General features: G+C 44.7%; 1 protein-coding gene across 1 annotated transcript; it reads right to left on the bottom strand.

Annotated features, from left to right (window-relative positions):
* Positions 1-50,623: 50,623 nt before the first annotated feature.
* On the bottom strand, positions 50,624-279,022 carry lrp1bb (low density lipoprotein receptor-related protein 1Bb). The gene is made up of 91 exons (XM_056579905.1): positions 278,815-279,022; positions 221,818-221,940; positions 202,549-202,686; positions 187,924-188,043; positions 186,723-186,851; positions 184,152-184,409; positions 183,584-183,746; positions 175,545-175,767; positions 173,128-173,326; positions 172,830-172,973; positions 170,629-170,865; positions 169,911-170,091; positions 167,893-168,112; positions 166,737-166,926; positions 165,065-165,187; positions 164,228-164,368; positions 162,250-162,375; positions 160,876-160,992; positions 156,985-157,065; positions 155,564-155,734; positions 153,118-153,300; positions 150,480-150,680; positions 147,783-148,028; positions 145,193-145,390; positions 143,800-144,004; positions 141,443-141,607; positions 140,929-141,173; positions 136,128-136,259; positions 134,915-135,142; positions 134,058-134,232; positions 133,348-133,442; positions 131,693-131,842; positions 125,431-125,571; positions 124,591-124,716; positions 123,787-123,918; positions 121,411-121,545; positions 120,578-120,707; positions 119,934-120,060; positions 119,312-119,463; positions 118,398-118,522; positions 117,665-118,036; positions 113,723-113,912; positions 111,511-111,715; positions 108,020-108,212; positions 106,604-106,729; positions 105,994-106,122; positions 105,461-105,580; positions 104,046-104,159; positions 103,611-103,760; positions 103,077-103,199; positions 99,249-99,368; positions 97,961-98,089; positions 97,140-97,262; positions 96,734-96,874; positions 95,649-95,836; positions 93,909-94,092; positions 93,307-93,392; positions 90,554-90,676; positions 88,156-88,337; positions 87,658-87,857; positions 86,881-87,069; positions 85,560-85,708; positions 84,938-85,031; positions 83,732-83,848; positions 83,268-83,387; positions 82,199-82,318; positions 79,559-79,675; positions 78,212-78,318; positions 75,022-75,154; positions 74,154-74,260; positions 73,443-73,575; positions 72,501-72,623; positions 72,189-72,311; positions 71,783-71,929; positions 71,307-71,441; positions 70,470-70,589; positions 69,990-70,231; positions 69,191-69,414; positions 68,398-68,504; positions 67,028-67,144; positions 65,983-66,156; positions 64,934-65,059; positions 64,294-64,458; positions 61,349-61,510; positions 60,580-60,754; positions 59,595-59,699; positions 55,924-56,000; positions 55,067-55,157; positions 53,942-54,092; positions 52,631-52,705; positions 50,624-51,667 (listed from the first exon to the last, which is right to left on the bottom strand). The coding sequence occupies exons 1-91, from the start codon at positions 278,897-278,899 to the stop codon at positions 51,527-51,529; spliced, it is 13,824 nt and encodes a 4,607-aa protein (XP_056435880.1). The 5' UTR covers positions 278,900-279,022; the 3' UTR covers positions 50,624-51,526.
* Between the last annotated feature and the right edge of the window lie 9,336 nt (positions 279,023-288,358).

Raw genomic sequence — 288,358 nt, 5'->3', positions numbered from 1 at the left:
GCTTTTAGGCTAGCCTCCAAATGTGTTTTTGAATAAAGACTTGAGTTTCTTGAAGATGGGAGTGGATTATTATGTTGAGGCTCAGCCATAAAAATCACTCAAGTCCACTTGAGTGAATACACAAACAAATGCAAACAAACGTATACAAAACTCTACTTGATGGTGATCTATGAAAAAAAGAACATAATTTTCTCTGTTCTTTTGAATTGATCTGTCTTCAGTGCTTAGCAACAGAGGCATCAGTCTGGGGTTCTCAATTGTGTGGAACTTAAAGAAATAAATTGGTATGGAATTGGGCAACTCACAGATGACTGTGTTTTCAGTCAAATTAAAAAAAAAAACACCTTCAAGGAACTTTCATTTTATACAGTCTATGTTACTCACTAGATTGCATTCTTGTTATAGTATGAACTCATAATAAAAATATGCAGTCTTATACAACCCTTTTTGGATTGAATATTTTCGATTCAATGTTTTCAATGCCATGATGGAAAAAAGTACGATCAAAGTGGCATTAAATATGCAATAAAGTCTTACGTTTTATCTCAGTACTTGAAGAGCCATTGAAATGCAATTGAAGAAAGAAAATCTTAATTTGATATGTACCCATATTTGCGGGCCGTTTTCGTGTCTGAAGGAGCCAATGACGTACTCCCCTTTCTTATCAACTCTCATTATATTCCAATACTACCAGATGTTAAATTCTCAACTGTTCTAATTTCTTTAACCTTTTAAAATCAGGTGTTTCAAAGGGCAAACATAACATATATGATGGACCCAATGTATTCTCAGTATATAAGATGTTACAAGGTTTTGCCTTTGTGTAAGATTATCTGCTTTACTATTCACTCTGTAAAAGTCAAGCCGTTTTGACATTTTAGAATTTTTTCTATATTAACTATCCATAATCCTTAAGACTGATTTAGACAAAAAATGACGTCCCTAGTTACAAAATTTGTATATTGGAGGATTACTTTATCATCTTAAAGAATAAAAATGAAGAGATGTAGTCTTATATTGGAACACCTTGGAAAGATGTTCAAAAATAATTTATTTTAAATGGTCTAAAAAAATATAAATGTAATCATGTATGCATGCAGTTTACATATTTATTTTGCACGTCTCTAGTAAAATATGTATAGTATAAATGCATGTAAAGTCTGTTTGAATATAATTCACCCTCTTAAGAGTCGCCTGGTGTCTCCTGGTATTGAACCCCATGTCCCAATGACATAGTGTTTCGGCCCCGCCCCCGTGACGTTGACAGGGGACACCTTGAATACCGCACTGTGCAACAGCCTGTGCTAACAGCCTGTGCTAACAGCATCTTTAGAAGGCTTTCAAATTCGAAGTCATTATTGCTTACATTTTTTGTGGTTGTTTATCCTATTTCTTCCAACCATAAGTGCTGCCTATTTAGTCTTCCAGATCCCTAAGCCTCGAGTGCAGTGGAAAAACCCTTGGCATCAGCCTAATTTGTGGCTCTTCGGGCCAATATTGCACATTAGACCAGGAGCTGGTTGAACTGCTTTCAGGAAGCCTCTTCAGAGCACTCCAACAGGAGAGCGCATTGGGAGAATAGATGGAAGATGGAGACGTCTACAAACGAAGAATCGGTCAATCGATTTCAAAACTGCAAAACTCACCCGTGAAGATTTCAGCAAACATGTCCAAACTTGTAAAGGTAAATAATTACACCTTTTACCATGCAATGATTTGCTTGTGGCAGCGAGAATTTGTACCAGACAAGCATATAAACTTGCATGGCAGCACCCAATAAAAGCACTTTTCCCAGGCAAGCAATGTATCAAAGCAGTCCCCTTCACACTTCTCATTACAGAAACTGAAGTGGACGGGTAGCAACGCTAAACTGCATCAATATCAAAAATCGCCCCATTACTTTGTCTTGTGGTTCATTCCTCCTCTAAAAAGACTTTTAGTTTTCTTTGAGTATCAAAGCATTAACACACATTTTACCTCAGTTTGAACAGAGGAGCAGGGAGATCCACTAGTTCAACTCCACCATAGTTCCAAACAGTGAACATGTGTCAGTGCCTCTCTAACTTCCAGCTACAGGGGGTCTCGGAGGATAGGCTCACCGAGCCTGCCAGTCTCACTATAGCATGGCAAGCCGAAGAGCTTCGGAGCTGGTTTTAAATGTCTGCATTCTGCACTTGCATAAATTATTCTGACAGGAAATTCTTCAAAAGATTGTTCAAGGGACTCCCGTGGAGATCTGCTTTTTTTTCTTCTTCTCCCAACACTCTTGAAAGAACAGGTAGCAAGCAACTCAAACATAGACGTAAACCCTTACAAAGTACCTTATGCTTTGGGCTGGGGGGGGGCAGGAAGGGGGGGGGGGGGGGGGGTTGAGGTTGCCTGGTAGTTTGTGTGTGCCACACGATGAAGGGAATAGCAGCGGGTGTTTGGAGTCCGGGCTCAGCAGGCAGCTCAGAGTTAACAGGACCATTCCTCCAAAGCTCATGTCACCATGGAGATTAATCGGCACAGGCCTCGACAGAGTATTGCCGATTGGCTCTGTCGCAAAACACAGAGGCTTTTATCTCATTGGCTCAGACGCTGCCTCGGGTTGTTGGAGAGACAGAGGTCTTCAGCATCCCTGAAGTCCAACTTAATAACCGACAGCCCTTGCACAAGTCCACTTTGTCTTTTGTCCCTTCTAGTGTTTGTCTGTTCACAAAGAGGTTTGTGTTCTTTTGGCCCGTCCTCATTCTGCTAAAGGCAATGGCTTTTGTATATTCTAGGCCCAAGCACTGTTTCATTTCTAATTTCTATCTAATATCTAAGATACATGTTGCCTGCCAACTTCAGGGAAAGCAGAAGTTCACACGTTTTTATCAGAAGTGTTTGCTGTTTAAACATGACTTGTGACCATCCCTCTTGTGTTCTATAGGGTAGAAATGAGTAAAGTTTACCCCAGTCTCCAAGCTTGTATCTGTTTCTCTGCATAATTCACTCTCATTTCACTGAACTGTTGTATTCATATGGAACACCTAATTGGTGTATATATAAATGTATTTTCCGATAAAGCATGAACAACTAGTTGTTGTGTTTTAATATGTGTTTGTTGTAATGTGAGGAGGGTGCTATAAAATTCAAGATGCACAATTTTATCATTAACAAACGGTGTTCAAATAATGAAACATCAGGATCAGTTACACTTCAGCACTCAACGTTTGAAATTTAGTGTACACTGCATATTTAATTAAGGTTACTTTTCAATGTTTCTTGATTTCATGCCACAATTCATCGGAGGTTCAGCTATTATCTACTCTTATCTCTCACACACCAATTTGCTCTTGTCTCATGCGGAGGGCTTCGTACCGCCCTCCATACGAACGCTGATGTCTGTTATGAATAAATGTGACTTCTATCTTTATTAGGACCGTGCGGCCAACCTTCACGTTCCACAGCACTTTTCTCGTTGTGAATTTGAAATGCCAGATGTAAATTGCCAATGTTCTCATCACTTGACTTGACATATCTTATCTAATCTCTTCTCATGACTGCTCCCCATCCAGGATTTAAGTTCTAATCTGTTGTAATTACGAGAGATAGCGGAAGCCTCATTGAATTCTTGCAGCTTACTATCTTCACAAAGAGATGAGGACGCAATAAATCAAAAGCTTTTGTATGTAGAATCCCACGTCAAATAGTTATCCGTCCATGACTATTCCTCACTGGCTACTGGATAAAGCTATTGACCCGGATCAACCGCAAAGCACCTCACAACGCCACCTGACTAAATAGTGATGGGTAGTCATGGACCAATTAATGCATGATTTTCCTACTGTCTGTTTCGGATCTTTGATTCAGCAGTCCTTCGATGTTGTGACTGAACTGCTGGATGAAGACGGCACAAAAATGTGAAGCGAAAGAAAGTGAAATGCCCCATTCACCCAGATTCCTCCTTGTTTGCGATCAGACTATATTGCAATATTAACTTTGACTCTAATTTGTGAGACCAATCAGACCACAAGATGATTAACAAATTGAAAAAGATGAAAAAAACGAGAAAAAAAGAGAACTCAATGACCTCATCGAGTGGAGAACATGACAAGTAGAAGTGTAGATTTCTCCAATAACACAGTCGAACGGAAGACGATGGATATCTTTTCTCTCTTATTTTAGCATGAGATTCTAGCTACGGCAAAGCTTTGGGTGGTGTTGACCTCTGAACTGTGTCTATGGCACTCCTCTGGTCAGCGGTGCGATAACGGCACACTCAAAATCGAAATGTCAACCCTCTCTATCAGATCCAGGCAATGAACGTAATGGGGCCCGGGTTACCATGGCCGTTAAATTGTCATTAACAGACAGAGCATGCTAAAAATCTTAGGGGGGGCGACACAAAATGAGGATGAGGGGAGGTGTTGCTGATGAGAATCACTTTAATGGAACCTTATTGATATCGGACCTGCGACGGAAAGCCATCAACCTCCCCATTTGATCAGGACGACACTGGATGAGAAATTAGGTCGTGTGTGAGCAGGGTCATGGGGAGGGCATAGACTTGAATCTCACATCCCAGAAGACATTCCCTGTAATCGGGTTGAAGTGATTTTCGAAGATCACTGCTCAATCAGGGGACAGCACTCATCAGTAATGGCTGCAAGAATCCTCCGTACCAGAGAAAGGCCTTGGCATTTTCACATTCCCAGGTCTTGAGTGTGGTGGGGTGGAGGTGGTTTAGTGGTTTTCAGGGTGATCCAAAGAAGTGGTTATCCTCAGGGAACCACCATTGATCCAGTCCACAATTTCCACACAAAGCTGTATACATTTTCTCTCAAAATAATATAACTGATGGAAAAAGAAAGGGTCTGATTCGTGGTTCAGCACAGGGTAGTAGGGAGAAGACTCTATTTTCTATTCAGCCTCCCCTTGGGCCATGTCATAAATGTCAGCATATGCAAAGAAGGATGGCTCATTGCCTTGCTGAAAATTGCTGATGTTGGACTGAGCATGTATTACTTTACAGCCCTCGCAGCTGGTTTAGCAGTTAGGTCAACTGGTGTGCTGTATGTACCTTTTTAATAACAAAGGGAGCACTAGATATGTCAAGCGAAATTGCGTTAAAAGTGTGCACTAAATAATCGCATGCATGTTAAGATATAGTGATCAAGGCAATGTTTTTGAGCAAGCCTATTCTATTTTGGTTTTCAAATATATATGTGCCATTGTTTGGCTCACATGTCATCCAGTATTTCCTCTTTAAACATTCAAGTATTTTTTTGTTCGATTTACTTTTAAAGAAAATGCATATAAATGAAAGAGTTTTGTTTACTTTGTGAATGCATTAAAAGAGGAACATGGTATGTGTGCGTGATTGCTTCGGGTTGTAAATGGGAACAGGCAAATGAAGAATAAATAAAATCACACCATGTCCTCCCCTCGGGATGAGGACAGCCATCATGGCAAGAGAGCCAAGGGCATAAGAAATTCAAGGATTTCCTCGGATCAAAGCCCCAAGGGAATGACTCACAGACAGGTATATTCTAGATGACCTTGTGAATCACGCTAAGTTATTCCGAGGTTTTCATGGAACCAGCCAAGAGAATGACATTAACATCTGTTGTGTCAGGGGTTACAGCTAGGCATATAATGCTCTGTATGATTTTCTCGCATGAGATGCATTCAAGTCAGATAATCTTGTAGTGTGATTGAGGAGGTCACAGAGAACAAAAAGGTAAACTTATCACTGGTCTACTGGCACCCATATAACAGTGAGAATGATAGCTGAAAACATACATGATAGCAGTGGAAAAGTTGCACATCTAAATACAGGGTGCAATGCATTTATTATTTTCATAGTGTGATTTATTTCCAAATAAGATGGGTAATAATCGATTTCTTAATTGTAACTATTAGTTTTAGAGCCTAAAGAACTAAAAAACAATTTAGATTTTTGCAGCATATATTTATTTTTTACCGTTTTTGAAAACTGCTTACCCTTTGGAGAACACTTCTCATGAGTATTTATATTCAGAGTACCAGGTTGTTGATAAATTGCGAAGGCAAAAGGCCACGATACAGTGTGATCAGTAGAAGCACAGAATACGTCAAAACAAAGGAATGATGGATCCTCTGCTGAGTTGACATGTTGTAAAACTTCAGTGGGATGTAATTCAGACAAGCCAGCCTATTACACGTAATCTAGCTGGATCAAAACATCACGTCCAACCCTTCTTGGAGGAAATGAAATGCCATATTTGGCATTTGTAGATGGCTCCTTATTGATTAACAGGCTAGGTAATTTTCTGCACGTCCAAAATATGGGATCTGATATCTTCAGCTGTCTCTTTTAATTATGGATTCCTGGGTACGAGCACTCAATAGTTTTGATGCAAAACAGTGCTGCAAGAGAGGTGCTCACTCGTTTCCCAAATTTTTAGTATGTTAATTGTATATTTTTGCATTATTTGTTAAAGCTGCATTAGCTAGCAAATCTACATTCTACAAGGTTTCTCTTCCCATTTTCTGTGAAAACCGTGACACAGCCTCAGAAGACCTTTCCTTGCCACATCCCACCACGGTTTTTATTACCCTTTGTTAATGTTGTTGGGCACACTCCTGAATTCCCCCCTTTTTGTTACAAGGCCCAAAGCAAATGAACAGCATAATAAACATAAAGTCTATTTAGTTTATTTCCTAATGCAACATTTATTTCCCATCTCTTTCGCCGTGGTTATCTCAGACCTTGGAACCAGACAAATCTGCATGCTCATGTTTTATTTGCTCTGGCATATGCATCTGGCACCATATGAGAGGACCATTGTGCTTCTACCTGGCATGGTTTCACAAGATCGTGGATATGCTGTTTAACCTCTACCTCCCGAAATTACCAGTATGAAACCCCTCTTTTTCTACATTAAAGAGTATCTTTAAAGAGGCTATTTAAAGTAGACCTTCCTGAGGAACACCATGACACAGGATCACCTGCATGCTCTGGCTATGCTGTCCAAGGAGAAGAAACTTGTCAGAGTCATTCATGATCTCAATAATGTAGAGGTTTTCTAGAAGGACAGCAGGTCAATATTCCTGTAAAATAACGAGATGTCAGACACGCAATCCGACACACACATATTCACCTGACCCCAGGTTGTTGTATATTGTTGACCTTAGCATAAGAGATCATTCAGCAGGGTTCAGTTTTGATGGGAGGGTTGTGCTCAGCTCGCGCAAGCACCACCAGATCAAGGTAACAAGTCTGAATTGAATTAAGCATGCACTCATCTCGGAGAAGGTGTATGTGCTGCATGTAGCCCCGCAGAGTTGCACGGACAATCAAGCCTTTTTTGGTCGGTAGTTGTATAATTCAGTGTATACGTCCCTACAAACAAGGGAAGACTTCACCAGTATTAACTGACAAATGAAGCGGCATCTTGCGGAACGGACATGGCAGAAATGGAATATCATATTCATTCAAAAGTATCTTCTAATCAGTGTATAATCCCAAGAAAATAAGAAGCGTGTGCTTCGTGACTTTAGATGAGCCCCTTTAGATCATCTACATGGGAAGCGGATCCTCTTCCATGGGGGCCACTATATTGCATCGTAATTTATCTATGGTAGCCCAGAATGGACAAACGTCTCTAGAGGGAACGTGTTTTTAATTAAATCAAAAATAAAAGTTTTGAGATAAGGGTTCTTAGAAGGAGGAAGGCGTGTTATCCCCATGGCTACGAACCATTTGTGATCCTTTTTTAGTACCGTCATTGTGAAAGAACGTTAAAATGAGCGATGTTGTATATTTAATATGCTACGTTGATGTTTAACTAGAAGGGCCCTATTTTAACGGTCTGAAACGCAAGTGAGAAGCGCCAAGCGCAAGTAGCTTTGTGGGCAGTTCTATGGCGATTTCACTAGTTTACCGGCGCAAAAATTACTCTTGCGCCTGGCGCAAATCTAAAAAGGGTTGGCCTGAAGTAGCCTAATTACCCGTAGGCCTAGGTGTGGTTTGGGCGTAACGTGCAATAAACCAATGAGAGTGCCAGCTCCCATCCCCTTTAAGAGCCATGAGCGCATTTGAATCTAACAAGTTGATATTTTGACAGCGCGTCTGCAGTCTCCGATGAGACAGATGCACATGAATTTCAAACTTCAAATGGCTCAGTTTATGGCCAAATTCTAACTGCGGTTCTATTTAATGATATACGCAATGCATTATAAACATCGTTTCTTATCAGTATTGTATGCATTATCATTATCGACGTGTGTAGCTAATATGCATGTATCCCCCAGTTAATATAGGCTACTGATGCCGAGCCACAAAAACACAAGATAGTCATAAGTTTGGTCAATAGAAAAAGAATAATAAGCATAAATACATGCAACACTGAATAACTAATTAATGGAGCGATTGCTTATAGGCTAGATTACAGCTTAGTTGATCGCTATTGTGTGTGCGTGTGTGTGTGTGTGTGTGTGTGTGTGTGTGTGTGTGTGTGTGTGTGTGTGTGTGTGTGTGTGTGTGTGTGTGTGTGCAGTGGCGGTTTTAGGCACGGGCGAACCGGGCAGCCGCCCGGGGCGGCATATTTCTGGGGGGCGGCAAATCACATGGGTGGCGCCACGAGCAGTATAAAAAAAAAAAGCGCTGCGTAGCGGTCATCAATGAAGTACGACATTGCGTGGGGAATAGGTATTTTGGCGCCCCCTGCTACAGGCGCACACCTGCTCGTTGAGAAGGTGCCGTGTATAGACGGAATGAAACCCCCACTGAAGATCGTAGGTTCACGATACAAACCCCCCCCACCCCCCCCCCCCCCCCCCCCGTCAACAATCTTGCCCGGGGCGTAACTGGACCTAGGATCGCCACTGTGTGTGTGTGTGTGTGTGTGTGTGTGTGTGTGTGTGTGTGTGTGTGTGTGTGTGTGTGTGTGTTGTTTATTATGGAAAAGATCCGCTCAACGGGAGCATTTGTGCCAGGCGGACACACGGCAAACTGACAAATTAGAAATATTAAATATTATTTTGTGCGGTATCAACCTGCTTCTGAAATGCACGCACATCGCCACCCACCACTCGTCCGCTGGTCAGCATTCCACTGTGCGACCATCCCTTTTGCGTAATGCGGACTCCTACATTATTGAAATCATATGCTGGATGCTTACACTTTCTATGAGTTTTTTAGTTAAAGATCGGGCTATAACAAGACCACGTTGGCTATGCAATCGCGGACAAATTCGATGCCCTGCAAATTAGCCGCAATTATTCTCTCACGCACCATGATGAAGGAACAAATGTGTTAGGAACTAGGAACTAAAGTTCTCGCGTATGTTTACTGGGACCCACGCCGGCGAGAGACATCTACATTCCGATTGGCTTGCGGTCATTTACAGCCGAAACGCTACTAGCTCAAGTGCATAGAGTTGAGCTGTTTTCAACTGTCATTTACAGCTTTACAGCTTTAAAGCTATCGCTCAAGCGTTTTATCGCTCCTATCGCTTTATCGCTCATGTCTAATAGAAAGTGAATGGGCGTTTATCACTCAAAACGCTTTACAGCTTTTGGTGTGAACCCACAGTTCCACATAGGCCTACACACATGCGCGCCCGCATCCATTCATTCTTTTTAACACTCACTCGCGGTAAAACAATGTTTTCTCACAATCAAATACTCATCAATCCTAAAAGTTATGGGCATGTACACGATGTCTGTGTCAAAAAAATATGTGTTTGCTGTACGGTGTTTGCAGATGCATTGATTATTTAAAAGTACAACTTATTACCGGTGTATCAGCTGTTCTTTCCCAAATAATTTACCAAGAATGTGTGGCTACAAGGAAACGTTTGTGCCAGAACACGCGTCCTCTTTTCGCCGAACCGCCCGGTGGGAAAAGAACGCTCTGCACCTGTTGCAAACTAGCAACGACACATGCGCCAATGAAAGTCAATTGCGCCGGATGCAAGATAGGGCCCCAAGTGTCCAACCAGCTTAACCCTCTCTCGGGTGCGCCTCATATATCCAATTTAAGACAAGCAGTATTAAGAGGATTCAATTATTTTCCGCCATGTCCTATAACATGTACAGTAGCCTATCTATGGTGACCATGCCAAAGACACAAGATTGGGATTTGCAAGACTGAATCATTCACAATAAATCGATGAAGCCTTTTGCCAAAATAAAATTGCAGTTCATGTGAAGGGTCCCATTCAGCTCCATGATTGTTAATCATTTTATTAATGTCGGAACATTTTGCTACAGACAATCGCGTTAATGTAAAATAACCTTGACTTGTAAGCTATTCCCAATAGATAATTTACAGACTAAATAACTGAATACAATTCATTCCTCACCAAGGAAACCGATCACTTTACACTTGGCTACTCTATGCTTTCGAGGACAATGACATAATTTTGGAGTAGGCCTACCTACTTGCACAATACACAATACAGGCCAGTACAGGTCGCTATCCACTGTAGTTGTCGGAAAGGGAGGGTTGAATAACCAAATATGATTCATAAATTATATAATGAATCATGAATGCATAGTAAACAAACGTCAACTGTCAAGCATTTACATAGTTCAGCCCTTAACGACCTAATGATCTGATTAAATGTTTGCCTGTTCATCAGCCTCACTGAACTAAATACAGCTCGGAGCCACTCTTACCGCAGCCAATTGTGCCACCTCATTCCTCCATCATCTGCTCATGACTGCTCTCCATAGATAGATGTGAGCCAACGAAACACTGCTAAAGAAGCCAGTAAAAAGGGCTAATCTCATTAGTTTAAACCTGAGGGGGAAGGGGGGGGCTTTGATATCTAATCCAGCCAGAACCAGAGCTTGGGGACTCGGGTTCCCTGCTAGAAACCCAGCAAGATTGCAGTGGGGGGGGGGGGGGGGAGAGAGAGTGGCGATTCACAGCTAGTCTCTGGGGCTGTTCAACTGATGCCACAGTGCAGTTGCACTAGAGGCGTCAACAGTCTGGTTGTAAAGACATTATGTGTGGCCAACACCAGGGGCATGGGTGGAATTGTGGATGACTCACACAGACATGCACACACACACACACACACACACACACACACACTGTATGGGCGGGAAAATAGTGAGGGACTGCAGGAAAAGAATGAACCTGGAAGGATATATTAGGGGATTTTGTCAGTTCAATACAAGCAGTTTGTAACCTTTTTGACTTGGCATGCATGAAATATAATCAAATGAAAGTCTTGACTTGGTGATTGCACGTAAAATGTATATTCTATAAAGATTTTTTTAGTAAGCTCACTGGTCAATGTAACACATACAGATACAGGGGAGAATGTAGTAGCATCCGAAGCATCAGAAGGAAAGTAATTCAATGTGAGTCCATGGGGTCACTGAGAACACTACAAATTCATCTCACACAAGTAATCACTCTCACACATTGTGTTTAGTCGTTCAGTCCGAACTTCCTTGATACTTATAGAAAATTGTTTTTATACTTTTCTTTCTTTTTTATTGTTCCAAGAGAATACGTTTTTGGCAAAAAAAATAAAATAAAAATAAACCAATGACCGTAAAGCTCAGTTCCAGAGCATTTAGCCTCACATTAGATTCATATATATTGTTTGATGGCTGGCAAGCTCAAATCGGGCATTTCACTTTCTCTCTGCTTCATTCACTCACACGAATGAGTTTCCTTAAGTAGGATATCTCTGTAACGACACAGGGAACAAGCTTGTGGCTTGCAGTTTTTGGTTTGGGCCTATAGGCTCTGTGCCGCCTCCTCCCATACTTTCTGCTACAACTTAGTAGGACTGCTGGAGCCGAGATAACAGATCAGCTATGCTGACCGATGCTGACATAGCAGGGTCTACAAGGAGACCCACAGAATACCCTGGAGCAGAGAAAAGAGAAATGTATTCTTTGAATACCCTGAAGGCCTTAGGATTTGCCACTGCCTCAGGAGAACATACAAAAAAAAAGTATTATAATCTCTGTTTCTCTATATTTTGAGGCCATCTTTTTCTCGATTTTCTCGTCCCCATCGTTTTTGCCTTATCTTTCCGATATGCCATATCTTTCCGATAGGTTTTCTTATTCTTTACTTTTTTTATGCCTCTTTTATTATTTCTAGGTCTACATTTTTCTAATTTTCTCTGTTTTATTGATATCCATTTTGTTCACTCTTTTTAAACAAATTTCTAATTTTCCATTTTTTTCCTCGATGTTTTTTCCTCCATTCTATTCGTCTCTTTCTTTATCGAAAAGGCACTTGTTCTACCCATACTTTTTACTTTTTTTTATACATTTTCTCCTAGAACCAGGGCATAGGTAGGCAAAGATTGAGAGTGAGAAAATCAATAGAAAAGAGCTAGTTAAAGGAAGGATGAGAGGATAAGAACATTGATAAAGAAGAGACAGAAGAAGATGGAGAGAATGAGAAAATCAATACGAAAAGGAGGAGAAATTTCAAAGACAGCAAAAAGATGTACACAATGAAAAAGAAGAGCAAAAAAACATGAAGAGAACGTTAAAATTTAGAAAAAGAGAGAAAGGAAATTGAGACAATAAGAAAATATAAAAGACAGTGAAAAAGATGGATGGAGGAGTAAAAAGGGACGATGAAGTCAGAAGCATCCCCGGTTTGATTTGAACCAGACAGCAAAAGCTTTTCGCTTCACCACCAAGATGACAGGTGTGATTTGGTCACAGGTTATAATTGACATTACAAACCACGTGTCATCGTAAGATCTCCTCTATTAAATCATTACGTTAAGTTTGCTTCGAGGACTTGAACCCAGGTCCTCAGAGCTAAGGCTGTTGTGCCACGAGACGGCGGCTATGTTCAGGTCTGAGGTTATAATTGACATAATTAGCATGACATTGTTACATTTCCAAGAAGAATCCTTACATTTCCATGGAGAACAGTCTCGGCATAGCCGAACCTGCAACTCCCCAAGACTGACATCCAGCAGCTCTCGCCGTTGTTCCACCAAGACAAACGTCAATGACAAGGTCAGCGGATATAATCACAATTACTATTCACATGCCATGGCTTTTCAAAATGTACATGTACGAAGTATTGCATTGTGAGCCGCCTCAGCGGGACCTTAATCAGGGTCTCCGGAACGCATGACCGACCGCTCACTAAACGGCGCCACCGTGATAATGTCTATGTTCGAGTTTTTAATTGACATTACAAATTCACATAACCTCCAAAGTGAAATGGTTATGTCAGCTGGCCTTGGAAAGCAGCCTCTGCTGGACTTGAACGCAGCTCTCCAGAGCTGATAACCGTTGTGACACCAAGATGGCGGCTATGATGGCTATAAGGTTATAACTGACATCACAAATTCTGTGACATTTGTACATGTCCAAAATGGTCGCGGCATTTTTCCTTGGAGAGTGACTATAACTCTGATGTGCCACAAAGACAATGTCTATGTTGTGGTCAGATTTAATAATTAACAATATGTATCCAAAAGGACATAATTATCTAAAGTTTCCATGGAGCCTGCCCTTGGCCGGAATCGACCCCAGAATTTACAGAAACGATAACGATGCTCTACTCTGCTCCGAAGAGATGCATCCGAGGTTGTAATCTGCTACGTCAGAGGTTATAATTGGCATTGCGATTCGCGTGACATTGTAACACTTCTAAAACGACATCACTACATTAGGCTTCTTTTGAGAACAGCCTCAGCGGAACATGAATGAAGGCCTCCAGAGCTGATAACTGCTGCACCACTGAGATAGCGGCTTGGCACCCACTAGATGCCACAAACGTAAGGCTATGTCGTTCTTATCTGCGTCAACCTACAGCCAATGATTCAATGAGCCAGTATCTGTCGATTTTCTCCCTTTGCATTAACAGTGGTTCAGTTGGTGCGGGAGCTTTGAATAAAAGGCTTGTCTATGTCTATAGGACCATGCAAAATGAGTTGTGTAAAGGTAAGGCAATAAGCAAATTAATTTGAAAAACAACCAGCAAAAGGGATTATTTCTTTGTGTTAAATAAGCCATTATGAATTGACTCATTTATCCAGCATTAAATGCATTGTTTTATAATCTGTTTTTTAAAAAGGTTTAATAAAGAAAGATGTTTTTGTGAATCCAAATATTCATGTTATTTTTAGGTGTCTATGGATTTTTCCTCAAGTGTTTTATTTAATGCTCCATAAATAACCATATCTGACTATTGTTTATTTAAACTGTATTGCACTGATTAATTATTAAACAATTACCAAATTCTTATCATGTCACATTCGTCTACTCTATTACAGGCAAACATTTAAAGTTAAATTCAATAGTTAGACAATAGAAAAATAGTATTGCCAAGGTGAGTTAGCTGGTAGCCACAGCAACACACTTAACCAGAGACAGCATTATGATGTGGCAGGATGGAAGTATGGAAGGCCATTAGAGCAAATAACGTCTTAGAAAGGTTCCATCAACAAGATTGAACTCTGTGTGTTTAATCCTAGAGTTTGGCTTACCTTTCATACCCATCATTTCCTTTATGGTATACAAAGGTGCCTGTATCGAGTATGTAGCACGTGTGTAGTCACCCATAACAGTACATTATGCAAACTTCTTAATGTATTGAAAATGTACTGATACAACATGGTCTCTTAATGGCCACAACCAGCGATAGGGTTAGGGTTAACGTAGGGTTCATGTTAACATGTATTTGGTTAACCCTAACCCTAACCAAAGTCTACGTGTTAACACGCAAGACTTTGGTCATGTTAACGCAGCATTTCTAAGATGTTATTTTCTCTGATGGCCAACAAGGAACATGTAGGAAACCTCTAATGGGCCAGCCTTCAGCAAAACGGGTAGGCTGGTGAAGTCTAACAGCTCGATTTAGTAGTAATGGGAGCTGCGGGGCTCTTCTGGGAGCCAAATCAGGGTAAAGAGATTTTAATAATACCGAATTTTATGATTGCTTCTAGCCACGCCCCCACGTTAGCCAAACAACCTCCAATGATATCACTTCCTGTACCAATCAGAAGATAATGCAGGGTGCAACCTGTTTCTATAAGTGTATCATGTTGTTATATATATACATAGTCTCTCTCTCCTGGCCTTTTCTTAGATATGTCTGTCAGCCCGTCTCTGTCAGACTGGTTAGGGAATGTAGAAGACAGGAGATTTGCTGAAATTAATCCCATAATGTAGGACATTATGCAATGTTTGTTTATTGTATTACCTTCACAGCTTAGTCGAGGCCTTAATTCCATTATTTTGAGGCTAGCACACTGCAAACAAAATACATTCATCTATATATAGCGAGACACAGACGTATCTATATCTAGATACATATATATATATATAAATAAATATCACAAGATTTTTTTTAGGGAAGACCACAGGGTGTGAAAGTAGTTGTATGTAATGTGAGAGATTGACAGCTGAAGCAGCAGCATCAGGGAGTATTTCTAGGTTTAAATTTAGGTACAATCCTTCTGGCAACCCTCTCTTCATCAATCCAGGTTGTTGATTGTTGCAGGGCATGAGACTTGGTGTTCTGATGTTGATATGAAGAAAGTTGCTAAATCTTGGCAGCAACTGGAAAGTTTATGATTCTTCACTGAGATCATCTGAGAGCATTCAAGGAGCTACGTCTAATTATCAATGATCAGTTATCAGTTAAGTGACATAATTACCTATTAGTGATTACATAATCTATGGAACAGCATTGTAAAGTCAGAGTAAACCATATCCCTGAAACCCTTGACATGTCAATACGCACACATGCCCCAAGAAGGATAAACAAATTATATATGTGTTGTGTGAAATGCAATGTACTGCCTCACAATCAAACAGCGTTTAATAAATTCATAGAGCATTTGTTCTCATGTTATCTCTCGATTTGAATCTATTTTTGGGGCTGCCCTGTAACTATCAAAAAAACACAGATTTGTAGATAGTGGAGCAAATGAAAGCATCTCTTCAAATACGGAAATAAAAGGCAAGCATTTGCTTGAAAGATATTGCTAAGCATGGTTGAAAGATGCAGAGCCACAGCCACACCTCGGCTTTCGGCCTAACACTCTCCAGCATTGTTTTTGGATTGGTAAACGGTAATACACAGAATGTTGTTGATGTTATTGTTTTAAAGAGACAGGTTGAGAAATTGATGGGGTATTTACAAACGTTATATTATTTTGGTATGTCCAGAGTGAGGGACATTTATACTTTCTACAAAGCCTACTGCCAACTCCCATCCTCTCTAACTCAAAGGATGAGCACCACATTTGCATGTTTCAGTGGATGAGAATGTAATTTGCATAAATTTAATGAGACTTTCAGAGAGGGGGGATAAAAAGAGAGAGAGAGAGAGAGAGAGAGAGAGAGAGAGAGAGAGAGAGAGAGAGAGAGAGAGAGAGAGAGAGAGAGAGAGAGAGAGAGAGAGAGAGAGAGAGAGAGAGAGAGAGAGAGAGAGAGAGAGAGAGAGAAATAGGGGCACCTGCGGAAAAGAGCTGACATTGCTCAAACGCTTTTATAATGGCCTTGGCTCGCCAACAAAGCAAAGTTACATAGCTAATCACCAGGTCTGACATCTTTGTCACCCAGGGGTTGTTTTCTTGTCTTGAAGTGAGTGTGCCGGAGACGGGGCTTTCACCACTGCTAATGGATGACACTTTCAAGATGCTACGGGCTTGATGCTTTTTTTTATACCACGGGCTATAGCTGGTCCCTGTGGCTGGCGCATTTCCGTGAGGAACGTATGTCGCGGTGCCATAGCCTGTGGTTTACTGATGAAAGCAGTTCAATTGTCAGTAACGTAATAGGAAGCCTAATTGCTATTGTACACAGATTTCTAGGTTCGAGCTCTCCATGGTGGCTTTCTCCCCTCCAGCAAAGGGATTAGTTGCAGAAGCAGAGACGGTGCATGTTGTGTGTGTGTGTGTGTGTGGTGTTTGTGTGTGTGTGTGTGTGTGTGTGTGTGTGTGTGTGTGTGTGTGTGTGTGTGTGTGTGTGTGTGTGTGTGTGTGTGTGTGTGTGTGTGTGTGTGTGTGTGTGTGTGTGTTTGCCGACCCGGAGACATGCAAATTAAAGAGATTGTATGGCAAGAGCTTTGTTTCATAATTATTATGACTAATAGGAGTCAACTTGTGTGTTTCAAAAGTTTACTTGATACTTGTACATTGACATTTGAATGAATTTGCAATGAATAGTTCAACTGAATACATATGTATGAATCCAAGATTTAGATTTTGTGTACCAAAACCAAATATGTTTATTTTTCCTATGTCCTTATATACAAACCGATCAACAATACTTGCTCTGTGATTTCACCTGGGTAAATAGACCATAGGAACGTGGCTTGTTTAATTCATCGTTTTAGTCTTGCAGCTTTATAAACAAGGTTTTGCAAGGTAACACATGGTTCATCAAGCAAAATAAATGCTTTTGTTAGGCCACAGGCACACTTCCTATCAGAGGGATTGTTCCTTGGCACGGCACTGGCAGGCATCGAGTTAAGTCGCCCCATTCTGTTTGAAAATTAGATTGTCTCAAAGCTATGTCAATGAATGCACGCGTGTCCGTTGAGCCACAAATGCAGATACCACAGTTCACAAGCCAATTTTAGATTTGGCATCGTGTTACTGCAACTAATGCGTATTGACATAGGACAAAAATAATATATTTTTTTTATGTTTGTGAAAATGTAAAACCTGCATTTGAACAAATAATTGGATATTTATTCAAATATAAATGTACAAAAAACAGGTTCACTGTTACAAGACACAAGTTGACTCCTATCAGTATTAATAATTATGAGCCAAATCTCCCTTCCTAGGATTGAATGTACGGAAATTAAATAAATGTGCTCTGGTAACTGAGAGAGACCGGCAGGAATCCCAATGAGGCTCCGAGGGTCTCCGTGGGTCTGACAGGGAGAATTTACATCTGCTCTGTCAGTCGGCCTCTTAATGTGGATCTATGGTGACTTGCCACACTGGCTAACATGGATCTTTTGTCTTCATATCGACAGATGAAAGCCCATGTAAGTGCTTCAAAAGCCGGCTATTTTTTGCGATGGGCAATGGCGTACTGTTATACTCCCGCATGCCGCACAGCCATTATGATTTTCTTGTTTATCAGGTGGTGCTATAAAAAAATTGTGTCTGGTAATATTTTGCTCTCAAAGTCCTGATCTGTTTATTAAAGAGACAAAACAATGGCGACGCATAAACTCTTGGCTGCTTTACCAGACTGAAGCCAAGTTAATTAATCAGCCATCCGTGCCCCAGTGCCCGGAGGTTGTTGATTGTATCGCGCTTAGCCGCCATCCGGTGTAAATTGACCGAGATTGAGATCTAACAAGTCTTTGACCTGAGTTCTCCCCCTAACAACCTGGTGCAGGAAGCATTGATGAGGGGATTAAGACGTGTGTATGCTTGAGGAAATGTTATCTGTACACACACCACAAGCTCTATTAGCCCTGGAGCAATGATGCTGACGATGAACCACTGAAGGTATGGTTTGTATGGTTTGGTCACTGGTGTCCAACCTTTGACCATGGATTTAGGGGACTTATGGTATGAAACAATTCTGTACAAAAATGGATTAGGCTACTTAGTCACATTTCAACCTGAAATGACTAGTCACTAGTCACTTTTTTATCTAATGTACTTTATTTCACGTCTAGGTAATGTCAGCCTGAATTGTAATGTACATACTGTTTCTGAATACATGCCAAGAATATAATGCATAATTATCCTAAACCATGGGTTCACTGCTCAAAAGACCAATCTTGGTTCCTGACGCCCTCTTCCTGTCTAAGTAGGACTATTAGTTCCTATTTCCTCCGGCGAGAACTCTTTCCCTTTTGTCTGACCTCAACCGACAATCCCCCGGGACTAATTGGAGACCTTAATTGCCCATATAGGTGGGAGCTGTTTGCGGCTGTGGGTGTGCGAGGCTTAGTTACGCCACTCTTTTGTGGCGTGCTTCATCGGCCTCAGGCCCCCTTGTCAGCTAGACTCGGGTAACCCTTTGACCTTTAACCTGGGATGACCCGCTAAAGAGAGCTCGGATCAGCCTGTTCTAACGAACCATTATTTTCTGATTGCACAGTTTGAAAGTTAAACCTTTGTTCTTTCATGCTTTGGCCTTGCCAAACTCGAGTCTGCCGTCAGAATCTCTGGCTGATAACGAGCGGGAATAATTTCTTGCTTTATGGTCACATTCAGGTCCATGGAGGCCATTGCAGAGGGGAACAAAGGGAGCATCAGGGCTAACCCCAGTGGTTTGTGAGAGTGCCTCCACGCTCCATCTAAGCTTGGAGGGGAGCGCTCTCTCCACGAAGCCCTGTGGGCTCTGTGATAGAGCAGGCGTCACGCGCCCCAGAGGGACGTTCAGAGTCTATATGCAGCCTCATCTCTCAAGCTCTTGGCTACATTGAAAAGGACTTTTTAGTCTTCCCTCACATTGCCACAGAGTATGTAGACATTGTGTGTGTGTGTGTGTGTGTGTGTGTGTGTGTGTGTGTGTGTGTGTGTGTGTGTGTGTGTGTGTGTGTGTGTGTGTGTGTGTGTGTGTGTGTGTGTGTGTGTGTGTGTGTTTGTATGAGTACGTATGTGGATGTATACTGGCTATATAAGTGGATAAATAAATATATATATAGATGGATCAATTAATAAACAAGAGAGAAGGCTCACATGTTCATATCATTTATTTAATTTCATCATCATGTCTACATTGTGTTATATTTGTTATTTGTATCCCTGACTTGTTGAGTTAGTATGTGATAAGCCTCGCTTTTGCGAACAAGACTATTATTAGTGGGCTATCGACATCGCCAGCCACTGGTGCACTTAATTGACCAATTTCTATTGTAAGTTTTGAGGCAGTTACCACTGCAATTCAGTTAAATTAGCATCATTAGAACCACAGTACTAGCAACAATGGAGCTTTCATCTGATACCACCTGCCAGTTTAAGGACCCATATAAGTCATGCACTTTGTGTCCATAATTTAGATTATAGATTGGGTGGTATGAATACATGTTGTGTAGGATGAATAATGAATAAAGATATTTTGTCGTTTGAAACCTGAAATTACTCACTAGAAATTTGTCTGAAACTTTAGCACTTTACTGTGCTTCGTTGGGGTAAACACCTCTGCCCAACACCTGCCATTTGTTGGCCTTTTTTTATTTGCTCTTACAGTAGTTTAGTGATAATAGGAGTACCTACTTTGAAAGCCACCAACGGCTAACTTGAACCAGTATATTATATTGATTTGAAAAACCCATGTATTAGCACAAAAATAATACCCATTTATGAACATTTATTATATTATGAATTAAATGTATATTGTGTATAATAATTTGTGTAATTTTAAGCTATGTATCACTTTGAAATCCAGTTTGAAACCATTTTCAATTAGAGCTTTTTCCTACAATAATGATCCTTTGATGTTTCATTAGCCGATATGACGTAAACCTGAATGGATTTGTTAATTATATTTGTTTTAACCCATGGCACAAAGACAGCAAAACGGACGCACTTGGGACACTTTTCTTCTTTCAAACAAAGCAGAGGCATCACTAAAACATTTTGAATTCTCGTGTGTTCTTTTCGGGACCCCAATAAATGCTTTAACAATGTACTGTAAGCGTGTACCCAGGAGTGCGGTGCCTTTGTGGGCCATCTTTGCTCTTGTTGCCGCCATTGTTTGACTTTACTCATTTTTCCCTACACCACCAGATCCCCGACGCTCCAACATCCATCACACGCGTACCTGAGTGATGACTAATCTCAGAGCCGCTGATGGCGGTATCCGCTGTGATTATTTAATGAGCCGGCTCCGTTGCCTCTCAGGATGGTGCCCTTATCATATCATATTTTAGCCTTTCATGTGATTAGTCCCCCATAGGGCCGGCAAGGCCTCCAGCTGACAGAGACAATCACCCTGCGTTCCCAGGGCTCGTCAAAGTGTATGGAACCTGGTTCATAATGAAAAGAAGGATAGCATGGAGAAAACCACATCACACTCTCTCCAAGGAGTGGATTCAGTGGATTAACCTCACTGGAAGATTCATTGACGAATATTGTCCGCGTGAGCGCACACGCACACACACACACACACACACACACACACACACACACACACACACACACACACACACACACACACACACACACACACACACACACACACCATTGTACTTGTTCAAACCAAGCGGGGATCATGCAAGGGGTTAAAAGTGACTAAATGCACTACATTTTCCCCTCCCAGTTCCTTTCAAGTGTGGGTCTCATGATCTTGTTAGGAAATTATAAAGATGATTTGGAGATCCTATGAGCCTGGTGTTATCATAAAAAACTCCCCTGACAGCCAATGAACAGAGTGCTATAAAGCATATGGACACAGAGAAGCGATAGTTCACATGACATAGGTTGGTTGACATAGGACATATGGTTGTATACAATTCAGAATACATCAGGGAGATGCGAGGCACAAAGCAGACATTATGGGAAATCTGCAGGGTACCATTGTTTTTCAGATATGTGCTTTGGAACCATCTTGTCTCCTTGCCCCCTGTGTTTGCCTCTGTAATGGCTTCAGCTTCAGACCTGAAGTGTCAATCATTCTGACTTTGTTTGGCCTACCTACATGTTTATAGTGGAAAGACAGTTAATAATGAATAATTGTTAAAGGGGACCTTTTATGCATTTCGACTTTTATGACCTATAAACGTTGTTATAATGATTGATAGTCATGTTTAACCATACACAAAAAACAATGTAGATTTTCGGGAAACTCTTCCTCTCATCTGGGCGCTTTCAGCATTCTCTGTCAACGCTCGGTTTCGTCCTTCTCCGCCCCCTCGCCCCCCTCCTGCCAACCCAACTCCGTTGTGATTGGTTACCTTCCTTGAAGCGCGCGCGCGGGCCGATTTGACCAGGCATATTGGGGCGCGGAAGGAGTGCCTCTACGTAGATAATTTCCCGGAAATGTGAACAAGTGAATCGCAAACGTTGTCCCGAGTGTTTAGCGCTCTGCACAGCCACCCCAGACTGTCAGCATGGAATACGTCGAAATGCATGTACGGCATTATTTGACACTTTAGTATGGTTAAACATGACTATCAATCATTATAACAACGTTTATAGGTCATAAAGTCGAAAAAGCATAATAGGTCCCCTTTAAGCATCATAGAAAGATAATTGTTTAACTGCTTTTACTGCAGCCATAGGTTCATACATTGTAATGGTAACTGTCCAGTAGTCATTTGTACAATAAGTAGTCAACATCCTGTTCTGCAAACCATTTCCACTCGAGTCCACAGGCATCATTATCGTGCTGCATGCCTGCCTGAATGTTAAATCGTAAAATGCACACAGCACGACACAAAGGTAGAAAAAACACAATGAGCCATGTGCTGCATGAATGAATGTTAAACCCTTATGCAGGATTAAAAACCAAACCATTTTTATTTTATTTTTTTTAGCTCAGCAGCCATGTGTTTGCTGCTGTGTGATTGAGTAAACAGGAGCCCTGACTTACAGATGTGCCCAGCCTCTGCACATCCTCCATCACATGATCAGCAACAGGTGAGCGAGCAGGCAGGGCTGTGTTGACGTGGAGCGGGTTGGCGGAGCGTGGGCGAGCCGTCTCCAGCTGGAGGCTGTCGCGTGCGAAGAGAACCGTTAGAGGGGTTTATATGCATATAAACAACAATAACAACAACAACAACAACAACAACAACAACAACAACAACAACAACAACACAGCTCAGGAGACGGGAGGTGGCAACACTTTTGAATGTACAGCTCAAACCTCAATTCTGGATTTCACGTCAATTTTTACTGTAGTGGCTTCAACACAACTTTTAGATACACGGTAGGCAGGGGGAGAGAAATGGACGGGTCATTGTCCTTCTTGCTCAACAATGTGCACATAGTGGACATGGGCGTTTGAACCTAAAACCTTTTGAGTTCGGAGCCAAAAAAAACAAAACACTAGACGATTCTGTTAGGTTAGTTATTGATGCTGTGTGGACTATATTTGCTTAAGCTGGCTACAATACAATCATGAATTGACTTTGCGTTGAAGTATGAGAAGTCCGATTCATTCATCTGACTTCAAATCTTGAAAAGGATGCCAGTAGGATTGTCTTGATGATTAAACTAACCTCAAATTGGCAAACCTTGAATAAAGTTAGAATATTGTAAACCACTTGCAAAACCTTGCATATTTTAGTGAAATTTCACAAAAAATGTCAAAAAGGTCACCCTCCTTGTGGAAAAGGCTTTAGCTTGGTTGTCCTTGATTGTAGAGGACTATTTGTCTTTTTAAATAAATATGACATTTCAAGTCATTTCTTTACTCTTGCTCTTTACCTTCAGAAGATGCATTAGTCACTAACTGGCAACGGTGATGTAAGTTCAACTATTTTTGAATTGATTAAAAAGGCTATTCATCACCCACCATTCAGATAGCTTCATAATAATGACGCACGACTATTACTACTACTTCTATTTAATGATAATAATCATAATAATCATTCCAAATTTCCTTTGGGAAAATTACAGGCTCGGTAACCCACATTTATTGGTACAATACCAAATCGGCAAAAAGCTGTTTCTCTGAACCATTTTTTGAACAACAATGTTTCAATTTTGAATCGAGATCCCCCATGACACCAGACAATCCACATAGCTCTTTGGAACACGTATTTTAGAATGCATTTAATCTTAATAATCTTATTTCACTGTATTTTGTGAAACTATTGTAATTTGGTGATTGGTAGAATTAATACAGGGTGTTTTCATTTGTGTCTGACTTTTTTGTATTCATTATGTTGTTGTCTGTAAAGTTATCTTTTAAGTTATTTACCACAATAAAGACTAAATTTGGCACCTGCTCTGCTCTAGTTCGCTTTTCACAATGAGCAAGTATTGGTTTTGTGTCATAACATTTATAATAAATTGGAAAAAATGGTAATAGTTTATTACCTTTATTACCTAATAGTTAAAGCAAACAACATTAGACAATAGGAGCATCAGTTGTTTCTCCATTATGGTAACCAATTCAGGATAATACTCCCTTCGTATAATTGTATAACAAATTAATATTGCTGAAAGTAATCTCTCAGCTTTACATCTGCATTGAATAATTAGAAAATAGACGTCTTTGTGAATCGTATATTCAAACGCAATTTCCATTTTAACATCAATAATGATGTTACCAGACATGCAAGGTCACATTACAGTATCTTACTTCAATAGAAATATGCAAGGTAAGATTCCCTGAAGAGTAAAAGCTCAATCCAATGCAGAATGTGTCTCAGAGTGTGATCAAATACTAACAGCAGCATGATAAGATATGAATAATAAACATGTTTTATGTATCCCGCGACCCCCAGGGAACATAAATAGCACACCGCATTCTCACATTCTCTGCTCAGACGAGAGCATTAGGCATACGATTCTGTAGCATAAATCAGGCCAGACTCCCGGACAATAAACCTTCAGATGTTGGTGCAGAGAAGAAATTGCGGTTGTCAGGTGTCACTTTTACCGTGTTTCAGCATGTGATATACAGGGACCAGACATGGAGTTTTGTTTGGATGTGGTTCAGCCGTTAACGCAAGACAGCCGATATTTGCCCATTTTAATAGGGTTGTTGAGTATAAGAAAAATGATGAAAATTTTCAACAAATGTTTAGATTAATTGTAGTCATACGTGTACTGATTTACACGTTGTAGACTAAATGGCCAAAGGAGTAAACATGGCTTTTGCTTTGTTGAGGATTGTGGGGAGGACTCATCTTAAGATAATCGTTATGTATACCTCATTGTTTACTGATCAGTCCTGATAATGATGTAAGCATATGCACTGGCACACACGCTGACGTTTTTCTTTGTTTTTGAATTGACAAAATGCTGTATAACTATAAACTGCAGCCTTCAATTTTAGCACGGCATAACGTCAATGTGAAACGCGTTGGTTAAACATGTATTGATTCAGATGCATAGCAGTGTGTTAAAGGAAGTCTTAAAGGAAATAAAATCAAAAACACGTCAAATTTTGATAGTTTAGTCAGTAAAATTTGATGAGTAAGTGAGGTCATCCCCGATTAACCAGAGCCAGTCATCTTCTTTCATAATGCATGCTCATGGGGAGGGCTTGTCGAGACCCATTTAGAGATATGTCTGATAAGACTTGTTGGACTGAAGATGTGCTGACCTCAGGTTCAACATTAAACAGACTCCGACTGAGTTCATCTCTTGCCCATGAGAGTCAGTCCCAAGGCTACCATTTGGAAGATTTTCAAATGGTCTTGAAAAACTCTTCAATTGATTAATTAACCAGATATGATTAATTGACACCCTGGGTAAGTGGACCCCGGCACTTATTCATTCAGTAGGGGGCGTGAGTAAAAGTATACATTTTAGTTGACCTATCTATTTTTGCCAGTATATAACTGTACCCTCCCTCTTGCTGCACATGCTGAAGTTAGTTCATACAAATTAAAGTTCCACTATTTTGGTTAAGATGGTTTAATGGTTTAGAAAGGCGAGAGGCTAACATCAGTGCTCGATTTGGATTTTAATTCTCGAAGCAATCGACATTTTATATAATTGGTAATTGATTTTGTTCTTTAATCAGATACATTTTTATGTTAATGCATTTTACGTTTTTGGAAATAATTGCATAGCTGTTGCTATCTCAAAATATAGACTCCTGGCTTCACCAGCGGCTCAATATAATCATTCTTTCACATTAAAACCCCAATGCCATGGTACAAATTAAAAGGTTATTTTGAAATAATGTGTTCAAGTGTCAGTGGCAGTAAATCATGATTTGTCAAAGAAACCCAATACTGAATGGTGCCTTCTGATTACTTGACATTTGTCCTTCTAAACCACTGATTGGAACACTTAACACATATTTAATTGCCTTAGTCAACATTAGTATCTGAAATTTATAAACCTAAATTTTTTAAGATTAATACAGAAAATGTTACTTTTAATTAAATTACAATATGATGTAAACAATTTAATACAACATTAAAGGCACAGCATTTAACAATTGTACTGTGCTTAACAATAAAATGACCATGTGTCATCAGAGACGAAGAAAACCTGCCTAATGGAAATACTGCCTTCTCTGACAACAAAGCTAAAGTATGTTCTCTTTTGAATTCTCCGTTCTGCTTTAGCCTGTTTAGTATGATTCACCATTCTCTGAGTACCACAGGTTGCAAGATATAAATCAAATTGACAATCAAACATAGGGTGCTGCACCCATTGAAGCACCAAACAAACTGGATCACCCGAGATTGTACTAGATTCTACCCCGGCCAGAAAGCCTGGTCCTCTTTCCACAAAGTTCCATGACCAGGACCTCGGATCCAAATGTTTCGCTAGCCAAACTTCTGGGGTGAGGCTGCACAGCACCTGGGCCGGAAACCACAAAGCGCAAAGGATGCAGTCACGCACGCAGTGATTCCTGCTTTGCAACAGAGATATTGTTCCAAATAAACTTTATTTAAACAGTGGCCAGTCTAATACACAGGTGTTATTTTAAACCTCTACAGCAGGGGTGCCCAACCTTTTTTGACCCAAGATCTACTTTTCAAGTAGCCAACCTCCCGAGATCTACCAGCAAACCTACCTTCAAGCGGGGGGGGGGGGGGGGGGGGGGGGGGGGGGGGTAGAGAACAATTGTTGACGGGGGGGGGGGGGGGGGGGGGGGGGGTTGTATCGTGAACCTACGGACTTCAGTGGGGGTTTCATTCCGTCTGCGCACGGCACCTTCTCAACGATAATCAATAATCTTCCTCCCACTCAGGGTGAAAATGGTAGGTCTTAGCTTGTTTCCCCTCAGCCATGCCAACGTTTAGGAGTGTGTAACTACTGTTGACGGCTTTCAACTGCTGTTAACAGCACATGCGCTACCGCACGTATATGTCCCGCGCAAATTTAATTTTATTAAAAAAAAAAAAAAAAAAAAAAAAAAAATTTTTTTTTTTTTTTTCTTCACCCCTCGCGATCGACTTGGGATCTGTCGGCGATCTACTGGTAGACCGCGATCGACTGGTTGGGCACCCCTGCTCTACAGACACTTGTCTAAGGATGTTGGTGTCCATACAGGACATTTGAGCTTTGTCTTCCCACCGGCTAAAGGAACGTTTTGTTTACCAGTGCTGGTCGAGTTTGTTTTTCATGTTGACCAAGGAGGGATGGTGACAATGGGAAGATGATGCCATTGGCTTCTGGCTTCTGTTATGGTTCTGCCGGTCAGAACCAGTCAGGTCAGCATGTAGAGACAGATACCATGTGACGTACTACTCTAGATCCACGCCTTAAACTACATGATTGGTCAAAAAAGATTTAAGCGAGGGAAAACTAAATGGCCCAGTCACCTAGACTAAAGCTTTCTTAAGTCTGATTTGTAGTACTAGGATCTCAGTGGCTAATTCATCTCCATCAAACTATAATTTAGGAGTCTCTGTTTGTATGTCGGTCCTTCCAACAACCACTTATCCAATCGTCTTCACACTTGATGGGTGTATTGCTGAGGACCCTAGGAAGTTCAGTATAGAGTGCAAAGTTCTTTGATGACCAGTTCTTGATAGAGCTGCAGGCAGCGATAGCAGAGGTGAAGTTCTGAATGGCCTCTGATTTACTATTGTGTATTTCTGAGAGGTCCTGTTTTTGTTCAAGAGAAGGTTATTTAGGTTTGAATATTTGAGTTTAACCATAGATCGATGAGTGGCGGTCATTTAGATTCCAGCCCTATATGTCCCAAATATGGACCCTTTGCGCGGCTGTTTGCAGAAATCTCAAAATGACGGCTTCATAACCGTTGTGTGTAAGGCAATGGGTGACGTGACTGACCCTACGTCTAAGGTTTCAAGAGGTTTCAGTGCAGTGAGAGTTGAAGAATTTGAATTTATAGCCTGTCTTTGTTTTGTTGATGCAGGTGGTGGAGAAAATAAATATCTTAAAATCATAATCACGATTTTTTTGGGTCTACATTAAAATCACGATTATTCAAACAATTAATTTTGAGTTTGAAACATCAGCATTTATCTCCATTTACCATTGTTCAGAAAGAAAATGTTAAAATCGGAAAATAATGTACAAATATGTATCCAGCTGTTAGTTTTAACTTGATTATATAAGTCAAAATTATATTAATTGCACAGCCCTACAACCAAGCATTATTATTTTTCCAAAGTACATAATTCAACATAGCGTTAGCTTACACTTAACGGCATAACTGAAAGCTACAAAAAAACCTCAGGACTCTGGATTTAATCACACTGGAGTCAACATGCTGCCAAGGTTCAGCTATTTATTATGAAGTGACTTGTGAAACTCAATGTAAAATTGACCATGTGGCAATACAAGCTTATCTTTAGCTGTTTTGTCAATTGAACTCCGGACCACGTTCAGTGAATCGGGACATTGTCCGGAGTTGGGTCTTCACAGATGTAGCATATAACAAGAGATGTTCATGTCAGACTGGTAATCCTCAGTTTGGTTCAGGCGAGTATAACTCCCTGAGTGGAGTGTGCAAGAGGCAGAACATGGCGTTAAAAGCAAGCAGCGGAAAACTGCACAGTTTTGTTCACAGCACGGCTGACGGCGGAGCCTACTGAATCATTCATAAATATGTTTTTGTGTTGTTATCAATATAACATGTATTTGGACATATCTGCAATATCAACGAAAGATCAACACCCTTCGAATGTTTGTATTTTCCGGTAGCATGACGTCAACAATACTTGCTGTAAATCTTATTTTTTTCTAGATATGTTCAGGGTTGCAGAGCATGTTTGAAAAGGGGCTTAAAATACTTGTTTAACTCATGAATTAGTCCTTTGTTCACATAAAGTCTCCTTATTCAATCTCAGAACAATGGGATGTGAAGTTGACCATTGTTTCTCAATCCTGGCCTGTTCATTGAAATTCTCCAAAATAGAGATCCATTAATATCACACCGGAATAAAATTCAGTCCAAAATGCCGTCTAAAATATCCATCAGAAAAATAAATGCCTGATTAGCCCATTGCATATGGATCTAGGTGTTTCAGGGGTTGACACTTACATAAGAAACACATTTGTTCCGTCTAATGTACCTTTAAGATCTTCTGTCCCAATCCATCTGGCCCTGTGTATCCCTCCCCCTGTGCCCACAGAAAGGCCGGTCTTGGCTTCCCCACAAGGTGCTTCTTTTAATCAACACCTGTCCTATTAATCCCATCAAGGAACGCAGGGCTAATGCATTCTGCTGACGAGCGTGTCCTGCTAATGGATGGGGGTCCTGGCAGAGCCTTCATACAATAAATGTTAAAGTAGTCAAACAAATGGTATGGGCGTCCCGATAGACTTGGTCCTATCAACGTTTTCTTGAACATGAAATAGCCTTGTAAAGCTCGTTAAGACCTCAGCTACAATGAGGAACATGCATACATTCAATTAGTTATTGCCATAGATACATGTTATAGACTAAATTCAAACCAAAGTACTTTTTCTTTCCAATAAGATAAAACAAACGTTCCACTTCTTGGAGAATACACAGTATTCTCCAAGAAGAATCGCTGGCTGAAAGAATCGCTGGCTGATTCACAATCTCAGTTACTGTATGACTTGGAGTGACTGGTCTGCCCCTTTAATGTACCATGTCAATGGTATTGACATAGGCTGCAACTAAGATACTTCATAATTTCACTCAGTTAGGAACCTTCCTCTGCAAAAAAGGCTATTCGACCGCAGCCTATATGGCTATAGATCTTCCACTTCGAATTATCCTCTTCACACACCTGTACTCATTCCCTTCTGATTGAGAGCTCTGATTGGCTGGAGCCTTCTCCCTATCCTCAGTTGGTTGCAATGTGCAACCTCACCGCTAGATGCCGCTAAATCCCAGACACCGCACTTTTCATACTGATAATTGCTTCGTAAAAGAAGTTTACAATTGATGAACACTCTTTTCCTCACTATATCTCATGATGCATAGCAATTGCGCCACATCTTTGTGACCCAAATTGGATGAAGAGCGATGGTTGTGATCAGCGGATTAGTCCCTATTGTCCCTGAATCAGTTCCCCGTCAGTACGTTCTCGACGTTATCGATCCTTAGGCGCCATAATGTAGATCAAAAGGTAAACGGAAGCCGAGCAGCACGTTGAGAGTGGGCCCTGGTGTGCTTTTCCTACCTGCCGTCCATGATGGATGAACCTCCCAAGTGAGCCCTTCCATGGCACTTTAAAACCAAAAGGAAGAAACGACACACACACACACACACACACACACACACACACACACACAAAGGCTTGCGAGAAAGGCCTTGTTCGTTACTCCTCCATTGTATCCGGAATGTTCCATCATCCTCATTACATGGTCTCTTTTCCTTCCAACATCCACGGTTCCCCCTCCCTCGCACGCCGACCTGTGTGTGCAGGGAGCTCTTCCAGGGACCTGCTGTTTTATCCGTCATACAGCTAGTGATGCGTGGAGAAAGCAAAGCATGGCGGTATTGTTAGGCAGCAAAAGTTCATTAGTGATACAGGGAAGGTCTAGGAAATCGGCTGCTAGGGAGTCTACTCGGCTCTCTCTCTTTTCGTCGTTGTCTTTCTATCCCTCTCTCTTTCTCTCCCGCTCAACATTTCTTTCTCTCACTCTCTTGTCGCTCTTCCCCTCTCGCTTCCTCCCATATTTCTCAATCGCTGTACCCAGTCCTCTGATCTGCTGGTCTTAACAGCTAAGGGGGCCAACTGCTAGAAGACTGATCAAAATGTGTGTATGTGTGTGTTTGTGTAACTTGTGCCCTATAGATATGCATTATTGTCTTGCTGATAGAGGTTATTATTGCTGCCATTACTGGTTGAGATAGAACCATACAAATATCGCCTGATTATTTCCATCAAAAGAAATGAAATCCTTCATCCTCTACATATCCCTTATTAATTTTGATGTCACATCAGTGATTGGCTTCATGTTGGGAGATGGTAGCAGATGATCCTGCCTGTACATATGCTCCCTAAACTGATTGAATTATGTTGCAGTGTGCATATTTAGTAAATCAGCATGGTTGGCATCGTCAAAGAAATTTAATCATTAACTCTTATTTAATCAGTAGGCCTCTCTAAAGAAAATACATTTTTTACGGTGTTATGCTGCACAAGCTGTTCGTGTAAAATATTCACAGTTGGATTTATAATTTTGTAGCCTGTTGCAAAGACTAAATTGGCATTTATTATGTTTGAAACTTGTCAACTTATACGGAATGACTTGTTCATCAAATACCGTATTTACTGTATGCAACTGTATTTTACATTGGAAAACCTCAATTAACCAAGCATATATTAAGGGTCAAATAGAAAGACTGACTCAAATTATTATTCAGGCATAATTTAGATTCTAGCAAATGTTATGAGTGTACACGAGCCAACCATGAAATGAATGTAATAATATACAACTCACAATGCATATCTGGTTGTATGGAATCATATTAAAAAATCTCCACAATGTCTTGGTCAACATAATATACACAAGCAACTTAGATATACAACGTCAATATTACGATTATTGTATTGGATGCGTTTTTTCAGTCGGTATCCTGAACAGCACTTTTAGCTAGCTTGTTATGAAAACCCTTAAGATCTAAGCAATTATGTATCTTTTTAGTCATCCTTCTTGTATAATGGCTATGTTTATTTCTGTCAGCATATAATTATCTGCAGGGGTAGGTAAGTACACTCATGTGAAAGAAATTAAAGAAGCAATCACTGTGTTATTTGTAAAAAAAAAAAAAACTATATTTCAATATAAATTATTAGTAGGATCTTCAATGAAATAAATATTGTAAATAATTGTCCATTACTAGAACTAGCCAGGCAGGTTTGGTCAGAATATTTAACAAACATTTGGGTGCAAATTTTGTCATTAACATGGTCAATCTCAAACTCTTGCAGCAAATGCAAAAACTGCGTTCGCAATCACAAGTAACACAACTACATGAAATTACTTTATGAATTTAGTCTGAATATTCCACACATCATTTACTGGGCTATATAGAACCTATTTAAGCCGGTTAGCCTTCCGTGTTGATTAGCACAACCCTAGCCGCACTGCTATCGCTTTTTAACCCCTTAAATAGGTAAAGATGATACTTGAAACCATTGCCTTGGGACATTCATTGCCAGAGAATACACCTTGGTTCTCAAAACGAAAGTTGTAATTAAAGCTTCAGTTTCAGGCCATTGGCCATGCAGTTCAATTCACTTTTGATGTTTGGGGCAACGGGAAATATTCAGCCCAATGCTGAGATCACACAGCCTGTGATTGGGCTGCTTCTCATTATTCCACTTTAAAATCATAAGTTGAAATACTAATGTTTGCCTGAACAAATGTATCGCGTTGTTAGAAAATATTTCTAATCTTTGCCCTTTGAGAGAGGGTTTTTTCATGCACATACCCTTTCATTTATAAGTATAGTATTGCAGTAATCAAACCTGAATGTCAAAGCTATTTGGCAGGAACTGAATTTTAACCACTGATGATAATTTCGGTAATCACCTCTGCTTTAAAAATCATGTGTTTTTAATTAAGGCATTTCAATGCTTCCGGGTACATTGTTATTCCCTGCATGTAGCAGCACTCCACGGTGAAGACCAAATTGATCTCATTGGCTAACTATATTCTAAACAAAAGAAAAGCAATGATGATTCAAATATGAATGCAGTATGGATGCATGGGTATGCGTGGTTCAAGTCCCTCATCCCCCTCCATTATACATATAGTATGAGTGAACACAAAACCTCCATAGGCCAGGAAATCACATATTAATTTAAACTATTTCCATGAATATGATGATGATAGAATGCAAGGGAAGGAACACCTTTCTTTTTAAAAACCACAATGAAGAACTGAGGCACTTGAAGAACTGTGTTAGCAATTTATGAACGTCAAAGATGCATTCTCTCACCGCAGACTGTGAGTTATTTATAAACTCTTACATATATCTCCATCCATAGTTCAAGACAAAAGCCGGCAAACCTTGTTTAGCTGAAGCCACGGTATAGTATAGCTATAGGACCATTTCTTACAGTGTTTGACAATTCACTCTCCTTTAAATACAACATCCAGAACACTCACCAAAATGAGGAGTCATTGAGAGACTGAATCAGAATCAGACACGTTGTCAACATTGGTATTGGAAAAGACGTGAGAAAGCAATGCCAGTGATGCTTTTATAACAATCAAGGATGCACTCTGTGTACTTAATGCATGGATTACTTGCCTTTTACATATGAGTGGCAAAAAGGATTGCAATGTGTTCATAGCAAAACATACAACTAAATTATGCAGCATTGCAATATTGACACACACAATTGGAAAATATAATTTCAATGTTTATTCATTGAATATTATCAATAATTAATCTGGCATTGTGCTTACTGGGACCACAGCCTATCAGGCAGGGACCTTGATGGTTTGGGTAGGAAAAATTAAGTATACAGGATCAGAACATACTGTATTAGTTGAAGGCAATCTAAATGTTATTTTGCAGTGCATTCATAAGTATGTATGTATAGAAAGTCCCAGAAGAAATCCCTGGAATAAAATGTGGTTCTTTTTTGTGCCACTTCTATATGTATTACTCATGTGGTGGATTTATGTTAATTTCTTCTGATTATTCTGTGATAAAGGACATTTTTACCCTGTTATTAGACATTTAAACAAAGTTTAACTTTTGCTTCCGTTGGTGATTAAAAGTTTCAAAATATGCATACATTCTCAAATTGTTGTCCCTCTTTTTGTGTCTGAAGGTCTCATGTTGAGTATGAAATGAACTCACTCTGAGCTTCTAAAACAAGGTAAAAATGTTAACAAAGATGAATAAAAAGAAAGGCATATGAAAAGATTATATCCGTACAAGGTCCTCAGTGAACGTGGGAATAGTCTATTCAGATTCAGAGTTCTACAAATCCAAGGCCTTAACAAGACCTGGTTTTAAAAGGTAAAATAGTTTGCAGCAGTACTTCCTGAAACCCTGTAATAGTGTTTTCTTGATTGCTTCCATCTGGCAGGCTTCATTTGTCTAGTAGCTACTTCATTGATACTCGTTGGGTACAATAACACATGACCCCAGTCAAATCATAACATTGAATGTGTATCATACTGTGTATACCAGAGCCTTGTTAAATATGTCCAGAACCCTTCTTTCTCCTGGCAAGCCCACAATACAAAGTACTCCTTCCATTCCACTTATAGGCCATTGAGCTACATTTTCAAAATTGTTGGGTGGATGGAAGGTGTGGAGTGCTACAGACTCTACTCTGTTCCCACTTTGGAATTTACATTCGCACCAAACCACCTAATGTCTTTTGGCAGGAATCCGCAGGAAAGGCTTTAGGAATAATGTAGTGTAAAAACTCAGTGAGATAGCTTATTTTTATATATAATGATATGTATTATTTTGGTATATGTTTTTAATTTTGTATGCATATTCTGGTACATAAATTATGCATTGTATTTTATACACAAACAAATTATGCCTCCCTTGTATTGCAGGCTACAAAGCGATGCACAAAGTTGTGTAGTCTTCTATTTATTGCTCACTAAAGAATGAGACTCAATCCAATGTGTCCTTTACCAACCACCAAGCATCTATCTATTCTATCTGTTCTATTTCGTGTGCACATGATGAATTTAAGTTTAGTCTGACCAAGATGCTAATTAATTTTGATTGAAACCTCTGGAAATGGACCCAGACAGAGAAATTAGTATGATTTTTAATATCTCTCTGAACCTGGTAGTGCGCATGTCGTGGAAATGGAAAATATATAATGACAAATTCTTGCAACTATGTAAAAATTAATAAATTAATGAATATAATCGCTCACACAAAACCCTTATATTTAACTAACCGATAACAATAATCCTAACTTTCGCAAAAAATCTAAAATCAATCGACCTCTAATTAACCACCCTTTATTGTATACCTAATCTTAACCTTTTCAAACTTCACAACCAAAAATATATATATAAATTCCGGCAAAAAATGTATTTCTAAATTCTAAGAGTTTTACAAATCATTTGGTCAATGCATCTTTATAAAGTTGAATCTTTCTATATATATAATATGTAATCGCCTGAGCTCAGGCGTGTGCATGTTTGCTGACAACCATGTCCCTCTAAGTCTTTTTCACATATTATAGCCATTTAGTGCATATTATTACCATTTGCATTGGATGTTGGATCCTGTATGGTGTTCAAAACACATTTCATGAATGTTGCCCTACAGCTACAAACTATGAAACAATCACGTTGCTCTCACTTTTCGGTTACAATAACATGTACTATAGCCTTCACTAAATTCATAATCACTTCACATTTCAGCCTTTGCAATCTTTCTAATTCTAGCATTACGTTCTGAGTAACAGCTTGGCCCTCTTTCACAGTATGAATGATAATAAGAAACTTCAAGCCATTCAAATGAACATACATAAGCCCTATCATTTCAACTGTTCTCTGTTCTCATCGCTTGGAAAAAGGAAACCATTTTTAAATTGCGCTCATTTTTCTTTTCCAATCTGCCCAACGTTAGACTTTTAATGAATTAGGCAGTTAAGCAATCCAAAAAGAATCATGGGATAAGATTGATTTTCATCAGGTATTTAATTTTTCAGATTCATTGGCACATATCATTATGATCCAGTTGATTCACTCGGGCGCAGGGCACTTTTATTGTGGCAGTCTGCTCATTACAAATGATCACCATTCAAGCATGTCTTTTCAGTGGCTTGTCCTCATTCCTGCTACTCAATGTCCTTGACAATTAGGTCCCTGTTAAGGATCTTATTTTTACTGCTTTAATGGAGGTGAATGTGACTGCCTTCTGCTCCGCCATTTTTTTTTAAAGCAGAGTAAGTGGACCTTGGTAATGTTGTCATGAACTGACGTCGGGCAGTTTTATGGCAGGCGTAATCCTCCCATCGTTTTCTAGGGGGTTTTCATTAGTTGGCCATCAATAATTAAAACAGGGTTTTCAAAGCGAATCCATAAAAATACTGTGTGCTCTCCCAGCCTCCTAGTAGAGGATGATGGACATCTTCTTCCTTTCTTTAAGACTGTATCAAAACATATATGACATATATTTGCAGATGACTCATAACTCCAAGGTAGAGCTGGATAATTGCATTCAGAGAGAGTTCAGTTCTTTATCTTTATGCTGGTTATTTTACATTCAATACTGTTAGAATTATTCTGAAAAGGATTGCATTGTCATTATATAATTTTGGGTTTGTAGTAATTAATCAAGCAATGAGCATCACCCAAGACTGTTTTACAACTGAGCAACATTTAAGATGACCAGAATAGACAAGCTCCCATGCAATTATTAAATTATGGTATGATAATATTTGACACTGTGAATAATGCCAAACAAATAACAACACTTTATATCCTCAAAATAATCTGAAAAACAATGGCAAACAAATATATAGATATCTAAATATTCTGTTTTATCCTTAACTGTCCTGAAAAATGCCATGATGAAACTGAATTATCTGCTAAATCATGCAAGAAAACCAAAAGTACCTCTACGGCCCTAATGACAAAATTGACACAAACTAATAAAATATGCAGTTCGGAGGTCCCCAGAGACTCATTATGTCGGAAATTCAGTTAGTAGAAGGAATAGTAGGAATATGAACATGGTGGGCTTGTAGTATTTGTTTACTACTGTAATTCTTTGACTAATAGATGCTTTCTTGTGCAAGTGACCCTGCACAGTTTTCTGCTCAACTTGTATCATGGCCAGTTAAGTTCAGTAAGTGTGTTTTATCCCCAATTTACCCAGAGTCTGTCAGCCAAGCAGGAGAAAATACCAGGAAACCAGAAAGAGAGGCCATGGGAGAGATAGAGTGAGAGACTATGAAAGAAAGATATATATAGAGAGGGAGACTGGGAAACAGACTGCAAGAGAAAAATAATAGAGACCGCAGGTGAGACTGAAGATATATACAGAGAGGGAGAGAGAGAGAGAGATTGAAGATATTTACAGAGAGAGAGAGAGAGAGACAGAGAGAGAGAGAGAGAGAGAGAGAGAGAGAGAGAGAGAGAGAGAGAGAGAGAGAGAGAGAGAGAGAGAGAGAGAGAGAGAGAGAGAGAGAGAGAGAGAGAGAGAGAGACTGGAAAGATATAAACAGAGAGAGAGAGACTGTGAATATCTATGTGGAGAGGGAGTGAGAGAGCGAATGAGGCTGAAGATATATACAAAGAGGGAGAGAGAGACTTGATATTGCTAATCCATGGAGAGTAGTACACCTTCCACCTCGGATTGCCGTGTTTTACGCCTGAAATCTTCCTCTTCAAAACCATTCAAGTTCAAGATCAGCTTCAAGAGATGAACTTCTATTATCAGCCTTCTGCGTTCCCATCCCGTGATATTAGATATCCCTGTTTTGATTGCAGATCATCTGCCAGGCATACACAGCGGGGTATCCCCTTAATCCTCCAGCTCCCCGCTGATAGTATTGAGCAGGAAAAGCGTTTAATCACTTTAAGAAAAATGAATCCCGGTTCTCATCCACATTCACAATGTCCCGTAACATATCAGCAGGAGAAGGGAGGAGGAGAGGGAATCGGAGCACTCCATCCCAGATATGGGGTTGTTGTCGCAGTTGATATCCAACGATATAGATGGCTGGATAAGCATAAGAACCAAGCAATGGAAATGTCTCTATTAAGGTGTTGTGGGTTCAATTTAAGAGCTTTTGTTGGAATGTAATTAGTTAGAAATGACAAAGCCATCTGTCAGATGTTAGTAAATGATCTGCTCTGTGAGAATATCTCTTCTGGCTGACTGTGTATGAGCCTCTGTATGAGTTGAGATTTTGATTTTGGACCACTCCCTGGAAATTTCAGACAAATCAGGGCAGCTGTTCCCTGATTGGTTTGGGGAATCCATTTTACCGGCCAATCACAGGCACATGGCTACAACATATGGAGAAGGTAGGGATGGAGGAGCAGGGAAGGTGTATAGTTTAAAAGTCTGGCTCTCTTCTGCTCTGTCTTTACAACTCTCAAATCGTACCTGCAGCCCCTTTAAGCATGTTTAAGTCTGGAATATTAATATATATATATATATATATATATATATATTTATATTTATATAAGGGCTGTCAGCATAAACACTCAAGATAAATCCGGAAACCTTAATGCGTTAATTTATTTGAGAACGTAACCCGCCCAGCCAATTCTTCACTCTGACCAATTTCAGCGGCCACTTTGTTTGCCTTTATTTATTCATTTATTTTTCTTATTATTCTTTATGTTTTGTCTACCACCACTGTTGTCATGACAACACGGTGGCGATTATGGCCCTCTGATGGAATAATGGAACATTGAAGGAGCTGTTGTCTTGCCTTCTATTGCGCCATCAGGATATCATTACATTCTTTTTAGACCCCAGTCCAAGACAGAATATTTACGCCAGACATAAAAGGACAACTGATTGTTATCATTCTTGTAAAAAGCTTATGATTTTCACAGCTCACTTTTTAGGGGTTATTTATATGATGAAATAATTGTATCTGTTGCCCACACACCACAAACGTCCTTTTGTGTGCATGGCTATGAAAAGCAGAGTGTAGCATCTTTTGATGTGGCAGACTCGCCAGTGCTTTCAAACACTTACTGATCTCACCTGGGTCTGAACCATGGCTTCGAGCCTCTCAAGATTTGTATTATTAAGGACTAGAAATAGAGGAAGCAGGGCCGTAATTATATTATATACGGATACAGAGATACACAGAGTGGCTGCCACAGGCCACTTGCTACACTGAGCTCCTCCTATGACCAGGGTGCAGGGCAGGCAGGGTGCAGGGCAGGCAGGCAGGGTGCAGGGCAGGCAGGGTGCAGGGCAGGCAGGGTGCAGGGCAGGCAGGGTGCAGGGCAGGCAGGGTGCAGGGCAGGCAGGGTGCAGGGCAGGCAGGGTGCAGGGCAGGCAGGGTGCAGGGCAGGCAGGGTGCAGGGCAGGCACGGTGCAGGGCAGGCACGGTGCAGGGCAGGCACGGTGCCAGGATTCCAGTTGTGGATGGGCCACACCAATTGGGGGTGGTCCTTAAATTAAAAACGTTATCAAATCCTTGTTTAACCTAATACAAATGACTGACTAATATGCTTTTATATTATGATATAACAGTATCATCATGCTCTTGAAATATTTTGTTGCATTGTAAAAAGTTTCGGTGCATAGGACAGACCTATCCGCGATCGCTCCTAAGGCCTTTTTACAGTACCGCAAAGCCAGTTCGCTCGCGGCTTGGCACAAAGGAACATTCCTCTGCGTCTTTCTCGTAGATCGCACCACTTTGTTAAATGCAACTGCGTCACCTTCTCTCCCATGATGGTCGGCAGCTCGCGGATTCCACCGTCTCTCCAGTTAGATTGCTCATGTTGATATCGCTGCGTTATTGTCTCTGTTGTAGAGACAACGCTGCAACACCTCTACCCAAGCCTCCCGCAGCCCCTCTGGAGGCGCGGAGCGTCTAATCGCATTTACACCAAAAATAAACCGCCAGTGTGTGTAGGGTCCGGGAGTGTAAAAACGTCTCTTGGTTCTGACCAAAGAAGAGCACATTGGAATCTCCATTACGCACCATACCTGGCTGTGGTTTAGCGCGTCACTCTGTAGACCTAAGGCCTATAGAGTGTTAAAGTGGTCAGGAATCGAATATTTCCCACATAGTTTAGTTATGCTCGTGTAACATGAGGCAGACTATTTCAGAATTTTGTGGAATTGTTTTAAGTTTTCAACAATATTTCGATATCATTAGCAACAGACTGAGTTTGGCTTAATATACAAAGAAGATGCATTCAATTGTAGCCTAGGCTACTACGAGATAATAACTAATACAATAGCCTACCGCATATTCAAGGTCATCCACGAAGATAACAGAAGTTTAACGCAATTCGGTTCAAGCATCAACAAAGTTTGCCGCATTGCAAAAATAAAGCATTTCAGAAGGTTTTTTTTTTTTTCAAGAAAAGTTTTGGGTGGGCCTGTTGAACAGTGCCTGCCTGCTGCAGGGTGAGTTAGCCGGATTATTCTAGAGTTTGAGGTATAATATGCGCAAAAGTGTTACATGCTGTCATCGAAGAGATCTGCTTGAGTGTACATTGATTATCCAATGCGGCACAGGTGCACAGACTCACCAAGCAGCAGAGCCTCAATGATATGGAAATTATGATTTTATGAATGGTGATTCTCCTGCAATGTTAGGCTAAGGCTTGATTCCTGTTAGATCGTTAGCAAACCAGCATACATTTTTATTCATTAGTTAGGCTTACATTCTGAGCCAGGGACGTGATTTTCCCTTCAACTAACTGTATATATGCTGTATGTGTCTTAATAAACTTGGAATCTCTCTGAGTATAACTGCCTTCTGTAATATTGATTCCTAAGTATAGACCACCTTCCACAACCCAGATGCAAAAACTCATCTTCCAGGGTGGAACTTTTCAAAAATGGACCGCAATCCAAATGCTGTGAGGTTAAAAAAGACTTGAATTTTTAAGTGTCTGAGAACCTTAACCCTGTCTCCGTCCTCCATCGCTTCCTAGAAGGAGCTCTCACAAACACACACTTCCTTTGCCAGGTCCCTTTGTTGAGCAAAGTAGACCATTCAAAAAGTGCTTTGCAAAGACTAAATCTAGGACCTTTTGGCTCTAAATTACTTATTTTTGTTTGGGATTTCTTTTCTAGCACACACAGGCATAGTTGTTGATATTTTTTTAATCTGGATCAGAATGATGCAGATTTGTATCCGGAGTATCCCTGATATGTGTGAACACGTCTGATGCGGTTTATCTCCAGCTGTGTGGTGCCTGAGTGAAAGGGCAGCTCCGGATCATCTCCAGACCAGATTCTTGGTGTCGTGGCTTAATTTATGACATACAAGGAAACAAAAAAGCAAAAAAAAAGATATGTAACATAAAAATCATAACCATACAAAAAACAAAATACTTCGAAATAAATCAATGCTACACTGAAGTTAATCTGTTTTCTTTAAACTTCTTGTGATCGCCACTGTTATTATTAGGTTGCATTTTAAGTAACAAACATAGCCGATAAATAGCCTAACATCTACAATATAAGAAAAAAATACATCCATATATGTTAGAGTTCTGCATTGATTAGAACCATGCAAATTCATTGTTCCTCATTACTTTTGATCACTTTATCATGGAAATGAAGTCTGCATCACCGAAGATCTGCCTCCCGATTAGGAAGGATAGTAATGACACCCATTCATCCTTTTCATCTATATTTTCCCATGAAATTCCTTTCCTTAACCAGCAGGGGGGGAAAACAAAAGCAACCAGAAGGGTTAATGTTCTGATGGTGAGGATCTCAGAATGTGTCAAGTCCCCACTGACGTTTGTCATTCTCACTTCCTCACCGTTATCGTAGTAACACGACTGGGAGGGAGTTTCAGTCCATTGCATCATCCATTTTCAGTTCAGTTCCCTTAGTTTTTTCTTAATGATTCCTAGAGCTGGTGTGCATTCAGATATCTCTCTTAAGATGTAGATATGTCTTTTTGAAGAACATTCCTTTGCCCTCCAACGTTATCCACAGGAAAAGGATTTGCGTTCCAATCAAAACAGAGAAAATGAGCTCACCCAACTTTTAATTAATATATAGTTGGGGAACAGATGGTAAAATACTTTTTTATCGTGCAGTCAAGAATAACTTAATTTCAGTACATTTGAGAAACAAGCACTTCACTAACAACTGGTTGTTGATGCGTGTGTAGAATCATTGATTCGATTGGCCACTGACAAAAAGGAAATGAATAGAAAAACTAGCTGATGTTCCAAACCATGTAGCGAACAATTAAATATTATCATACTGTTATATCAACGAAGAAAATACCCTCGAAAAAAAAAGACATCTAGGCACAAAACAACCTTTGGTGGGTTAGATATCAAAACTGCCACATTGCCTCTAGATGCATTGTATTGTTCTGTGTAAGGAATAATTTGTGCAGAGCAAGGGCTTGCCTTTACCGCCAATTATAGTATATAGTGTAACTAAAGAATAGCAGCTGAAAACAAGCCTTTACTAGGACTTTTACATCCACCCTCCATCCACTTTGTATCTCAAAGTAAGACAGATTTGAGACCTGGCCTTCTATCCCTTAAGGCATGACCAGATAAAGACATTTAAGTACATTAGTGAGTAGATCATACAATGTGTAATACACAGCTCAAATATCACCTCCAATATGTTTAGGTATTTGAGATTTTTTTTTGCAAATGGTACCCTTCAAAAAAAAAACGGATTCAAACCCTTCAAAAAAACAGCATATACTGATCCTAATATAGAACGATATTTCCATGCTACACGCTATGACCACTTTGAAACCGAGGTCCTCGAGAGTATACATCTCATAGGTACTTGTAACTCTCTCGTACCTTAGTTTCAAAGTCGAAAGTTCCCATGCTTCACGTGCTTTGAACACTTTGAAACCAAGGAACAAGAGTGGGCATAAGGTATGTATGGCTCTCACATTACTACCAATATCCATCCACATTTACATTTCGTTGGGCAGCACTAACAACTGAGGCTGAGAAATATTGAAGCATAAAATCAAAATAGGTATAGCTTAAAAAAATATGATTGCTGCAAAACAACAACCAGAGAGAAATCGATGAAGTGTGAACCATTAATATTACATGCCACAGTTCTTCTAATATATCCAAATAAATTCCATAGTTATAAAAAATGTCAATGCGTTGCTACATTTTAAATATAACTTAAATATCAATTGGATAATAAATTATTATCCAATCAACTGATTTGCGTTTGGTGGAGGGGAAAAAATGCCGGAAGTAGACAGAACTTTGAAAGATGGTTTGTCGTGCTTCAACTGTCTCCTCGCTCCTGGGCCGCACAGATTGGAGAATAAGCGGCTGATGACCCATATGGCGCCGGTGGTGTGAAGATGTGCTCGTGTCACTCAGCGAAACGAGGAGCACATGCGTTCCCACAAACGTGTCGTAGCATGTCCACATGCTGCTCACTGCCTTCATTGCCTCCACCCTTTCAAGAAGACGTATACCGGTCATGGTGGGGTTCCACATTCTTGGCATTACCATCCACAAAACACAATGAATGATATTCGTATGACTTTCATGCCAACTAGACCTCTGGTGAAGACAATCTATCTGGCTTGACGTAGGTCAGGATCTACCCCCAAAGGGGCCAAGACAATTCTCACAAACAAACGTGACCCAGGTTGAGAATAAGCCCAGCGGATCAGTGAGAAGGATCACGCTTCCTGGGGAGAGGTGTGTGGAGCAGCCCAGCGTTCCACAACAAAATCTCCCTGTGCTTTGATCAGCGATGCGTCTCTAATTGGAGGGAGCTCTTGAGAGTGATTCGCGGCACCGTGCAGAGGTCATGTTTCTCCCATACTCCACAGCCATTCTGCTCCATTCCACATGGAGTTGTTTACAATTGGACTTTCCCTTTATTTTCGTGTTGCCTTGCGCAAACTACCTACAATCCTTTTGTTAAGCTACCGAGGCTATAGGTGGCAGTCGGACACACTCATCTGTGCCTTGGCTCAAAGAAATAGTGAGGCCCTCTTTCCAGGGGTGTATTAAAGGAAATTGCATGACTCAAGTGAGAAAGCAAAAATGAAGGAATGAAGGGCAACAGGGGGATTATAGGAAAGTAAGTATGCATTTGTATTTGGGGAATAATAGCCATTGCAAAGTAAAGAAAGAGAGATATGGAAATAAATAAGTAAATGAAGGACAAAGAAACCATTGGTTTATAAACGTAAGAACACTTGCAAGTATTAAAGTATTAAAGTAATGGACAATAGCTTTATATTTCCCAGGGCTCAGACAAAAACTTAAATTTTAGGTTGTTTGGTTTTGTTGATTATCGTCAGACTAATGAATCAAGTATCGGATTTATTGCAAACATTTAGCTGTATTTACTGATTTGCTGCAATACATTTTTCTATTTATTTTATAAGCTGATTCGGGCTGACCAGGCACCGTTTACAATATGCTTACCTACTTGGCACCTCGGTAGATTGAATATAACATCATTATTTTAAGACTGGTTCAACTGATGTGAAGCTATACACAGCATTCTCTCTCTACCATTGTAAAACACATCAGGAATGTGTTCATCGTCATTAAAACAATGGCTTCATAATGTTCACTGCTCTGGGATCGTGGTACAGCTGCTCAGTTAGCTTTTTGCGCTAATTGATTGCCTCTGGGATTTTCAACAGGGGGCGATTTTTCCTTGAGATACAACACATACCAATACACTCCATGTATTGGTATGTAACCCTATGGGCGCTTATTTACACGTCTGTGTGTGTGTGGGCTTGTGTATCAAACAAACATTCGGTGTATTCTGATAAAGAATTAAATAAGTTGCTATGCATGCTGTCATTTTTATTCATGCAAGTTCTTGAAAGGGGCGTATTGTTGAGTGCTAAGAAGACGGCAAGGTTCATACGAAGGTTGAGTTGAATATAGCTTTAAGGGAAGGCCTTAATGAAAGCCCAGACAAGGATTCATTCCCTGTCGAACAAAAGAGCAGGGATCCCATTCTTCGTCAGGAAATAATAATCCTGGGATGATTCATGTGGAGGATAGCATTTGGACTAATACCCTTCCATGTCTGTCTTCCTTTTGTTTTTCTTCTGCTTGATGAGGAGTGGAACACGGTCTACGTAAGCTAAGACAGATGCCCCAGTGTTGGAAACAGAACACAGATGGATGAAACCTCAAAGAGCCAGAGATGGTCGTTGGATCTCTCCTGTCTTTCCATGATATCTCCAACACACGGCGACAGACCTAAGGAAAGATCAAATGCGGCAGGAAGCAGAGATTTAGCCATTCAGCTCTGCCCTCACAGGCAGCCTGGCCGACAATAACGAATGCGTGCAGCAGATATGGCCGATGCAATGAACACGGGGTTCTGGGAAGTACGGATCGGTGGTAATCGCCACTCTCCCCCACGAGCTGCGCCGCGGTATGGAAGCTCTGATCTTCCTCTGTCCATCACTCCCCCGATCCCCTCGCAGCTGGACGGGGTCAGGGGCTTCACCTACCCCTCCCTCTCCTCTATGGTGAAGGAAAAGTGAAGAAAGGAAGAAAAAAAAAAAAAAGGGAAGGAAAAGAGAGGAGTGAAAAAAACAAAACACCTCACTTATCAGTTCCTCAACATCTGCCAGCACAGCAGGTCTTTGCACCCCGTCCGCCCCCGTTCTCCGCCCCCCCGCCCGCCCCCTGCCGCCCCCACGCTGGCCGGGTCAGCATGGCATCCGGCGAGGTGATTTAAACCAACAGCGTGATTGCTGCTGGCGCCAGACAGAGGCTGAGGACGTGCCCGCCGCTTCCATTGTCCATCATCGCGGCGGCCGCCATTACCGTCAAAGGACCACAAGGCAAGAGCCCGCTGCCCTAAAGCGGGGGGCGCCGTGCAGCGAAACAGCAATTTGGTCGAGAAGACAGACACAGCCCGTACGACGGGAACGGCGAGCCCCTCCCAAACTACTGTTGGCATAGGGCGTGTTGTTCTTCGGTGTGTGTGATTGTGCATGGAGAAATGTGACGATGGCTCTCTCAGACCTGCTGTAGCTTGGCACACGGTGAGCGGCCGTGCACACACAGACACACGCAGGCGTGCACGGTACTCCTTGTGGGTGTGTGTAGTGTAGTGGACTGGTGCGTGGAGTTGGCCAGGACTGTGACTAATAGGTCAGATGTGTCCATTCCAGCTGCCCGGGGTACCCAGCCGTGCGCGGTGTGTGGCATCAGACCGGTCATGCATATCCAGCCCTATCAAACCTAAAAAATCAAGACAGCCTTAAAAAAAAGAAAAGAAAAGCTCTTTCATTTTTACAACAACCTCCGGGCTTGTGACTGTGGGTTCTGCGGCGGAAATGGAATGTTCCGGGCATTCTAACTGGACTCCCGCCTCCGTGCTTTTTCATCGCCTCGGTGAGAGCCTTTGAGGCGAGGAGATGAGGGGGGGGGGATAGAGAGAGAGAGAGAGAGAGAGAGAGAGAGAGAGAGAGAGAGAGAGAGAGAGAGAGAGAGAGAGAGAGAGAGAGAGAGAGAGAGAGAGAGAGAGAGAGAGAGAGAGAGAGAGAGAGAGAGAGAGAGAGAGAGGGGATCAGAACGAAAGCAAGCCAGTGAGTCAGTGTGTAGGTGAGAAAAGGTTTGTGAGTGAGCAATCAAATAATAGGCAAGTCCCTTTGTACAACAATACCAATATGTATGTGTATATATATATATACATATATATGTATATGTAAACATATATAATGTATGTATGATTATACAAAGGACCTTCCTTAACTTCACTTACTTATTGTAAGTCGCTTTGGCTAAAAGCACCTGCTAAATGCCCTAAATGTAAATGTGAAATTATTTATATACCATATCCCTTGAAATGAGATACAATCCATACAGTGTTAGAACTTAGAACGACTTTGAACTGAGGAAGGCTAAGAGAATCCTTTGCATTTATTTCCAACCAAGAGATGCATCGCATCGCTGTCTCATTTCATACCTTGGCATTACAAAATCCAGTCCTGGTCTGCACCTTAATCCCGGTCATTATTCAGGGTTTGGGGAGGACAAGGCGGTGTCTGACCACCATGTAAACAAGTCGCTGCGTCGTCATCACTCCATAGATAGCCCCCCCCCCCCCCCCCCCCCCCCCTCCCTTTTAGCCCCCAGCCTTTAGGAGACAGATGAATGGGAGCTGGGTAGTAAAGCATGGAGGCGCATTTTACTGCTTCTTTCCTAGGACACAGCCTAGACCCGGGCCTGCTGTGACGATGCCAGCGATAAAACAGATTCACGAAACATGTCAGTGATATAATGTGCTACCCCTGGATTTCAAAAGCCTTACATTTTTCCTGGTTTTTATTTTTTTCTCACAAGGTCAGCACATCGATGCCAGGTGCCCCACACATGCGTATACGAATGCACTTGCGTCATGAGTGGCTCAACCACAATCTTCTATCATGTTTGATAGCATTATTTAAAAAGGACATGATGCTAAGTTAATGAATTTCAACCTCTATGCCATGCCATTTCAGGACTGATAATTTGAGGCCACAAAGCCAACATAATTACATTATATAAATGAAATTGTTCAATGCCGCCAAGATAACTCTTATGTCTTTTTCGCTGGGTGAGTGTTAATTAACACTGCGTTACTGTCCGTGGTACTTGTAATTTCTTTGTCGGACTGGAGTTTATTCAACTTTCAAAATGTGAAGCAGCTTTTATCACTTTGCGGTACAATAGGAAAATGATTGCCCGTGATCTTTTTTCTCCTCCTTCTCCCCTCTTTATTCTCCGCCAAACATAATGGGAAAGACTTAACATCATTCAAAACATGAATCTGGATAAATTGGCTGTGCATTTTAAATGTTAAACTTGTTTTTCTTTCGCTATAATTAATTTCAGGACCTGTGTGCACCTTTTCAAACAAAGCAAAAGCCTAGCAAATTAAAAGTCACCTGATGTGGGGTCAGGAATAGTTCTTGCTCTGGCTGTGGTCGTTTCCATGCAGACAGCTCTCTCTACCTCTCTTTATGTTGTCCTTTCTTTAAGGATCCCCTTCCCTACCTAGCTACGTGTCCCTTGGTCCATGGAGAGGGATGGTCGGCACGTGTCCGCGCGTGCGTGCAGGGCCTATTGTTTATAATGTGAATACGAACTAAGGTTCTCATTGATTCTGTCAGGGAGGTGAGTCCTCTGGGTTTTTCAGATGTTTATGCAGAAGCATGGTGATGCTTGCTAAGTGGAAAGGGACAACAAATCGATGAGGAGAGGGGAGGAGAAGGGAGTGAAAGCGATTCGGGCGAGTTCCAGACTTGTTTTTCGAATGTGTTTTTCTGCTCTTCAGATAGGGACCAGGCGAGAGGCGCCAGCTAGCTTCTGCGGCGGGTTTTTCTGATGGCCATGAGTTGCAGCTGAGCGGGGACTTCCTCTTCAGATGGCAACGTTCCCGTACGGTGGCCCAGACACAAACACCGCAGCTCCAACCTGCTCCCGACCGCTTGTGACAAAATGGTTATTTTCACTTGCATTGCATGAGTATACCCTACCCTAGGGTCCGACAATCCGTACCATTGGCCCTTGAGGATATTGTGGAAATCGTATGAATATATGGCCCAACATTTTACAATGCAGTACTGTTGAATGAAAGTAAATAGCATTTGACTCGCATTTGATTCTTCATAAAGTCAAGTAAGAACTTCAAAAGTTGGATTAGGCATAGACTATCAATCACAGGACAAAACCTAGCTTCCACATATGATGTTATATGATGATTGGGGCTGATTGGGCAAACATAATGAGCACTAGTAAGTTGTTCAATTATAGTAGCGATGGAGGGAAAATATATACATTGTGATTCTTTGCTTCCACAATACTTGCATTGGCAGATTGACCTGAAAATCTGCAAGCATAAATCAGTAATTTTAGCAAATGAACTGTGCCTTCCTACAGAGGGCCCAATATTGTATTTGCAGATGGTTAATCGCTACATTATAATTCTGTTCTAGCCCAATTTACACGTTAGACAACACAAAAGATAAATCACACCATAAACATTTTTCATATCGCGTAATTCACAGAATTGCTATAGGCTACATATTATATTGGCCCTAAAAATGTTGTGTAATATTGTACTGAGTGCCCTGCGGATTTCAGTGCCTAAACTTATTGCTGAATGTTGCTATGGTTCATCCAGGATGGAAACTTGCGCATTAAAATGGTGCTAAAGAAACATAGTTAATGCTTGCCAGATCCATAACACAAGATGGGTAAATGAAAGCAAGCTTTGTGCTTTCGGCTTTTGGATATAATTATAAGAGTGAAAGTTAAATATAGTCGTATTGATCCGTGTGTGTCTGGCCAGCCCTTCCTTGTTATAGATGCCATATTTGTTCCCAACACAAAATTGGCTTCTACATGCAACCAATGGAAATAAACATGGTCAATGTTTTCCGAGACTATGATATAGAATTTCTATGCAGTGACTCACGATAATTAATTATCACAAAAGGTTATTCAGCTTGTGTGCAATTAAATTGAATGTTTACTGCAATCAGCAATCTCTCACCCTGTGCAGAAAACGACAAATTAATTGCTAGCAATGAGTGTAGCCAGTTTTTAGGTTGTTATTTTGTTTATGCTTCGCTGTAGTTGGAATCAAGTGTTTTTATCATAATTGATGGAAACAGTTTTTCTTTTTTTACAGTAAACAATCTACTAATCACGCGTTTCGGTCGAGTGCCCAGAAACCCCACAGTGGTTTGGAGAGGCTGTGACTGCTGACAGCCAGATGTAATCATATAGTAGCGGATCAAGGCAAGGAGGGTTAAAACGATTTTTATGTTTTTACATAATGTACTGTGCTGTCTTTGTGGACCTTCCTGTGTCTTCAATAAAGTTATAATATATGTGCAAGGAAACAGCCGATGCAAAAGCCAATTTTTTTTAAAATTAGTAATAAATAAAATCATTTCAAATTCAGACAATCTTAAGTCTCGATTGTCAAAATGTCAGTGTGCAGTATCTTCGAACAGGACGGCAGAGACAATATTGAGGTCATTATTTGAGAGTGTAAAGAATGACGCCCAAAAATCTATGATTAAAATTTGCCTCTGATTGGGTAGCAGCAGTCACAAATCGGAGAGCACAAAGGAGAACAGAGAGAGAGAGCGAGAGGGAACAGAGAGAAACGGAGAAAGATAATAATACAGTTAATAAGATTGAGAGTAAGGGCAATGAGCAAGTGCCATTGACTCCTCCGGTTGCCATGGTGAGGAAGCCACAGTATGGACGCAGTGTATGTGTTAAGAGGGGACAAAGCGGCCATTCACCGTCGCCTTCCCCCTTTACAAAACCAACAAGACGCCTGGCTGTGGTGATTGACTCACGAGCCCATTGGCCACGTTCCCACCGGAACATACATCAACCTTGCCGGTCGGCATCCCTGGTCTGCTATTAGGGCTCTCTGTAGGTCATTTCAAATGGATGAACCATGGCAAAATACTAAATGACATTCATACAGGAGCTTTCACCACCGTACACACCACGATGAGCTGTGAGACACAGTCCCAGCCAAGGCGTCTGGCCCACTGACGCGTGCGGCTGGAAATTATTCAGAGAAAAAATACCTCCAAGGTGGAAATAAGCCCCCTTTATTCGATATTGATTTACATTTTTTTATATAAAAAATTACTTACATTTAATACATTTCTTCAAAATACAAGCAGCCAAACGACATACAAATCAAATACAAAATTATAAAATTTCTTATATCTATGATCTTCCTTTTCTTCTGAATGTAACAGATGTGCGTTGTGTATATAGCTCTCTAAATAATTATTTTTGCCTGTAAATCCTCCTCCGTCAGCGTCCATAAGCCGTCCATCGATACACAAGACATGAAAAATATGCTATGCAATATTGCCCCTTTTGTCCGTTTACAGTACACGATACAGGACTCTGTCTCAGAACATTCAAGGTGGGCCTCAACCTGTTTTTAAGACGTTGAAGTTGCAAAGTGGACATGGGGGGGGGGGGGGGGGGGGGGGGGACACAATGAAACACAAAAGGATTAAGCCGTTAAGTCGAATGGTCCAAACTTTAGGTTGAAAAAGCAAGAGTGACCGCTTCATTACTACAGATATCAATTTTTATATCATTGCCACGGCTTGAATTTTGCAAATTTTTGGAAATACTTATATCTTCCAGGGCTCATTCTACATACCAACAAGTCAGTGGCTCTTCCAATTATAGAGAGTCTCTGTGAGGGGGATCCCAGGATGCATATCATCCAGTTAAAAAAGACCACGGTTGTGACATCACTGCTGGCACTGATTGCAATTGGCTAATTTTTAGTAGTGGTCGTTTTTTCAAGTGATTTCTCACTTACATAACATCACATACAGAAAGACCCATATTGAAACAGGTTTTTTAGACCCCTTCCCCTTTAAAATACTCTATAGTATATAAACTATCCATGGGACTACTCTTTACAAAAATGGTCATCCACCTTGGTTCGTTACCCTCGGTCTGAATAGGCTCACTCCACGCCAACGAGAGACATACGGATATTGGTACAAATATAAGCACTGTTTCTTTAAAGTTTTCAACTGTGCGCACATGTGAGTTCTGGTGTTAATAAATGTTGAGCTAGTCAGCAGCGTTTTACGTCACCGCAATACTGTATAGTCGCGGTATGTGCGGTGACATATATTTCGACACACATTAAAAAGCAAATGAGAAAAATTAACCAAAAACCGAAAAATAACTGAATCAAACAAAATTGAAGTTTGAAACCTTTTAGCCCACAAATAAGACTATGCTGGATGCTAAAAAATAAGAGCTGCTAAATGCTTAAAAGAAACAGAAAGAGCCCGATAGGAAATAGAAAATTCTTGTTTTGTTTCCTCTCTTCATTTTATACATTTTGTACACAGCGGTAAAAAAGGAGTAGAAAGGTTAAAGTCAGGCTATGCGGCGGTTTCACGAATCGTCCCCTCTAGTTTCTTTGGGAGTAGCTCTCTCCTCTCGTCGATGTTGATGACTGGCTTCCTACAGTTCTGTCCGTCCAGGTATATCTTTGCATATACTGGGTTGGAGTAATTCATGGGCTGTAGAGACACAAAGGGGAAGAGGTTATCTTAAGCATCTCTTAGGTCGCATAAAATGTCCTGCAATGAATCGTTGTCTACTTTGCCAAGTTGCCTTATAGTCGTGTAGTGGTGAAACTGGGAAACAAATAAGTCAGAAAGAGTCAGACATGGGCAATTGAAGCAGTGCAGAGGGAGCAAGACGCATGCATATTAGTGAAAGTGAAAGCACTGTCCGCCGGTATCCCCTCCTTAGAAACCTGTCCGCAAAATACAGTCCCTCCAGGATTTTGAGCCTTTTTCTTGTGATTGTTGCGGCCAATAATGCTGTGGTGAAATGGTGAATGTTTTGCAATAAAGTAGGTAAAGAGGGAGAACATTAGAATATTGATGATTTCAAATATATATGATATATATGATGATTTACTTGTTACTTGTTTTGTGTTTAGGTTAGTTTACCCTGAAAAGGTGATAGTTACATATAAAGTTCATAGAACCCAGATTTTTATTGCGAAACATGATATCTACCCCATGGACACCTCATGAACAGATTTAGAGCTATTCATGATTTACTTTGGCATGTAATTTAAGTCGAGGATTAGCCCAAAAAGGGCTTCGGGCTGAATAGGTTTAACGGTAAGTTTTGCAGACATGCCTGCTTGTTCATAACCGTAAAGACGTTTTGTTTATTGACGTGACTTTTTGTAAGGGGAAGACTGATGAATATCGAGGGAAAGTGCGACGATGGTCACTTTATGCAGACATGCGGTGATTAAACAAATATGGAAACTCATGCAATTTCTCAGGGCTAATTTGATATGGCGTGATTTGACGCGATCGGGAAATCCTGGAGGCTTGCATGTAACAAGCTCACTATTCCATATCGGTCTCACTAAGACATGACAACCTATCCCCCCTCCTTCAATATTCAAACATGACTCCCTGTGGAAACACAAATAACGTCAATAGTAGTTAGCCATTCACCTGTCCAGGAATAACCTCCTTGGGCACAGTGTGGATGCCCAAGGCACGAGGGTCACTGGATTTTACACACCAGCCCTGCAACAGAACCAGAGTAGCATCGCTGAGGACCAGGGCCCAGTACACTAACCTCATGAGACAAACTTGGGATGGATGACTGAAAACGGGTGGGATTCTTTTTTTTCTCTTAACATGTACACAAAAAATATGATGTGTTATAAGTCAAGCTACTCAAGGTAAGGACCAGAAAGAAACCATCCGTCTTTAAGAAGACAACATTTTTGGGGGAAAAACAGGGGACTTGTTAGTATTCAAGTCAGCAGAAAGAGTAGTGGGAAAAAAAAAGATAGGGGAGAGATTGGAGCGACAATAGCACATGTCAAAGTTGGCCGGGCAAAAAGCAATAGTATTAGGGCTGGGGAACGCTAGGCGGCGAGATAACAACATCAGTGAAGGTGCTATGATTTGTTTGATATGCTGAGTGTTAGCAAGCCCCTGAACCCCATGTACAGAATACATCAGCGACCAGATAAAGGCTCCCTTGGCACAGAGTACCTGCATAGGAGTAATGCCTTTCGCACAGAAACACACACACACACACACACACACACACACACACACACACACACACACACACACACACACACACACACACACACACACACACACACACACACACACACACACACACACACACACACACACAGGCCCGGTAGCTTATCATGGACCTGGACTATTACATTTGCGAGGGTACAGAGACTACAATAATCTAAACACACAAGAGCTGTGAGAACTTGTAGTTCAAAACATATCGGTCAGTATATAGAATGCTCCTTTTTTTAACGGGTTCGAGATCCGCACCAGAGCCCAAAAAGGCCCTGGATGTGCACAAAAGACACATTTTACAGTTGCTCAGCATCCACAACGGTGAACGTATGGACGTTGTGGTCTCCCGTGGCTTATTAAAGGTGACATATTATACCACCAGGTGTGAGTGGGATTAGCCGTTACAAGCCGTTTTTGAAAATCGGCCTCTTCTGACATCACAAGTGGGCGTGTCCGCTTAGATGTGGGCTGGATAGATCAGTCCACCAGCCTACACGGCGCGCCGTAGAAAACGTTGCTCATCTATCCATCATACATCTAGGAGGACACGCCCACCCTATGATGTCAGAAGGGGCCGATTTTCAAAACGGCTTGTAACGGCTAACCACCATCACACTCGGTGGTGTGGTGTGTCACCTTTAAGGGGACGGTTCTGCTCCCTCATGGGTTTTATCAGTCAACACCACTAAGGTGGTGGAGCCCACGGACCTTGTGCGGGTCCAGTGTGAAGTTGGGTCTGAGCAGGCTGCCGGCGTCTGCGTGGTTGTCGTGGTCCACCTCGTACATGTTGTAGGAGGGGTTGCCGATCTCCACGTTGATGCCGCCGTTGGTCATGGGCTGCCGCTGCACACGCTTCCCCCTGCAGGGAGGGGGGTGGGGGGGGGATCAAGTTAAGACCAGGCAGGACCCTCTTTGGTGAGAAACCGTGAGGCTAGAGGGGCCCTGGATCTCTCAGAACCATGTGGCGTGTTTGTATGTGTGTGTGTGTGTGTGTGTGTGCGCGCGCGCGTGCGTGCGTGTGTGCGTGAAGGAGAGGCCGTGTCGCTCGCTTGAGGTTACAGACTGACACCACGGGCGGCAGTAGCTCAGGAGGTAGAGCGGGTTGGCTGGTAACCTGAAGGTTGTTGGTTCGATCCCCGGCTCCTCCTAGCTAGAGTGTCGAGGTGTCCTTGAGCAAGGCACCTAACCCTCACTGTTAGCTCCCGACGAGCTGGCGGTCGCCTTGCATGGTTGACTCCGCCGTCGGTGTGTGAATGTGTGCGTGAATGGTGAATGTGAGGCAACATTGTAAAGCGCTTTGAGTGGCCAATGGTTAGAAAAGCGCTATATAAATGCAGTCCATTTACCACGCAAATGAATTACACTTTCACACATTCTGTTTGTGTGGGGCTTTGGGTCCACAATGCCGTCGTCAGACTGGACTCTACAGCAGTGGGGTCAGGGAAAGAAAAGTGAATTCCACTGAACTCGATGTAAAATGAGGCTTCAATTATAGTGCTGGATTAGAGGAGGTTTAAAAGAAATGTTCCAGCCAGGATTTCAGGTTTAATACAAAACAACCAAGACACGCCTCACAATACCTTGATCCTCCCTTTAAGCCTGCTGTACACCATCAGACTACAGTGTCAGTCAGCCCCAGGCCCCCATAGGCCACCAGCCAAACCGTAGCCATTGCTTCTGTTCTACCTGACAACTTCATCCTTCATTCAATACAGAGACACTTTACAAGGCAGCTTCTGTCTTGTAAAGTTGTGTCTGCACAGACACCACTTGCTAGCAGACAGCAGCAAATATATTATAGATGTGTGTTTGTGTGTTGTTGTTTTTTTTTACCTCTGCCTGCGTTTGCAGATGAAAACTCCGGCCACCACTGTCACGATCAGGATGACCAGCAGCACCAGTGGTACAATGATGGCTATGCTCCCTGAGAGAGCGCGAGCGAGAACGAGAGTGAGAGTGAGAGTGAGAGTAAGAGAGTGAGAGAGAGTAAGAGAGAGAGAGAGAGAGAGAGAGAGAGAGAGAGAGAGAGAGAGAGAGAGACAAGAGATGGGAGAGGATCAGAAAGAGGTCAGATGCTATTCTATGAAACACCAGCTGTGTAATTCAGACCATCTTTTCTTTTATTAAAATGAATTCACACAAGCCCGCAGGCATACACATGCATGCATACACAAACACACACACACACACACACACACACACACACACACACACACACACACACACACACACACACACACACACACACACACACACACACACACACACACACACAGAATACTGTTATGTATTTTCACAAAGTCATTCTTGAACATCATAATTAACAGATGCAAAATTGCTGTAGGATACTTTGTTTATGTATAAGGATTATACATAGCACCAGCGCACACACAGACACACACACACACACAGACACACACACACACGCGCGCGCGCGCGTGCTCGCTCTAATAAAAGCTCTGGATCTGCTGAAATCCATTATGGCTGGTCAATAATGTTCTCCGTCTGACACTCAGCAGTAGCAACGGCAGCAGGGAGATCAATGTGTTGTTTAAAAACACGGCTGGCAGATCCACCACCTAATGATCGAACAAGGTGCTAATAGATAATAGGTAGATAATAGGCTGCATATGCGACGCTATTTCACGGGCCGCCGTGGGGGCAGGCTGTGGGGGCCGGGGGGTACCCACCTCCAGTGGTGTTGTCTGATCTGCTGCTCTTGGGGGCGGGTCGCTCGCACTGGGTTCCTGCCCAGTTGACCGAGCACCTGCGGGAGGGTTTGGAGAAGAAGGTGGAAATAAAGGCTGGTTAGCTCGCCACGCGCTGCCCGCCCCCTCGCTTCAAACACAGAAAACCACTGCTGAGGAACCAGGCTAATTATTCTACTTAGTGAGCGGGCCTTGTGAGAAGTACACACTAAATCTCGCTGGGGATAGGGGGTTTATCATTATGCATTCTAACAAGCTGCTGGATACAATGCAAACAAGCTATACGTCGATGTGGCCTCTGAGATGCGGGCATTCAAACTCAAGGGTTTGAATATTGATCCGTGAAGGGAGACAAAAGGACACAAGGAGGCAGAGGAAGATGGCGACGAGGGGCAATATGCCGCCGCCGCCGCCTCATTTACACCGTGGATGGGATCCGATGGGAGGAAATGCATGGCCGTCGTTAACGGGGAGGTGATATCCAATTTGGCATGATTGACGCAGATGGGCCCGCGAAGCATGAGTGATCCGACGCGACGCACGCTCGGCGATGATAGAATGAAATTACGCCAAATGACATGCACTGCGAGTGTCAGGACATCAAAGTTATCATAAATAAGAAGGCGCCCCCCCCCCCCCCCCCCCCCCGCACGTGCGTCAAATTAATCTCACCCTCGCAGGGCAGGAAATGTCACAGTGAGAGCCCGGCATGAATTTTGATGAGCAGTAGGGGGGGGGGGGGGGGGGGGGGGGGGGTGTGTGTGTGTGTGTGTGTGTGAGGGAGCGTTGTAGAGTTTGAGAGGTGAGCAAAGCTAAACAGAAGAACACAACGGGCTGGAGGTAGGTGTTCAGTCCCTCCTTCGGGGATGGCATAAAACCATCCCGACAGTCAGTCCTTCCCAGGAAATTAACAAACACCCATGTCCCCCCCCCCCCCCCCCCCCCCACATCGATTGAAGGAAAAGGGTTCCGTTGGCCTGCCGTGAGTTTGTCTCAGTGCCTGCAAGTCATGGTAGTTTACACAAACACACACACAAGCACGCACACACACACAGTACACCCTGTGGGACTGAATGGCCGTGGTGGGTGGGTGGGTGAGTGAGTGAGTGAGTGGGAGGAGCGGCTAGTGCGGACGTGCCACAGAAGGGACTGCACTTTACACTGGACTGGGTGGAGCGGGAGAGGTGGAGGGGGACGGCGAGAGGAGGCGGGTGGTGGGTTGGGTGGCGCGGCGTGGCTCTGGAGGGATGCGGGTGGGCGCGGTGGGAGAGAGAGGGAGGACCTACTTGCAGCGTGGTTTGTTAGGGGCCGTTATTGTGCATATCCCCTCATTCTGACAGAAGTAATCGCACGGGTTGGCCAGCTCATCGCAACGCTGGTTCTTGAACCCTGATGTGCAGCTGCAGAAACACGGGCGTGTGGTGTGATCAGGAAGGCAGCGGGAATCGTAACACAGATTGCAGGACACAGAATGCGGTCCCGCTAAAGGTTCTTCACGGCAGCACGACCGGGCCCGCTGATAACGGTGGCCGACGCACGGCACGCCTCAAGCTTGAGGCGCGCAATTAGGTTGCAACGCCCACAACACATGGATTTGTCTTTGCCTTATGAAAAATGCACGCCTACAAAAAAGCAACTGTTAGGAATACATAGCATCCCCAATCAATTCCCATCTGTCTCGTGGATCTGCAAAGCCCGAGATGGATCTGCTGGAGGAAAAACAGGGGGTTATTAGTCTTGGTTCAGGATTACCTTTAATAAATCGGGAGTTTAAATGAAGAACGCGATAATGATTGGACCATAAGCAATGTTAATGTGTTTTTGTATTCGATTTACAAACTAAAGTACCCTGGAGTCGATTGTGCAGATGGAGAGAGGAAAAAGATTTAAAAGTATTGTTACATTTTATTCAAGCCCAGGCAGGAGTCAACTACTGTGTTGAGGCTGAGGAAGTAAGCTGTGGCAAACGCTATGAAGATAGGGAACACGCTGTTCTGCATCCTTTTGGAATAATGTCTGATAAGCCCTGTAGTCAGCTTAAACAAGCTTAGTTTTAGGTAAGGCTTTGTACTGGTGCACACCAAGACGTTGAGATTATTCCTTCCTTTGTCGATTCCAAGAAAGGAAGGCTAATGGCCAATTTCTTAAAATAGGCATATCAAAATGGGTTCAGACGTCGGTATCTGCTGAAATGAGAAATAAGTGATCACTTATAATTACTATAGCTTGGCAATTTGAGCCAATCAGAAAGAGCACATGCGAAAATATAAACACATAAAGGCTATATATATTTATGTACAAAAAATAATTACATATGTGCTGGAGTGCTGGATGAAAAAGAATGAAAAAATCTACTTCATGATGACAATCATGAGTTTTGAAGATATTTGACCTTTGATGCATTATCTGAGAAATTATCATTACAATTGGAATACCCCAATCCTGGGAGGATTCCTCTTTTTGCCTTGATGAAATACCCATTTACCAGCATAAGGTCAAACATTTATGATTTCTTGACAGATATATCAATCATTTCACCTAATCTCGGGTCCTTGGAGTCAATGAATAAACCACATTACGGAGGTCCGTTAAGCTCATGAAAAAGGAGATGGGAAACATTTGCATAGAAATTGATTCCATTCTTTAGACTGTTGAATGATGACCACACATCCCGCCTTAACCATATTGGATGACGGGTCGTATAAAAAACACACAAAAAATTACAACAGGGCTGCCTTTCTGAAATTGAGGTTTCTTTCTTATTAAAATGTTTGTCAGTAGGGGGGCTCGCTAACAGCCTTCACGTCACTCGATTATCGTTGAAATATTGTCAATCCGCGTCCGACCGACCGACGTCGCACATTAACCTTCGGTATCTGCCAGTCAAGCCTTTTGTCCTCACCCAGTTAGCTGCCAGCGGCCTTGACGCCACCGACAGGCCGCTGGCGCGATGCGCGTCGCCCTCAGCTCTCTTCGAACACTTCTAAGACCCGTCGCCGCCTACAGCCTGCGCGTCCGACTGACATTAGCGCCGAGCGGTTTGTGACGGCGACATTGTTACAGTTTCCCAGTACGATAAGCTTTGATGGGATTCAAATCCAGTTTGCTAATAGCCTGCACCATGGGGTGAAGGGTTGTGTGTTCTCTTTTCCTCACAATGTGGCAGAGAAGAACCATAGAAGAGGCCCTCTCCGGTGCAAAGGTGTAGCGTTAAACATGGGAACTTTGTGGCATGTTTCTTAACATCAAGGTGCCTTAAACCCCCGGCAGCGCGAGATGAAACGCTGAGCGTCCCCGGCGCCGTAGCTGTGTGAGCTCGTACTTAGCCCCCCGCTGCGGCTCGCGACCGCTAGTGTCAAACGTTCCTCCGACTTAGGGATCCTTCCCGAGAGGACGACATCTCAAAGCCCTGTACCTCTCCTCTCAGCGGGGGGGTCCGGGTTGGCACCATGAAGACATCCAAGGCCCCACTCCCTGGCAGCCCTGTCTGCCAGGGTGCTGTCGAGCCCGGAGTCTGAACCGGTACGGACGGGATTCTATCTGCCTCCCCCCCCCTTCTTCGGCGCACGCCCGGGCTTCACTCCACACACAAAAACACAAACACACACACACACACACACAGACTCCCCGGAGCCTATTAAGCGGTGACTTACTGGCAGAAGGGTAGGTTGGTGTCGGGGTCCAGGTGACAGGTGCCGCCGTTGTAGCAGTAGCCGTCACACAGCTGACAGCTCGCTGCTATCCGGCCGTTGGTGCAACTGCAAGGAACACAGACATAGCGGACGCTAGTGACACCGCGCAGCGTAATTGTACTCATACGCACCAAGTCAACACGTTTTTTTGAGGTCAACATCGGTACAACGTGTCTGGTTAACGCCTTAATTAGTTGATTTTCAAAAAGCAAGTTTGGGATATTTTGAGAAGCACTTTAAGCGTGTGTCAAAAGACCATACTAAAATAATTGCTTGAGATTATGTAGCCTGTTGGTTCCAAACGCGCTTGGAGGGAACTGTGTGGCAGTTATTTACAATTAGGAGAAAATAATTTGGCCTCATTATTGTGTGTTAATGTTTGAATCAGCAGATCTTTCAGGGAAAAAGCAAGAAAACAAACATCCCAATGGTTGTCATTTTTATGCCAAAGATTGGAAAAATACAAGTTCCTCGTTAATTAACATTACATGTACAGAACATTAAAAAGTAATCAAGCTCACATTCTAACATCCTCATCATTAAAGTAAGTACTAATCTACAGCAATTCCTGTCGAAAACCACCCTGTCTGGGTTTATTTCCTGGTAATGATCAGCTCGCTATACATTATCCTGCGTATTGCACAGCTGCTTACAAGATAAATACATGGCAACAAAAAATGGTTGCATCGATTAAAAAATAATTTGATGTCATCCGCAAATAAAAACAATCAAATTAGATTCCTGAAAATCAACTGTTGGAAATAGCATCCGAGGCAACAGTCTGTTGTTCTTAACAGCGATCTGCTATTCCGAAATAACAGACGAACGCCGTGATTGAAGCCGCGTAATAAAAATGTGTATTATGTGCTTCACAACTTCACCAATCCTGCGGCCGCGGTGTGAACGGTGTTGCGCAGCGACGGTACAGCAACAGGCGCAAACTTACTTGCACACCACGTCCCCGGTGTCTTCGGTGATGAGACACGGCGCCCCGTGGCATCGCAGACACTTGTCCACCTCACACTTGTTGCCCTCGAACCTGGCCGGACAGACGCACTCCACGTATCCACTGCTGGACAGCGTGCACGCCTTGGAGTTCACGCAGTAATGGTGGCAGATGTCTGTTGAGAGAGTGCACGCAAACACGCACGCACACACACACATACAAACACACAGATATATAAATACACGCACAAGCCCGCACCGAACAGGGGGGGGGGAGATGCAACAGACTGCTCCGTATAATGAGGCACTGGGAGCGGAGTTGGGGCTGTGTTGTGATAGGAATTTTACAGGGCTTTAATGGGACTTAATTATCCGAATCAAATGACATCTCGGCCACAGATGAAAACATATCTCCCCTTGGGCCCGCGGTGGCGGAGCACTACCAACGTCACCACGAGTGATGAATTCGTTCTCCCATAGCCTGGCATGGAAAAACACATTCGAACAAAAAAAAGGAAAAGTATTCCATCCATTCCGTCACAGAGACCAACATGGTCCTTGACCGATGAATGGTTTGCTCTCTTTGATCTAAAATTAGAGGAAAGTACAGTGTTTGTGGAAAGAAATTGGATTGGATTTTCTCTTAGCTTCTTAAACAAGTAGCAGGACCAAAACCAACTACAGAATTCTTCCTTGCAGCCGTTCATTTTCGTATTAGACGCAGCCAAGAAGTATCCGTCTTAGAGAGGTAATGGATTCTGGCCACTCACGGTAAAGGCATCTGTCTCCGGTGTATTCCGCCATGCACCGGCACACTGGCTGGTTACCTTGGCTCACGTCGCAGGTGCCCCCGTTCAAACAGTAATTGTCGCACACCTTTCTCTCGCAGAACGGCCCCGAGAAACCGGTGGGGCAGCGACAGGTCGGCTTGCCTGGAGAGAGAACAGGGAGAGAACAGAGAGAGTAGGGCCCTTAGTTAGTCCATTCATAAGGTCATGGACCCTATGCTCCCAGCAGCCATAATGTTTACTAGGGGGGGGGGGGGGGTTGAAACTTCCTGCTTCTTTGGAGGAAACCATGGAAACGTCTCGTTTATGAACATCGCCATGGTTCCCTGAGAAGGGATCACTTCGGTGGATCTGCCGAACATGTCCCCAAATTCAGACATTTCGACCAAGTAGGTTTTTTGGTCAAACCAGTGTTATGTTCATCAAAGGTTGACGACATATTCAGTGATGGGGTAGCACAGAGGTTGATCGTTAATCATCTGTTAATGTGTTTGCTTAGGTTTGCCATTACCTCAAGGATGTTTAAGAAGCTATAGGTTAAACTTATGTTAACATGCCAAGTACTATAAAAGTACTTGGCGTGTTAACATTATTAATGCTAAGAGCCCTGGGAAAAGGAACAGAACAAAATCTAACGCGCTTCGGATGAAAGGATGGTTCATACGGACACATCTCTTACCCTTAGGACACAACACTCAGGAAGGATCTGTGTGAACTGGAACAGTGGGAACAGAACGGGGCCTTTTAGCTCCTGGACGAGTAAATCCTTGTGCCTTAAAAGCACTCCAGAGGATTGCTGAGAGCCAGATAAGCAGCAAACATTGGACCACTGGAAACCATGATCTAAAGCAGGTCCTGCTTTCTGAACAGGGCTTTAACCTTGAGTTACAAGCGCGATTAAACAAGCCCCCTGTGGCCCCTCGGAGTACCGCGAGCGATCATAGGAAAGGTTGATGATGCCTTTTAAATGAGACGGACACAAACAAAGCATGCATTTTATTTTTTTATTTTTTCATTCGAATAGTCCCCTCAAGGAAGAATACAATTTCAGATTTTTTTTGTTGGTAGGCCACAGGAGGGAACAATTCCCAGAGTGCTCCGATGGTTCATAAAAACATGTTAGGTCAGGACTCAGTGAGAGGGACCTTGCTAGCTTTTATATTTCAGATGGCAATGGATAACACGGTTACTGACTTGGACAAGGTTTTCATTTCTAATACTTACAGTGGCAATGGTCAACCAAAGGGAATAAAGCGGTTAAAAAAACTTTTTTTTTTAGATTGTCAATCAAATGTGTGTGTATCTCGATTGCCAACATCATTGTTGCACCACTCAATAGTCTCGCAAACAGTTTTAACGCTTCAAGGATCCCTTTGAGGTACAGGTCAAATAAACAAATGTCCAGCACGTACTTGACTGCAAGGTGCTGGCCGTTTGTTCAGATACCAAAGCCATTCCCTTGGCTGAAGCTTGCCTTAAATCAGCCCACATCCTCCTCTGCTGGTTATTTACACCAATATGCTGGTGCCCAGGAGACGTGTGCTCAATACAGCGCAGCCTCTCCCTTTATGAAAAACCAGTCTATTGCAGAGCATGAATGAACTGCTCCGGAGCCCAGCAGCGCAAAACAAATATTCCCTAATCTCGCCCGGTTATGCTGCACACATAAATAGACACACACACTTCATCCCGTAATGGTGGGCGACATTTGGCAATAATACTCCTCAATATCAATGTATGAATTTTGATTTATTTTTATCTACAGGGTGCATATGATGCCACGGTCACAGAGTAAGCCAGTGACGAGGCTAACAGTGTTTTGTTGGCCAAGACTGATATACTGATAACTATCTGAAGAGCCTTATTGTGTTATAAGATGACTGTGTTATATTGTGCTAAAATAGCATTCGGTGCTGTTTTGTGCTGTTTTTATGTGAGGAGAGATATTTGTTTTTGCTGTGCGAAAAAGAAAAAAATAAATCAAATTTAGGACACTTGGTGTGAGTGGAGACTACTTTTCAAGAGATAAACATTTCATCTACACTTTCCAAATTGCATTTCAAAGCCAATGTAAGTTTGCCTTCCTCGCCCAACAAAAACAAAAAAATACTCACAGCCAGTTTTCATTGGCTTGGTTCAACCCAAACACTGAGCAAGTATAAAAATCTATGTGGACACCTCAGGATTTCAATTAGTGTTCAAAAAGCTACAGCAGTCCTAGGATAATTGCAGTGGTGAAGCCACACAGTTTATCATTGTAAACAAACTCAGAGATGTTTGGGATAATTACTATCTTAACCACTTAGGTGGCAGAAAATACAGCACCCCCGTAGAACGTAATTTAGAACCCAATGTAGATATCGAGCGACATTTTTGCGACGTAAAACTTAAGGGCAATTCTATATCCCGTTTTATTTTTTTCGTTGTCCAACTGGTGTCCAACCATAACTATTACAGAGTAAAATAACCAAAGACCATTTGCGTAAAACAGATGGACGTTGGATTTTGACATTATGTTGCAACGTGTCGTTTTATTAGTAATTCTTTTTCAAATCACGGGAATTTGCTGACAGCAGTTTCTTTTGTGGTTCCAACGCTGAAGCAGCTGTAATCTGCTGCTGCCTCAGGCTGCTCAGATCGCAAAGTAGAAGATCATTAGCCTCGTCCCACAATACTGCTGCACACTAACACGACACCGCTCAGTGCCATCCAAAGTAGGAATTAAACACCAACCAAATCCCCCATAAACTCAACGTTTTGGATCATAAAGCCCCTTCACTTATGGCTTGCCCCCATCCCTGTTCCAAACGACCAGAGTTAAATCTTCTAGTAGCATGGGAGAGACAACCTCAAACATCCTCTGTGTGTGTTTGCCGACTCTCCCTCCCCGCAAACCACTTAACATGACATTAGTGCGGTCGCCTCACCCAGTGGGGAGCCCATGCAGGTGCCTCCGTTTAGGCAGTAGTCTGTGCAATGGTTAACCTCGCAGCGTTCCCCTGAGAACTCAGGCCAGCAGTAGCACCTCCAGTCTCCCTTCTCATTGGCCAGGCAACGTCCTCCGTTCTCGCAAGGAGGCCGGCACAGCTCCCCTACAACAAACAAACAAAAGGGCCAACATCATGATTAACTGTTGTAACCAGCAATTGTTATAATATCAGAGTTTTTACATCGCAAATTCGTCATTGCTTTTTCTCTATTGTTTTACAGTTCAGCCTTCTCCGTTAGTACAATACCGTAGACGATAAACACAGAACAGTAAAATATAAACCATTCAACATTAAACAAGTTCCATTTTCTGTCTGAAGAAAAATATCAATCATACAACTGGAAAAATAATATTATACGACACATAGAATGCTTCAGATCAAAAGATTCCCAGAAACATGTCACGTATGTAGATTATATTTCTATTATATTCCCAGTATTGATATATCTATTTCTTATACAGCTTTTTTCCATATGGGTCAAAAAGCCACAACAATAACATGCATGCGCACGGCAACATCATGATTGTGTGTGTGCCGCAACCCACTCTGCATTGCATCAGGACAGGAGCAGGCCTACCTGACATATTGACATTACTACAGGTGCCATTAACCAGCACTTTCCCCTCTGGGCAGGTACACTTGGCTCCCGACGGGTTCAGCAGACACATGAAATCACAACTCATTCGCAGACATGGATTGGTCGCTGTAAAGAAGAAGAAAGAATAAAAAAGTGTACATAAAAAAAGAAAACACAAATCAAAAGTACAGATGAATAAAACCTGTACGTTCCCGAGCAAACTCCAATAAAAGTATTCACACGGAGATAATGTTGTCTTTTTCTTCTGAGGGGCAAGATGTTTTCTTTTTGTGCCAATAATCTGTGTGAACATTTCAGATGGTGCTTGCCAAAGTCGATTCTTTTTGGAAGCATTTCCAATGCTAAGGTATGGCATGATTTAGTCCGCACGTTCCAGGCAGACTCATTAAGCATGCTTGGCATGAACAACCCATACATCCCATATGCTCCGCTTCATTGCACACATCACAAATCAAAATGCTTTAAAAAAAAAAAAAACGACTGAAACGGTTGTTAGGGAGTTTTTCTTAACACATCAAAATCCCTCTCAATCTCTCTTGCACAACTTGTGTCCACAGCCTGCAAATTCTAACGCCTCATCTAATGAGGCACTGGAGAATGGCCCAGCTGCCCTTTGGATAAGAAGAAAAAAGAAAATCCAAGAGTGATCTTTTCTTATCCTCTGGCACCATTAAGACCCCTGATGTAACAAATAACCGGGACAGATGTGCAGCATTTGAAAGCGGTGGACGGGAAGGGGCGAATCGATCGCCCCCCATCTCAGGGCTGGGCGGTTGGTGGGGGGTGGGGGGGTTGGGGGGGGGGCTCCCGATGATGACTTTATGCAGCGCACGTGAAGAGCAGATAACAGATTGTCCGGCTGCCTAGAGGATTTCATTTTCACCTTGAATTGGATTAACCCGTGCCATTTCTCTATTGACAGTATACACAATGCTCGCTAGGGGGGAGGGCAGCGGCTGAATACATCTTGTGGGCGTTCCCTAACGCCTGCTGCCTTTCAGTGCAGGGGGAGGGACCTGGCGGCGTACCGTCTTGCTGCTTGTAGCGGTGGGAGACCAACACGTTGGTGGGCTTCTCCACACCCAGGTGGAGGAATTCCACCGGCAGGTGGCCGAACTTGTGGATCCTGAAGGTGTCGTGTTTCAGCCCTGTGCCGTAGATGTAGTCCTCAAATATATTGATCCGGTAGGGCTGGGAGACGCCTGTCGAGTCAAGCGGACAAACGGCGAGTAGCAGAACGTGAACGACGAAACACGAGAAGGTTTGAGGGGGGGGGGGGGGGGGACAGTGGAGTGCGCTGTAGGGGAAGCAGAGAGTATCCTGTGCTGTGTTGTGTTGTATAGTGTAGTGTCTGTATTTAAACTAATGAATATATAAAACTGTGATGGCTGATGACAGACTAGTGCATTGACAGATGGGTCGACACAAAGTATGTAAGTAATATTGATCTAGTAAAAAAGCAATACATTCAAGGCTATTAATGGCACACATCCATAGGCGAGTGGTTAGAGTGAGATCGTGAGAGAGAGAGGGTGAGCGAGCTAAAGAGAGCGAGAGAGAGTGAAATAATGAGCTAGAGAGAGCGAGAGAGAGAGATCGAGAGAGAGACATAAGTACATACATAGGGAGAGTAGAGATGGATAGGAGAGGAGGTGAGAGAGCGAGACAGACAGAAGGACATACATAAGGAGAGGAGAGATGGAGGGGGAGATGGATAGGAGAGGGAATGTGAGAGAGAGAGAGAAAGAGAGAGAGAGAGCGAGGTAGAGAGACAAAAGGACAGACATAGGGAGAGGAGAGATTGAGGGAGAGATAATAGGAGAGGGAATGGAGATGGATAGGAGAGGGAATGTGAGAGAGGGAGACAGAGAGAGAGAGAGAGAGAGAGAGAGAGAGAGAGAGAGAGAGAGAGAGAGAGAGAGGGAGACAGAGAGAGGGAGACAGAGACAGAGACAGAGAGAGAGTGAGACAGACATAGGCAGAGGATAGATGAAGGGAGAGATGGATAGCAGAGGGAATGCGAGAGAGAAAGAGAGATGCATGGCTCTTTTGCGGCTACGGCTGCGACATTACCGTGTCTCTCGCTGATTGTCACCAGAGGGTCAGAGCCATCCAATCTAATACTGCCGATCTGCGAGAGCTCGGGGTCGGCCCAATACAAACGCTGATTGAAATAATCAATAGCCAGTCCTGAAGAAAGGAAGAAATTCATTTGACTTATGATCGGTGTAAGGGCGATCAATAGGTATTGCTTCATTCCTGTTGGACCCGCCCCTCCCGGATTTTAATGGCTTTTCCTGAAATACTTAAACACAATTTCAAAGCAAATGTGTCGGGGGGGTTCATTGACTGTTTGCACTCCGTTGCGTGCGTGACACGATTAATATATCATGTTTGTGTGTCTGTGTCTGTGTCTGTGTGTGTGTGTGTGTGTGTGTGTGTGTGTGTGTGTGTGTGTGTGTGTGTGTGTGTGTGTGTGTGTGTGTGTGTGTGTGTGTGAAAAATAACCTCGTTCCAAAAGGTGGATGGGGTTTTTACAGATCTTACGTCGATTTAGCCTTCGGTGCTGTGCCCTGCATCATCATTTAACAAAAGACCCAAACCTTCGGGGGTCCGGGGCTGCGTTTTTCCCATCGGAGTGCACGCTGACCGGGTAAATATGAACACCTGGCTTCGGCGACTAAATGGGTTTGTGTTTTTCTTGCGGGTGATTAATTCAGCCTACTGTAGCCAGAGACAAAGCATGGGTCCCTCTGAATTAAAAGCAGGCCAAAGGAGCTCTTCAGACCCAGATCAGCACTAAGCTTCTCCCTCAAGACGGCCCCCAAAGGGCCCTGCAACGTCTTAGAGATGATCTCCTCTTTTCCCCTCCGTAGTACCGTCTCGTATCGCATGATAACGCTATCCTCCTGAGCCCCGTAAGGCAGAATGTTTGTCCAGGGTACCGTATGTTCCCTGTCAGGAACTCATGCGTGCGAATGTAAAGTATATTTAGTGACTGGAGATATTGTAATTGCCTCGTGCTATGCATCCGTGCATTTTCTCATTATATGGCTCTAGTATCTCATCAGAAGAGAACCGTTATTGCATTATGTATATTATGCCTGCCTGTTTTCAAAAATAGATGAATAAAGCCTCATAAGTGTTTTGTGAAGAAATGTGCCTTCTGCAAATAAATTGTGGAAAAGGTGGACCATTGAGATCATTGGTCCAGGAGTTGCATCCTTCGTTGTTTCGACTGAAAAAAAAAATGATCGATGCTCGCACTTTTGTCTGTGTATGAAGCAGTACTCTCTCATATTAGAGAAAAGTAGAGGGATCCCATTGAAGTAGATCTACACAATTCCTCCGATAAGGTTGGCATGGTTAATTGAAACATTTCAAATGCATTTATTGAGTTTAACTTCATCATTGGTCTTAAGAGGAAATAGATAAGACGTTACCGGTCGGTCTCCTCAGGTTCTTCTCCAGCAGTATCCGGCGTAGAGAGCCGTCCATGGCGGACTCTTCTATATGGGAGTGGTCTCCTATCACGCTCCAGTACATCATCCTGCAAAGTGGCTGGTTGTCAACACCGTAGAAAGGAGACATACGACACGCACATCCAACTTTTTTGCAGGTGCCGAACCACTGGGGGTAACAATACGTTTGAAATAGTAGCGTCTGAACACGTGTGTATGGCCCCTGAGGTGCAACAAAAAACATTGTCAACATTTTGAACACATTCCAACCAAGATCCACATTTGATCCGAAACATGGTTGTTAACATCGTCCTCTACAACGTCCTGATGATAGCACGTAGCTTCTGCTGGAAGTTACACACCTCATTAAATATCACGCATCATCAGATTCAAATCCATCCCATTAAGAGACACTGCATATGCAAGTACGTATTGCACACTGGGAATATCGCTAAAGATCTTGAAAGCACAGACTTAAAGAGTCTGCGTACTTGGATCCCCACTTCAGGTCTTTTACAACTATACATCGATAGAAAGTCCCACTATTTATTTTCTCATGTTATAATCTCCCTTGATCTTCCCATCTTCCAATAAAACGATGGCTAAGCGCCTGCATCCTGACATGTCTGTGCATATGCACGCACGAGTGCATGAGTGGGGTTGGGGTAGGAGGGAAGTGACAGGACGTGGGAGTCCTCTCCCACTCCTACCCTATGTGCACCCTGCCAGCACCAGCAGTCGGCCGAGATTAGCTTCCCGGAGGAGCAGGTCTTACCCTCGGGCCGGGTTGACCACGATGGCATAGGGCTCTCCAGCGATGTCGGTCACCAGCCGGGTGCAATTGGGTCCCTTGAGCTGCCCCACGTTTATGGAGTAGCGCAGCTTGGTCCAGTGGGCCGTGTAATAGCTGAACCAGTGCATTCGCGAGTGATCCGTCCAATAGATATTGCCCGTGATCCAGTCGGCAGACACATCCCTTGGCCGGCGAAAGTCTGAGCACTGGTGGAATCAATGGGTAGCAAAACGTTAGGCCCTGCGTGAGAGGCTCGCTGCGCATTGATTCAATGCGCTAAGTTGTATTCAATTGAGTTCAACGAAAGACAGGAAGATTTAGAACGGGTTAGTTTACCTTTGATGAGATGGAACAAAGCTATCAAATTGATACCATAGTTCGAGCACTGACTATAAAGTAATATACCTATGAGTTATGTTGTAATGGTTAATCTAAGTATTACGAATTGCCGTTTTAATGCAATATGCCGCTAAATGAATGAGTTGGCTTAAGCCAATCTGTAAGAATATATTACCCTGAAGGTTTGGCTCATTTAAACCAATAAGGGATTGAATAATTCAACCATTACTTAACAAAACAAAAATAATCATCATCATTTATTCAACAAGCAATATATTAAATTAAATCATAACTACTTAATGTAACTAGATTGGGCTCGTTCCAAGTCAATCAAGGCACCAAAAACAGATTCAGGGCAATCTAGGCCTACACAATAACTAAAAATTTAATGCGCTTGCTTAGAAAAAAATAGTCATTCATCAACACCTTTGGATATACTTACAATGTTTTTGACATTAGATTTAGTTTGACTTCTGTCTAGGGTTTCTTTGTAAAAAAGTCCACCAGGGTTAAACTGTGTAGCCCAGATAAACTTTTGGTGGTGAACCAGTGCATCCATTCCAATAATGCGTGCATTGTCCTCGATGCGAGTGAGTACTTTGTGTCCATGGCTCTGGTTAAATGGATACACAAAACTTCGGATTTCAGTGTCATTAGCAATGTAGAGCACTCGATCCTCTGGTCCTGCCGATGGTTTATTTATATGCAAAGAAAATGAAGAGTGGCTCAATTCCATTGAGGGTATTGAACAGTTTGAACATAGCACACAAACATACAATCAACTTTGACTATGCCTCATGATTAACAAAATTACAATTCAATTATGAAAACAATATTTTTGAATATCAATGTTGATTATCTTAGCTTAATTGAACACAATTAATGAATTGATGTTTGAAAAATGCAAAGTTCGGGTTCTTACCTTTTGCTATACAATTGCCATTGACCTCTTTATAGTTCCGATCGCATGTGCATTTAAAAGATCCTTTAGTATTAGTGCAATAGTGTGCACATGCATCAAACTTGAGACACTCATTGATTTCTGGAAAGAAAGGAAAAGAAAGCAAAGATGAAGACAGAACTTTGGCAGTTATTCTCAGACACACGGTCTAATAACTCCTGCCTCCTACAAAGTTGAGCTCTCAGTGCAGCTTTAATCATTCTTCAATCATCTTTCATTTCCGAACCTTATAAATGGTGGCCTTGACCTGTTACGAAAGAGGAAATGACATCGGCGCACTGTAAAAGGAATTTTTCCCGTTTCCTCGCACAAACCCATTAAGTGTGAATCAGACACCAGGATCTGGATTGCTTGATTGAATAATTGCCGCTATCATCACTTAAAATGAAAGTGTAAAAGTGGTATCATAGTTTGAAGTTACTTCCGTTACTAGTGGTTAGTGGAAGAATCAACCCCCCTGTGTCCTATTCTCTGCGAGGCACTATCTAAGAAGTGGTTGAAAATTCTGAAAAACACAACGCCAGATGCCAAAATTGGTTATGGTACAATTAAATGTGAGCAAATTACATCCTGTGTTTTACTGGGTTGGGAAAATTCGAAAATACACCAAAAACAGGTAAGTGATTTGCCATTTTAAAAAAGTCACCTTCCGGCTACCGCTGAACCACACGGTAGCCTGTATTAGGCTACCCTTGGCGCAGCCTAATGCAGTTCTGTGTATCATTGCTCACAACCCTGTTTGGGTTTAACTTATTTGCATGGCGGAACAAGGCAGACACCGATGTGAGCATACAATACCTTGGCACTGGCTGGTTGTTTGGTCTCTCTTGAAGCCTGCTTTACAATGGCAAACGCCATTAGCATTTGTTTGATTACAGATTGCATCCTCCCCGCAGGGGTTTGTTTTCTTCCCACATACGTCCCCGTTGGAAACTGTGTGTTAAAAGAACAGGACTTTGATTAGACTCCATCACTCCTGGCGGCATGCTAGATACCTGCTGTGCACTCATGTTTGATGTGCTACGAAGCCAAGAGGGCCACATATCTTTGCCGTAGCCCCTTTCATATAGCGCAGAACACGACTCAAGTCGTTGGGCGATACATAAATTACCATAAATAACCAAACAACAGATCAAACTAAAAAAAGTGCCAATTTCACTCCGGGTCCAGCGACCCTTTTCATCTCGCCCCCCTGCGCGTGCAATTTCCTTGAAGTCCGCGCCCATGACAGCAGGGGGGGGGGGGGGGAGAGATGGGTGGAGTACGGTACGTACGGCCTTTGCATTCCTGCTCATCCAAGCTCTTTTCTCCACCGCAATCGTTGAAGAGGTCGCACTGCAGCTGGGCGGGGATGCAGCGCTGGTCGCCGCAGGTGAACTCCGTCTTGCCGCACGGCCGCGGTCTGCCGGTCACCGCCTCTGCTGTAGGAACACAGAGCGTTCGGTTTCACGCCACGCCACGTCCGCCACGCAGGTGAACTCCCCTATAGCGCTGTTTAACACCTCTTTGACAACCACCTCCCCCCAAGAAAAGCCATCTCCACTTTCACTTTAGAACATTCACAGGATTAGAATAACAAATAAATGCTAGAATATCAAAGCGGTCGCATTTCTCTAGTATCTCTGTGTCCTGATGGCGAACCATAAACCATGAACCATGAACCATGGGCCGGCTACTCACCACACTCCTCCTCGTCCGAGTTGTCTCCGCAGTCGTCCACCTTGTTGCACACCTGGTCCGTGCGCAGGCACACGCGGTCGTTGCGGCAACGGAACGCCCTGGTGGGAGGGCACGCGTGTTTGGCTGGGGAGAGAAAGCCATGCCTTGATTTCATCCACCGTCTTTCCCCCCCCAAAAATGAATCCATTACGGAGGGACCCACTAGTGTCTTTGAGGACGCTGCACACCATGACGGTTCATTATGTTCTTTATGATGAAGAAAAACAATTGTATACAAAGTGTCTGATCGGAAGCCTTTGAAGGCGGACCCACCACACATGTCTTGGTCCTCATCCGAGTTGTCTCCACAGTCGTCCTTGCCGTCGCACACCCACGCGTGCAGTTTGCATAAGGTGTTGTTGCAGACAAATTCATCAGTGCGGCAGAAGAAGGAACCTGGTAATAACAGAGACGGCTGCTGTTGGTTCATCTAAACCCGGGAGGTTATTAACCTATAGGGACTCGGGCAATAATGCTTTCCGTGGACAGTCGTTATTGCCTGGCCAAGACCACACACACCTCCCCAACTCACACAAAGTAAAGGTCTACTTCCGACGTTACGAAAACCCTTTCAAGGTCTTCTACATATTTCCCCACTATTTCTAACCGCATTACATGCCGCTGCCTGGTCTCCATAGCTACGCCTTTCTATGGGACTAATAGCGCTTCCATCGCCAGGCAGACTTCCGCGTAGGATGCAGGAGTGTGCAGAGAGAAAAAGTACAAACGGCGCGAGGTTTTCACCCGTGAACCGATGTGTCATGCCATACTTCAGACGTCCCAGCATGCAGCGGGCCCACGCTAACCCGCACGCCCTACCCTGACTGCAGCTCTCCTTGTCGCTGTTGTCACCGTGACGACGGCCACACGCCCTACCCTGACTGCAGCTCTCCTTGTCGCTGTTGTCACCGTGACGACGGCCACACGCGCTACCCTGACTGCAGCTCTCCTTGTCGCTGTTGTCACCGTGACGACGGCCACACGCCCTGCCCTGACTGCAGCTCTCCTTGTCGCTGTGGTCACCATGACGCCCAAACGCCCTACCCTGACTGCAGCTCTCATTGTCGCTGTGGTCACCGTGACGACGCCCGCACGCCCTACCCTGACTGCAGCACTCCTTGTCGCTGTTGTCACCTTGACGATGGCCACACGCCCTACCCTGACTGCAGCTCTCCTTGTCGCTGTGGTCACCGTGACGACGCCCGCACGCCCTACCCTGACTGCAGCTCTCCTCGTCACTGTGGTCCACGCAGTCGAACACGTCGTCGCAGTGCCAGCGCCGCGGGATGCAGTGGGCGCGGTTAAGACACAGAAACTCGTCCTCTCTGCACTCCTTCACACAGCCGATCTGTAGGGAGAGAGCATAGATGGGTTTCGCCCCAAAAAATGGCAAACCGTGCCCCCTGGGCTCAAGGTTTGTTAAAAAATGATGTATCGGAACTTGACTAATGGAGGGATAATAAGCACAGCCAGATGCAGACAGAGAGCTGTCTGAGATCTTAATGTTCTTCCTGACTCATGCACAGGTATTATAATAATAGTAATGCATGCATTGTGGAAAGAATGAACTGCCTTTGATTTGCTCTGTCAATGGCAAATGTATTTGGGAAAAATATGTATCGACACGTGTTAGATGCTGCATACAACCTCTTTACCTTAATAACTTCAACGATGATACACACATATACAGTCATGATGGCGATATTGCATTTGAACATAGAATGTCACAAAGTAAACACATTAGAATTGTAAATACCAGTTCTACACCCCAGCTAGTCCTCTATAGTATCTGTATGCGCCTTTCGCAGACTTATTGCCTTTTGAATGTTGTTTGTGGCATTTGAAAGCTTAATATTGTTAAAAAAAAGGAAAAGTGACAGCGAGGGAAAAAATAAATAAAAAGCGTGCAGAGCTCAGCAAACTGACCTCATCTGAGCCGTCTAGACAGTTGTCATGTCCATCACAGCGCAGGCTGGCCGACACACACCCCCCACTGGCACACACGTACTCGTTGAGGGAGCAGGAGGGGACTGCTGTGAACCACAGATAACATCAAGATCGACCGAAAAATCCTTAAAAATCGCCCACAAACCCCGTCCCGCTCAACCTGCTCAAAGCACCGCAACATCACAAACATCTGCAATCAAAACGAGGAGCACAAAGTGTTTGGAGAGGGTAGAAGTTGGGTGTTGCTGATGCAGGGACTGGTTGGCTTCTTGAATATGACGTGTTCCCCGTGGCCGGATGGAGCACACGACTCACTACCTGCTGCTGAACAAAGTGCTTTAGCAGTCGGCTGTCGGAGCACTTTGCTAACACACGCGGCCAATCATCGCGGTGGGAGCCCTGCGGAGCATATGAAACAAGCAGCCTTGCAAAGCCAACTCAGCTTCACAAAACGTGCGAGCGCCAGCATCTGCTCGGGAGGCCCGGATGCGGCTGTGCGTTGCTGTTGTGCGTTGCTATTGTGCTTCTATTACACCGCACTTTTCAGGAGGGGATCCTTTAATTGTCAGTCGATTCGCTGTTGTTGAGCAGCATGAATCTTTTTACAAATTGATACACCAAAAAAAAGCTTCCAGTGATCCCTGGTTACTTTTTCTTGTAATTTTTGTGTAATCCCTGGACTAGTATACAAATTTGATATATCGAGGGTTTCCTTTTTTTTTTGTTTTACAGAGATTTCACATTTCTTTAAACAATTTTCTCTTTGGTTGACGTTCAGTTGTTCCGTATGTCTTTCACGTCTCATATTTCTTTTCTTGAAAACATTGATTGTTTTATTTTGAAAAACCTGTTTCCTGGCAGTTCCTCTCGTCCTCCCCAGTCTTGCAGTCCTCCTGTCCGTCACAGAGCCACTTGAGTGAGATGCACAGGTTGTTGTGGCAGCGGAACTGATCATCCGCACAGCGCGCTTCGCAGTCCTTCTGTAAACAAAGAGGAGCACAAAGCACTCTTCAGAAAGGGACATCTCCATGAAGCCTCAAAGCATGAGGCAATACTCCATTAGACACCAGGGGCCTTGGTTGCACTACAACACTGACAGCGCTGAGATAATTTACTATTGAAAATAGGCTGCCACGCGCAGTATATATTCTATGTTCAAGTGGCATATAAAAAAAACACTTATATGTGTATTTCACCTCTGAGGTGTCTTCTTGGGTTAATCAAGTACCAGAACCATCAAGGAGCTCAAGTATGGAAAGAGAATAAAAGCAGCAACAAACACAATTTCTCTGTTCATGACGACACCAGACAATTATAAGCACTGGGTGAAGACGATCCGTGGTGACCACTTCTAATCAGAAACCATTGAAGAAGGCCCGCTTTCTATCATATCACTGACCCAGAAAGCGACGATTGGCAGGGGATGCACATTAAATTGTAAATGAGCAGTGCATTGTTATGCATAGAAGGGGATTTCATATAAAATTGGTGTGAAAATGCTTAACAGAGCAATAAATTAGCCCCGATAATGAACGGTAATAACGAGTCTTTGTCCTTGAATTATGCATCTTACAGTAATTCATTTCCACGGACTGGCCTGATTTTCGTTATTAGTTCATCCCTTGGAAATTTGATGGGAAGAATAACCACATGTTGTCATGCCTTGCATGATGAAGGCATATTTACGTTTTGTTTCACTTCAAATCATTCAATTGGTTTCTAGAGCGCTGGTTGACAGCACTACAACACATTTTTAACATTGTCATGCCCGACACATTAACATGTAGGAATAAAACAAATTATCTTGATAAAAAAAAAAAGTGTTATTTGAACTTCATTGGCATATTAATTGTAAAATGCCAAAGAGGAAAGAATCGATTTTCTGACATGATCCTATCAAATCAACAATGCAGCACATCAAAAGTTATTTCAGAATATTACCACAGGAGTCCTTAATCTGCTTGTCTCTCCTACCTTTTTGATGGAACCTCCTTTGTTATATTAAAACACATTAGATTGCCTGCGACATGAGCAAAGAAAAATATTCTTGTGGTTGATTCCACTCCAGTCTCCTGAGTGTTTCTGAGACCCATCCTCGGCTGCCTTCCAGACAGACGACCGAGGTTTTCAAAGCCAAATTGAGTCTTTGTCAAGAAAATGCAATATAATCAGGGAGCTCGATGAGAAAAGCAGCAAAGTAGCTCTATCAGGTAGCCCAAGACTGGGCCCTACCTGTGGCCCAAATTAATGTAGTATTCATTACAGAGATATAAGACGATTTGATATTTGAAGCCAAAAATGGGTTTGACAGAATATTGAGTTACCGCTGAACATGACAAACAATAACGTTTTTGCCTCACACATGATCAATCGTTAGTCATTTCATATGTGTAACAGGTTTGAATGGGAAACTAGACTTTAACTGCAGTGTATTTAAATTGGTCCACCCACAGACTTGAGTGACGCACACAGAATTGGCAGAACTGTCAATTGACAATCCAATGAGCTGTGCAATTGGCTAATCATGGTTTCCATTCAATGTGATTGAGGAACATTCCGGGTGCAATTGTAAAACTCCATGGGCGGGTTATTATTAGAGGTCTGGAAATAGGTTGCTTTAAATACTTTCTATTTCCGAATATTCTGTCAACATTACTGGTGGAAATGGAATCAATTTGAATAATTTAGTGTTAATTACATTACATTTTTATAATATAAGACATTACCGGTTTCACATGAGCCAATACTCCGTGACAATAATATCACGTCATGACATGTCAAATAACACAGCATGATTCAATGACTGCACTTGCGTTTTATCAACCTAAACATATCATGAGATAATTAGTAAATTGTAAATAATTAGTAAATCATTTAATTAGTAAATTAGTAAATCATTATCGTTCAATGATTACATTAGAAAAAACATAAATTCAGTGTGCATGTATTAGGTATGTAATTGCAAAGTTAACAGAGGGGAATATTTAATTGTATTCAGCAGCAGTTAGATCATCTGTACTGGCAGAATTGTACGGTAATTATTTTTGCAAGCCATTAACAGCATAGTTTACCTGTCAATTGTGCTGTGTGTGTCAGTATATATCTATATATATATGTATATGTTTATAGATAGATGGATATCTTTGTTGCAGTGCACTATTCTCCAGGGCACTTGGCTACATATCTTTTACTTTTAAAAAGCTAACCATGGTTTCTGATTCTTATAGCTGCCCTGCACTCTTCCCAGCTGTTGTTTTTGTTACTTGGCTGCTCAGCCAAGATTTCAGAAACTCCAATATCGATTTCATGTTTAGATGGTTCTCAGACTCACCTGGAAGTCACTTTATGAGAAGAGTCTGCTTAGGGCAAGTTCAATCTGTTTCATGAGATCTAAGATCTTGCTCACATTTACACAGCGCTACTACATGTTATATATGAATGAATTCAAGTGGATGTTTATGTTATCCTATGGATTACGAGACACCGTGTGCATCTCAAAACTGTTCATAGCAATATATTACTGGTGAATTGTCTGTTGAGAGGCCAACGAAGCATGAACCCTTTATAATGTGTGGGTGCGACCTTACACAAACAAAGCCCAGTACAAATGGAAGAAATATCTGTTGACAGCGTGGGCATGATATCTGTTTGCGTACTTAGCGATTGTAATATGGTCACTAGATATATGGGCAACTTAGTTCAACAAAGAACCACGCAGTAATACGTTGGTTGAAGCCCTATATCAGTCATTTCCTGGTCATTGAGTATATTTAGTGCTTGTCACCCTTTTGGCATATTGTAATAATTACAGACAGTGTTTCTGCCGACCTATTAGTTATTTTTTTTAGCAATGGCAGGACAATGAGTCATTCCCAAACCAACCAGGTACAGTGAGGCTGTTCCCTTTCCGAATGCTGCAAAGTATCACACAATAGCTCTTTAAAACGATGCCAGCTTATTAAAACAACACATCCGAGTGGAAAAATAGCTGGAAGACTTTAGTGCTTAGCAATAATGTGGTAATTTCTTGCTGTTACCTCATCCGAGTTATCCGCACAGTCGTAGTCCCCGTCGCATCGGAAACGCGAGGAGATGCAGTCTCCATTGGAACACGGAAAGTCTTTGTGATTACAAGTGACTGGCTCTGAGTTAGAGAAACACAATGAAAACAACAATCATGAAGATGCAGCACCACAGCAGCGCCTTAAACTGTAAAATGTCAACTGTATAATTTTGCCTGCAAAAAATAAAGAAAAAATTTCACTTGCATCGACGCCGTAGATTAGTTTCCCCCCGGAAAAACAGCCCCCCTCACCCCAAAGAATCGGCTCAGAATCCACCAACAATTTGTAGGCTAATTAGAGTCGTTTCTGCATTGGAATTGGAGTTAACTGGCCAGGCTGCTCAGCATGCAAATACATGCACAGCCAGTCTTGCACTGGAGGGGCCCGCGGTCCCCAAAGCCAAAAATCTGGCAAGTGCCATTGCACCCATTTAGAGGGAGCCTGGGTCCCACAGGATGGCATTAAGACGCATTTAAACAGCTGCATCCGATGGTGCGGGCCTGGGCCCTCCCCTTGTTATCATGGGTTGTTAGCCAACGCAGGATGTGTGTTATGAGCTGTGCTTCAAAGGAAGGCTCCCAGCAGGCTTTGCAGCACCATCTGATTTGCCACTTCCCTTTCTGTCGGCCGAGGCCCCACCTGCTTAATTCTTTGTCCAACACTTGACTGGCCTTTATTTGCATTTTAAGTGACATTAATAGGTATTGGGAATAAGCACCTAATAAATCAAACGGGCGATGCACACTCAGCAGATCTGCGCAGAGCAGCCTATCGCGGGCATGCTTGCGCACATGTCCTGAGAGAGCATGCGAACCCAATAAGGAAGATAAAAGCGAGTTATGTGAACATTCATTTTTTTCTTCTTAGGTTCGATGCATGGATGATTCAATTATAAGCGTTATCGAAGCCTTGCTAGTTGATCTCTGCAGAAAAGGGAGAAAAAGTGACGCGACAACAAGAAACACACACACGCAAACCCATGCACACACACACACACACACAAAGACACACATACCAAGACGATGCTATCACATCCTCAGTCGAAACGTCCTCATTACCAGAGAGCCAGAGCAAAGGCCACAACATTACCTCTCTTGTATGAAATCAGGTGCGCAGGCTGGCTCATGCTTCACGCGTCTTTGTTCGAAAGATCAGCCGTGCATTACAGAACCATGAAAGGGTGTGAGGGGGGTGGTGCTACAGAAAAAAGGGGCGGAGGTTGACCTCTCCCCGTCACCTGCTAACGTAGGGATAGATAGGTGGCGGCGGCGGTGGTGCAGGTTGGAAAGGGCGGAGCTCGACGCAGAAGGGGCTACTCACTGCAGTTCTGCTCGTCCGAGTTGTCTCCGCAGTCGTTCTGGCTGTCACAGCGCCAGTGGTCCGGGATGCAGTTGTTGTTCTCGCAGCGGAACTCGTGGGGGCCACAGGTCTTCTCATCTTCATCGGGATGCGGGGCAAACAACCACCACATGACGGCGCAAACACACACACACAAACACACACAGACACAGACACACACACAAAAAAATCCAAATTCATAAATACATGAAAACCAAAATGTCTTCAAAGCGCATGAATATTAATGGCGTGTGCCTTCTTTTTCTCCATGAGAAGTCAACGTTCCTGCAGGGTTTCCCCAGGCAAGTCTGACACACGGTTTCCGAACACGCCCCGCGCTCCCCAGGCTAAAACGCTGCAAGGTGAAATACCTGAAGGAGAAGCGGAGCTGGGCCTCAAAACAGTGATAAGAGAGATAAGCTCAGTGTTGTGGAAGGGAGACAAAACTTATCGTATTATTTGAACATCAAGTATATTTGAAAGGGCCATCCCTAGATCTGATGGCGTATTAAAACGGATTAAATGTGTGGACTCCGACCAGTCTGTATATGCTTTCATCAAAGAGAGCCTTGAATTCAGGATGAATTATTAAAACATCTTTGCACATCTGCCGGAATTCACAATTCCAAAATCAATTAAGTTAGCGGAACTATTTACACTATTTGCCTAGTGCTTCATAAATACATATAGCACTACATAGCGATTTAATTAACGCTTCATTCAAGCTGACGCCGCGGAAAAGACCCCCCTGAAGAAACGCAATAAACCCTTACTTCAATTATTCCAAAATCTCAACATTCTCCCAACAAACAAGAAGAGAAAAGGAAACAATAACATTTCAATGAAGGGCTGAGTCAGGCCCCATGTCGCGGCCTAAAGCGGTTATCAGCGCGCGGGGGAAGGCCCCAGACTCCCAGATCCAAGCACTTCTGTGACAGTCTCTCGCTGGCTTCCATTCCCTGCCGTGACAGCAGGAGGAAAAAAGATTGAGCGGGACGGAGCGTCGCTGGGCTGGAGCAACAGGAACGTAAGAGAGGGGGGGGGTGGGTGGGGTGGGTGGGGGTCTGGGTTTGGGTGGGGGGTGGGGGGTTGGAGGGAGGGAGACTGCAATTCATTACCGACTGCTCAGTCTGTTGGAGCGCAGGAGAGACGTGACACAGCACAAAACAGTGCCATCACACACACATACACAAACGTGCACGCATTCACACACACACCTGCACACACACACGCACACAAACACACACAGTTCAACTGGCCTCATTACCATGCTATCCCCACAAGCCAAAGTTCCTTTTACGGGCTCTGGTAATTGAATGTGAAAAGCACGATGACGCGACATTAGCATTATTTTCCTGTGTCGCGCAATGTGTTGACAGAGGTGTTTGGCTGATGAATATTTGATGTACTGTAGAGATGGTGAGAATAATTGCCGATATGTTCGCTGTGGCTCTTAACAAAACATAAAACGCTGGTAAAACAAGGCTTAACCAAGGTCTCAAATGTCAAAGGATTCGAGCCAAACTATGAGGATTTTCATCATGAAGGTTTTACACACAAAAGAAACGCAAGACAAAACAGAGAAATTAATTAGCTGCTGAAAGGAAAATCTAAATTGAAGTCGTCATCTCATCAAAGTTGTCAAGTTTTTCTATATACAAATTTAGCCTACACTGTGCCAAAACACACACATTGCGTGTGTGTTTGCAAAACAACTTAAGCCTTTGAACAAGAGATGAAATGGAAACGTAGATCAAGAGGAGTACCTTGGGCATACAGTATATCGTTCCATAGTTTGTGTTTTATTGAGAGAGAATCGGACTGTGCCCAGACATTCACCACTTACCATATACATAATAATTCCTCCTTTTGCCATTTGTGCCATTTTCTGGATCCAAGGGGAAGTTCACATTCAGTTGATTCACTTGTTTGTGTCTGCCTGCTGGCTGAGTGAATGTGCCATCTTCCCTCAAAGGATACTTTTTTGCATGCCTGCCAGGTTCAATTCAACACAAATAAAATATGTCGACCACAATACGTTGTCATGGTATTTTGCCTGGTCAAAATAAAGTGAAAAAAACGGGGCCGACCCATTAATACAAAAACTATTGTGCAGGTATTTTTATCTGGGAAGGTTGAAAGATAATTAAAGGGACTGTTTGTATGAACAATTTGAAGGTATATTGTCTTCTCTCAATGTCTACGGATGGAAGTCCTTCACGCTAGTTCTCTCAAGGCAAGAGAGAGAGAGAGAAAGAGAGAGAGAGGGAAAGAGAGAGCGAGAGAGCGAGAGAGAGAGAGAGAGAGAGAGAGAGAGAGAGAGAGAGAGAGAGGAGAGAGAGGAGAGAGAGAGAGAGAGAGAGAGAGAGGGAAAGAGAGAGCGAGAGAGCGCCGATGGGGGGAGGGGAAAAAAAAGATAGACAGAAAAAAGAAAGTAAAAAAGAAAGAAAGAAAGAAAGAGAAAGTTGGGCAGGCAAATAAACCGAAGAGAACCCAAGTGTTAAATTGGTTAATTTCCTAATCAGAATTCTCCTCCTCTCTCCCTCTCCCTCTCTCTCCCACTGAGCTCTAAAAGGGGGACAAAAACAAGAGTGTTCAAGTGGTGCTTTTTTCACAACTCACCGCAATTAGCCTCGTCGGAGCCGTCGGCACAGTCGGGGTCCTCATCGCACACCCACAGCCTGGAGATGCAGTGCATGGACGCCTTGCACTGGAACTGATCCGGGGAACAGGTGCTCTCCGCTGGGGGCGGAGACATGGGGAGGCGGGGTGGAGATGGGGGGTGGAGAGAACGGAGGGGCCGTGAAAGTGGAGCCATGAGGGTGGAGCCATTCAATATCGTGAACAGTGACTCAGCATGCCATCGCTCAATTAAAATAATAATTTTAAATAAAGTCACGACATAAAAACGTAAAATACCCCGGGGCCGCTACTTACTGCTGCCTTTCATTTTTTTTTGATCTAGATAATATTTCAACGTATTATTATCCGAAAGCAGGATGGCAATTTATAACACCATAATGTGACCTGTAATAATAATGTGGATGTTATCATTACAATAGTGTGATGATCAAAAACCCCAAAAAATGAATTCAATGCCTCATCCGTTCACGCTTGAGGCCTTGTGATGGTGGCTTAGGTTGAGTAATTAGCCTTCCCCTTAATTAGAGCTTAACAACACCCCCCCAACCGCATCCCCACCCACCCCCCAGCTCTTTCACCTCCTCCCCTGGAATCGCACGCAAGACGTATGTGGCAGTCTGAAACACCTGATGGAGGTGCGATGTTCTGATAGCTGGCATTACATCATGGCTGTGTAGTTCCGTTCTCATACATCCCTGCTCCTGACAGAGATCTAATACCCAGACACCGCTCCTAGAACACCGAGCCCCAGACCGCAGTGTGTCATAACGGTGCAGAGTCGATTCGTTGCTCCGAAATGGAGTGATTTGAAATTTGTAATAAAAAAAAGAGTGTGTGCGTGTCGACTGAAGACAAGTAACTCCAACCTCGCTTTTTGAGCCATTCGAGTCAGGATAAAGGGGGCAAAGTATAAAATAAAATGGCTGAAAAGGCTGATTTGTCAGGCACGTTTGCAAATCTAAAAAGCTGAAATATTGGGAACACTGCATACTGCAAAGTACTGGCTACGAGTTGGACGTAACATCAACGGGACGGCAACGCTACTCACGACAGTCCGTCTCGTCTTCCGCGTCGCCGCAGTCGTCCTGACCGTTGCAGCGCAGGTTCAGAGGGATGCACTTCTGCTTCTTGTTGCACTTGAACTGGCCTGAGAGGCAGATGTACGTCTCTGGAGGAGGGGAAACAGTATCTTATTAAGCTATTGGAATCGTTAAGGCTTTGGTCATTAAGGCAAACCTTGTTTTTCATATATTTAAGATTTCGATTTGAACATCAACGGCTATCCAATCTCGATTTAACAGGGATTAAACAGAAACACAACACAATTGTCTCTTTGTATTCCTTTCCGTGCAGAACTAGTGGAATCAAAGTGAAACTCAATTTGTGTGTGTACTTGTCGAGTTAATTTTGGGTTGTTATTTATTATTACACGATTCACTCCATCTTCCATCAGCTCCCCACTGGCAATGGTTTCTAAAAGGTCCTCACCGCGCCCCCCCCCCCCGTCCTTACCACAGTTTGCTTCATCCGAGTTGTCTCCGCAGTCGTTCTCTCCATCGCAGATGAAGGGAGGGAGCGCACAGAGACCCGTGCCGCACTGGAAGCGCCCCGGTTGACATTTGAATTCCGCTTTATGGGGAAGGAAAAAAAAAAAGAAAGAAGAAGAAAAAAGTATAAAATTGTTCAATCAATCATAGCGTATCTTCATACCACAGGATTCCGTTTCCACATGATCCCAATCTTAGTTGGCACCATTCACTACAAAAGGGAAGTGTGGATTAAATATGTATACAAGTACAAGGGGAGGCATGTGAAGGGATGTGTTTGCGTCTTGTGTTTTTCTGCAGCAGCAGTAAACGCACAAAGGCTGGTTCTCAATCACTTTTAAACATATGAAATGTCCTTGCCAAATGGGTAACAGCAATATCCCAGTCATTACCATCCCAATTTGATAATTACTAATTAGACATTATGAGCTGTAGTTGTACTTAAATTGTGCGTCAACACTTTCCTTGGGCACAGACGCGGCCATGTTTAAAAACACTGGACGAGAACCGTTCCAGGTAATCTTTGGCTGTTCTTGGAAAGAAGTGGATTCAGTCTTGAGTAGACTGATTCCCTGAAAACACATTATTCCTGCTCCTGGCAGAAGGATCTGATGGTAAAGTAAGGGCGAGGAAAGATAGCGGAGACTCACTTAATTCATTTTCACAGAGTTAGAAATTTGTGATTTACTTTAACGCCCCAGCCTTTTCCTGGGAGACTTTCAAACCTGGGCACCAGAGTCCTGAAGGACAATTCTGTTATCTGGTGTCCAGATGAGAAAATTATCTCCAAAAACTGGAAATGGACTTGGTTCCTTCTTGTTTTTATGGTATCCACCACAACCAATGTGAAGAAATACATTTGGAAAGGGAATATTTTAACTAAGTTTGTTTGTTCCACTAACTATATTTTAGAAATGACAGAGTGACCATCAGTTAACTTATATCATATTTTTTAACCCAATGCGTGTTATCACTGGCTGACATTAAGTAACTCACCATTGAACTCGAAACTCATTTAATATAGAAACTCAACAAAATACACAAAATAAGTAAAAAGAAATGTTCAAGAAAAAGTTAACGACAAATCTGATGTTTTTTCTGCAGGATCATGCATTAGTCAAAGCAACCGATGGTTGTCGTGACAACACCGGGGAGCGTCTGGCAGACTCACGGCAGTCAGCTGGTTCATCCGAGCCATCGCCGCAGTCGTCCACCGTGTCACACTTCCACCAGAACGGGATGCACTCGTCAGTCCCGCAGCGGAACTGTTGGGACACCCACACCCACACCACACACCCACACACACACACACACACACACACACACACACACACACACACATCAACACACACACAAGAAACAAGAAAATACACACAAGAAACAGCTAGTCAACACATGTACACACAGGCATGTGGTGCACGCACACACACACACACACACACACACACATACACACACACGCACACACACACACACAAAAGGCCACATGAGGCCGTTCGCACACAAACAACACACACACCATCAAATTCAGAGTGAACATGGAAACAAGATGAAGGCACTTCAAAGCCAGAGCATATATCAATATGCCACCGCAAAGAGGGTAGCTATACCACAGGAGCAGGCTAACAGCCAGCAGGAACAAAAAGAGTACGCCCCATAGGGAAGCCGACAAAAAAAACAAAAAACAAAACACAACAACTCATTTGCCTTTAGGGAGGGATGTAACAACGGCACCAACAACAAAGGGGCGACGCTGATCTGAAACAGTGCGAGCGAGTTCGACTTGAACTAACCTGACTGGAGGTGCAGTTGGACAGGCAGGTCTTATTGTCCGCCGCCAGGTAGAAATTAGTGGGACAGGCACACTTGTGTTCCCCGCCGGGGGAGAGGAGGCACAGGTGGCTGCACCCTCCATTGGCAACCTGACACTGATGCTTGGGGACTGCGGAAGGAGAGAACACGTAGACGAGAATCACATCAGGGGGGCGGCGGTGTGGCCGCGTGCGCACAACGTAATGAGCAGAGCGATGAGCACCGCACATGGGCAGGGATGTGTGCCCGTGTGCGGTGCAGGGGCAACCCTCACACCGCTACAAGCCGTGAGTGTGTGTGTGTGTGTGTGTGTGTGTTTTGGCACAACATCGAGCCCTGCCGCTGCTGTAATTAGATTTTGCGGTGGCCAGGCATAGTATTTGGAAAAGCCCTTCGACGTGTTGACGCACCTTCTGTAGCGGTGGCGGGCCGTAATGGCTCCACAGGGGAGAAAACGAAGGACAATGATTATCTGCGGTGCTTTGTGTTGCTTCCTCCACTTCGGTAACAAGCAGGAGTGTGTGGGGTGAGCGATATCTCACGGCAAGTTTCTACAATTCCTACCCGTCTTGCAAAGTAGGGAATATTCTGCCAGTCTCAGGCGGTCCCGAAGATTGCTTCTTTTTAAAACTGACTTTTCTTATCATAGCCATCCTTGAATTATCCAAACTTTTCTTTGAAGGCCAAACTAAATTATTAAAGCAAAATTAAGGGGGGTAGAAGGAGAAGCCTTCTAGTTCTAGAGTAGCGCTTTTACAATCTTACAATTAGGTAAGCTAAGCCGCTTAATGCCGGGATCAGGCTCCACAAGTTCAGCCTGATTCCAACATTCCAACACCATTTTGCCGTCTCCGAAAAGCGTTCAGCGTTTTGGGCGATTATGAACGTCGGGACATCGGATCAGGCTGTTGTACCCGTCGCAGCCTGTCATGTCTGGGTCAGGCTTCGAGACCTCAACGTAAAGACTGGTGTGTCGAACGTTTTGTCTGACAACTCCTACGACCTCTGCTGATATCAAACTTAGTTGAACTGAAACATATTTTTCACATGGATTTCGGATGGTCTGTTGCATGATGAGCAATTGCGGTTAATGGATGAACTGTAATGGTAGAAATGGTATTAACATATAAATAAATGCCTCTAAACAAACATAATATAGTCATATATAAAAGTTTTGAACAGACACGAGCCTGCCCCAGCAGCAGGAACATCACATGCACACATTACACACAATCAATTAAACCAAGGCCAAAGGGGGACGGGAACTAACAACAGGTGTGCTGTCTCTCAGCCTTCTCCTACCTTCGGGCTGACGCAGGGAATGGTAGACTTTGATGGATTTGATCGCTTGCCATGAGTTGAGGAGTTCAATGGCCTGGGCGCCGCTTGTCTTGTGGGCCCGTCGCAGTGACTTGGATTTCCCATCCGTCCAGTACACGAAATCCTCAAACAGGGTCAGGGCCATCACCCCTTGGATGTGATCGTACGACACTGAAGGCAGGGAAATAAAAGGGCAGTGAGTATCCCAGGGAGACAGTGATCCAATGGAATAAATCACTTTTGATACCTAGCATCCACCTCTCAACCCCCACCCGCACTGTGCATGAGAACCAATCGCACCATGCATCAGCTTCTGAAGTGGCACTGTGTGAAACTTTTGATGATCAAATTAAAAACAATTTCATGTTGTAATTTGATATATTATAGAAGCCCACGACATGAGCGCCCATGTGGGGAAGTCCTTGGAACGCTGCTCATAATAACCTTTATTTCCCCACTGAAACATGAACAATTTATGTTATGCAAAGCCATGGTGACAGAGGTTTAAATTACTTCATAAATCATGTCAATCCCTCAATATTCTGTCATTAATCTGAGCACGCTGATGGATCCCATCTGATGCCGATTAGATATTAATAGTTCCAGGAATAATTTATGTCCCGGATTGAACGAGCTTCGTACAGCGTACGGCCGGGCTGTTTGAGTCCCGCGTTGAATTACAACTCATCACCGTCCAAGATTTACTCAACTAAGTGGCCAATTATTGTCTGTCGGTGTTGCCAAAATGACGCGCCTCACCTTTACGTCTCTGGGTGCCGTCCATGTTGGCAAACAGGATGTGATTGTCATCGGCCCAGTACAGCCGCTTAGTGGTGTAATCGATGGTGAGAGCCATGGGGCTATAGATCTCCGTGTCGATGATGACCACCTGGCCGCTGCCGTCCATGCCGATACGCCCGATGTGCGGCGCCTCGCAGCAGTCCACCCAGAACACGTACCTGCCGGTGGACAGGTTCCAACAAAGTCAGAACCCCGCCGGTGAAAACCAGATTAACATGGCCCTTAACATTATAGACATGATAAGTGTGCGAACGCCAAGGCCCTCCACACGCCATGGCGCCGTGAATTATTCATCAGCAGGTTCACTGCGAGTCAGAGTGACGATCAATCTTCAGGAAATATTGCTTGTGTTGTGTGTGTGTGTGGGTGTGTGTGTGTGTGGACTGCAGTGCAGCAACAAGTGTGTGTCCTTGTTGGTGCGGCGTGCTTTGGGGTGTGAACGGACAGGGGGCCTACCCGGTCTGGGGGTCGAGGACCAGGTCGGTGGGGTTCTTGAGTCCGGAGCTGATCAGGACGGTGGGGTAGAGGCCGTTGGCCTTGGACACCTCCATGGTCTTCCTCTCCACGTCGCACCAGTACAGGTTCTTCCCGATCCAGTCCACCGCCAAGGCACTGGGAACTGCCGTTTTGTGGACGACCTGAGGACGTGGATTACATTGGATCGACGGGTTCATGTTCAACTAAATGATCAACTATAATACATCACCTGTATTCCACAATCACAGTTTTCACTATCACTTATCCTCAGCAGCAAGGTGTGGGTAAAGGTCAGCATAAGTCAACAAATACACATACATATATATTCTGCACTGCCACACAGCGTTGTTGATTATCTGATTGACAAACAGATGGCAGAAATTCAAATGTTGAGGCCAAGTCAGAGCTGGCTTATGGTTATGCTGTTGAAGATGTTCTACTACTACTTCTGCTATTTAACGCAGGAGTATGCACATAACGGGAATGAGCATTTGAAACAAGTTATGGGTTGCAAAGCAGCCAATCTATCCTTTAGAGTCGAAGTGAGCGGACTAGTGTCAGTGGGAAAATCATTGCTATGCAGGGAGAAAATGAGAGAGGGAGTGAAACAACAAAGAGCGATGTCGGGGACAACTTATTAAACAACGTCTGACTGAGAGCGGTTCCATGATTAAAGGAAAAAAAATATGAATTCTAGAACATTCCATCAACATCCCAGCGCTCCATCATTGAGATAGCCTCGCCTTTGAATTTGAATGGGGAGAAAAAAGCAGTTGCCTGGAATAAACAGTGCTTGCGCCAGCTGGCAGATAAAACCGATGGCTTAAAAGGAAAACTGTTTCAAACTCTCGTCACCCGTGCAATCTGCCATTAAGGGACACAATATGCTTTGAGGTCCTCTCTGTCATCATTTGCAAGAAAATATATAGCATTGGCAATAGAATAGAACCCCTATTATACAGCAATTCCATCTCAATGTAGCTTCAAGGAGTCGGCTCCAAATGTCACAGATCGAGGGGTTTCCATCACAGCGCCCCCCACTCCCCCACCCCCCCAGGGGGGAAAGAAGGAGAGATTGCATTCAACATTCAAGGCTTTCACTCCCCCGGTGCTAGCATCTCTCTGAAAGGATTCACATCAGCGCTTGATGTGGAAATTAAAGTTAAGCGGCGGGAAATGTCAACATTTTAAAATGTAGCTCATCAAAGGCATAAACAAACGGCTGAATTCACCAAAGTACGCGGCCCATGGTGTTTCAAACAACCCCCCCCCCCCCCCCCCGAAAAGAAAAAATAGAGAATCACCTTGGGGCTGTGACAAGAGTTTTATGTTTAGCAAAGCGAAACAGGTGTCTTGAAAAGTGCCCTTGGTGGTTGTTTAGTGATCAATCATGCGCGCTAAAGACGAGCAGTATTTCAGTTTTTAAAGCAAAAAAAAAGTCATCAGTGTTTACTATCACAACAGTAGTGGGTTTTTCGTTTTAAATATAAATCATTGCTACTGACAGTTTCGCACATCATGTGTTTGCACGATGGTGGGTAATATGTGAGCTATAGCGGACGCTGTTATGTGTGGGCAAAACGAGTCCATAATAATGGATCTATTTAATTTGTTTTAATGGCCCAACACTCCTCTTACTCATTGTAGGGTGGGCGTAGAGGATTGGCATGGGGTTTCCGTGGCTACGCTAATTAGCCACTGTGGTTGAGGGCTGATTTGTATCTTAAACAGTTTGTGCTCACACAGAGCTGCGGCGCGGCCTCAAACTGAGAATGTGGGAGTTCATTCAGCCAAATTAGCATTTTGTCACTCCCCTGCTCCCCCCACCAACCCACCCACCAACACACTGACTCGCACACCAATGCTAATATCTACTGAGAGTCCCAATGTCTGTGCTCTGATCCGGTGACCTCGGCAGACCTTGGTGATTGCATAGAGTGCCTTGAAGCCGGGTTACCTCCGTCTTAAGGCCAACCGTGTTATCAGTGCCATTCATTTACATTCATTACGAAGCAGACAGGCTGTTGGCTGCAGGCACTTAAACGCCATTATAACATCTATAAAATAAATAAAAGAAGAGGGGAGGAAGACACAAGTCTTCAGCTTGACACTAATGGCCAGAACCGGGGTATTGACGCAGGGCTGGATAGAGCATAATCGTTAATGACTTGCATATCCGTAATTAGATGGCACGAGATTAAAAAGGAAAAAAAACGAATACGCAGCCATCAAAAAGAGCAGCGCGTGTTGATGCTGAGGAGGACATGACAAGGGCCGTCTGTGCAGGCTAGAGTGGGGGGACACGAGCTGTGGGGTCTTCAGTGACAGTGGACACCATAAGGTGGTGGTCCACGCGGCAAACAGACCCCCTGGGTACCTTGAGGTCGCTCCCGTTGAGACGCATCCGGTTGATCTTTCGTCCGCTGGGCCGGGTCGAGTCCACCCAGTAGATGAACTCCTTCCTGTAGTCGAAGTCTATGTGGATGATGTTGTTCAGACCCTAGGGATTACAGGCGGAGAGGGACAGAGAGAGAGAGAGTTGGGTTGAAGGAGAAAGGCATGGTTTTTCGATATGGATACACGTTGTATTCAGGGTAAAGAGTAGTGAGGGCTTTTTGCTATGAGAACACTATGGCGTGCGTTGCGGTATTGTAGTTGTGCCTATAGCCAGATTGTGTGTGTACACGTGCATGCACACACACAAAACGGTGCAGACGACAATGAATAATGGAGGATAATGACTGACAGATAGTGAGTTCATGCATCATACTATTTTGATTTAATTTTAGCCCAAACTTTTGACATACACTCATTTTCCCTAATGAGCAGGGTCTACTGTTGTACAATGTGCCGTAGCCAGATGCCGGCAGCAGCTGTTGAGACAAACAGCAGAGGAGCTGTCCGTTTAATTGAAAGCTTTTCCTGCTCTCTGCATGGCAACCGCCGCGGCAACAAAACACGCCAACAGACGAGGTTAATAAGGATGCTTAACTCCCAGCTTTCCTCCATTCAAGTCTACCATCAAAATACTTGTTTCATTTTCCCCGCATTCAACCACAACCCAGTTAGCTTCAGCGCAAAGGGAGTCTAAGGACGTGGATCAAAGTGGCAGCGTCGTCGTCGAACGGGACCAGGAAGCTACCGTCGCCGCCTTGTCATGCTAGCACAAATCAACATCCGTCACACGGCTTCCCTTCCCTACCCCGTCCCCTTCCAAAACACCTCCCGTGGCGCGTGTCAAGGAAAGGTGAAGGTGTGGGGAGAGGAGAAGGTGGGAGGAATCTGACAGGCTATATCGGATGACTTCATGCAACCGAGAATGCCGTAGCATGCAGGTGCCAACGCGGGCCCGAAACGAGTCCTATTCCTGTCGACGACACTCTCAAGACTCTTGCTGCGGTGGCTAAGGCGGTTACGGCGAGAGCCTGTGACGGTTTGCGTCGTCTGCCGACGTTATTTACGCCTCGGCGCCGCCTGCTAGCGCTGAGATCGGCTGAGGGTGGCAGGGCATTAAACGCAATCGTCTCATTAGGAGATCTACATAGAGCGGTGCGAAGCCATCTCCCGAACAGCGTAAAGTAAGTAACGGCATGGTAAAGTGAGGTGAGGTCAACGGAGTATCCTGCCAGGACCACTTAGCGGAAACATATGCATATCTCCCACTCTGGCGTCCATTAAAGCGAGGCGAGCGGCGATTAAAGTGAATTGTGGCTGGCGAGAAACACTCCGGACGGAGGAGCGTCGGGGAGCTAAACGAGAGCATAACGGGGCCCAGGGAGGAGACAATGGGGACGGCAAGGGGCTTGATTTAAATCCCAGATGGTGATTTGTGATAATTAACAGACAGACTCAAAGCCCCGACTGGGTTCGCCCTACTGCGACCCGCCAATGATGGAAATAGCTTTTCCACGGTCGGAGAGGGAGGGGGGCTCGGTGGGAGTTCGGGACATCATAATGCAGGGAATCGGCAGACACATATTGTCATTGCCAAAGCCCCCTTGACGTCAGAGGACATTATGCTACATTACACACCTACGATGGGGTTATGTAATCGCTATTTGGGATATTACCAGAGTAGGATACCGAGGAAGGTAATGCACTCGTTTATTTAACGACGCACCCCCATGCGCATGCCAGTTTTGAGGTGACATTAAGAATGAGCAAAAGGTCTCACGTGCAAAACAGGCTTACTAGTTTTAACTCCCTGATATAACAGCTTTGGAAAGTAAATCCTAGCTCGAACCGGAATTTCCCACCGGTGGATTAACAAAGTGTGAAAGTGTGGCGAGCCCTAAAGTACCAATCGTAAAAGCATCTGAAAGTTTGTTATAAGTATACCCCCCATCAAAAAAATGAATATTAAACTAAAAATGAAACTGAAAAATGAAAAATAAAAAAGCACGGATAAAATGACAGCATGAAAATCAATTTTTAGATCAGGAGCCGTTATACCGAGACTCTTAAACGAAGACATAAAAACCGAGTGCATAAAATGGCTCACTCCTCAGCACCATTGACCCACTGAAATGAGCAGAAAATTAGAGTGTTCTCAAAGTGGCCCTGACCAGCGCCCTGGTTATGTGATCCACGCACAACACATCTTAATTGTTGTTGCATAAATTGACCGCACTAAGTGGTACGAGAGCTAAACTTTATCGCTCTCGTTAGATCGCCTTGACGTGGAGCGCATTGTAGTGATAGCACACTGCCGCTTAACCGTGTGTTTGACTCTGTCGTTACAATCAACCGTGGTCATGGGGCATGTGGATTCAACTTTTTTTTTCTCTGTAGAAAAAAAAGGCATCAACACGACAACAGCCACAATGTTAACAAAAAAGGTGTAAATGAATCACTCCTTTAGTTCTTAAAATTATAGAGTTGCATCCGTTGGCGGAAGGCTCATTTGAATAACAGGGGTTTCTATTGCTAAAACAAAAGGTGATACATTCACACTGTACTGTATTCATCCCAACACCACCAAAGTAAAAACATTGGTACAGTAGTTTGGAAACTTCAGTTATTTGTGATTCTTCTTTCTTTTGCTTGCCTGGTTAAAGTGCTGAGGTGTTTTTTTGAGGTGTGCCTCACGGCGCTTTTCAAAACACGTCCAATGAAGCAGACATCTCTCACCTGTTTCAATATGGTGTAATTGGAGCCATCCACACTCAGCTTCCTGATCTCGTGGTGGTCTGCCATGATGAGGAAAGGCTCTTCGGCTAGAAGACGGGGAAAGGGAGTGCATGGCTTGATTGTACAGACAAAGGACTACACCAACATAGGTTAACCACCGATAACCAAGTTGTATGAATGGTTTTCATATTTTCTCTCCTTTGAGCCCTTGAGGCACTCTCTGAAGTGTTGGGCTAGATCCAGCATACATTTATTATTCAAATGGAGGACGGCCATGGACTAGTTCGGAAAAATGTACTTTACTGTTCCACCATGGTGCCATGACAACCATTCACAAAAAAACAAGGTTGACAGAAGATTAGAGAGATGCCTCTTCTCCGGAAATCTAATTTGATAGCTTTGATAGGAACATTTGCGCAAGGTGAAATGTAGAAACATTTTTTTGGTGCAGAACAAAAAAGTACGACATCAAGAACACTAAAGAAACAGCAGCTACACCGAAACCAACAACAGGGGCTTCAAACCGTAAACCTTTCGCCTGGGTTTCAAACCTCTATCAATAGGACACGTCGCCGACGGCGATCCCCGCCACGAGGGCTCACCTGACAGAGCCTTGCAGACGTTGGGGCTGCGTTCCAACGCTTCGTAGCCGTCCACACACAGGCACTTGTAGGAGCCGTAGGTGTTGATGCATCGCTGGCTGCAGGGAAGGATGGAGGAGCATTCGTCCACGTCCACGCACGTCTTCCCGTCGTCCTTCAGCCGAAAGCCTGGCCAGCACTTGCACTGAAGAGGGGTTGGACACAGGTGACACAGTCGGACGGTTTGGTGCGTTCTTTGTTCTTTGGTCCACACGCAAACGGACGTTGTTTTTTTTTACGTCAAATATGATGACAGGATTGTCGTGGTATAGATGGCATAGATAGCATAATATATATGGTATAGACAGCATAATATATATGGCACAGTATATATATATATATATATATATATATATATATATATACTGTGCCATATCTATTATGCTATTTTGTTGCATATATATATATATATAGCATTTTATATATGGCAAAGTATCTATATATATACTTTGCCATATATTATATATATATATATCTATATATATATATATATATACATATATATATATATACTCTGCTTTAGCCAGCCAACCCCAGAGCGAAAATAAAAAAGTGCTTCTATCAGCTGGACTGGAGGCAGTTCAAATCCCTTCCTTATCCAAAGTTATAGCCTTCAAGTCTCACTGGTGCTGATCTGTATGTCCAGGCCAGGAAGGGATAACCCCCCCCCCCCCCCCCCGCCACAAACACAATGTTTGTGTGTGGTTGTGTGTGTGTGTGTGTGTGTGTGTGTGTGTGTGTGTGTGTGTGTGTGTGTGTGTGTGTGTGTGTGTGTGTGTGTGGTGTTTGTGTCGTTTGGGATAATGTCATCACTGCCATTATTTTTTAAGCCATGAGCTTGGGGGTGGCATGGGGGTGGGGGTGAGGAAGACGGAGGGGAGAAGGGTGTGTGTGAGTGTGTGTGTGTGTGTGTGTGTGTGTGTGTGTATGTGGGGGTGTCAGACAGACACTCTACTCTGACAACGGTGATGACCGCTAGATCGCGGCAGCGCGATCTGGACCTTGACCCAGATTCACACACACACACACACACACACACACACACCCCCACTGCGCGGACTCGCCTGTCAAATCTGTGTGTTCGAAACACGCCAGCTCTTGCATCCTCCCCCGCGCTATTCAGAACCACATTACAGCCATCAAGGTCACTTTTGTAACATGAAAATAATTTATGGCTGTGTGTCTGTGTGCCACGTGTGTGTGTTCTACTCGCACACACGGCTGGTGTGTGTGCGTGTGCACACGCACGTGCACGGTGTGTTTGTGTGTGTGTGTGTGTGTGTGTGTGTGTGTGTGTGTGCTCTATCATGTAGACAGCGGGGCTTTATTTATTGTCTCTCATTAATCATTCATGGCCACGCCACAGACGATCCCTTTAGATGGATTAAAGATGGAGGAACAAGCTCTCCAAACTTCTGACGTAATACTTGGAGGGAACTGGGATCGGGAAATGAAAGAAAAAGGAAAAGTTGGTTGACGGGTGTAGTAGCTCAATTTGGATACCGGTTAGGGATTGACGGGACCACAATAGGCCCGCAAATACACGTTATCCGTATGTCCGTCGTGTTTCACATTGACGCTGTGTTTGATTATGTATCTGATGGGAGAAGCTCATGAGGTGTGGCTTGGGGCCTTATGTCGGGCTCATGTTGACCACAGAGCCAACCCTGAGAGTCGGCCTGCGTGTCCAGGGGCCACTACCTTGTACCCCACGGGCAGGTCCTGGCAGTCCTGCGTACAGCCGCTGACACGGCGGTTCAGGCACTCGTTGACGTTGCAGTTCCTCTCGTCGGAGCCGTCGCCGCAGTCCGAGCGCCCGTCGCACAGGCTGGCCTGAGAGATGCAGCGGCCGTTGGAGCACATGAAGAAGGAGCCGTTGCACAGACTCCCTGTGAGGGGAAAAAAGGAAGGAGAGAGACGATGATGGACACAGAGGAGGAGGAAACATATGGACGTGTTGATCATCGCAGGGGGCCTGAAGAACACACACGTATCCTCGGGTGGGCGGGCGCCAGGGTAGGAGATGTGCCATTTTTGACAATGTTTTTTATTCCCCCTCCAGTGTATAACATTTTCTAGTGCCTTCTGGAAATTGTCAAGGGCACTTTTGGCACATGTTGGAAAATATCACTTTTTTTTCTGGTTTATGACAGATCAATATTGAACGGCTCAAAGAACGCCACGCTAGGGTGCTTTGTGAGGACCGCTCAGAGCTCCTGGCATGAATTGCGAGCACAAAATCGCGCCATGTCACCCGTTGTAACAACAAAGACGGACTCATCTCATCATCTCATCTCATTTTCTTCCGCTTATCCGGGGTCGGGTCGCGGGGGGAGCAGCTCAAGCTGGGGGCCCCAGACTTCCCTTTCCCGGGCCAATTGACCAACTCTGACGGGGGGATCCCGAGGCGTTCCCAGGCCAGTGTTGAGATATAATCTCTCCACCTAGTCCTGGGTCTTCCCCGAGGTCTCCTCCCCACTGGACGTGCCTGAAACACCTCCCAAGGAAGGCGCCCAGTGGGCATCCTTACCAGATGCCCGAACCACGGACTCGACAAGTCTAATCGCTTGCCTTTTATTTTGGAATAAATTCCAAATCCTTCATAGGGAAACTCGCGCCCCCGTACTTTTTTACTCTTTTCGCTCCCGCCATATGTTGCCGCTGTTTCTTCTCCCAGGGCCGGTTGTCAGAATGACAGTGACGAAGAGCGCCCCCTCCCCCCCCCCCTCCCGCTGAGCGAGAACAGCGAGCCAACAGCGGCTCACAGCGGTGGGCGGCGGTCTTACCTGCGGCCAGACACTTGAGGTTCAGCGGCAGCTCGTCGGAGCGGTCGGGACAGTCGGCGTGGCCGTCACACTCCCACTGAGAGCTGAGGAGGCAGCGTCCGTCCCTGCAGCGAAACTCCTCCGATCCACAGGAGCGATAGACTGCAAGGAGACAGAGACAGAGAGGCAGAGGGAAGAGGGAGAGAGAGAGGAGCAGGAGGAGGAGGAGGTGGGGTAGGCCCCATGTCAGAACTGACAGTACCCAACCCAGCGACAGATAAGCTTGGTAGCTTGACTTGACTTCTGAGGGGCTGCCTGTCATGGCCGTTGAGATGGGGAAAAAAATGTGTGAAAAAGCCCTCCCAGAGAAAAAAAAAAAAAAAAAAGGGGGAGGGAGTGAGAAAGAGTGAGAGAGACATCCACTCACCACATTCGACCGACTCGTCGGACCCGTCCCCACAGTCGTCGTCGTGATCGCAGACAAACCTCTGGGGGATGCAGGCTTTGTTGCGGCAGCGGAACGAGCTGTCGTCGCACGTGTTGTTGGGCGCTAGCGCACGGGAGAGAGACACAAACACAGGCTCTGTGTTTGTTACCGTGTTCATCGGTGACTCGTCGCGAGAGGCACACTGTACAAACGGAAGTAGAAGTTTTTCCAGAGAGGAGGAGAAGTGGCAAATAAACATGATTTTCATGTTTCCGTTTGACTCATGCACAGGGGGGGAAGTTGAGTTCCCTGATTGGTTGTAACTTTTGAGGTGATTAGCATACAGAAAGATCCAGATGGCGGGGAAACTGATCTGATTCAGAGATCGGATGCCGAGCGTGTCAGCACGTCAGAAGGAACGCCGGGTGAATCGGGAACGGGGCATGTTTTATGGTTGTGGAAAAAGAAAACGGATTACATGTCGATGTTGTAATTACACTACATACCAGCGACTCAAAAGCTGCACTATTCATAATCCCCATCAGCCAATCATCCCTATTTAATAGCATCACTGTAAACAGTGATGTCGTCATTGTCACACTCTTATCGACGCTTACATCCTAAGGGGACTTATAGTACAAGTAAAAACAGACACATGTCATTCATGGGCAGGAACAGAGGCTTGCTCGTTGGCACATTGGCGACGGGGCTCAAACTCGTAGAGGTAGCATCTGGCAGGGAAACAGCCCAACAACGCTGCACTAGCTGGCCCCAGTGTAGGGCGGTGTGTCGGGTCAGTTCCGTAGTGGTGAGCGACTTACCGCAGCCGGCCGCAGACAGCTCGTCACTCCCGTCGGGGCAGTCCCTCTCGCCGTCGCAGAGCCAGCGCTTGGGCACGCAGGCGAAGGACCCCGGGCAGCTGAAGAGCCCCGGGGCGCACGTCACGGAGCCTAACCCGCCACAACGGATTCATTATTTACCCAATTCTGTTTATAATTTATGCAACTAGAAACGAGACACAGACAAAACACTCTAAGGTCCCGATTTGACAATGGAGGAGGTGAAGCTAATCATGAACATTGAGGAGCTGAAGCTAATCGTTAGCCTCGTAGCATGATTGGCTAAGTCCTATTTAAAGGTTCATCTTGTATTTAGTGTCAAAATTGCTGAAGTCAACTGGATGACTTAGGCAGATAGTGATTATGGAATGTAAGAAGCACTCTGATTGGCTTAGGATATAGCAAATGAGGCGCAGTGATTCAGCAGGGTTAGGAGGGTAAAGTTAAGTTAGATTTCACAATTTGCAAGCAGTTATGCTGTGAGGCTAACAAAATGGTGAAAGTGCCCTTAAAGAGACAATACCAAGGAGGAGAGAAAAGCATGGAGGGAGCCAGACATGAAGAGTCAGGAGGATATAAAGTCACATGTAAAAGTACCGTCTGAGTATATTTTCTTTTGTGTTACGAAACAGTTATTATACTTGTGACTATATTTGGATGGCTTCTTTACATTTCATTACATTTTGCACAAGGGGATTTTCCGGGGATGGCGTCGAGGGGACATGCTTGCGTTGTTAAGCTGAAACCAAAGAATCATCCCCCCGAGCTTTGATATAAAAGTAAACACAACGGTGAATTAAGCGGACCGAGCTTAAACGCATTTCCCTTGGTTTTTTGTTTGAATTGTGCAAATGAAAAAAAAAGAAGCCCTGTGGGCTATTTCATTAATATTTCCTCGACATTTCATAACAATCCAATTACTTAACAATGTGCATAGTAACACTTCTCTATTCCTGTGGCTGGAGGATCCCCCTTGTTTTTCCTACGTTTCACAAGGTGGTCATTCATTACAGGTACATCACTTTCACACCGTTGCGAAAGTCTTTGCCTCCTGGCCCCCTTGATACAAAAAAAAATCAATTTGCCAGGTTTGCCGCCTGTTCCGGGAAAATCAGAAATGCCCACGCTTGTCTCATTAACATTCTTTCTTTCTCTCTACCCTCTGTTCTCGATGCACACGGTAGGCTGTGGAAACACCTTCGGTGTCAGCTCCGGTACTCCCGTCGACAGGTGAGTGGGAGACCGGAGAGTGGTGTTTCGACCGACTCACCGCAGATCTGCAGGCTCTCGTCGAGGCCGTCCTCGCAGTCGTTCTCGCCGTCGCACAGCCACTGCTTGGCGATGCACTTGTTCTTGGAGCAGGCGAACTGGTTCCACAGGCAGGACGAGTCTACGCCGAGCAAAAGGGGGGTAACGGTTTAAAAACCGAGGAGAACATCAACCGTTGATTGCGCGACTGTGAACGCGCGCAGCACGCCACGCGATACAGGCTTTGCTGTTTCTGTTTTGGGTTTTCCAGCAAACAACTGTGCAGGGATTATCGGTTGTGTTTTGTAGTTTGTTTTCCAGCTGTTTGTTGTTATGGCACACTGCTGCCCGGGCCGCGTCGTGCAGTATATTACTCTTGTTTTGGTTGCAGACGGTTTACTGTGCTGCACGGGCATCATTCAAAATCAAACTTTTTGTTTACCCCTGGAAAGAGATGATAATGAATATCGATCCAAGAAAATGATTATTCTCTTGTCCCCTTTGGGCCGGTGGCGGGATGTGTGTGGAAGGCAGGGGTTAGGACGGAGTGCTCGGGTCTTTGTGGGCGATGAGCATGAGATGAGCGTTTGAATGTGTTAAGAGCCCAATCAAAAATGTTAACTTGTGTTTGGGCTATTTCCGTCACCAAAAGGAGCATTGGTTCCTCCATTGGTTCCTCTTTCCTGACGCACCCCTCTTACGTTGCCTGCTTTGAGAGGCGGATGGAAGGTCATGACGAGATAAATGTGACATACCGGCGCCTATGCATCCTGATTATTTAGATTTCCTGCGTGACATACCAGATTTGCATTTCAAATGCCAACAGCTGCTTCGAATATATGAGCAAAATAGTGGTTCTACGTTGGAGTGAAATGTATCAAAGACAACCTTTCATATTTCATTTTCTTTCCATTTTGTCTTTCTCTGTGGAAAAGCATATTACACTTCGTTCTCTGAGAGATATTCCTTGTTATGGGATGAGAAACTCTGAATTTCAAAGATCCCCAAACCACATTCCCTTTTCCGTTATATTATCAATGGCTGAGGCTTTTTATATGATAATTAACTGAGAAATGGGAATATTGTCTATTTGTTCTGAAAAAAGCTATTCCAAAGTTCCAAAGGCATTTGTGCCGCAATTCATAGCAGTCCTGAAATAAGCTATTGAAGCTCTGAGATGTTATCTTCTCACACTTCTCACACTGCCAATGAGGCTTCCAGATAAAGGAATGGAAGTGTGTCATGCACTAATCTAGCTGCATTCACAGCCAATTGAAGAAAGAAAATTAATTTGATAAGATATGAATAACATTGGCAACGATAAATTAATTTCCAAGAACTGCCTTTCTACCCGTAATGGCCGACTGGATTGCTTTAATAAGAACCATGTTTTGCCCTTTTATGCAGGAAAGGGCAAAGGGGATGTGTATGTGTGTATGTGTGTGTCTCAACTGTTTGACTGGCGCACACAGCATTCATACAGAGTACATGCACAGCTCAGAATTGATAGACCCGGTTTGGCCGCATGAACCCTGCGAGGGACCGGATTACGTCATTCGTCTTTGCGCCCCGCTTGCGCAATTCAGGCACTCTGACATTGATTGAGGTTCAAGAGGACTCTTAAGCATTAACTCGTTCCATAGTCGCTCCGTTCAATTTGTCCATGCCTGCCCTTTGAAGGTCAACCCTCCCCGACCTTACAGCCTGACTGCAGGTTGGCTATAAGCGGTTTAGTGCTGATAAAGAGTCATTGCAACAATGCTGAAATTAATAGATATGCCTGCTTGCAAAGTTGCCAGATTTTGTCACTTTGTGAGTGCTTTCATTGTTAAAAATAATGACTTGACAGCATGCGTACATGTGCACGTGCACATGCGCGTGTCAAGCACAGACACAAACAAACATCTAAAGCACCCTCGTATTTTTGTTGTCCTCCCCTCTCGCGTTAATGGCAGAAGCAGTGACACAGCAGTGACTCAGATAATGGACCGATTGCAGGATTCGATTGCACGCGCGACGCCCATGGCTCGATTACTGATGCGCCTTAATTGGAGGGACCTTTTACTTTGTCATGCTAAGTTACGCATTCATTAGGCAGCATCAAAAGCATGGGCAAGGAGGGCTCTCCCGGCCCAGCCTCTGGTGGTCCTCTGAACTCACCGCTCATCCACATGCCTCTGCCACCCACCCACCCAAACACCAACCCCACTCCCCCCCACGCTCAGCCAGTGCTGATGGCTCATTAGGTACCCTGTTGTTTTTACTTTTTTTATCATCCCACTGTGATGTGGGGCTGTTCCCCAGACAGGGCGGCGGTGGATAATCAAGAGTAAACCGCCAGCCTTCCCTGAGATCCGGGCCGCTGAAATACCGAAGGGGAGGTGAGTCGATGAGGGTATCTCTGGAAATAACAGCATGCACAACAAAAGGTTTACTCTGCCCTAGAAAGCCCGACTGTGGTAGTGGCAATGTTTGATCTGAGATAAATTGCTAAATTCCGGTCCTGACACTCGTGTCCTGGTTTGGAGATAAGGGGCTGTCTACTGTACTTTACAGTCTACAGCGTGGTACAGGTAATACCCTTCACCTTTGTTTATCGATCGAATCTATAGGCAATAGACGGCCGTACCGAAACAGAAAGAAAAAAACTACATTAGGAATGGTGAAAGACCACACGAAAGCACAAGAGAAGGCTCCTGTATACATCATTATTTAAATATAACACAGCATTTAATTGTTTATAATTTAGCCATTAGGATCTTTAATGCCAAGGTCACCTAAGGTGATTTACTATCTAAGCCCACACGCTCACGCGGTGTCCGGAATGATGAAGTTAATTAAATGCAATAATACACATTGCAAAGACGAAGGAAAACTACAAGAGGGTAGACTGCAGAAGAATCAATTATATGCAAATATTTCACCCACACCCAAACAAAGGTTGAATATGTGGAGTTAAGATCTACACTGTTATGGCTGTGATACCATTCTTATTCAGCGGGAAGATCTCCTCAGTTCAGGCTCAGTACTTAGTTCATATTGCCTTCCCTGGGACATGTATCGAATGGATCAGGCTTACGCAAAACGTCCACTCACAACAAAGCAAGGTTAGGCAGCATCAATGCCCGAAGGAAAACGCTGTTGTAGTAAACACGTCAAATAAAATGCAGTTAAACAAATTCAAACTCAACGCGTGGTGAATCCCCACCCATTTCAATGTTGTGTCGTTGCTTTACTTTACCATTTCAGACCCTTTTTCTGTCACGGTAAATAGATTTAGTTGGAAATCCAATTGAGGGTTGCATCATTAAGATTACCACTGCTTCATACCACAAATGGGATAACATCGCATAAGCTGCTGAAATATTTGCCTTTCCAACCAGGCGGTGCCGTGTGTGTGTCTCCGAGCCCAGCCTAACGAGAGTGGCATTAAGCACCGAGGCCTCCCCGTCACTGGTTTCTTAACCGTGTTTTGGGGAGGCAGAGTGAATGCGGAGGCAGAGATCTGAAACTTTGCCTAAGTTGTTTACACTGAATTTGATGGCGTTCATTCATGTTGCTCTTGATCGCCATTGGAAACCATTCAGTGCTTTAGTAAACCTCTACACTCCTATGCGTTTGCACTAATGTGCTTCCCGGTGTGTGCGTGTGCGTGTGTGCTTGCGTGCGTGCTTGCGTGCATGTGTGTGTGTGTCTGTGTCTGTGTGTGCTTGCGTGTGTGTGTGTGTGTGCTTGCATGTGTGCTTGCATGCGTGTGTGTGTGTTTCTATGTCTGTGTGTGTGTTTGTGTGTGCGTGTGTGCGTGCGTGCGCATGTGTATCCGCTCAGTGCATTCGCCGACATGACTCACCGCACTGGAACTCGTCGGCCCCGTCCTCGCAGTCCTTCTGGCCGTCGCAGAGCCACACGCTGGAGATGCAGTTCCCGCTGGGACACGCAAAGTGACCCTCCTCACACTGCTGCGCGTGGGACACTGCTGGGGGGGCGCGCCCGGGGGAGGACAGAGACACCGGAGGAAGTGGAGAAGCCAGGGCCTCGTGTTAGAGAATTAACACGATTGATCGTCATGATCCCAGTCCGCACATCCCTTTGCTCTCGCTACCTCCGTCTCTCTCTAATTTCTAGCTTTCAGGTTCTTCTTAATAACATTAGCGGATTAAATAGAACAAATCCAATGGGTTCATAGCCTTACGAAATGTGATCAGTTTCATAACGATTCAATTGGATTACTTTTTGATGCAATTTTCCTCAGCGGTACGAGGATGACACACTGCCCTCTCCTCCCCTCGCCTGTGCCGGGGTGGGGGGGGGGGGGGTGTCAAACAGGGGTCAGGGAGGGGATGGAGGTCGGCAGGTGGGAGGCGCAGGCGGGAAGACACTCTACCCTGACAGTTGGACTCGTCGGTGTAATCGCCGCAGTCGTTGGCGCCGTCGCAGATCCACGACGGGTGGATGCACAGCGAGGTGGAGTTGCAGCTGATGAAGCCCCTCTCTTTCACACCCAGCTTGTAGAAGTGAGAGCAGTCTGTGTGGTCTGAATATCAAAAGAAAACGCACACACACACACACAGGAGAGGATCACTGTCTGACACGATATATACAGTGTGGAGGAAGACAGGCTTTGTGGTGGGGGGGGGGTTTTTTCGAGGAAGGAGTGGCAGACACGGGTTTAAGTCAGTGGATCCAATTGATCTGTCAGCGGATGAGACCATGTGCTGCCTTCTGTTTTAAGCAGTGGAGGGGGATGTGGTGAGGGGCGGCGGGACGGGACTTTATTGCTATGCAAAGCACGGTGTACATACACACAAAAAGGACTTACTGCAGCTCTTTTCGTCGGAGGCGTCAGCACAGTCGATGACCTGGTTACACCAGGCTGAGCCGGAGACGCAGCTCCCGTCGTGGCAGGCCCACTCCGATGCGCTGCACGTGACATCTGGGAGGCAGAATTAACATTTCAAAACGGGGTCGGCTGCTGAGCGGATTGAGCAGATCATGCAGAGACGGATGCAGGTAAAGCTCCCTCTCTGATGTTTAGCACCTAGCCGTCTGGGTGGGAAATGGATTCTTTTTTCACATAGGTTTAAATCTGTAAAGCCCACCGGAGGAAGAAAGCGTGTGGGATCGTGATGTGTTACCATGGTTTGTGTTAGGAGCGTATAATAGGGATGGTACACATGTCATTTCTGGAGGACTTGGTACCTGGCCATCACTGAAAGCCATGAGGGCAATCCTTTATTCCGTTATTTTACAATGTTGAGGCTTTGGGAGGGCAGCGTAGTTATGAGAGGTGGCCCGATTCAGCCGTTGGTGTCGCTTGACTCTGTGATTAAATCCACAGTTTGAACTCGCTCCTCTGAGACGCTTTCCGTTGTCATCTCCGTGGTGATTACAATGAGGTCATCGTTTATTCCTCATTAATAGACGGACGCAGGCCGGCAGAACCCCGACCAGTTGTTCCTGGAAGGGCTTCCTCTGAAATGTTTTTCCATTTATGATGAGAAATACCTCTGCCAGCTGGTGCTTTTAATGAGATAGAAATATTAGCTATGGTTCACAATAAACGTCTTGAACTTTCCCATTTAACGGCCAACTATGTTCATCGACATCATGGCTAAAGAAAAGGAGGCTTGGTATTGCCGAGAACATGGCAATACTGGACTGATGGGCCGTGTGTATCGCAGACGGATCGATGCAGGCCTTCGAGACTCCAGTCCACTCCTAAGGTCACTGGGTGCATCTGTTTTGAATTATTTAAACAGTTTTGCTAACGTGCGTGGCGGTTTATATAACGGTTCAATAGTATTGGGTTCCATGGGTTGAAAATTTAGTCAGGTGTTCTGTCCTTGAACAAATTAAAGCGTTGCGGATGTTCCCGAACACACTCTCGGTATGATCGCCCACAGACCACTCCCCCCCCCCCCCCCCCTCCCCTCGTGCCTTGAATATCAGCGAGTCAGTGAGGGGCTTAGCACAGCAAGTAGCCTAGCATGGACTAAGCACAGCAAGGGTAGCCTGGCATGGAGCTGTGACCTTGGCTGGAACAGAACCTTTCACGCTGGGAGGAAGTGGAAGCAGGACGACAGGAGGAGGAGGAGGAGCAGGGAGGAGGAAGAGAAGGAGGAGGAGGAGGAGGAGGAGGAAGAGGACAAGGATGAGGAGGTGGAGGAGGAGGAGGAGGACAGGAGGAGGAGGAAGGATGAGGAGAAGGAGGAGAAGGAAGAGGAGGTCACCCACTGATACAGAAGGCCTCGTCCGAGTTATCGCCGCAATCGTCCGTGCCGTCACAGAAGCGGCTGTTGGCTACGCAGCGCTGGTTGTAGCAGGGTCTGAAGCCCTTCCGGCAGCTCCGGTTGTCTGGGGGGAACAGGGACCGGGGGGACGGGGGGAACGGGGACCGGGGGGACGGGGGGGACGGGGGACGGGGGACGGGGAATTGGGCAATGAAAATAACGTTTCATTCAAAGTAGTATAAAGTGATTTGCTCTTATTGTGAGTAAGAGCAAACATTGTTGACATCTGTAAACATTGTTTTAAAAGCTGCTATAAAAATATGGTTTATTGATATTGCTAAAGAAGCATCTTTATTCTACTAGCAATGGAAAGGTATTTCTTGTCAAAATATATGCATTTTTCCCCACAATGCACCTCATTCAACCTTCCGTTCTATCCGTCTTTGGGGCTTTGTTCATGGGGGATTCCAGTCTGACATGCAGATGGTTGTAAGTCGGGCACGCCTGCACACCATGTTGTTAGGTGTTTCTACTCACCACAGTATTGCATCTTTTCGTCCGACTTGTCTTTGCAGTGGGCCACTCCATCACATGTTTGCTGGTAGTTAATGCACTGGCCGTTCCCGCATTCAAACTCTGTGTGTATGTTGCAGGAGGAATTCTCTGCTGCAAAAGGTGAACATGAACGGGGGGAAGGCAGGGGATAGACCCTTGTGTCAATTAAAACAGCTATTATCGAGCCGGAACCAATAGTTCTAAGCCTTTCCTGAATTGTAGATGTGAATATGGGGATGTTAATTGATTTGCAACGATGCAGTTTACACAGGAGGGGGGTAAATTCCCTTGTGGTGTTCTGACTATTTCCTTTCCACCATCTTAAGAGTGCAGTTTCTAATTCTCACTTGCCAGATTGTAGGATATCATGAAGTCATCATGAAGACTCTTTGTAAGGGAATGCATTTACAAGAAGAAGCCATTTTGTTTTTAGAAACCGGATACACTTTCTGAATAGAGAGCAAATACTCACTACTCAATCAGCATTAGGTTCAACATATAATATATTCAGCAGTTCATCATGGGAGGGGTTCAACCTCAAACAGACAATTTGGGACGTGTGTAATTCAATGTTCCGGCTCCTGTGACTTACACACGCATCTGTTGTCGTCCAGTAACACGCGCTCGCCCCGGCATGTACAATTAACCCGGCCGTCCGGGGTCAGCAGACAGAGGTCACCGCAGCCTCCATTCTGGTGTCGGCATGGCGACAACTCGCCTGCAGGACCACACGCACACACAAACACACACACATACACACAGACACCACGTGATGTCGGGGGACAAAAAACACAACCCGCGGTGAATAAATAGGTAGGGGAGAGTTGGAAATCAGGTGCTAAGCCCGTCGAGAGTGCGCCAAAACAATTACTGCTTCACAAGGATGCACCCGGACTTAGCCTCGAGAGCTCTATTTGTGGATCCGCAAACAACGCTGTTTCACTGGCTCGCTCGCCACACCAGGTGGAGGGAGGCAATGAAGTGTGATGCGGCCTATTGACTTTGGAGGATGGTAACAATAGCAGCTCCTCTATTGTGCGGCACAGACAAAGAGGAAGGAGATGGGGGGGGGGGGGGGGGAAATGCCAACTGGAGACCGGTATGCAGAGTTAAAATAAACACAAAAATGTGGAGTTTAAGGGATAAAAGATACAGCACCAAGGAGCCGGTGTTGGCAGAGGGGACACACAGCACTGATAAAGCCTGTGTGATTGGGAACCCTGTGCTTTGTGTTTTAAATTCATGAGACACAGAAGGGGAAGGGGGGGGGGAAAACCACCTCTTGGTCCCTCTTGGTCCAAGTAAACACGATGAGGGCATGCAGGTGGTTGAACATTAAGGCGTCCATACTAGGTCCCCGATGTAGAAAGTCGACTTGCTGGAAGGCCCACTAAAAGTGTGCTTTTTAGAAAAAGCAAGGTGAGGTGAGTCATGTGTATTATTCTTTGTGCTAACCAGATAAAAAATGAGCCAAAGGATCTCTTGGCAGTGGAGAAGAACCACTGGGAACTACCTACAGCCCATGCCTCTGTCCTAGTTGCAGCTAAAAAACTATACTACACTTTAGAGAATATACCTTCGTTAGGGGGATGCTGTTTTATTAATTGCATCGCAAATAAAATATTTAGCAAAATGCTTAGCGGGACAATCATATTTCGCATGTTTACTACGTCAGCATTTTAGTTTTTAATCCCACATGGTCTAGATTATCGTTCTTAGAAACACTTGCCTTTACTTTAGAAGGTAAGGTAGGACAAACTGGCATGAAACAAATACAAAGAAATACAAAGACACCGCCAGCCAAGTAACAACACAGTACATCAGACTTATTGTAGCAGCAGTACATTGATGTTTCAATACATATGGACAGGAACAGGAACAACACTGCCCCCCATGCCTGCACCACACCATGCGCGCATTCACTTTCACAGCCACAAACCATCATGGCTCTCCACCAGTGGGGTGAGAGTGAAGCTCAGAGCGCCACACCACGGAGACCACTACTCACAGTTGTTGGTGTCTCTGGCCACGGCGATGATCCCCATGGGTTGGTGGGGTATGTCCGCACGCAGCACCTTGGTGTCCCCTCCCGTGAACTTGTTGGAGCGCAGCACTGCCCGCCGGGCCCAGTCCGACCAGAAGATGAAGTCTCCGTGGATGGCCAGGCCGAAGAAGGTCCCGGGCCCTGATTTGACGATGACCTGGAGTCGTGGAGCACAGATGAATCCGAGGGGTTGCCCTCTTGCACATGGTTCTGCTGTGTTTGTGTGTCAGGCAGAACCTTTACAGGCTGGAATTAAACTGGGATCCAGCAGTCATACTACATTATAGCAGAACTTCTGGGGGGTGACAGCACAGAGCCTGGGCAGGAAACCAAAAACGTAAAGAGGTTGGAATTATGCCTTGTTTCCTGGGTCATTATGGAGATATTCTTGCAAAGAGAAACTAATTTGCGCAAGTATAGGAGGCTTTCAGAAGGGAATTTTGTGTATCTCTCGTGGCCAGTTGTTAGTTTCAAACATTTACAGAGGTTTTCTCTACAGTTCAATAGTGTTGGTAAAGTTCGTAATTGCTGGCCCGGGTTTGTAAGCCAATAACGTGCTTGCAGATCTCTGCCTCCAGGAACATGATTGGTTGAAACAAATATGTAGCGAGAGAGAGCAAAACGCCCCGTTCACCAAGATTTGCGCTCCTCTAATCAAATCTCGAATCAGACTATAGGTATCAAATCTATAGTCATTAGTCATCAGACTATAGATTTGATTAGTAAGACTAGGTTGGAATCTAAAGCTGCTACCATGGTCCTGGGTTTCAAACAGCATTGTCATAACAGGGGTCTGATTCGAAAAGAGGTAGTGTGGTAGTGGTTCGGGATGGGCCTCGGATCACCTGTGGGGTGTGGGTCCCGTAACAGGGGCTTCTTTGATGAGGAGGCGAGTGTGGCTAAAGGTTAGCGGGAATGCGGGGTTCCGGCAGATTTTGTTCGAGAAGCGCCCGCAGTAATAAACGGGCAGGCGTAATGGCGTCTCGAGTCATTAATCAAAAGCTCACCCAACCCCCGCCCCCGCGACTGCTTAACCCAGATGTTGGGGGAGTAAATGACAGTGTCATTGGCAGGGAGGCAGGAATCCATCAGATGGCTTCTTTAGGGACCCCCCACCCGCCCACAGTCACCATAGGAAGGAAGGAACAGGCTGGGTGGGGAGGGAGTGCGGTCTCCATCCGCTGCTGTAACTCTCAGCCATTAGTGGGACACGCTTGTAAGCAGAATCATATTAGCACTGCGCCATGATGGGATTAATAGGACAGGTGTTGATTAAAAGGCGCCCTGCGTGAGGAAGCCACGACCGGCCTTTCAGTGGGGAGAGGGGGAGAGACGGAGGGAGGGAGGGGGAGAGAGGGAGAGAGTGGGAGCCAGAGCCAGAGCTAGAGAGGGAGAGAGAGAGAGGGAGAGAAGTTACAGAAGAGAGTAAGAGATAAAACGCCAGATGGGTAAGGACGGAGGGTATTGATAGGAAATTAGATTTAGGAGACGGTCGTATGCCCAGGCCCACCACAAATTACTCTTGCGCTAACTATCGAGCGGGCAGTAATGTATTTAGTTCAGATCCCTGCCACAATGGTTTGCAGTTGTATAAGAAAAATATATGAGGCACATACATGGTTTGGAAACTATCCCGAATATTTCACACCTTTATTTAGACCGGTTAAAAGGTTATGTTGAGAAGGAATTAACTGGGATGAGGCAAAGTTTTGCTTTCACATCCACAGCCTCTCGGATTACAGATTTACAAAGTAAATAGCATATTTCCCGTTAGTTGTGCAAAACCTGTCATCTATAACGCCGCCCGTTAACACCCCAACTAAATAAACGTTGCTTTCATTTGACATGCGTGCCATCCATTTCCAGTCTCTGAGCATGTCAAATCAGACATCCGACGACACCACCCGACACAGCTCCTAATTAATATTCCCTGTCACTATGTCTTGGAAAGGTCGTCTCTCTCCCGCTCCGCTGAGAATGGCAATCCCCCCCCCCCCCCCCCCTCCCCGACGACCCACCAGGACATGCTTCCATCCCTGCAATCAGCATCAGCGTTCGGGTGGGTCTCCAACCCTAACCCCACCATCCCAAACGACTCCCCCCCACACCACCACCACCACCACCACCTCTTCCCTGCAGCTCTTTCAGCGCCGCAGCCCCTGCTCCAGGGCGACTAAGCTCTGCTTCATTTCCCTGTTTTTAATTGGCCCAGTGACGGACTACACTGTGCACCTACGGAATGGGGGGGAAGTGTGTGCGCGGAAGTCGAAAGTGTGTGTGTGTGTGTGTGTGTGTGTGTGTGTGTGTGTGTGTGTGTGTGTGTGTGTGTGTGTGTGTGTGTGCGTGAAGCGGGTCAATGATAAAGCATTCATTAAAGGAGCCAGGCCGAGCCGAGGGCACGTGCGGCGACTCTCGGAGCGCCTTTGCGACCCCACTTGTGCAAATGTATGGGTAGCTAAATTGGACAGGGGGGGCCACGGCGCTGGCCCTTGCCGAGGTCACGTGAAGCGCAACTTGGAAACCCGCAGCCAAAGGAAGAGCGGAGGGGGTGGGAGGGGGGAGGGGGGGAAGGCGAGAGAAGGGGTGTGATGGTCCCTGCGCATGCTATGTAAGGATAATACTAGCACAGTCTTACAGAGGGGAACATACCGATTCCGTCCACCCCGCCCCCGATAAAATACATTATGTATTCGTCCTCTCAGGGATAAAATGGGTCTGTGCCACCACCGCCAACACCATCACCCCCATCTCCACCACCGCCGCCCGCCCACACCGCCCCGCCGAGCTTTTTGGGATTTTTATTTTATCAGGGAAATGACTTCTATAATTAAGAAAACCATTGGCACGCCGACGGAATTTGAGCAGAGCGAGTGCTGAGAAGTGTTTCATGGCCGAACCGTTGTGCGGAGGCTAAAGTCCCTGTGGAGCTCAATAGGGGATGAGCAATGATGTGGCAGAAAGAAAATTGGTTCATCTCAGCCGAAGGGAGGAGGAGGTGGGGGCAAGGGCGCATCTATTTGACGTCCTCTCGCTGAATATGTGTCCTTGTTTCTCAGAGGCTTTTGAAACATTTCCATCATTTGGGAGAGACGGCTTTCAAATCACACGCATTCAAGCCTGGATGGTCAGACATCCGCTAGTCTGCTGTCAAAGACGTACCTTGAATTTTTCAAAAAAATCCAGACCAAGCTAGAAATTGAAGGTAAAAATCTCAACCATCCCATTGTGACAAAGCCACTCCAGAAAACACATAAAACATTAAAACAAATAATAATCAAAGCGACATTGAACAGGAGTTATTCACACTAAAAACAGGAGCTCTTTTTGTAAAGCACGTTGGGTCGGAAACAGCTGGTCGGATAGAGAACATTCAAAAGCATTTTATCGTCGAAAGCACCAGATTTCCTAAAAACAAGTGATACATAGAAACGTAGAAAGTAGTCCATCACACTCACATATCTGTTGGAACCGTCGTAGTCACATCTCTCGATGCGGCCCAGGCTTCCGTCCGAAAAGTACAACTTCTCTGCCTTGTGATCGATTGTGAGTCCGTTGGGGGTCAGGATATCAGTGCTGGCGATGACCCTCAAGTTGTTGCCAGCCAGTGTCGACCTCATGATGCTGGGCCTCTGCTCGTTCCAGTTGGTCCAAAACATCAGGCTGCAGGATTTCAGAAACGAGAAAGCACCAAAAGGTTAACCGTTAGAGGTCAGCGGTTTAAATGTTAGAGTTTATAGATAGGCGTATTCTCATTTGAGTGGTTGGGAGTTGATTGTTATGAGGTCATATCAAATTTGAATGCAAATTTGAGGGAAGGTGTTTAAGACTTTAAAACAGGAAAAATGCAAAATGTTCGCATGGCCTCGCACAATCGTGATAAATGCAGAGATTTGCGGAGAGCACATTACATATACCACGCAACTCATTTTGTAGCACCTTGCATTGTGGTGACATGCCCATTTCATCAAATCGTGCCGTTTCTCCGAGAACAGCGAGCGTCATTTTTGTGTCCCGAATGATTTCAGACCACCTCAGCAAAGAGCGCAAAAACAAATATGTGTTCAATGAAATTGAATCTTGGAGTGGGCATGACAGCTTTTAAAAAGAGCTGCGGGGGGAGCTTGTCAGATTCCTCCGAGGGGAAACAAACAGTTACGGCGGATGAGGGGGAGAATCTATTCGTCGCCGCTCTGAAGTGCTGGTGGAGGCGGGGGCGGCGCCGGCAGTGTTCAGACACCAAACTTAAGGCCGCCGCCGACGCGGCTCGCCGTGACCTGTCATCAGCTCTGCTGAGCCAAGCCTTTATGAGATCCCTTCCACGGTGGGCTGAGGAACGCTCTTCGCCTGCCCCTTTCAGTTTCATAAACGTAGAAGAGCGGTCGGGTCCCCAAGGCAGTTAACCAAAGTAGGTGGCAATAGGAAGACTTTGGAGGAAGAGGACGATCAAACGGGGTGAGAGCTACAAATGCTGGGGAATTTTGCCAGATAAAATCAGAAGGGTTGGGTAGCGTACATGCTCTACTATTACAGGTGGGTTTGGACACCTGACCTATTCCGCTAAACTAGCGCCCACTCCCGCTACCCCTTTATAAGGAATGGAATAAAGAAATTGCTCAAGGCTGTGTGGTATTTGAATAGGAATGACAAATCTGGTGGGTGGAAGTTACTTTGGATAAATTCATCTGCTAAGTAACACAATGTCATTCTCCTTAAGTTACTGTGCAAAGGTACAGTGTGGGGTGCAGAGGTGCGAGATAATCACAGACAAAAGCAAAGGGGACGAATATAAAAATGTTTAATGGCTAAATGATACATCGAGGCCTTCAGCCGAGTTGATCGAGGTGAGGTGCCCATTTTCTCCACTGATTCGGACTCCACATCATTATGAAGTTGGGGAAAACTACTCTCCAGGGTTAATAAGGAACTCAGTCAGCAACCACCGGCCAGTGGCTGCTAATTAATCACTTCACTTTAAATTCTAATTATCAGTCAGTATTTCTGGAGAGGATGGATATGGTGCCAAATTGCCAACCAAGGATACAGTCTGAGGTCAAGAAATTAATTTAGCTGGGCCAGCGGAGAGGGATACATGGATATGGGCTCTGTCCAGGGTGTAGGTTGTAATATCATCTCAATACATGAAACTCGATGATGCATTGTGTAGTTCGATGCAGTGAGAGCAGTGCTGTGTTAAGGAGAAACAAACAGAGGAAAAGAGGATCCTTTTTTGTCTTCCCACTTCAATAAAAGTGTCGCGATAGATCATATCTTTGCAATAATGTCTAAGATGTGCAATCTCCTTGTAACAAATATCATGGAAGAGCTCAGTTAACACAGCTACGGAAGATGTGGTGTCTAAGCGAACGGGGTGTGCTTTAATAGGCATTTCAGTTAGGCTGAATTTAGTATCTAAGTAAGGTGTCATGTTTGTATCAATTTAAATCCCATTTGGTTTTGTGAAAAAAAGGCTACAACCTAAAATGACAATTCTGTTTGTGACAACTCATACATAAAGCCAAGCCAGCATCACACCATCTCTCTGACACGCTAAACAACATTGATGCATCGTCGTAATTAAAATGATAGTGGAGTACGAACAGGAAAAACATCGAGCAGACTGACAGAAAAAACAATGATAATAATGAGGAAAAAGACAATATCACTGACTTTTGACACTCGTCCAGGGCGAGGACGTGCGGGTGGTCTTCCTCGGACAGAGTGACCACCGCCTGTCGACTGAAGGCGCCTGCCCGTTTGGGGTCCACAGTCTTCCTGCTGATGGTGGAGGAGGTGGAGCTGGTCCAGTACAGTGTGTCCCAGGCCCGGTGGTATGCCAGGCCCTCCACAGAGCCCACATCTACAACAAACAGACAATCAAAGCGACGGATGGAACAGTGAACCGCACACTGATGAAATTGTTGATCTTTAGTCGGTCAAAAGGTGACATCCTGAGGCTATTGTGTGTGACAATCACAAAACGTTTTACATTGTTTTATTTCATACAAAGTTGTCATTTCCTTTACGCTGTCTAGTTTTGAAACTTGCCTCCTATGAATTGGAAAACCAATCGATTTAAAACTGTCAACCGTGACCTCTTTGTTTGCAGGGCAATTAGATAGACAGGTCTGTTTTTAATTGAAGTTGTTACGCACGGATGCGTGATTAGGTTATTTTTTGGAGGGAGTGGTTTATCAGCAGTTTGTTTACAATATTACTTTGAAGTGCGCTCTAACCGCTAGTGGTCAGAAATGAACTATTACAGCTTTAACTAATGACAATTTAGGATGGGGAATACAATGCTGCATAAAAGCAACATGTACTTGAGTAAGTAAAATTAATTATTCCTCCTCCGCAAGCTCCAACCCATTTTCGCTCTCCTCCTTGGTCTGTCAAATACTACAGTTCCATGTACTGAAAGGGGAGGTATAGTGTTGGCGAAGATGAAACATCTCTTAGCTGTCAGGGATAGAAAGATATTATAGAGAAAAGGAAATTAACAGTTAGCTCACATTAAGCTGAAGCTAGGGCATGGGCAGAAAAGATCCTAGGTTCAGGAATGTGCAGGATTTTTTAAGGAATAAACATGGGTATGTTGCAATGAGATGTAGTTACATCACAACTGGGGATAATTCAGACTGAGCTGGTTTTCCTTGCAACATTGATTGTCGGAAAATGTAGCATCTCTTTTCAGAATAAAATAGTATCAAGAGTACCGATTTACCAATTCTGTATTTTTTGTATGTGATAAAAGAAAGGGTAAAGTGTTTGCCAATGCAATATCCATGACACAATTAGGCAAACTTATGAGGCAAAATATAACATGGCTCATAACAGGAAGCATTCTACTGTTATTTCCTTTCCCTTGTCCTAACAAATCGACAAACACCCACAGTAACAGCTGTTTGTTTGGGCAATATTACTCAATGTGTATTTGATGCTATCTTCATACAATGTTCTACTTTTGAACTGTAACAACCTTACAGGGTTGAGTAACCGATGTATTGACTGGTTATGCATTGACTAGGCTGAAAAACAAACGTGAAGCGAGGGCACGAGAGAGAGGGGGAGGGAGAGATAGAAAGACAGAGACAGAGAGAGAGAGAGAGAGAGAGAGAGAGAGACAGAGAGAAAGAGAGAGACAGAGAGACAGAGAGACAGAGAGAGAGACAGAGAGAGAGAGAGAGAGAGAGAGAGAGAGAGAGAGAGAGAGAGAGAGAGAGAGAGAGAGAGCAAGAGGCACTGCATGTGTTTCCTAATGGTCAATTATTTACTTGAGAATAGTTTTTTGCAGCAGATCAATAAATGATCCATCAATAATGACCTTCACTGTCTGAATGCTGTGCTAGCCCCGGGTCTTTATATATATATATATACACATACATACATACATACATACATACATACATACATACATACATACATACATACATACATACATACATACATACATACATACATACATACATACATACATACATACATACATACATACATACATACATACATACATACACACACATATATATATAAAAAAAAAAATATATATATATATATAGATATAGATATAGATATAGATATATATACATACATATATTCAGAATAACACATTACGTAACAGCTAAAAAAAGGGAAAAGCTGTCCTCCCCTCAACAGAACATCTGTCTGCCATTTGGGGGGCTCCTCAGCTGCTACTTCATCAAGCTAACTCTCCCCAAGACCTCCAGGAGGCTCTAATGGCGTACGCCCAGTCTGCCATGAATGGAGTCCCTAATTGGTCGTCATGGTGAGCATGTGGTCAATCAAAGGGATTTGGGCAGAATCTGGTCCTCTGGAAGAGCCATAAAGCATTGACTACAATACTTCAGGCTCTACCTGAGTCATCTGATTGCTAATTAAAAGTTTGCCGTAAAATGTGTGTGACAGCTTGGAGTAAGCCACAAATCGTTGTCTAGACCGGGGAGTAATTAACAGGGGACGCAGAGTTTAATTAGGGAAATATGGATGATTAACATCTTCACCCTTCTTCAATGACAGGGCGCAGACAGAAACTTTGTAGGAAGCGGATACATGAAAAGGATGTGGGGTTCTTCAGAACCTCAGTCTGTTTACCATGTAGCTGCGCAATACAAATCAGCTTAATGGGGACCGGGACTTGGGGTCTTCACCATTGGCGTAGGAAGCAGAATATTTAGTGGAGCATTACAGGAGGTATAATGGAAATACTCTTGCATTCCGAAATTAAGTCCACTGACTAAGCTTTTCTATGCTGTTTGCTGTTTGCGCTTGGCAAGCAGGCATCCGCTTAAGTATTGAGGGATGTAATCAGTGCTTAGGAATTCCCTTAGATGTATTATTATGGCTGTTTATTCCTCCAATAATTATAGTTCTTTGACAAATCCCACTGCAGGACAATGTCTTACCGTGCATTCGATTCATTTCTACAGACCGGGGTAAGACCATGGGGAATAGGTGAGGTGAGACCCTTGTGCCAGGAGTAACTCAAGCCCCAATCTTTCATTGGGATGGGAGTTATATGAGCTTGGATTTAGGGCAGCCTTACAGGATGACAGAGGGTTCCAGTCAAGCAGAACAAGGTCTTTCTGCTGTGTATCTGGCTTCACTCATGCCCATCAAGGCTAGGACTAAGGGAGATTAAGATCCAGCACCGCCATCTGTGCCAATCAGGAGGCAGTGTATTCTCTCGCCTATTACGGTTTTAAGCAGTTGAAATGTAGAGGTTGGATAGTGTCAAAATGGGAAATTTGCCACAGACACTTTATAGCAGTTTTGGGCTTAAAACGTGTGACAGTTACACCAAAGAAATCCAGTTAATCAATAGCTACGACTAGCTCTTACCATTCTATCTGACAGCTTAATTGGCTTCTTTGACACATTAATACACGCGCCTTTCAAACTATTGATGTAGGAACGCAGCCATGCAACATACTCACAGAAATACATGTAATTGAAGGTTTATGCACTTAATACTTCAAATGCGAATGGACTCAATCAGACTTACTAAAAGGTTTAAAGAGCTTTTGAACCCGAACATTGTTGCCATTATATCAACATAAAGGATCATCATCCCAACTAGGGCTGTCACCTGTCGCTTCAGAAACGGAAACTTTATCCATTATAGAAGAAAAATAACACCCTCCTTGTCAATAAGGGGTATAATTTGTTCTCTGTTCTCCAAACATGCCATACAAACACACAACCGTTGTGATGTGAAGCCCCAAGATTTCCTTATTGAGTTGAAAACAGACACATCTTTTGTGGGCTCTGTGGTCAGGTCAGCCGTGGCCAGAGAACGCAAAAAACCCGCTGTCTGCGGGCCTTTCCAGCCACCTCTTATCGGCTGAAGTGCAGTAAAAGGCTCATTCTTATTCTGTATCTAATCAAAACATCACGCAAATATTAGCCTGCCTGCTTTCGGAGAATGGAATTAAAATTCTCTCCGAAATAGAAGCCTGTCACAAATACAGGCCGGTTTTGATATTATTCAAAGAAATCTAAGCACTTATAACGTTTAAGTTTTAAGCAAAAATACATGTCCAAACACCGTGCAGTGTTAAACCGCACTAAACCCCCCAAAATCATATCCCTTACTTTCTGCTATGATCACCCTCCCCGTCCAGTCGTCGTTGATCATCTGGATGTTTCCAAAGTGGATGTCGCTGTAGAAGATGCGGTTGCTGCCCGCCGTCATCTGGCTGTAGTCGAACGCCAATGCAATGACGTTCTTGAAGAAGGCGGGCTTCTCGAAGGGCTGCACGGGCGAGTTCAGGTCGCTCTCGTCCGACAGGTGGATGCTCTTGAGGATGGTCCTCTCGGAGTAGAGCAGGTAGCCCTCGTAGCGCTCGCAGGCGAAACCGTCGGCGGCCAGGTGGCCGTGGGCGCAGGAGCACGTGCGCCGCCCGCTTCCCAGGTGGAAGCACAGCTGCTGGCAGCCGCCGTTACTCCGGGCACAGGGGTTGGTTCCTGTGTTGGGGAGGGAAAATGAATCATTGAGTTCAAACTTCGCCAGCAAAGAACATGGAAAGCACACCCGAGTTGATTGTTACTTTGTATGTTGCTGTCGAGTTGTGATTTCCACAGTTTGGGAAACATCAAACTTGGAACAGGTTGAAATCAATGGCTCTGTGCACGATCAAAGCGAGAAAAAACGTTAAGAATATACTCAAACCCAAAATGTTCCGGCAGAGCCAGGCTTTCGCGGTCGAGAACCTCGACTCACAGCTATGCCACACGGTGCTTGCAACTAGCAACAAGGGTGTGTGTGTGTGTGTGTGTGTGTTCATCTATGTGTCGGACACGATTCAATATAAGTTGAAACCTCCACCTTTCTCCCGGCCTCGATTGAAGACGGTGACGTCCTTCAGGTTGACGCCCAGGCCGCTCCTCATGGTCACTGCGTCCGTGGCGTCGTTCTTGAAGCCTCTCCGGATGGATCCGTTGGAGTGGGCTCTGAGGGACACCAAACAGAGTGAATTTAAAAGGCCAACAACAACAGAGTTACGAGAGTGTCAGACTCACTCTGGGCATCAGAGTGCTGGACTTCAATGAAAATGAATTTGGTTCCTATCCCCGCCCCTGCTCGGTCAAGCTGTGAGCATCTTGGAGTTAAGAAGCCTAATCCCTCTGTGCTCTTTAAAACCCTCTGCTTACCGTTTTTTCCTTTGGACTGGGTCTGCTAAAGTTGTTATTGTATGAGTCATGCCATAAAAAATATACTTCAAATTATACTACTATCAATTTAAGTGAGACTTTTTACCCTGAGAATACAGGCAACTAAAATATATTTAAATTCAGACATTGACCCATCAATTTTATGTTCGACGCCATTCAGAGATAGCCTCGCAGCAAATTTAATTCATTTTTGCCGATGGGCAGGATTGCACACATCTTGCAATTAACGGTTAGGCTGGTGAAAACACATGCTTACGGCTACAAAAGCATAAAATGGATCCGCCTACAAGTCAAAGGGCATCAGCGTGGTCTATTCAAGACCTTGTGAGAGCGAAAACAAGGTTCTATTAACGTGGAGCAAGCACAGAGCTTGACAGAAGCCCCAAGATCTGCCCTTGGCGGCGACATTGAGGCCTGCCTGTGGTATTTACATGAAAAGGTGGCATCCCCCCCTCCCTTAAGATTTCCATGGGGGACCCTTTCAAGGCAAGGGTTAACGCCAGGTTAGTCCTGCAGACTTTGCAAGGCCAGTGCATGCATGGTGCATTTAAGGATGTAATAAATTACCTGTCAGACCAGTAGATGTAAGGGCCGAACACAGCCACAGAGAAGAGGTCCACGTTGGCCGCTGACAGTACAATCTCCCGGCCCTCGCCCGTCTCCAGGTTGATCCTCTCGATCTTGTCGGTGCGGGCGTCACACCAGTATAATCTGTTTTCCTGGAAGTCGTTTGCAAATAAGCGTCACTGGCGCAGCCTTTTTTGCGCCGGATGAGACAATGCGAGATGAGCTGACACGCTGAGCGCCTCTGCTAATTTGGCATGCTTGAAAAGGACTGAAGACAATGAGGTGATTGGCTTCTCTATGGGCCTATGTTTGATTTTTAACTGTAGCATTAAACAGTTGGACTGGTTACAATGAGTACATTTGTAAATGAACGACACGAATTTGAACACGCGCTGTCTGACACTGTTTGAGACTAATGGTCAAATACTCCTCATCCACATGCAATTTTTGTCATTGGAGCCAATCCAGTTCTGTTTCAGCGAAAACAATCAATTATGTACTGAAAATGGTGACCTAAAGACGCAAAGTATTGCCAAAAATGGGAGATGATAATGCAGACGTGAAGTCTTAATCTAAATTAGTGAAAGCTGTGCTTTCAGATTGTGTGCAGAGAGACGGTTACCTCGTAGTCTATGGAGATGCCGTTGGGCCAGGTGATGCCCGAGTTGACCAAGGTGACCTGGTCGGAGCCGTCCAGGCGTGAACGCCCGATGCAGGGGTTCTGCCCCCACTCGCTCCAGAAGAGATACCTAGTGGGGGGAGCCATACACAACGACGTCAGACACGTTGCTCGAAAGCACACAGAAGAAAAAACGAACTTTTCTAGAGTTGATCGAGTAGTACACACACTGACCCATTTCTATCCCTCTTCACATCCCTCACATGATTACGATCTAATGGGCATCCGTCTATACCTTATTCCCACAACATGCAATATGTCCGAGTTCTGCTCTTCCTTAAAAGAGTATTAGCGCCCTTGATGACATTGGGTGCGAGTTCTTTGTCTGTGCTCCAAAACGTGCACCCACGGCCAAGAATGCATTCATTCACTATCCATCAACACCTTTATATGGGTTTTCTGAAGGTGCTTGAGTCTCTTCTGATGGGAAAAGGGCTGCCGGCGGGTCTGTCTATAATAAGTTCCTTTGAAAGCATTGTGCCTCGGGTAACAGGGAAGCTATTGATCACAGCTGAAACCATTGACAACCGCACAGCCCATGTGGTGTCGACATGGATGCTTTTAGTCTTTTGTGAAGAGGTACGAACCCTTTGTGAGGATGGACAGCGATTGCCCTGGGCTGATCCAGCCCCTCGGATATGACCACGGAGCGGTAGGCGCCGGAGAGACGGGAGATCTCGATCAGATTGAAACCGTGGTCCGTCCAGTAAAGGTTTCCTGTCAAATAGAGTTATGAAAATGAAACGGCCACGTGGTAACCTGCTGGGATTTCCCATTCCTCCATTAAGTGACAACTGAAATGAAAAGGGATGGGTTGTCAACGGAACCAAGCAGATCAATACTTAAATGATAGACAGAGCGTAATAAGGAGGCAATATTTGCTGTTTATTATTGAGAATTCAATTTCCCATTTACAGTCCCACATTGAACACTTCTAGATCAATTAATATGCTTTGTTTGCCTTTGCTTCGACTGAATTTGGTCGTGAAACTGTGTTTTGTCTCAATGATTAGAGTTATGTGCATTCAAGCGAAGTATTTACTGCTCTCCATGAGGCCATAGGCTGCGATATTACAATTCATAACTTTTGGCAAGACACAATAACAATTTCCATCAGTCTGGAGTTTTACTGCTTTGCTGAGCTGAACGACCAAATTGTGCCGCTGATTATTATTACGCGTGTGCATGGTTTGAAAATCCATACGTTAAGGATTGCATGTTTACGCAAATTACCATTACCATCTCTCGGAGAACATCTTACTTACAGATGTGTAGGCGCATTCCGTAGGCGCTACATAAATCCAAATGTATAAACGTGTTGAAAAACAACTTACAGTAATTCAGTGCTCGAGTTTCATATTCTTCCTATGTCTGCTTCTCACACCGTTTGCATTCGGATGGACTCCCCGCCGCTACTCACCAGCGATCCAATCCACGGCGATGCCTTCCACGCGGCTGATCCCCGTGGTGATGATATCCTCCCTCCAGGTCTGGTCACGCTTGGCTCTGGAAATCCTGTTCAGACCCATGTCGGTCCAGTACACCGTGTCATTTCCTGTGGAACGGGGCGTGCCCATTGGTCGGGCAAAAGAGAGGAAAATGAGGTGACGATGATGGCCCGCACGCTCACACACACGCACGCACTCGCACAGACAGTATTAAGCCTGGAACACACTGTGCTCTGGGAGCTGCAGTGTTTTACTGCAGAACGGTCCATTTCACCAAATGGGGCCAAGCGTTGGTTATGATGTGAGCTATGATGAAGGGAATATCCACATAGTTCATACGCTCTGCTGACACACCGGTCTCAAAGGAAGGAGGCAATCGTTGGCATGAGCCCTAATGTGGTTTTCTTTCAGATTTATGCAAATGTGTGTGTGAGTGCCTGTGTTATAAATGGCCATAGAACCCCCTTTCCGGTTTCACCGCGCTGTTTGTATATGCAATGTGTGTTAATAAGTAAATCACATCCACACCCTCGAGTATACATTGTTCCCCCCCCCCCCCCCCTCTTTCATAATGTGCTGCACTGATTCTGTTCAGAATGGATGCTGGTCATCATCCCCGGCATAAATTCATTACAACACATGCAAGTTAAAGATCCAATTGTTAAGCTCTTTCGCAAACAGAATCGGGGGCAAAAAGTGTCCCATGATCACGGAGGGGGCTTTGCGCTGCTCATGCCTCCTCTGCGACGAAGAACTCGCTCTACCCCCCTGGCCTCTCTAGTTGACGGCTAGTTAATAAAACGTTGAGGTCACGTAATGTGTTTATTTGTGCTCCACTGTTGATGTTGTCTTCACACTGCGTTAGCACATATCCAGTGCGCGACAGGAAACAGCTGAAGGGCCATCATCGCTTCACGCCTCCGTGGCTCTGCCCTCCCCATAATGCCATGCAAATGACATGCCGGACGGCTATCGGCTCTCACCCTGCCCGGGCTTAGTGGAGCATTTGCATGTTCTCACCTACGCAGCGCCACAAAGGGGGTGGCGGGCCACAACCTGTTTGGCTAGCTAGGCAACGTTTGATTTGAGTCGGGTGGGGGGGGGGAGCTCAGCTCGGTTATTCCCCTACTTACCCGGCTTCACGACACCACGGTCACACATTGAGATTGCTACTGACCTTTCGGTTACCCCTGCATAGATTTCAGGCACTCGTGGCGTTGCTTTTGAGATAACGGAGTGGCCCACGATGATTACTTTGGGTGATGAAGGGCCCTACTTGCCCCTGTTGGCCCTCAGGACTTTGTGTGGAAAGGTGAAAAATAAATAAAAAAAGTTGAACAAAAAATAGTGGTGGAGAGACTCCTTGAGTGCTTCACAGTACAGTGAGATAAGGAGTCATTTTATTTGGTGAAATTCCCACTTTATTTGGATGTGCCGTGTGTGTATGTGTGTGCACTTGTGTGCGTGTCTGTGTATGAATAAGTATGTGTGAGTGCCCGTACACTCCCTTTTATTAATAGCCATACACCGCGGGGTCTATCAACACCGACGCAACCAGCCTTTAGTATATTCATAGCATTTGTCGGAGAAATAAATCGATCATATTTATCACATAAATTATGCGTGGGGAGCCGAGCGTACAGCAAACAGCAGCAGGGTATAGCTGGCAGGTCCGGGCGGCGGGCGCAGACTGGAATGCAGCTGTTATTACCTTTATCTGATATAATATCATTGGCTCAGGACCGGTCGGGGACTTGAGGGAGAGCCGGGGGTCTGGGTGTTAGCCACGGCTGAGGTTCCATTTCAATATGTCAACTTATTACTCTCTCAGCCACGCTGCTTTCCTGAAGCTTAGAGGCCATTATTCAAAATGTTACAAGCCCGCTATGAAAATAAAAAGATACATTTTTCCCTTTCATTCTCCTCTCTCTGTGGCCCTTACACATCTGATTACAAATGGGTTTCACAGCAAGGAAGCAAGGTCGGAAATTACAGGCGGTATGCGTGTGATGTTTTATGCAGCCGGGCAGAAAACTATTTTGAGGTATTTCATAGTGGGTGGGAAAATTTCAAGCAAAGGTTCATACAAATATGAACCTTAACTTTTACTAAAAGGAAGGTTGGTGATTGTGTCAGCAGGACTCAGAAGGTATGAAAGAGTAATAATGATTATACTTAACCATACATATACAGTATTAACACCATCAGGGTTCAGCTCCAAGCTATCACTAATCAAACCCTAAGGAACCAATCAGGTCCACTCTTTCTAGAGAGAAAGCCCAGGCGTCTGCACTCAAGCTATTTTTAATGTTCATTTTCCTTTCCCCGTTTGCACTCGGCCGTCTTACCCGCGTGGAAGTCCACTCCGACGGCAAACAGAGTGCCGGTGATGGGCATGAGAGCCTCTGTGTTGTCGTTGGCGTCCAAGGCGATGCCGCGGATCCCCTCGTGGATGGAGTACATCAGGAAGGAGTCCACGCCTACACAAGAGGAACCAATGAGAATCAGCAATTCCGAGCCAGATACCTTCAGAACATGGACACACGGAGGCGTGGACATATGCAAAACATATGGACGTAGGCTTAGGTCCGCGGCATCACTAATTAGTTTGCACAGGACCGCTTTGAAGCTGTAGATTTCGCAGCCTTTTTCTTTTGCAAACCTCCAGCTGAAACACTCTATATTTGTCACATTGAGGGCGGGAATAGAATGAACGCCTCACAGTGTGCCAAAACTCATTAATATTGAATCCGACTGTCCGACGGGTCCTTTCCAAATGCATAATAGGGTGATGATCTAGCAACTGAGCCTAACCAACCAAACACTTTGTATTACAAGGATGAAATCTACATTTTCCCATTGACTTAGAATGGTGGCAGCTGGTGGTTTCTGCATCCAACCAGCGTGAACCACCTAGGCCCTTAAGGGAACTACCGGTACGTGTTAGTCACCTCTGCACCGGTTCCACAAACAGACTGCAGCTTGTTTCAAAATCACATCTCCAGATTTTACTCAATTTTAATTTTATCTCTATCGAACTAGAACATCCCTAGAGTGACCCCTGAATGTAACCACATCCTGTTATACAACAGCAATTCTCGTCGCTCTGCCCTGAGGCCGCGTGGCAGGGCAGGGGGAAAGACAACACGCACCCTCGCAGGACATGCGGTCGGTGCGGAGGTTGTAGCCCAGGGTGCAGGAACAGCTGCGCGAGTTCTCCGAGGTGGGGAAACAGAGCTGGGAACATCCCCCGTTGTTGGCCTGGCACGGGTTCCTGCCTGAAGGAAGAGCACCAAACACACACAAGGGTGAGGAGGGAGGATTCAATTCAATTCAATTACATAGATTCACAAAATGCTACACACACAAGTACACTTATAGGAGCACTAGGCATAATTTCTGTGAAATTATTTAGCAAAAAATGTATCAAATTGATCATAAAATTCCGGCAGCTTTCTGTAAATCTTCTGTAAAGACGTGTATGACGCATTCCTCTCTCACATTAGAAAATAGCCTAGCATGACGGTTCCGCTTTAAGTAAGGTTTGTGTTTTCATTTTTGTTTTGCGGGCAAAACCGTGCTGCAACTGGTCGGTCGATATAGTTTATAAACTTATAAAATCAGTTTAAACAGGTCAATTTTCAGAATATCACATTGATTAATAGAACATATATTGCAATTTCACTGTAATGTGTTGTTCGATAAACATCCCAAATACATAATGACACGCTGATAAATGACGACACATAAACAACAGACCGTAATTAGCCCAAATTGTTGTTGAGAATCAATTGGGTATTGAAAGCGTAACTGTACTGTCGTTTCTTTTCTTGTTTGTTTTCATCGTTCATTCATTAGTTTTTTTGACAGGGATAATACACACTCAAAGTCATAAACATGAAGATAAATCCCCTTGCGTTGCCTCAACGTTGAACCTTAACTAAGCCTTGAGTGAGTGCGAGCGGGAAGGCCTCGGCGTGCAGTGGCCTTACCTCTCTGACCCTCGCGGTCGTACACCTTCATGTGCACCACCCCGCTGGTCTTGTTGCGCAGCACCAGCAGGTTCCGCCCGTCCCTCTTGTTCACCGTACCCAGCTGGGCCGACTCCTCGTTCGCCCACCACAGTTTCCCACCTGCGAGATTCAGAGTGGAAAAAAACGTAATTGAAGGAAAACCCACAAAAGAAAAAAAAAAGATCCATCCTTTCTGCGGCATACGCTGGAAGACAACTAGCTAGCTCTCTGTGGCGGATAGCCTACAGGCTACAGCAGCGTGAGCATGGAGGGTGAGCTTCAGGCATGGGTGCACGACATCAAGGCAGGCGCGCGTGCGCACGCACGCACGCACGCACGCACGCACACACACACACACGCACACACACACACACACACACACACACACACACACACACACACACACACACACACACACACACACACACACACACACACACACACACACACACACGCAGCCGCAAACACACACAGCTTCAGATCCTCACTATCATCAGCACTGTTAAACCCCCCCCATCCCTTCCTCGCTCCTTAACCCTATCCCCTTCTCTTCTCTCGTAGGTCCATCCCTGGAGTCGAGACCTGGGGACTTAGCCAGGGCTTCTCCACTGAGGCCTGATGGGGCTTTTCCATTCTCTAATCCACTGGTGCGCTACCCTTTGGTTGAAAGTCAAGGGGCTGTGTTGGCTTTTAATGGTATGGACCAATGAACAGGGTGTCAGGCGTCAGGCATCATATGTATAAGCCACATCCCTTGTCTGAATTGGCCACAACAGTACAGCTATTCAAAAGAGACAGTGTTCTTTTTATAGACACCGCACAATCAACTTGTCCTTGTATATTATTGTTATTATAGTGTTCCTTTTAATTTACAAGCCTTGTAATTCAAGAGGGCACTTAGAAATCCATGTGAAATCCAATCATGATAAATACTCAAAGATGTAATAAAGTGTATACAGTGTAAAAGTTGATTTCTGAAGATTAAAAGCCAGGACTATATAAAACATTGTACAGAAAATATGGATGGAAGGGATAAATATCGGGAAGATCATAAAAATATAAAATGTAATGGAATTTTGGAGGAATTCACATGGCCTTTTTTCCTATTTGCATTATTATTGTGTACTTGACTTCACTCAGTGGTTTGCTTGGTAATTCCATAAAAGCGATGCTTTTCTGAGTGAGGGCAACGTGCATACTGGATAATGATTTGGCAAGCATCTCTGATACGTCCAAAGTCGCTTAAAAATAAAAACACTTCTAATGCCCTCAAGGAATGCTAAAATAGCAACCGCTAGAATGTTGAACTTACCATGTTATTATGTTTATTTTTCCATATCAATGTTTTTCACTGACGAAAAAGGCAACATAGATACGATGTGCATTCACTTTCGGCCCCAGGCCCCAATGCTGTCATTCTAAAGACGGTAAATCTCATTTGGAGGATATCCGACAAAGCCCCCCGTGAATGAGATTGACGCGGTACACAGAGTTTACCCAACATTTGACCCCCCAGGGCAGGCTAGCCTAGATGAGCAGTGTGCCCCGTGTTAATTTGATGCCACGGGGAGCCGCGGCTCACACGGCGGCGATTGCTCACTTGTGGCCCGTCATATTTAATTTCCACCACTTGCCGGGTCAGTTTTATTCCAGGCTCGGCTGATGGATCTCGGGCACCTCCTAAAAAGGAACCGCTCACCTCGTGCTGGGGGCAAATCCAATTACCTCAGAGTTGAGGGCCCCAGAGAGGATCGACCTAGTGTCACTAACGGCGCCTTCATTACAACCCTTTCCCACATCTAGCATGAGTAATCGCTGAGTAACACAAACAAAAAGTAAGAAAGGATCAAATTTACGAAAACACAAACAAACTAGGGCTAATACAAAACCAAAACACACTTTTTTGCCACCTGAATCACACATCGCAGCATAGCGCGGTTCACAAAGTTCTTTTCATTTTGATCTGCGAACTCTTTGCTCTTGCCCTGCTGAAAGTGTGGGTTTGAATATAGCCGCGATGCGGGATGATTAAGGTTGTCTGGAAGTGTAAAACACAAGCGCTAATATGAATACAAACCCTCTATACAAACACACCCTGCGCATACAAATTCATCCCCCCGATACAAACACGCTCCTTTCCAATTTAAAGACACAAACACAGAATACGAAAACAGTAACTTATATTAAACCGCAATGACATTAACTGAAACCAGAACGGAAAGTCAAGACTTCTTGATGAATGGACGAAGGAACGTGTGTGACTTAATTTCGCTGCAGCCCTGAAAAGGCTTATTTTAATCAACATCATCAAATGAAATACTGGACGTTGGACGTGCTCTCAACTTTTAATGACAATAAAATGAGAATGACCTTTTAGGTGACTGCCATTGTAGCTCTGTGTTAGTTTGTTCATTTGTATTAATGCGGTGTGTTCGTATTGGTGGTCGTGTTTTCATATAAGGGATGCGTGTCAGTGAAATGGTGGGGGCTGGGGGAGAGTGTGCTTTATTAATATTATTAATAATAGGGGGATGCATTCATATGAGGGGAGGACGTATTCGGACGAGTGATATATGAGGTTTGTGTTACGAACTTCCAAGGCTACCCCAGATCACACGTGTTTAATACAAAATAAAAAGCGGTATTGGGATTCTGGCGTGGGGCAGCGGTGTGCCTCTGCCCTCTCAGTGCACTCTCCCTGCTCCGCGCGGAGGATAACCTTTAGGAAAGCTCTGCTCGCTTCTGCCTGTTAAGCCCCTGCTGGGTCCTGCTGTGAGGCCCCAACCGACCCCAGTCCTGCGCCCTTAGATCTCAATCTTTCTTTATTTGCACCGGATGACACGTCGGACCGAGCCTGAGCACTATAAACACAGGGCCCATCGATCAAAACCAATAGGCTTGGGCGATAAGGAACCGATGTTTAATTAATGCTCGATAGCTCTGATTGGCCCTGGCGCTACGGTGCAAGACCCAAGACGGGAGACCAAACTCATTGATGGGCTGCCTATCGATAGCAAGCGAGCTAATGAGCTAATCTCTTTGCAAAAACAAATAATACTTATACTACACACAATAATTGTCTGCGTATGCGTATCGCAATCCTAATGCTGTGAGTGTGTTTAATATGTGTTCCGTCTTTGATTAGGATTAGAGCATAAAACAATTACCTCTTGCTGTACAAGGAAGTGAGGCAAAACTCGGGCAGAGGAATAGCGTCGGAGATTCGGTGTGCAGAGCAAATACTCGGGTTAAAATATCATGTCCTCCACGGTAGCAGCCAAACGAATCGAGAGGAAAAGGGCAGCGAACCCATAGAGATGGGAAAAATCAACATTTTATACTGCATCGCCACAAGTAGAAGGAGGCAGATACTTAAAAATACAACCCAAAAAAAGGCACACTCTTTTTCACAGATTATTCATCTTGAGTCAGACCGCCGCAGAACATTGGCTACAGAGGGTGCAACAGCAAACGGACTGTGAGGCAATTTTTTATATATTTTTGAGTGTTTTTGAGTGTTTTAAGTCCAAGGAACGAATGACCAAAAACAACAACATCACAGTGGTTGAGAAACAATGCTCTCCAGTTAAAGAACACTGAAAGCATTCGGACCACATAAATATGACACACGTGTTTATTGATGATGGATGACCATCCTCCAGAGGAGTCTATCGCAGAAATGTTGATGTTTTTTTAGGAAAGGATCAGTGCATCTGGCTTGTGGTTTGTGTTGTTCAGCACATACCAGTGAAGCAGAATATTTAATTGCCAGTCTAACTATCTGACATGGTGCCTAATGAGAAAGAGCCATATTAACATTAAACGAATAGTCCATTCTACAACTACATCTTCTACATGAGTGTAGCTTTCCGTTGCTTGAATGAACTTCAAATCAAAATATTTTATCATCATGAAGTCAGCATTACTGTGGTGAAACCATGCAGTTTAATTCGTCACGCCACAGTTTTAATAATGATATCAACACATTTCCCCCATTCTCCATATAAACACAGAAGACAGCTATGTGTTTATATATTGAAGCACACAAATCTTTCAATATCTCACTTATTGAATATGCCTTTCATTCTTGTGCATTTTGGGCAGCAATTACCCAAATACTCTTGAAAACAAAGCTGCAGCTATACACGCACCATGTCTGAATGTGTTCATGCTGTTTTGCGATAATGTGGTCGCAATTCCATTATGTTTATTGTATCCAGTGATTTTGTTTTTCCGGATCTGTTCTGTGGTTCGTGTCTTATGTGCTTCGTATGGACCCCATGGGGAGCCAAGCTGACTACAGCGTATTTGAAGCTAATGGTGGATAATATCCTAAACAAACACATGCGTATGCACATATGTACAACACAAGGGAACCTCTCAGACCAGTGCTTTGCAAGGCATATGGGAGGCATGCCGCGGTACACGCTGCCATTCGGGCCAACAAACAAGACGCTGTCATTAATAGTGATGGATGGTGACTTAAAACACATCATTCCTTTGTTTTGCTGTACCTGCTACTGCGTGGAAGGTAAGCCATTAGTCCCTGTCGTCCTGCGTTCTGAACGCCATTTGTGAAACGCTGTAATGAAGTCTCCGTCCCTTTGATGCCTGTGTGTCTGTGTGCGTCTCTGTGTGTCTGTGTGTGTGAGTGTGTGTGTGTGTGTGTGTGTGTGGGGGGGGGGGGGGGGGGGGGGGGGAGCAGGCCAGCTTTTCCACTACTCAATTACTTGACCGTGCCCCGATCAGATAACAAGCCAATATACCTCAGTGGCTTTTGTGGTTTTGTTGTGCATAGAGTAGGAGACACGCAGGTTTCTAAGACAATGGGGGTGCAGTGGGCGTGTCCCCGAGGTTGGGCTTGACTGGGAGACTAATTAAAGCTCTGCGTGTGGGCTGATTGACACCGACCTCAAAAGGTAAAGGAGGACCTGTCACGGTTAATAACGTGCCTCGACAAGACCCGGTGACTTTGTTTGTTTATCTGCTGCGTGTTTGTTTGTTTTCTTAATGAAGCAAAATCGAATACAGCAGCGGGGGGAGGGGGGTGGGTTACCGCTGACAAACACACCCACATCAACACATGAAGACACACAGCCAGGCACAGACAAAGACACAGACACACACGCATACAAAAGGACATACAGGCACACACACACACCCGCACACACACAAAGACACAGACAAACACAAAAGGACACACACGCATACACGCGCACACACACACACACACACAAAGACACAAGCACATACACACAAAAAAAGAGGGACAGACACACACACACACACACACACACACAAAGAGATGCATACATACAGACTCCAAGACACAAGCAGACGTACACACACAAAACAACGCACACACCCAGCCACAGATACACCCAGCGCCACTGCTCAGTATGTACGCTCCCCTACTAATTACCAATTCTGGCAAGCTGAATGTATTGTCACAACTCAACGACATGCTCCCCATTCTCCAGATTGCAGCAGTATGGATGGTGCAGTCATTTTTTAATTCTAATGTTTTCGATTGCAAAAAATTATGAATAAATAAGTGAGAAAAAAGAACACGCATGATACAAAATGTAATTAAAAACACAGATGCTGCGTGGTGGCAAAAAACTAAAGTAGTGTCTTAAGAGACACACTGATCCGTCCTCTCTGGAGCCATCTGGAGCCAGTCACAGCCACATTCTGGTGGATCCCCTCTCATCTGCTGGGCCCGCATTGCACTTTATTCTCTACTCATGTCCAAATCTAAATGGCTGTATGAGTGATCGTGTGTGTGCGTGTGTGTTTGTGTCTGTGAGCGTGTGTGTGTGTGTGTGTGTGTGTGTGTGTGTGTGTGTCCCATCGCCGGGCTGCCACAAGTCAGCTCGGGTGATTCCTTTCGGAAGTTTTCTCAATGAACCTCGCGGTTGATGGATCAGCCGGCATATCGGACTCCGCCCGGATACCGCCAAACGAGCCGTAATGAACACCACCCACGTCCCTTTTCATTACCGGCGGTGGGGTCAGAAAAAATTAAAACAACTCCCAATCATCAATCACCGCCACACAGTGTTTTAATTACCCCGTGACCCGGGACCGCTTCCCACAAAGCCCAGCGAGGGCCAGGCCTGGCTGCACGCCTCCCTACCCACGGCGGCTTAGCCCAGCCTACACCTAATCCCTTTCTGCACTCCCCGTCGAATCCACCAGGGAGACGTGTGATGGTCTCTGCCCGACGAGCTGCACTCACCCATGACGGCCAGAGCGGTGCCCCTGGCCAGCTCCTTCTTCACGGCCTCCAGCACCTCCAGTCCGCTGCCGTCCAGGTTGCACCTGTTGATGGTGCCGTTGGCGGAGCTGATCCAGTACAGCTTGCTGGCTGCGTAGTCGAACGACAGGCCTGGAAGTGGGGGGGGGGAGACACACGGAGAGGGAAGGGTGTTGTCGGCGGCTGGTGAGCATGAGTCGTGTCGGGAGACACGTGTGTGTTTGTGTCGGTGTGGTGTGTGTGGATGACGGGGGGGGGAATGAAAGGAAAGTAGGTGGGCGGTTGAATGCAGCCGGATGGTCTTCTTGTTTTCGTTTTTTTATTTTAGGGTTGAGATCAATCGCATTTTATTCTCTGTACACCGCTGCAACAAAGTCGATCACTTCCTCAAGTCACTTTTAGGTGAATAATGTAACAGTCTGTGTTAGTAAATTCAGAGATACAAGTAGTCGTCGTCCCTAACTAGCAGATGAGCTCTGCAGAGAAAACAGAAAAATAATAAAGAACAAACTTCTAACTGATCAGTCAGTCTATCAGTCTACTTTAATTATTTTCTGACACATATGACATAAACCAACCATGGTTTTAACCCAGAATCCATTGTCCAGAACATGTAGGGTAAATGTTGTAAACTAAGTATTAGGCCAATACACATATATATTTCTATGTTCATATATATATAGGGGCGGTGTGTGGTGGTGTCCCAGCTCCTTCGGCAGGCGCTCCTCTAGAGCCAACGTCTCTATGTGACCCCTAGCCGGCAACGTCAATAATCCATCCATCCAGCCGATGACTACTCTCAAATCCATTCCCCCCCTACGGACCTCATTTTTTGTTGTTGACGGAATGCATCGACTGGCGTTGGCGACTGGAAGCGATTTCAATTGTGCATGTCTTGACGTCTCCCGTCCGCGTGCTGGATTTATCTTTGGCAGATTCACAGTCACAACGCGCCATTAATTTACTCTTGTCCCCGGGTTCGTCCCATAATCATAAATGAAGCCGGTGAAATATGGCGAGCCATATTCCCCCCCCCCCCCCCACCACCACCACTACACTCCTGCTATCTGGATTGCTGACGGGCCCAGGAGAGGGGGAGGAAATGCAGCGGAACAGGCGGCTCGCTTTGCCTGTGAAAGTGAAAGGGAGAACTTGACCTTGAGGTGTGTGTGTTTGTGCGTGTGTGTGTGTGTGTGTGTGTGTGTGTGTGTGTGTGTGTGTGTGTGTGTGCTCGTACATGTGTGTGTGTGTGTGTGTGTGTGTGTGTGTGTGTGTGTGTGTGTGTGTGTGTGTGTGTGTGTGTGTGTGTGTGTGTACACGTGTGTGCGTGTGTGTGTGTCTGTGTGTGTGTGTGTCTGTGTGTGTACATGTGTGTGTGTGTGTGTGTGTGAGAGACAACAACTGCTCAAGATGGAGAGACGTGCACACTTCATTTTTCCATCTTTGAACCGAAACTGCTCGCACACACAGATATAGATCCATCTCGCAAGGGGAGAGCGTTCACACACTTAGACTTTTCATTTCAATATGTTGAAAAGCAAAATAATGAAGCGGCACCCACTTCGCTGACAAATTACAAGGTTGATTTCCACAACAATCAAGCGAACAATCAATCGATCGTCAAAAGGCCCACTGACCCACTGGCTCCCTCTGGTTCTGATGGAGAACCTTGCTGTTGCTGCCGTCCATGTGGGCCATGTTGATGGTGTTGCCGTCGGTCCAATAGATTTTCCTGTGTTTGGAGAACGAAATAAGAGCCCGGTTAGCAAACATTCCAGGCACAAGCTTTCCTCAAGGTGTTATGCATAGTTAATGAATGTCACGGCATGTTGCCTCCAATTAGCATGCAAGAAGTACACAAAGAAGGGGCCGTCGAAGCTAATGTACTGCTGCTTTTTGTAAACCCTAAAGTAAAGACAAACACCGCCCCACAAAAGAACCAAACTGCCTGGGGCTGAACAAAAACCCCAGGGAGCTTTGGGAAACGGACCCTTGAATTGACGTCAGCACGCAGAACATAGCTTGTCAAAAAAGCAGCAAGACAACACAGATTAAAACGACAGTTGGCTTGAAAGCGGAGCACGGGTTTTTAAACGGCCCACACCGGCGAAACACCCCAACATTGACACCTTGGTTCAACGCCCTTTGAGGCATCACACTACTTCGAAACACGAAACACAAAAAAAATATTCCTGTCTTGACCCGTCTTAGTTTATTTCTTACTCGCCTGGACCTCATGACTTTCCTTAGCTTTCAATCCGCAGGTCTTTAATTCCCCTCATTTAAGGCTATGCACACAGCCCGGGGCGGGGCCCGAGCGAGCCGCACACCCCTCTAATCCACTCACCCTTTGGCGGGGTGCACCACCAGACACCGGGGCTTATCGATGCCGTGGACCACGGAGGTCTTCAGGGAGCCGTCCAGACGCGCCACATTGATCTGTGACTCATCGTTCTCCGTGCTGAGCCAGTACAAGTTCCTGGACAGCCAGTCCAGCGCCAGGCCGCGGCAGTTCACTATGTCTGGGGGGGAGGGGGGAGTGAGAGAAGGGGGGGGGGGGGGGGGGGAGGAGTGGTGTGTCACTGCAAGAAGATGGGACATCAGATACATTCAGTTGCCTTGATTAACCGAGCGTCTGTGCCATGCGTGCACAGACTCAAGACACACATACACACACACAGACACAGATACACACACGCAGACACAGAGACACAAACGCACAAATGCTGGTTGTTTATGCGAGATGACACCGCTATCAATTAGCTTGCTTTGCTCAAATGGGTAATTATGGGTCTGAAAATATAGCAGTAAGTCACTGTGTGCGATCAGACGCAATAACAATAGAAACATTAGTTCTTCCCTCCTTCCTTTCAGTGCTGCATGTTATATTTAACCATAAATTTGAATATTTACATTTATTGTATGATGTATTTTGTTTTTGCTGTGCTTGTATGCATGTGTGTTTGAGTGGTGTGTGTGAGAGTGAGTATGTGTGTGTGTGTTTGAGGGTGTGTGTGCGTGTTGCTGGTGTGTGTGCCCATGTGTGTGCGCCTCTTTGTGCGTTATTGATGTGGTGTGTGCGTGTGTTCGTGTCGGTGCATTATCGGTGTGTGTCACGCGTGTGTGTGCGTGTGTGCTTTCATGCATGGCTGCGTTCTCGGTGCGTCTGTCTGGGAGCGTGCGTGCCGCGTGGATGCACGGTACCTCCCGAGATGACGGTCTCCAGCTGCGTGCCGTTGATGAAGGCCCTCTTGATGGTCTGCGTCTTGACGTCGGCCCAGTAGATGCGCTCCTCCTGCGCGTCGTAGTCCACCACCGTCACGTCGTCGATGTCCGGCACCGTCAGCGCCGTCATCACGTTCATGTACGGGTCGTCCATGTCCACGCCGCGGATCTCAGAGCGCCGCACGTACAGCAGGAACTTCTTCAGCGCTGGGGAACCGTTAAATGAAAAAATTGTTTATTAAAAAGTTGTTAGCGCAGGGAGTGTCCTCGCCGATAATATTTTAACAAAATAACAGTGGCCGAGACGATGTCGGCGGTCATTGTTTTCCTTTTCCAAATAAAAGTTAGAAAGGGCTAAAATGTTGGTGATCACTTTTAGCGGTTGATGGCGACATTAATAACGCGGCGCAAATTCAGATTTGTATCAAAGCCTGCCCCGCCGCCGCGTACATTTAAATGTCAGAGCCATTATTAATATGCTAAATAATGCTAATGACGTCTCTAGTTATTCATGAGCTGGATACGACTGTCACATAATTTTGTAGGGGAATATCAAAAAGGTATTAAAATAAATCTATAGCCGGGGAGTACAAATACTTCGGCTCTTTTGGGTACTGAAATAATATAACTGGGTCTTTATTCTTTGAATTACTTAATATCAGGAAAACGTCTAATAAGTGGACACTAGTCAGTTGAAACTATTGAAAGTCCCGCCCTCTCTGGTAAAACTGCTAAAACCATGTAACTGATAGTCCCGCCCTTCCTTCTCGCTGCTTAACCCATGTAACTGAAACACATAGCTTCCTCCCAAGCATGCTCGGAAGTCACGCCCTCTCTCTCACTGCTAAAACCATGTAACTGATAGTCCCGCCCTTCCTTCTCGCTGCTAAACCCATGCAACTGCAACACACAAAGCTCCCTGTCAAGCATGCTCGGAAGTCCCACCCTCTCTCTTGCTGCTCAACCCATGTAACGGAAAACATATACAGCTCCCTCCCAAGCATACTCGCAAGTCCCGCCCCTCTCCCTTTCGGATAACGCTTGTTTTTAGGATCCCGTTCCAATCGTTACGTTGTGAGAGGAGAACTCCAGGGACAAGGGGTTCACACGCCCTCCACACCGTGACGATGCATTCACAGCAGGTCCGTGTTTTTGGAAGTCAAACCACCACCGCCCATCCCTGCTAACTCACCGAAGCACGACAGCTGGTCAGGCGCCAGCTTCATGAGGTGTGGACACGTGCAGGATGCCGTGCGGTTGTAGCTGATGAGGCACAGGTGCGAGCAGGGGCCACGGCCCTCGTTCGCCTCGCACGGATTGGTCGCTGGAGGGGCGAGAAACGCAGATTGTGAGTTAGGCGCCTATAGGTCTCTTTCATGATTTTGATTCCATTGATTGGTTTCCTGTCTCTAACTGTGTGCCTTTGAAAGAGGTCAACGCAGGAGAACGCATATACTCCTGCAACCCCGCATATACTCCTACACCCTTTGTTCCCTGCAAGGGAACAAAGGGTGAACTAAAGAGAAGGGAGAGGGGATGGAATCGAGGCAGGAGGGAAATGGATGGACGAGGAAAAATGAAGAAAAAAGTCAAGTGAAAACCTGAGAATGCTCCTTAAAACCCCCACGAATAGCAAAGAAAAGGCGGGCTGCCAGAGAAGAAAAGGGAGGATCAATACATGCATATGGACTAAAAGCTTTGGCCACATGTTGTTTTATGGTCCTCCACAAATTGCGTCACTCCAAGGAGCACTCTCACTCGCTCCCGACAGTATTTTAACCCAGGCCTAGTTTTGAACTCGGAAAAAATGAAAACCCTTAACACTTACGTCAACTTGTAGCCATGCAAGATAGTGATTAAAAGGAAATGTAAAAACACGCAGTTAGCAGACAAGGCCAGAGCTTTCCTCAAAGGCGATGTTCAAAAATATAAATAACTGAGAGTATCCCTGTAATTTCGGCAGAAACACTTACTCCACCGCAGCGGCATTAACACCATTTATCGTGGCGATTGCAACAGATTATCCATCAGCTTAAATCGAGGCATAACCTTGCGAATGAGCTTCCAATTAATCTCCATGACAAGATCAAACAGATTCAGGAAGAAGAACAACACACAAAGGAGACCTGTGGTAGCTTCGGCATGCACTTAGAAGAAACCAGGTTGTTTTTTTCTAATTTCCTCGTCACAGTTATTGTCAAAAGGCCTCAAATGTATAACCTCAATATATACAATCTTACACTGCCAACAATTTCCCTAGAAAATATTTCCCAACAAATTTTTCAATTGGTATAACCAGTTCTGTGATGTTGACATTGGGTTTTAGCTCAGTGTTCTTGTGGTAGCAAGATATTTGAAGAGCACCAATTCCCACACAATCCTACTTTATAACAGATCATCCAAGGAATTAAATAATATTTCTCTCACAGATTAAATTTGCTCCAAAGCCTCTATCCTAGCAAAGTTCTTAAAGTCCGGCAAGCCCAAGTTTATTTAATTTTGGGCAGAGCCTGAATGAATAGTTGGGGACCAGCTTCAATTTCCAAGGCTATGTTATATTGTCCTCAGATACGAGAAAGAAAAAGACAAAACACTCTATCTAAATATTGATGGCTGGTTGAACAGCACATTTGGTTTTAGCAGATCAAAGACTCCTTGAAGTCAACCAAGGTCTGCTTTCTAAGGTTCCCATTATTATGACACTGGCTGTAGCATGAACATCACTGCCACCCAAGCACTGCGATGAAAAGAGCGACAAAACATGAGCGTTACAAACGTTGCAACTCATACAAACACACTCATGGTCTTTCACAAAATGGTATATTCAGACAGTCTCGGGCCAGGGAAGAAAGCAGTGCTTAGTATTCAATGTGTGTCTTCCCAAGGAGGGACCGTATTTACTATTCTTATTTGTTTAGAAGACTATTATATTTGCTGTAATGCTACTGCAGACACAATTACCATGTATTTTCTCCTCCCCACTGCCAGCCAGCACCACCCACGCTTGTTCACAATGTTGTTAACAATATACATTATAAGTGTGTGTGTGTGTGTGTGTGTGTGTGTGTGTGTGTGTGTGTGTGTGTGTGTGTGTGTGTGTGTGTGTGTGTGTGTGTGTGTGTGTGTGTGTGTGTGTGTGTGTGTGTGTGTGTGTGTGTGTGTGTGTGTGTGTGTGTGTGTGTGTGAAGAAATCTGGCCTGGATTATCATCATTCCTCCTCACCAGCCAATCCAAGTCAAATTGCAAACATGGCTGTGACCAGGGATGCAATAGTGTCAGCCTAATGAATCCTTCCAGAACTCCCTGGCTTTTGACGAATGTAATGCTGTTTGGTAATGACTAATCTTGGATCCAGCAGTCCTACTAGGTTATAACAGAACTTCTGGGCAGATAATACACATTGCTGGAAAACCCAAAACTGAAATGGCTGGAGTTAGGCCAATAACAGTTTCCTGTTTCATTATGGAGATATTCCTCCACAGATAAACTAATTTGCAAGTTGGTGAAGCTTTCAGAATGGGATTGAAATATCTGTATTTCAACAGTGGCCAGTATACACAGTGTGGATTGAAACAATGACTATTTATTCTACTTGTGTTGAAAACTCCATCCTTACCCTATCGAAATGGAATGAAAATAGAAAAGCTAATATGTGTGTTAAAAGTGGTCCTACAAATGTTATGACATAGTTAATCAGATGCTGATGCTTGAACCCTGATTGAGTTGTTTCCAGATTTGCTATGAAAATGGCCATTTTATTTTTTATTCTTTGTTTACAACGTGCTATACTTGGAATATAACCAACCAATTATTTCTCATTCTATTTTGCCGACCTGGCATCCCCTCAGTGTAATCTAATAACTGGCACGGCCACCTCAATTCATAACCACATTATACACACAAAATATGAAAAACAAAATAAAATCACCCAGCTTCCAGCTGCGGTGGCGTGTCTCCAGCTGTTGACGCCTTTAGTGAATCTCCACAGCTGGCACCTGTTACCCACTCCAGCCCTCATCCTCCCATACACACTTCACCCTCTCCATCCCGCAGGTCACCAGCAGGGTGGTCCGGGGGGGGGGGGGGGGGTATCCACCCTCATACTACGCCTCCGTCACCCTCCCGGTCACCACTTCCCAACAGGATTAAAAAAGTGTGCTTGCCGGCTCCTTAAAGGGATCTTCCACTAATTGCGCCCACACTCGTGCGGCAGAGCAGTGGAAGGGGAAGGGAGGGGAGGCAGATACGGGGAAGGGAGACGTGGTGAGGTCACACTCCCGCGTCATCCGAGGACTGCAGAGTAGACGCAAACATGGCTACCTACAGTACGTAATGACGGCGCTCTACGGCCGGGTGGCTTCCATCTGCAGTAGGCCTGAGAGTCTTGGCACTGGGTGCGGAGGCACGGATGTAAAACAGACAAGAGCACAGAACCAGGTGGTCCCAGACCCCCAAGCCAGCCGCTCCTGGGCGACGGCTGCACACAAGCTCCAACATGTCCTTTTGGTACGTTTGCTTTGCAAATATCCATCATTTTCCTTTATTTTTTCTGTTTTTAGAATAGGATTACCAGGACATTTAACAATGAATGAAAACAGATTCCAGGCTATTAATCTAATTTTGGCAGGGGTGACATGCAAGCTGATCTGCTCGAATATGGGGGGGGGGGTGGGGAATTGGCTGTAATACATGGAGGCCATCTGTCAAGCAGAGTATCTGTAGCAAGCTGTAGCTTTTGTACCATGAAATGTAGGCTCAGTTCCTACAACACTGAGTAACTGTCCTGCCGAGACAGACTCAAAGGAAAGGATCCATTACAGAGGATAAAAAAATTTAACAAGCACCCAAAAAAAAGGATGAATGCTGTATATTTTACATAGCTTCAGTAATCACAATGCACTCGTGTATTTTTTAATTGCTTTGATTAATGGCTGGTTTCTGTACTTAAATTCTTCGCCACCCACATGCACACACATACACACACTCACACACACACGCATCATCATCTTTGATGCTGTGGAATAACCCGCCAGGCTCCCATTACGCTGCTCCACTCATTCATGTTGGCCACTCTTCTTTAATTAATTTTTTAAATAGCTTGATACATTAGCTTGGACCAATTAGACAAATTTGGACAGTCGGGGGGGGGGGGGGGGGGGGGGGGGGGGGAGCAGACATTCAGAGGCAGCAGTAATGCAAGCTAATTCTCTGCATGAACACCTTTCGCAATCACTCAGCCACCAGCTCATTGTGAACGCACTGCAGAGCTGTGTGATTGACAGCTCCAATAAGGACATAGCCAGGAGCTGAAATTAAATCTATTGTACCCCCCTACCCCCCCCCCCCCCCCCCCCCTCTCCTTTTTTTGCTCCTTGCGACAAGGGATTGAGGTTCAAAAAACAATGCTGCATCATACGATATCCAATGGTTTGCCTTGTAGCCTGGGCGAAATTTGTCCACAGTTAGTGGGATAAATTAGCTTCCTACTCCCACCGACCGAACGTAGCATTGGCTGCTGATGACAGATGCTCGGATTCAATTATACAACTAAAAAAAACATACATTACTGTCCCAAGCATTTCCTCTTTCTTTTCGCTAGATGGACAGCGTTTGCAATTTTTTGGCAACTCCTCTGAGTCAAAATAGTGTAGTCTGTCCCAAAAGAAAAAGTATTTTGGCTGACACAGCAACACAACACAACTTATGGTGTGTTCGAGATGCCTTGTACACAACACCCGCACGAGTTTCAAAGTGTGAAGTCTCAGCTTTCTTGCGCCACTTCTTCGAGGCACGCCCCCTTTGGGTCGTTCCCACTCTGGATTCTGAGAGTCCACCGATTCAGTGAGGTTGACCGCGCGAGTCGTCAAACAACGACGGCAAGAGCAAGTCGGGCGGATGGTGTACGAGGCACCTCGAACACACCATTACAACAAACCAAAAAATTAAAAAGCATTTGGTGGGGGGGTTGGGGAGACACATGGAGCTCCTCCTACCCTGGGGCTGACGACTGGGGTGGAAGATCTGCAGGTCGAAGGGCTGCGCGCTGGTCTTCTGGATCACCGTCACGTTGGCGCCCGTCCACTTGTTGGCCCGGGCCAGGGTGTTGGTCCTCCAGTCCGTCCAGTACACGCTGCCCCCAAACAGCGACACGGCGAAGGGGTGCGAGAGGTACTCGTGTCCGCGCAGGATCTCGATGACGCCCGTGCCGTCGTACAGCGCCGAGTATATGGCGTCGGAGCTGCTCGGAAAAAAAGCAAATCCACAAAATTCCCTGTCTAATTGCGTGACAACAGTCTTTTTCTTTAAAGAAAACCTCAACAAAATCGCATTGAAACAAATGCGTGTTCTTCTTGAGCTAGCCGAGAACTGGCGACAGAGTAAGCGAGAGCTAGCACCCGAGCTAGCGCCAGAGCTAGCCGAGAGCTAGCGCCCGGGCGCCAGCTCGAGGAGAACGCGCATTCGTGCTAGCGCCCGAGCGCCTGCATGAGGACCCCCTGCGCGGCGTACCGTGCGTCGGTCCAGACAATCCTCTTCTCCAGGTGGTCCAGGGTCAGTCCGTTGGGCCAGGCCCCGATCTCCATGTCCTTGAACACAATGTGGCGGCCTTCGCCGCTCATTGAGGCCGCCTCGATGCGGGGGAAGGTGGCGTCCCAGTCTGTCCAGAAGAGGATCCTTGAGCAGCCCCCGTAGAACGCAGCAAGGAAACAGAGAGAGAGAGAGAGAGAGAGAGAGAGAGAGAGAGAGAGAGAGAGAGAGAGAGAGAGAGAGAGAGAGAGAGAAAAATAAGGAAAGAGAGAGAGAGAGATAGAGTAGGAGGGAGAGAGAGCGACGGAGGAGGAGGGAGAGAGACACAGAAAGATAGAGAGAGAAAGACAGAGAGAGAAGGAGAAAGAGGGAGACGGACAGAGAGAGAGAGAGTGAGGAAGAGAGAGAGAGAGACAGAAAGGTCAGCCTGACATTATTACTTGCTCCTCAAAAGGACAGGCACACTCCGAAAAAAAGTGCACACATTTCTCAAGGGCCTGCAATAATGGACCATCCTCATCCATGCACATTCCTCCGCTTCATTCATAATCTTTTCTTCAAAGAACCCAAAAAATAAATTCGCACAGCGGAAATCCATGCAAAGCCCCTTTGATCGCACGCCTCAATCAATCCCAGGGAAGCCACACCTGACGGCAGGCGGGTCAGTCATTATTCACTGCTGTGTCAACACAATTACGCCGCACCACAGAGTAATTGCACACAGTGCGGTTGTAAGAGGGCCTATAAACAAGTTGAGGGACAGTGTCGGGCTGGCCGGCATTATCCCTCAACATCTGTGATGCTGGCCAGGAGAGGGAGGCCATCTGCTTTGCTTTTTATGACTCTTCACAGCTCACCGAAGCATGAAAAGCGACACTGTCACTGCGTTGACCACCACCACCGCTGCGACATTAACATCGAGTCGTTCTGACTTTCCTCAGCGGGAGGGGCAGGAGCCAGTGCGGCCAGGCCGGGGTTTACATCACACGCTGACGATAACAGAACTATTCTTGTCCGGATCGATTGCGGTATCTTTTGGATGGGCGCGTCCTATGATCAATTACAAACTCCTTTGAGTGGATTCAAGTAATTACATTAGAATCATAGCCCTGCGATGGAATTGTGCCTTTAGCCACCAAAAGCGTCCATTAATCCTCGTCGGTGGGCTGCTGTATGTAGCCATCGTCTAAATATTAGAGATCAGCGTTGGACTGGGTGCGTGCGCAGGTTGCTAATTCAAACACCATTAGCAATGCCAACACATCGAACAGCGCTTCATTGATTTGAAAAAACGCTAAGACTTTCCGTGCTCCATTTAATGTAACGTTCCATCACAAGCCATCTTTCCCGCTACTCTCCGTTAAATGAGAATCCATGGTCTTAACAACCAGACAGCAGTCTCCTAAGCAGGGCAATGACGCACCGTCGATACGAGGGAAAGCGCGCTAGCAGTTAGCGATTAGCGTTGTGAATGGAACTTGTTTGTTTCTTTGCCAGCAACCCATGTTGTTCGAGCATATATCAGCCGACGCTTTACATCTATAAAACATTGACAGCCGGCACGCCGAAAAAAAATAAATCCTAAGAACAAAGTACGCATTAACACTTTCTGTGAATCGCTAATGTGAAGCGGCTTCTGGCGAAAGCTAACACTCCCGCTGTCTGAGGGTGCCGCCGCCGCCTGCCATTTTAAATCCACAGGCAGTCCCACGACAAACAGTCCCTCCCTCGCGCTTGTGTCTCTCTCCTGCAGAATCAACAAACATGTATTCTCTGGCGGAATATATCTGCCGAGGGAACGGAACGGCACGCAGGGTACAGCGGGAACAAAAAGGCACAAAACTTAATTTGGACTCGGCCCTGATGTGGATAGAAGGAACGGCGCATACATACCAGATCAGGCGTGGGGGGGGGGGGGGGGGGGGGGTGAGGGGGTGGGGAGGGGGGCTGAAGGCGAGTGATTGAATGGGCCGCGCTGAAGTACATCACTTGTCATTGGTGGAGCCGTGTCCACGGGGCTGTTATTGATGTATCCCCTATCTGTGGCTTTAATGGAGCCTAACACCGGCAGACATCTTCATACATCAACGCGGCATGCAGGAAGTGGAGGGATACGAAAGGCCGGTTGTAATTTTTGCCCCCCCCCCTCCACTCCCAGTGTCGCACCCCGCCCCCTTTTTTATCTGTTTTCATTGCTATGATCTCTGATCCATGACGGCTCCAATCGATAAGATCCCATTCCCTGTGAGCAGCGGGGCGCGGGGGGGGGTGCGAGATAGATATATTTGGCAGCAGCGGGAGTGAAGTGCGGGGACCTGGGAGGCAGCGAGGAGGCCTACCCTTGACCCGGGTCCAGGGCGATGGCGCGCGGGTGCTCCATGCCGCCGGCGATCAGCGTGGCGCGCATCTCCCCGTCCAGCATGGCCACCTCGATCTGGTCCAGGTTGCTGTCGATCCAGTACAGCTTCCCCGCGATCCAGTCCACCGCCAGGCCCTCGGGCGTGGCCAGGCCGTGCTGCACCACCACCTCGATGCCAGACACCCCTGGAATTACCGTGGCGACAAACGGTGTCGGCGTCAACATCGACAAGGAACAACAACGACGGCGACAACGACGACGACGCCTGTCAGTCATATCCTGGAGAGGCGCGAGGACGGAGCGTGACTTTGGTGTGTGGTGTCGCGGAATTGACACGCTACCGCCGTACATTGCTGTGATTTCCCCGAGTGGGTAAAAACTGCATATTCTAAGAGGTTCAAACACAAATAAACACAATCCCGAGAAGACTATCAAGAAAGGCACTGAGGAAGGAGATTGCTTTCCGCAGCGTTTTATTAGACATAAAAAATACGCCTTTTCTCCCCAGACTTGCCTATAATCCAGCTGTTTACAATTATCCGGTGACGCCGGGGCTTTTGAGCAATTCACACAAATGGCGAGGAAGAAGGAAGCAGGCGTAGAGAGAGAGAGTGCACTCGTGCTGAGCCTCCGCAGAGGGAGAAGAATGAAAGGCCCTCGCTCAGCCTCCTCAGACGACGACGCCGACGACTACACGGGCGGCTTTAACCACGCCGCACTGCCGGGAACACCTCCACTTCATCACTTTCTTGAGATACTGCAACCACTAAGGACCGTTTTTTTTACTCTCTCTCTCACTCTCCCTCTCCCGCTCTCCCTCTCTCTGTTTCTCACGCTGGTCCCTCGGCGTTTTGGATGGGTCCCCGTTCGGGAGATGTGAATCCTCAACGGGGTGCAATTGGGGAGTGCGGGGGAGAGAGAGAGAGAGAGAGAGAGAGAGAGAGAGAGAGAGAGAGAGACAGAGAGAGAGGAGATGGTATCAGTTTCCCGGCGCGTCGACGCAGAGCGCGTGTAAAGACTTTGTGGTATAAAAAGAACCTCAGATCTGTTTTATCACAGCAGGAGAGGAGGTGTGAGCGTCGCGGGTTGATACTCCACCAGGGAGGGTTCCGTTCTCCTGCCGGCGGGGCGTGCACGTGGCTGCAACAGTGCAGTTATACGCTCTGTGATTGGGCATAGTCCTGCGTGTGTACCACCGTCTCAGAACGTGGCCGTGTGCGTGCCCGGCGTTCACGAATGTGCACATGTCTGCTTTGGTTTGTGTGCCAGCATGTTTGCGTGCGTGCGTGCGTGCATGTGTATGCTTGCGTGTGTGTGCGTGTAGTTATGGTTGTGTGTGCCTATGTGTGCGCGTGCCAGTGTGAGCGCCGTACCGCCGGTCTCGGAGAGCCTGCCCCTGTAGATCTTATCCTCCACCACATCGGTCCAGTACAGCAGGCTGTGATTAAAGTGGAAGTCCAGGGCGATGGTGTTCCTCAGGCCCGGCACCAGCAGGCTGTAGTCCCGCTTGTGCAGGTCTATCCTTCTTATCTCGTGGCGGATGGAGAAAATGATGAATGCCTCGAAGGGATCTGGTCCGGAGGAGGAGGAAGAGGAGGAGGAGGAGGAGGAAGCGGCGACGATGGGGGCGGGGGAAGAGACACAGAAAATAAAACAAATGAAAACACAACAAGATTTGGGCTAAAAAAGTGCCACAGGATCTGCGGTGGTACCTGGCAGAACAAGAGGAAGACAATGTGCATGCCCACGGCTGCGAATGAATACATGCCGCACACACACACACACACACACACACACACACACACACACACACACACACACACACACACACACACACACACACACACACACACACACACACACACACACACACACACAGACACACACACACACAGCGCAGCGCAGCGCAGTGCAGTGCACATGAACACAAGTGGGCATGCTCTCCTGCACAAAACTACACACACTCAGACCCTGACACACCATCTTCAGAACTGTTTGTTCCTCCTCAAGACTTATTTATGAGGCTCTCGGAACAGAATCCACGTGCAATTAAAGAGGTCCCCTAGCCCGGGAGAGTGGGGCCCCGTAGGCCCCAAGACCCGGCGACCAGACAAGCCCTTAAGTAGACGGCAAATGGAGCACGGAGCATCTCTGGCCGCCCCCGATGTTTCCCCTTTCCCCCGCCCCAGCCCCTGTGATTATTTATTTAGCTAGACCCGCGATCTGCAATGCAAATTCGAAACCCAGACGAGCGCCCGCAACTTCACAGGGAATCCAATAACACCTTTGTCAAGATTAAATGAGGATGTTTGTGTTTGTGTGCGAAATTTGATTTATGTCGGCGCTCCGTACAATCCTGCCGGTGCCCGCTTCCAATGGAAAATTGCATATCCTATTCCTTCTTTAATGTAAGATTAGAGCCGCGACCACCATCAATCTTGGAGCGAAACAGAGGAGCGAGTAATCAAAAGGGGCTCCATAAATCTGAACCTGACAAGCCAACCGCGAGCACGTGCCCATCTTCTCTCAGAGCCAAGGAGCGCGCACGTGCCTCTCCGCCACGCCGCCTCAGCGAGACGCTCATTTAATAACTCCAATCAGAAGCAGCCCGCGGTGAGCGTGCTCATGTTGTTTGTGTGGCGGTTTGATTCAATAAAACATTAACAATTTCAGTCAAACGCGCGTTGCGTGTGTGTGAACGGCGCTCGGGGAGGGCAGATTGGAGAAGACAAAAGAGACGAGCGAGAGAGCTGCCGCACTTTAGCTCCGCGCCGGCCCCGACTAGCGCGACGACCCCATCGGGTCAGCATCAGGTCTGCATCAGCGCAGATCAGAGAGGAAGGGTGCTTATCGCGCGGACGCCTTGACATGTTTTACGCTGACACTGTTTCAAAACGACAGCCGAGTGCATCCCCATCTTCTACCATTCACCGGTCCATCTCTCTCCCTCTCTGGCTCCTCAGCAAAACCCTCAGCAGCGACCTGCAAGATTGCATTCACACGATTCATCCTCAGCTCTTTGCTTTTGCCACTGTACGATTTCCCTTTGAGAAAAAAGTGAGTTTGCAAGTTGATTTTTGAAGGTTTCTCTTGAAATGTTTCACCTCGAATATCAATATGCAAAATTCCAAGTTACAATATTTTTTTAGACGGCCAAATAGATTTTGTAGAATTTATTAAAATGTCAAGAGGTGAAAACTAAAAACTAAAACGAAGCTCTACAGATTGTAATATTAACTGTTAAACATAAAATGTAACTATGCTAAACCATGTCCTGCTAACATACATCCTTTACATATAGAATATCTGAATGTTATTAAAGGTGCTATCAGTTCATATGTGTGCAGTGAATCATCATAATATGGTGTCATGGTTCAAGGACACCAGAAACGCCTGGATGGCTTTTGTATGGAGGTAGATCTATAGAAGGCAATATTGCCTCTATAGATATTGCACCGAACAAGACACTAACAAGGCAGGGAAAGTAACTGGCAACAAAGCCAGGGGCCAAATATGCGAGGGGGTCCTCATTAAAAGGAATGCATGCACTCACATACTGTACACCGACATTTCTAGAGACAAACCCACTCACTTTGTCTCTTTGACTCTCTGTCTCTCTGTCACTCTCGCTCACACACATACACTCAGCATGTATAACCTAAACACACACAAACACACACAGTAAAGTCATATGCACACATACATAATGCATAGCAACAAATGCACACATATAACCCAAGGTTACCTCATACACACACACAGAAGTCAAGATAAACACACGGTATACGTAACATACACCCACACACACCCACACAAACCCCCCCCCCCCCAAACACACACACACACACACACACAGCAGTAAGCACAAACTGACAGCTTACACAACATAAACACACGCACACACACAGACAGGTCATGCGTCCCCCCGTCCCCCCCTCTGCTGACCTCTGACCCCCAACCTACCCGTGCTGTGACAGGTGTCTCCGTCCGGGTCCAGTCTCCAGCCGGGGCGACAGGAGCACTTGACGGTGGTCTTGTACTGCTCACACACCTGGCTGCAGCGCAGGTGGCGGCTGCAGTAGTCCACCGCCTCGCAGGTCTTGTTGCCGGCGTCCAGGTGGAGGCCCGGGGGACAGGAGCACACCACGCCCTTCCCCGGGGCCACGGTGCACTGGTGGCTGCAGCCGCCGCGCGCCACCAGGCACCTGTCTGCAGGGGCCCGGGAGGGGAGGCGGGAGGGGCGTTAGGGGGGTCAAAGGAGGACGAGGATGGTCATGATGATGGTGATGATGAGGAACATTTGAACATTTTCAACTCATCGGACCAATCGGGTCAGTACTTAAGAACGTTAGCGTTAAGTGTTTGTACTTGTTTAAATAAATTATTAAGCAGTCAAGTAACGGTAATTGGTTTTATGTTCTTACGCTGATAGTCACAACTTTGAGTGGGGGCCATTAAAGATTGTCTTGGGGACAGTGTCTGTCAGACACACTGGCCAATTGAATGCCACTGGGCCAGCAGCATTAAATGTTAATGGGATGGATCAGTAGGAAATACATACAGTACACCCTTCTTCTGATAATAATTGGACAGTGTCAATGTGGAATTCTTTATGCGCTGTACATTTTGAACAGCATATTATCTATTGATGCCATGTGCATTCATTTTTAAGTTTTAGTATATTTATTGTATTATTAAAGTTATTCAATCATTTTTAAGCCAAATGTCCAGAGAACAAAACAAGCATCGACTCTGAGCCTCAGGCCAGTTAGTGCAGCGGGGGGCGAGGAGGGATCGGTGGTGGAGCTATTGTTTATCTGACGCTATAGGGAAAGCCATTACATAATGAATGGGTTCCACTGCAAAGCTCAGCTGCATGACCGCGGAGAGACATGGCGGGATTGGCTTTTATTGTAGTAACGGCCTCAACAAACAAACAAGAAAGCTGCTCAAGAAGACAGTATCCTGTGCTCTTCCTCTAAGACGCAAAACAGATCAGAGACAGGGAATCGTAGAGGGATAAAAACAATGGAATACACAGCAAGCGGGTTGACTTGGTGGGCTGTGTTTTCTAGAAAAGCCGACTGGTTTGGAGGTTAGCAGCTGCCAGGTTGAGATGAAAAACGGGGCATTGGTTAAGGAGCGATCGTGGACGGGGTCTCTCCCACGACCCCCGCTTTGCTGAGGGGCCAACACTCAGCGGGGGGGGGGGGCCCGAAACAAAAGTCTATCTGGGCAGGCTGGATCACTATCGGTTCCCCCCGTTGTTTGTCAAGGAAGAATTAATCCCCCTGGAGGTGAGGCAAATCAATCGGCCCTCAAGGTCCCCCCATCCCACTTACTGAACAAAGAGCAAATAGAATCTCCACTCTCTCTGGCCGTCCCTCTCTGTCTCCCCCCCCTGAATTCCCTCCACTATCCAGGCCGAGGATATCCTACAGGGACCGGCCTTCAGAGGACTCATTTCCAGTGACACTCCAGTGGAAATGAACCTTCTGTGTCCACATTGCTCAATCAAAGAGATTAGACCCCCCCATGAGGCCGCTCTCACCAGATCGCATCCCCAATCCGTCTAAAGGATGCCCGGACAAACACGTTTAGAACGAGCACACAAGTGTGCCGCTGGAAACGAAAAATGAAAACACAAAATGAAATCGAGAAAGGAAAAAGGGCAGGCATAGTGGTTTCGTCCCCGTCCCCCCCCCCCCCTTGCTTTGGTCTCTAGATCAACACAGCATCGTCTTGAGGCCCTGAGCTATGGTAGGCTCTGCAGGATTCTCTCTCTTTCTCTCTCCCTCTGCCTGTGTTTATTATGGGGGCATGAAAAATGAATATTAAAGTTGGCACAATTGGGCTGTGGTGCCTAGCTGAATCAACCTGGGGGGAGAGGCTGGAAAAGACGACGAGAGAGCACAGGTAAACGATGGCGGCCAACGGTAGAGTGGGAACAGCTTGAGGATGCACGGTGTGATGGACGCGGGAATAAATGGTTGAATTACATGGTTGAGGGATATTTAGTGTTTGTTTGTTTGTTATTTTTTTGTTTGTTTATTACTTGCAACCACATGCCCCAATGCACTATAAGCACACTGTTAGTCCTTCAAAAGCACTTGAAGGGTTTTTGAAGGGCTAACGTCGTGCACTATAAACACAATGTTAGCCCTTCAAAAGCACTTGAAGGGCTAACAGTGCACTATAAACACAATGTTAGCCCTTCAAGCAATTAATTTTGACAAAGGATACAGTGATTGCCATAATCCTTTGAAGGCAATGGGAACTTGACCTTGTCAGATGGATTTCCACTCAAACAAAATTATGTTTTTTTGGGCATCCTGAAGTCTTTGTAGGCAAGCTTAACATTGCAACCACAAATACATATTTGTCGTACTATTCTTCTAGCAGCATCAATAATTTATGAATCCTGAAAACCTGACGGTTCAATAAAGATGTCAGTACTTGTCTGCCCCGGTTTCCCTTCGGATGTGCCATGCTGCTGCCTAAATCAAAAACACACATTCACTCAATCTTCACTCTGCGTGAACTTCAATCCTGAAACCAACAAAAAACACACACCACAACACCCCCCCGCCCCCCCCCCCCCCACACACACACACACACACACACACACATACACTTTCTAGCGAAGGCGCGCTTCCTTACCGCAGATGGGCCCTTCGTCGGAGCGGTCGGCGCAGTCCACCTTGCCGTTGCAGATCTTGTCGGGCGTGAGGCAAGCCGAGGTGTCGTTGGCGCACGGGTACTTGGGCGGCTTACAGACGGACGTCTCGCAGGACTCCTCGTCCGAGCGGTCTTCGCAGTCGATATCGCCGTCGCAAACCCAGCTCTTGGTGATGCACTTCCCTGCGATGTTCAGGGGGGGGGGGGGGGGATATCAAGCGTGACCGTATTGATTCGCATGAAAGAGGGTTTGCTTGGAACACATGGAACACCTCGTTCCAGTGTGTAAAAAAACCGCGAAAGCCTCAACCTTTTACATGCGATGCTAATGTTGTTGGTGTCTGCCAGGGCGCTTTAGCTTTTAGGGTGGGTGCTCTGAATGAACAACAGCGCAGTGTTTAGGACTTGGCAACACAACTGGTTGCTGAGTTGAAACTTTCCGAAGGAGAAGAAAACCCCTTGATGTTTTCGTAATATGTTCAGTCGATTGCGGATGAACGAAGAGCCCTGATGCACAATTCATTAGCAAGAAACGGAATGGAGAACGGGCTCCCTCGACAGCCCTGTTTGGCCTACGGATCCACGACAAAACATCCAGCCATTCATTCCTTATTGAAACCTGCTCGTTCACCACATTGGCCTAAAAGGTTCAGCGAATGAGGCTGGTTTGCCAGGCCATTGAGCATGTACATGAGTGACTTCTGTTCCGAAGCTGTCTGCACATCGCTCCGGTTGAGGGCCTGTAACAAAGCTCTCTCCGTATCTGAACGTCTGCAAAACTTTTGCATTTGAGACATGTGGCACAGACACACAGACACGCACAATTGGTATCAACACTAAAATGCGATCATAGCTCTGTAGGAAAAAGGTTGTCTTCTTTGATGGGCTCAAGGCGTACACTCGTACACTTTATGAAGTAATTGCATATTTGAAATAATCTTCAGTCGGATGCGGAGCTATTTTCTCTCGCTGAATAAACATGAAGTCGAATGTGCCAAATTATTTTCCTGGAGAGCTTCGATCAACACTCGACACCGGTACGTACACACACAGACAGACAGACACACACACACACACACACACACACACACACACACACACACACACACACACACACAAACACAGACGGTGGGGTTAGAGCCCATCTGAAATTCCCTTTACAGTACAGTGCCGAGCGAGGCGGGGCTGTGAAGGGGTGGAGGAGGAGGAGGAGGGCGGTGGAGGAGGGTAGCGGTGGACGTACGCCAGCCCCTATCACGGTAAATGCATTCTGCCAGGTGAGGCTCGCAGCGCCGCACATCTCCAATTACCACTCGTCTCCATCAAAGCCGGCTGCTGGAGCAGGGGCAGCCCCCAGCTTTACGCTTGGTACCGGATCATACGAGCGGCGGCGGCGGGAGAATTTAGCGACTTGTGAAGGTATGGGAGGGATACCGCGCAGAAGTTCACACGCGTGCGCGTATGTGTGTGTGTGTGTGTGTGTGTGTGTGCGCGCGCGGGCACGTGGTACTTTCGGTCCTTTGAATAGGTTGAATTAACTACAGAAGAGGGTGTGTGAAAACATCAGATGGCATTAGTTATTTCGATTTGACATAATATTAATGTCGAATTAATATTAATGGAGCTTAGTGCAAGTGACTAAAAGTCTTAGTAAGTAAGAATGTTGTCAATTATTCATGTGGTTAATTTCTCTACATTTACTTTTCACCTCACATTTTCTCATTGAGCACACAGTATGACTTCCTGTTACAGGTAAACTCATGAAGGGGAATTAATTAGGCGTTACCGTAGATACAACACTTTGAATAACTTTTGTGTACATTTATAGAGATGTTTATATATAGATATGATTCATGAGGAAATGTGCCCTTGATTTCCCTCAACTTCCCAATGAAAGCCGTTATTAATGCAACACCGTAACCTAGATGTGCAAAACAAATAAGGAAAGGAGATATCCTCTTATCTACGTGTTTCCATAAAATGAGAAAAATATGTTTTTGAATAACGTTTTTCAACTTTGGCAGTGACCTTGAGAAAAAATAACAGATAGAAGGAAAAGCTCAATGCTTTTAAAGTTTGATATGTGATCCAACATTAAAATGGGCCAACATGTCCAGAGAGAGATTTTCTACTCAAGTGCTGTTAACTTTTTATATTTATTTGGGTCCCTGCTCGATGCAGTGTGGACAACTCCTCCTTAAATGATTTATGAGCAAATATCCCACTTTTGGCTCAGTTATTTCAGGTGCATAAAAATGGAAGCATGGAATAAATATATTTCATCCATTTCGTGGATGAAATACAAAAAAAAATCCTGATAAATAGCGATAAAGCTGGTACTTAAGCTCATGATAACGGAAATAAAAAACATATTTTTCTTTAAATACCTTGGGACTACATAATTGACTTGAGGCTTGGCAAAGAATTCACTTTTTACTATTTGCGTCGACATCAAAAAAAACCTACCCCTCAAAACTCAAGCAAAGCGCTATCTCGCTATTAATACCCAATACCATCAGAGGCTAGTGTGAAAAAACAGTGTTTCAGTTGTGTTAAGACGGTCTGAGGAGTGAATCTGAGCTGAATCTGAATCCGAGGGCCGCGGACGGAGACGGATTACCGGTGTCTTTGCAGGTGAACTTGGCCTTGGGGTCGCACATCCTCTTGGTTCCCTCGCAGCCGCTCTCGTCGGTGCCGTCGTCGCAGTCCTTGTCGGCGTCGCACCTCCAGCGCTCGGGAATGCACGTGCCGTCCACCACGCAGTGGAACTCCTCGCCGCTGCACTCGATGGCGGGCGGGAAGACTGCAGCGAGACACGGTGAAAGAAACGCCACGTGACCGAGAGAAACCGCAGACGCTGGCTTTGCTACAGCACCGCCGCATCAGACTAGTCACCGTTTCACTCATTTAGTCAAATACCTTCAATCTTTTTATCTAAAGTGACTTGAGTACAAGAAAAGCAGGGGAAGATATGCTTGGTCTGATGTCAATTGGGTTCTGATCGGTTTCTCAGATGACTAAATTGTGGACTTTGGGGTTCGAAGACCGAACCGTTTGGCTTGGAGGATGACACTGATCACCGGACTACCCTACCCTCTTGTTTCTGGCTACACCAAATGATAGTCGAGGAATGTAACGTTTGTGAATGTAATGCTACTTGAAGGGGGAGAACAAGGTTCTGTTTATGCATGATTGTGCATTTTACTGTTGGCGTGAAATAACTGATCTTGGATGGAATGATAAGTGAATAAACAAAGTAAAAGTAATATAATCTGAATTTTTACTTGATTATGTTATTTTCCCCATCCTCTAGATTTAATTACAGAGTTCATTCGATACAAAAAATGTGTCTTTTCTTCACTCTGTACTGTGTTGCAGGTACCTAATATCCAGATATTAGTAATATCTGGCTTCATCGTGAAGTGAGTTGCTTTGGCAAAAAACAAGGTCTGTGTCATTTCAGGTCATTTTCTTCTAAATAAAGAAACAAAAAATTCTACATTGTGATCATCGCAAATCTATTCAGGGAATGAAATGTAATGGTGAAAGGCCTTCCATGTAGAGGCCTGTACACATTACCATGACAAAGTGATGAATTCACCATTGACCCAAACAAGCATTGCAGTGTACCGTGATGTCACGGGAGGATCCCAGCAGTGTGATGCGTGCTTTTTGTTTTTTAAAGACAGCGCTGTGATTGACCGCTGGCCTGATTGGACCCGACTCCACACCCACTGCAGTCATCCACTTTGCTACTGCCAGACATGATGTGTTCGCATCTCTGCTCTACGCATCTAGTGCTTTATACTTGAACGGCAGAGCTTGAGTTTCCCCGCCGGCGGTCTGAGGGGCGAAGAGATGTTCCTTCTCCCATGGGGGGGGGCAGACATGGTGGGGCTAGATAAGGCTGCGGTTCACATCAGGAAACGATTTGATGAATAGTGTCCACATCCTGGTGACAAGCTACTGAGCTGTGAGGATGTCTGTGGGCCGGTGCTTTCAGAGGTGTTTTGTAGGCGATGGCGTGTTTCTTTTTCTATTTTTGGGAACACGGTCAAGATAGGATGGGTCACGCGTGAGTCTGATCCCTTCTGACCACAGGCTAATTAATTGTTCAGGAGTTCAGGTATCCTGCAGTGGCCAACCAGTGTGAGACAGATCGCAGACACACTCTATGCTATGAACACGGTACCCGCGGCCGCCTTGCGGGGCTCCTCTGCAAACAACAGCCATTGTGTAATGTTGCTGCGGCTAGGTTTGTGTTTATTATGCAATACACCAGGAGAACCGCAGACGTTGAACACATTTCGGATTCCACTCTTTAAATCCATCTGCATCCGTGGGTATCCATCACTAATCAACTTGATTTGTACTGAGTTCCCCATGTTGATGATGATGTGCATATTATCAAAATTGAAAAATCAGTTAGGTCACATATAGATTACCGCTACAGCGAAAGACTCCAATTGAAGCCATATGCCTATTCAAATGAGGCCCGGGTAATCAGTCGCAAATGCATCGGAATGTATTCCCAGTGTAATTCTGCGTTCAGTTCATGCAAGACAGATTTTAAGTCTGATGTCTCATTTTGTGAGAAAAACAAGGCAACTGCTAAAACTAATATCAACAGCCCCCATGACATAACATCCAGCCAGACTTCTGTCAGAAGCGGCACAGGCTCGATTGCAAAGAGCCTTCTGCCAGTTTGAATGTAAACAATAGATGTCTGGTCATGCAAGATTAAACCCCCCAACAGCTGTCCATAGGCTTCTATACCGTACACCAGGGGGATACGACGACGCGTCGTCTCGCTTCCACTACAGACGGTGAGGGTCACGTGCGGCTGTACGCGACTCAAAGGCTTATCCCAGTTACGTGAGGTCCTTGACAAAAAACACTCTCAAGAACACGCACGCAAAAAAGGGTAACGGAAACTAGCACATCGAATTCTCCCGGAGACAGGGAAGAACTAAACATCCCTGCCCTTTGAAGTCGGGTGTGTAAAACTAAGCTGTTTGTGTCGAACCCACCCCCTCGGTCCTCGCCGGTAAAACAGTCTCTCTTACTGGCTGACGAGCCTCCGCAGGTGGTGTTCTCGTCGCTGAAGTCCCCGCAGTCGTTGTCCCCGTCGCAGGCCCAGTGGTCTGGGATGCAGCGGCCGCTGGAGCAGCGGAACTGGTTGTTGGAGCAGGAGTGGACGCACCCCTTCTCGTCGCTCCCGTCCCCGCAGTCGTCCTCTGCACACACACGCACACACACACACACAAACATACATAGAGTACACAGACACACATACACACAGGGCACCCACATACACACACACACACACACACACACACACACACACACACACACACCCCCCGAAGCACGTGGGACACACACACACACACACACACCACACACACACACACACACACACACACACACACACACACACAGACACAGACACAGACACACACACACACACACACACACACACACACACACACACACAAAGGGCAAACACAAACAGACGCACACGCATACATACACACATACACACACAGACATACAAACGCACAAAGAGGAGAGAATGATACACATCCAGGGCACCCACACAGACACACACAGGACACACAAACGTGCAGATCACACACAGAGGTTTAGCAAGTGTTTGAGTTAGTAATTCATTCTACTAATGAGTTACCGCTTTTGACCCATCCTATCTGTGTTTGTGTTTGGTTTCACCAATCATCTCTGTGCCAGTTAATTCCTCTTTCTGTTTCTTGGTCGATTGGGTAATTGGTTATTTGGGTGTGTGTGAGAGTGCGTGTGTGTCTCTGTGGGTAGTTGATGACTTTACCAGGTGGCAGCTGGTAGAGTATATCAATGCCAGGGAGGAGAGACCTGTTGCAGCCTCCATCTCAGCTAACAAGACCCCCAGATACTTAAAACAAAATGGAAATCGGCTGGTCCGCCTGATGAACTGCTGTTGACCACAGTGTTTTGGACGGGGTACAACAACCTGATTTGTGGGCTGTTCGATTAATGACACGAGATGGAATCATTCAATTGGTGTCGTTGACCAATTGCTGGCAGCGATTGATTTGGGAGCATGTGGGGTGAGTTCACTAGTCGGGGTGAGAACCCTGCACAAAGAGGTGATCGGAAGCCGCGCTTCAATTTGGTCGCTCACCTGCCATTTTGTCAGTGTGAACGGGGGCAAACTTCAATTTGGGTTTCAAGTATACGGCCGCCTTTAGTCTAGCTTATTTATTTATTCAATTTATATTTATCTGTGTGTGGATTATTAAAGGCTTGGTTACTCCTAGGCAGCCAAAACCAATCGCAAAGTAACAACAAATGCATCCTGGGCCAATCGCGGCACACGATGCAGTCAATGTGTTTTGTTTGCAGTTTGATTAAGCAATTATAGGAAGTGAACCAGCAGAAATGACCTCGTCAAAACAACACTCCACCAAATCAAACATGTTGAAGGTGGCCTCACCTGAATCACAGTGCCACTTGGCGCTGACGCATCTGCCGTTGGAGCAACTGAACTGAGTCAGCGGTTCACACGTGGGGAAGGCTGAAAACACAACAACTGCCAAAATAAGAAGTGAACCACTTTAAACCCAGCTTTGGAAAATAACCAACTTTTTTGCAAATTGCCCGGTTGTCGCTAATGACAACTTTTGATAAATAAAGAACGATGCCATTTAAATGTTTGAGTGATGCGACGGGACATAATGCACAGTGCGGTGGCCTACAGAGCATTGTGTGAGGAGGAGGGTGTGTGCAGTCATGACTTGTTAATGCCAAGTGTTCACGCCACAGTGAACATTATGCCCCCCGTGTTGCCAGTGTTGGAGCTTAGTTGTTACAGCAGAACAGTGTATTTTTAGGCAAGGGGAACAATGGCATTTGTAGGCTTTGCGGAGGTTCTGTCACACAGGAATTGCGGCTCTGCTACGCAGTGTTAAACCACCAGACCCATATAATAGCAGACAGTCATCTCTGCAGACACAACGATCCAAATCACTTTGGAATACGTCCATCATCGCTTTATACTGTTGGGTAATGAATACCACCATAACGAGGAGCGAACCAAAATTATATCCTAATTGACAATTATAATTGTGCAGTGTACTTTTAATTTGAAGGGAGCTTTCAGAACGAGAGCAGCAGGATATCAGCGAGTCTTATTAGATGTCTATTGCGTGGTCATTTCAATTCATTATTGTGTCGCTGTCAAAAGTTAATTTCTTGTCCTCATGTTGGCAATGTTCATCATTATAACAGAGAATTTATTATAATCCTTTTGTTCGACAAAATGACAGTTGATCATAGATTTAGTAACCACAGCTAGGACAAATTGTCTAAGAACAATGCAGAAAATCATGTGTTGTTATTTTTTTGTCCCATGCATAACTTGACGTACGTTTTTAAAACTACGTAGTTAAAACGAGCTGACAGGCTGAGTGAAAACAAGCTGACAGGTTACGGAAAAGCTGGTGAGGGATAAGTCATCCACATTTAACATCTTATGCTTCTATGTTTGTTTGAATATATGTTCCATATATATTTATATATATATATATAGCCGTGACTTTGTATTCAGGGAATAATTGGGATGAATTTATGATAACATCCGCGCATTTAGACAGATCGCTCACATCAAAAAACAGCAGCAAACAAAACCAACCACGATCATTAAAGAGGTAAAGATGAAGGATGAGTTTCCAAGCGCTATTCTCTTGGGTTTATCTGAATAGTTTAATTGACTGAACGCCCGATTGCCCAAACACTTCAATCAATGCAACGGGCAGCAGCCACCACCAGGACAGCAACACAAGCTAAAGGACTGCTGGCAGTTTGGGGACTGAGCACATTGAGTTCAGAAAACTCCCCAAAAACAAATAGCTCTTTTGATATGCAGTCACCAAATGATGTTAGACCACACTAGCTAATATCAAAGAGTTTTGGCTTAATCGACCGAAATAGCTTACATGTGGCTGGATGTTTTTAATTTAATCGGTGCATTAGAGACCGTCGCATGAAATTAATCCTGGTTACTTTATTGCGATGTTGACGAAATAAAGTTTCGTACAACTTTCAGGCACTGAGGTGTTTGATGGTGACGTGAGGTTAATATGAGATACTACGAGACTTGAGAAGAAAGTCGAAATTAAAACAAGCGAGTCCTTGACACAAAGTCGAGGTATATAGCAAAAGACATTAAATATCATGACGTGTGTCTGCTGCGGGTGCCATGTTTTATCGACAGACGCCGTTGAGGGAACGCTACCTCAGGCAGCCGGCGACATACGCCGACGTCAGTCGGCAATGTTGTATGAAATATCGGAATACAATAGTTTGGATGGTCGTCTGTAGATTTTCTGTCATAACAGTCAGGTGATGATAAATATACCGTTAGCAATTACAGAGTTATTTTGAGAGGCCGTCAATGTGTCAGGTTCCCATGTAGCTTCAGGCTGCAACACGGAGATACACACCGAATCCGTGGTCTACTTCCCTGACACACACTATTGTCTCAACAGCGTAAGGCATCTGGTTTTGGGAATTTAGCCTTTCATTAAAAATGCAGCAACCGTCCATAAATAATGCTAGCGTGGCGTCAGGAGCTCGACGAGAAGACCCGTCGCGACATCTACTTAACTATGGACAAACAAACTGAGCAAATGAGCAGCAATGTTTGAATGGGCCACCACTATCCCGCGGTGTCCCGTGTCAACCCTATGTGTTCTCCAGCAGAGTAAAGCGCGCCGAGCCACAGCGGAGAGCTGATGCTTGAGGAGGCCCAGACAACGGTATGGGGGAGAGTATGGGCTTTCTTAATCCTTTTCTGCCACTGCACAGCGTGATTATGATTGAATGAACCCGTGCATGGACTTTCATGACTGCTTACACTCTGGCTGTGTGTTACCGAGCACTGAAGCAGCTTAATGACACACAAAAGGTAGTATGGGCCCCATGGTGGAACCCCCCATACTGTGTGGAGCGTTGTGTTTTGTGTCGCGTTGTATATTGAATTGTTGTGATTTGTTGCGTTGTGTTGTGTTTGGCAAAACATCAGGCAGTAGAACTGCCTGATGGAAAAGACTTTGGAAAAGACTTTTCTAGATCACCATAGAAATACGATAATATTCAGATAGTGCTGGAGGGTAATGAGACAAGGTTTCAGAACACACAACTCATTCAGTACCTCAAACAGTGTCAACTTTGAATGTCCTTTTGGCCCTCCGGTGCAACAGTCGTTAAATATTATCAACCTTAATTCTGCATTCATGCCTATCTTCGTTTGTTTGTGTGTGTGTGTCATTTTAAACACACCTCCCTCCACCATCAATAAATTGTGGTAATCTATCATTGTCAAACTTTTTGAGGGTAATCTATGTCACCAACAGGCTTGAATGTGTGTGTGTGTGTGTGTGTGTGTGTGTGTGTGTGTGTGTGTGTGTGTGTGTGTGTGTGTGTGTGTGTGTGTGTGTGTGTGTGTGTGTGTGTGTGTGTGTGTGTCTGTGTGTGAGTGTGAGTGTGTGTGTGAGTGTGAGTGTGAGTGTGTGTGTGTGTGTGTGTGCGTACTGATAAAGAGCTGTCAGCGGGTGGTATTGTGTTATAATAACAGGTGCCGCTATGCATCACGAGATGTGCCTTTGAAGAGCAAACACAAAATTTGACTTGTGAGGCACCAGGTGCTGCATCTTTCTAAGGTTAGTTATTTTTCGCCCAGGATAAATGACTTATCAGCCCGACTGCTGGCTTATCAAACATGGCCACAGATCCTCTCGGTAATTCCTTTGGATGTGTAAAATAATGTGCCTTAAACAATGTGGAAGGAAGCCGGCCAGCATGACAATATCTGCCTCCAAAAGACAAAGCGTTATCTGTTGTTTGTACAGAATGTTTTTCCATAAAGCCATTGTCCTTGTTCCCTTTGATTCGGTCTGCATAATGTACTTCTTTGTGCAACAAGCCCAGGGGAGCTCTGTGAAACTTTTGGTGAAGTGATTTTCTTTATGATTTGCTTACTCATAAAGCCACCAGTCCTCCATTATAGCTACTGCCTGTTAGTACACCTCCACACCTAAGATCTAGGTTACAGAGTCTCCGGATTTGCTTTGACATTTCATACGATGTTATGTCTGCAAGGCACGAATCTGAAAAGGTTTTTCCTCGATGGCTGCTTTAATAGCCGTCTTCAATTCACTCCGGCACAATCGCAGACAACAGTTCACCCCAGAGCATAACTAAAACAAACCGAGCAGGCACAACCATGTCCCACCCAGCCTTTACGACCGACGCAGGTTTTGCAAAGCTCAAAGCGTGCTGTGAGGGATAATTAAACGGCGGGTCGCTGTGACATCTCAACGCTCACCGCAGGAGGACGTTTCGTCTGACTTGTCTCCACAGTCGTCGTCGCGGTCGCAGCTCCAGGCCTGGGGGATGCAGCGGCCGTTCTGACAGGAGAACTGGTCTGCCTGGCAGGGCTGGGCTGGAACACGTCAAAGCGATGGGGGGGGAGAGAGGAGAAAATCCTGTCATAAGTCAATCTACACGGTACGTGTCGGGGCGTGGCACGTGTGTGTCTTCCCTCCCCGGACCCCCGCCCTCCCCCACTCCAGCCCAAAGCGTCTCTTAACGATCGCCGCGTAACCGAGAATGTCAGGGTACCCCACCCCGAGGGCTGCTGCCTCGCGGCCCATCACGGTGGCGGCTCAATCAGGCGTAATACGGGGGGATGGCCGGGGGGGATCCCACAGTCACTCTATCTCACCGGGCCCGCCGACGACTGAGGGCTGGGGCAGACACACGCGGGGCGCACCCGGGGGACTTCTTAGGGGGTGTGTAATATGCACGTCAATCCGATGACAGAGAAACATTTATCTTCCGCCGGCTAATGCCCACTGATTGAACCTCCAGGACTCTTGAGCTCCGGCGGGCTCTGAAGCACCACAGTAGATATTAGGGCGGTGGGAACGCAGGTGAGCTGAGTGTGGGGATGGGTCAATCTGATAGCCCCCCTAACTGATTCTGACACGCGGTTGTGGGCGAGGCAGGGCCTTGTAGGCGCTAAGGTTCCTTTGATGCCAGAAAGCCGCTTGACACGATGAGAATGATTGCACCGCAGTTGTAAGGGGGGGGGGGGATGAGTGCCAGACAAGAAGGGGCGCCTTTGTTTAGTGCTTTGATCGCTTAAACTCATAAATGATGGGCCAAGTTTGAACCAATGCTTTCAAAGGCTCAGGCTTTTAAAAAAGATAGCCCATTGAAGATGTTGTAGCTGCGATCATTAAGATTGAATTACACCTCAAAGTTTTGATACGTCGTTTGAAAATCATTATTTCCTTTTTGAGAATTTTAAAACATTCTTCAGACAAAAATATTAGCCTTCAACACACCTCCAGATGGTATTATTATTCTGAATATTATCTAACATTGAACTTTCAGAGGATTCGGATTCTGACTGTTTGGCAGTTTGGCAGAATTTGGAAGAAGTTATCAGTTACTCTAATCCATATGGTATCGGTTGCTCTAGGATGTGAATATTATTTCTATTTGCCAGTCCATATTTTTGTTTCTCTACTGCATGTCAAAACTGCAGAGAAGGTGTTTCAAACTATTTTTTCTAATCTGTTAATTTTTAGCAAAAAAAGGAAATACAATAAAAAGTAAATATCTGAGCAAATACAACTGATTAGCACAGCTATGCTAACGCTATACTGGTAAACTAGTAGCATGAAGTTCATACCTGAGCATGTTACGTTGGACTCATCCTCATTGTTACCACAGTCGTTTGTACCATCACACAGCCATCTTTTGGGGATGCAGCGGTTGTTGTTGCACTTGAACTGTTCAATGGGGCAGCTGTGGTTGTCTATAGATAGAACAGATGCACACATTGCACTTTACAGCCTTTACTTATTGTACATTTCCTCTGCCAAAGTTTCACCCTTCGATTGATGCTGCATTGACCATCATTGAATCATCCATGGACGTTATTCATTGATTTATTCACATATTTTTTCACAAAATATGAAGGGATGTTATGGTTGGATAACAAATACACACAATAATAAACACATAATAATCTTAAATAATTGCTCCCTCTTTCCGGTATAAACAAATGTATTAACTGGGAAAATATTTATTCATTTCCGACAGCAGGCGCCATTCTCTCCATCTCAATGTCTTCAGTAAATGTAATTAACAGCACAAGCGTTCAATGTCATTCGGGCAACAACCCTCTGAGGACTAATGTGAAACATCAAAATAATTAACACTCAATAACTCACAGAACAAACGTATCCAAAGTCCCTTTAGAGTGTAGGGGGATTGGTGCAAGATCATTTGAAAAATAAGCTTTTATCAAGCAGTATAGAGGAAATGAGGAATTATTCGTGTGGCTTAGAACGCGCCAAACCCCAATAGACAAAGAAGTGTCCTAAAGTCAGAGAGTGAAGAAGTCACCCACAACCTCACTTGTCATCAGGGCAACGTCAAAACAATGTTTGTATGCAGAAATCCATTTTAGACCTCAGAGTCTGCCTGACAGAGCTGCTTTTTAAGACAATAAAAATAAAGCTGTGGGATTGTTAAAGTATATGATGCCCAAGTAGAGCAAATAATGGATATTTCAATTTGGATAATTATGGCAGATTCTTTCCCACTTGAAAATGAATCCAAGCGTCTAACATGGTGTTTATCTTATTGATTTGCTGGAGAGCTGAAGTACTTCAGGTAGAGGGAGAGGGTTAGAGCTGGCAGTAAGAGGGATGACCAAGGCTTTTACAGTGACATTTAAGAAGGTAAAGTCATCCGTAAAACAAAATCAACCTGCACCACATCACAGGGCACATTAGACAGTGCACAGTTTGGCGTGGTCTTGCACACACTGACACGGTATATTATGAAGTAGCTTAGACTAGCACAGTATAGCACGGTGTATAATGCAGTAGCATGGTCTTGCATGGACTAGCATGTTATTTTCTGAGACAGCATAGACTAATACCCAATATAGCATGATGCATGATGTATTGCAGTAGCTTGGATTAGCATGGTCTATTAGGGTATACTATGATGCAGTCATAGACTGTATGTGTATCTCAGTCTAACATTGGTATATTATGATGTAGCCATTAACTGTATCAGGATGTAGTATGATATAGCACAGTCAACCATGGTACATTAGGATGTAGCCATAGCCTGTATAATGATGTAGTATTAGCATTGGAATATAATGATTTAGCCCTAATACGGTATAATGAGGTAGTATGATTTGAAGAAGCATCGACTAGCATGGTATAATATGAAGTAGCATGGACTAGCACAGTCTAGCATGGTATAATATGAAGGGGCATTGACTAGCAGTCTAACATGGTATAATATGAAGTAGCATGGACTAGCACAGTCTAGCATGGTATACTATTAAGTAGCAAGGACTTGCACAAGCATGTATGAAGTATCATGGCATAGAAGAGTAGCATGGTATATTGCATTACAACTGCTGTATAATTATAATTGGTGTATTAAGCACGGTGCACCGCGGCGCAGCACCCAACGCTGCGCTACAACATGGCTTTATGTGCTAATCAGCAGAAGTCAAACAGCGTGTGGTCGCGTAGGGCAGGGCAGTGTGTAGCCTATGGCCCGGCATGGTGTGAGACCTATGACGAATCAAGCACACCACACGCTCATTCATTAAAATAATAACTAGAAAAAGTACGCACAGCATCGGTGGGCCTCCTCGTCACTCCCGTCCAGACAGTCGTCGTCCCCGTCACACTTCCAGGAGGCACGGATGCAGCGGTGGTTCAGGCACTTGAACTCATCGCTCTTACATTGTTGGGGCTCCACACCCCCAGTGGAGACTTCTGGGGAGGGAGGAGAGAGAGAGAGAGAGAGAGAGAGAGAGAGAGAGAGAGAGAGAGAGAGAGAGAGAGAGACAGACAGGTGGGAGAAAACAACAGTAGAAGATGAATTTTTGAGGGGCTTTGTGTACCACAAAGGTTTTTGTTTCCAAGCAACAAATCCGCATGCACAGTTTGCTATCCAGAGATCCCTGTGACAGGCAACGCGATGCGGTAATAAGGCAATGTGTGGCGTCGCACACACACACACACACACACACACACACACACACACACACACACACACACACACACACACACACACACACACACACACACACACACACTCGCAGGCACACACACAAACACAGACTCATATATGCGCAAAGACCCACGCAGGCGGTGCACACACACACACACACACACACACACATAGACACACCTCTGTACAACATAAACAGGTGAATGTGAGGTGACACACACATACAAACTCACAGGCACGCACACAAACACACAGACCCACGTATTTGCAAAGACCCACACAGGCGGCGCAAACACACACACACACACACACACACACACACACACACACACACACACACACACACACACACACACACACACACACACACACACACACACCTGTTCAACATAAACAGATTTACAGTGTCGCTTAAGGAAAGACTTTTTTCTATCTGATTTATCCGCCGTTCCTACCTGCACAGGTGACATTGTTCTTCTCCAGAAGCTGGTTGTCAGCACAGGCGCAGACTCTGCCTCCTGGGATGGCGAGGCAGAGGGTACCACAGCCTCCATAATTCACCTTGCATGCATTGTCACCTGCAGACACAAAGTCTCATTCGTTTCAAGCTATATTTTATAAAAGCCCAGCCATTGGCCGGTGTTTGGGTGCTGTTGATTTGTCTATGCTTTTGTGTTTGTGTGTGCTGGACGAAAGGCAAAAAATTCAGATCTTAAGGCAACGCCAAGTGGGCTCCGCTATGAGGCGGAATCAAATGGACATCTGCGCATGTTAATGAAGGGGGACGCTTGACATTTGTATCCTCTCTTCTGGACAAAGCCAAGGAGGAAGAAATGAAAGCGAGGGGGAGAAAACAGCCACAGACAGCTCAAACACTGGCTCCCTTTGTCAATTTCATTTCATGCGAAACCGCCCTAAAAATGAAGCGCCTGAGCCAATGAGATAAAGCGTTCCGTTTTGTGCGAGCCAATCACTAATACTCAGAAGATAGGACAGCCAATTAATCTATTCGGTGTCATAAAACATTGGAGGGTTTCGCCAGCGAATGTTTTTCACCGCGCTGAATTGAACCAGGGCTCTGTGTTCCAGCTGCATGCCACTCTGCTACATCGCATGCTTGGCCTGGCGCCTTCCCTGCCTCATAATCTGCAGCCAGGCAGATTGTTGATAATGAAGCGAGTACACACATAATAATGGATGTTGTTTTTTTTACTCTTTTTTTTCTTTTCCTGATTTTTTTTTACAGAGTCGTTTCATCAGAGTGGTGTAAAATTGTCCGCCAGCCGTCTTAGATTTTGTGGGCAGTGATGAGGACAATCAAACCTCCCCCGGGGTAGACTGCTGGCAGGGCGGAGAGAGGGGCTGAGGTTGGGGGGGGGGTGGGGGGGGGGGACTTGGCACCATACCTGCCTGCTGCAGAGACCACAGGAGGAGGAGTATGGGCATGCAGGCCTGGCCGCTGCCAGCATGCACATCCTGCACTTCTATTATCTATTCATCTAACAGCAGGGATCCATCATCATTTGTCGATTGGTCTTTGTGAAGACAGCACCCTCCTCCTCCTCCTCCTCCTCCTCCGCGCCCCACCAGCCCTCCTCACCCCCAGACTTAGTTTGCCTTAATCTGGGAGAGTGCTCAGCCCAATGCGGCACAAGCCCCCCATCACTGATGAAGGCAGCCATGGGACTTGAGACCGCTTGTACACCGAGATGATACACCCATAAAGATATAGGTGAATCTAGTTTTAAAATTAGGAGTAATAGGTATAACGGTAAATGCTGGAACAGTGTTTGTGTGGGTATGACCGTTTGTGTGTATGTGTCTCTAGTTAGTAAGTAAGCGCACAGCAAAGTGAAAGAAAAAGAGAGAAGGTAGTAAATAAATCAATAAATAAAAAAAAGAAATGAATGAATAAATCAATAAATAAATGAATAAATAAATCAACTGATAAATAAATGAATACATAAATAAATCAACAAACAAATCAACACATCATTGAATAAATAAACAACGACACAAATGTACGTAGATGAAAAGACAACCACAGGCACGCACAGAGGAAGGAGAAACAAAGAAACAAAGAAACAAACACATCGCTACGACTGAATGAGGCGTCTGCGCCCGGACCTTGCTGGCTGGGGGCGTCGTAGACCCGCAGGCCGAAGAGCGGGGGACGCTCGCTGCGCAGCAGGGTGACGTCCCCCGAGGCCAGGTCCAGCTGGAACACCGAGGCGTTCATGTACTCCGTCCAGAAGATGGAGTCCCGGTGGTGGGAGATCCCGAACGGGTGGTTCAGCTCCTTGCCGTTGTACACCACCTTCACACATACACACACACACACACACACACACGCACATGCACACGCACACACGCAAATACACACACACACAAATACATCCGCCCATGTTTATGCAGTGTGTGGGAGTGATGGTAACATCATGAGGCAACACGTAGTGCACCTCAAACCGCGGAAGAAAAGGAACCTCCGACTTCAAACAGCGAGCGAGATATTTGAACAACGCTCTGGTTATTGTTTTATTCAAACAGTATTTTGCCGAGATTATAATTTAATATCTTCACAGGAATTCAATCCTCTGCTCGTTCGTATGCCCGAATGTTTGCCAAATTCCACACGTGAGTTAATACAGTGTCTTCGGATGTGTTCTCTATCCTGGCAGGCATTTTAATATACTTGGAGCGGTGGATTGATGGGGGGTATAAAGGCTAGGTGTGTATCTGTGGAACACAGATTCACACCTGCAGCAGTCTTGTGATGGCCGCCACTAAGTGGCTTCCCTGCAGCAGCTGAAGATGGGGTTCTTTGCTCGAAGCTCATATCAAGCCATATCCAGGAGAAAAGGGGGATTTTTTGTGCTGATTTCCACAATATGCTTACAATTTGTACAAGACGTGAGCTGTGCCTAGGGCAGCGAAGCTCAATATTTCATGTATTTACATTTTGAACACCAGTATGGGTTTAACACTGACGCACGCTTTTACCCAACCATAAATAATGTTTGTTATAATAATAATGGTTTTACACTATTGAACAAAAGAAAGAAAGCATCATCAATATTAAACAAAGAAAGATGAATCTTATTAGACTGCAATTCCTCTACCGTATCAACGCATTGGCACACCAAGTCAAGAGTAGATACAGGCACGCCTCGCATAATTTCCACCTCCAAAGGTGTACGGGTCACATCCGCAGATCTATACGTTTCCATTGCTCAGTGTCACAACGAAATCACCCAAAGCCCACAAGAGAGGAACAACACGTCACCATTCTGCCGGTGCCGTTGAGGTGTATCCTCTCGATGTGGTCGTAGTACGCGTCACACCAGTACATGGTGCTGGTCCCGTGGTCCAGCGTCAGGCCGTTGGGCCACAGCATGTTGGAGGTGACGAAGATGCTCCGGTTGGACCCGTCCATCCACGCTCGCTCGATGCGCCCGATGCTGTCGTTGACCTCGTCCTCCTCCCAGTCCGTCCAGTACATCCAGCTGTTGGGGCGGACATGGGGATGCACGTCAGCGAGGGACGACCCACACGAGCCGGTGAATGCAAATGTAAATGCAAAAACATATCCGCAGAGTCAATTATACCAGCGTTATTAGGAAGAAAAGGACAGCGTTAGAGCAAGAAAAAGAAGAAGAAAGAATGTAAATAATTGATGATCTGGAATATCGATGTAGAGGCCACCCTTAACGGAGATGACCTAACTTTGCTCCCTAGAGCAGAAGAGGCCCAAACAGGACAGAAGAATGGCCTTAGGCCGATCAATCTGGCCCATCACTTCTAGGGGAGCAACTGAACATCAATGCACAAATTAGTCTCTGTCCCGCTGGATAGTGACTTGTGAAACACATTTTAATCTGTATGCCTTTTGCACACCAATGGCTGCTTATTTCCAACAGGGAAAACGACATTATCTGAAAAGTGATCGTCTCAACCATTTTCATGGGATCTGTTCTCTGGTAGCAGTGCTCTGGGATTTTCACAGTTTGAGTCTCCGTGACTTAGGACTGTGATGGGGAGGTGGGATGGGGGCCACTGGTTCTTACAATGATAGAAGGCTCTGCAGGGGGCCGCGCCATGGAATGGAATGATATTCATGCATGACTGAAGCGACCCACCCCTTTCCCATCTCTCTGTCTCCCGGTACAAGTTATCCTCAGTAACCCGCGGTTAATTCATCACGGATAGGCGGACACTCACGCACGGCGGATAAAAACACGGGCGCACACAGGCATGCCCAGACACATGAACGCCGACAAACACGCGCACGTTTGTCGCACTACACCAAAGCACATAAGCTGACCGCATGCTTACACGACCTGACCAAAAGCCAGTCGAGTATACAGAAAATCGGATGGAGGTTTCTTTTGGTTTGTCTTTTTTCTAACCGCTCCACTGATTTTTTTCTGGAATACTTAAAGCAACGACCCGAATGTAAAAGAGATAAAGAGAAAAGCGCGACAGAATGTTGACGTCGACCGCTGGAAATCCTTATCGTCCCGCTGCAGACTGGAGGTGACTAGCGATGCGCGAGGGAAGGGGAGGCAAGGGGGGAGAACATAGTCAAGAGATCAGCCGGGGGGCAGCATCCATGTCCCCTGAAGAAGAAAGAGGACCCCCTCCTCAAGCAAGTCCAGATTGAGATCAAAGCCTGTGTTTGACGCCGTCTTCCATAGGAATCCAATCCCAGGCCAAAAGTGATTAAACCTTTGGTACAAAGGGAAATATTGTTCTACCCGCAAGGCCACGCTAACAATGCAGGCTTGCCCTCCCCGTCAAAAACGTTGGATAATGTAAAAATATAAACATAATAGTAATAAAAGACAACTGGATTTTAGGGCAGCTATTGTGTGTGTCTTGTTTGAGCAGAGGATAACGAAAAAGATTGAACTGGTCTGTTCGTCATGTAACTATATTGTGCTCAGCCGCTCCTTGCCTTGGCAGTAAATCCATATTGGGTGCATTAATTATGTAGTCCATCCATCTCCGTAGAACCACTGATAGGGCACGATAAAGGGAGATACATATCCATCGAGATCTGAATACATTACGGATAACAGACCTTCATAAATAACCTAGATATCGCATTGAAATGTTTCCTTTTCTACAGTATATGCAACAACAGAAAGTATTATGCAAATCCAAATATAGGTTTGTATGCATGCATATATGCATGACTTTGCACACACAAGCATCCACTAAAGGGGTAAAGTTATGTGTGTATGTTGAACCAAAAGCACAATACTTTATGTAAGGATAAAGTGGAACATTATTTTGTCCAACCTGTTTAGGGGGTCGACCACGATGGCTCTGGGATGGGACATGTCCCCTTCCAGAAGGGTTTTCCTGGTCTGCGAGGCCGTCTCCAGTCGGGCCACACTGATGGTTTTCCTGTAGCCGTCGTTGGTCCAGTACAGGTTGTTACCGATCCAGTCCACCGAGATGCCCTCCACGTTGTCCAGATCTGTGTGAGGAGAGCAGTGTGGAGAAGAGGAAAGAAGCAGAGAGATGGGGAACAGAAGAGGAGAGAGAAAACATGTTCAAGCGAAGCAAGCAACGAAAACAGAATAGTAGAGAAGCTTAGGGAGGAAGTTATCGGAGAAGAGGAGCAACAAAATGGAAAATCTGAGGAGAAAGCTGAGAACAGAGATCTCAAAAAATATGTAATTCCATGAACATTTACAATCCTGAATATTTGACAGTGACCCATTTTCCTCGTCACCTTTAAAGACAGATTCATAGCAGACATCTAGTTTGTGTCGATCCACAGTACAGTACAACCATTGTAGCATCTCAATCTTCCCCAAGAAAAAGGTTCTTTCAGTGCTTGCATATAACCTACTATATCACTTAAGAAAACCAAAATATCCTTCTCTTTCAGTGAGTCTGAGAGAGAGAGAGAGAGAGAGAGAGAGAGAGAGAGAGAGAGAGAGAGAGAGAGAGAGAGAGAGAGAGACGGAGAGAGAGACAGAGAGAGAGAGAGTGAGACGATCCAACGCACCATCTTTGAGTATCGTTTCCCGCCCCGAGCCGTCGATCTTCTGCCGGCCAATCAGGAAGCTGGTGGTGTCGGCGAAGTAGACGTGTCCCGACTCGGCGTGGTAGTCGATGGCCCGCGGGTTGACCAGGTCCTCGATCGGCACCATGTGTTCGTTGCTCGACTTGACGTTGAGATCCAGGCCTCGGATGACCCCTGGACGCCCCTTCCCGTAGAACAGGAAGAGGTCGTTTTTGGGCTCTGCGAGGCAAGAGACCGAGAATAGCTTCGGTTTATTTTTGTACTTTGTTTGGTTCGCCTTTTAGTTGTTTTTTTTCACCTCTCCACACTTATTGTCAATTAATTGGCCTAATTCATCAGTGTTGCTCCGGGCATTACACCCTCTTACTGGACGCATTGTTCTTATCTGCTCGCCGGAGCTATCCCCATCCATTCACCTTAATGGAGCCTTAAACCACTGGCAGTCACAATAGGGTGCACCCTCAATCACACGGCGCTACTGTCCAGGGAAGGCGCCAAACACCAGAGCAAACAAGAGACAATGGTTACGCTGGGGCGTCACGTGGGCCCCGGATCTAAAGTAGTGCAGCGGTGTCTGGGCCGAAAGGCAAACAGGGGAGCTGAGACAGCTCGCTGGCGGGCCTACCAGGGGAGCGCCAGCTTGGGCAAACCCTCCAGAGATCTTCCGCCCAGAGAGGGAGAGCAGGGATAAATAAAGCAAGTGAGAGAGAGAGAGAGAGAGAGAGAGAGAGAGAGAGAGAGAGAGAGAGAGAGAGAGAGAGAGAGAGCGAGAGAGAGAGAGAGAGAGAGAGAGAGAGAGAGAGAGAGCGAGCGAGAGGACCCCTACTCGTTCTCACCCCCCTGCCCCAGGAGACTGAGCTGCTTGGGGGGTTGAGGACCACACATGCCTCACTTCAATTTATCATCTCACAAGGAAGCAATGGTGAGGGGGGGGGGGTGTATAAAGGAGAGTGGTGTAAAGCAGAGGGGTGTGGGGGCGGGGGGCAAAGTTACCCAGGAGACAATTAAGCGTTGCGAGAGACCCAGATATCAAACCCCACCCCCCATCCACCCACCCACCCCTCCTTCACTGGCTGTATGAGGAAGTGCAAGCATTTAGCTACCAATTACATTAGGCTGCGGGAGTAGCATAACAGAGAGAGATAGACAGAGAGAGACACACACAGATAAAGAGAGAGGGGGACAGAGAAGGAGAGAGAGAGAGAGAGAGAGAGAGAGAGAGAGAGAGAGAGAGAGAGAGAGAGAGAGAGAGAGAGAGAGAGAGAGAGAGAGAGAGAGACAGACAGAGAGAGAGAGAGAGAAAGAGATGAAGATAGATGGAGGGGGAGGGACAGAGAGAGAAAGAGAGACCAAGTGAAAGAGACAGAGAGAGAGAGAGAGAGAGAGAGAGAGAGAGAGAGAGAGAGAGAGAGAGAGAGAGAGAGAGAGAGACAGACAGAGAGAGAGAGAGACAGACAGAGAGAGAGAGAGAAAGAGATGAAGATAGATGGAGGGGGAGGGACAGAGAGAGAAAGAGAGACCGAGTGAAAGAGACAGAGAGAGAGAGAGAGAGAGAGAGAGAGTGTCGTCAGAACATCTGAGGAAGAAGGAGGGGGCATAAATCAAATGTGTCACAGCAGAGACAGCCCCTGCGCTTCCGCAAGGCCCCGGATCGAAATGTGGTGGGGCAGCCACACGATAGTGTCATCAATTTGATGTTCTTCTTTCATTGTCAACTACACAATGCCCCCCAATTGATCAGACCGGCAACAAATGCACACAAACTTAAATCCCCATTATGGCGATAATGAATCAGGCCCTCGGCAGGTCGATGGTGAAATGTCGTATTCTAATGGGCTTGTGTCCATTGGTGTTCATCTTCATCAATGTCAGCCGGGGCCTGATGCCTGCACACGTGCATGCATGTAAACACGCATGCAGATGGCCAAACCGTCCGCACGCAAACTGACTGCTTTTTATGACACGTGGCCTTTTCGAGGGGAGATCTGATGATTATGAGGTGACTAATGCTGCACAGAATCCTATTCTGCCTCGCCGCCTCTCTCCTGGCTCACGTATACAAAACCCTGCTGTTTGTCGCCAGAGCGACACGCACACAGCCCTAATAGGTTCAAAGGTTTGTTTACTACACGGGGGAAAACCCGACCGGAGGGAATCCTCAGGATAAAACGTTGCATACTCACTTTTGCAAGACTGTCCGTCGGCTCCGAGGCTGTAGCCCGTGCGACAGCGGCAGGACCTGGACTTGTAGCTGCCACTCAGCAGGCAGATGTGGGAACATCCCCCGGGCTTTCCGTACGCGTCCGTCTCACACGCGTGGTTCCGGACTTTAGATGCCGCCGGGGGAGCCGAGGGGGGTTGGTTGGTGGGAAGGTGTAGAAAGACAGGGCCGCAGTTACGGACCGATCACACCATCCCGGCGGGACGTGTGGGGCCGGCCAGCTGGAGCGTGCCGACCGTTAATAAGAAACGTCCCCTTACCTTTGGGCTGAGCGAGCGCGTGGTAAACACGGATCCCTCTGGCGCTCCCCAAGCCTGCCAGCGTCTTGGGCTCGGAGGTGAGGTTGAACCTATGGATCTGCATCAGCTCTGATGTGGCGACGGTCCCCTCGGATGGATCGGAGCGGGAGCACAGGTACAGGTAGTCCTCGAACGCGGTTAATCCATAAATGTATGAGACCTGTTGCGAGATGAGGAGAAGGGGGCCTCTGATCAATTCATGGCTGATGGCACCAGAAAAAAACACAAAAAAACACACTCGCTGAAATGCAAATGATGTCATAGCGTAACGTTTGTGTGAGCACACTACTTGCGGAACGTAACACTACCGGTTCAAGATAGAGGAGGAGACTCTGCAATCATTCGTAACTTCGGATGCTGTTCCTAAACCTTGCAGTTAATATTAAAAGTTGCTGTAGCATCATAAAGTCATAATGCTCACTTTCCTGTTGCTTTCTTTTCCAATGACAAAATACATCCTGGTCTCCATATTTGACTCTATACATTAACCTAACCGCTATAACCCTGCTATTCTTTATATTCCCTTTCATTCCTTTTTCCTCCCGGTAACAACCTAATTACCAGTATGGCATCATAAAATGATAATCATCTGGTTTCATCTCACGTGATCTAATGTATAATAGAAAACACATATCAGCGTAGCGGAACGAGACGCTACGGCAGAGAGCGGGCTGTGCTCCACTGGGGTTTCGCTCTCCACCATGCTAGCTGTAGCCACCGCCGTGGCTGCCATGCTACATTTAGCCGCCCATGCATGAAACGCCACGCTCCGTTTGGCCCTGACCACCGGGTACCCAGTGGGGCCTAACCTTAACGCAGGGGGCACTGGGAAAAACAAGAGTCGCGAAAAAAAAGCGACATGGAGATAAATACACGAGAAAAAAACAGCACAAGGTACAAACTCCACTCATCCGTCACTTTCTCCAGATGTGGCCTGCTGGAGCAACGCAACATTTTTTTGTTTTGTTTTTTCTGTTCTCTCCCAGCTACCTGTCACATTTGCGATGTACGTGTTGCATAACAAGTGCTGCCTTCCTTTCCTCTCTTGCATTCAACTCTTGTTTGTGATGTATCACTTGAGATAAACTGTGAAACGGATCGAGACAAAGAGCTTTCAATTGTCTACTCAAAAATAGATTAACTATCACAGCGCATAAATCTCAAAACACTGCAATGAGGGCGGGAGGGCGGAATATTCGCTTTTAGCAGGGACTGGCCCCGGAAGACAAGCTGTCTCCAGGGCGCACTGCCGATCCCCCTACATCAAACACAATGGCAGAGAACGCTGGATGAGTCTTGACCTCGTTCAGGACACAGCCAGGCCTTTATCAGCAAGATTAATAGGGCTACAGTTGTTCTTTTACAGAGGCCAAGGGTTTCATAAACCTGATGCCGTGAACACCTGAATAGACAATAAGGTACTTGAGATCTCTCCCTTATCCTTGTGAGACAGTGAACAGCCCGTCCGAGTAGGACTTTCAAAGGCTACTATTCTAAGTAGCTCATAATCTATAATTAAAGGCTTCCAAACTGTGATGACGGTTGGGGGACTAATGACTTGCGCTCGGCCGTCAAAGCCCTCCACATACATACTGCGCTCGCTCCCGCCTTCTCTTTGTATCCCCCCCCCCCCACCCACCCACCCACCCACTCTCATATAAAGACTCAAGAGGTTTCTTTTGTGCATAAATGAATGTCTGAACTTATTTGAAAGTGCCGGGACGAATACAGAACCTTAACACTGGTCCTAGCGACAATTTAATATATTCTAAATCAGAGAGACTTGAGAATTGTCTGGGCTTATGATTGTCTTTCTCACGAAGAAAGGAGATGGGGAGAACAAGCTAGCAAGCCCCAGTATCCCGTTGTGTGTATCACATCTCCTCTAGAACAGCGGTTCCCAACCTTTTTGAGGCTCCACATAATCCCGGGCAGAAGTTCAAGGCACACAGACTCAGGGATGAGGGGAATGATCATGAAAGTGTCACACACATTATGACTCCCAATATATGTTGTTATCAATTTTCATGGCAAAAAGAAAATGCAAAAAGGGCAAACGTCTCGTCAAAATCAGACAGCCCCATGCATTATTTATCAACAATATGTGTCTTAACGGAGTAAAGACGGTATTATGTGGAATGATGAATCAATAATGAGGAAATAATAAATACCACTAATTAAACTGTCAAACTACTCATTCCCTTACTAGCATTGCCCTAACCCATCTCAAGATCATGCAATGTCCCAAAACATTTCCCTGGCAAACCAGTGACAAACAGTGGCAAACCTTGCCTCAAGGCACATCGGCACAAGGCCAGGTAAGCCCGGAGGCCGACCGACCTGAACAACCGCAACAGCAAACCGGGAGGAAGACCCACCTGGCTCCCCTGGATGATGGTGTGCCGGTTCCCCCCGTGGTAGTCCACCACGTCCACGTAGTCCAGGTAGGCGTCGGCCCAGTACACCAGCTTCCTCACCAGGTCCAGCGCCACGGCTGTGGGCTGCTCCACGTGCTCCGTCACCAGCCGCGTGCGGTTGGTGCCGTCCATGTTGCAGCGCTCCAGCTTGGCCACGTTCCCGTAGTCGGTGAAGAACAGCATCCTGGGATGGGGAAAAGGCCAGGCAAAGCGCCGTGTTAAGCTCCTCTCCCGGGGGTGTTCTTCTTAAGACGCTGCGGCGGACGCTGACACTGACACTAACAACCAACTCTTATCGTTGCCGTTGAGTCGTTGAAGGAGAGGCTTTTTTGCCCCTGATGGTTGGAGTTTAAGGTTTATAGACAAGTTATACACGGCGACCTTCCATACAGGATTCAAACCACACCTCTTGACAAATCCATCACAGAAGACCACGGCATTCCAATTAAAATACAGTATATCCCATTTGCGGGACATAGTATTCCTTAACGTGTAGCCCTGTTTATCATAATAGACGTAAAAAAGCTTCCACAGCCATAGCAATTTCAAATATATGAATGATCTCAGGCTTCACGCCTGAGACAGGTTCAACCCAGCGACGGCCTACGGCCTACGCATGAAATATCTATAGCTAACTTCCATTTGGCCTCAGGTCTTCACCTAATTGATGCGGGGGGCTCACACAGCTGACGTTCTGCTGCGGCAGGGGCCACCTTCTCTCCCTGTATGGGGTGGGGGGAGGGTAATGAGCTTCAGCCAGTGAGCGTAACCTCGTATCTTCCATAATCTGTACGAGTCAAGTCAAGGATGGGGAGAGAGATGGGGGTGATCCCGTGAACCCAACACCAGGCTCAGCAACCCACTGCGCTGAGGAACAGGCCTCGTCAGCAGGACACCGGGCTTTACCCAGAACAGGTGCATCTCGCCGGGGCATACAAATGATGGCCGCCGCCGCCGCTACCGCCGCTATGCTTCCACATTCCACGGGTGAAAAGGAGCCGGTGTTACACAGTGTTGGCTAGAAAGAGTACAGCGAGAAACAAATGGTGTCTCTAATTGCCATCGTGGCGGGGGAAGCCGAATGGTTACTTGTCTGTCAATAAAAAAACCTCTCTGCAAGTCACGTCAAATCATTACACCCAGTGAAATATGAAAACCTGATGAAGGATGCTTCATACTTGAGTGTCAGGAGATAATGGGTAGGATGCAGGGAAGCACTTTCGGGGGGGGGGGGGGGGGGGGTGGGAAATAATTGCGCTCTTGAAAGTGGGCCGGAGTTCTAGTCTGAAATAGGATAGAAGAAAGAATAGGAGAAACCCTCTTCTGTGCTGAAGGAGATGAATCGCTTCACTCGGCCACGCGGACGCCACTCTAATCAAGCCGAAGCAAACGAGCCCAGAGAAAACTTCAGACGACTGGGGACCTGTTGTTAACAGCCAACTATATTGTGAATACTGAATTTGTTTTTTTTTCTTTTTTTACTCCCTTTCAAATGAACTCGAGAGGGATGTTGTGCTGTGTGACACGTCGAGCAGGGTGACCAATAGGAAGGGGCGTTGGGAGTTTGGAGCGCTGTGCAGTCGCCGTGGACCCCACGTGGTGCAGAGGCGTTGGGGGAAGCGGGCCCTGGACATGCCTCACTGCCATGAGGATGCTTGTCTGGTGGCTCTTGTGAGTTAATGCTCTTTGCGCGCTAATTCCAACACTGCAAACATATTCAGGCTTAAGCTGAAGTATTTATGGAATTACGCCAGTAGAGGCGAAATAATCAACTAATTGACTCTTTGAAAAGCATTTAGGCTTAAATTGAAAAAAAAAAAGCATTAGTGTTTAAGCATAAATAACCTGACTGCCTTAATTTCTTGAATGCATTATGTTAATAATTGCAACTTTTTTTATATGAACTGACTGTATTTTCAGAATCTGCCTAACACAACATTAGAAACATTATTAAAAACAATAATTCTTCACTTGAGCCAGCTTAAAATGTATGAATAAGCCTCATATCCAAACAAGAAGCCCTCGTCTGTATCCGCTCTGCGCTTACACAAATTAATTAGAACATGGGATGTTTGTGTTGATTGTGCAGCGATTTTATCAAAACTAATATGTGTTAAATAAAAACACTCATTTATTCCATGGCCCAGCAGCCTTCATTTGTGAAAAATTACAGTGCACACATGGGATGCACCCAGGGCCGGCTTCATCCAATCTGGGGCCGAAAGCGAGATTAGGATTTAGATAAGGCTAAAGCAGCGTTTTTCTCATAAAGAAAGGTTCTATTGCCTATTTGATACAGATTTTAACTAAGTTGGAGAGTATTAGCCACAGAAACTCTATTTCGCTTCAACAACATGTAGCTAGCTAGCTACAATGGAAACGTCTACACCTAAACAGCATATTGGACTCCTTTCCTCCTCCTATTTTCTCCATTTTAAACATTGCGGCCCTGAAGGCTTGGACCCTTGGAAAACTTTGTTAACTCTGTGAACAGTCTGTCAGTCACTCAGCAATCGCTGGCCAATCTTATGACATGTTTTGATGCAACCCATCCCTCCGATATCAGTGAGCATAGTAAAAATGCAATTGACCACAGGGCAGATGAATAACTGAGGAACAGGGGTGCTAAGCGTGCATCTTTCTTTCTTTCTTTATTTGTTAAATTGTTACCTAAGGGTAGAAATGTAAAAGTGCGCCAGGCGAATGGTTATTTATTTATGTTTAACCTCTTTGGGGGCAACCAGCGCCCACTAGAGGTTGGGGTGCCCTTAGGCAACCGCCTATATACCCTGGCCTTTAGCCGGCCATTGAGGCACTGTTCCCGCAGGAGTGTTTACTGAGCATAAGAGGAGTTTCACCGGCCAACGCAGTTCACCCTATAGCCTGAATGAATGAACATGAGGAGGAACCAGATGAAAGCCATGTAATTGTCATTCTGTCACTGCCACGAGGTGGTTAACCTCCACCACCTCAGCGGCGACTCCTGACTAGGCCAGTCCTGGATGGTACGCTTACTCTTTTCAACTCAAGGACACGGCCATACAGAAGAGCTATACCACAAAATAAACTGCTTAACAGCTAGGATCAAATACTCGCACGAACGCACACGCCCACACACACACACACACACACACACACACACACACACACACACACACACACACACACCCACACACGCAGAGGGTGGTATCTATACTGCTGTCATGAGTCCTATTACTTGGAAGGATGTGAGGATGAATAGGCCCCCAGAGAAATGTTGCAGTCCGATACTGTGAGCCAGTGCAGTTCACAGCTTTGAGGGTTGATCATCATTCAAATCCAGAACACGTTTGAACTATCATGTGCTTCATGAAATTATGAAAAATGAAAAATGGACACTATACATATTATAATACGTTTCCTCAAACTGAGGTGATCATTTACTGAACATACATATCAGGCAATGAGGCCAAGCTGCTCCGAATACATCAGGAGACATTGTGGTGTTAAAGGTGTGATGCTTACAAACCCCTTAATATAATCCTATTGCTACAGTGTGACCAATACGATGTAATCAACCCAAAATTGTATCAATAATGGTTGCATCACAATAAGCTACAATCCTTGTACAAATGTTACCACATTAATAAAGCTGGTATTAACACGGGCAGGAGTGGAAAAGGAAATATAAAGATCACAGCCATGGCACTGATTTGAGTCCTTTTCACGTCGTCTGCATCATTCTCAACTGCTTTCATGTTGACTGGCTAACCACTTCATTTGCATGGTCCAAAACCCACCAATTCTGAGATCAAAGTCCAATTACCATAAGAACATGACCCAGGGAGGGGCTATTCACCAGTCCTGAGCAGCCACAACAGGAATAAAGTAAGGAAGGAAGACTAAAGGAAGCAAGGAAGGAAGGAAGAAAGGAAGGAGGAACGAAAATAAAGAACGAAAGGACGAGCGAAGGCAACAAAAAGCATTGAGAGGGTGAGTGAGAGAGCGAGGAAAGAAAGGAAATAACTTGTAATGGAAATCAGTGGTGTTCCTGTTGTTTTTCACTCCATCGCTTGGGGCTGACGAGGCTCTCTCTGCCCCCCCCCCCCCCCCCTCCCCTCATCAGAAACAGCTGTACCCCTGTCTTACCAATTAGGGGAGCGAGGAGCCCGGGAAAATGTGTGTGTCTTATGAAGCCAATCTAACCGGCAGCATGGGCACTGAGGGTCCCCTGTGGCCCCCCACACTCCCTGTATCCACAACCATCTCCCTGCTCCACACACACACTCTCATTGTGTGTGTGTGTGTGTGTGTGTGTGTGTGTGTGTGTGTGTGTGTGTGTGTGTGTGTGTGTGTGTGTGTGTGTGTGTGTGTGTGTGTGTGTGTGTGTGTGTGTGTGTAATTGTGTATGCTTTGCACAGTTCCAAACTAACATTCCGCGGCAACATATATATATCTGCGCAGAGGTATAATAACCGGAAACACAAAGAGGCAGAGAGTTTGTCCGCATGCTCCAGGTCTTCTCTAATCCCCACCTCTACCAAGGACCAAGAATTTCATTGCCAGCGACTCTGTAATTGCTCTGTAATTGTTGTGCATTAACAATAAAACCAATATTTGAAGATTTGAATCTTGAACCTTGGGTGGTCCGGCGAGAGATTCAAGGTTACTTTTGCTATAGCCTTACGGGAAGGGGGGGGGGGGTTGGTATGTCATGACAACCCCTTAATACAATTTGGAAAAAAGTGGGGTTCTCGATGCTTTTACTGTTTGCCCTGTGAATAGTCCTTGCACTGCTGCGAGCTCCGGTGTTGATACATCACCTCTCTCTCTTCCTCCCTCTCCCTCCTCTCTCTCTCTCTCCTCTCTCTCTCTCTCTCTCTCTCTCTCTCTCCCTCCTCCCTCTCTCTCTCTCTCTCTCTCTCTCCTCTCTCTCTCTCTCTCTCTCCTCTCTCTCTCTCTCTCTCTCTCTCTCTCTCTCTCTCTCTCTCTCTCTCTCTCTCTCTCTCTCTCTCTCTCTCTCTCTCTCTCTCTCTCGGCAAGAGGAGTCTCATTAAAAGGAAAAAATGAGAGAGGGCAGGGAAAGAAAAAAACGCACAGGAAATGTGTTGAAACGAAGCTCAGTGTGCCTTTCCTTGTAGCCTCATGAATATAATGGCTCTGCTTCAGTATTGGCGTTTCCCTGCCTCGGCACACTGGGAAAACGAGGAGGACGGAGAGGCCTTTCAGCGGCTGCTGACGCCGAGGAGAATAATCAGGCGGGCATTTACTCCGTCCTTCTCCGGCGGATGTGCGGCACTAAAATCACTTATGCGGTGCCGCCGACGCTACGTCTTTCATCCATCACGGCTCCACCTGTCTCGGGGAAGCTCTGAGAAGCCATCAAACCGACGCGCCATCACACAAGTTCACCTTAGCGTGTGCTGCTGAAAGCTGTAAAAAAAAAACGCTTTGGAGTGTTTGCAGTTCTTCCATTTGTGTGTGCGTGTGTGTGTGTTGGGGGGGTGTCTGTATGTCTGTGTGTAAGTGTCTTGTCAGTGTGTGTCGGTGTGTATTTGTGTGCGTGGGTGTGTAGGTGGGTGGTTGCGTGTGTACGTGTGAGATGCTGTGTTTGTGTGTGTGTGTGTGTGTGTGTGTGTTGGTGTCGGTCTGTGTGTCGTGTGTGTTTGTGTGACTGTGTGTGCGCGACGGCGCGTGTATGTGTACGCCTGTCGGGGACTCTCGGCACTGAGTGGGTTTATTTTGTTCGGGAGAATCCTTCATTGAAACGTCCTGCAGGGGTTTGAGTGAGTCTGTGGAAGGCTGTGAGGTATCGGCACCGTCTAATGAAAGTCTAGACCGTAGGGGCCTTTCCGCGACATCAGCCAGCGCTCCTCCGAAAGGCATTGCTCGAAGGGACCCGGGACTCTCTGCGAAGGCACGGGGAGGAATCGTTTAAATTCCTCCATTGTAGCGCGGCTAAAAGGCTCCACGGCAAGGAGACGAGTACTATGGGTAAAGGTAATTTGAAAGTCAGACCCACTCCCCTACGCCTCCTCCTCCTCCCCCTCCATCCCTCCCCTCCACTTCACCCTTGTTTTCGGTTACAGGATGAGCTTATAACATGCAGCGAAAAAAGGTGCCTGAAAACAAAGCAAGCAGTAAGAGGGAGAACAGGCCTCCTGATGAACAAGACGTCATGTCCGTTTCCTTTGGAAAGCCCGGAAAGCAGTTTCAGCCTCTGAGGTTCACAGGGCCGCATTATAAGGAACCCCCTTAACTCCAAGCCCTCTAAAGGACGATTGAAACTCCTTAACATCAGGAGAGAACCCCCTGTCAAGGAGCCTAGAAAGATATCCCTCCTTCCAGGGTGGGAGTGCAATGGGGGCCATAGCTGAAAACATAATACACTCACCCTGGAAAGGTGGGAAAGCCCCTGCTTGGTCAGAGACGGGGATAAGGTACTGGATGGGGTAACGCTAGCACACTATTGTGTGGCAAACTCCAAGGGGCCTATTTTGAAGTTAAACTGAGACATTCTCACACAACTATTTCTTAACTAACACTCACTGCTGCTAATTTAACACAAAAGCTGGAACTGTTTTCATTACAAAAAACATTATCTTCTTCCTTCTTACGCTTCTTTATTTCTACCTTGTATTAAGCACTGTCAAATCGCACCTTAACATTGTCATTTTCAAATCTTATAGCCAACCCTTGCTTATATAACAGTTCCCTGTATATGTGTCATATCATTTCATAAACTCTCAAAAAAGCATAATTTCAAGCACAAAAGCCCAACTTATACATTAGACTAACTACTATCTGACGTAATACCTAAACTATTTTCAAATCTAAACCTTACCCATGCCTGGATGATTACTTAGACACTATGGGCCCTATTTTAACGGTCTGAAACGCAAGTGAGAAGCGCCAAGCTTAAGTAATATGGCTTAATTCACGCATGGAATAAGGTTTTCTTCCACATCTTCAAATACTCCTATTTAATGTGGTTCTATTTAATGATATTTAATGATATACGCAATACATTATAAACATTGTTTCTTATCAGTATTGTATGCATTATCGTTGTCGACTTGTGTTCCTAATATGCATGTGCCCCCCCGTTAATATACATTGCCATGGACTGTATTACGCGTTACGTGTTTAGTTTGCGTGTGTTTAAACAGATTGACGCACACACACGTGCCCGCACGCGTGTGTGTGTGTGTTACACATACACACACGCGCGCCCGCATTCATTCATTCTTTTTAACACTCATTCGCTGTAAAACAATGTTCTCTCACGATCAAATACTCATCAATCCTAAAAGTTATGGGGATGTACACGATGTCTGTGTCAAGCAAATATGTGTTTGCTGTACGGTGTTTGCAGATGCATTGATTTAAAAGTATAACTTAATACCGCTGTATCAGCTGTTCTTTCCCAAATAATTTATCAAGAATGTGTGGCTAGGTAGATGAGAGAAGCAAAGTGTATGCGCGAGGTGCACAAGCAACATTATGCATGATGCGCCCTTAAAATAGCATCTGAAGAACGCGCCACTTACTTTAAACCAGGTATTTCCAGGTTTGTCGCGCAAGTGGTTTCTGAAACGTCAAAATAGCACCAGGGAACGTTTGAGCCAGAATACGCCTCCTGCTTTCGCCGAGCCGCCCCTTGGGGCGCAAGATCATTCCCTAATTTACCGACGAGTGGCGCAGGAGGGAAAAGAACGCTCTGCGCCAGTTGCAAACTAGCAACGACACATGCGCCAGTGATTAAGTCAATTGCGCCGGATGCAAGATAGGGCCCTATATCTTATACTGCTTAGTTGATATATATATACATATATATATACATACACAAACACATATATATATATATATATTTAAACCTAGTCTGGATCGTCATGTAGCCGCACTTCTTTACATTGTTACCACAGCCCAGGGATATGTCAGCCATGGCTCCACCAGGGCTGTGTCTGGGTTGTGTAAGGCAGGGAGGCAGGGGAGCGGTAGTTAGACGGAGCGGGGCTCACCCCATGAGAGGATCCAGGGCCACTCCTTTAGGATTCACCAGGTCCAGGTGCAGGATGGTGACGCATGTCTCCCCAGCAGAGGTGCACACAAAGATCTTGTCGCTGACGCGGTCTACGAAGTAGTAGTTGCCCGTCAGCCAGTCTATAGCCATGTATTCCACGTCTGTAGGAGGAGGAGACAACGCGAGGGACACAGTCAATTATGTGGTACTTTGTGTAAGGACCTGTGGTTTTTTAAGATATTCTCAAAGATCTCACAAGATTAGATAAGGCAGACAGAGAGGTAGACAGACTGACACAAAGTCTGATACACAATATATATATATTTATATACCAGACAGGTTGTCAGACATTCAGACAGACAGATAAAATCACAAATGGACCCATAGATATGACAGACAGATAGCTAGTATCCTACATAAACCCATAGATATGACAGACAGATAGCTAGTATCCTACATAAACCCATAGATATGACAGACAGATGACAGAAATAGTATCCTCAATAAACCCGTAGACATGCCAGCCCCTCAGCCTCCAGATAAGCGAGGGGGACAGGCCAACGTACTATGCATGCTGTGCAGGGTCTTGATCTCCTGCTCCTGCGTGAAGCCCCTCAGGTTCCTCATCTTGGCGCAGCGCAGCTGTCCGGAGGTCTCGCCGGCCAGCACCCAGCAGGCCGTCCCGGCGGCGTGCCGGAAGTCCAGCGCCAGGCTCCCGTTGGCGTCCAGCGAGCGCAGCGGCTGCAGCCCCGAGCCGTTGAGCTGGGTGATGGCGATGCGGTCCGGTCCACTCAGCAGCAGCACGGGGGGGCTGTCTCCGGCGTCTACAGCACACGGAGGGGGAAGGCCATGATTAGTGTTTGTGTGTGTGTGTGCGTGTGCATGCGTGTGTGTGTGTGTGTGTGTTTGTATGTGTATGTAGGTGTAAAGGGGGGAGCGGGCTTCTTAATGTGGGCAATCTCATAACTCTAGCACAACACGGCAAATTTATTCATGAGTGTGATTATTGCGTTATTGAGTGCGTCTTGCGTGATTAGATTAGCCCCAGCTTGCGCCTCTCATTGGAACTCACACAGCAAATTAAGCAACATGCGAAGAGGGCACGTGGAGGACAAGCCCGGAGAGGTGTGCGTGTGCACCGCTGTGTGTGTGCATGTGTGTATGTAAACATTTTCAAGTATGTATGCTCTGTGTGTGTGTATGTGTGTAGGTGTGTGTGTGTGAGTGTCACTGTGTGTTTGTGTGTGTGTATGGCTGTAGTATGTATGTGTATGTGAGTATGTGCTTGCATGTGAGTGTGTATGTGCGTGTGTGAGTGTCGGTGTGTGTTTGTGTGTGTGTGTGCACTTATTTGTGTGTTGCTTCCAGTTTCCCATGTGCGGGTAGCCATGGAGGGATTGGGCTCAGTAAAGTTGACATAACCTGCTTTAAGGACTTAATTGAGCGCACGCACCCGGGGTGCACCCTGAAATCCCCCTTTATTTATCCTGATCTGCGCTCAAGTTCAGGATAGGTGCTGCTCTCCTAATATGGGCAATAAATCAGTTTGTCTGCCCACAAAAACAACTTCCTTCATGCTCCTGAATCAACTGGTAGAGAGCATTCACACACACACACACACAAGTAAAGTCAAAAAGCACACACACACACACACACACACACACACACACACACACAGGCGCCTTGGAGCCACACACATGCACACATACACACTCAGAGGTACGCACGAACACACACACACACGCACACACACACACACACACACACACACACACACACACACACACACACACACACACACGCACACGCACACAGTTGAAACAGTGCTTGGACTTTGGCCAAGCTTGTGTACAGTGTCCAGGAGTAAAACACTCAGAAATGTTTAAGATTATTATTATTTTAGAGACCTTTTAAAGCCATTTGAGACTAGTTTTGATGTTAATCAATGTGGGACATGTTATTGTCAGTTAAAATATTTAAATAAATCGTAATCATAATTTATACTTTATGTTTTCGTCATAAAATCGATAAGGATTCTTGGCGTGCCTTCGGAGGTGCTCTACCACCAAGGTAGTATAAAGTTAGACATTTGATAACGGTATACAAATAGAGAGAAAAGTATTAATATATATTTTTTATTAAAACCATTTAACCTAGCGGAAAGAAACGAAAGATTAAATCAAGACAAAATCCCAAAAAGACTATTTGTGCCGCAGAGTACTAACTCAAATCTAGCGGCGAGCACCTTAATATGTTTTTCATACCCTGCTGCATCCCATCAAGAGGCCTCAGAGAGCACTATGTAAAATTTATATTCATGAGTTTTTACAAGTAATGCTAACCCCATAGTTATCCCTGCACTGCAATCTTTCTCTGTTAAATTAATATTAATGTGTGTGAGCATGGGGTTCAGTTAAGTTTATGGGTAATCATATTCGGTTTATTCCTGGTAGGACACCAGTCACGTTGATTAAAAGCAGCATCGTCGTCGTCCTCCCCAGCTAGGTGTGCTGTGCCCGCGGCTATTTTCAACCCATTTGCGCCACAGTGACAGTAACCCATTCCCCATTCCCCCCCCGGCGCTCATACATACAAAATACATATTTCACCACACAGCTCAATGGACGACCCAAACACACAAACACACACACACACACACACACACACAAGTGTCGCGAGGTGAGTTTTTTAGCAACACAACGCTACGGCCTATATCGCGCGCTGTGTTCCGATGCATGGTGTTCTACTCACAGGGCCCCGGATTCGTTCACAGCCCCGGATATTAACATAAATCAAGGTGACACTGGGCATTGTCTCCACACAAAACACTCCAGACTGCTGCTACTTAAAGCCTTATGCTCATTAATTTTATCATTATCCCGGGTCCGGACAGCGTCCACCCCCGGTTCCCCGTGTGTGTGTGATAGATGCGGTCACGCACACACAGCATTCATCTTCAGCTCCTACAGCGCGCGCAGGCGGAGCCCGCGACCGAGGGGGGAAGACGTAACTAAAAAAGAAAAACTTGCGGTCTGGTCGCGATTGCCTCAAGCGATATTAATAGATACGGCGAAGGCGGTACACGCTATGCAGATGATTATGTTGTTCTCCTCTGGTGCAGGAGTGCCTTGTCTCACCTTGTTTGGCTCTGCAGGAGACCCTGTCAGGCTGCAGGATGTATCCCTCCGTGCAGCTGCATCTGTACGACCCGTAGGTGTTCATGCAGGTTTGGCTGCATGCGCCATACACGGCACATTCATCATGATCTTATGGAAAAGGAAAGAGAGTCATTTGTAACGAATTAGGTGTGCTCAAACATGACCCAAATACATAAAGTATACTTAATATGGCCCCACTCTGGCACCTCGTATATAATTACTTTATAACGAACAGGCCTTACTTGGGAGCTAAATTATCCCCCACTCGCCAACTGCTGGTCTTGTCGTCGTCCCCCCCCGCCCCCGAAACAGGATCGGATGCCGACGTTTCTTCCCACTGCTTTTCAGTTTCAATACATATTTTCGTTTTCTGTGAATTGTTTGCCCTAGTACAGACAGACTGCCATGTCCAAAGAACCATGTCAAAAATCTTTGTGTAATGAGATCCTGGGATTTCTGAGGCAGGCAATCAGTTGGCGGACAGAAAAACAACTCTTTCCTCGGTGGGGCTCTCCCTAACCTTTCAGACCACTGTCTCCGCATTCTATATTTAATTTCTCTTCTGGAGATTTCTCAGGACTTTAATGAGCTGGTGTTAAATTAATCTCTAGCCTTGAAGGATCGTCAAGGATCTTCATGTCATGGCGGACGAAAGGAAAGTGCGAAAGAAAGAGGAAAAATACAAAAAAAATAAGAACAAAAGAACCAAATAATGAAAGGGAGAACAAAAGACTGAATCAAAGTACAAAAGAAAGACCCAGAGATGTAAGGTAAAATATGTGTATTGTGGTATTGTGTATTTGTGAGCAAGTGAGAGAGGGAGAGAGGGAGAGAATGAGACAGAGAGTATGGTGTGTGTGTGCGTGTGTGTGCGCGTGTGTGTGTGTGTGTGTGTGTGTGTGTGTGTGTGTGTGTGTGTGTGTGTGTGTGTGTGTGTGTGTGTGTGTGTGTGTGTGTGTGTGTGTGTGTGTGTGTGTGTGTGAGAGAGTAAGAGAGATAGAGAGTGAGAGAGAGAGTGTTTGTGTGAGAGTGTGCATGTGGGTGCGTGCGTGTGTGTGTGTGCGTGTGTGCGTGCGTGTGTGCGTGTGTGTGTGCGTGTGTGCGTGCGTGTGTGCGGGACAGCATGGGGCAGGTGCGTTCATTGAAAGGCACCACCTACTGGCCTGCCGATGAGGCCTACCTCTACAGCTGGTGCCGTCATCTCCCACCTCGAAGCCGTCGGCACAGAAGCAGAAGGTGCCGTTCCTCGTCATGACGCAGCCGTAGCGACACCGGAGCTCGTGGCACGCTGACAGGAGCTCTGCAGGGGGTCCGCAGAAGACAGAGAGAGAGAGAGAGAGAGAGAGAGAGAGAGAGAGAGAGAGAGAGAGAGAGAGAACAGAAATGTTAGGCCGATAGCATTAACTTTTTGATTTTCTTCACTACCATTGTCTTTGTTTTCCTTGTATATTTGCCCGTTGCTCCGTCATTATACGGCATTTGAAAGTCTCATGCATCAAATGTCAATCATTAGCTGAGAAAATTGGGGGGAAAAGTCACATGAAAACAATGACACCAAAAAAAGAAAAGGCCTCTCCACATGGAAACTTTAGCTTGTGACACTTTAGAGTTCTTATTGCCTTTGTGGTGCTTAAGAGGGAAGAAACGATGCGGGGAGAACGTCACGGTTATGAAGAATATTATTAAACCAGGACTTCAAGTCGTTTGTGTAATACATGACTCATAGCATGCAATGGAATGAACCGTTTCCAAAAAGAGGGTGAACTGAGGAAACTGAAGAAGATGTAATTATCCTGCATTTCTAAAGGCTGAGCGTTAGAAGTTAGTCGCTGGGCCTTTCTGTTGACTCAAGCCTTCACAACAAACATATCTCGAAGAGCACAAGGCCCAACTTTACCAACAGCAGGCGCTTTGATGTCTAGAATTGATTGACGTGCACATGGCTTCTACTGGAATAAATTAAAATAACAGCAACATACTTATTTTTGGCGTGATAACACTCAGCATGTCGTTTATTCTCTGTCATCTGAGACATACGGTTCTGAAGCTATTCATTGTCAGGGAAAATGGAACAAAGACCAGCAAATTACAGCCATGATAAACACATCCCCCAGAAGTAGCGACATGGCTGAGAGGCCTCGAAACAAAGACAAAGTTTTAATTGCACAAAGACAGATGTAAGACAGCCGAACGTAAATTACTGTCAAGCGCCAGCCCAGAGGATGAAGGACTGCATTTCTTTATCAGGGATGTCATTCTCAGGCCATCTATGATGAGTAACCACAGCCCACTGGTTCACTCTTCAAGCCTGTATTAACACTTTATATCAGTGTGGGCTTTGCAACTTACAAATCCGGAGTTACCTCTATTTAGCAGGAATAACAAAACCCATTATTGGGTGCAGATCCATTGTGATCTTAATCCGAGGTTTAGTAAGCCCTAAAATGTGTTTGATGTTGACTTAATAGAGAAGAAGATAAAGGAAAAAACAGGACCGTTGCTGTGTACTGCATCTGTGTTTGCTCTCGACGGGATTAAATATTGACTTTTATATCTCGCCTAGTGCAAACAGCCATTCCAGGAAGATTACACTAATTTTAAGATTTCTTTGCATTCATATAGGGTGGTGCATAATGGCCTTTGCAAGAATTCCAAAAAGAATAAATAGTCCTATCTACTGTATATGAAATAAATTATATGTAGTGTAAGAACTTGACATAATGAAGATAATTAAAATAATTTATTGTGTTGCTAGAAATAATGTACCTTGAAGTATTCTAGTATAAGTATTATTCCAATGATTTCACATAAAATTGGAATAATTACAATCCAGAATTTGTAAAAGATTGTTTGCCAAGTAATTTCAATGTAATGTAATTGTGAGGAAAATGTATCTTAGTAAACAAGCCTGTCTTTTAACAGAGTGCATTAGAACAAAAGTGTGATTTAAATTGGCCTAATATTGTTCAAATTCAGGAAAACCCAAATAAAGCAGAACAGCAGTTTACTATCTGCAGCCGGAAATAGTTGGGAATATATCAGTTTTTCGGTGTCATTCCCGAACAGCTCTGTGTTCAAAGCACACTACTGCCTTGCCAGTTGTGAAGTCACTGGTTAAAGAGGTAGTGTACTAGCCAAGACATATAACATAGAAGCATTCATGTGTGGGCAAAAATAACTAAAAACCCAAACACCACCATTTCATACATTGAAAATAACACCTTTTCAAAATGTGAGTTATGAGCTAAATTTAACGCAATGGTTTTGTTCACAGATAGCACTAGCAAGCACTTGAATTGCTAAATTGCTGCATTCGCTATATAAGACTTGATTTAAGAAGAAAAATCCAGTTACAGAAAACATTTTGAAACACATGATGAATTATTAACAATAATACAAATAAATATCGTAATTATGCCATCAGTGAAATAACGCATGCGTTGAGTGAGACTTAACACAGGGATGGAGACTTCTCGACAAGATTCGGATACCAATGTCTTCTTTCACCGGCAGTGTGCTACACGGCTGTCAACCCTAATTAGTGCGGCTCAGTAGCTTTTCATTTGTCTTTCCCAATTATTATCCACATCAGATCAGAGAGCATCACCATGTGTCTGGCCCCATATGCCTCAGCGAAAGGCGTGTGACACACATGCTCTGCGCCCTATGTGCGTTGGCCCTCAGAGACTTTAGCATTGTCACACACACACACACACACACACACACACACACACACACACACACACACACACACACACACACACACACACACACACACACACACACACACACACACCCTGTTTGGTAACAACCGTGGCTGAGATAGCCGGAAGCATGTTACACAAACAAGGAGAGGTTCACACTAATCCTAATGGATCTGCTGCATACAGGTGCAACATGCTAGGCTCCTGCTCTTTCATGCAAATGTTCACGAGCACAAAGGCACACACATTTACATAGGCTACAAAGATACTGGATACTGTGTGAGCTGTATGGGCTGAAATGGACTGCTTCGACGTGAAATGTGTTTATAGAACGTTAATATACAGTTAATATTAGTATTTAAATGCGGCTTACAATAAGGTTTTAACACCAAAGCCCTTTTGGCATTTTAAAGACAGCTGAACACAGGGATGCAAAGCATGTCTGTTGTTAGGCAGATGTGTTTTTAACTTTGCCGCCCATTCATTATCGATCACACCTTGAGAGAATGGGGCCAGTTAATGGTTTAGAGCGGTCAAAATGCTTGAAATAATAGCTTTCGGCGGTTCTCCAGAAGGCGACGTACGGACGTCTCCAGCTGTATTACCGCGTGTTCGGTCCACTCGGAGTGAAATAAGCCCCGATATCACTCAAAGTCAACAAAAAGACACATCGGAAATCCCTGCGAGAGAAAAAAACACAGGCCCCGACGCATTAAGCAACGCAGATGGTACCGGGCTCAAACGTATAACAAATGCGGTAGTGTTTCACTGTCAACGCGAACACCAGAAACGGCTTGGCCGAGGCAGAGAGAGGGGGGGGGGTGGATCCCGGACTAAGGAGTCAGTTCGCTCACATCTGGCCTAATTATGGCTTCCCCCGTGGCCTTTGGACCCAGACGGCCAGGCCGCCTCTTAGCCAGCCCCTCCATTTGCACTCAGGCCTTCTAATTAATGGACATACGAAAATTAAGATGCTGACCCGGCATTTGAGGAACAAATCCAGAGGCTGCTGAGGGACTTTCAAGGAAACGCCGGATAAAGTCCCCCGTTCCCAAATTAGCAACTCTAGCTCTTTTTTTTCTGGTTGGTTTGTATGGCTGGTACCATTCTTCTGGTATACTCCGGGTGGCAAAAGAGACACGATTGATGCCGGAGACGAAACTGGGACATTAATGTAATTCATATCTCTCGGGGTGAAACATTTCAAGCACTTCAAAAGTGAACATGGGGTAATACTGAGCACATAAAGCACTGTGCGAACACAGTGCATTAAGCTAAATAAATGTTGGCGAGACAGAGCCGTGGCTTTGAAGTTGCCATGCAACAGTTCAAATGTCTCAGAGGCGCCTACCTTTTTGGCACTTTTTCAAACCGTCTTCTTTTTGTACGTAAGAATTGAGTTACATGCGCATACACATGCACTTTTAATCCCAGGGCTCGATAACGGGGGCTCGCATGTGACAGCAAATGTTGTTAATCCCTCAAAGCGTAATTTGCTGAGGGATTTGAAAAAGGAAAACTAGTTCACTCCTGCCAAGCATCTGACATGCCCTTAAAAAAGTGGAAGAAACGCCATAGTGACGAACATGGGGGGCCTTCACTGAACAATGACATTTTAATTCCAAACCACTCCTGTGTAATATTCCACCGTCCTCCTCCCTCTGCAACAGGATTGGATGACACAAGATTGTTTCCTCATATAAGGAAGAGTTATGATATGAGCGACAATATCTGGCAGCGCTGCAAATCAACAAAGTGGAAGGCATGAAATATTGAGTGCCAGAGTCCGCCTTTGCCAATTCTAACGAGACACAATAAGTAATGTATACACATAGCTACTTACGCACCTGTCCGTGTGCCTGTTTGCCTTCAACACAATTAAAATCTGGAGGATAAACTTTGCATCCAAAGCGCATTATAACTACTTAACGTCTAGCCACGGTTCCGAGAGATAAGGTGGAACAACAATTAGGCCTACATAAAGCGCCTATTTGCTGTGATGTGCTGAAGCCCAGCGCTGCCGGGAGTCGCGTAATATTTTGGAGCACATTTGGTTGTGAGATCAAGATCAGAAGTGTAGCGATACCCCACATCGTTTGGTCAACAATCTTTTTCATTATTTCATCAAATTAATGAATACCTTGACCTTAGTTTTTTTATTTGAATTGCGTAGCAACAGTGATACAATTGCATATCCTCGATTGTAATGTGATTGTTCTCCTTGGTTGAAGAACACTTGATTTTAATGTGGTATTTCGCGGACACTCACACAGTGCAATTTTCATGTCGAGTCGCCCGCCGTTCAATAAAACCAAATTAATCCCAGCTCTGTTTTTTCACGATAACATTCATTAATTTGTTATCAAGACAAAAATAAGACATTCGTGAAGAGATAACAAGTTCTAATCTCGTTCTGACAGAACGGGCAAAAACATATTATCCCACCCACGGCAGCGTTATCTGTCCGTAGTTTCGGTAACTACTATTTGCGCGAAAGGACTATCACATGTCCACTCTTCTTTTCAACCCCTGGAGAGTAATCGATTTAATAGACATGCTGACATATCACAGAGATTGAGGCAGGTTGGGAGTGCTTTTGATTAGCCTTAAAAAAGTGAAATTCCATGAAATATATGACAATAGATGCCATGACAGATGTCACGGCGTCAGGCTTTACTTTGGTTTAGCAGTGGCTCAGGCAGTCCCCATCGGGCCAGAGGAATGTGTTTTTTGCTTGCCTGCACTCTTGCGTGGTGTGGTTTATTTGGCTTTGTTATTGTATTGGTGGGGGTCGTCCTAATTAAAAGTTAATCAAGTCGGATAACTGAATGTTGTTCAGCGGCCGGGGGGAGGAGAGGGGAGGTGAGGGGGAGGGGGGGGGGGGGGGGCAGTTACGTGTCTGACATTGATTTTCATTAATCATCGAGGGCAGTGTCATCGTCTATCTTTTTTGTGTCATCTTCAAACATTTTTTAAAGCAAAGAAGCACGGATGCCTTCATAACAACAATAATAATATTAACAATAATATTATGATTACTTGATGAGTGTTTTTTAGTGACTCAGAGCGCCGCAACCATCATGGCAACAGCCACAAAGAGCACAAACAAAGACAAAGTGAAGGATAAAGTAGCACACAAGAGAAACAAATCAACAAGAAAAATAAAGAGAGGGAAAGGAGGGAGACATAGACAAGGCCGGTAAGGAAGATAAATGAGGCAGAAGGGCAGCCTGGTCGGACGTTGGAGTCAAGGGAGGGGTTTGTGATAGAGAAACAGATGAAGAGGTGATGATGATGAGTTTAAGGGCTGATTCAAAGGCATATTCTTTATATCAGGGCGTGATCAAACAAACAGGGGACTTCGAAGCAAGGCGGCTTTTGGGAAGACAATGTCGTAGCATAGCTCCTTGTCCTCAATAAAAACGGGGGTGGTGGTGGTGTTTATGTGTGGTGGTGGTGGTGATTGGGGGGGGGTCGGCTGAGGGCAGCAGAGGTTCCCATGGCTGGGAAGTGATGAACCACCACTGAGTGGCGAGACTCGTACCCTACCCCAGGAGAGGCAAACCAAGGGAGACAAGCATTTGACAGGCAGTGGCCTGACACCAGAATCATTGGTGCGTAAAAAACCTTTAGCTTCCCACTCACAAGGAAGGGGAAAAAAAATAGTATTTTTTTGGCAGGGGAGGGGGGTGGTGGGGGAGGGGGTTCAATTACACAAGGGGGCTGTCAAAGCAGAACCCCGGAGAGGGCCGGTGACGTAACAGCGCTTGCACGTTTCTCCCTGTCATCCTGGCAGATGATTGTGCCAAAACTTCTCCTGTCAACGCGAGTGAGATCTGGGCAAACATAACATTAATGGAGAAGGCGCGCTGGGAGCTGTTGTTTCCTGGTGACACTTCCTGTGTTCTCCCGTAACGCTCCCTCGTCAATGTCAAAGTAGTCGTCTCCTTCCCACAGATCGCATGTTCTCGGAGCGAAATGCCTGTTTCCCCAAATGAGCTCGATAGCCGAACATCAAGCGCCTTTCAACCGGTGTACAGCGTTGCGAGGAAATCATTGACAAAACAGCCAGATCTAAGGGCTTCTAAATTGGTTCAGAGTCCTCCTGTTTCAACTGCACACCATCAGTACGTATCTCACCAAACACAGATCGAGGAAAAACTGAATTTACGTTTGTCAATGAAAGTGCAATGGGAACTAACAGCAGGCTTTGATTGTCTGGATGATTTGGGTCTTTGGACAGTTATCCCTGGGGGACATTCTGCATACGGGAAAGGTTAACAAAGACTGAGTCTTAGGCTGGATTATTGATAAGCATTTTTACAAATGACGTTTTTGGGGTGAACTAATTTAAAGATGTTCTACCTGGCCTGTACATTACTGCATACAAATTGGGTTCTCCTTCCTGCAAATGTCAAGCAATCATGGAGGTATTAAGCTCTACCATGTTATCAGCGGTGAGTTTAGTGCTGTAGGTTGAGATTAGTTTGGGATAAAAAATACCACGGTACCTACTAATGAGATATGTAAATGTCAATGCGAAATAGAGCCCTTAATTAACCATTATGCACTCAATGTCTCATATCTACATCTTCATTCCACCCCACTAACTGCATCGTCTACGCTAATATATTATGGATGACAAAGTTGTAGCTCAACGAGCAATGTAATACCCTGGCGTCCGCCCACTTCCCCATTCATTAAAAGATATATAAATCGGCGAGCGAATCACATCCAGACCAAAGCAAAATAAATCCTATTGGCTCTGTAGTATCCATAAAACCAGAATAGTCACTACAATATCTATCGATAAACTGAACTCAAAATTACAAATTACTTCACAAACAATGTGGCGCCAATGTTGAGAGCAGAGAATGTTCTTAAAATATTGGTAACACAAGCCAGCTGAAACGAGGTGTTTCATGAGTTTCTGAACAATCTCAGATGTCTATCTCTTCGATTTCTATTTTTATTATCTACCGGTTTAGGTATGAACTCCGGAAGGCCTAAAAAGGTAACAAACCAATTTAGACGAAAGGAGATCATTGCTGTGGAGATCTAAATGAAACATCCTTGGAGTTCAATATTGAGAGCCGCCTGTCTTCGACAACAGCTAGGTAAGTACGATAACGCTGTGTTTAATCTTATCGTGCTTGTTCTCTTCAACAGTATAAAGGACATATTTCTGCCTGTTTGTTTGTGTTACGGGGTCATGGAGGCTAACTGCCATCCTAGAAGCAGATACAGAGTTTACATTTTGTGATTGCTCAGGGACACTATGTTATCCACGTGAATGAAGTAAAGCCCTCTCTTACCAGAAGGCCAACCTTCCCTGAACCTGTTATCTTGGCATTGCTTAAGACCTGGCCCCAATAAATGACATACTCAAGTTGAATTTCATTGAAAAAGTTTGAACCATCTGTTGGCCTTGAGAGAAATAAAAATTTCTGAACTACAATAATAAAAGTGTGTTTTAGAAACGACATTGAACCGTTTTTCTAAACAGTAATTATCGCTCTGAAGACCAACTAGGGTAGTATACTCTCGGTTTCTTCATCCTAACCCTGCGTTCTGCGTTGACGCCTGAGTTTTGCGGCGCGTCAAATCAAGTTTTGCGGCGCGTCAAAGGTTTGCGGTGCGTCAAAAGTTGAAATATTTCAACTCGAGCAGCATTTGACGCACCGCAAAATACGTGAACGCGCCCTTCGCCCGTGCCCGGCAGCGGGCACGGGCATGCTGCGCCGCAAATCAGATTTTGACGCGCCGCAAATCAAGTTTTGCTGCCCGTTTTCTCGGCAGCAAATGCTGCGGCAGCAAAGCAGCAACGCGTCTCTACATTCACTTTGAATGGGATCACGACGCGCGTCAACTTTTTGCATCTTTTGGTGTGAACGCAGAGTAAGAGAATTGTTGGTTGAGATAATTAAATGCCAGCCCACAATATGACAATCAACATCATTGTTAAGATGTTGCCTGATCCAATATCTTTCTGTGCAAATGTAATGTCCTACTCGCACAAACACTGAGAAAAGGCAGCACAATTAACTTCTCTATGTTTGTATGTGTGCATGAGTGTGTGTGTGTGTGTGTGTGTGTGTGTGTGTGTGTGTGTGTGTGTGTGTGTGTGTGTGTGTGTGTGTGTGTGTGTGTGTGTGTGTGTGTGTGTGTGTGTGAGAGAATATCATAAGCAAAATTCCATTCTATGTTATGAGCAGAGCCTGAATATTTAACTTGTGTTGCCAAAATCAGTTCTTGGTGAAAATAATTCTGGGAAATCAGTAATGTGATACATTTAAGATGAACTGAAGTAATTTTCTTTATGCCACAATATGATAGAGTCTAACAATAAACTACTGTGAGAGGACGGAATATGAACAAAAGTGATTGTGGAGGGTTGTCTATTCATCTGTCAGGATATGATATTGGGTAACAGTAATGTGTAGCCTAGCGAGCTCGCCAAGACTTGGTGTCACAATGAAAGAAGAGAAACAGCTCAATTTTTATATAACCTTTAAATGGCCGGGGTTGAGAAGGTGCATAACCTCATTCAGGTGGTATGTCACAGTGAAAAAACCAAGCACAATCTGGAACGTGATTTAAGTGGTGGGCAAATGTATTCATCCTTGTTTCGTGTGTGAAAAAAACTTGTTTCTATGATGACAGGCTAGCAGGGAGGGGAGGACATTCTATGTGGGAAGGAGGAATTGGGGTTCCTTCGTTTAGGCCCTGGAGTTAATGAGGTTCACTGCGTTGGAGCTGCAGCATCCACGCATTCCTCAGCAGACCAGTGGGAACACAGTACGTCCTGCCTTCCTGAGGCACGACTGTAGACTAGGGAACAACATGGGAAGAAGGGAGGTGTGTGTGTGTGTGAGACTGCTTCACATCACACATCAGATGTGTGTGTATGTATATATATATATATATATATATATATATATATATATATATAAAGTAAGTCCGGGAAGGGCACAATTCCCATTTTTCAGGATAGTCCTGGTCTCTGGTGAGCTGGTAATTGTGTATGTGCATGCGTGCCTGCATGTGTTTGTGCGCTTGTTTGTCTGTGTGCATGTCTGCGTATCTCTGCCTGTGTATCTGTGTGTGTGTGCGTGCGTGTGTATGCGTGTATGCCTGCATGCATGCATGTGTGAATGAGTCCCTGCGTGCCTGCGTGCGGTTGTCCTTCTGTGTGCACGTCTGTGAGTCTGTGCGTGCTAATGTCTTCACATATGTGTCTAATTACGTGGACACACAAACAGGAACGGTTGATTTGTGGTGGAGAACGCATTGACCATGTGGTCTCGGGTTCATCTCCACCCTTCTCCCTCTTCCCCCCGGGTCTATGTCAGGGGCCACACGGGGCCAAGGCTATGAAGGGGGCCACATGATTAAGAGTGAAAACGCCTCTTGAAGGTGAACAGGGCTTTGCTGTATTTTCCCATCTGGACACCTTCATGTGAAGGTCTTCTGGGATCGGCAGCATGTATATTCATAAGGTAAGGCGGGCGGGAAGCGAAGGGAGAGAGTGAGGGGGTGGCGGGGGGAACCATAGTAAAGTTTTGCAAAAGGAGACCCAGCTGGCCACATAAAACTTCCCTTTAGTGACCTCGATTCCTCCACCCTCCCACCGTGTGCGCTGCGTCCGAGCAGGCCCGGGGTATTTGTGTCCCTGTGTGAACCCCGGGAGGTCAGCTCCACACGGGCTGGAGCAGGGGGGGGGGGGGATCCATTAAAATATGAATAGTTTTTTTTGCTCGATGATGAATCGCAGAATCAGGCCCAAGAGGGAGGCCCTCCATGCGTTTTTTTTTGGCCGCGCTGAATGGAGCCCAACGAACAAACGGTCCTATAGAGAACGGATCTGTCGAAAGAAAGTTGAATCAGGAACAGAGTGAGATCACGGATGATAATCAGGGGGAAGATAAGTCACGTGTTTCTTCTTTTCTTTTTTTTAACGCTATAAATACTCTGAACACATTTTCTGTGTGATGAACTGAACAGGACTGGGACCCGTCTGACCCCTTAGAGATAAACGTCTGGCGCATGTTAGCTGTCAGAGAGCAATGTGAGGCTGTGTTACCGCCGCTGGAGTCTGGGAGGATGAGAGTAAATGCAAAATTGAAATGAACACATAGTGTATGTATGCAATGGGTCACAGCAAAGGTAAGGACAGCGGTTGCAAATTGCCTCCATTTACCTTTGTTTATGTGTCCAACCACATGCAGTTTATACAACTCTTAGCAATGTACGGAAGATAAAAAGGCTTGTGTTAGGGAGATGCATCTGCACGCGCCCGCTATACGGCATTAAGGCTGCTTCATGGTGATATATCACCATAATTAAACAGATCCACTAAACGTACTCCCGTCTCGGGAAAGTGGAGAGTGTGAGGGACGCAGGACTGTGAATCAGCATCTGCAGCAGCCTGCTGCCATCTCCAATAACAACTTTCCACGAATAGCCAATCTTTGCATCATTTAATGTAATTCCAAAGGGAATGAGAAAAAGGTGCCGGTTTGACATAAACTGCAAGCAGAATTAGCGACCCAGAAGTGTGCCACTTACTCTGAACATTGGAGGGCTTTGGATTTAAAGGCCGTCTGACTAGGAGGTTTAAAGTGATGGGCCTATTGTGGTTCATTAGCATTAGATACATAGAGAGCATGAGTAGTTTGATGTCCCTATTCCAGTTTGCGATGGACAATTTTCTAGTCTAGATACGTCTTAAAATTACACCATTGGGATAAATGTGTTGTAATTTATACTACAAAATATAATGCATAGCAATTCAACCAGTGTAACAAATGAACAATACGATGACATACAATTACGTTTTAGTGCAGGTTTAGTTTGATACTATAGGTTAAAACGATCTTCAACTACAATGTAATGAGCCCTATAATGCCTTGATATTTAGGGCGGGATTCGACGGGAAAGGGAAAGGTGTGTAGCATATAAAGCATATTCTGCAAAGAAACATGTTAGAGAAACAGACAGAAGGCCACAATAAGCTACAACTTTCTTGTGGCACTTGTTATGGGAAGATGTACTACCCATTTTGAAAACCTCCATGATAAACCTGCCATCCTTCATCTCAATAATGTATCCATAGTAACAAGTCACACGTTCCATTACAATGAGAGGATACAAAGGTCCAACAAATGTAACTGAAATAACATCCCATACAATTAAAGTGGATGGATCGCTTTCCTTCACCCATTTCACTGTACGTGGAAACACACACATTTATATATATAGAACTGATGCTTTGTGCAACAATGTAAAAGCCTTGCACTTTTGTATGATGCATGTGTATGCCACCGATAGCCCATACATCGTGTGATGCACGAGTGCACTATTGGATGATTAAACCAAAATCACCTTTACACAATGCTCGTGTGTGTCATCCAATTAATTTCCTTCTTGTGTCGTCCATAATTGGCTCAGTGTGAGATCATAGGGCTCAGGGTCTCCCTCAAATGCACTCTGTCTTGCGGAGTGTTGGAGTGAGAGCAAAATTAAAGTGACAGAATTAGACAATCCTGTGTGTGCGAATGATTACATACAATTTAGCAGGTCCATAGGCTAGGCACCTGCATAAAACATGAGAACAAAAACTATCTTGAGCAGCTGACTAAAACGCATCACTTCCTCGATAGCGGGATGTGTGTGTGAGAGAGCCCGGGCCATTATGCAAACGAGTGAATATCATTGTACAGCTATAACGCATTTCTGTCACACATTTGCCAAACTCTGTCTTGGCAGCCGGCCCATTCAGAACTCATTACTCTTTCACTATCAGATCAGATGTCCATACTTAATTCAAATTAAGTTTTTTATATTCTCACAATCTCACTCTCTCATGACGTTACAAAGAGGAATGGAAAGCTATCATTTATCAGATGATGTATGTCATAGTGATACATAGTTTCCCCAATCGAAATGACAAATATAAGACGCAGCAGTGTCATTTCTGAAGGGCACTACATCCCTGCTGTTTGTGAAAGTATCTGCAATATGTGAAGGAGCTGAAGCAACTTCAGGCATCCTTTTTTCAACCAACGTGCCAATGGGAGAAATAGTTAATGTAACCGTTACACATCTCAATGGATTCCCCAAGAGCTATAAATGTCATTAGCTATAAGGGTTCTCTTTAAATAAATCTTTGCTCGTCCAATATTGTAAAAAAAACAATAAAAAAATGCTAACGTTTGTTAAATGCCAACTCTTCATTTAGAACCGAAGTAAACGATGATGTGTACTGTGTTAATTAGTCAATGCTTTTATAAGAAAACACCCACAGGAACACCTACACGCATGGATAAATACATGGCCTAACGCCATTAACAAACCCAATGTTTACGGATATTCTGGACCGTTTGCACCTCATGGTGTCAACTCGTTTTGTGTTAAGCGACCCCCTAATCAACAAGTGTACCACACACACACACCGCTGACAACACCGGCACAGAGTAACCCTCGGTAACACAGTCAACCGGACAGCCGATTAAAAGGCCCCAGAAGCAATGCATTATTTAAACTTCCTGTCACCGTGAATGAGAACACTAAAAGTTGGATTTAACAGCCAGCGGGGCCAGCAGGGTGTCATGATCCATCCACATGACAGGGCAGTGTCTTCGGGGCACGGCGGACTCGCTCCGGCGGCTCCAAGGCCACAGTGTGGGGGTCTAATTGCACACACAGAAGAAGAAGCGGCCATGGCAGACAAAGATGGAGGGCCTTTTATTTTATTTTTTTATATTTTATATTTTGTCTTCTGATGGGGGAGTGTGGGCGTGAGCAGGAGCAGAGAGTGCACACGCAGGCTGCTAAGTGGTGAAGGGGTTGCTGGTTCATTCTTCAAAACCATCACTTAACAATGCTGCCAAACTTACAACAACAACACCCAACAACAACAACAACAACAACAACAACATCTCATCACAACCACCATTTTTGCTCCAAGGGCAGATGATGACAACGAGATCAGAAGGTGCAGAGCAGTGTTTAAAGCCCAGAATGCTGTACAGGAGTATCATTTGGGTATTATTGATTTCAATGTGGGTCCATCCAACTACCATGGCACCCTTTGACATTGTTTCACAGCAGTTTGAGAAGTAAATGATTAAAAACATACAGGGTTACCCATGATTTATGGTCAATTTCATACATTTAAATGACCATTTCTAGGGCCAAACACACTCATATTGCTCACAAATACAATGTCCACCCACTTTAAGATCAATATTAATTTAATCCCAGAGTCTCTTCTCCTAGGCAACCTACCAAGTCAATTTATCAGTGCAAGCATTATTGTACTAGAGTGCAACATTGGATCAGGTTTCTTTTTTCATTCATTCTGTCCTGTCCTGGCCCAACGAACACACCCTTGGAATGTTTTCAACTGTGACCGAGAGGGCCATGCTACCCTGGAGTAGCCCGCGGCCACAAGGCTCCCACGCAGACCGTACACAGCGAGACACCACGTCTTGTCCCGGTCCATCCAGGACATTAGTTCACATGAGAAAACAAAAGATGAACTTGCATCTCTAAGGAAGCGTCTTTTTTTTTTTTCTCTTCTCAAAGGGGCGTGCATCCACAGCACCTTGACGCTGATGACTGTACAAACTGCTGACAAATTATGTCACTCTTTTTGCATGTGGTTGTAACACCTTGTGCCCCTGTGGCTTCCCATGGAACTTGCACAGCCAATTGGAGTAGTAAAAAGGAATTAAGCCTTTAGAATGGGTGCCCTAGTCTCTAGATAGCAAATTGACTACTTTATAAGTTGAGCAAGAGAGTCGCGATGATCTGGAACATTTCAGCCAGCGCAGGCTGAGGAAAAAGGTACTACAGTATGCTCCCCCTAATGATACCACTTTGCACATGGTTTTTCCAACACGGCGGGGAAGAAAAACGTTTAATTTGTTCTGAATCAGAACAGCAACCCAGAGCAAAGAGGAGCCTGAGAGGGGGTATCGGCTGTCGAGACGAGTTTATCTTTACACACCTCCATAATTCACCTTCAAGACGCACGGAGACGGCTCACAGGACACCGGCACAATTGTTTCCAAGGCAACGAACATGTGGTTCCTCACCTCGACAGTGCACTCCTTCATCGTAGCCGTCGTCGCAATCCCGGGCCCCGTTGCACAGTTTGTTGAAGTGGATACATTTCCTGGTCCCGATGCACTGGAAGTGGTTCAGGGGGCATCTGATCACCACCTCCCGCTGACCTGAAGAATGGAGAGGACAGGCACCGGGTGAGAAAATAATCCACCTTTTATTCATACATGGCGAGAGACATCCGGAGGGGGGGGGGGGGGGGGGGGAGTATGCTAATGTAGATGTGTGAGAGACGGTATCCCTGTGCACACGCATTAGGTATTCACAAACTGTTTAGAAGAGGACGTCAGCCGCCCACTCGACATGTGTTTTGTTTTCCCTTGTTCCGCTTGTCCCTTTTTTTTTGCCAACAATACTACTACACGGGAAAGAGAAAGTCTGAAAAAAAAATATGCATATTTCATTCCTAATAACCATCTCCCTCAAGTGAAATGATTATCATCTTCAACTTTCCAATGTGCCGCCCCCCCCCCTCCCCAACCACCCCTCCCCTTCAGCCGCTGAAACAGATGTACTTAAAAAGGCCTCTGCATATGTAAATCCACTCACACTAGGAATCAGCCTCCACAGCACAGCAGCAGATGTTTTTCAGTTTTTTCAATTTGTCTTTCCAGTGCACTGGAACAAGCGGACCTGTATACCACCCCCTCACCACCCCCTCCCCCTCCGACCCAGCCCCCCCACAACCGCCCCCCCCCCCCCCCCCCCCACCCTGCCTTCAACTCGGGTAGGTGCCTCGCAGCTGTTTAAGGATTCATGAAGCGCGTAGGTGACCCTAATCCTCATGGCAGAGTCACGAGAGCACATAAAACACATCTGACCGGCGTGGCAGGACTGTAAACGTGTCATATCCTCACCTCAACCGCTCTCGGTATCAATTACCATTTGTGGCCATCGCTGCCACTTAGCCAGAGGGATTTATCGTTTCACTTGACAGGATCTCGCCCCGATCCGAGCGTTTTGGCGGCACTCAGTGGAGGGGGGGGGGGGGGGGGGGGTCGGGGGCAGTCGGGGGGCCTTTGTCGAAGCACACTTTGTCAGTTCCAACCAGGCTTTTAACTTATTCATCGTGTTCTTTTCTTACTTTAGAAACAAGGTAACAGACGCCGCAATTAGGGCGGCCATTATGAAGAGAGCTGTCAGTTTGTGCTGATTTAAAAATAAGCGGTTCAGGCGGAGAGTGTGAAGGAGTGTGTGCCTGCATGTGCCCATGTGTGTGTGTTCTTGTGGGTCTTTGTTTGTGAATGTGTGTGTGCGTGTGTTATTGTGTGTCTTTGCTTATGACTGTGTGTGTGCGTGCGTGTGGGTATTGGTACAAAAATGACTCATTTTTTAAAGGAGCAGAGTGTGAAAGGTTTTACGTTTTTCCCATGGCTATCCCTTGGCTACTTGTCCAAAAAAGCCCTCAGGATACACAATATATTAGAACGCATTTAGACAATTCAAATATAACAAGACCTTGCCTGGGAGAGAGGCTATCTTTGTTACATGAGCCAATACCGCATCACGGGCCAGGCTCATGAGCTAACCTTCCCTGGAGATTGATCTAAGTGATGGAGCTTAATGGGTGGCTGTGTGTCTGTTGAGCTACAACCGCTCCAGTAGCATTGACCGTATATTCACATGGATTCACAGGCATGGGTCCCTTTTCCTCAATACATAAACACGTCACCACGTTGTCATTGAAAAGGCAGAGGTGTGTGTTCACCGAAACCATTAGTGTGTCGTCCCCCTACGGGTTACCATGTTTAATTCATGCTTTACATACGATCAATTAAAGGCACCCAGTGCAACTTTATGTAAACATTCAATGAAAAATAAACATTCAACAACAATCGCCGGTGGGGAGAAGCCATTTTTCCATTGACTGGAAGCCTGCTTTATTTATTGTAGGTTACAAAAAATAAAGAAAATGGCGGCATTGTTGTTGTTATCGATTTTCTATCAGTTCTCACCACACAACAACGTCTCATCTTTGCTGCTTGAATGTCGGTATGTAATGGCATGGAGTTATTGAAACTTACTACGTGTAAAAAAGACTAGAAATTGAATGTTTATTTTTAAGCCTCGAAAGTTGCACTGGGTGCCTTTAAGAACAAGTGGAGCAAAGTAACGTTAGCAACAAGGATCTGATCGTGAATAGTCATGGTCTTAACAATCATCAGTCTGAAGAAATGTATAAAAAAAATTGAATCATTAAAACAACAAACAAGGACAGTTATGAAGGAAGATTATGCCACAATATTTGATCAAAGAATAATTTTACCTATCAGACTATTCAATAAAAATATGCATAAAAATATAAATATATTTCACCTGTCGCGCGCTAAGACACACACACACAAAAAAAGGTAGTTGATGACTCCGACGTGATCCAGGTGAGCACGTCCGCTTGGTAAAGTACGCTAGTTAACACACAGCTGTGTGGGTCCCTGACAACACGACATCACTGTGAGCCTCTCTCGCTCGCCCTCGCTCGCTCACCGCATGCACCCCGGTCTAATGTTACGAGGCAGCGGTTGGCAGATGAATATTCAGCCGTTGCGATCAGCCATGCAGCAGAGCACAGATGGTCCCGGAACAACCGAGACGCTAAAGGAACACTTTCTCCCACCACCACCACCACCACCACCACAAGCTTCCAAAGCCACTCTACAGTGCTGCGGAAATGTGCTGCTTCTTTAGCATTGCAAATGATAAGCCCTACAAACAATAAGCAAGGATGACTTGGACCACTGTTAGGAATACAGCAAAACAAACAGATGATTATGCATGGGCCTTTCGCTACAATGCTCGAAGGTGTAAAAGGAACAGGTAAAACCAATTTTGACTGATGAAGATATGATCAGCTTGTACTATTGCTGCCTTAACAACAGGTTGTGTTTGTTTGTGTGTGTGTGTGTGTGTGTGTGTGTGTGTGTGTGTGTGTGTGTGTGTGTGTGTGTGTGTGTGTGTGTGTGTGTGTGTGTGTGTGTGTGTGTGTGTGTGTGTGTGTGTGCGTGCGTGTATGGGTGTGTGTATTGTCACCAGAATAGCATGGAGAGTGTCTAACCAAGATAAAATGCTATATATGTACAAACACACGCACACGTACATACAAAAAGACATATACACACACTTAGATACATATATATAGAGTAGACTAAGCCAGTCTTTTTAATTAAAAGCCAGTGGTGATATTTACCCACTTTTGAGGCGTGTGGGAGACAGAATCAGCTGGGACGTGATAATCCCTCTTATTAATGTGCAGAGAAGGGCTTCTGGCTAGCATTCCACCAGCTATGTTCATTATTTTTTATCACTTCAATCTGGTCCTCTGCACCGGTATGGAAGAAATGATGAATTCTTGAAAGGAAATAATTGAGAAGCTATCAGTGGGGGGAGCTCATTGAACTCTACTGTTGGGAGAATTTGATGTAGCAAGGGGATCCTATAGGCATGTGGGCCATTGGATTTCTCCCCGTTTTATTTTATTCCAAGAGGAGATGATCAAAAGCCCACGGACCAGTGTTTTGAGACTCCCTCTGTTGACAGAGACTATAGACTGTAGACCGGCCTTAGTTCTCCCCATCTAAATTTCGCTATCTTTCTGGGAATTCCAAACTTAGCCTTTTGATTTTTGTTTTGCTTGCAAATAAACCCATGGTTTAGACTGACTATAGAATACATACATATTAGTAGCTTGATGGTTCTCAATGATTTTTTTCCACGTTTGGTTTATTTATTACTGAAAGATTTTATTACGTAATCTTAATCTGAATGTCATCTAAATGCCCTGGCAGGGTCTGATCATTCAATTAATAAAATATCTGCTGACACACATACAAACTTCCCTTACCAGAAATATGTCATTCCTACGAATAACTGCAATGGTCTGGAATGTGTTCTTTAAAAAAGATATCCAAATTCCCCAATAGTTAATACTTAATCTTTTCCTAATTGCCCAGATAAGAATAGAAGACCAGGATAAGCTAAAAGATGTGCTTACATATCAACGGTAATAAGGCGCCAATGGGTGGCACCATGGGTAAAATAAATAGGATGATGAACCCAATCACACTGCAAATCACACAGTATGGCTCAATGGCACAGCCCCCTTAACGATGCAGCTTTCGGTGTGCATTTAAATGAAGCTTCAGTATCAACTAATGGATGCACTGAGATGTTTACAGATTGGGGATGTTAAGATTCTTTCATACATGGTGCAATGACTCTTCTTAAAGACAGCCATTTTGGTGATTTCCCTGCTAGATTTGGCTACAAGGCTGTTTGCATTCAAAGGCTTGCCGAGCTGTGCACTAAGAGTAATATCTCAAAGGCAAACAGGTCATAGCGTAGTAATGTCCTGTTTGTAATCTCTCTCTCTCTCTCTCTCTCTCTCTCTCTCTCTCTCTCTCTCTCTCTCTCTCTCTCCATCTCTCTCTTTCTCTCCATCTCTCTCTCTCTCTCTCTCTCTCTCTCTCTCTCTCTCTCTCTCTCTCTCTCTCTCTCTCTCTCTCTCCATCTCTCTCTCTCTCTCTCTCTCTCTTCTAATGCAACACAATTCAGCACAGATTTTTTTTACCAGCTAATGATATAGCATATCTCATAAACAAAGTAGCTGAGGGTCAACATAGTTACCATCTCTATCGCTATGCATTAAAGTGGTGACAACTGTTCCTTCTATGTACTGTACTGCACGTGATCTGAATTTCCACCGGGGCAGTAGCATCAATACTAAAAACTTTAAACAGGAACCCCTTTTTTTTTTCTCCCCGGGATAACCTTTGGGTCCCTGACATTTGGAACGATGCACTCAGCCAGAAGAAGCATTGCCGGCCTGTATTTATGTGACCCCGTAAAACCAAGGCAAATTGTGCCGAAGTGGAAGGCTACGCGATGAGTTTTTGCAGTTGATGATGCATTTAAGACCCCGCCACACCCCTTCCACACCCTCGGCACCGGCGCCCCCGAGGGGACAGTCTCTAGCAAACACTTTTTCTCTGTGCGGGTTTGACAGAATATAAATAGGAGCAGGGGCAGCATAAAGATTAAGACAAGGCGCAATGAACAAAAGATTGTCGGACTGATATATTATTATTATTATATAATATGATGCAGTGAGCTATTCAATTTTGAACAACTCACCAGCCCCTAGAAATAGAGACGTTCCACCTGCTGCCCCTTACACATAATGTGTTTGTCTGAGTTAGTTATCCATGAATACTAGCGACAAGGGGGACCGGGGAACTGGCAACTCGATGTCAAATGATTTATATACATATATACATATTTGAAGATGTGTGAATGTAATGTATCTTAAAACATTGACTATGTCTAATCCAAGAAGACAAACAAACAAAGGGCTAAGGTTGGTATTTGGACTCGATGGTATAGCTTTCATATGGTTTTGGCTTGACATGGGGGGGTATGTTTGCCTGACAAAATGTTATAATGTAGAACACTTAAAATACCTATACAGGCCTATAGCAGCAGGTAGAGTAGCAACAGTAAAAGTTTGTCTTTTTTATGCTTAGAAATGTCCTGATGAATGTTGTGACCATTAACTGGAAATAAAACAAAAAAAATTACACATACATGTATTTTTCAATTTTTATACATGGTCTTTTGTACTCCATTGTACAAAATATCACGGAACTTCACCTTGGTTTGTATTTCAACGATGCATCATTCTATATGGCTCCTTGATATTTTCTCATTATTTCTAAGATCAATGTGCTAATAAATGATGTGAAGGCGCACGCAGATTGCCAGCCACGGTTAATTCCAGCACCGAAGAGGTGCTGATTGCAGGACAATCACTGGTGGTGGAGCTCGTAAATCGATGGTGGTGATTGTTTTCTTTGGAGAGTACTCTCTGTGTTAATAGTTAAAAGGTAGCATTAATTCATTATTTCCAAAACCATACGGCCTGTTGAGTGAAAAACGGATGAGCTTTCTTCCTGGACTCAACGAGTATCCATTATTATTATTATGTTCTGTTTGATCATTTAGCATTGGTAGCCAAAGCACTCAAAATGAAATCAAACACATGCTATTGGTATCCACTGACTTTCAGTTGGAAGTCTAACAACCATGACCAAAACTGGCCACGTTTATTTGAATTCTCCAAAACAGGTGCAACGGGGCCTCGCATCTTGCTTTTCATAGGCCTCATGGGTCATACAATAGAGAATATTATTACAGGATTTATCAACCCGCCTGTAATGGTGTTCTTTCAGAAACCCAGCTAAATATCTATCTTGAATATCCATTCATCATTTCATTAACACTTATTCATTTGCATGAATTGTTCGTCTTGTTAAGGGTGATGACAGTTTTGTCCTCACAGAAATGTATTGATGTTGTATTTCTAAAATGTGCCCTTTCAAATTGTGTTTTCATTGTTGATAGCTGTTTGGATGCAAATTAGCGTTATAGTTATCAATCCATTTGAAAATGACTGGTGTCAAAAATCATTTTTTTTTTCAAAAATCGTAGGTTTAGCGAAAGATAAGGAGCACCTTCCCTTTTTTAATGAGTTGAAAGATTTCAGCCCAACAGCTTGCATTAAAACCTTCAAAGGTTTTAATGGAACTATTAAAAGGCAGTGTAAAAAAACATTAAAAGGCAGTGTTCTGCCTTTTAATGTTCTTGTTATGCTTATACCTCGCTAAAATAATAATATTATTTTTGGAAAAAGCAATTTTTCATGTTTGTATTTCTAGTACATTCACATATTTATGTTGGCATATGTGATGATTTCACCTCTTCCCTTTGTTCTTTGATGGCATTATATCTAACAAGGATGCCGGTCAGAGCAGGTCATCTGTACCTAGTATGGCCCTACAAACTCACTAGCCTGTGGGGGTTTTGCTTGTTCTGTGTGGGTCCAACCAGGTTCTTTCCAACCAGACGCTATCCACCTAATCGCCTTCACAGGCTTGTCTTGGCAGCCCAAATGCTACAATGCTTTAAATAATGCTTTGAGTCATTTCTTAACGGTGAGGATCACATACAAGGCAGTTCTTTGTTGCCTTTGAAGCCTCTTAGCCCTTAAACGCCAAGCAGAAAGGCTCAAAGCAGATAGTCCGGCTTTTCTAGATTTGAACTCGGAAGGCTTCAGCCAGCCTGTTGTCTCCTAGACATTTTAAATGTTAAGCATAGAGCATTGGTATGCGTAGAATGATTATGAATCTCAGGGAAGCTCATATAAAATGTATTTGTGTATTTCTATGTATTTTTTCAATGAAACTCAATACAAAAGTTCACTACGTCATTACACATTGTGTCAATATCGTCATTACATCATATTTATTAAGCATGATTAAAGAAAACAAAAACTTGTTGAGTTTATAGCATATGTGACAGTCGACAAGTGTTTCCAAACATGATTTCACAGATAGGAATGGAATAAAGCCAGGGTAATTTGTGTGAAATACACTTCAGAAACAAGCTGAAAAAAGGCCAATTGAATATTATTTTGAAAACAGGCATATAATTAGTCAATAGAGAAATGTTTGTGACCAACCGTTCTGCATACGAGGCAATGTAATTGTTTGGGGACAAACTTGAAATGAATAATGCATAAACTGCAATCAAACAGGCCACATGGGAAAAAAAAGACGTGTTTTTCATCGTGAAATGTTTAGGATTGCATTTCATTGTGGTTAACTTTGAGAAAGAAACATTGCCATGAATATTGTTAAATGCAATTTGTGGATGTGTTTGTTATGAGTGCAACTCTACTCAAGCGAAGTGGCTTGGCTTCAATCGAGCCAATTTCTAACACCACTCCATTCAACCATGCAAACATGAAAATATAAAACTGTACCGAAGGTACAAAACATCGTACTAGTCTTGATGTTTTCAAAATGGTCAAAATGACAATGTCAGCTATTGTCAGCAGACAATATCTGACATTTTATTTGAGAAGGGCTGCTTAACAAAAAAAGCGTTCCAAACACGTTCTCCACATGTCCCTGTTCCCCATGGGATGGCCTCTCACTCCAATTGTGATGGCTGTCCTACGAGACCCCCTCTCTGCCTCCTTTAGTGTATCACACAACATTTAATGATCTCACCTCAGATATCTCGTAGGCACAAAGCCTATCCAATTCCAAATGTGCTTCCCTTTATTAACCTTTTATGCACAAATTGACCATCATCTAACACGCAAGTCTGAGGATCCAACTGGGAATCTGTCTCTTCAAAACATGCTTTACATGGGTTTGAAAACAGGACACAAACAATATCAACTTTGTAGTCACTTGTTAAGTAGCGCAACTCAAAGCTTTACCTGTAATACAAATGGCTGCTGCGAGACCGAGTGAATGGCACAGAATACGATAGCTTAAGTCGCTACTTTACAAATAAAATATTTTGAAAGTGTGCGTCATCCCGAGAAATGATAAAGCCTTACTTCCACTAGACTCTTAATTTATAATGTGACTCAACTGGAATCCCTCCACTTCAAAGGGAATTGTAATGCTAGTGAGGCGCAATGCCGCCAAAATCTGGGGTTTGCATGAGTGCCCTGGACGACCACTTCTCTCTGGCCTAGTCACAGAAGATCAAGTCCTTTCACAGGGATTCGACTTGTTATTGGATGCTAGGAACAAGTCAAACAAAATTTTGGGATTGTTCATTTTAAACTTTCAAGATTAAGAATGCACTTGCAATAGGCCCAATAACTGAATGTATTTTGACTGCTATGTTCAACAAATGCCCATTAATATGAGTGAGACACTGTTTGTGTGCGTTTTTGTGTGTGCGTGTGTGTGTGTGTGTGTGTGTGTGTGTGTCTGTCTGTCTGTCTGTCTGTCTGTCTGTCTGTCTGTCTGTCTGTCTGTCTGTCTGTCTGTTGGTGTGTGTGTGTGTGTGTGTGTGTGTGTGTGTGTGTGTGTGTGTGTGTGTGTGTGTGTGTGTGTGTGTGTGTGTGTGTGTGTGTGTGTGTGTGTGTGTGTGTGTGTGTGTTTGCCTTGTCTGTGTGTGTGTGTGTGTGTGTGTGTGTGTGTGTGTGTGTGTGTGTGTGTGTGTGTGTGTGTGTGTGTCGTTGTGTGTGTGTGTGTGTGTGTGTGTGTGTGTGTGTGTGTGTGTGTGTGTGTGTGTGTGTGTGTGTGTGTGTGTGTGTGTGTGTGTTTGTCTGTGTCTGTTTCTGTCTGTGTTTGTGTGTCTTTGTTTGTGTGTTTGAGTATGTGTGTTTGTGTAAATAGAGTTGAAATGAGTTTCACTATGTTGTCGGGCCGTTCGCAATCAAGAGAGTACAGAGCGACCACCGCAATGCATTAATCATGCGGCATTGCTTCATAATTACTTTTAACTTTCGACTGAAGGCCTCTCTGTATTTGTTTACATTTAAGTCCATCCTTTGGATGTATTGTCTGCTGGATCCTGTTCACACTGTAGAGTCAGCGGTGGATTTCTATCAACTGGTCCGGTTGGCTTTTGACGGAGTCCGAGTCACGGTGAGGTGGATGGACATGTGGTTGGGTTGAACGGAGCAGTCAGGTGGGCAGACACACAGTGGCGAGTGGTCCCTGGATTGTATTTGAAGGGATTGCAGTTTAGTGGAAAAAACGTCCTGTTGCCTAAAGCCCCCATTTGAACACATGTTGTGATTATTCTAAGGATTCAAATAACCAAATAAATATTGATAATACAATGCACAGGGCTAAGGGGTGAGGCTGCACATTGTATAGTACGTTTTCGAGTGTGTATGTTCTACAGAGGCACACTTCCTTCAACTCCCTGCTGTAATTTAATAAAAAGAAGAGTGGATTGGTCTCCATTCAACATGAAGCATCATTGCCACGAATCCTTCAGACAAAGTGAACGAGCAAGGAATGCCCCACAGCTATGCAATATTGATAAGAAAATGCAACTACCCTCATTTGAACGCGATCCTTGACCCGTGGTTTCACTCAATGATCACAAAAGTAACTACATCTTTTATTCTCTTTCCCGCTGGAAGACAACTCGAATGAGGATAACGTCTCAAGTTGGATTTAAAAGTCAAATTTTTATTATTTCACCGGATAACCTCCAAATAAACCAAAGTATATTAAAAACACCATACAATATTTTTTGTTATTAAGTTGCCATGAAACCTGACATTGAAAATGAATTGTATCGCAAATGTATTCATAATTAAAGTCAAAGTAACAAGATTTTTGGCTGGGGTCTTTGACCTCTGCTATTACTCGGGTCAAAAATGTTTAATTACTTACTCAAAACTCTATGGGGACTTAGTTGTTGCTGAAAACTCTTTGTTGTGAACCATCAAAAACGAATAGGTCGCCTTCTTTTTAACCTATTTTTTTATTTTTATTTATATTGTGTTTTCAAGAAGGCATCTTTCAAAATCAATTATGAAACTGATGAGGGTCCACAAATCTCCAAAATGGTGTTGGACTACACATGAAAGGAAAAGTAACAACAAGGTACAGCGGTATGGAGGGGGGGGGCTAGTATAGACCAATATAACACTGCGGCTTCATCAACAGCTTCATGTCGAGTGCTATTAAAACTCGCTCGTTCCGCGGCACCCGAGGGGTTCAGTCCAAAGGGATTCAGTCCAAAGTCGGAACACCAACGAGGAAAAATTTGTCATAGCAACAGGTTAGGACAGGCTGAGGAGCATGAGGGGAGACAACGGGGGCTGGCATCGCACCTCCCAACGAAGCCCTCCCCGCTTGCGTGAGGCAAACTGGGCGTGTGCGGGAGTGACAACAGGCAGCCAGAGGATATTCTCAAGACGCTTCATCAAATGCTCTCTCGCTACATAATCTGCTGAACCTCCGAAATAGCTGCAGTCCCCGTGGCGGGAGCGGGAGGCTGACGGTGTAAGCCCAACGACGTGATGTCAAGGACGAAGAGGCAGGTCGCTCCTCATCAAACAAAGGGGCAACACAATACAGTGTGACAGGAGTGGTGTCAGGATTGTAGGGGACATCTGAGTGCGTGACGCGTTCGCTCGCATCTCCGTGCATATGTTCGAACTGCAGTCTTATTCATACAAACATGCAAACGGTTATATGTACACACACACACACACACACACACACACACACACACACACACACACACACACACACACACACACACAGAGCATATTTTCTCTCTCTGTTTACGCCTACCAGCTCCACTGGTAAGCAGATGGCATCAGTGTGAGGAAGTGTGTGTGAGCACAGCTCCAACTGTAGTGTGAGACAGAGCCAGTAAATTAAAAGCCTTATTTCAAAGCTTATCGCTTCAGAAGGAACCCTCTTTTTGTCCCCTTGGACACGGAAGCAGGAGATTAACATTAGCGCTAACAGGATGTGCGCGTGACAGCCGAAGATGGCGATAATGGTTCCTTCTGATCGCCCACAACACCGTGGACCTGGAAACCAAACATGACAACAATTAGCCACGGCTGAGACTCCAGCACTAATGACACGTCCAATGATGTATGGAGATCAAAACAAGGAGGCAATCTGTTGCTATAAGTGCGCCTTGGGCAAATATCCGTGGCGACCTTCACTCCGTGCTAGACATCCAACGGTAATTTCGACGTGTGAACACGAGCGTCTGATCATGCGCGGATCCAGAGGTTTCGTGTTGAAAGTGAGGGGAAGGCGAGGGCTTTCAATGAAGCACTCTGCCAGAGTATAATTAAGAGGTATTTGAAGGTTAAGCAGGATCCAGAGAGACCGACTGCACAGTCGGGGCTTCTATTTTTCTATTGCACAGATGCACAGAGAGTGCATCGGCATTGAGAACGGGGAGAGACTGAGAGGGAAGAAGAGTCAACATAACGCAGAAGAAGCTGTCCTTCAGCTCAATAACAAGGTGCTACACTACATTACCCCCTAAACCTCGATCCTATCTGTGCCCATTCCCCCGGGAAACTAACACATTTATGATACATTTATTTCAATATGAGGCTTGCCAGATAAAATAGCTTGCAGGATGGTGGTCGTCAGACCAAAGTACACAGCATAATACTTACTGACGCTTAACTGCAGACAGGCCTAAATATTCCTAATGGCACAAGGAAATGCTTGCGCATGTTTTTCCGCTACTTCCAAATGATTTATTTGCATTGTAAATTAAAGTTCAGAGAAGACGAATACAAATTTTAATCGTGGCCATTAACCGAATGTAAGGCTCATTTGATTTTTCCAAAAATCCCTTTGGTCATAATTGCTCACGTAACAGATATATTATAAACTCTCAAGCCATAGCCAAAGCGCACAAATAAAAACAACACAAAGACCCAGCGAGGCTTGATTGTTCAGGGTTAAAACCTGGAAGAATCATTCACTGGAACATGTTTGCTACTCCTCAGGGGACGTTCCCTTTTCTTCCATATCCGTCTCAACGGGATAGCGATGAGCTCGGGATCCAGGAAGCGGACTCTCTCACTGTAAGACGCTGGGAGGCGTGCCCTCTCTTCTCAGCGTGAGGGATGGAGTGCTGGATCCCCCCCAGAGAGAATTGTCTTTGAACATTCCCTCCCTCCACCCCGACCCCCCTCCCCCACCCCACCCCAAACCCCTACCCCTGCGCCGTGGGCCTTAGGGGAAGGCGAGTTCACCATCAATGCTGATCGGGTCGGGCCAAGTCACAGCCATCAGACGCCGCCGCCGCAACAAGCAGTGCTCCACGGCCATGTTCTCTGTATCTGTATTGATTTATCGGAAGTGTTTACGTTTTATATTTTCTCAAGGTGGCCACTGACCCTTTTTTCATTGTTTCTCTCTCTCCACGGGAGGAGATAATTAAATCAGGGAATTCAGTGGGGTCTTGGTGTCCCCCGCCAAGAGAAACCCGGGGAGCCGTGCCCAGCAGCTCGGCTTAGATGAGCCAAGCGTCATGAAACGCTCGCATGACGGATTCACGGTAGGGCTTCGGTTCTCAGTCACGGCTAGCAGCTGTGGAAGTTGAAATCAAGAGAAGCATACTATGCAGTCTTCAGAGACTGCAACTAAAAACTTCTAATACGGCAACTTAAAAAAAAGAAACGCTTTTATTGATAATGGTGTGCAATAAATATAACTTGTTTCTAGGGCCAAAGGCAGCCTTGATATTTATACTGCGCCGGTCCATAAATGAAGCGATGTGCGTGTGTGACATGCAACACAGCTGCGCCGACGGCACAAAAAAACGGAAAGTTGGCTGGTGGAGGCCCGTTTTATTTTTTTTAACGATGGGATGGAGAGCGGGCCATTTGCTGGGCTCTATGTATAGAGGCCATCGGCTGTCCAGCTCTGGGAGGCCCAGAGGCCCAATGGGCCAAACTGCACCTCCTCATAGTTCCTAGGCAAACAGGGCCCTTGGCATCGCATTCAGATGCTGTGTTTACATCTCCCTGACAGAGAACAGCCTGGAGGAGAGCCTCCCATGCCAGAGCCACCAATTCCGCCCAATGCAGAGCAGGAATGCACCATCATCGCCCCCCCCCCCCCCCTCCTTTGTATTTGTTTATTTCATACATTCTTAAAAGACAGAAATGTTATTTTATTCCAATATGCCCACATTTTGTGCCCATCCATCCATATAGCGGTTTCCTTTTGGCACAGGTTTTTAAGGCTTTTTCTGTTTATAAGCTAGTTGAATCCTTTCCAATCCCCCCTTCTGTTTGCAGGGCAAAGCTGATCTAATTCCCCTTTCTATCAATACATAATCCATGATAATGTGGTGTGTCTAATTCCCAGGATGAATATGCAAGGTTTCCTTTCCACGGGCATTGTAAATAAAATAGCGGCAGCATTAATGGAAATGATAATGAAATACCTTGTGGAGATTCAACGAGTTGGCCCACAGCAACCTTTGTGAGATCCAATAATTTAGTGCAATATTAGAACATGCCTCACAGAGAGATAGGGCAAAGAGTAAAGGCCCGCACAAGAGAGAGGGATAGTGAACCAATGAGAGAGGCCGAGAGGCGATATCAAGGTTGATTACAAACCTGGAAGAAAAAGCAATTCGATATTAAAAGAATGTACGCCTAAATATTGTTTGAAAGACTATCGTTTATAGCGGTAATATTTCCCAATTGAGCAAGCTCAATTGGGAGATTGTGATTTGCGATCAGATAACACATTATCTCTTATTTGATTAAAGTATTACTAAAAACATATGCTGGGCAGATTGTTATTCCTGTCAAAAACATAATTGTCTGAAGTGTCAATATAAATTATGTTTTTATGTCCTCCAGAACCAACACTAAATAAGATGGGTTATTTAGTCATCTGAAAATTAATCAAGATAAATTAAATAAAGACTTTCACAAATCCTGTCTGCCTGTCTACATAATACTTCACATTCACATGCTTATCTTCATTTCAACTAATTTAACTGATATACTCAAATGTTAAAATACAACGACCTCATACAATTGAAAAGTTTAAAAAAGGTTTATTAAGTAGTAAATCAAGCCTTCAGCTTGGCTGCATGCATATCACCCCACCTTTAGAAAACAATTAAAAATTCGGATTGAAATAACTGTATTGTGCAATTACTTTGCTGAACCCTCGTGTTAAATGACTCACTGGACAATTTAAGTTCTGGTTGATAGGTAAACAGATGCTTTTGATAAGCACAATACAACAAAAATGTAAATTCATAAATAGTCACTCCAATGACAAATCTTTGAAGATGTTTTTGTGCGAAAACCACACCGGCTTCTCCCGAGCTTCTCCGTAAAAATATCAGATAAAATAATATAAGGTTCACTTAATAATTGTTTGTTTATCCTATATTGTGTATCACAAACCACGTTCGTGACACTCATCACATTGCTGGCGTAGTGTATCAGCAAGCGTAGGGAGGCATGCGATCCGGTATTCAGGTGTAACCATGACTAACACACGCACAGCCCAACAGTCCTCATCCCCGTCCCCCAGGTCAATGTAGTCGAACAAATTAGAGAGTAATGATGAGGACTGATGAAGCAGGGAGAAATAACTAGCTAGGTGAGTAATGCTTGCTGAAGCAATGAGGGTGCAAACGTGACGTTGCTGAGGCTGCCTCTCCGTAGAAGAAGAGGAAGTCCTTATGACCTGCACCTACTCCCGGGTCCGGGGTGAACCCAATGACAGACGTACAGACCCGACGTTCTGTAGGTTGTTCTTAAGTGGGCAGTGGCAGCATACTTCAAAGATTTGTCCACCTTTGCTGGCGAGTCGAAGTTCTTTGTGGACAAACTTGCCTTCTTTCCAATCTGGCTTCGGTTTGATGCCAGAACATTCCGTTAGGTTAGACCAGTGGGGTCTCCAAGGAGATGCAGGATCTGAATTCCAATTTTTTTAATTACCAATCGCACACAATGTTCGCAATAATCTCATTTGCATGGAATTCAGCAAGTTACAAAATCTTGAAAGGGCCGAAAATAGGTTTGGTGAAGTCTGCTTTTGTTCATTTTCTCCACAATCACATAATTTTGTTTGTGCAACCTTACTGAATGTATTTTCCACAAGCATGGAAGTATGTTGTAGGCTTCAGAATAACTTTTTCGCCAATTAACATGGCTGAAAGCAAAGCAAAACATCTGCGATCCACACAGTGTTTATCTGACATTCACTACGAGAATGACACACTCGTTATGAATGTCAATATAAGGCACTTGATATGGCCTTCCTTGTGTTATCCCCAGATTCTTCAGAATTCTTTGACAAAAGACGTCTGAGTTGCTAGAATTGGAGGTAGTTCACCAGACATTGGGAGACAAAACAGTTTTCTAAATAAGTAGTTTGTCCACATATATTCAACAGGAATGGCATTGTCAAGGGATTCATGGTTCACATTCTCTTTTTAAAAGCAGGGCGTGTCCCCAAGTTTTTGTTCTTTTTCATGGCTATCAATATTATCATTGAAAACCAAGTAGCCACACTGCGCACATTTTCATTAATGTGCAAACCGTTTTTTCATATTAAAGATAGTCGAGCCCTTTCACATCGATTGCCTGTTGGTGACCATCTTTGATCAAGTTTCCCCGAAAAACGTCTTAAGCACCAACATACAACCTCCGATTTTAGGTCCTTTTTTTGATGAATGCAATTGTTTGCGCATTTAGTTTCCACCTCATTAAGATAATTCTAAGTCATGAATATGACATATGAAACATATGATGTGATTTCCCTTATGTGAAAAAGAACATTAGTTTGAATTTTTCTTGGTTGATTTTTGACAGCTTTAGACTACGAATACAACAGTTTAACCTATCAAAATCCGGTATCTTTGTCATAGTCACGATAGTCGATGTGAATATTGGAGGAAATGGCGGAGGTAGGAGATATGTCTACAACGGGGTTAAGAGCAAATCAAGGGCTGAAGGGGGTTGACTTACAACCGAAAGGTTGTAAGGTCGATACCTGGCTCATATTAGCTCAGTGTTAAGGCTGACCACCGTCTTGTGTGTAAATGGGTGAATGTGAGGCCATCATTTTATAGCTTTTTGAGTTGCCAAAAGTCTGAATGCACATTATAAATGCAGTCGATTTACAATTTTACTTAACAGCCTATTCACGTTTCTCAACACACACTTCTCTTATGAGATACATAACGTCATCTACAATCATAGAACCAATTATGATGAACCAATTAATTATCACAATGTATTGATTTAGACCTATTGATCATCAGGCTTATCACAATAGCAGTTGGCGCTATAAGCAAATGTTTACATGTAATTCGGTAGGTGCACATAGGTAATAATAATAATAATAATACATTTTATTATTAACGCACTTTATATCAATTCAATGATCTCAAAGTGCTACAATGCACATTAAAAGAAAAGAGAAAAATGCAACAAAAAATAAATAAATAAATAAATAGCATTTTAGCCAAAGGCTTTTCTAAAAAGATGGAGTTTTAAGCCTTTTTTAAAAGAATCCACAGTCTGTGGGGCCCTTAGATGGTCAGGGAGAGCATTCCACAGACTGGGTGCAGCTGAGCAGAAGGCGCGGTCGCCCATAATTCGGAGCCTTGTCCTCGGAAGCTGGAGGAGGTTGGCCTGTCCAGAGCGGAGATGGCAAAAATCCCATAAGATGCAAAAAAATAACACAAAATAAAGAGTCTTCTTATAACAGGGGCTTCTGTTAGCGGGACGGTGTGCTGTTGTAGCGCAGCAGTTTTGTTTTGGAAAAAAACGTTCCCCAAAGGAGTGATACCTATTTTTTGTTATCGAACCGGGAAACAGTCTCATAGAACTAACATCTAACAACCAAATTACAGTCATTATCTCCCTCATCTGAAATCTACCATTCGCTACACTATTTTACACTTGGATTAAGAAGTGTGTTAAATTTCATCATAATTGAATCCCCTAAATACATAGGATATTTTGGAGAGAGGAAGGATCATAAGCAAGAGAATAAGAATACATCTGTCTTTTAAATGGCATGATTCTGATTGGGAAACACAACAAATACGCATAATAACCTATATGAATATTTACGACAATTGGTCTCGCTCTCTTGTGACATTTTGTCATCAAGTGGCTGACATGAAAGAGCTTTAGTCCTCTGCGAAGGCTGAACACCTTGCAGAGCGCCGTCGCTCCCTTCTGCCATGTTCCCGTTGACGCTGAACAAACCCACGTTGCCCTCTCTGGCTGGGCGCAAGGTTCTGCCGCATGCTTAAGAAGAAGAGCATCTGGACTTTCATGTATGAAGGCCCCCTTGTTGAAAGTCTTGTGTTTGTGTGTGCGTGTGCGTGTGTGTGTGTGTGTGTGGGAGAAATTTTCCTCCGATAGATGTATTGCGCCTGCACCTACGCATCCCTCTTCCCTGCTGGACGAGGAGGACATGTGGGCGTGTGGACGTGTGGACGTATGGACGTGTGTGGGGGGGGGGGGGGGCAGGGTTATTCTTCGCCATCTTAATACCTCTCTCTCTTTGCTCTTTCGCATGGTTGAGCTTCTTGGGGTTCTACTCCCGTTGTTCCTCACGGACCCGAATTTCCATTCATTCTATCGTTCCATTCTCACGTATTCCTCCGGGAGAAAATGCGAAAAAGGACTGCTTGTTCCGACCTCGCCGGGGTATTATGTTACTTAATAACATCCTGCAGTGTACGCGGTGGCGGCTGGGCGGGAATGTAACCAATCGGAGGGAATGAGGCGCGAGTGGCGGGGTTACTCACTGGAGTGCCTCTGCCGAGGCTCTGGTGACCCTCAAGCACACGGCCTCGGAGCCTCAAGCGCTTCTTTCAAACCTTCATATCAAATGCATAATGGGTAAGATGGTGAGGAAAAGTTTACCGCGCGCTGTGCTCCAGTTTATCACACGCTGTGTCTGTGTTGAAAGCAGTGCTCCTCCAACAGCAAGAAATGAAGATATAAGAAGAGCCCTATTTTGTGTCATTTTTTTGCATCTTATGGAGGAGGTTCCCTGATTGGGAAGACATTTGCCAGGAGCGGTCTAAAATTGGCTCTTTGAGAGTCATGCGCAATCAACTCAAAACAGATATTCCAGATCGCAGAGTAATGGTGACAGAGGGATATGCCATTTATACCAAATTATATTCAGACAATAGCTCTTAAATCTACCTACAGCACCTTAAATGGAAACGAGTGTTATGTTGCTGTTTAAACGCCTGGCCTCAAAGGGTCTTATGCATTACTAATAGTTTGCCACACTTTCTCAAAATAACTATGCCAAGTAACATTTGGCTTTAACCTGTGGCTGAATACAGGGTTTAATACATATTAAACGTAACAGTTATACAGGTAAACCAGAAAGGTTTACCTCTTATTCCGCTTTAGTGTATGAAGACTGACATCAGGGTAACTAATAAAATTAATGCTATTATGGACAATTTTCTATTAAATGAGGGGTTTAAAGCCTCCATGGCAATCAGGTTGCTAAAGCAATTAATGATGATGACTAGTTAATGGGTGGAAGGCCGGTACTTAGCCTTAAAAAATCTATTCTTATTTTTTACGTTAAAAATCCCATCCTCCTGACAGTAATTTGCAGTTTGTCCTTGCGGTAGGGAAGAATAAAATGGACAAGCTAGCTGCAAAAAAATATACCGCCCCACTCATCTCAAACCTCGACAGTTCAACAGAAAACATAGTCCTACCAATAAGCAAAGTGAAATCGTATGACCTTAGAGAAATAATGCTCAATTTGTGTCTTTCGGAAATCTTTAAGCCCAGTGTTGCTCATAACATCTACACCAACGTCTGCCAGAATCCCCTTGGAATGAAACGGTTTTGGTTAGTGGGCATGGGGGAGGAACAAAGAGGAATGGCATGGGAATGGACTTACAACTGGTGTCTGTCTCGTCCGAGGCGTCGGAGCAGTCGGGCTCGCCGTCACAGAGCCAGTTCTCGGGCACGCAGGTGAGCTGGTCATGACAGTGAAACTCCCCTACATCGCACAGGATGGCGTCTGCATGGAGGAGGTGGGGAGACATGGAGAGGGAGAGAGAGAGGGAGGAGAAGACATGGGCATGAGGAGGTATGGGGACAGAATGAATTCCATGGTTCTTTTTGCATGCGTGTGTGTGTGCGTGTATTTGTGCCCATATATGTGGGTGTGTTTGTGTGTGTGTGTGTGAATGTGTGTGTTCCAATATATGTGTATGTGAATATGTATTCATGAATGTGTGCCCATTTATGTGTATGTTTATGCCTATGTATGTGTGTGTGTGTGCCCATGTATGTGTGTGTGTGTGTGTGTGTGTGTGTGTGTGTGTGTGTGTGTGTGTGTGTGTGTGTGTGTGTGTGTGTGTGTGTGTGTGTGTGTGTGTGTGTGTGTGTGTGTGTGTGTTTGTGTGTGAATGTGTTTGTGCCAATATATGTGTATGTGTGAGTGTGCATGAATGTATGCCCATGTATGTGTGCCAATGTATGTGTGTGTGGGTTCTCAAGTATGTGTGCCCATGTATGTTTGCCAAATGTATGTGTGTGTGTGTGTGCCCGTGTGTGTGTGCCCCTGTGTATGTGTGCGCGTGTGTGTGTGTGCCCATGTCATTTGTGTGCATGTGTGTTGAAACATGGCAGGATCAGTGGGAGAGGCTATAGCTGTGGCGTTAGTGCAGGTTCATGGTATGGGTGAGAGGGAATCGGTTCACTGGGGTGTGATTGTGATGCGCACGTCATCCCATGGAGAAGCAGAGTGAAAGCAACGACAAAAAAAATCGAACCCCCGACAAAATAGAGACACAACGTTTCTCCGAGACGCCGCCACTCCTGTTTGTTCGACAAACTCGGAAATTAATACTAAATCTTTCTGTCATTGGCCTATCTTTCTCTTCCCACAACCTTGCAATACCTAATTCATCATTGTGAACGTGGAGCTGCCATACATTTCCCCGCCAGGAGATTAGACGGCTGCCAAAAGGGACAGACACACAAGTCGGCCAGGCTTTGTGACGCTGACAGCCATTCTCATCTAACAAAGACGTAACGTCCTCCGTGCCTTGGCAAACCATAACAAAGTGGTCTCTGCTCTTATCCGTCCTATTCCTCCACTGATGTACTTTGATTTTTATTTTTGGATGAGGGGAGGAGGGAGGCGGGGGGGGGGGGGGAGGTGGGCAGGGGAGAGAGAGGGTGGTGGGGGGGGGGGGGGGGGAGCAGGGTGCTGTAAAAGGGCTGGTCGACTAAAAACTCATCACCGGCTCCCTTTTCTTTTTCCTCTCTGTCATCCCGATGTCGGCGGCGGCGGCGGTGGCGTTTGTCAGAGTGTTGATGTGCTCCTCACCGTCGCCTGACAGGGGACTGCGCTCCATTATTCAGCGCAGTGACACGAGCTCCCCGCTAAAGATTTGACATCACGACGTGACCTTCTGCTACCCTGCCCCACTCCTGAAGAGATGCGGTAATTTGTTTCTAAGTTAACCCGCAGACAGCCAACCCCCAGCCTCCAACACTCTTTTGTCTGTCGCTCTCTCGAGCGTCTCCATCTCCCTCTCTTTCTTTACCTCTCTCTCCCTCCCTCTCTCTTGTTAACTCGCACTCTCTGCCTCTCTCTCTCTCTTTACGTCTCTCTCTCCCTCTCTCTCTTTACCTCTCCTTCCCTCTCTCTCTCAGTCTTAACTTCTCTCTTTACCTCCCTCTCTCCCTCTCCCTCTCTCTCTCACCTCCCTCTCTCTCTTTAACCTCTCTCTCGCTCTCTCCCTCGCTCCATCTCCCTATCCCCCTCTCCCTCTCACTCTTTTCCTCTCTCTCTCTCCATCTCTCTCTCTCTCCCTCTCTCTCTCTCATTCCTGCAGTGTGTTTCTAGCCCATTAGTGGTGGGAGTGCAGTGAGTGGGAGATGGGGGTTTGCAGCGTTTGAACAGTGGGAGTGATAATTCAACGCACGGCCGCTCGCTGTCCAGGCCCCCTCCAGCAGATTCACTACCAGGGGACAATCTGGAAAGGTCAAACATCTCATCCATTCTCCATTCTCTTCAATTCCCACCGATGCAATCTTTCTGAATTCTCATAATTTCATTGCGGGTCTGATGTAAAACTATAACGCTTTTTATATTGAACGCAAGAGTTGTCGGGCATGGAGTCGGGCATGCCTGCAGCACCATTTGTTATCATCCTTAAGTAGTAAAAGAATTACGGCCCCTTGAGCGGGTTTCATAATTCATGAGGAACCGGTCATGTACTATGTCATACATGTTCTGACATTATGTACCGCAGTAAGAGGAGTATGGCCTTTTAATCTTGCATACACAGGTGGTGGTTAGGTTGAACATTGTGGGTGGAAAAATTAAGTGGGGGGTACGGAGTCCTCCCCCAGCAACCTACCAGGGTCAAACTCCTCGTTTCCTGCCTTCTGGCGAACCTCTATGCACCAATTTCATACATTTATGGTGGAAATGTCTTTATTTATGTCAAGGAAAACGCACAACTCAGGCACCAGGTGACACTTCTGAATATAATGGAATATAATGCCGTAAGGCTCTCCAGCACCCTGTTTGGCTTTTAAATATTTATTCTCCTGTAGATCAACTTTTTCTCATTCAACATTACCCCTGCCGAGTCAACACATACAGGAATGATTTACACTTCTGACCTTTTTTTGTACCTCTTCAATACATTGAAGAGACACATTTTGGCCATAAACGATTAAAACATTGATCAAATCTATTAGAGTGTGCCTGCGCTTTTGTGTTTGGTGGTAAAAAAAAACACCAAACCCAATTCTAAAGCAAAAATAAAGCATAAAGTATATTAAAGTATAAATACTGCTTCTTTCATGTTTTCATCCACGGGACAAATGCATGTCTTCGAAATATCGAGGGGGATGTATAAACTGTTCACCCCTAAATCTACGACTGTAGGGATATATATATATAGATTACATATATATACAATGCATACATTAGTAAGCCTGACGTACACTGTAACGCATATTGTCAAGTTATGTTGATTTAAAAGCACTGTCTATAAAGCACCAGCAAAAAAATATATATATCAAGTAAGTATTTGAAAACAGTTTATGTAAATATCTGCTTACAATGAGATACAGTATCCAGCTTACATAGTATACGGCTTTAATACTTGATCTCCTATAATTATTAACAATTCTAACAATGTGGAGTGGCCAAGGTAAACAATGAGAACAAAGAAACAATACAATCTGAAAAGAAAGAGATACATGAGCAACAGGTAGGAAATTGTATACCCCATTGACTCGATGCCAACGGATTCGATATGTTTATGGTTGGAACAGCAGTCTATATATTTAAGAGAGAGAGACACAGAGACACAGAGAGGGAGGGAGAGAGAGAGAGAGAGAGAGAAAGAGAGAGAGAGGAAAAATAAAGAGCTTCATCGATGATCACAGCTGGCCATTTTTCATTTGCCATGAGGCTGGCCGTGGTTGAAGTGGAGTGGAGTGGAGTGGAGCAGGAGGTGGAGGAGGAGGAGAGGGAGGACGGGTGGTGTGTTGGCGGTCGCGCGCAGGTGTGCTTGGGTGGCCCAAGACGGCAGATGTGCCTCCAACACTCACCTTTTGAAGCTGAATTGATTACCATTGAAAGCAAAAAGGTGAGTGCGTGGGGGGAGGTGGAGATGGCTGGTGGCGGCTGAGGGGCCATTTCCTCAGCTGGCAGCAGAGGCCATGAAAGAGATGGCCGGCGGACCTGTGGGCAGCCCCTCTGCCGTACCCATCCATGTGCTCCCCCCCTCTCCCCCCCGTGTACTTTGGTGACACTCTCTCCTCGAAGAAGAAAAGGGGCCAGATATAAGTCATTCAGGTGACCTCGGGTTTCTATTCATCTTCCTCTTCAGATCCGCCAACTGCTTCTCTTTGACTGCCTCACTGTAGGCTCTGACAAATATGCTCCATAGAAAGAGAACGCAGTCACCCTCTGCCTTTCTACCCCCCATGCTGGAGCATTTGCAGTGGAGAGCTGACGTCGGTACCAAAGTATCTGTATCCTTACCGTGGTATGGTGATTTGGACACACGTAGAGAGAGCGCGAGAGGGGAGGGGGGCAGATTATTAGAGGAATACAACAGCACCACCCCAGCATGAAGTGAGTATGCCGGAGGAGGAGTGTGTGTGTGTGTGTGTGTGTGTGTGTGTGTGTGTGTGTGTGTGTGTGTGTGTGTGTGTGTGTGTGTGTGTGTGTGTGTGTGTGTGTGTGTGTGTGCGTGGTGTGTGTGTGGGGGGGGGGGGGGGGGGGGGTTATATTACCATAACAGCAGAGAGTGTTCTGTGGAGCTTGGCAAGGCATATTATCACAAAGCTCATTCCTGAAATCCAACCAGCACCAGTTTCTACAACACTGTGTCTCATTAAACCAGCGGGTTTCTCCGATGGCGTGCCAGATTATACACACAGCCCGACTAGTAGACTAGGGTTGGAAGGGCTTTTGCTAATATCCCTGAAAGCAAAGGTTTGTTTTTCGTTCAAAAGGTCAGTTTGTTCAGTTTCTGATACTATGTAGAGTCGCACAGTGCCAGATACTTAACAGGTACCAATATTGGCCGTGTCGTGGATACCGCACCAACGCCTTTAAAGTAAACTATCAAATCTATGTGTGGTTGATGAAACTGAGCAGAACGGCATAGTAAAGTCCATTTATTATTTGTATAGCACTTAATCTTAAATACATACGCAACAGATTACGAAAAACTGTAACTTTGCACGAGCATAGTGATAAAAAAACAGGATGGAAGGCTTTGCATAAAAAATAGCCAACAAAGGGAGAGAACCTCAAAAAAAAGAAAGAAAAAATGGGATCTCAGGAAGTTTTCAGGGTTTTTTCCTCCTGATCTCCTGCTCTCTGGAAGGGAAACTCTGCATGATCATGACAGGTCAATGATAGTCTATTAGAGACCTGTGTAATATTCACAGCACTCAAGGTCACGCAAGCATTGGTTTGAAACCCAGCAGGAAAAAGGGCTGTTGTATAAACAGGCTCACGTGCATAACCATACAGACACGCACACAGACACACCCACACACACACACACACACACACACACACACACACACACACACACACACACACACACACACACACACACACACACACACACACACACAAGCAGGCATGTCTAGCGGGATTCACTTTGCGTTGGGTAATCCAGGTGCATGCATGCACACACACACACACCATAACACACACTAGACTAAGCTAAGCTAAGATAAACTAAGCCAAGTATTAAGAATAGCAAAGGAACGACCGAAAACAGAGGTACACATAAAATAAGAGTAACCTAATGTTAACATTATATTCAAGAAGGCTTTATAAGCCAGTGCAAAGGGCATCAACATCTAAAACAAAACACATGCATTCAAACTAAAGAAACACACACACCTAAGGCGGAAACATAAAAATGACCCACCTGAACATTCTCTGCCTGCACCGGGGTGTCTGCAAACAATCACACACCAGGAACTAAACACCCCGGCCAGAGCGGTGTCACATGCATTATAGATGAGTGTGGGGCGGGGAGCCAGCCTAAGTTGTATGATCTTTAGCCACGGTATATTGTGCTCTTTCAAATAATCTTCTAACGCGGGCCAATCTGCCCAAGGAACGGGACCCGGTGCAAAATGGTATCCCGACAATACACCGGAAGCGCCGTCCGTAACGCTTCGGCATTAGGAGGGAATATCTGGAAGTGACACACGCCATGTGGTATTTAGACCTAAATGCCACCCACGTCGTCTCTGATCCCGAATATGAAGAAGACATGAGAGAAAGTACCATCACATCCCTACCCCCACCCACCCACCCACCCACCCATACACACACACACACACACTCTCACTGCCTTCCGGCTGACAAGCGATTCGCAGACATCACGTTGTTCCTGGACCCATCCAGCATTTACAGAGCTCCTTAATGTCAGCCCTGCTACACCCTTCCCCTGTGTAGCGCAGAAGAGAGGAGGTGTGTGTGTGTGTGTGCGTGCGTGCGTGTGTGCGTGCGTGCGTGCGTGTGTGTGTGTGTCTGTGTGTGTGTGTGTGTGTGTGTGTGTGTGTGTGTCAGTGTCAGTGTGGGGGTAAGGAGTTGACAACAACCCAAGACAAGGCTATATATTCTTTTTAAAAGGCAAAAATAATGATGTGTTGAAGAATTAGAAGAAAAAATGCGATGTTTACGAGGAACTGGACGTGTTTATTGATAAGTGGCCGTGGCCAGTGCCGCCTTCTTGTAACCCTGGGTTCCTTCCCGGCCCATGGCAACGCGCAGGCGACTCCGGTGCATTCCGCCGATGCTCCGCCGAGAAATCAATGCTGGAAGGGCTATAGGGCTTTCATTAGACCATGCCTGACCTTCGCTACAGAGCGAGGTCACTCGTAGTTTCTCGTCAACCAGCGGGGGCCTGTCAACAAATTATTACAAGCGGGAGGGGGGGGGGACATCTCCGGCGCACCCTCCTCTTGGAGCTCTGATGGTGTGGGTCCATACTAGTAGCCAGTAAAGATCGAATGGTTCATAAGAAGGATCTCACGCAGTCACACCAACAACATGTTTGGTAACCTTTAGCTTGAAATGCAAGAGAAGGCATTGCATCAGATTGCACTCGGAGAACAGTTTGATATCTCAAGGGTCATTTAATCAATTTAGACTATATTGATGTTGCTTCTTGGCTAGTCCGAAATTCACTTGCGTCCTTTGAGGAATACTTTTGGGTCTAATTTGTTTGTGGATACAGATATATTCTAACTATATTACTTACTCAAGCCTACACTGTCTTTGCAACAGCAAGTTGAATAAAATCATCCGGTACCGGTAAGTCAAAATAATTGGTCATTTTCTGTTTAGTTATGATTCTAGAAGACCGCCCAGTCGGGTTTATTCTGACGTACGACCTCGTATGCAGAGCAACCACATCCAGGTTCATGACCTTAAAGTCATCCTGAGAGACATGAGCCGACAACTTGTATTTGCTACCTCAACCAAGAGAGCCAACTCGTGAACTGGCTGAGTTCGACAGAAATATGCCAAGACTTTTATTTTCCAAATTTAGAAGTTCCAACCTCTGCTAAAATGGCTGCGGGCAAAACATTTTGCTCAGAGTGTTAGCCACAGAGGCACGATGTTAGCACAGGCTCCATTTTGTATCTGACGTGTCAGTTTGAAAAATCCAACACTTTAATCTGTTTAAAACAAGAAATTTGGGCTTCAACTGCAAGACCATATGATTTCAGATTCTGTAAAACAATGTCAGACTAGGACCCTGATACAGATTACAAAAATACATAAAAATGTGTAAGAATTTTTAAGGAATATAATTTTGTGGCTTTAATCCAAATTGCGGTCGGGAAAGGTACGCAAAACTCTTTTTTTTCCTGATGATACGCAGAAACTTTGTTTGCATGAGACCCACTTATTACACAGCCAATATAACGCAGTAGATGACCCAAACAGACATACCCCCCTCCTCGCCCTGCACACACACACGCACACGCACACGCACACACACACACACACACACACACACACACACACACACACGCTTTTCATGCTCCAGCCAAGGTCAAATCATCACCATACCCCCTATTCCCCACCTGGAGAACTCCATCTCAGCCAGGAGCAGTCAAGAGGGATGGCAGGGGGGCGGGGGAATTTATGGCCCGGCCCCCGTCATGATTACCAATCAGATGGAGGAATGGTTGCTTAAGCAGACAGGGGTCTTTGTCATTCCTCTGGGGGTGAAGTGCCAGTCAAGGTTTCTATCCTTTCAGCCCCACCACCCCCCCAGCCCCCCTGCCTCAACACTCTCCTCCAACACCACCCCCCCTCAACGCTCTCCTCCAAACCCCCCCCCCCCCACCCCCCTGCCCCTGGCCAGTTAAATCTCCATGGTAAGGGATTGGCCTTCCCAATTACACTGCATCAAGGGAGGTAAGTGGGAGCTGTTAAAGAGTCAGGTATCACTCTCCCCGCAGACACACATACACACACATGCACACACTATCTCTCTCTCTCTCTCTCTCACACACACATGCACACACTTTCTCTCTTGCTCTCACACACACACACACACACACACACACACACACACACACACACACACACCCACACACACAGCTGGCCCCGTATCTCTAATCAACTTTGAATAACACCCTGGCTATGGGAGTTGGGGAGGGGGTTATGGAAGCTTATGCCAGCACAATGTTGACTCACATTCGCCGGTGGGACTATAGCTATGATGATACCCCGGACTTGTTTCCACCTTTCAAGCAAGGGTACAGCCACCGTTCATTCTGACCTCCAACGGATACCAATACAGTTTTGAGTGCCAAAAATGTTCAAGACAAGAGCAGTTGTGGACTCATCATGTTCTGAGTGAACTAAGTAACAAGACTTCAACATGATATTTGGTTAATAGTAAACCACGATAATATTTTGATAATTATTAATTATCAGAGAACTCAAACATGTTGTTTGCATTTTTTGCATGATTTTTTATCTTCCCAAAAGTTATTTCTCTAAAAATACTGTTGAATATGTTATTTGTATATGCCAAGTTAATCAACGTTGCTTGGGTCATGGCTCGTGTGTATTCTCACTCGGTCAATACTGGACACCGCAAGGCATTTCAGGAGCTAAAATATAGAAAATTCATGGCTGTACTATTTGCCCTTGATGGGTTGTCAATAGCAACCGACATGCCTGCGAGAAAAATACTGAATCAAATTGGGCTTGCTTCATTAGGCATACATGAAGGCCATTCCAATTAACATTCCATATGAAAAATGCTGTCAACATCTGAATACATCTTCTTAGTGATATGCATTTAATGGGCCCGTTTCCACCAGTGGTTATATATATATATTTTATTTATAATCCAAGTATAATGCAACGATGTCGCTCGTTATAACACTGCGACACAACTTCGGTGCAAAAAAATTAAAACTAGTTTGGCCTGGATCGTATCCATGGGGATAACTCACCCCACCCTTCCTAGAACTCTCATAGGTTTAGAATTAAAGCTGAAAGGTGTTCTCTTACACTTTAACTAGTTGAATATATTTTCAGAAATCTATCGATTACAAGAAGCTTGAATTTCGAAAGTAGGCATTCAGCCTAGGCCAACTTTCAATTTGTCACAGACTTTCATCAATTCTTTGTTTGTTGTTCCTTGTTTATTCCTCTTCCTAGTATTTATTCCTTAGTAATTTAGCATTTATCTATATATATAAAAACAATATGAAAATATACACTAGACCACAAGTTTTGTTAAGCATCCAATTATTTTCATATATGATAATAAAAAAGATGTGTGTGTTCTCAGTCTCTGCCTGGAGGCCTGGCAGCTAATGGCACTAAGGAAATGATAAGCAACACATAACGAGTTGTTAAACAAAACTGAACATAGAATGCTCTCCACCGCCAAGCCCCAAGCAGCATAGGGTTGGCACCATTAATTCCTCCTGAAACCGAGTGTCTTCATATTATTTCAAAGGTTTGGAAGAGGAAGAAAGCACTTACTTTCGCCCCCTGGATTCATGTGTTTGGGGTTATTGTCCTACAGCCAGGGAACTGTTGCATCCTTAATTACCTGCAGTACTATGGCATTTTAAGCTGGCCTGGGCTTTCAGTGCGTATTTAGTCAGGTAGTCGAAGACAAGTGAACCGTCAACGCTGATAATTGAATTGTGCCAAAGGGTTTATTTATATTCCTTAGTTAGTTGTTTTCTATTTTTCCATCTATATACTTTGTCAAGTAATTACTGATTTAGATGTCGTAATAGCAGTATATCCTTCTGTATGAAGCGTTCTTTAAAGTGAGTTCACAGCAGTTGTCTCCATAATAAGGCTACTTTTGAAAAATAACATAGTGCCGTAGTGCCACACTCATGCAATTCCTTTTCCCTCTAAAAATGTTACCTACCCACTCAGAACATCCTTCTGGTATGGTATGGAATCTACTGTAATTAATTAGTTAATTAATTAATTAATAAACTTTAGAGTATAATAACCCATCCTGTTTCAAAAGTATCCTCAACCTATGATTCACTATTTTTATCTTTAACAATAGGCATTAAATATTTAACAAAATGTGAAGAAAACCGACATTTAATATGTATCATCTCAGCGTTTCAAGTTACCAACCCGCAGCCTTGATGCATCCTGGGAGCAGACATTTTAAACAATCATGAAGTGTGCTCAGGTTCAGGCAGTTGGAGCAGGCAACACTGGGGGCCCCTGTCTCATCAGGTCCACATTATGTTTGTTTAACCTCATAAAAGGGGAAAATAGTGCGGTGCAAGAGATGATTGACAGGTCCTACAAGCTTCTACAAAACAGCCTTAGCACCAATTGAATGTCAACACAGCCTGTCTTTTCTTGACAGGGAACAAGCTTTTTATAGTTATTGTTTATCAGATAATCCAGGAAGTCGATCGGGTCAGCATGCATGTGAGCAGAAGAGGTGAAGATGGCCGCTTAGATAGATGGGACAGATTTGGTATAAGAGTCAAAGTAATTAGCTTTATCTGACGGTTATTTCAGCTAATCTGATGTCAGTATGGGTATGTATTGTGACTAAACATAGGATATTTCACCATTTAAACAGGTACCATACACACATAAATAACCTGATACATTTGTTTGAGGGATGGACATTTTCAGTGTCCTTCCTTGGTCGAATTGCAAAGACAAATTTGGAGTCGAGTTGACTAGTTGTACGTCATTTTCAAACATGGGCTTATTTTCTGAATTATTTAATTTAAGCCTGGTTACAATTATACAGGTCATCCCATTTATTAATAGGGTCTTGATTGGGGATGCTCCTTCCAACGTTTTGTTCGCAACCAGTCAATAAAAAAGAAAATTTGAGGAAATTGCGTTATTTAATTCTTTAATGGTGTGGTAAACATACGATGTGGCTTATTAGAGCCCTTTCAAAAGCTTAAATCATATTTGTATCCCTAAATCCTATTTTAAATAAGGCTGAAATGCTTATTGCGCCTTTGCATCCTTTCAGTTGGCTCTCCGTAGCTAATGTGTTTCGCATCGCACCATTTCAGTGTAAATAATCTTCAGCGAGCCAGTGTGTGAAAATCTTCAGAGTTAAATCTTTAAGTAGCAGAGCGAGCCCCTTCATACAGCTATGGTAAATATTCTACAGGCCTATCTAATTAAAACAAGGTATTTAAATTAAGTCATGAGAAGTCAAACTGATCAGAAACGGCAGCCCGCCTGGCCACAGTCGGGGTCAAGAGCGCTGTGGAGAGTTGTGTACCGCATTAAATGAAACAGCCTCATTAGATAAATGATGAGATGCTTTGGGAATCTACACGTTTTTTAACCGTTGTTTCTTCTTTTATAAAAAAGCGTGGTGTAATTCAATGTATTTTGGCTTCATATGGTTTCTGCTACTCATATCTCAGTAGAAATTATTCTCTCTTAGTAACCGACAACAATTTCTGATGCTAGTCGACAACTTTCTTTCATAGTTGTTGTTTCTTACTCAGTATAAAAAATTGTTTCTGTGTGAGCGATTCTTGAATAATTTATCATTTTATGCAAAAACCCAATGAAATTAAGAGTGAAAACAGCAATTTGGTTTCCTGCTTCAAATGACCAAGAACATTATCTAATTGCAATGCCATTCCTCGTCTCACTTCATTACCTGGTATATGACCTTTGTACAGCTAATTAACATGGTTGTCAGCAAAGTATAGCTCCTGCTGAAAGCAGCCACTGCGCCATAAATCCACCCATAGCTCCTTTTCTCCTAATTCAAGCAGAAGCAGAGGGATGAATGGGTAAACACACAGGGACGCCACAGCACCCACTGCATGACCTTTCAGGACTTTACTAAAATACAAACAACACCAACACAGAATCTCCTAATGACCTGTGTACAAAGAGCTTCATCATTATATTCACACACAGCATTACGCATTAATGCAGACAAAGTTCACTTTGAACAATATTAAATAATAAATAAATAATAGTCAATATCAGCTCAGTTGTATGAAGGCCAAAAAAAGGAGGAAATAGCATCTTCTAAATTAATAATTTTATATTCATTGTATGAGCCTCTGAAATTGGCTGAGGAGAAAGCATGGCAGCTTACTCGCATGTTGGATATAAACTAAGTTGTCATGGCAACATTTGTGCAAGATTTGTGGAAGCAGCAGTCTGCTAAATTTGCTATGACCAAATTAAAGGGATAATCCATCAAACTCTTGCATATAATTACAACATTACCTTGCTCAATATTGCATGAACAAACTTTTATTGTGCATTTTAAATTACATTACATTTTCAAGCTATAGTTTAAAAACGTTTCATGCCCTGTTCATTTTACATAATTTTCATCCCAGGTCTATTATTTTGCTGCCGCTGAAAAATGTGATATATTGCAAGAAACGGTAGGCTAACTAAGGAAATTGCAAAACACACAAAACTACTACTAACTAGTCCCTATGTTTTGTGGTGGGATATACTTTCTATATACTAAAGAGAACAATAAAGACAAAATAGATAAAAGAGATGAGTATCAACAGATGCCATGCATGTGTCCATACAGCCACTTTCCGAGACTCGTTTACACATCCAACTGCAGTGACCAAAGAACAAAGAACAGTTCCGGATGTTTTCCAAAACATTAAAAAATGCTAAACTGCAGAAGAAATTGCACAACTTGATAATGCTAGAAACAAGCCACACTAGAAACTATTGCATCAGACTGCTTCACCAATCATTAACAATCCATCAAGCACACAGAAGATGAGCTAAAGGCCAAGAATACCCACGGTCCTGAAGGCCTAGTTATTTAATAAAATGTATTTCCTCATTGATTCTTTACAGACAGGCTACTGATATGATTTCTCAACTCATGAATCATATTTTTCATGTGGTTTTAATCTGATAAAGATTGTTCTATTTTTTGTATTTGGAAAATCAAAAACTTATTTTCCTTCCTGTGGCGTTTCCTTTAGGTTAAATGTTACCATTTTGGCTCTTCCCAACAATAATTCGAGCTCAGTTTTCTCTCCATATGAGACAAATGATAGCAATCCAAGATCATCAGGGAAGGCTTTCAAGCTTTCAAGACTGACAGGTATTTAAAATAAATAGGGCTTTGTACTGTGTCTGCGTATTCATTAAAATGGCAGCCAGATGAAACAACAGACGCTACTAATCACTGCTTTCTCCTTTTGAATCACTGACACGATGAAGCAAAAACAAAAATCACAAGAGACTGAAAAAAAGGTTGTCCATGGAATACCCGTGCTAATGGTGCTTTTTGGAATCATACCTGGCATTTTAAATCCGTGACTTTTGCCAAACACTCCAGTCACGACAATGTAAATCCCCCCTGATGAGACTAATGGCCACTTCTCAGAAGTACAAGGAAAAAAGGTGCGTAAGAACAGTAGCAAAACATTGTCTTGCAACAAACAAGGCGATCATTGAAGTCAAAATGGATTCAAATGTTCTAAATATCCGGCTTTTGGCTGCTCTTATAGCTAACAAATAAAACTTTCACTCTCCCCAAACTGTTCAGTGCTTAGCTGTCAGGGTTGTGAAATGAAAGCTATGAGTTGTTTCATAGGGTGTTTTCTCTGTTGTTCAGGAGCACAACAAAGCTTGTAGCTGTTGTCTGAAATAACGGCTGTGAATGTGAATGGGGTGGGCAAATTTGTCAAAGTTTTCCAAAGTAAGGGCTACAATAGAAACACCTTGCTGATGGGGAATGTACACAAAAAAGTAATCTTATGCTCGATTAATGATTCAAAAAACAACATTGTCCAAGATTAAATAGGTCAGTACACTCATCTGTAGTATACTTCCTGAGGCAAAATAATGACAACACTTTTTAATTTTTCCCCATATACATGATGGGGATTTCAGGCCAGCAGCTTTGATAGATTGAATATGTAAAACCTTGTTACAACTCATGAACCAATAGTCTAGGTTATTTCTCTGCTAATATAATGTTTAATCAGTAAAATTATGTAATATCAGCAAAAGCCCTAGTTTGTATGCCCACCCACGCACGCACGCACGCACGCACGCAAGCACCCACACACACACACGCACACACACACACACAGGAGGTAAACCAAACATTGCTCACCTTTACCAAATGTCTGCACAGGAAACAGGTGGGGTGTAACGAGGCACACATGACTTCATGTGTTATGTTACCTCACCAAAAGCGTTCCAGTGGTTAACCAACAGAACATTTTCCGCACATTTCCAGACTGTAAGCCCTCATAACCTCCTTTTGGAGCTCACGCTCGGCTTTTACGCTTCTTTGACAAAAAGCTCTGCAGTCACTTGGTAAAAGCTCACCCTTTTCCATAAAACAACCCACCCACAACACTACGATAACACAAAAGCAACGCTGTGTCGGGTCGGGGGCAATGAATCACTGTGTTACAGGTAGAAGAGTGATATTCTGTATGTTGCTGTAATACTTTAGTACGTAAAGCTGCAATCGTCCATCTTGCAAAATGGACGAGGAAAATAAAGATGATGATTCATTGAATTGGTTCTAATCGTTAACGACAAAACCTACTCTGCAGTGTTTACATTTAGACGGAGAAAGAAGGCAGTTCACAAGAATCCACATTGTAAGTATCTAAGCAATTAATCAAACAAGCTCAGGCTTAAAGGGCTAAACCATACCCCATCAAAAAAAAATGGGGTACATAGGACAATGTTTCGGCCTGTCACAAACGGCACAATCCTAGTCTCGCTAGACAAAAGGAAAAAGAGATGAGAAGCTAGAGATAATGCTATTAAAGGGTTTGATATTAAATAAATAAATCATTTTAATGTCAACGTCCAGCAATAGCCAGTAATTTAAGTGTCCGGGTGGTTCAACTCATTATTCTGCCTTTTTTCTGTTAATAGAGATCAACAAAGGTTAAAGTCTGTTTAGTAAAATAAATGCTGATGTTAGCTAGCTTATTGTTGCTGCCAGACATGACCCCTGACCCGTTTCATCAAAATCAGAGTTTAACATTGTACAAACATTTTTGGTTTAGGTCTACTTTTGTTACTTAAAGTGGAATAAAAGTTAAGTGTAAGATGTTGTTTGCAAGGGAACATTTGTCAAGAATATAATGAGAATAGATTTTTCATGAACATTTCTAGGCAGATGAAAAATTGTTGACACAATGGAAGAAGAAAATCTTACATTACTAGCAAGACGATAAGACAGAATGAACTAAAAACAAATCAAGCGATCACTGGGATACTCTGGATTATTGTCCTTAGCCAAATCTTAGCCTTTTTATTAAGGTTCATAGTTCTGTTTGGCAAAAAAAAAAAACTAGAATTAATTTGGAAGACTGCACATTATTAATCATCACTTATTAAACATGCTAACGTTCCTAGTGGGAGTTATAAGATAACAGCACTGAAATGCGTGTGAGTTTTACGTTGCAAAAAATAATTATGCAATTCGCAAGACATGAAAAAAATGGGATGGGAAAGAGACTCATCGAAGAATATATTTGGCTCTGCCGCTCTGTACACATGACCACAGGCTGCAACATTCTGTAGTAAATTCGCACTAACGTGGCGCTAGTGTTATGGCACTTTGTCACGTTGGTGAGACTTCTAGTGCAGCAAGTCCCAGCAAACTATTGCCAAAACCTGTCCTATTTTCCCCTGCCTGGCTGCACGAACTTCCCATGATGAATGCTCTGAGAGAAAAAACAGCCCTTGTTGTTGTTATTGATGTACTCAATTACTAACTGGACCCCCACCTCACACACCCACACAAATACCCACACCTACACCAACCACCCAATACTAGAAAAGCGTGGATGGATGTATATATATATATATATATATATATATAGTTTGCTGTTTGGTAACATGTTGCTTTTAAACACAACATACATAGCCTGTACACCCTAATCCTTTATTTTCTCTTATCCCAAAAGATTAGAAAAACAAAGGTGAGCCGTAATACAAACGCCAAAAAACAACACTGTTGTTGCAAATTTTCTTTATGCCGTTTCCAGGCCTTGGTTAGATTACCATCTGGTAATAAGTCCATAGTTAATGATCAGGGGTACATTCCAAGAATCCCAAACACACACGCAGACACACGCACACAGCACAAAATTTGTCAAAGGGCTATCTGTAATTAAAAATCAGCACAGTGAACGACTGCTATTCAGTCCTAGGTCTTTCCTGATAAGATTTTCACTCATTAAAAAGGGGCTGTGGCCCAAAAACTCAGACGCCTCCCTTGGCAGCGTGTTCCCGCCACCTGCTCTGTGCACCGGTCCGAGACCACGACCACAGGCAGACAGAGGGCCTTTTCCCCAACGGGCAAATGGAAGTCTGAAGGTGAGAGACTTTGGTGGCCACGGGCCAACATGAGTCACTGGGTCCATGTCCTCAATGCCAACACCAGGTTACTGTCAAAGTTGCATGGGTTTGCCCCACCACCACCACCCACCACCACCACCAACCCACACATCCACCCAGCCCCAAGCAAGGTGACTCTAACGCCTGCTATTCCCTCTTGGTTATGTTTTCCCACCTGGCGCCTTGAAAACCTGTTCAATTTTCCTCTTGCCCCGGTTATTTTCTGTGCCTTTTCTTTCCCACTTACTTCGCTCAGGCTAGGTGTTCTTTTTAGGCCTTTGACTGCCCTACTCTAAGCCAAATACCTATCATTTTAAGAAATGTGTTTATTTTCATTTGCCAAGCATAGCCCCTATTACGCACAAGCTAACTCGCTAAATGTAACATAGAAACTGATTTGAATAAATACTAGATCTTAATACGATTAGCATCAGCATAATAATCTCTGAGCGTGTAATGTCTGAAATGACACTCTAGGCCTAATGTCTGTAATGAGCTGCTATGGTAGTTTAAAAAAGTAAACCTGTAGAGTTGACTACTGGCTGTTTAATGGAAGCAGAAAGAAATGTGGGGCTGTGAACAGCAAGGCTATTCACAGCACAAACTAAGTGGACATTTTTTTTTTTTTTGCGTTATGGGAGGCTGGTAGCTGCCACTTTCGGCTACAAACAGTTGAAGGCTTTTAAAATAAATCATACCAGTGCATAAGGAATTTTTAAACTCAAACATCCTCAAACCTTTATGTGTTTGTTCAGAAAAAACTGTCACAATTGAATAGAAATGCTATCATTAATGTTATTGTCAAACTAGTAACCTCCAGCAAATTTATAGTTTTGATATATTTTTTCCTGCCACAATGTAACCTTCGTCTATAAACCACTGAAAAACAAGTTGGGAAATTCCAGTACCAAAAACCATGCATAAATATCTGTTTTATTAAAAAAAAACTGATTTAAAAATGACATGGAGTCAAAGTTCTCTTTTTTATGACAGGAAAAACAACTTTAAGAAATATTACACAAAAAGGTACCACTGGGTAGAAAATGAAAGTCTGGTCCTTTCTCTGTGGAGTACATGGTGTACGGAGAAGGGGCAATGACAACAAAATTGAGGGTAGAGTGCTCTTATATACTGGGATCCCTTGCACTCTTCTGGTCCCCCATTCATTTGGTCTCATCATCCCATGCACTTAGCCACATTAGACAGGAATGAATCTTTGCAATACAAAATAATGCTAGCACTACTCATAAATACAGCAAATTTCCTTCCAAACACACAAGCTCCTAGAACATACTTCCTACATACTTCAAATGGGGATGCGTGTGAAAGGGAAGATGAAAGCAAAGCCCTCCGGTCCAAAACAAGGAATGTAGCTTTAAGGACAAAATATATTAGCATTCGCAGAGCAATATAAAGGTGTAGAGGAGGTACTCCTGTATACGCAGCATGCTCTAGACTCAAACTTATCCTAGTCCTTATAGAAAAGCCTGAGCCCAAAGCCTCAGAAAAATGATGTGCCAATGTACAGGCATGTCTGACGACAAGCAGACTGCTCCAATTTTTTTTCTTTTTCATTGGTTAAAAAATGCTCAGATGTTAGGTTGCTGAACGCTAACCCCTTCAGACAGTTGCAGGCGGCATGAATGATGGCTTTGGTTAAGGCGGGTTTGTCAAATTCTGAGTTGAAATGAAGCGTTGAGGAGAAAGCACACAGCCCGTAAGGGGTTCTCTAGTACTCATCGTCAGCCCCTCCACACGGACGTGATTAATGGTAGTAATCAAGTGATGTCCCTTCACTGGAATGGCCCAATGGAGACCCTACCTAATTACACACTGACAACAAACAACTCCAAATAGAACATTCATACACTCCACATTTGTCTCTACACTCCGTCTCTGGTGCGGCTGCAGCTTTAGGCAAGGTGCACACAGCGAACCTTATCCACAGTGACTCGCTTTAAAGAAAATAGTGAAATGCCATTACATACTCTCTACTCATAAACTAGTATTGTTAGATTTCCGCTTATTTCTTAACTGTTCATATAGACTCTGCGTTGTGTGTATTATATATAGATATAAGAAATGTATTTTTAAACAGATACTTAAAATGGGATATCAGTGTGGGAAAAAAATGTAAGAGCCATGTGAATTGATCAAAAGTGTCCAAGCAAGCATCATTGCTAGCTTACTAGCTGTGTGTTAGCCTGCTGCAGGCTTTATATGAGAGATGGAAATATTATGTCTCCCATTTTGGATTAGAATTAGATGAATTCTATGCAAGATCGCCTAACTAATGAACAGATGTTTGATTTGTTTATTTATTTTTTGGCATGCTTTGTTGAGGTGAATGATAATATTTGACAGCTCTGGTCTAAAACATCAGATCACGCTGCTACAATTGATGTTCTCTTTGGGAGTAGTATTCCATGAACAATTGTTAGCCAGTGCTCCTAGCCTGTTGCTGCTGCTGCAAAAAAAAATAAGGGTTTAGTGAATAATTAAATAATATGAAATTAGTAGATTTTCTTTGCATCTTAACCTATCTTTGCAAAATGGCACAGTTGTGTTTGGGGATTAAGAGACATTAAGTGTCCTTCTCTTACTTTATTAGATTAGGAATTAAAAAAATTATAATAATCGTTGAGAACATATGTGTAAGATAAAGAACATACAACTCAATGTAAGCCAATGAGTAATAACTGATGACACCACTTCCTCTCCACCAATGGATGTTTAAGAATGAATCGTCTTTTATGTGTTACAAACTGTTAAAAACAAGTTTTTTTATTGGGAATGTGATCATGCTTTCCCTTCTTGTATTTTATATAGCAAAGGGTGTGCCAATCTTTAATCAAAAAGTTCTGTACAATAGCTTGAAAAACACTATTTACCTGCCTAACGTTGATCATATAAAAAAATGTCCCCTCATTTTTCAACATAAACATTTATGACAGGTTATTCAATAGTCCCTGACTTCTCTCAGGCACCTTCAAATAGAAACTGTCTGAAACTCCTGTTCTCATCATCAGAAGAACATCAACTGACCGAAACATTTGCAGCACAAACACAGCCTTCTTGCTAGTATTAGTCATATCTAACATTTCCAGTGAGCAAATCTCAATAACCTCAACCATTTTTTTTCACGTTTTACATCTGGAATTTTCTTCATTAATGTCTTCCCATCTGGAATAATTACATTAACTATCTACCTGAGAAACATCAGACGTCCCCTCTTCATTTAGCAGTTCCCCTACTAATTCATGCAGTTTAGCATGTGGAAAGCCATTTGCCATAATATTCTTTACTGCCCTACATTTCGGTTCATCTGTTCATTTTATATACACCCACAAAAACGCAGTGTTCCTTTATCAAAGAGACACCGTATCCCCTCTGATATGAAGTGAATGTCAACGGTGATGGACTGAAACTTTCTTTAAGGAACACAATCACAGAGTCCCAATGGCAAAGTCGAGATAGCAATATCGACGTGCCACAATGAGTGTCTCGAAGTATTCCCCTCCTAGTGACAGACATCCCGTAGGCTGCCTAATACATCAATTACTGCTATCTAAGTAATTGCAACTACTCGCAGCCGAGTCATGATTAATGTTTGGACTGTGGTGCTAGGAGTGAGAGGGAAAAAAAGGACCCATATTGTTTATCCAGGTAGATTGTTAATTAGCCAAGGATGATTAGCCTCACCTGAAGGTCATACATAACCGTACGAGTTGCCCAGGGTAGCACTGGTCCTAATGAGGAAAGCAATTGAAAAAACACTGTCGCTTTCCTAATTTTATGTTGTGCTCGGAGAACCGGCTTTTGTTTGCACTGATTTGATTTATCCTTGATGTGCCACAGATTGTTTTAATTATACCACTTCATTTAGATAAGCAGTATACCACAGCGGAGTACATCGTCGGCCAACGCAATATCCCCCTCTCCTACTCCCCATCCCCCCTTTCTCTCTTTTTCATATATTCTACGACACGCTTGTATAATTCTCTGCTCCCGACAGTCCGAAAAAAACACAGTGCTGCCGCCGCCGCCGCCGCCGCCGCCGAAGCCGAAGCTGATTCTGTTCTGCCCTGACCGCTCCGGCAGATACACGGGCACCCGTCTGCGACGCGGCAGGCGGCTGCGGCGTGCGGGCTCCGCACATCCAAGCAATCGCAGGATAAAGTGATGTGCCAACAACACAGCTGCAGTTCCCTAGCACTACATCCACCTCGGGGAGGAGGATAAACCCATCAAACGTTGGGGTCGGGCGCGGGCCCATTCTCCTGGCGGAAAGCGAGAGTAGCCGGGTGCGGATCGCCTCTGTGTTTGTTTCCGCGCCGCAGGAAGCCTCGATCTCTTCGTTTGTCTGGGGTGATGGACCGAGATTGAAAGTCATCTTCCGTTCATGTTGTGAATCTTTTTTCTTGAAATGCACCTTAAATCACATTTTGTTGCCTTGTCCTCGTATGGATACGTTTTTCAGAGAGATACAAAAGGTTGCTTTAAACTTTTGACGTGTAGGCATTAGCATGTCTTTGTCCTCTCTTTGATTTCCTATCGTCTATGTGTAACAGTGTATTTCTGTAAATAGGCTGTTGGTTAGTCGTTGTTTGTGTTCTGGACTTACAGTAATTGACATATGGAAATAGCCAACCAATGAAACAAAGCTGGCTATGCAAGGCAGGCCTATCCAGAATAATGTGTTTGTAATTTGGTTCATGCTAATTTTGCCCCCGGTCCCATCTGACAGATTAAAAATGTGCCCCTTCATCACAAGGCATTTGTACAGCCCAGTGGGCCCATAGGAACCGGCGAGCAGCAATCATTCCCTGCTGCACAGCTCTGAGATGGAGATGACAAAAATAGTTAGTTCCTAATGTTTCCGACGGAGCCAGTAAACATGCTTTCAGTCTAGCACTTTTCAGAAAAGCGGCCTCACCCTGCCTGCACCCCCAACCAAACTCTCTTCTGCAGTTTACCCTGGAGTTTTTTAAAAGATAAAACCATTTCAGGTATAAAAATCTAACGGCAGAAAGGGCCAGAAGCGAGGGGGTTTCCTGGCAGTTGATACAAATCTACGACCCGACATTGAGAAAGCTGAAACCGTCGGAGAATAACAAGTCGGTTCATCTCCTGGCTGGTTTTGATGGCATGTCTTTTGCCTTGTGAGGTGGTTGTTGTTCCTCTCTCGCAAAGAGAGCAGTAACATCAATACAAATCTGTATATACTCCATACAGGCACATGTGTGGTAAGACGAAACAGTAATTATTCATTGACATGCTGTGCCGCTAATTGGCTTGGGGCTTGGCCACGGTCAGAGGTATGTTCAGAGGGAGTACAAGGGTCTTCCGGAGAACAAAGCGCTCCATTAGCCACAGCATTAGCAAAGAAAACCCCGCAAGCAGCAGGCTCAAGTCACTTTGTGTGTCAGCGCGTTAGAAGAAGAAGTACAAAGTTACTGGGCCTCCAAGCACATCACCCCAGGGTGCTCTGGAAGCGAGCGCCCCAGTGGCCGGAGGGTGGGGCCGCAGGCGTGCTCAGCTTGAGATGCTGCTTTGGGGCGTCTGTATCTCATCTTAACCTCCCCCATCCACACCCACACCAACACACACCACCAACCCCCAAGCCCCCTGTGTCTATGTGAAACATAGCCATAATCACTGCTCCACATAGACACCGACAAGGACCTCACATGCGCTCAGATTCATCACATTCGGTTTATTAAGCTATCCCATGCAGCGGTAGGCGTTGAGACTCAGGGCATTAATGAGAATTTATCGGAGATTAATCTTATGATGTTTCAACAATAACAGTAGCCAAAAACTCCCTTCAGTACTCTCTTGTAAATATTTCTGTTTCTGTTGCCATAATTGCCTGTTGTAGCAAATGGCTTTCTGGATCAAAATAATGGTGTAGTGTCTTGGATTGCAATGCACAAAGCAAAATGTTGTAATATGTGTTTGAACATATTTTACCAAAAAAAAGTGTGGCATATGTTACACTGCAAATGTATTTAATAGCAGGCCGTATATAACAATAAAATGTTTAACTATTGCAGGGAAATAAAGACCATACCTTAACTCAACCCCCTGAAGACAAAGCAGGTCAGCTTTTAAACTGTTTGAGAGAATGCCAGACAAAAACATTATCACCTCATATTACCACAGAGACACAAAATGGCCTGTCAAAGCAAGGTACAAAAAATAGAAGTAAATTAAAAAATCTCCCACTCAGACCAACAGCATCAAATTGAAGTTTCTCCCCAGAGGCCATGCGACACAGCAGACGCCATGACAACGTGAGCAAAGAGCCATTTACACTTTGTCTTTCTTCTCCCTTTCGGTTTATTCCCTCATTTTCTTCTCTTTTCTGAGTTGTGTTACATACAGTTTGACTGGGGTCATTTTTCTGTGGAAATGTGCCCAGTCGTCAGATGGTCCTCCCATCATGCATTGCTTAAGAACACACAGAGGAAGGGCGGGATAGAGAGAGAGAGAGAGAGAGAGAGAGAGAGAGAGAGAGAGAGAGAGAGAGAGAGAGAGACCTGGGGTACAGGCAGGCAGGGAGGCTGCCACCGTGGAACCTTGGCACCACATCTTTCGCTATGTCCTTAGTTTATGTGGTGGCTGGCAAGGTGGACAGACTGTGTGTTGGCTTTCAAGAGAGACTCATTAGGACCGGCGTATCACTGAAGGGAACGTTTAATGTTGTTTCCACACAAGTACAGTCAGGCCATTGGCCAATAGTGCAGTTCAATGAATGCAGAAAGAAAATGGAGGCTCTTTTGAGATAAGAACTGTGTTACACATTCATGTTTTTGAGAGTATAACGCATATGTTTGTAATTACCGTAGCTGTCATCATTGAAAAATGGCATAAGTATGGAAGGGTTTAGTAAATAGTTTTCCTAAAAATAAGGAACCTGGACCTTTATCTTATGCATTTCAAAGGGAATCGGAATCTCATTATAAATCATATTTCATCAACCTTAGATAAGCCCATTACATCCGTTAAAAGCCCTTATTGCAGCCTTTAAAGATTCTTGATTATAGTCATCAAAGCGATTTTAAAAGCAGAAAGACCAAAAGGAACTAAAAGGTACATTTATTGCAAAACCACAATGCCTGTACCACATGAGTAGACCAGCCACGTGACTCACTCAGTTAGATATTATTAATATCAGAACAGCGCATAACATCACAACTTCCTCTTGAGGTATGAGGCTAATTTAATTGTGCTTTAATAGCTATGCGTTTCAAATGTCATTGGAAAGGCGTTTGATCTCACTGAAGACAAACAGTAGCCACTTAAAAAAAAGTTTGGAGTAAATGTGCAAAACATTTCCATCAAGGCTAAAGCCTGTCAAGTCTTGTATACTTGTTGCCGACAACCCAGATTGAAAGAACAAAGGAAATTGCACCTATCAACACTGTTAGTGGGAAAAAGTAAAATAAAAAAAATGACGTATTGCTTCTCTGTCTTCTTGTGTCATTAAAAGTTTTAGCAAGAACAAAAGAACAGTAGTCAAATCTACAAACCAAAGGTTGCCGTCTCTTTAAAATATTGAATATATATTGGTGCTATAGTGGTATGCGCTGAACTGTCTGCAGTCAAATATCTTTTAAACAATTGCTTAAGGTGAGCGGAAAGATATGGAATTATGCACATAAAGGGATTTAATCAAACTGAAAGTTCAGTTGCTGTGGCAACAGTTGCAGTACATATTTCAACAGTTTCTCCCCTATCTCTCCCCCATACATTATACATTATTTGATCAGATTCTCATCTATATACTGTAGGAGAGGAAAAGATACGACCATCTGTTCAGATAATGGCCTTCAAATATGGGCCGATCGCTGCTGTTGTGAATTTTTTCAGAGTTCAGTGCGCAAACACTTTGGCCATCATCTTGCCCCCTGGCGATAAAGGTAACTGTCTATTTTCGGGGTAAATTTACCGGCCTCAGGAGTCCTCTGGCCATTGTCATGAATATGGAGTCTGTGCACCAGGCTCCTGCTGTACCCAAGGCACATTATGCAGTAAAGAAAGCTAATGGACCATTAGCCCGAGGAGGGAGCGTAATAAGCGCGGTAACGGCAACTTAATACAGCCCATATCAGTGTCCTTCTTTGCAAATTCGATGGCTTTCGGTACGGTTTAAATGGACTTGATTGATGACTCATTAGGTTCTTTCTTTTTAAGGGAACCACATTCACATGCAGTCTGAAGAGTACACAAGGCTATCTCCCTGGGTGAGGCTATCTCTCCTCCACAGATAAGGGCACTGTCGTTGTTCTGCTGCCACGTGCACCTAGTAAAGGTCTAAATATGCTGGCGCATAAAGATTTTTTTGGTGGCTAATTCAACGGCATTATATGTATTTGTTGCTGACGCAGGGCTAGGTTGGACATTGGCCACAATTCATTTGATAGTAAATCATTTTTGATTATCATAACCCTTCGCAGTATTTATCCTTGATTGATTGTAGCAATAGCAATAATGTTAATTTTTGTCAAAAATAACAGTATTATCATTTTAATTTTAATTATATTTAAAATGTATTATAATTGATGCAGAGCAATGCAAACATAGGAAATTATAAATCAACAATGCAAATGGGAGTGGCATAGGAGAGGTTTATAAAAAAGAGAAGAAGCATATATTGTCTGTAAACCTTTCACATTTGTGCATTCAAATAGAACCCAATGTTGTTACGAACAGCTGATCAACTGATGAAAAAAAAAAAAGGTCACAGTCCTAAATAAGCACAGAAGAGGTTTCTTTGACAAAACAATATTTCAGACATGCCTGAACCACATTGGAAACTGATTACCTCACTCATAAAAATGTTTCTTTGATTGCCTCAAGATTTGCTCTCACTGACACTTTAGCATGTGCTTGAGATTTATTTATTGTTTGCTACGCGGAAATTCACACATTCACACACTATTCACTTCTATACCATACTTTTTTGTTTCACTCATCATTCATCCTTGAATTCAGCTAGCATTCGTGTGATATCTCTTTTCTGATCCGACAGAACAAAGGAATTGTCTCATATGATGGTTAACTTCCCGTCATGAATATTAACTATTTCATGTTTAGTACCGTATTGCTCTTCTCATCCAATACAAACACAGCAAATATATAGATAGACTGTCAGCAATTCCCTTTTAGCATTTAGATCATAGTCACACACCTAGTCAGATTAGCCTTTGCCGGTTGCTACAAATGAAATAGTTCATACAGGATTAGGGGTCAAGGCAGTGTCCTTCCCTGACAACTCAATTTCAAGCAGGCCAACTATATTGGTAATATTTATACAGGAGGGAGGTGTGCGCAGTGAGAATGTGAAGTAGGTTAAATGTTCTGCATATTGGCCAGAGGGTAAATTCCCTGCTTTCAAGAGGCAGAGTGGGGTGAAGGGGGCAGAGAGAGAGGGGCAGGCGCCACAGAAGGCTGTAAGCCCCCCTGCTGTGCTGAAACACAGCCCCTGGAACATGTCCAGCCCTGCCTCCACACGACACCACGTCACCTCACCTTCCATGTGTCACACACACACACACACACTTACACATACACATGCATACGTCACGCGCACACACGCACATGCATACGCGCACGACACACACACACACACACTTGCATGCACCTGCACATGCGCACACACACACACACACACACACACACACATACACACACACACACACACATAAACACGCACACACACACACACACACACACACACACAAAGACAACCCACCTACAATCCAGAAGCCAATTAAAAAGTTATGCATAATTTAGCATGTCATTTAGTTTGTGGGATCAAATTGAATGCGATTTGCGGGGTGAGATTTTCACGAGTATCCTCGGGCAAGAAATATGGTGTTACAATACAATGTCTGTTATACCTGATCCAATCATCTGTTGCTTTTTAATCCACAAAAAAGAAAAGAAACTTTGGGGTCAGTCTAGGGAAACAGCCCATGTGGTTTGAGTCAATGACGTGTGCCTATATGATGAATGCCACACCTATGGAAAAACCGCCTACAGAAAAAAAAGAGGCACGTTTTTTAAATACTGCGATGTTAATGACAAAGCTGCAAAGTCTCACATCCCTATTGTGCAAGGCCAGCACAAAGGCAACGTTCTGCCTATGAAATGAGAAGTAACCCCCGATGGGTAGAGCTATCCCTGACTATTAAAATTGTGGCCTGGGGTGAAATCTTATTAGCAGAGCTAGCTAGATATCCCTGTTCACTCGCTGTCTCTTTTATTTTTTTGCATGCATAAGGCAGGTAGAAGCCATTTCCTCCATCCCTACGAAAATGACTCCTCCATTCCTCCAATTAGACAGACAGCAGTGGATGCGGCGCTGCGATTGCGTAATTGCCCACTACAGCCACCTTGGCTCCGACCAACAAAAAAAACACTATTCTTTACAAGCCCAGAGGCGGAGCGCACACACACAAACGGAAAGGTTGACACAGGACATTAGTGGTACATCGCTCCACATCCAGATCCGGTCTTTTTGCTTTCCAGCGACAGCTTAATTGTCACTACCTCTGCCAATCACATTCCTTCTGCTCATGCGCTTTCTCTTCCCTGCCCGAAGCCTCCCACCAGCTCAGTAATGCCTCACCCGTGCGTCATTGTCATTTCGGTCCTCCACACCAGATACCGAAATGCTTGCAATTTTTAAAAAAGAGAGAAAATTATGCAACGTCCGCGCCGTGATTGGAATACCGATGAAGACTAATTTTAGTAAGATAAGCGATTAAGGATTTGAAGGTAATTGCAACCCGCACAATGAGCAGCAAATACACAGTGGTAGAGGTATCACAGGGGACATTCATAGATCCTTTCTCTATTTCAGTGGGAGATCAGAGGGCTAGACTCAGAAAACACAGCTTATTTATCCCCCTCCCCCCCATTGCCAGGGAGAAACCCCAGTGGAGGAGGCTTATTCCCCCAAGAGCAGAGGAAGCAGTAAGTCAACCCTTGATAAGCCATCATGAGCTCCACCTCCCTCAATCACTCGCGATTCACCTCGTTTATGATATTCTCCTTCGCAGGCTCCGACATTTAGCGGTGAATTTTAATGATTTATTTTCCTCTTTCTTTATCTTTGTTTTTTAGTACACAAGTACCCTTAAACAGAGGACAAAATATAGCTGACATAATGTTGCCTGTGTCTAGGTAGACCTATTCATTCTATAATGTTTGGAAAAATGACATAGAAAGGAACGTGAAATAAAGATTGTTCATTGTACAATGACTAGTAAGATAGTCGTGTAAAACCAATACACCAAACTGAAACGGTTTCTCCCACCTAAACCAATAGACAAAGCGAGTAAAGGACCAAACATGATGTATGTGTTCAAATGAGATGTTCACAACTGCCTGGGGAAACAGTTCCAATTAATTTAAATATAGGCCTGACCCAACTCCCATCAAGGCCGAGGGTCGAGACTTTTATCTCCTCAACACATTTCCATGTAATTCTGCAAATTAATATAACCATTAAATGAGCAGGTTAAAAGTCTGCGAACCTTGGGGGGACAGGCCTGAGAGTCACGCTTTACAGAGTGCTCTATCCTGGGGCCTGCAATCCAAGCTGCTGAAGTGCTGTGCATTTTCCTCCTCTCTGGAGGTCCCTTCTGTTCTGCAGCGCCAAAGTGAGGCCAACAGAGCTGTGTAGGTGGAATTATGAACACATTATTTTAGTTCAAGCCATACAACCAGCAAGGCAGTAGTCACCAAGCGGGCACGCCGACTTACTCACATATACAATCAATGGACTGATGTCGACCAAAGGAAGAGAAAAACACTAATGTATGTGTACTCCTCCTCTCCCTCAAATATAGATCTTAGCGGTGCTAAAGGCGACCGAAGCCTTTTAGTTTTAATGAGCGAGACGTGTTGAGTCATAGCCAGAAAAGGAATGAAAGAAGAGGAATAAGAACAGAAAGAGAGGTTAGCACGCTGTTATGAGGGTGGGTTGGGATGAGGATGAGGATGCAGAAGACAATATTAATCATGTTACTTAATCATTTTACAAAGAGGCAGGAGATCTCCACAGAAACAACGGTTCCTGTCTATACTTGCAGGCATCTGGGCAGCACAGTCTAAATAGCCTGCTTAATATAAGTTGACAAGTTGATGCCTTGCTATAATCAATTTAAGCAGACGGTAGCATGTGCAAAATCTGCTTATGTGGAAAAAATAGATTCTCCGCTCCAATTATTCCACTCCTACCCTGGTTTTCTGCCCAGGACGGTATTGACTCACACGGTCGTCATCGCTTTCTTTAACACGTCTTTGATGTTCTCCTGTGTCGTGTCGAGTTCATGTTTTTTATCATGAAGGAAAAAGCCTTTCATTATAAAATATATAACCTGGTTTATAAATTATACAGAAAATGGAACATTGCTGTCAGGACAAGATTTCTGGTCGGAGTTTGGAGTAAGACTCAAAGTATGCGTGCTGCCCACAATAGCTAATGTATGCATCGATAAGTTACCTAGCACTTGTTTAAATGTTCACTCAACAATTGCCTTTCAAGTGGCCTTGAACAGGGAAACCAGTTGTCCAAGGTGATGCTGCTCTTTATCCAGCAAAACAACTCCGGTCCAAGCAACTATCCATTGCTTTTATGATTCTGTTGGCATTTCAAAATGGTAGAGGTCTTTTATTTAGCCTCTGTCTGTGGTACAACTTGTGCTTAGCAAGCCAAGACAGTGTGGAGGTATACATTATAAGGAAGGCACCAGAGAATCAAATCAATAGGAACCTGCAGTGTGTGAAAAGCCCAACCTTTGGATAACTGTAAATGGCATTTAGTTGAAAGGAGCTGCAATATAATAAAATATAGACATTTGCTCCGGGCACATTGCAGTCATGTCTGATGGAAGTAGCAGGACAGCGTAATTGCACCAGTTTTGTCCTTAAGTTTGCAGCTACCATTATCTATCATGGGTGACCAGTTAACTGAACTCTGGATTCTCAGTAAAACTGAACTATGGCCTCTTGCTCTCCTGTCTTATTTGCTGGAGACTGTTTATACAGGGCCAAAACATTGATAAATGCTTCACACTACTAGATGTTGTTTTCTTAATGTTTTAGGATGGCACAAGACTATATAAGGCTTGTGTCGAAGTGTAAAGGGCAACATGGGGTGGCCTGTGTGTGTGTGTGTGTGGGGAGGGGGGGTGCAACACTGTACAACATATTGTAATAATTACAATCCCAATCAATCCTTCAACATCAATTGAGTCATACTATGCGGAATTTGGTCACCACATTGATCAAGAGTGCAACTCCTGTGGTGATCTTTGAAGACACTTGCCGGTTGGTTGCAATAAGCCAGCGTTTGAAGTGTTACATCAAACTGATTTCATGGATCTCTGCTCAACCCTGGTGAATATGCACATGGATGATGAGATGAGATACATGTACATGTGATTTGTAGCCATGATGCGCGGCTAGATTGCGTCGGCACTCGGTTAAATGGTCAGCAAGTCCACCAATTGTTGGTATTCTGACCACATGCAGGTATGAATCAGACTGGCCTGTTTTGCAAATGCAATCAAAGGAAGCACACACTTTGTCTGCCACCGTGAGCACCGATCACAGCCTTGAAGAAAACCCCGGGCGGACACAGCTTCCGTGCTAAGGACAGCACCAGGGACAGCTACCGCGAAGGGCCAACTGCTGTCTCTTCAGCACCACGGCCAGAGCCCCAGCAGTTAGCCGGCTAGCACATTACCAGGGAGGACTTGGGGTTATTGCTTTTGGTTGTTGTAGCGTGAGATGCCGCAGTAGGTAACGCCGTTCCCCCTCGCCTGCTATGGAGACCCTGGGATGGAACCCGTCTCCATCCACGTCTGAAGAGATGGATCAGAGAGGCGTACGTGCTTCCCAGAGGGCCAAGTCTGAGGGGAAATTTACCAGATTCTCTCCTCGTGCATTACCGGCCTAGAGGCTCCAGTGTACTTCAAACTAGATCAAATTTGTCTGTTTGTTCACAGATAAAATGGTGGGTTTGCGAACAAAAACATAGACGGCGGCAGCCGGCTTGCCCGTTTTTAAATGGTTGTGCAGCACACTTAGCTCTCCCTGATACACCTTGTTTTCATCCAATCTAAAACTGTTCCTAAGGTCATGTAATGTATTGCATTCGGTTTGCATTAAAGGTGACATATTATGCCACCAGGGGTGAGTGTGATTACCCATTACAAGCCGTTTTTGAAAAACTGCCTCTTCTGAAATCCCAAGTGGGCTTGTCCAGCTAGATGTATGACGGCTAGATGAGCAACGTTTGCTAAAGTCCACCTTGGTAGGCTGGTAGACTGATATACCTAGCACACATCCAAGTGATGTGATGTCATAAGAGGCAGATTTTCAAAACGGCTTTTGACGGTTAATCACACTCACAAATGGTGGAATAATATGTCACCTTTAAGCAAGTTCCCTGGTCCGACGAGGAGCGATGAACCTCGAGTCAAGGGTGTCTACATCCAATCAGCTGGCAACACCATATTCAACCGCATTTTCAGTCCCCGCACACTATTGCTTTTATTCTGAGCCTTCTGCCACCTCTTTAGATGCATCCTTACCTTCCACTTGAATTGTCATAACACAGTCCCACTGTTTGGGACTTTTATTTTTTTACCTTAATTTCAGTCAGTGAGTTCACGCGGTATGGAGATGAAATCATGATTGTTTTTTTCCCTCCGAACACCACAGGGGAGAAAGTAATATAAGTGTAAATGGAATGTAGGGACAAATATAGGGAACGGAGAGGAGCGTCGCAAAAAGCATTGGATTAAAGTTAAGAACATAGGAGAGGGGGTATTGTTGTGGCTCTCCACACCATAGCACACACACAGTACGGGTAGAAGAACTGTAAACATTAAGTACTTATGCTAATGTGGGAACGAAGATAATGAACCATAGAGACACATTAAAAGATGTCAGCTTGAAATTGGCTCATCATCTCATTCTCAGTTTCGTTGAATGCCAATGCAATGTCATCGAGCTGAGCCCTCCCTTCATCCGGAAGTATTTCTTAAGACCATGAATCACATGGTTGGAGCGTATTGTGGGATATTCTGCTTGAATGATTTATCCAATTCTTACTTTTTTCTTTTCGTTCAAACTAGGTTCTTCCTAAGGCTTATTTCATGGTGGCGGAACTAGTGGAAAACATTTGAGTTATTTTTGTTACGCATTTTCCTTCTGCATTTGCTTCAAAATGAGAAAGATCGGCAAACAGAGAAACAAAGGATAAATGCAAGAGAGCCATTCTGTTTTATAAAAAAAAGCACTTCTACCCTCTGCCCTTTATTCAGAATGAATTTCTCGTACCATCCACAATAACACAATGCTACTTATATCACATTGACACAAAAACATCATCACAGATTCCAATTCAAAATTCCTCCCTTACATTAGCCAAGAAGCAGGAAATGTTGAGTTTGTGTTTACTGGTTGTATTTCTCTGCGGTATACACGGATGAAGCAATGTGCAATGCCGTGTTGATGTCAGACTCACCTGCATTCCTTATCCCTCAGCGCAACACCCTACCTCGCTGCCTGCTAATGATCTCTGACAGATTGACAAGGCACCTCTTCAGAGAGTTCTCATAAAACTATGCGCGAGTATTGATCAGCACTGCTCTAAATAGTACCCAGCAGCCAATGCATATTTTATGCGTTTCAACAGAGGAGGGAGAAAAAACTAAAAACTACTCTACTAAATCTAATTTCAAAGCACTTCCGCATCGAAATTGAAACGTAAAGCGGTGGAAAAAAAGAGCGCAAAAGAAAACCTGGACAATGAACGGAACCCGAGTTATTCAACAGAAGCGTTTTCCTTTGAAGAGCTGCTCTAGAAAGGGAGGGATGGATAGAAATGGGTCACTGTTGTGTGACACGCGCTTAATTATTCTTCAAATCACCCTGTTCCTTGAGTACAAGGGGAAGCTTTTCATTCTGTCGGATTGTGATAGGAAAAAGCTAAAATCTGACATCTGACATGACACAGAACTATGACTTCTATTCCACAATACTAAGTTAAACAGTAGATGTGAAGGACTCCCCCCCAACCCCCCACCCCTTTGTGGACTGAATACCTGCAATACCTAAAGCAAAGTCACCTCAAGGTGGTTCCTTAGAGAACGGGACACAGTGCTATTGGCTTTGTTCATTATTAATTCAGTTTCAGGCTCACAGGGGCCTCCGCATCATCTCAGGAGGCGAAATGAGAAAACGGTACCGCCAGACAAGACCTCTATGGGCTTCTCCTCCCCTGCTGTTGATTGCTTACTGGAAGACGCTAGAAGGCGATAGCCTACACGCAGAGTAATGGCCAAGTCAGAACAGAATTGTTTGGTATCCCCTCTCACTAATTATAACAATCATCCCCATTAACCAGAGCCATTATTATTGAACAAAAGTGTTTCTTGGTACATCGCCAGGGCTGCGTGTTTGTCAACACATTACAAATCCCCTCAAACCCACGCCGCCTTGCAATCCCGGTCCCCACCCCTCTTGTCGTCACCAGGTGAGCTGCTGTCGTCGGCGTGCTACGGGAGACTGTGGCGACAGCTGCAGCTGCCAAAACAAATGTTCCATGCAAAGGCACGGCGTTTACGTCCGGGATTGAGGTGTTCTGGCGACGGCGTTGATTTAGCAATTCATCAGGAAAACATACCGCCAGGGAGCGCCGGGCGGTCGGCGGCTCAGCCCGGCCCTCAGGCCATAATACCCGCTGAACAGAAAAACAAACATTAACGCAATCTCCGCTCCCGCCGCGATAAGAGAAGCGCCGCGCGTTAACGACTGGCCCCGGACACTCCGTCAACGGATCGATAAAACGTTATTACGGTCCGAGATAAAACAACGACCGACGGCCCCGGACGGAGCTCCTCGCAGTAAACCCACCGCGGCTTTCCAGTTTTGGTGACAGGGACTTACCTTTTACACCCCAATATATACCCAGAGCCATATGACGGGGAACCCAACCCGGGCCTATTCCCAGGCTGCCGCTGCATTCCCCGGTCGCTGCCCGGAGTCCCAGGGCTTCTGCCCGGGATGATGGATCACACTCCTTATGAATCCCCCCAGATGCCCAGACAAGAGGAGCATAGGGAGAGGGTGGAGGGGGAGCCGGTGAACCGATATGTTTGCATTACCACAGAAAGAAGCAAGATGGTCATTAAGTAAGGGTAGTACACGGCCTTACCGTTAGCAGAGCAAGGCCTAACCAGCTGTGACGGCTGGAGAATCCCTCCCATCATCGATACAGCAGAGGACAACACAGTCTTACCGGTATTGGTGCCAACAAAAGATTGGCCAACCCACCAAACAGCAATGTATTAGTATCTACTTTCAGCTTTGATTTTCTTCTTTTTTTATTGTTAGTTGATCAAATCCCTATGCTACTGAGCCGCTTGGAGACGTGTAATATATCCTGCGGTGCGACTAAAAGAAACAATACATCAAAACCCAATCCAAACACAACAGAGCTCGACAAAGGCTCTTGTCGTTAACATGCCAATAACCCGGCGCCGGGCGACCTATCAGGAGTCGACCACATCAACCAGGGGGGGGGGGGGGGGGGGGGGGGGGGCGCATCCAGTCCGCCGGTGGCGTGGCCGGAGGGTAGGCGTGGTGACCTCCCACGCCACGGCGGGAAAACGGTGTGACAAGAGCAGAGTGTAACCCGGGAGAGGTACTCCATCACTGCGTGCGCTCCGCAGATTAATGGCTGAAAATGTCAGGGAATAAGGTCACGCGCCAAGAGGCCGGCCTGTGAAGAGGCGCCAGAGCACTCTCCGGGACGCTCCGCAGTCCAGTGGAGAGGGGAGAGCGGAACGCCTGGCCGGGCGGCCGTACGGTGGCGCTCCAGAGGAGAGGGAGGCTGCATGGTCGTGCACGTGCAGCAGCGCATGCACACAGACACAAACAAACAGAAGCAGACGCCAATTTCTCCAGACAGATGTCGGTGTATGTATGGACAAAGGCGATGCTGAGGGTTTTGGACAAACAGACACACACACGTGCACGCACACGTGCACACGCTCAGGATTTGTAAATATTCACAAATTGTAAAGATATACGCGTTCACGCGCGTGAACAAAGGCTCTGCTACGCTTTGCAAAAAAATCTATACGCATGCATGTCAATAAATACCACAATGGGGTTTTCTTGTTCCACTAAATACTCACTATATTTAACTCATAATGAGGCAGTTATACAAAGCTTCTGTAGAGCGCTACTCCCACAAACTCCCAACAAACAGTACCCCCCCCCCACACACAAACACACACACACACAAACACACGCAGTGTAAATGACAGGATATGGACCATAAGGGCTAATACGTGTGTGAGGCTTCACAAGTGGGGTTATCAAAACATATACCGCAGAGCTAATAAGAAAGTGTTTTCTATTCTCGCCCGAGGAGCGTGATATTGTGTTTTATTTGGCACTCGCGGCCAAACCGGGGCCGGGGTAATGTGAAAGGAGCCGGACAGCTTTGAGGAGGTGGGAACTATTGTTGGACCTGGGGAGGAGCGAGCGAGTGGGGAGAAAGCCTTGCTGAGGTGTTATCTCTCATGCTGATTAATATGCACTTTCCCCTCGGTCAATGTCAGTGAAGGCTCCACTCCTCCACACGCGCCACCTGCTTCGTCTTCTCTCGTGGAGCCAGCTGCCATTCCGCAACAACCTGCTCCAATGTAACAACGTGCTTAATGGCAGATGCTGCCAGTTTACCAGCGACGACCACAGGGGTCTGACATAGATCTCATGGACAATCTCATCAACGCCCCCAAAAAAAACTCCATGGATCTGCAGAGCGGAGTCTGTCGTGATCACACACATAAAGGAACATTTGATGAAGAGATGGGCTCATAATGGTGCAGACTGAAGAGACTCACTTCAGGCCTGCAGCAAATGGAAGGCCTAACAAGAACATTTATATTCGGCATGTTTTATTTTTTTCATATTGAATGAGGGCACCTTTTGGCCGTACAGGTGCCCAACTACAAACAAGAGAGGTGTATATTAAATGTACTTTGTGCTAGTATCAGAAATTGCTCGTCATCACTGACCCCTTTGGTCGGCAAGTGAACTGCAGCCTGCTCATGCATTCAGAGCACTGGAACCGGAGCTCTGTGGGTTGAGACAATCATAAACTAATGTAATTTATTATCAGATATAAAGGTAAGCTATAATCACACAATGGGAGAGATTTAAGTAGATTCAAAATAGGCAAATGCAAAAGTTTAAAGAGAACATGTGTTTTGCCATTATCTTAGATTAAAATATAGTAAAAATCTAGAAGAAATCTAGTGAGATATATAAATATGTATACATGTCTACACAATATACACAATCCTACACGTAGTACCTTTACGCAACCCAAATCATATACAAAATATGTAAAAAAGAAAGAAACAGCTCTGACTTGTTTAACATGGTTGGGAAAGCATCGTCTCAAACTCAAAAACTCAATGAAATCTCATGTATGCATTAATTAAGTTTCTGTTCTAGAGTTCCACTGGAATCAAGTTGTTGAAATAAAAGACAAAACATGAAAAACTGCTAATGACACATCATTTTTGTTAGGGACAGTCATTCTGATTAAATCCCAGCTCACCACCTGAGGCAAATCAACACCTGTGATTGTCCTCGGTCCAAGTTTGGACCGAGGACAAGAAATGCTCTGGTCAATCATGTCGTCCTTCCTGGGGATGATAAACCTTCATCTTAAATAACAAATTTGCATAGTGTACGGGCATTTGCGCATACGCATGTACTCGTGTGTGTGTGTGTGTGTGTGTGTGTGTAGGGGGGGGGTGCATTTGTGTGTGTGTGTGTGTGTGCGCATGTGTGTGTATTTTTGAACACTTGTCTGTATATGTGCTTGTGTGATCGTGTATGCACGTGTGTGGGTACATACGTGCGAGTGTGTGCACACTTGCCCCTGTGTCTGTCTGCATGTGTGCTGAACGGGTTGGGAACAGGGTTGGGGTGCGTGTGCATGGAGCCCTCTGTAAAATACTGTTATCAGTGAATCCCATCGCCCATGGCAACCGCGGTCGGAGCCCAGTGAAACTCCAGGGCCAAATATTTGACAGGAAAGAAGCACAAGCCATTTTTCCACAACACGCGTGAGGAGAATATTTTATCTTCCCTGTCACCCAGGATTAACACGGTGTAACTGGGTGCCTGGTATTGTACAACGCTCTGTCTACCATGCCTGTCTGGACTAAATCACTCCCAGAGCATGCCGGAACACCCACCTCAACAAATACAGCTTTTTAGTTTGATAAAAGGTGAACTTACTCTTACCGATATTCTGCACAACGTCATTATTGTTTCCTCCTCCAACCCGTTTTCGAACGGCCACATGAAATCCTCCAGTCATTGCCGGCATGTTTGACCAACACACCACTGAACTGGATCCAAGACTCGGTACTATTGATGCCAGACACAATCAGGGACATACCAGAAAATGTTTTATATTTTATATGAGTCATTGTTTCAGCATCCTCCAGATGTTTAAATAAATCATCCATCGAGGTAATCTAATCATTTACGAACGTATCTGTATTTTGGCACGGGGCCCAACGCTAGAAGCTTCATCACTGTGCCAATCTGCACATTAGTCACGATCCTGCGGTGGTTCGGTAACATGACTAGAGCCCAAAATCAGCCGCCAACGACACTCTGTCTTCTTGTAAAACGGACTGGATTTCTAATGACATCAGACCAAACACAGACTTTTACCCAAATCAACCCGCTGGCCATCAAGGAAACAACATGCTTGTCAAAGCCTTTAAGGACAAACATATCTCACTGTGATTTGCTCGTGTTGACAGCAACGTCGAAACATCCCGAACGGCTCGTCAAATGAAAAGCACAGATGCCTTTTGTTTCTTGTCTTGTTTTGTGTTTTTATTAGGATTTGATTAATGCTTCTTTGAACAAACAACATGAATATTATTTTTGATTTATCAATACTGGCCTCAAAATATGTTAAGCACCCACATGCTCAAAACATAATCCAATGATGTGCAAAGCGTCCTAGAAGCGGTTTTGCACTGCTTGTATCAAAATTGCCCAGTCACACTGATGAGCTATACCACACAACGTTGTTGAAACTAGTAATAGCCCACTTTGGGCTGCAATAAACATATGGTCTTGGCAGTTTTCTACTGCTTTCGACGGACTGAAATGTTGTGTCGCTTTAAAATGCAGCCTTCGGGGACGTATTTCTGGACTCAGTCTATTTAACCAGTTTACAGTTCGTGCCTGCCAATTTGCATCTCAACCCGCAGTCTGACTTGGGGTGAGATTAAGGGAAAAGGGCTAATGGGGGACTTCACACCTTACTCTGCTCAGTGCTCATAGAAAGCCACAAAGCCAGAGCTTATAAAGGACAGCTAGAATATGTCTATGCAGGCAAGACACCCACACACACCCTCACAGTTATGCACAAACTTGACATTTCCGTGTTGCAGATGTTAACACATACACAGCCACCTACATAAAATTAAATAAAGCACACAAGTCTTAAAAGTTGTAAAAAATAAAAATGCAAGATTCACATAATTCACAGTGCATTGTTTAGCACCAACATAACATCTTTAGTCTCAGAGAAAGGGTGCCATTTTAATGTTCCCATCAAATGACTGCTGCCTGTGAACAACATGAAGTGCACCTTGGTGAAAGATAAAACTAGCCATTCAATCAAGTACAGAATGTACTTGGAGAGCTTCTGTTAGACACTACCTTTCAATAAGGAACAATGAGGTAAAGATATGTCTTACCTTTTACCTGATCTTCATTCTCCTTTATATTTGTTACAGCAGTTAAGCTAAACAATGTAGATAGCTGGATAAATATTTAGACCAGCATACACAATATGCCAAATGAGATTCCAACACTGCCTCCTAGGGATCGGTAAAAATAAAAGAAATACATTTTCAGAAGAGTAGAAGACATGCATGAGCAAGGCCAAAGGCACATAGGCCACATGTGACAGGAATGCTTTTGGGATTGTCTGGTTCTAGTATAGTAGTTTCGATTAATCAGAAAATACAATGCTGTGTGTTGCTCAGCACAAAGCACACTCTGGTGGAGCACAGCTATCTATCAAGAAAGTCATTTTGGTGGGAGATACTAAAAAATACACTCATAATATTACACACACACACACACACACACACACACACACACACACACACACACACACACACACACACACACACACACACACACACACACACACACACACACACACACACACGCAATATTACAGCATAGAGACTGTTTTGTCCTTATGCTGTACCATATTTTCTCTGGTTCATGAATTAATTTTTTTATATTATATAATTGTATGTTTTGTTTAATTGTATTTATTTTTTTATTTATGGACAGCCTCATGGCTCAGCCGGTTGAGTTTTTTTTTGCCATGGGGATAAGTATTTTTGGGAATAAGAAGGCTTTAGTTTTTTCTCCAACTGCCAAAATGATGAAGGATGCCCCCCAGGCAAAAACATGAACCTATCTGGGATGACGTGATAACAAAGTGAAAAGAAGAGCTTGAGACGTGCTGAAATTGGCTCATATGGTGTGGGTTGAACGCCCCCTCTTCCTCTCAAACTTGGGGGGGACCGCAAATGTTAAGCCGCTCCAACTGTTTAAACATAAAACAGAGACCAGACTAAGGGAATGACTCATCTTCAACCGTGCCTTGGCACCAACGGTGTTAGCCTTGTTAGCCCTTCATGAACAATAACAAGTTTAAGTGCAGTTCCGAAGCATTTTTACGAAGATTTCACATTGCGGTTCACACAAACCCTCGACTGGAGCCTTTCGCCTTTCGCCGACGGTTGACCCGCTCTTGAAAAGCAACAACAATGTCGCCCAAGCCGTAACTGTTGAAATATCAATCATGGATCTTTTCCTATTTTACACGTGTAAGTAACAATGTGCAAAAAAAAAACAACCAACTGACTTTATTTGGGAGGAGGCGGGCGAGGAGCGTGTGAAATAAAGAAGAGCTCTCGCGCACTCCAAAGTCGTCAGGTCAGAGAGACGCGGGAGTGGGTCTGAGGTTTTTTGTTATAATGAAGAGCATGTGTTCCACTGGGATGCATCGCCCCCAGCCAGTGGATCTCACAAGAAAAATTAAAATGAAGGCTTTGGAGTGGTAGAAGTGGCCCTCGGGTCCCCTTGGGTGGGGGAGTGGGGGGGGGGGGGGGGCTGGTGGTACGGTGTTCTTGGGTGAGGTAGGGGGTAAAGCTGGCAGGGGTAACGCACCTTTTACACACAAAGGTTGTTTCAAATTGGCTCCAGGCGCTTTCATGTGCCGGGGTCGGTGACTTGGAAAGATATATGTCTGCTGGCCCCCTCAGCAGGGGAAATCTGGAGGAGGATGGAGTCGACGCGCACACACCTGAACGCTGTCGTAACCTCGTTACGGGGCCGGGAACCTGCATGGAGCCCTGCCAGATATATGCAGATTAACCCTGCCTGCACAGAGAGCTCTCCTCCTCTTCCACCAAGCCGCATGATTCACAGCCTTCCCCGAGTGTTAATTGAAAACCCCAAAATGAAAAAATAAATGATAATGATAGACTTGTTTAGCTCACTACCGGCACTAGGAGAGTTAAACATTGCAATAACGCTGCAAAATATACATGTATTTGCACCGTTTGAAGACAAAATCAAAAAAGTAGAGGGGGAAAATAAATAATTAGTGTATATTAAAAGAAATCTGAAAAATCAAATACAGAAAATAGTTTGTCCAGGGATCGGTGAGCAAAAATTGTTGCACTCTCCATTGCTTTGAATTTGCATCCAAATGTAGGGGTCTGGTCAATTTTGAGATGGGTGAACGACCTGCTTCACTGGTCTTCCCAGTGGGAGCATACCGCCAGCTATGAATTCTGGGGGGAAAAAAACAACAACCGGAGCCTGCCTCGTGTCACTCTCTGAGCCACAGAGCCTGACCATCACTTTGGTCCTTTTGGAACTCTCTTGATATATTCAAGCTGCTTCCTACGTCTCCTCTCCTGACAATGGGATGGAAGAGATTCAACCTTTTATATTTGCGATCTCCGATTTCATATCTTTATCCATTTTTTACCTAGAAAAAAAATAATACAACCTCCAATTCGCCTTCCACCCAACATACACAATTAGCATTCCCCCCAAAAATGTAACTGCCATATCTAGGATACCAGATTGAGCCATCTAGTTAAAGTCCCCAGGATTTTCCTCATTGGGCTGAAATCCTAGCTTGACTTCTCGTCCGGTCAAAGTGTATGCAAATATCTGACAAGGTTTTCGACTGTTAATTTAATTTTTTCTTTGCATGGGGGGGGGGGGGGGGGGGGGCAGGGTGGGCTGAGATGAGACACAGTGTGCCGCACTGCCCTCAGGGACAGTGTAACTGGCGAAAAAAAGCTGGGGCGCCAGTTTGGGCCAAGCTGTCGGGGTAGACAGATGCTCAGCCGTGACCTCATAGGCCGTGCCAGGGAGCTCACTGGCACACGGCGAGAACAACCAGGAAGAACCGGGATGGGATTTGTGCTGGGGGGGGGGGGGGGGGGTCTGCTAGGCTTGGTGGATGGCCCAGAAACCTCCTTGCTAGGAGCTGTCTTAGCCTCGTCGTGGCTTCAGCCTCTTCCTCGTGGGAAGGGAATTGTTTTGTGGCAATATTCCCACGCTCCTTTCCTAAAACCAAGCGAGACTCAGAGCTTGGAGTCAGCGATGGTGGCTGGAGATTATCGAGGCCAAAGAGGGGGAAGAGAGAGAGAGAGAGAGAGAGAGAGAGAGAGAGAGAGAGAGAGAGAGAGAGAGAGAGAGAGAGAGAGAGAGAGAGAGAGAGAGGCACCAGGAGGAACGCCGTCTTGTCCAGATTCTGAAGATATGACATCCCATCCAGATGCATTTTCTCTAATTAATTTGCTCTCAAGGAGACTGAAGAGAGTACTTGAGGACATACTTGTCAAGAAGACACAATGTCAACATGAGGACACAAATTGATGCACTCCGTTTGTGAGGTGTAGAGCTTTCCATTTGCAAGTTCAAAACACCTTGTATACATAAAATGGCTTAGGTTGTTCTGACCTATGCTTTTAATATAAAATATAGTGGCCAATTAAGCTTAATGCCTGGACTGGCTTTTATTTCTGTTTACTGCCCCACAAGGTAAGTCTCTGTCGGCAGTCTTAAAGTGATTATTTAAGTGATGAGTTATAAAATCTGTCATCCATTCGCCACCCTTTGTTGTTTATGTGCTCCTCGCCTCCTTCCACTACATCCTCACGCTGGGAGATTATACAGCGGCGTGCATGCATCCTCCGATGTGATTTAATCAAAACAGAAAGGTGGTGTGAACTTTCTGCTGAACATACATTTTATTTCAGATGTTTAAATGTATGTGATTTGTTTTTGCCTGGTGTTGTTGCCCGGCTGTTGAAACTCTTCAGTTTAGTGCGGCAACCAAAGAACAAATATAGCCTTGGGATGGGGTGAGTGGGGGGGGGGTGGGGGGTGATTTGTTATAGGTGTATATTTGCTTATTGTCTTAACAAGTAAACAAGTGTGCGAGCGTTGTTATTTCTTATTAGCATTTTGCCTTGCCTTAAGTGTCAAGAATGACAGCTATTCTGTGGATGGATTGCATCTCATAATGGTACGCCTCTCTTTAAAGTGGCTATCTAGAAGATCTTCAAAGAATTTATTTTAGATAAATGTCAGTTAAAGCGGTCATCTCAGTTTAGTTCCCTTTGGCGCCACCTATGATGGATATAAACAGTACGCAGGCACACACACAAGTGAGTTGGAGAACGAGTCTGTGGCGGTGACTCCGGCAAACACTCTCTGGTTAACAAAGCACTGCTGGTTGATGGAAAACGTGCGCACTTAGTTTTGGTTCCACGTTGACGCAACACAAGGGGGTTTACGGACCCTTTACGTCCTTGCGCGACCTCCTTCGTCCACCGCAAGGGCTTGACGCGCGACTCCCAAAAATGGTAACCTTTGGTCGAGGCGAGGCAGCAGCAACGGCTGTGATTGGTCCGCTGACTAAAACCCGAAGCAGAACCAAAACAGGTTCACGAATGCGTCGAAGCGTCTGCGTGGTCATTGCGTTGCGTCGACGTGGAACCATAACTGAGCCTTAACTGTGCGGCTTGTGAATGTAGGGCGGAAACATCACCACAAACTAACATTCATAAAACTGCAAATCCAAGTTGTTCAGTGTGCCATAGACTCAATCACCATCGTGTTGTCTAATTCAGCAAAAGATTGTCAAGGAACTGACATTTACCTCCTAAAGCCTTCGGAGATCTTCGACAATACCACTTCAAGGCACTATCTAATGCTGAATGAGCTGACACAATGATGATTGTTGGGCTTTGTTTGTTCAGCACAGGGTCTATGAAGAAAGTCCTTGGATTTGCGGTATATGAATGTTACAAACAGGATGTCGGTGGCCTCATTCCATGCCATGCATTCAAATCACAAGCAGCTCAGATTTTCCGCAAGAAATGGCAATGACAGAAGGTAAGCGTAGAAGAACTTAATATACCGAAACTAAAATAAATGATTTGTCCCTGGAATCATCGTCAGTCGTCACGATTACCATACCCACCATTCTGGGTTCACAATTATAAGGCAGCAGCTTCCGGAGACAGATTTAGCCTGCTCACACAACTACTATCAATAAACATGGTGACAGTTATTTGAAAGATATATCTTTTTTAAATGCTTTAATATTGCTCCTCGACAGAATAACTCCAAAGACGAGAATAGGCGGCTAAACAAAGTTGACCTCCACTCGTCACCTTGTCAGCCAACCATGTAATACTTTGATTGACTGCAGACAGCAGGAGGGAGGAAAAAAAACCGACAGCCCCTCTAAGCACACACACAAACCGCAACAAAACAACGCAAAACATACCTCTGCGGGGGTCTCTTGTCGACATGCCTCTTATTTCTTTTTGAATTCTTCTTCTTCGCTATGCAGATCGGCCTCTAATTTGCAAGTCACACCATATATGCTTATCAAATTGTAAAGTCTTTGGTGACTGCCATTTAATGAGGGTGTTGTCAAGGATATAGGAGTCTAGAGTATTTTTAAAGGTTTAAACTGCTTATAAAATAGCACAGGCCCTCCTCCATTCAAACTGCAAAGTGCCGTGGTAGCAGTTTGCAGGTCTCGCCCCCCTTGAATTAAGAGGATGCCAAAAGTGGATGGGGAAAAAAAGAAGAGGCATAATGACTGTAAAATAAATAATTAAATAAATATCTGAGACAGAGTCAAGAGCAAGAAACCTTTTTTTTGGAGGGATGGAAGCAAACAGATACACAACGTGTACGGACCAAGGAGCCAATCTCATTCTGAAATTCAGTTAGTGCTCCAGATTTGTTTGCCAGGTGGACCATGAGTATTTTTTACCCACTGCCTCATTCATTTTAAAGTCCAATCTGTTTGTTTCAGCTCTCTGAGCCGAGCGAGCCGTGGGTATCCACCATCGCCTAAAGGCTATAAATAGTAGATGGAATCCACACATTAATTAAGTGTTTGAATGACGCCATCCTAAGTGATAGAGCTGAATCTTGTTTCTTCCACATATATACTTTTTCAACACTGAATAAAGTAATATCGCATTTAAAGACGGTTTGTATAACGAAGAGCCAGAGTGGTAAGGTGATTTAACCCCCCCCCCTCCCCCCCCCTCGATATAAAGATTGTTTAAAGCTATTGACTACACAAGTAAGCTAGCGATTCTGATGAATACTTTTGAAAGCGCCCTCTCTAGAAATGTCTGTTAGAATGTCTATTCTGGGCTAGAAACCTGGCGGGACAACATGGCTGTCTCCGTGGAAGAGGTAGCTCCCAATGCAGATATAAAGGGCTCTCGTAAGGTAACAAAAACACAACCATTCCTTTTTTCATGGGATTATACACTAATTAAAAGAACCTTATGAATATTATAATCCATTTCTGCCAGATCTGTTCCACCGGATGCTACTTAATTCTACAAACGGCACCTTTTCAATTGCATGTTGATCAAAGTAAATATACTGAACAGAATTGAACGCAATCATATGGTCATTGATCTTTGGGTTACATAACAAATTATAAAGTTTGATTTTTTGTACGATAAATGCAAATTGGCAACCACCATTTGGGCAACAATTTTAGCAACAACATAAAGGGTTTAAATCGAAGAGAGGAGAGAAATGACAAAAAAGAGAAACTGATGATTACGAGTCTAGAGCCGGCAGACACTTAGAGCAATAGAAGGCCATCAAGATCACGCACACACATGGCTTCAAGCACCGTTTACAACGACAGGCCATATGGAGTGTCCAATTAGCGTAACCCTCCAATTACCAGGAGCTCCCGGCAGGAAACGGCACAGAACAAGGTGAGAACAAGAGAGCAAACCCCTCACGGACCAGACGGGAGATGGGAAGAAAAGATTACCAGGTCTGAGGTGAGGGGCAGAAATCATATAGGTTCATGATAGACATCAAGTCTGTGTCCCATATCTTTATCGCAGACATGTTTTCCTCGCCGACACCAGGCGCCTCATATGTAATTCATCAGCTAGATGAAAAGAAGAAGAGGGGGGGGAAAAAGCGTGGAAAAAAATTTAATTGTCAAACCTCTGTTTGCACATCAACGCAGACCATTTTCAAACAGCCACTTCGGAAAACGCAAACAAGAAAATTGCTCTTGTGACTGTGGAGACAACACGCGCCTTTCCGAGCGGCGTCTCGCAGGTCTGTTGTTGTGCCCAATGCTGTGTAATTGCACATCAACATAAACGTCACTCCGACACAAGGGGAGGGGGGGGGGGGGGGGGGGGGGGAAGGAAAGTTCCATCGTTTGGCAACAATTAATCAACAAAACGACAATCATTTCTATCGCTCTTGTCTTTTCAAATAAAGGTCACAGAACATAGCTCCTCCATTTTAAGAGAGAGTCCGCTCCCTGTCAGTTCCGGAGTGTTCTATCGGTTCAGGTGCCTCACCTCCATTACTCTGTTGAAATTCTCTCTTGTTTCCATTTTTTTTCCCCTTCTGAACACAGGATATTAATCGTCATAAAAGCCGGCACCACAAGTGAAAGGAAAGTGGGAGGGTTGGGTTTGGGGGGGGAGGGGGCTGAAGAAAAAAAGGGGTATGAGAACTGCTTAGGCAAGATAGCGGTGAGGCGGACAGACGTGTAGCAAGTCAGCAAACAAAACAATGGAGGCCAGGGAGAAGCAGCCGCTGTGGCACCACTATTCCAGACACTACAGTCAATCCATTAACCTCACTCTTGTCGGAGCCAAGCAACTCCCCCACACACACGCACACACACACCTACCACCACACTCACAATCCACTTTCCCCCCTTTCGCTGGCCAGCAGGAGCCGGCTTACATTAAAAAGACACCCTTGCACGCATGAGTGGGAATGTATCAACGGGGCCAAGCGAGGCGAGAAATTACTAATTCACCAGATTCTTCTTTTCGCACACAAATCAATAGGACAAGACTAATGGTGGACATATGTGAACGTACACACATACACACACACACACACACACACACACACACACACACACACACACACACACACACACTCCGAGCATCAATGGCTTATTTTATATAACATACTTAAGGGATCTCGAGTGTTTTCAAGTCCTTCAACCAGCTTTGATGTCATGTGTTTGAGGAAGGTTGTGAGGTGCTAATGCACTCCATAATATAAACGGCATTCACATGTAATCCTCCGCTATTGATCAGACCCTTTATAGCCCAAGATTCAATTTACCGCTGATGATCACCAAACACGGAGGTGATAAAACTATGGATAACAACACCCAGCGGTGAGGCCATACACAGGCCAATAACTTTTTAATAACAGCAATAGAAAAAGCGGTAATATCTCATGTCCTTATGAATAAAGATTTCGAACATGATACACCTGATTTGTTTGTGCTTTTAACCAAAACACACATTATTGGATTTCCTGCCCTGTCCTAACACACATAATAACTCAACAGTTAGATATTATTCAGATACACATTGAATTTTAAATCTTTGCAGTAAAACTGCTAAATCTTGTCGCATCAATTACCTTAAAAAAAGAAACGCTCCCATAGCAGAACTTGAAAAGACAAAACAAGCGACGGGTAGGAGTGGTGTTCAGCATTTAAGCGCTGGTAAGACATTCATCTGTGTTGTCTGTCAGCCAGGACTACAGAGTTTGGCTTTTGACAGCTCTTCCGGCTTGGCGAGGGGGCCGTTTCAGGAGTACGCATCTCTTATCAGTCACAGGGACGGGGGGGGGGGGGGGGGGAAAGATACCCGTGACAGCCGCCATGTTTGGGGTCCAAGTGCTTAATCTCGGGTCCCTTCTACCGAGCGAGACGTATTACCAAAGCGGGGCGAGGCGCGAGTGATCGTTCGCATTCCGAAACCCTGCGTTCCACCTGCAGCCGTGGAGTGTGTAGGAGGAGGTGGGAGAGACACAGGCGGAGGCAGAGGCAGAGGCAGAGGCAGAAGATTAAAAGGAGGAAGAGGAGGAAGAGGAGGAAGAGGACACAGAACAATAGGAAGAGGAAGAGGGAGAGGAGGAGGAGGAAGAATAAGAGGGGGGAAAAAAATGCCAAAGCACTGAGAACGCTGCGAGGAGAGTGGAGCTGTCGCTCTAATAGTATCAAAGGCCTCAAACAAACAAACAAACAAACAAACATGGGTGAACTGTGATTGATGGCAGCACAGTTAATAGGACTCCATACCCCACACAGCGGGTGGAGGGGTGGGTGGTCTCGGTGGGTATGTGGATCAATAGGCTCTCAGAAACATGTTAGGGAATCACACGGATTCCGACTCCAGTGACAGCTCGCCGCCAATCTAATTTTAACACAAGGTAACACAGAGGCAGTGTTTCTACTGGGTTCATTTAGGGCCGTGTCGGTCCTAAACAAACACACAGAGACCAAGAAGAGAGTGCTGGGGTTGGCTGCAGGTGTTTGTGTGTGAGGAGGGGTATGTGTGTGAGAAGGTATGAGTGGTTGGGTGGGTTAGGGAAGGTTGAAAAGACTGGGATGGTGGTGTTGTGATGGTTTCAAAGTGCTGTGCCGTGAAAGTACTATGAATAATTCATGTTTGGTGACAGAGATATTTTAGGCTTGGAAAAAACAAAGGAGAGAAAGAATTCCTCTGGACTCTTCCTGGCTATGGACAATATAGGAATGGCTTTTTCTACCCTTATTGCAAGGGGGATTTAAACATACGGCCCAAATATTCGGAGAAACTGTCTGCAGGTTTGATAAGGCAATCATTGCTTTGCACAGGGGAAAGGAAACGAAGAAACGTCATTTTCTGTCCCATCCACGACCTCAGGAATGACGCCAGCCCTGCCAGGAAATGCGGCCACAACATGGACATAACACCCCTAATCAGTCCACATTTGCGGTTCGGTCTGTGTTATGCGAGAGCGTGAGTGCCTGTGTGGGCAAGAGACTTCCGGTCCCAATCGTATCATGTTCTGCAAACACATGTAGGTTAATTAGTTGTTTCTAATGCAGACATTCAACAACTAATTAATTTGTTATTATCTCAATATACAATTAAAATGTTTTCTATGGAGACCATTCTCCAGGGTTTGATCTGAAATAGCATGCAGGCACTTTATAAAGAAACCTTCAATATGGTGGACGCAATGAGAGACAATATATGCCATCCACAGCTAGGAATGGGCACAACGACCATTTGTCCCTCTTAAAACCGTCAATACAGAGAAACAATTTAGGTGACAAACATACACACACTTTCTACACTTTCTACCTTTTCTTTTCAAATGGCAACTGGAAAAGGTGAGTGTGGACCATGCTTTGGCTGTGTTCTTAAAATAACTACCTTAAAAACCAGCTGAGAACATACATTACTCACGCTAAGCAAATAGCTACATTACATGAGCAGCTAACTACATCAGACAAGCAGTTGGCAGAGAGCTAAACATATATATTTTTATTCCTGTCCCGATCTTCTTGTATCAGAACATGACTCATTACACATATCTTACCACCTCATGTGGCAAGGGAAGAGGTTGTAGCAGTCTGGGTGAGTGGGTGGCCTGGCACCCTGAGGCGGCAGGCTTTCTCATATGCTGAAGCGCTAATTGAACCTAGTAATAATTATAAATGTCTGTATTTTGCTGCAATTTTCTTTTGGGACCGATGCATAATTTTTGTCTCTGTTTTGCATAATGCTGCACATTTATGTTTGATTCATGTATGTATGTGAATATTTTGTTTATTTCCTCGAGCTACTACAAATTCCCAGCCTAATTCCTATGTAGAGCAAAGGCTCTCCTCTGCATTTTAACTACTCCTGCATATCGATCATTTGGTTAATGGCCGCAATATATTCCTAGTCTTTAAGGGAAATGGCTCGTGAGTACAACTTAAAAAACAAATCAGGGCGATTTTTTTTTTAAACTTTTTTAACTTTATGTGTGCAAAGCGCTAATAGCATATGGGTTTGGTCATAAAGTGACCAAACCCATAAAACCCAAATGATGGACTAAAAAGGAGCTATGCATTAAAATGAATCACTCATACTACTCAATATGTCTCTGTCGGTCTAGACCGGGTTATCTTCGCTCATCGGGAGGCGAGAGTGTGGCATCTCCCACTGGCCTCAGACTTGTGGACTGAATGAGATGCGTTGGGGGAGGAGAGAGATGCAGGGGAGAGAGTTGGTGGGGATGCTGGATGAATCCTTCCCCTGTTCTGGCTTTCTGGGCCCGCATTGCCTGTTAGGTCCTCGCGCCCTTGGTCTGTGCCAGGTGGCAGCTGGGACATCTCTCTCTCTCTCTCTCTCTCTCTCTCTCTCTCTCTCTCTCTCTCTCTCTCTCTCTCTCTCTCTCTCTCTCCTCTCTTCTCTCTCTCTCCTCTCTCTCTCTATCTCCTCTCTCTCTCTCTCTCTCTCTCTCTCTATCTCCTCTCTCTCTCTCTCTCTCTCTCTCTCTCTCTATCTCCTCTCTCTCTCTCTCTCTCTCTCTCTCTCTCTCTCTCTCTCTCTCTCTCTCTCTCTCTCTCTCTCTCTCTCTCCTCTCTCTCTCTCTCTCTCTCTCTCTCTCTCTCTCTCTCTCTCTCTCTCTCTCTCTCTCTCTCTCTCTCTCTCTCTCTCTCCCTTCACCCTAGCTTCAGCAGGCAACAGTTTGGCCCTCAGTTGCAGCCCTCAAACCCCCACCACCACCACCACCACCATCACACTCAGGAGTCGCCCCCTGACCCGCAGACTGTACCCATGCGGCGGCGGCGGCGGCGGCTGTGACAGGTAGCTCTGTTCCTCGGCCATTACCAGTTATCCATTTGTTTTGATCCAGCAGATATATGGTATACTGAACGCATCCATCTTTTGCACAGAAGCACAGCCAAGATGGCACAGCACAGTGGGGCACCTTCCATTGATTAGTATGGCAGCGTTTCCCGGCCGAATGCAAAAGCTGATGGAGAGCTCTTTAGAGGTTGAGCTAGACGGCTCCGGCGGAGCTGGGGAGTTACGGATTGGGTTTATCTGTATATTTTTTATTATTTTGGGGGACCTCCAAGGTCATTATAACATCCCTCCTTAAAGCTTTGCCTATGCACAGAACAACATTTTGTACAAAACGAGTCCATAGTTAGACTTCCACGCAGTTTATCATGAATGACTTAATTACGTATGAAACGACAGTGTTGTTACACTGCATCATTGAATGTCATCTCCAGGTACATTTTGCTTACAAATCAATGATATTTGCATATAACAAGCCTCCACCCAATTAAAGGTTTCGAGAGAAAGTAACACTCAAAATTACTTTTTTAGCACATTTCTCTTGTCATATTCCGCATGTAACTATTCAACCCAGCATGAAATAACATAACAGAATTCAGTCTTGCACCCATTCAACATTTAAATCAAATCAACTTCAATGAAGCCCATGTGAGCCCGGCATTAAAAGGAATCATAACACAGTGGAGATCTGCTCTGGTAAAGAGTAAACCATAGGCAGGGGGTACTGCCACCATCCAATTCTAAACGGTCTAGGCTCCCATCCCTTTGTCGTTATGTCCAGCACTAATTTCCTCTTTCACTTGGAAATCACGGAATGCCATTTCACGCTGTTCCTCTTCTTAGATTGCCAATCATCCATATAATAACAAATAAAATGTATTTTCCAAACGGCGGGTCCACTTTGTATGCGACAAGGGTGGTCAGTGCTTGCTAGTCGGTTGAGACAAATTAAAACATTTGTTTGACGGAGCTGTTCAGACGGGAGATACATTTTCAGCAGAGCGGAGAAAAAGGCTTTCTCAGAAAAGCAATTAAGGTTGCCTACCCTCTTTTAGTCTAAATGGTTATCCAAAATCTGACCAGAATGCATGAGCTCAAAGGTCAGCCAATCAAATGCGTAGTTTAGGCTATCAGAACAATAAGCTGATGCAAAAAAATTGGTAAATTACAGGCTTATGTATATTTGAATGATTCAAATGTGCCTTAAGTGTTTGGCTTTTGAAGCCGCTAATGACTTTCGTGGGATTTAGGTGAAAGGAAAATTGTACTAGTGCTTACTGATAAAAGGTATCAACCTGATACCGCACAAGACTGATCCGCAATAGAGGCTATATTTACAAGCGCCATGCTGGTGCTGGTGTTGCTGTGAAGTTCAACAATGTTTCATAAACTCTATTGATCATAAACTATATAGTCAACTATGAAACCATATTAATATGGCTGTTTTCTAGAGATTCATTCTTTCTTATCATTAAAAAATTATGCATTATTTCATAATATTAACCCAATGTTATTTACTTATCAACAAACACACAGAGCTTTTCATTATTTAACTTAAATTACACGTAAATCACATATAAACTCAATGAACTCAACTTATTTTTTCCCTAGGAAGGTTCCCAACTGAATGAAACAACCCAGAAGCATCCAAGTGGCAGATATAATGTAGCTGTTGGAGTTCTCTAGAAAGGTCCTTCAATGCTTCCTTGCTTATCTCCTTAAGCATAGGGTACACTTCACCATCCTTTACGAAAGGAAATAACATAATGCCGTGCAACAATTCCTTGCGGAAGCAACATTTAAAGTGTCACACCATTGGGCAGTTAACTAAATGAAAATGATCAACATGATCGACAATTGTGAACAGAAGGGTTTGTGTGAGTAAATATTCTCAAGCCTTTTAATTTAAATTCCAATTTTAATTTGGTAATGAAGTGATATCTTTTTGTTTTTTATAAATCAAATTTTTGGTTATCCATGTTCACACAGCCTAAACTAAACAAATAGGTAAGGTCGCACAGAACAAGGCAATAAGCTGTGCATTTTGCATCAATATTTTTTATATATTCCAGCATGCAGAATTACTTTCTTAGAGCTGTTAAATTCTTTATTATGGAAACATAAATTCGATTAAATGTTTTCTGATTTTCAAATATTTATTGGGATTGTAATTTTGATCAGTCACTAACCCTACTTGCCAAAGCTTCAAGCAGATGCTAGTATCCTCGTTTTATTGCCGGATGAGTTAATTGTGTATAGCTCTTTTAATCTAACGACACTACAATGTAAATACAGGTATTAAAGCTAATATAATTTTTTTGGTCGTTTTATGAACAGCTTTTTATTTTTTTGTATGTTGACACTTTTTTGCTCATATCATGCAGCCCTAATTGGAACTTCTTCAAAATGTTCTGAGGTGGCCTCTCTCTCTCTCTCTCTCTCTCTCTCTCTCTCTCTCTCTCCCTCTCCCTCTCTCTCTCTCTCCCCCTCTCTCTCTCTCCCTCTCTCTCTCCCCCTCTCTCTCTCTTTCTGGTTTTGTTCCAGCCCATTGTCTCTGCCTCTCTCTCTGGTTTCTGTCCAGCCCTTTGTCTCTGCCTCTCTCTTTCTGTATATGGCCAATTCCCGATAACACTATCCCTATGGCAACCTACCCCTCTAACATAGCACGCCCTGCATCCTCTGCACCATGGCGGCTATTGGGAATGCTTACTGAGTTGTTTGGACTTTGGGAGGGGACAGGGGTCAATCGCACCACTGGTCATGGGTTAAACAAAAAAAGAGCAGCCCGTCTTGGCATTTTCAGAAGGGCATCCGATGGACTCGAAACAAACGTCCCTCCGCTTCTGTAGTAGGGCGTGTGTGTCAATGTGTGCCTGTGTGCTGAGCATACACTGTTATGCAGGGGGCAGATCCTACGGGTGCTGCCTCCATCCAGCTGGCCGTTCACCCCTCTCAATTTGACGAGCAGCCCGATAGCCACAGACCCACTAACACAACTCACACCATCCAGCCCCTTACCACCCACCCTGCTGGGACACCTCTTCAAAGCTCTCTCTCTCTCTCTCTCTCTCTCCCTCTCCCTCTCTTTCTCTCTCTCTCTCTCCCTCTCCCTCTCCCTCTCCCTCCCTCGGACACAGTTCGTACTCCAAGAACTCCAGCAACTGGCTGACTTTGTCCTTCACAATCTGAAGTCCACCTGGCGGACAGTGAAAACAGGAACCACTTCAAACCCTTATTTCCATGAGAGTCACGGCTCTGCCTTTCCACATCTATGACATTCAAATATCGCACACCGCCCAGCGCTACAAGCGGGCTAATCCTTCCACTCTTGCTCCTATGGGCTCCGCTCATTCGGCAGCATGTTATGGCATTTTGCATTTTAAATCATCAATAATGTATGCATGCTTATTTCTCCGGCAGCCATCTGAGGATCAGGCTGAGCCGAGCACTTTGATTCAACTCCGACGAGATTGTGTCGCTTCTGAAGCAAGACTCATTGATTTATTAATCACATCTTCAATTCTATAACATTTTCCCGGGGAGGGGCTTATGTCCTACACAACCACAACGCCCAGATAATTAAGTCAAATGGGAAAATCAACACCCACCAAATCATGTGGGTTTGAACACCTTAGCTCCTCCCTCTGCCAGGAATCGATGCCTCAGAGTCAATTTGTGGCGAATGGCTTACGAAATCCCAGCCAATCTATGGCTGATTCAATTGTGGCCCGCTAAGACAAGGAGCGGGGAGATACTGAAGTTGACACAATCAAAATCCAATGGTTACTGCGGTCAATAATTGTGTTCTGTTGAGGCAGAGGCATGAGGCCTCGCGACAACATCCTGTGATGCAATGACACACCTGGGAGCGCCATCAAACTCCACGCCGGAGGCTGCGCCCCCACCTCTGCCCTTCAATACATGTAAGTGCTCGCTGATTGTAGCACTTCAACCACGGAGGCTCTGGTGGTTACCTTATTCCAGCTGTTGTTCACAAACATTTCTGTGGGACTCATGAACTTGAGTGGAAATCTCGGCCTAAAATCGTTCCGTTAAGGACTACTGATGGTCCAAAGAAGAAAATCGGAGTTATCAACCCAAAGAAAGAAAACACAAAAGCGGTGCACTGGGAGCACGGTTAGTCATTTTGTGAGTGCTTGATAGTGTAGTGAGGCTTTGTGTGGATATTGAAAAATGAAAGTCGGGCTTTATGTAAACGTGGCCTCTGGATTTCACGGCTGTCCAAAATACTAGCAACATCTGCTCTGAGTCAAAAGTATTCTGGCTGCCTTGAAAACTAATTTGCTTTCACCACGCACAAAACTACTAAAATAAGAAGAAGAAGAAGAAGAAGAAGAAGAAGAAGAAGAAGAAGAAGAAGAAGAAGAAGAAAATCCGGAGGTTCACGATGCCAAGGAAAACAATCTCCACCAACCCAAACACCCCACCTCCTATACGGGCACCGCCAGTGCCCTGCGGGACCTCAGATGTCGGCTGCCCAGCCACCCGGCGAGTACTTCCTGATATGACTCTGTGCTTCCTCTGGGCTTCAAGGGGATGTTTAAAGAAAAACTAAGCCTAAACCTGGACCCGTTTGTGGTTTCTCCAAAAACAAAATAAAGATCCAGCCATCAGGGGTCTGGAGGGTACCACCGGTTGGCCCTCTGGGGGATCACGTGTTGCTGAGGCGGACACATTGGCTGCCCTGCAGGACAGGATGTGGACAGAAGTGCGGGGCTGAGCCGCGTCCGTGTGCTCGTGAGCTCATTTGAAGTTAATGTCCTCCAGGCGGAGATTTAAGACAGCTATGAAAACAAGACTCAGTCCCGCCATAGAAGGTCAACAGTAAGTTACAACCTAGCAGTTTCCCTGGAAAGTCTCCTGACCCTGCTCTTCACGTTACGTAACCTTAACACAGTGTGAAATACGATTGAGAGCCTGGAGGTCCATTCAGGCGAGTCTTCGTTGTCTTTGATGATTTTCTTTTTTTCTGATTGGACCAGGGGATTCTGAGGACACTGTTTTGCATAATCCTCCTTAAATTCTGATTTATCATGTACGAACGCAACTCGCTAACTGATTTCCCCCTTTTTCAAGCAATACAACAGAGTAATACAGCTACCTTGGTAATATAAATTGGACCGAACACTTATTAGTTCAGTAGAGCTGTAGAGTAGTGCTAATGCATAACCGAGGATATGATGCTAAGAGTTTATTATTGGATACAAATGTATGTTGACTGAATCAGCAGATTAGCTCTAAAGCTTTTACTGTATTGGTCAACAAATAGGACAAGGTCACTCACTTATCTCTTTGATCTTCATTTGCATTTCTATCTCCCATTCCTATCGGATTCTCTGCTGAACCTTCCAACGCATGTGCTCACCCCTAACACACACATGCACAAACGCATGCACACACACACAGATGCACACAGATACACACCGATTGATAGGATCTGACTTAATTAGCTCCTAAAGGAAGCTGTCTCTACATTAGTGAAAGGGTGACACCTTCCAGCAGCCTCCGTTGCTGTGGCCCTTTATAAACAGGGTGTATATTTCAGACAACCTTGAGCAGCATGTGCTGGCCGATGCTTATCAGGAGCTGCGGTCACAACCAAAGATCGAGGACGTTTTGATTAGAAACTACAACAAAAAATATATATATAGTAGGCATATCAGAGAACTACATTGAAAACATACCGAGCTCCCTGTCAGCTGTCAGTAAGAGTAGCAGTGCAGCAACACAAGGGCAAGAGAGTGACACACTGCCCAGTGTGCCCCAACGAGCAGTTAATAGAGGTGAGAACGCCCAGCAAAAGTTACTTCCAGCACTGCAAGCTCACTTTCTACAGGGTCTGAGATGGCAGTTAGTGGTTTATTATAAACCTCACTCTTAATCTACTTCATAAACCACAGAAACTAATTAATTTGTGATCAATTGGCCACATCCAGTTTACTGCAGACAACTTTGGATTGCTGTCATAACAATGTTTTGGAAAGACACTGCTGTGAGCATTTGCATCTGCCTACAGTATTACAAATAATGTCGAGAACGGCACCTGGAAGGGGTACAGATATTACAGTGTGTGTGTGTGTGTGTGTGTGTGTGTGTGTGTGTGTGTGTGTGTGTGTGTGTGTGTGTGTGTGTGTGTGTGTGTGTGTGTGTGTGTGTGTGTGTGTGTGTGTGCTCAAGCTCAGCGAGATTCAACTCGCTGAGCTTGTAATTATTAAATGCAAATTACAAAAAAAAAAAATTGCTACCATTTAACGCATACAGTGGGACAAGCGTTTTGTTTTTTTATCAATATTCATTCATCTCAAACAATCGCCACACACTCGCAGAGTATACTGACGACATGCAATCATTTTTATATTCGTTAACGGTCGATACGTTGCGTAATGGGCTCCTGTGTTTCCCGCTATTAACACCGAGCCCACACCGCACGCGCTCTGCGTTTCACCCCCATGCCAAACTAGCCGACATAGCATACATGTAGAGCAGACTTAAAATACATTGAGGGCAGACTTTATACAGGTAGACTCCTCGATTTCACTGATGCCGGGAGTTCACCTGCTGCATACCGGTTGGTAGCCTTACTGATGCTATGGTTCATGCTCCGCACACACACACACACACACACACACACACACACACACACACACACACACACACACACACACACACACACACACACATACTCCGTAGTTCCTGGAAATGTAAAGCCGTTTACCCACAGCCAAATGTTTAACAAGTGCAAGGTGCCACCACGACTCCCGTGGCTTTTATTCAATGTATGGGCCTGAACAAGTCAATGGGGTTGTTTCAGAGAGATTTGCCACGGAACGTGCACAGACCACCGATGTTCCGGAACGGCTTAAGTCCCCAAAAAATTGCATATGGGCTTGCCCTCCGTTATGTACTCGTTACAACCAGGACTACTTCTACAGAAAGCATTATCTGACCGAAATTGATGGAGTAATTCTTAAATGACCAGTTTCATCCTATAATTCAAGGAAATCACACCAATAGGAGCAGGTAAGGAAGTAGTAATTGAAGCCCGTGCACCACCAGAGTGCCAAGTTTGAGCAGACTGCGCATCCGCTCATTTCGTCCTTACCTTCCGCCGAGTCCGAGGCGACCAGGGGCTCGATGTGTGAAAATAATCCCGATATGGTGAGTAAGGCGATAACGAATTGGGACATCGTTGCGGAGAGCGGGCTCGAGCCACGGCACTTCTCTCTCCCGCCAGTCCGACCGAGTCTCCCCCCTCCTCGGTGTCGTCGAGAGCCGTTATTCAGTAAAAAAAAAATCAACTGGAAAGCGGTTTGCAGAGCGGACCAACACACCCCGACCAGTCCGCACATCCACGCCGCTGTGGAGCTCTTTAGGTGTGCGGTGTGAGTGAGGTACGCGTGTGTGTGTGTGGGGGGGGGGGGGGGGGGGAGAGAGAGGGGGGGGAGGGAGGGGGAGAGAGAGAGAGAGAGAGAGAGAGAGAGAGAGAGAGAGAGAGAGAGATACAGAGAGAGAGACCAATTGAGAGAGAGGAAGAAGGAGAAAGAGAGAGACAGAGGGATGAGAGGGGGCAGATGATGGAACGCGGGTTGGGAGCGGGGAGTGCGCCTTTCTTGTCTTTTTTTCTCTCCTCCAATGATAAATGGCATCAAGGTGGAGCAGGGTGGGATGAATAGGCTACGGCGATCAGTTTTAAGAATCTTTTCTGACGTTTTACTGTGAGCGTGCCAGTGTGTTTAGGGAAGGAGATTTGACTGATCTACGAAGAGGTGGTGTCGTTCAGAGGTTTGGAGACCACTTATTTTCCAGAATCATGTTCGTCCTGTTCTTCATTACATTTTCTATTTAAATTAATAGACTAATGTCATGTCTTATAACAAGGCCGAATATAATAGTAAACTACCCACTAAGACAATCTGTAAACTAACTGTTACATTTATAATAACTTATCACAACAATTTGTGAGGCAAAAAAAGTTTCTGCTTGACTTCCAGGATCAATGTCGATCCATATGTTTTGCTTTATGCATATATATATGTATATAATGCATATATATATATATATGTGTGTGTGTGTGTGTGTGGGGGGGGGGGGGGGATATTTAACCCTGTGAGGTCTCTGCTCTTAGCATCCTTGGATTCCACACAGTGTTGAAATGAAGGGTCCAACTCGAAGTGAACTGGCAGCACAAAGCCGTTTTAAGAGACACTAGACAACCCCCACACACACGCACACACACTCATACACACGGCAGAAAGTCCCTGGTTAGGCCTACGGCTTGCACAGCCCCTCCACCATCCATCTCGGTGCTCTCCCCGGACCTTTTGGAACCCTTAGCTAACTCCCTCGCACACAGAGAACCACCATGAGTGTTTCACACACACTGCAACACTTAGCAGCTCCATGGAGCAGGCAAGGTAATGCCCTGACTTAATGGTAGCCTATAAGTCCTCCTAATAGAAAATGGGGAAGGTTTTTTTTGGGGGGATGGTGGGGTTCCAGACAACAGTCACTAGGTGTAGTCTACCTGTAGTTGTTGGTTGGCCGTGCAGACTTAAGCAGGGAAGCAAACATGCATTAAACGTATCCTTTTCTATAGATGATGTCTATTTTATCGTTTTAGCACATTGAATGTAATTGCAACGTTATTCGTTTATTTGGGTTAAGCTTGTTCATTTGATTAATATGCCCACCATAAGTGTTATCGTCAATGTCTAGGCAGAAGGATGGATTAAGCAGAGTGAGCTTCAAGACAGAAACGTTTTCTAATACCTAGGAATGATTATGGGTCCAAACTAAATTTAGTTTTGCGGTCGAGTTGCTACAGGGAAAGAACAAGTCAAGATAGAAGGTTTGAATTTAATAGATTTTTTACATTTTTTCTACCATGCCAATACTGTATCCAATTTTCAGGATTGCATTGTCTGTAGCTTCATTCAACTGAGAACTGCCCATTCTCTGGAGTTTGCAGTGCAAGGGATGTATTTTGAACCCAGACAGCATTTTCCCCATAACAATGGTCTGGTCTGCCAAGCGATTGTATGTCCTCCACCTTTTCTACCTTGACCTCCGAAACACTGCTCGTTATTTAATTCCCCGTCTGACTTTTAATTTCCTCCAGCGGCAGCAGAGCTGTTTTGTTGTGAAACAAAAAAAAAGATTCCAAAAGATCTCCTTGCCTCATATGCCTATTCAACTTCAACTTTAACCCTTATTAGCAACCTCCGTCCACCACAATACACATTCACCACGGCAGCTTACGTCCATAGCCCTTATGCTAATAATGAGCACAGCCCTGCACCAAGAGGGCTTGCATCTGTCAATACGAGTGATGCTCACTCCGGACCAGCAGCTGTGTCAGGGAGAATCAACAGTAGACCCAGCGTTGCTGCTGAGAGCCGGGCTTCTGGGATGACTGAGGCCAGGGCAGCCTAATAGGCCTGCGGTGATCCCCGTATGTCACTCCCCGGGGTTCCAGGGCCTGACATACAGCACCCAGGATGATGGAGCTCTCACATCCAGGCCCGTCCGCCTGTCACTAGTACAACACCCCGAGACGAACCACGGGCGTCCGCAAACACGAGGTCCATGTGCAGCTGAGGTCAGTCATCTCCATGTACCTGCAGAGCACCAGGAGCCACACTCTCTATAGGTGCAGGATTTGTCTAGACACCAGTGCCCTTGGATCTGCGCAAGCCACCTGTTGAAGCTTTGGCGATGGTTTTTGTAACGTTTACCAGCTGGGCTTCAACTGACGAGCTGCCACAGCTTTCAGGGCTGCTCGCGATTGAACAAAACATGGCAGAGATGCATCAACCGACCCTGCCCAAGCCCTTGTTGTACACTCACCATCGTGACGAGCCAAACAAGCACATGAGCTAGTGGTTTGGCCTTTGCTAGCACCACGCATCCTGCCAAACCGACGCAACACTCCTCCGGCCTGGGATGTCAAAAGCAATTCCATCAGTGGAGCAACCAGACAAATATGGTGTTTTTTTTTTTTTTCAAACAAGGCATGACATTTGCTGCATTCTTGTGTGGACAGTTTTTTGAACGGAGGGTGGAAAATCAGACGGAACGACGCCACTCCGGCCTGGCACCTTGTCGTGGGAGTACGAGGTGGCACGCCATGGTGCTAGAGTGATGAGGTCCTATTGCCGCCCACTCCCCAGACCCCCAGAGGCGGGGAGACTTGTTAATCAAGCGGGGGAACAAACAAAGCCATTCGCCACACGATCCTCCTATTTTTTTTTTAGGAGGGGCTGGTGCAGCACCAGAACTTAAAATGGACCTTCTTTCATTTTTAGCCTGAGGGGAAAGATAGAGCTCTGGTTGTTTGGTATGTGTTTACATTTGTTTGTTTTTTAATATGCGCCCGCACGGGCATGCAGCAGATGACATGCTGTGGGGATAAACTGCCATCAAATTGATTTAAGATTCTTCAGCCACACTCGGTGATGCATAAATAAAACAATCAGAAGCCTGTATGTGTTCCCGTTTCCTGGGAAACAACGCAGGCCGTTAGGGCAGTGGTGCCACTAAGAGTCATTTGTTTGAAACTGGAACCTATATAGGGTGCCGTTTCCATTAATCTTAAACGATGGACCTTAGTGGTTTTCATAACACCATCGCCCTTCGAGATGGGTGTGTGAGTGGTGAAACTCGCAATTGGTTCTAGCAGTTTCCAACGTGCATCTTGGAGGAAATGAGCAGTGAACCTGAATTTGCACAAATGCAGAGCAACTGTAATGCCATTTCCAATTGTTATACAAAAGCTATTTGAATAGAGAGAGAGCAATCTTAACGTAATTATCTCCGTTCTAAACCACAAAGGGGGAAACATAAGGCCCCACAAATACTTTTATTTATTTTGGAGTGAAGGAGCCATCGTGATCCTTGCGAGCGATGAATAACATCACATTCCTGTAGTTTTTCTTAGGTATGTTCTAATATTAATCTTTGTTGATGTTTTTTTCTTCTTTTTAAATATGCAAACACACTTAAGCCTTCTCCCTTGGGAAAAGACAAAAGGAAAAACTCAAACGCACGCGAACACAAGCGCACACACACACACACACACACCCACGCATCCCCTTCTCCACCAGTGCAGGCAATTCACTCTGAAGCCTAACTTACTACTGCCATCTAGGGATATGTATGGCTGCTGGCTAAATGTGCTCAGCATCACTGCTGGAATACCAGCACATTGATGTTCTCACGAGCATGATACAATGATAAACAAACATAGAATCATAATGTCCGAAGAACATCACGTGTTGTACACTCATCCTCAACTTGAACCAGAGTGCCTGGATAATAAAAACCAAAGGCATACTTGCAAGGTCTGCATACAGGAATTGATTTGAACCCAGTTCCAGGTCAAGGCAGTCTGTGCATGTCGGTGCTTTGCCTTCGGATTTGCTATCCTACGGTCATGTATGCTTAAAGTGTGACATTTTAAGGACGAGACAAAACATTTCACTGCAAATATAGTTTGAGGTTGTACTTTTGAATTGATTTTTCGTAAGTTACACCCTACAATATATACGTAACAAGTCAAAGTGCTGTGGCCTTCAAAATCTAATACAAAATAAGATACTGTGGGTCTGTAGATGCTTCTGGTTGCTCCTTAGAAAGAGTTATGTTTGTGAGTGTGTGTACGTTTTTGAAGTTCATGCCTTTTTATCACACTGTATCCAACACACTCTTTTGTCCAAGACTTATTCAAATTGTTGATTCCCTAACCGAGGGTATTGCAGCCTGACTATAAATGACGTGGTTATTTAATTTGTACATGTGTTTGTGTGTCGATGGGTGTGTGTATTTTGTGTGGGCGTGTGTGTCTGTGTGTTAAGTGTGGGCGTGTGTGTGTGTGCGTCTGTATGTGTGTGTGTGTGTGTGTGTGTATGTGTGTGTGTGTGTGTGTGTGTGTGTGTGTGTGTGTGTGTGTGTGTGTGTGTGTGTGTGTGTGTGTGTGTGTGTGTGTGTGTGTGTGTGTGTGTGTGTGTGTGCCTCCATCTGGATCTGACAGTTGAGGTGCCTCCTTGTTATACATCTATTTTTCTCCGTGGATACTGGCAGACAATGAGGTGAGAGTTGCTGCTGCCTACCGTTGCTAGCACTCTCACATCCCAGCAGGAGTCCACTCCCACCCAATAACAGACTCAATCTCAAGGCTCCCGGGCGTAAATAGTGGGGCGGTAGCGGCACCTCAGCGCCGCTCTTTGTTGTTGTTGTGTGTTGTGGTTGCAGAGATGGACACACATCTGATTTCAGAACACACAGCATTAACCCGGACAAACACAGACGCACGGTCAGAAACGCAAACAAACTGACACACGCACGCACACACACACCCACACACACACAGTTGTGTTGTTTATACTGGATTCATACTGATATGAACATGCAAGTTTACGAATATGCAATGGATGGCACACACATGCTCTCACACACATGCTCACACACACAGGCTCAGTCACACACTATCTCTTGAGGTTCAAAGAGGACGAAAGAGAGATAGAGAAGGGGGCAGGAGCAGTAGTGGCCTGAGTCGAAGTGTTAGCCGGTCTCTAGGGTGGGGGTGCAGGTGGTGGTCTGCCTCTAGGGTGGAGGTTGGATGATGGGGGTGCAGGTGGTGCTCTGACTAAGGTGGGGGTTTGAGATGGTAGTCCGACTCCAGGTTGGAGTTTGGATGGTAGGGTTGCAGGTTGTGTTTCGACTGTAGGTTGGGGGTTGGATGAGGGGGGTGCAGGTGGTAGTCTGACTCCAGGGTGGGGGTTGGAGGTGGTCCTCTGACTCCAGGGTGGGGGTAGGATGTGGGGGTGGAGGTGTTAGTCCTGGGATTGGGGTGATAATCAGAGTGTGCAAAATAATATAGAGGTGGAGAGACAGCCGCTGTTTAGCTGGCTAATGATTAATCGTAGCCTGCGCTCCCTGATTGGAGGTGTGGGTAGGTGTGTGGCGGGGTGGGAGGGGGTCAGAGGTGGCAGTGTGTCAGCCAACCTGTCTGAAAGGGTCCTCACCCCCTGCCCAGTCTCCTCCTCGAGCCCATTATGCTCCGCTGTGACTAGGCAGCTTTTAATTGGATGTTATGCAATTAGCCATAGCATCTGTCTGATTCGCTAACGATGCGTGACGCGCCTGCTTGCATGTGAACGCCAACAGCGATCGAAAGAACGAAAATAATATATGAAATTAAAACACAAAAACCAACAACAAGAAAAGTGTCAATAAGGAGTACTTACACCAAGTAGCAAGGTTTTTGATGCCTTTTCATTGTGATGTCATGTCCCCGTTATCTTTTGATTGGTTGGCAGCTGGGCCCTGCTCATCTGTAACCAATGGCAACACCTCCACTTCATGGTGCTTCTTTTCACAAGCTGTTGCAGTAAACCAGCACACACACACACAAACACACATACACAGACACACCCATACACACGGGTCCTCCACAACATCTTAATTAGGTAATTATCGGACTTGTTTGAGTAGGGAGAAGACAGCCGACGGCATTCACGTGATCCGCCTAAAACAAACGGCTCTGTGTAGCACAGGTATATGAATTGCCTTTGGCAAGTCACTGGAAGACTTAGATAAAGGCAGAGAGAGAGAGCAAGAGAGAGAGAAGAGAAGTAGTCAGAGGTTGGCCTTCCCTACTTTTGCCTACCAAACAACTATCATTTTTTCACTCAGTCTATAAAGGTTAGGTCTAAAAGGGTTCATTGTTGCGCTGTCCTTGTTCAAGGATAATAATGTCAATACTCAGATCCCACCATCCCGCTTCTGCTTTGCTTTGGATTTATTGTGCTCCCACAGAGCCACGGCCACACCTCGTAGACAATTTATTAAGCTCTGAATGAGGAAATACAGGAAAAACCGTGGAGGAGGAGGAGGAAGAGGAGTGGTATGTGGTGGGGGGGGGGGGGGAGAGATGAAGAGGAACGATCGGACAAGGTAGCAAGAACATTACGTAGGGAAAAGTGAAATGAGCACCAGGGAACGGAAGGCAGGAAGGGATAAAAACACCTCTTGGACGAGACACTACAGAGGAAGAAATTATAATTCAGTCTGCCTCGGGTTCCTCTTGTTATGTGCCGTGTGAAAGGTCGGGAATTGCCTTCCTCTGATCAGTAAGAGAAATCAAATATAAGAGTGATCTGGAAAATGTTCGCCTATACCGAGTCCGTCACTGCCGATATCAAAACGCACGCACAATGAAGGATATTAGAAATGTGCCGCCAGCAGACATACCCCACCACTCTTGCTAAAGCCTTCGCAGCCTCATTGATATTCACTGAAGCTCTACATTGATAATTGCCTGCTGAGCTCCTGATCAATTCTGTAATTACCTATCAAAACTCCATGAATCCATGTGTATACCTAGCATTTCTGTCTGGCCGTCTGTGTGTGTATGTGTGTGTGTTTGTGTATGTGAATGTGTGTGCGCATGTATGCGGGTATGCGAGTGTATTTTATGTGCACGTGTGTGTGTTTGTGTGTGTGTGTGTGTGTGTGTGTGTGTGTGTGTGTGTGTGTGTGTGTGTGTGTGTGTGTGTGCGTGCACAGGGGAGACATGTGGGAGAGGTGTTGAATGAGAATAAGCTAAGTAAGCAGATTGGTAGTACTCTGTGAATCCCCAAAAGACATCAGTCGATCCTACAAGTTCATGTGCAGCAATGGTAGCTCGAAGGCTGCAACATTTATCCTTATTCAAACATGCAAGGCTAAGACATATGCAACAGCTAACTTTGCATAGCGATGTGGAGAGGGGCTTTCTGGGTAGCCGCGGTTAGCATTTGGGCCAGAGTGGATGCCTCTTATCTCTCAGAGTTGCTGCAACATACACCACCATCTAAAATAAAACCAAAAATAGTAAACAATTAACTAACTAAAAATGTTTGCTTGGTGTGATGTAATCTGGGGATCCAGTCAGCCTGCTAGCCCGTCATCCCCTAGAGCCCCTTGGGCCAGAAACCAGGACTGCAAGGGACGGAGTTACTCTTAGTTTCCTTTTTTCTGAGATATCATCCCAAACAAAACTAATTCTCAAACGTATTTCTGCAGTTACCCGTCTTCACGGTGTTGATATGAAACCAACTGTTTTTTACCATTGTACACACACAGATTTACGCTTACAGTCCTAGCTTCAAGCAACATGATTGGCCGAGACAATTATAAAGTAAAAGCAAATGTGACGCCTCATTCACACAAACCTGAGCTTGTTTACTGCTACGCCTCAGATATTAAACTAAAGTCTGATTTGTGAGATTAAGGGCCCTATTATAACAGTCTGAAACGCAAGTGAGAAGTGCCAAGCGCAAGTATCTTTGTGGGTGGTTCTATGGCGATGTCGCTATTTTACCGGCGCAAAAATTACTCAATTATCTCAAAAGGAAGAAGTCTGAAGTAGCCTAATTACCCGTAGGTGTGGTTTGGGCGTAACATGCAATAAACCAATGAGAGTGCCAGCTCCCATCCCCTTTAAGAGCCATGAGCGCATTTGAATCTGACGAGTAGATATTTTGAAAGCGTGTCTGCCGTCTCCGATGAGACAGATGCACATGAATTTCAAACTTCAAATTGCTCAGTTTATTGCCAAATAATATGGCCTAATTCACACATGGATAAGGTTTTCTTCCACAACTTCAGAAATACTGAGTCCTCAAATACATTTTGGCAAAGAAAACTTAACTGTGGTCCTATTTAATGATATACGCAATGCATTATAAACATCGTTTCTTATCAGTATTGTATTCATTATTGTCATCGACTTGTGTTCCAAATATGCATGTGTCCCCCCGTTAATATACATTGCCATGGGCTGTATTATGCATTATGTGTTTAGTTTGCGTGTGTTTAAACAGATGGACGCACACACGTGCACCCGCATTCATTCATTATTTTACTCATACACACACTTCATTCATTCTTTTTAACACTCACTTGCGGTAAAACAATGTTTTCTCACAATCAAATACTCATCAATCCTAAAAGTTATGGGCATGTACACGATGTCTGTGTCAAGAAAATATGTGTTTGCTGTACAGTGTTTGCAGATGCATTGATTTAAAAGTACTTATTACCGCTGTATCAGCATGCAACATTATGCATGCGCCCTTAAAATAGCATCTGAACAACGCGCCACTGACTTTAAACCAGGTATTTCCTGGTTTATGGCGCAAGTGGTTTCTGAAACTGCAAAATAGAACCAGGGAATGTTTGCGCCAGAACACGCCTCCTCCTTTCGCCAAACCGCCCCTTGGGGCGCAAGACCATTCCCTAATTTACCGACGCGTGGCGCAGGAGGGAAACAACGCTGGCGCTGGATGCAAGATAGGGCCCTAAATGTGATGTGATGTTATTAAAACCGCTTTTGGTCTGATCCAACTCCCTTCGAAGACAAGTACAAGGGGATATCTATGAAGGGACGACTGTCAACCTGACACTGGTCTGTCAATAGCTATGCCTTCAGCATCCTTCTCCTGCAGCCCCTCTTCATGTTCAATCCTCCTCCTCATCCTCCTCCTCCTCCTACTCCTTGCCATTTATCTTGAACAAGTGGGACACATAGTATTGGAAAGAGCCAACACTCTGCGCTTGTAGCTTTGCCTTGCCCCTCTACGGTGGCCTGTTATGATTGATGGAGC

This window comes from Gadus chalcogrammus, chromosome 20 (genome assembly GCF_026213295.1).
Source record: "Gadus chalcogrammus isolate NIFS_2021 chromosome 20, NIFS_Gcha_1.0, whole genome shotgun sequence".
Lineage (NCBI taxonomy): Eukaryota > Metazoa > Chordata > Actinopteri > Gadiformes > Gadidae > Gadus > Gadus chalcogrammus.
The sequence above is the reverse complement of the archived record's forward strand: the minus strand, read 5'-3'. Positions and strand labels throughout refer to the sequence as shown.

Excerpts from the sequence above, each read along its gene's own strand:
- lrp1bb (XM_056579905.1), bottom strand. The coding sequence starts at position 278,899 with ATGTCCCAATTCGTTATCGCCTTACTCACCATATCGGGATTATTTTCA. Across the intron at positions 160,993-162,249 it reads GTCCAACGTAACATGCTCAG|CCCAGCCCTGCCAGGCAGAC; the intron begins GTATGAACTTCA and ends GACGTGTTCCAG. Across the intron at positions 96,875-97,139 it reads CGACGAGTCGGTCGAATGTG|TCTATCGCTCCTGTGGATCG; the intron begins GTGAGTGGATGT and ends GTCTCCTTGCAG.